The 288358-nt window shown below is 42.5% G+C and overlaps 3 protein-coding genes, 2 long non-coding RNA genes, 2 other non-coding genes and 2 pseudogenes across 23 annotated transcripts in view; 4 read left to right on the top strand and 5 right to left on the bottom strand.

Moving 5' to 3' along the window:
- The window catches only part of LOC129014490 (uncharacterized), a 10801-nt gene extending 7186 nt beyond the window's left edge, over positions 1–3615 (top strand). The window contains exons 2-3 of the long non-coding RNA XR_008494233.2: positions 2481–2706; positions 3342–3615. This is a non-coding gene — a long non-coding RNA (uncharacterized LOC129014490). The remainder of the gene's footprint in view (positions 1–2480; positions 2707–3341) is intronic.
- Positions 3616–58157: 54542 nt separating this feature from the next.
- On the bottom strand, positions 58158–62822 carry LOC129014491 (uncharacterized). The gene is made up of 3 exons (XR_010123950.1): positions 62313–62822; positions 60794–60915; positions 58158–58270 (listed from the first exon to the last, which is right to left on the bottom strand). It is a non-coding gene; the product is annotated as an uncharacterized LOC129014491 (long non-coding RNA).
- A 13348-nt stretch (positions 62823–76170) lies between these two features.
- SQOR (sulfide quinone oxidoreductase) lies at positions 76171–131499 on the bottom strand. 5 transcript variants are annotated; one of them, XM_063652209.1, is made up of 10 exons: positions 130875–131499; positions 108889–109139; positions 105941–106111; positions 98274–98327; positions 94460–94654; positions 91993–92202; positions 84761–84944; positions 79065–79132; positions 78258–78436; positions 76171–76479 (listed from the first exon to the last, which is right to left on the bottom strand). In XM_063652209.1, the coding sequence occupies exons 2-10, from the start codon at positions 109120–109122 to the stop codon at positions 76422–76424; spliced, it is 1353 nt and encodes a 450-aa protein (XP_063508279.1). In that variant the 5' UTR covers positions 109123–109139; positions 130875–131499; the 3' UTR covers positions 76171–76421. The 5 variants fall into 5 exon arrangements, with proteins under 5 accessions (XP_063508279.1, XP_063508280.1, XP_054306647.1 ...); XM_063652210.1 differs by having other exon boundaries at positions 130879–131324; XM_054450672.2 differs by lacking the exon at positions 130875–131499 and adding an exon at positions 127823–128239.
- A 20779-nt stretch (positions 131500–152278) lies between these two features.
- Positions 152279–156809, top strand: LOC129013847 (proteasome subunit beta type-3-like; annotated as a pseudogene).
- Positions 154158–231248, bottom strand: BLOC1S6 (biogenesis of lysosomal organelles complex 1 subunit 6). Of its 10 annotated transcripts, XM_054450663.2 has the most exons (10): positions 231131–231242; positions 224798–224922; positions 181853–181903; positions 181438–181607; positions 175082–175256; positions 173913–174379; positions 169089–169230; positions 160616–160703; positions 158318–158404; positions 154158–157442 (listed from the first exon to the last, which is right to left on the bottom strand). In XM_054450663.2, exons 6-10 carry the CDS (start codon positions 173992–173994, stop codon positions 157323–157325), a joined length of 519 nt encoding a protein of 172 aa, XP_054306638.1. In that variant the 5' UTR covers positions 173995–174379; positions 175082–175256; positions 181438–181607; positions 181853–181903; positions 224798–224922; positions 231131–231242; the 3' UTR covers positions 154158–157322. The 10 variants fall into 10 exon arrangements, with proteins under 10 accessions (XP_054306638.1, XP_054306644.1, XP_054306639.1 ...); XM_054450669.2 differs by lacking the exon at positions 175082–175256 and having other exon boundaries at positions 231131–231243; XM_054450664.2 differs by lacking the exon at positions 224798–224922 and having other exon boundaries at positions 181438–181561; positions 231131–231231.
- LOC129013931 (non-histone chromosomal protein HMG-17-like) lies at positions 204999–238295 on the bottom strand (annotated as a pseudogene).
- On the bottom strand, positions 223627–223754 carry LOC129014902 (small nucleolar RNA SNORA41). Its single transcript, XR_008494423.1, has one exon. It is a non-coding gene; the product is annotated as a small nucleolar RNA SNORA41 (small nucleolar RNA).
- SLC30A4 (solute carrier family 30 member 4) lies at positions 231351–280440 on the top strand. 4 transcript variants are annotated; one of them, XM_054450657.2, is made up of 8 exons: positions 231351–231542; positions 238497–239001; positions 249579–249725; positions 269310–269463; positions 271152–271353; positions 272531–272636; positions 273425–273559; positions 274857–280440. In XM_054450657.2, exons 2-8 carry the CDS (start codon positions 238611–238613, stop codon positions 275009–275011), a joined length of 1290 nt encoding a protein of 429 aa, XP_054306632.1. In that variant the 5' UTR covers positions 231351–231542; positions 238497–238610; the 3' UTR covers positions 275012–280440. The 4 variants fall into 4 exon arrangements, with proteins under 4 accessions (XP_054306632.1, XP_054306631.1, XP_063508277.1 ...); XM_054450656.2 differs by lacking the exon at positions 231351–231542 and adding an exon at positions 238149–238358; XM_063652207.1 differs by lacking the exons at positions 231351–231542; positions 273425–273559; positions 274857–280440 and adding an exon at positions 238176–238358 and having other exon boundaries at positions 272531–273106.
- Positions 268506–268608, top strand: LOC129014922 (small nucleolar RNA U13). Its single transcript, XR_008494441.1, has one exon. It is a non-coding gene; the product is annotated as a small nucleolar RNA U13 (small nucleolar RNA).
- Positions 280441–288358: the final 7918 nt, after the last annotated feature.

The following is a 288358-nucleotide window of genomic DNA, read 5'->3' as shown; positions in this document are numbered from 1 at the left end:
TATCACTTAGACTTCGTAAGACATATGCACTCCGTAAGTTGGGAGATAAACCCAGAGGCCACTACTTTAGTAAAAGTTTAAGAGAATAGAGATCAAGGACATGTTGGGGCATCCCTTCCCTAAAGTTAAAAATAAGTTATTGCCTTTTGTACTTTCTACCACAAAGAAGGAAGCACAACACCTGATGAGCTTTTTTGGGTTCTGAAGGCAGGATATTCTACATCTACAATGTCCAGTTCAGTAGCCATTCGCCACATGCAGCTAGGCAAGTTTAAATTTAAATTTAAATTTTAGTTCCTCAGTTGTACTAACCACATTGCTTAATAGCCAGAAGTCGCTAATGGCTACCGCATTAACAACGTGGGTATAGGATATTTCCACCATTGTAAAAAGTTTGATCGGAAAATTCCATACACCCAGGAATAAGGACTATTGTTCCAACCCCTATATCTGGTGACCAAAGAGCAGCCAGCTTGGGTGGAGCCCAGAGCAGGAAGGAGTTCTGCAGCAGACGCAAGCTACAGTGAAAGCAGCCCTGCCACACAGGCCATAGGATCCCACAGACCTGTGGTCATGGAGGTATCAAGCGTGGGCAAGACATCTTCTGGAGTTAGTGGCAAGCTCCACTGGAAGAATCACAGTACAGGCCCCTGGGATTCAAGAGCAAAGTTATGCCATCTGCCCCTGAGGTTAGGGGTAAGATTAGAGTTGTGATACAAACTGAGGACGGACTCTTGTTACAGCAGTGGTAGATGCCACAAGCTAGGGTTCTAGAACAAGGCCATGTCATCTACCCTGGAAAATTAGATACCATTTGAAAACCATCTCCTGGCATGCTACAGGGCTCTGGAAGAGCTGGAATGCCTATTGGTCTTGCTCATGCTCATTCCAGGATATACCACTTCCATGTTACAACAAATGGCTGGGCCAACTTGGTCTTAGGTTTTGGCAGCTCTGATAGAACCTAACTAATGGTGGACAGATCCAGACACATGGTCACTTGGTGTTTCATGGTGAGGCATTCCTTCTGCACCAGGTATAGAGGTGGGTCTATGGTCACAAATTCCACTTGTCATATCCTATTCTACAACTACCCAGAGCTGCAGGCCTGACACAGTATTTGATAAGCCTACTGAAGGCACAGGAGAAGTGTCATCTCAGAAGCAAATCTCTGAAAGAATGAGATCCATCCTCCAGGATGCCATATTGATGTTGAATCAAAGAACTTTACGTGGCACTGTCTCCCGAGTAGAAGGAATACATGGGTCTGGGAACCAGGGTGTTGAAATAGGAATGACTCCCCTTACCATCATTCCCAATGACCTACTTAGGAAATTTGGGTTTCCTGTCCCCTCTCTGGAGACCAGACCTCTATCCCTATAGAGCATATAGGGCATGTGCTCTACAGGGATAGAGAAGTCTGGTCTCCAGACAGGGGACACTTACCATGGGAGCAGCAAAAGCCCTATTGAACTATAAGCTACTTCCTGGACACCCTGGGCTCCTTATATTCAAAGGCAAGTAGGCAAAAAGAAGAGTCACCATCCTAGTAGGGTAACTGTCCCTGCTCATGGACTAAGGTAAGACTATTTCTACACAACGGGAGCAAGGAAGAATATGAATGAATCACACCCAGTAATTCATTTGGGCATCTTTTGGTCTTCCCTTGCCCAATTATGAGTTAAATGAGCAGATACAACAACCCTTCCTGAGAAGGGCATGGCTACCAAGGTCTCAGACCCCTCAGGATCTGGTTCAAGCCACTGAGCCTAGAAGATCTGGTCATGAGATTGAGAGGAATCTAGAATGAACAGTGGAGAAGGGAGACAATGAATATCAATTCCAGCCCCAAGAACAACTGCAGCGACAGAGACTGTAGTTCATCCTATTAAACTCCCTCTTCTAAGTTTTCCATCAGAGAGAGATCCAGGTATCCAGGAGGAGCTGCTCCCCCAAAATATATGAAGAAGTAGAGCTAAGGAGGCTATGGATTGTGGTGGACCAGAGATGCATCACCCAGATCTCCCTTCAAGGAAGGACTTGCTGTCCAGCTCTGGAGGAAGTGAGAACTCCTTTAGGGTGTGCCTCAGCTTCAGAGAGCTACCTTGCCCAAGATCATGTCCTTCCCTGGGACAGCTCATATCCAGTGACTGAGAGAGACAGGCACATAAAGCTTCAGCCATTTCATCCCTACATCGGACAGTTCTGAGAGGTTGATGTTGGCTTTTTCAGGCCTGAATTGCCATTCAACTTCTCCCTCTGTCCAATCCTGCCTCTTTCCTCTTCCTTTCCCAGGTGTTGATCCCCAATAAACATCTTATACCTTGAACTCCATCTTACTATCTTCTTCTAAATAACCCAACCTGCAACTCTGTGTGTGTGTGTGTGTGTGTGTGTGTGTGTAGGAGCCTGCACCTATGGTACAACCCAGCTGAATGTGATGATATAGGTAAAACATCTTCCTCTTTCCTCTCCAACAGCATCCAGAGAAATTATTCTTGAGCTGACAGGTGCATTAGTCCAAAAAACACTTACCTCAGTGGACCATAACTATGCCAGGCTGCAGAACCACCAGCGCCCATGACAAGTGTGTCCGCATTACTTCAAGTCTTTTGGTAGTGGTCAGAAAACAACACTGGAGCAATACCATGTGGCAACAAGAGCAACAATGGCCAAGATAATGGAGCTGTTCCACCGACTGCACAGGTTTTCTGGTCCTTTCTCCATGGCAGGACAGTGACAAAGACTGACTCCTAAAGTTAAATAAATACCCTTGGGATGATAGATAGAAAGGTAGATAGATGATAGATAGATAGATAGATAGATAGATAGATAGATAGATAGATAGATAGATAGATAGACGGATAGATAGATGGATAAGAGAAATGAAAGAGAGATATTCTTATATATTAGAGCCACAAATTAATTTAACTTCAATTTTAAAAGTATTGTTAATTCATTTGTACCTCCAAACTGATGAAACAAAACATACTGACTACAATTATTAAATGAAAAAAGATTACAGAATAGTATGCTTAGTATAAACATACTATTATGAAATATGTCTCAATATGTTCATAGAAAAAAATTGGAAAACCAAAATGTTGCTAACAGTTATGTCAGGATGGTGTAATCACAGGTGATTTTTATTGTATTTTCCTTATCTGTATTGCCTGAATTTTCTGTGATGACTTTGTGATTTGGTAACAAGGAAAAAAATGATCGTTTTAAATTTACCAAAGCAATGAATCTGTTTTCCCTTGATGTCTTTGCTTTTTTTAAGAAGCAGTGTGCATTCTTTTCCTAAGAAATACAAACATTTCTCCTTTCTTTCATTTTAGATAATTAGAAGACAGCTGCCAGATTGGAGACCATTTCAGATGTCAATCTGCAAAGTGGTATGGAAAGGCAGGAAATAAGCCATGGAACATTTTAATTGCCTTCATAACCTGGGTTACAGGAAAGAGGCATCTCCTTCATGATTTCTGCTTCTGAGAGGAGGGTGCTGTGGCCAAGGGCTTGGATGCTCACAGAATCTCCCATCCCCTTCCATGAGCATTATTGAAGAGAAGATACCATGGAAGAATTGTGGGAATAAACACGGTGTCATTCATACATATGCTCTGTGAGCTCATCTGAGAGTCTAAGGTGCCATCCCTTCTGCAGGATCACTAGCAGCTGTCCATGTGGCACCAGCTCAACCATCTCTAATAGGGAAATCAACAACTACTGAGCAGTCCTACTGGGATATACTACAAGTACCAAGTATCAGACACATGAATCCAAAACTAAATTTGCCACCCTCCCTCCCAGGAACAATGCATTTTCATGTGTCCTACCATTACTCCTACCCCGACACTTACCCGCTAGACTAGAGCATGTGAGTGACCCTGTCTCATTTTGCTGTATTACCAGCGCCTAGAATAGTGCAAATAATACAGTAGTTGCTCAATACACACCCGTGGAATTACTATTGAATGAATAACAGGTGCCCAATGATTTTCTTTAAAAATCCAGGTCACTTGGTAATTTTCTGTCTTTGATCAGCTTGTCTATTCAATTTCTGCTACCCTTCTTTTGATTGTGACCCTGTGCTATCTTGGAAGCAGTTGGTTTCTGTCAATTCTCTTTTTGCTAATTATCTCAAAGCCCATATCCAAGGTCATCTATTGGGTGTCAACAGTCTATGTATAGTCATATTCTTCTGTTAACCCGCCTAAATAAGATTTGACAGAAAAGGGCATTTTTGAAACTTAAGGGTGAAAGAGTAGCTCAACACAATAGAAGCTCAGTAATTTGAACTAAATGAAGGGAAGATCAGTCTGACAGTGAAAAGTACAAATTATGAAATCATTTTTTAATAGAGGGTGACTGTTCTCAAGTAGAGGAAGATTAGAGACCAAACTAAAAAATGTACCTTTAAAAAACATGATGATATATTACAGTTGGGAAGAGTGTGAGAAAGACAAAGGCAACCTGAGGCAGAAAGAGACAACTAGGCTGGAGCTAGGACACAGGGCACCGGACACCAGGAAAGACTCACACATTAAGAACATGGCTTCTCTGTAGAGGTTGCTGAGCTATCCAGAAAGATGAGCAGCCGCTTGGGAAAAATGAGGCAGGAAACGACTGCCATGTTTTGACCTGACTGACTTCCTGAAGTCATGACTGAAATAAATGCGGGGTTCAAAGCTAAGCAGGCATCACTCTCTGCAGTACTCAGGACAGAGAACTGTCAACGGTACATTTTTTAGTTTGATCTATAATCCTCCTCTACTTGAGAACAGTCAGCAGTGACCACCTAACAGACGTCCAATGCAAGCATCTGTGCAATGCCAAGCTCTTGAGGGACGACGCTGGCCATTCAAGAGTCTGGCATAGGGCCTAGGCTGTTCACGTAGGCCCAAACTCCATGAGAACTGAACACAAACTCTATTTCTCATGAAATCCTGAAAGAACCAAACAAAACCGAACAAGTCATAGTGAGATACAGTCAGACTACAAACTCCTAGGCTTTGTGGATAAGCGTCATCTCGGAAGCCATCATGGAGGACATGGAACTCAAGTGTAGTCATATGGGTGGAATTTGGTTAGACAGAGAAGAGGAGGGAATCAGGTTTGGTGGGGAGAACAGGGTGAGCCCAGCCTGGAAGTAGGGATGGATGTGGGTTGTGCTGGGCATGAGAGCTGAGGAGACACAGTGGAGGGGCTGACAGGTAAGAAGTCCCACCCACCGAGTCGGGGAGGGACTGTTAAGCAGTCACTGTGGACTAGGCACCACTCATGGCACTGCAGATACAGTAGCAAACAGGAAAAAAAAGAGCTTACCAGGAGCCAGCCCAGCCACTATTTACAGTGATCTTATGGGAAAATTGGTAGTGAAATGAAAAGCACACATAACAAAATCCAAGGGGGAGAAGTATGAATAAATCACCCCACTCCTCCCAAAAAACAAGTTTTGTCCAGCTGGTATTAGCCAAGGAGAGGGAAATGGTTATATAAACTGGAGGAAACAACTATCTCCACCATTGCATTTCTTTACAATCATGAGTAACCTGGCAAGGTTGGTGAATCAAAGTGAAAGAAAGGACGAAGTGAGGGTGGAAAAGAGCCTCCAGAATAATTACACCACTGTTAAAGAGATCACCAAAGAAGAATAAATATACTACTGATTCTTTTTTTTTTTTTTGAGAAATGCTGAATCATGCCTTAAATTATAACTCTATTTACTTATGAAATTATTAATGTGTCAAACATTTGCAAATCAATCTAGTTTCTAGGAAGAATTTCAAATTGAATGTTTTCTCATTTGCATGGAAAAGCTCTTTGTAGGATAATCTAAGTAAGAATAATAATACATCTTCAAAACTTTTGATTCCTATTTCTTTGTCTTCTTACCAAAATAGTTAATGACAGATTCATTTCAATTTTCAGCTGCAAATATTATTTTAGAAAGCTGCCACCAAGTGTAAACATCTTCATTCACTTTCCTTTAAATTGCACCATTTTATTGAGTAAATTATTCAATGTCAGGGACCTAGACAAGGGACCACATTACTCTGAAAGAAGCAGAAATATTGTATTAAAGACTGGCAAGCTGTCATGTCTCTACTGGCCAATTGGGCATGACCCACCACCCCTGCTCCCAACGTCAGCACCTACCATGTTCCTTAAGCTTCTACGACTGAATCATAAGTCTGGAAAACTCAATTTGGTAAGTGTGGGAAGACAGATCTTAATTGAAAAATTCATTTCTAATGAAATGTGAGGTGGTAAAAGATTGGGCTGGCAGGGTAGATCATTTGAGTCTTCATTAATAACACCAATTCATTTTAATTCAGTGAAGCACATAATTGGCATCAAGCTTCTCAAGTTCACCACACATTCCTGTGCTTGGAATCCCTAATATTTTAAAAACTTTTCTTATTTGGTAATAGGTGTTTTAATAATTTGCATTTAAACACGAGAATACTTGTAACTGGCTTATACTAATTATAAGTGTGTTGAGTTTTATTAAGCCAGTGGTATCCACCGGCCAGTGACAAATCTTTCTAAGCCTTAACTTGAATTCCCTGTAATTATTCTCCAGTCAGCTAAGACGCCAGCAAAGAGATGAATGAGGCCCCTTGAGATTACTGCACCTTGAATAATCAGAGGCAGTCCACGAGGTCAATTACTGTTTCAGTTTGTTCCATGGCTGCTGCATGTAAATCCGTTTACCAGGAGCTTAGAGAAAGACTTGATGGCATTTGTTTCATTGGCTTTATCTCTGCAACAGCAGCCATTCTGCCACGCAAGACCCTGAGGGCTCAAATGGACCATCTCCATGGGAAGTGAGGGAGCTGCAAAAGGGCTGTGTTTTTTAAAAGGAGACAAAAGAAAACTTTCTCTTATTCACAGGATGGAAGAGAGGCAGAATTGTCAGTTAGTGAAAAGGGCTTAGGACTGAGAGTCGAGATGTGAGTTTTCTAATCCTCCTTGGCTGAGATAACCACCGAACCAATCACACCAAGACAAGTTTCTTTTGGGATCGTGTAGCAACATGCAAGTCTATACAGCAAGAGATACAATGTAGGGTAGCAAACAAGAAGTGCAAAAGAGAAGGGCAAAAAGCAAGAGAAGGAAATCCTATCATGAAAGTAAAAACAAACAGATAAACAGGTAACCCTTGAAACTCTAGTCAGTGTAGAAACTAACACACCAATATCTTCATAAAAGCTGACAAAATATGCACAATATTTACAGTTTAACTTTATGATAGGCTTTTAATACTTACTGGATGTCATTGAGGATATAAAGACAAATAAGAACAGTAACACTTCCCAATCTTACGGGATCAAAGAAGAAAAACATATACACACACAAAAATTTTTAGTTAGCAAATGATGTGGATAAATATTATTCATTCAAATAGGTTTCCATAATCTTGCAGAATTCAGGAAGTAAACTTGAGAACTCAAAGATTTCCAAGCCTAGCTGTGCAATGGAATTATTGTGTTTATATAGCATTTTTGAAAATACAGGTGCTTAGGTCTCAATACAAACTTCAGAGGGTTGACCCCTGGAATCTATATTTTCAACCAGTCTTCCAGGTCATTTTTATTTAGTCACCTGGTATCATAGCTTTCCCATTTCTAGAAAAAGAATTAGTGACACCTGCATTAATCTTCCAGACAGAGAAATGGGAAAACTTCCTTAGTCAATGCAGAATCTAGACTAACTTAATCCCAATTCACTTTATCCCATTCCTCTGCTTTTTGTAGTTTTTCCTTAAACTGAAGCACCTTTTCTTTGATATAGCCAGGGAAATAAAGGAAGGAGAGGAGGTGTCATATTCTCAATTTTAATGCATATTTCTGTGAGTGTGAGGAATGCTTAGCCTTCAGCACTGTAGAAATGGCCATAAACACAAAACACACATCTCAGGAAAGTCACAGCAAAGAGCAAAAGTTCATCTCACAACACCTCCCAAATAAAACTGCATATGGCCTGCTGGGACAATTGAACATCCACATGCAAATGAATGAAACTGGGCCCCTACCTCACACCATACACAAAAACTAACTCAAAATAGATCAACAATCTAAATATAAGAGCTAAAACTATAAAATTCTTAGAAAAAAATAGTAGTAAATATTTACAGCCTTGGATTTGGCAGTAAGTTGTTAGATATAGCACCAAAAGCATAATAAACGAAAGTAAAAACATAGACAAATGGGACTTAATCAAAATTTTTAAATGTGTGCATCAAAGAAGACTATTTTAAAAGTGAAAAGCCAACCTATAGAGAGAAAATATTGGTAAGTCATATATCCAGAATATATAAAGAACTCTTACCACTCAACAAGCAAAATACAAATAACCCAATTTTAAAAAGGGCAAAAGACAATAGACATTTCTCCAAAAAGATATACAAATGGCCAAGAAGTATATGAAAAGATGTTCAACATCATTAGTTATTACAGAAATGCAAATGAAAACCACAATGAGATACCACTTTATACCCATTAGAATTGCTATGATTTTTTTAAGTTTAATAAAAAACAATGTGCCCCTTCTGCTACATGAAGATGCAGCGAGAAGGCACTGTCTATGAAGCAGACAGTGGGCCCTTGCTAGACACTGAATGCTCGTTGATCTTGACGTCCCAGCCTGCAAAACTGGGCAGAGGTCAGCCCAGTGTATCTGTCCTTGGAATCTACAATTACTTTTGAAAGAAATCTATTTCTGGGACCTCCAGCAAACTCCAACAGACCTGCAGCTGAGGGGCCTGACTGTTAGAAGGAAAACTAACAAAGAGAAAGGAATAGCATCAACATCAACAAAAAGGACATCCACACCAAAACCCCATCTGTAGGTCACCAACATCAAAGACCAAAGGTAGATAAAACCACAAAGATGGGGAGAAACCAGAGCAGAAAAGCTGAAAATTCTAAAAACTAGAGTGCCTCTTCTCCTCCAAAGGATCACAGCTCCTCGCCAGCAAGGGAACGAAGCTGGATGGAGAATGAGTTTGACAAGTTGACAGAAGTAGGCTTCAGAAGGTCAGTAATAACAAACTTCTCTGAGCTAAAGAAGCATGCTCTAACCCATCACAAGGAAGCTAAAAACCTTGAAAAAAGGTTAGACGAATGGCTAATTAGAATAAAGAGTGTAGAGAAGACCTTAAATGACCTGATGGGGCTGAAAACCCAGCATGAGAACTTTGTGATGCATGCACAAGCTTCAATAGCCGATTTGATCAAGTGGAAGAAAGGATATCAGTGATTGAAGATCAGTTAATGAAATAAAGTGAGAAGACAAGGTTAGAGAAAAAAGAGTGAAAAGAAACGAACAAATATGGGACTATGTGAAAAGACCAAATCCACGTTTGATTGGTGTACCTGAAAGTGACAGGGAGAATGGAACCAAGTTAGAAAACACTCTTCAGGATGTTATCCAGGAGAACTTCCCCAACCTAGCAAGGCAGGCCAACATTCAAATTCAGGAAACACAGAGAACACCACAAAGATACTCCTCGAGAAGAGTATCCCCAAGACACATAACTGTCAGATTCACCAAGGTTGAAATGAAGGAAAAAATGTTAAGGGCAGCCAGAGAGAAAGGTCAGGTTACCCACAAAGGGAAGCCCAGCAGACTAACAGCAGATCTCTGGGGAGAAACCCTGCAAGCCAGAAGAGAGTGGGGGCCAATGTTCAACATTCTTAAAGAAAAGAATCTTCAACCCAGAATTTCATATCCATCCAAACTAAGCTTCATAAGCGAAGGAGAAATAAAATCCTTTAAAGACAAGCAAATGCCAGCCGGGCGTGGTGGCTCAGGCCTGTAATCCCAGCACTTTGGGAGGCTGAGGCGGGTGGATCACAAGATCAGGAGATCAAGACCAACATGGCTAACACGGTGAAACCCCATTTCTACTAAAAATATAAAAAATTAGCCAGGCGTGGTGGCGGGCGCCTGTAGTCCCAGCTACTTGGGAGGCTGAGGCAGGAGAATGGCGTGAACCCGGGAGGCGGAGCTTGCAGTGAGCCGAAATCGCGCCACTGCACTCTAGCCTGGGCAACAGAGCGAGACTGTCTCAAAAAAAAAAAAAAAAAAGACAAGCAAATGCTGAGAGATGTTGTCACCACCAGGCCTGCCTTACAAGAGCTCCTGAAGAAAGCACTAAACATGGAAAGGAACAACTGGTACCAGCCACTGCAAAAACATGCCAAATTGTAAAGGCCATTGATGCTACAAAGAAACTGCATCAATTAATAGGCAAAATAACCAGCTAACATCATAACGACAGGATCAAATTCAAACATAACAATATTAACCTTAAATGTAAATGAGCTAAATGCCCCAATTAAGACACAGACTGGCAAACTGGATAAAGAGTTAAGATCCATCGGTGCGCTGTATTCAGGAGACCCACCTCACGTGCAGAGACACACATAGGTTCAAAATAAAGGGATGGAGGAAGATCTACCAAGCAAATGTAAAGCAAAAAAAAGCAGGGGTTGCAATCCAAGTCTCTGATCAAACAGACTTTAAACCAACAAAGATCAAAAGAGACAAAGAAGGCCATTATATAATGGTAAAGGGATCAATTCAACAAGAAGAACTACCTATCCTAATTATACATGCACCCAATACAGGAACACCCAGATTCATAAAGCAAGTTCCTAGAGACCTACATAGAGACTCAGACTCCCACACAATAATAGTGGGAGATTTAAACACCCCACTGTCAATATTGGACAGATCAACGAGACAAAAGGTTAACAAGGATATCCAGGACTTGAACTCAGCTCTGGACCAAGCAGACCTAATAGACATCTACAGAACTCTCCACCCCACATCAACAGAATATACATTCTTCTCAACACCACATCACACTTATTCTAAAATTGACCACATAATTGGAAGTAAAACACTCCTCAGCAAATGTAAAAGAACAGAAATCACAACAAACTGTCTCTCAGACAACAGTGCAATCAAATTAGAACTCAGGATTAAGAAACTCACTCAAAGCCACACAACTACATGGAAAATGAACAACCTGCTCTTGAATGACTACTGGGTAAATAACGAAATGAAGGCAGAAATAAAGATGTTCCTTGAAAACAATGAGAACAAACACACAGCATACCAGAATCTCTGAGACACATTGAAAGCAGTGTGTAGAGGGAAATTTATAGCACTAAATGTCCACAAGAGAAAGCAGGAAAGATCTAAAATCGACACCCTAACATCACAATTAAAAGAACTAGAGAAGGAAGAGCAAAAATTCAAAAGCTAGCAGAAGGCAAGAAATAACTAAGATCAGAGCAGAACTGAAGGAGATAGAGACACAAAAAACCCTTCAAAAAATCAATGAATCCAGAAACGTGTTTTTTGAAAAGATCAACAAAATAGACCATTAGCAAGACTAATAAAGAAGAAAAGAGAGAAGAATCAAATAGATGCAATAAAAAATGATAAAGGGGATATCACTACCGATCCCAAAGAAATACAAACTACCATCAGAGAATACTATAAACACCTCTATGCAAATAAACTAGAAAATCTAGAAGAAATGGATAAATTCCTGGACACATACACCCTCCCAAGACTAAACCAGGAAGAAGTTGAATCTCTGCATAGACCAATAGCAGGTTCTGAAATTGAGGCAATAAGTAATAGTCTACTAACAAAAAAAAGTCCAGGACCAGACGGATTCACAGCCGAATTCTACCATAGGTACAAAGAGGAGCTAGTACCATTCCTTCTGAAACTATTCTAATCAATAGAAAAAGAGGGAATCCTCCCTAACTCATTTTACGAGGCCAGCATCAACCTGATACCAAAGCCTGGCAGAGACACAACAAAAAAAGAGAATTTTAGACCAATATCCCTGATGAACATCGATGCAAAAATCCTCAATAAAATACTGGCAAACCGAATCCAGCAGCACATCAAAAAGCTTATGCACCACGAATAAGTTGGCTTCATCCCTGGGATGCAAGGCTGGTTCAACATATGCAAATCAATAAATGTAATCCATCACATAAACAGAACCAATGACAAAAACCACATGATTATCTCAATAGATGCAGAAAAGGCCTTTGACAAAATTCAACAGCCCTTCATGCTAAAAACTCTCAATAAACTAGGTATTGATGGAATGTATCTCAAAATAATAAGAGCTATTTATGACAATCCCACAGCCAATATCATACTGAATGGGCAAAAACTGGAAGCATTCCCTTTGAAAACCGGCACAAGACAAGGATGCCCTCTCTCACCACTCCTATTCAACATAGTGTTGGAGGTTCTGGCCAAGGCAATCAGGCAAGAGAAAGAAATAAAGGGTATTCAATTAGGAAAAGAGGAAGTCAAATTGCCTCTGTTTGAAAATGACACAATTGTATATTTAGAAAACCCCATTGTCTCAGCCCAAAATCGCCTTAAGCTGATAAGCAACTTCAGCAAAGTCTCAGGATACAAAATCAATGTGCAAAAATCACAAACATTCCTATATACCAGTAACGACAAACAGAGAGCCAAATCATGAGTGAACTCCCATTCACAATTACTACAAAGAGAATAAAATACCTAGGAATCCAACTTACAAGGGATGTGAAGGACCTCTTCAAAGAGAACTACAAACCACTGCTCACCGAAATAAAAGAGGACACAAACAAATGGAAGAACATTCCATGCTCATGGATACGAAGAATCAATATTGTGAAAATGGCCATACTGCCCAAGGTAATTTATAGATTCAATGCCATCCCAATCAAGCTACCAATGACTTTCTTCACAGAATTGGAAAAAACTACTTTAAAGTTCATATGGAACCAAAAAAGAGCCCGCATTGCCAAGACAATCCTAAGCCAAAAGAACAAAGCTGGAGGCATCATGCTACCTGACTTCAAACTATACTACAAGGCTACAGTAACCAAAGCAGCATGGTACTGGTACCAAAACAGATATATAAACCAAGGGAACGGAACAGAGCTCTCAGAAATAACACCACACATCTACAACCATCTGATCTTTGACAAACCTGACAAAAACAAGCAATGGGGAAAGCACTCCCTATTTAATAAATGGTGCTGGGAAAACTGGCTAGCCATATGTAGAAAGCTGAAACTGGATCCCTTCCTTACACCTTATACAAAAATTAACTCTAGATGGATTAAAGACTCAAATGTAAGACCTAAAACCATAAAAATCCTAGAAGAAAACCTAGGCAACACCGTTCAGGACATGGGCATGGGCAAAGACTTCATGTCTAAAACACCAAAAGCAATAGCAACAAAGGCCAAAATAGACCAATGGGATCTAATTAAACTAAAGAGCTTCTGCATAGCAAAAGAAACTATCATGAGAGTGAACAGGCAACCTACAGAATGGGAGCAAATTTTTGTAATCCACCCATCTGACAAAGGGCTAATATCCAGAATCTACAAAGAACTTCAACAAATTTACAAGAAAAAAACAAACAACACCATCAAAAAGTGGGCAAAGGATATGAACAGACACTTCTCAAAAGAAGACATTTATGCAGCCAACAGACATATGAAAAAATGCTCATCATCACTGGTCATCAGAGAAATACAAATCAAAACCACAATGAGATACCATCTCTGACCAGTTAGAATGGTGATCATTAAAAAGTCAGGAAACAACAAATGCTGGAGAGGATGTGGAGAAATAGGAACACTTTTACACTGTTGGTGGGAGTGTAAATTAGTTCAACCATTGTGAAAGACAGTGTGACGATTCCTCAAGGATCTAGAACTAGAAATACCATTTGACCCAGTGATCCCATTACTGGGTATATACCCAAAAGATTATAAGTCATGCTGCTATAAAGACACATGCACACGTATGTCTAATGCAGCACTCTTCACAATAGCAAAGTCTTGGAACCAACCCAAATGTCCATCAATGATAGACTGGATTAAGAAATTATGGCACATATACACCATGGAATACTATGCAGCCATAAAAAGGATGAATTCATGTCCTTTGCAGGGACATGGATGAAGCTGGAAACCGTCATTCTGAGCAAACTATCACAAGGACAGAAAACCAAACACCACATGTTCTCACTCACAGGTGGGAATTGAACAATGAGAACACATGGACACAGGGTGGGGAACATCACACACTGGGGCCTGTTGGGGGGTGTGGGGCTGGGGGAGGGATAGCATTAGGAGAAACACCTAAATGATGAGTTGATGGGAGCAGCAAACCAACATGGCATATGTATACGTATGTAACAAACCTGCATGTTCTGCACATGAACTCTAGAACTTAAGGTATAATAATTTAAAAAAAAAATGTGTTGGTGAGGATGTGGAAAAAATAGTACACTCTTACATTGCAGGTGGGAATGGGGCTGCCACTATAAAAAGAAAGTTGGCAATTCCTCAAAAAGTTAAACACAGACTTACCATACAGTCCAGCAACTTCTCTCCTAAGCATATACCCAAAAAGAATTGAAAAGGTACCTAATATTTTTTTTAAGTAGCAAATAAATAGCCCCCTCCAGTATGTGACAAAAGCCTTTTTAAAAACTTAATATCCTTCAGAGACTAAAGCTTAGGCAAATAGATCAATGGAATTGAATAGAGACTTCAAAAACAGATAGACTGATTTGTGGACATTGAGTTAAAATAAAGGTGGAACTGCAAAGCAATGGGCAAAAACCAAAATTGTTACTAAAGGGTGCCCGGACAATGGGATGTACATATTAGGAAACAATGAAATTTGACTCCTACCTCATTCTATGCAAAACTCGATTCTAGGTCGACTGTAAACCCAAACGTGAAAGGCAAAACAAAGAACAACAAGTTTCCAGAAGATGATATAAGAGATTGTTGTCCTTTTTTATGGACTAAATGTCTACAGCGCCCCCATCCCCCACCCCAAAATTTCACATGTTGACATCCTAACCCTCAGTGTGCTGGTATTACGAGGTGAAGCCTTTGGGAGGTAACTAGATAATTTGATGGGATTAGTGCGCTTATAAAGTGCTTTCTAGCCCTATTTTCTCCATGTAAAGATACAAGAAGCACCAGAGCCCAGCCAATCTGGCACCCTGACTTTGGACTTTCAGCCTCCAGAACTGTAAGAAATAAATTCTGCTATTTATAAGCCACCAAGTCCATGGCACTTTGTTATAGCAGGCAAAACTGACTAAGACATCCAAGTCAGGAAAAGTTGTCTTAAAACAGGACACAAAAAACAAAAATAGTAATGGAGAGAGTAGGAAGAAAAGATACGTTTGACTCCCTAGGCATTTAAGAAGTTATGTTTATCTAAAGACGCTATGAAGACAGTATAAAAGCAAACTAAAGTGTAGGAAAATATATTTGCAACACATTTTTCAACAAAAGCCTCTATCCATAATATAAAAGAACTCTTACAAATAAATTGCTTAAAAAGTCAAATAACCAGTAGAAAAATGGGCAAGGGATTTGAGCAAGCACATCTCAAGAATATCCAAGTGGCTCAAATACATGAAATGATGTTCAACGTCATTGTTATTGGAGAAATACAAGGTAAAACCACAATGCACCCACTGGAATAGCTTCCTGTTTTTTTGTTTGTTTTTTTTGTTGTTGTTGTTGTTTATATATCAAGTGTTAAAGACAATGTGAAACAAACAGGAACTTAAATATACCACAGGTGGAAGTGTTAATTAGAACAATCACCTTGGAAGAGTTTGGCACTATTTATTAAAAATGAACATACTCAGAATTTATGATCCTGCAATTGCACTCCTAGGAATATGCCTGACAGAAATGCACACACCTACACACCAAAAAAGCACATACACTCTTAAGAAAATAGCAACATTATACTTGAGTCCAAATGGTAATAACCCAAATTGTTCAGCAACAGTAAAATAAAGTATATATTTATAGAATGAAATAATATACAACAATGAAATGAGTGAACAATGTCCATGTGAAGCTATATGGTTGAATCTCACAAACACAAATAGAATGTTGATTGAAAGAAACCAGAAACAAAAGAATACACATAACATGAGCCCATTCATGTGAAATTCAAAAACAAGCAAACCTAAACTATGGTATTAAAAGCCTGGATCATGGTTACCTTTGAGAAGTAAGCAAAGTTGGTCATTGACAGGGGACACAGAGGGAGTGTTTCTAGGGGCTGGCACTGTTTAGTTTCTTGAGCTGGATGGTGATTACATGAGTGTTTGTTTACAATGATTGGCTGAGCTTTACACTTCCATTTTGTGTACTTTGTGTACTTCTACTTATTTTTTTAATGGTACAAACAGCTTTTATTGGTGACAACAGGAAGTAGAAGAGAGCAGAAGATACAACAGCTCCCACGCCTGGGGCAGCATCCATAGATTCAGTAGCCACACTTTAAAAGCTATTTTTTGTACTTTTCTAAATGTACAAAACATACATATTTGACAATAAAAAGTTATTTTACAAAGTAACTGATCTTTAACCCAGCAATTTTACTTCCAGAAATTTAACCTAAAGAAACAAGTTGACAGATGGATAAAGATATAGAAGATATTTATTGTAGTGCCATTAATGGTAAAAAAAAATTAGAAATAACCTAAAGATTCAACAATAGGATGTTGGTTTCATAAATGAGAATATATCCACACAATACATACGATACATTTATTAAAATTATTGCTGTAGATCTATATTTGTTCATGTGGAAGAATGTCATTTTTTAAAATTTTTTTCTAGCTTTATTGAGGTATATTGACAAACAAAATTGTGTAAATTTATGGTGTACAACATGCTGATGTCATATACATATATATATTTTGAGACGGAGTTTTGCTCTTGTTGCTCAGGCTGGAGTACAATGGCACTATCTCCGGCTCACCTGAACCTCCGCCTCCCAGGTTCAAGTGATTCTCCTGCCTCAGCCTCCCGAGTAGCTGGGATTACAGGCATGTACCACCACACCCGGCTAATTTTGTATTTTTAGTAGAGACGGCGTTTCTCCATGTTGGTCAGGCTGGTCTCGAACTCCCAACCTCAGGTGATTCGCCCGCCTCGGCCTCCCAAAGTGCTGGGATTATAGGCGTGAGCTACCACACCCGGCCACCATGTACACATATATTGTGAAATGATTATCATAATCAAGTTAGTTAACAATTTTGTCACCTCACCTACTTACCATTTTTGTTTTGTGGTGAGAATATTTAAGATCAACTCTCTTTCCAAATTTCAAGTATTTATTATTCCCTATTGTCACCATTCTGCTCATTTGATTTCTGGAATTTATTCATCTTATAATTGAAAGTTTGTGGCCTTTAACCAACATCTCCCCATTTTCCTCACTCTCCAACCCCTGGCAACCATCATTCTACTCTTTTTCTGTGAGTTCAGCTTATTTAGATTACACATATGTGTGCATTATTTGTCTTTCTTTGTCTGACTTATTTCACTTAGCATAATGCCCTGAAGGTTCATCCATGTTGTCACAAATGGCTGAATTTATTTCTTTTTATGGATGCATAATATTCCATTGTATATGTGTACACCACAGTGTAGGAAATCTAAGGGAAAGCACCTTGACATTAGTCTTGGCAATGATTTTTTGGATATGATACCAAAAGCGCAAGTAACAAAAGCAAAAACAGACAAGTGGGAATACATCAAACTTAAAAGCTTCTGCACAATAAAGGAAACAACAAAATGAAAAGGCAATCTACAGGATGGAAGAAAATATTTTTAAACCATACACCAGATAAGGGGTTAATATTCAAAATATATGAGGAACTCACACAACTCAATTGGGGAAAAAAAAAAGTTGATTAAAAAATGAGCAAAGGACTCAAACAGACATTTTCTAAAGAAGACATTAAAAATTAAAATGGCCAACAGACAGGTACATAAGAAGGTGCTCAATATCATTAATCATAAAGGACATGCAAATTAAAACCATAATGAGATAGGATGATGGGATGGCTATTATCAAAAAGACAACAAGTTTGGTAAGCATGTGAAGAAAAGGATACCTTTGTATACTGTTGGTGGGAATGTAAACTGATTCTGCCATTATAAAGGTTCCTCAAAAAGCTAAAATCAGAACTACCACGTGATCCAGCGATCCCACTTCTGGCTATATACCAGTGGCTAGAGGAGGTATCTGCACTCCCACGTTCATTGCAGCATTATTCACAACAGGGACGACATGGAAACAACTTCAGTGTCCATCAACAAATGAACAGATAAAAAAATTGTCATTATATTAAGTGAAGAAAACAATTTTTAGAATAGGATAAGTAATCAAATCCTAATTTTGGAAATATATGCATATAAAATTATAATCAATAATTAGTAATAATTGTCACTGTTTCTATATAGTATAATTCTGATAAGTGTTTTTCTCATTTTTCTACAAATATAGATTACTAAAGTTATAAACACTGTGTAACAAACATTGAGAAAGATATGAACATATTTTTCTTATTTAATCTTCACAAAAAAACCTAGAATGATAAAGCAAATTATCAACATCTTGCAGCTAAAGAGACTAAGTAGATATACAAGGTCAAAGAAAAAGTTTTCAAAGTCAGTACTTAACCAGTGTCTGTCTGGATCCCTAGCAAACACTCCTTTTTACCATATAACATAGTGAGGGTATATTAAGAGGAGGTTAGATAACCAGGCTTTGAGCCCAAATCTCTTCATTCTGTTTTAAAGAAAGAATTTCTATAAGCTTATAAAGTAACACACAAATTAAAACCATGACAGATGCTAGTTGTAATGTAAATAAGAAGTAAAAATAATGACAACCACTACCATTTATTAAATGATTGCCATGTGCTGAGTACTGACTATTGTCTCATTTAAGTCTCATTATCCTACAGTAGATTGATTGCATAATGTGCCCAATTCTTCATCTCTCCTTTTATCCGCATTCTTTGCATGTAACTGTATTGCATCCCATTCTGACTTAAGGCTCAGCCATGTGATAACCTTGGTCAATAGCGTATTAGCAACCACAAAGCAATCAGAGGCTTAAAAAGTGCTTCTGTGCTTCTGCTTGTTGCTCTTGCCCTCTTCCACCACCACAAGACTACACCTAAGCTAGTCTGCTGGAAGATGAAAGACACATGGAGCACAGCCAGTCCCGATGAAGCTATCCTAGATTAACCAATAGCCAGTCAACACCCAGAAAAGTGATCAAGCTGTGTCAAGATCAGCAAACCCGTGTGACTCCAGACACATGAGTAATAAATGCTTGTTCTATGCCACTGAGGTTTTGTGGTTATATGCTATGCAGCTTTATTAAAGCAAAAGCTAACTAATAGAAACCCTATGAGGTAAATAGTACTATTTTACTCCTATTTTACATAGGAGGGAAACTGAGGCTCAAAAAAGTCACACAGGAAGTGGTGGAGTCAGGATATGAGCCCAGGCTTGTCTTAATCCAGAGGAATCGCTTTTAATTACCATACTATCTATCTACCTACCTACCCACCTATCTATATTGCCTCTACAAATGCACTCCCGGCTATAATTTTTAGTGGAGCTCCAGCAATGTATATATCCATATGTGTGTGTACATACATGTATGTGCATCTTTTTCCACAGCTACTCACTGACTGAAGATTTTAAATTTGGAAGCAGTATTTTTGACTAACCCAAATATCTAGCTGCGTTTGGCACTTTTAAAAAGCTGACTGGTCATAGTCCTTGTAGTTTAAACCAACAATTCTGTACATACGGACTCTGGTATTTTTTCTCTCTCTCCCACACACCGTCTTACGTAGTCCACAGGCATTTAATTTCTCACACATGCCTTCAGTGCTGACATGGTATCCCAATATTAATTTGTGTGCTTCAAAGATTTATCCTAAAAATGCTGATGATACCAACAGAAAATGTAAAATTTGACCTTCACTTACACAATGATTGGCGTTGACTATAATTCCTTATGAGGTTTCACATAATCAGCAAGCTGATGTGTGCAGCTAGAGTACATAATCAGTTGTTTTGTACCAAAACTCACCTTGCAGTTGGAACAAGGAAACAAATTCTTATATTTAATGGTCAGGAGAATCAGTTATTAGATACACAGTAGTCAACTTTCAACGGCCCAAGTTAAAGATGTGCAGGGATGATAAGTAGGTAAACGATATATCTACTCAAAGTTTTGCTCTCTAACCATCTCCTTCTTGGAGTCCACTTTTGCTTTGTTGAAAATTAAGGTATGTTAAACTTGCTGACATAAAAGACAAATGTACTTGATGCCGAAAAATCTGGATGGAGAATGAAAACTTCACTCAGCTCACAGACGGTTTGCCCTACTTTTCCTCTGGGCAAACTCGCCTGACCTAGGGACCGGTCCATTTCCCTATATTTGTGTTCAACTTGCTTGCTTCACAGTGATGTTAACTGACAGGTAAGTTGTTAATTTTTAATAACATTTACTTATTCATTCAGCGTCATTTATTAGACATTCACTATGTGCCTGGAACTCTCCTGGGCAATAGTGAACAAGGACAAGGTTTCTTTTCTCTTAGAGCTTATTTTGTAGTGCCTTATCTCATGAGATATACATAATTTTAAAATAAAATCATATGGGGTGAGGCACTCATGTTGAATTACAATACCCTTTACATACATGGATACACATAAAAGATTATTTAGTGTTCAAAAATAGGATTTCATATCACTAAACCAACCCCAAACCCCTCATGCCCCATGCTAGCCCACACACACGGAAATTACGAATGAGGTAACAGATTATGTGACCTTGAACAAATCTCACAATCTCTCTGTTCCTTAACACATGGCAAAATCAATACTAGAACCCAGGCCTCATGAATCCCACCATATTTCATCCCCGAAAGCCAATTTCTTTTGGAGTTTCCTGCTGTTGTTACCCTTGTGGCAGCTGAGAGGTCATCCTGGAAAAGCATCTCTCCTCAGGCCCTCACATCTGCTGTTTCCTCTGCCAGGACGACTCCCACTCCTCCTTCAAGCCTACCAGGGAGCTTTCTGAACTTCCAGACCAGGCTGGGACCCTGCCCTGTGGGCCAGCAGCAACCTACCCTCCCTGTGGGCATTGCACATCACTTGTAACTACTAGTTTCCGATTTGTCTTTCCCCACTAGACTGTAAGGTGTGCAAGGCCCAGAACCTGTCTCTCCCCTGTGCCCAGCACGTGGCAGGCATTCTGGAAAGATCTGTGAATAAATGAAACTCTGATTTAATTTACAAAGGCAATTAGTGAGAAAACTGGGATGTGTTCACAGAATTTGACATGATAGAACACTCTAAGAATACAACAATCCTACATCTTCATTTTAAAAAGTAATAACAGTAAATTTGATTATGTTTTTTGAATAAAAGAAAATAGAGGCTACCCTCTTTGGTCTAAGTGAGGAAATATGTTCTCCTTCCAACCCTTTTCTTCTCATTTTCATATAGTGGCCCCACCCAGCATCACTACCTTCTTTTTTACTAATGGTAATAGACACAAAACAGTCCTTTTCCTTCCCTTCACCCAGAACAATGCAGAAAAAGGATGTCTTTATCTGTTTTTATGTTGCTGTAACAGAATACCACAGACTGGGTCATTTATGATGAAAAGAAATGTATTCCTTACAGTTCTGGAGGCTGGTCAGTCCAAGGTGGAGAGGTCCACGTCTGGCAAGGGCTTTCTTGCTGCATCATTCCATAGTGGAAAGCAGAAAGGCAGGAGAGACAGCAAGAGAGGGGCCAACTTGCTGTTGTAACAAATCTACTGCTGGGTGCGGTGGCTCACACCTGTAATCCCAGCACTTTGGGAGGCCGAGGCGGGCAGATCACGAGGTCAGGAGATCGAGACCATCCTGGCTAACACGGTGAAACCCCGTCTCTACTAAAAATACAAAAAATTAGCCAGGCGTGTTGGCGGGCACCTATAGTCCCAGATACTTGGGAGGCTGAGGCAGGAGAATGGCATGAACCTGAGAGGCGGAGCTTGCAGTGAGCCGAGATCGTGCCACTGCACTCCAGCCTGGGTGACAGAGCGAGACTCTGGCTCAAAAAAAAAAATAAAAGAAAAAAAAATGTACTCTTGCAACAACTAACCCACTCCCCAGATAATGACATTAGTCCATTCATGAAGACAGATCCCTCATACCGCAATCACCTCTTATTAGGCCTCACCCCAAAACACTATTACATTGGGGATTAATTTTCTAACACATAAACTTTGGGGGACACATTCAAACCACAGCAAAGGGTTTCCTAGCCTAGGAAAAAGCCATTTCCTCTTAGGTTCTAAACGAGAGAATAGACGATACAAAATGAGGAAGCCTTTTCCCTCCAAGCCCAAGGATTGCACAGTCCTTGGGGTGGAAGAAAGAGAACAGAGAAACACAGATGGCATGCTGGCAGTTGGACGAATTAATGTGATTGCATCCCCAGTAATGTTTCAAGTGACATATTCATGTAATTCATGCAAATTCAGAAATAATTGAGGTTCATGTTTCCAGGATAAAGTCATGGCATTTTGCTTTCACCTGAACTACCCCAAAAAAGGGTCATTTTTATTATTCCATATTCAATTATTCATAACCACACACTCATGGATTTTAGAACCATAAAAGGTCAAGCCTCTTTGATTCTGCAATTGTTTTCTTCTGAAGTCAGGGAGCAGTCCATGAATATGCACGCGCACACAATACTGACACTTCCCTCACTGTTCATTAACAGTGTGTTCACTGTATATTTCAAAGTCAAACAAATAATACCTGTCATGAACATGAATTTTTAATATCTCCTATATTTCATTTTAAATGAAATGTCAAAATGATGGAAAATATTTCCATGGAAGTTTGGAAAGGGCAGCGTCTCACCAACGCGGCATTGTGAAACCCCGCACTGGTACAAAACATTGCTAAAGCAGTACCACCGCCGCTGAGATCAGATTGTTTTTTGGTATTTTACTGCCTTTGTCATCCTGTGGTAGCTGGGAAATGTCAATGTGAAATTTGTTTGCCAAGTCAACATGCTTTTTCAGGGCTGATGGGAGCCGCTGTCCTCTTTTCATCTGCAAATGGATGCCGTTTATTTACAGCCTGTTTCAATTCCCTGCTTTTTGGCTCGAACTGCATTTTATTTGCGTGCAATGATCCTCTTAGCGTATGCACCTTTGTTCCTCTTCATTCTTTAAACGCCGCTTCCCAATTTTAATGGCAAGGAAATCAAACAGCTCTGACCTCCCTTTTCTCTCCGACCCGCAATCAGAATTCCTTAATTTCAAGCTCCCGTCTGCTCTCCCAGAAATAGCCTATTTCCTTCCTCAGAAGTTGATCCCCGGAGATTGGGTTAGATTTAGGTCAGAACAATGCAGATTGGGAAAGGAGGCAGGGAATGAGAGCTTGTGGTGGCCAGAGACGACCAGGAGGGTCCACAGCAGGATTTCTCATCCTCACTACCGTTGGTACTGGGGACCAGACCATTCTTTGTCGTGGGGCTGTCCTGGGCACTGTAGGATGTTTAACAGCACCCTCACCTCTACCCACTAGATGCCAGTAGCACCCCCCACCAACTAAGTTGTGACAACCAAAAATATCCCTGGGAGTGGGATTAGGGGTAGGGAGGCAACCTCCCCGCACTCCTTGTAAATCACTGATCTACCAGTACAACTGGAAAGGATTGTTTGCCTGATGTGTTTTCTTCTCTCAGCACTAAAGAAGTCAGGAGCCCCAGCAGCTCCTGCAAACTGCACCAGAACTGCAATGTGGAGTCTCCCTAGCACCCTAAGAAGCATTCTTCACCACCTGGAGAGTCTATGATTCGGCTGGGTAGACGTGGCCTGAGACTATGGCCATGACCATCTACCATTCCCATCCTTTGAGCCAAAAGCAGTTTTCTGTTCTCCAACCTAATAACATCTACCTCATCACATTTAATGTCTTTGTGTGTCCCTATCCTTTTATTGCCCCACCCCTCTAAAGAAGATTGTAACTTGTCCATCATCAGGCTCCTCTGCCTGAGTGCTGGGAAATGACAGGGGCAAGGGGGGCAAGAGCTAGGAAATCGGAGATGATGATTTATGTCTTCTCCGTGGTGCTCAAGACATACAATGAGAAGTCTTGAGCTATTCTCTTAGATGTGTGGCCATGTTTTTTTCACCCTGATGCTCTTCTAGGACTGAACAACATGGGTGACAGAATTTATAATTATTATATTTTATTTGGATGGAATTTAATTTATACAAAAAAATTGTAAATGTTATCTCAAGTGGGGTAGAAGAAAGAGATACTGTAATCCTCATTTTACTAATGAGGAAATTGAGGCCCAAAGAAGTCAAGAAATACCCTAAAAGCAAGCATTGGCACTTGCTGTATTAGTTTGTTACGGCTGTCAAAACAAAATACCACAGACTGGATGACTTAACGAACAGAAATTTATTTTCTCACAGTGCTGGAGGCTGGAAGTCCAAGATCGGGGTGTCAGCAGTGTTGGTTTCTCCTGAGACCTCTCTCCTTGACCTCCCTCTTGCTGCCTCTTCACGTGGTCTCTGTGCACAGGCATCTCTGGTGTCTCGTGTGTGTCCAAATTTCCTCTTCTTATAAGGACATCAGTCAGATTGGATTAGAACCCAGCTAATGACCTCATTTTAATTTCATTACTCTTTAAAAGTCCTTTTTTCTTTTTCTTTTTTCTTCAACTTTTATATTAAGTTCAAGGGTACATGTGCAGGATGTGCAGGTTTGTTACATAGGTAAACATGTGCCATGGTGGTTTGCTACACAGATCATCCCATCACCTAGGTATTAAACCCAGCATCCATTAGCTATTCTTCCTGATGCTCTCCCTCCCCACACCTGCTGACAGGCCCCAGTGTGTATTGTTTCCCTGCCCATGTGTCTATGTGTTCTCATCATTCATCTCCCACTTATAAGTAAGAAAATGTAGTATTTCGTTTTCTGTTCCTGCGTTAGTTTGCTGGGCATAATGGCTTCCAACTCCATCTATGTTCCTGCAAAGGACATTATCTCATTCCTTTTTATGGCTGCATAGTATTCCATGGCATATATGTACCACATGTTCTTTATCCAGTCTATCATTGATGGGCATTTAGGTTGATTCCATGTCTTTGCTATTGTAAATAGTGCTGCAATGAACATACACTTGCATGTATCTTTATAATAGAATGATTTATATGTCTTTGGGTATATACCCAGTAATGGAATTGCTGGGTCAAATGGTATTTCTCCCTTTAGGTATTTGAGGAATCACCACACCATCTTCAACAGGGGTTGAACTATTTTATGCTCCCACCAACAGTGTAGAAGCATTCTAAAGGTCCTTTGTTCAAATACAGTCACACTTTGAGGCACTGGGGGTTAGGGTTTCAACATTTGAATTTGGTCATAGGGACACAACTGAGCCCGTAATACCTGCATTTCCCATTTCCAAGTCTACTGTTCCTACTTCAAAACATTACTTTGGAGCCTAAAGTTTCTCAGGCACACAGTTGAGCATGTGATGTGTGTGTGTGTGTGTGTGTGTGTGCGTGTGTGCGCGTGTTTTAAATTGTCTGTTTATACGTTAGATTAGTATGTCTAATGTGTCGCAAAGTTTTCATTTTCATAAGAAGGCTCAACCTTGATAAACTTTACCCATTGATAAACTTCTCCACAAGGGACCATATGTTAGGAAGCCTGCAGCCATTCCAATGGATATTCTGCAGAGCCTAGACTCTTGAGTTCAGGAGAGGGTTTGAAGGGTGTGGTGGTGATGGTGCTAGAACTGTGTGTTAAGCCCAGGTCTTCTGTGCAGTAGCACAGCTCCTGCAAAGGAGTAGGCCTGGGGGGCAAGGGGATGGTGGGAATGAATGTAGCCTCTTTGCAGTGAAGTGAGAGTCAGGGAGAGAAGAGAAGTTTCTACAGTTGCTTTTTTGTCAAAGCTTCAGTGAGTTCACCCCACAATAACTGAATGTGATTGTTGGACACAAAATTAAAAGAAATGCAAAGCCTCCCTTCCCCCAACACACATCCCAAAAGGGAAGAGAGACAAGCAAGAATATCATTTCTAAATTTTCCATTCATTCCACAGCAGTGCACTGCTTTCTGAGAAGCAGAAATCCAGGCTCTGCAACTTACCTTGATCAGATCACTTATACAGATTCTATGGATGAAACTTAAAAAAAGTAATGCCTGCCCACTTGTCTCACAGGGAAGGGCTCAAATTAGACACCAGATGAAAAAGCACTTGCAGATGGTAAGGTATTTTATAAGGCATGATGATATTGCCAAGTGGATGAGAGATTGACTTTCAGAGAAAAGGAGAGTCATACTAGATTGACCACTGTAGTGGGTTGAATAGTGTCTCCCAAAAATTCATGTCCATCCAGACCCTCAAAATGTGATCTTACTTGAAAATAGGTCCTTTGCAGATGTAACTAAGGATCAAGATGAGACTATAATGGAGAGAGCAGGCCCTAAATCCAATGAGTGTCCTAATAAGAAACAAGAAAGGACATACAAAAACACAGAGATGAAAGGGATGCAAAGACAAAGGCAGAGGCTGGAGTTGTACATCTATAAGTCAAAGAATGCCAAGGGTCACCACCAGAAGCTAGGGGACAGTCATGAGGCTGTTTCTCATTCAGAGCCTCCAGGAGGAACCAACCCTGCCAACAACTTGACTTCTGACTTCCAGCCTCCTCAACTGTGAAAGAATAAATTTATGTTGTTTTAAGTCATCTGGTTTGTGGTAATTTGTATGGCAGCCCTAAGGAACTAATACAACCAATTCATATCTAAGGGACTGCAACTTATGTTTTCCCTCCAATTTGGGGCAACTGAAGCATCTTGAGCCAGACTATCCATAGCCTCATAGTGCAGGTTGTGGATTGCCGCTAGCAAACCCCAAGTCCTCTACAAAGAATCAGGCACAAATTGAAGAAAGCTTGATCTTTCATGCAAGAGAGAATCACAATTAAACAACCACCACAGTAGTCTGAGTATGCTAAAGGTTTTAGTGCATGCCCAGGTTTGGAGGAAGGTATTCTCCCTTTCCACTTTCTAATTTCTGGACCTCCAGACTAGAGTAGCAGTCCTTCCCTAAACGTTTCAGACCAAGGTGTCCAGAGGGAAATTCCAAAGCCCCAATGTGGTATTTAAACAGCTAGCAGAGTCCCATTTGTCCTTTGTACCCTGCCACTCCCCTGTGGGCAGACACCTTTAGAGATGCTTAAGGCAAGGCTGCAAGGGCTTATGTGCATAGTCTCCCTTGCCCAACTCCTACCACAGGGGAAGACTGGGAAGTTATAAGATTGTCTGTGTCCTAATAACACGATCTCACATGGAAAGGGTAAAATCAGATTTATTCTGCATAATAAGCCAGTGTGGAAGGTAGAAAAAGATAAACATTTATTTGGCAACTAGTCTTTGCAAGAACTTTGCACATGAGCCAGCCCAGCATCTGGCACAGAGAGTAGAAGCTCCATAGTAATAGAACCATTGTAAAGGAGACATACTATGGACCAGGGATGGAGGAGAAAATTGGAAAGCAGTGTGTCAGAAGCAGGAGCCATGAAAATGTGTGTGGAGCTGGAGAAGCAGAGCACCCACAATTAGATGGCAGAGGGAAGAAGCAGGTGGTAAATGAAAATGACAGAGAAAAAAGGTAAGAGACCCAAAGAGTCCTGCATCAACAAAGCTACAGGAGGACTGGTCCAAGTTCATTTAATGAGAACTTGAAGGATTAAATGTTCATCAACAAGGAAAACTTAAATCTTCCCCTCTTCTGAAATCAAAGGTCTCCTTCTTTTAATGATTTAAAGAACAGCTCCATAGGGAGGCCGGTGGCTGCCACCCATCTGCACAGCCCACAAGGACAGATATCATTTAGCCAAGAGAGGAGACACAAAAAATGACCAGCTATCTGGTTTCAGGCAATGTGGAAGGCAGAGTTGTGTACACAGGGGTTCCCAGCCTTTTCCTGAAAACTTCTTTTATAAATCTCCTCTACCCAAATGAGCACCATAATTTGCCATATTTTTCACCACCAGACAATCTACATTTGTTGGGCCATTGATTATTTGTTTACTCCATTTTTTTATTAATCGTTGATAAACCTTGGAACCACACACAGCATCTGATCAGTGCTGATAATCACAGTTCCCACACTCAAGCAATAGAATCCCTGGCAAAAAGCAAAGAAATGTGTGTGTTTTCTAGCCCACACAGCCATTGCAGAGAGAAATGTATGATTTCCATCTGACTTTTAGAGATTCATAAAATTGCTCATGGAGTCCCAGCACGATATGCATTGACCTCCAGGGTCAAAGAATCCAAGGCTGGAAACCACAGATCCACTGTGATTTTCTCTGGAAGGTAGATGACCAGGAGGTAAACCTGTAGAGTAGTTTTCCCTCCACTGCCAGTCTCTATGGCTTTTTCTCTTCCTGTCATCTGCCCCCTTCAACCCTCCTTTAGATGTCTAATATCTCCCCACCATGTCAGAACATTGATCAATTTTGTTCTTTTCCCTTTTTGATAACATTGTTACATAGATCAGATAATACTACAGAATAATACAAAAGACACTCAAATTCTTAAAAGTTAGATTTTATTGTTTTCCACATCATATTTTTTTTCTGTTGTAATAATTATAGTAGTGCCTCAGTCTTAAGACACAAAGAAAGTCACATTCATTTTTCTCAAGATTGATCCAACTACAGCATTACCTCCTAAGAGCTCCCAATTTTCCTGTGGATGGTTCAAAGTCTCCAGGAACACAGTCCAGAAAGAAAGGCCCTTAGACTTCTCTCTGAGCAGGATGAAGCCTGGCGTCTTTTTCAGCTGCCTTCCCAGCCAGCCCTTGCCTTCCCTGCCTCAGAGTAGTGCTGTCAAGCTTTCTTCAGACACTGATGGTCTACGAAGCTTTGATTAAGCAGATCCCAGCTCCACTCCCTCCATAATAAGTTCTCTGGGCTCTAAATGCCACCACAATTAATTACCAACCAGCTCAGAGCCCCATGTGGTAAGTCTCTAAGATCCTGCTGCCTCAGAGGCATTTTGCCAGTGTAAATCCAAGCATCCACCCACCCATCTATCCATCCATCCACTCACCTCTCTGCCCAACCATCCAACTACCCACCCACCCATCCAACTATCCACCAATCTATCCACCCACCCATCCTTGTGGAACTTGCAACTGCACCTCCTCTCCCAGCGGTGTCTTTTTATGTCCCCAAAATCAAAATGTTCCACCATGCCCTTAATAAGATTGTAGACACACAGAGGCCTGTTTACTCCTGTGAGGGTCCAGGGGTGAAGAGAAAAAGAGGAGGTTGATGGGCAAGAAGGGAATTCCTCCACCTCTTCCTAAGGAGGTACCCACAGACAGGAGAACTTATTGCTACAGCACGAAAAAGCAAAATCAAAGTTAAGTTTTCAGCAGGTCACCCACATGCACACCAGATATGGACATCCTACTGTCCTGACTTTATAAAACTTCATGTGAAGTTATTAATATATTTTCCAATATACGTTAAAATATATATTCACTGTAGAAATTTAAAAAATAAAGACAATTAAAATTGCCTTATGTAACTCTACATAATAATAAGGTAAGGAGGCATGGATTAGTATAAAGAAGCTCAAAATGGGATTTGCCACTGAAGCCACACTGAAGAGATCACCACTGGACAGCAGCTGAACTGTGATTCGTGTGTAGGATTACAACCTCTCATCCATAATTTTTATATCCAAAAATCTCTGAAAACCAGAATATTTCCTATAATTTTCTGTAATTCATTTGACATCAAAACCTGACCTGAACTGACAGGTGACTATTCATAAATATCTTTATTTAACCTACTTAGTGTGAATATTCATATTTTGCTACAGAAATAGTGGTGTATTTGATCATAAGGTGCTTCCCTAACCTCTACTGCATGGAAATATATGTGTTACATTTCCAAAATTCAAATGCTTTGGAATTCTGAAAACTACCTGCCCCAAGTTTTAGAATAAGAGATTATGAATCTTTAATATCCCTGTCTTTAAGGGACAACCTCTGCCAGGAGGAAGGAGAGCTAAAAACACTCATCACTTCAAGATCATAAGCAAGTTATTTTGTTTTAACACTGGGACATTTCACACGGCCTAAAATTTAAACCACTAAAATGCAAGGATTTTCATCACTGAGATTTGTGCTCTTACCTCATCTTTGAACTCTTCTTACCTTGGAGCCTTGGGGAGGGGGTGAGATTCAATGATAGGAGGATGATGAAGGTTGAAAGTCAGGGATAGAGTGAGGGTTAAGGACATCACTTGACTTTTTTTTAAGTTCAATAATTATTTTTTATGGTCACCAAATAGATATGAATATCACTACAGCAGCTAAATGGCCATATCAAAATGTCATAAGCCCCATGAGAGATGGAAGAAAATCTTCATAGCTACTAAAGGAAAAATTATAACTGCTCCCAGGAGGTCTAAGACCCCTGAGAGATAAATGGCACTCAGGAGTTCTGGCCAATGAAACACCTTCAACCCATAAGTCAGAACTGAAAACCCACAGGCCTGCTTTGTTTGGATAGCACAGCACTGATAATTACAGGTTTGGTTTTGTTTCGTGTGAATGAAGAGCTTGCCACTTAAAACTTAGACATTTTCACATAAGTATCTTCGTATCTGGGCCAGGCATGGTGGCTCATGCCTGTAATCCCAGCACTTCGGGAGGCCGAGGCGGGTGGATCACCTAAGATCAGGAGTTCAAGACCATCCTGGCCAACATGGTGAAACCCCGTCTCTAGTAAAAATACAAAAATTAGCCGGGCATGGTGGCGCACACCTGTAATCCCAGCTACTCAGGCTGAGGCAGGAGAATCACTTGAACCCGGGAGGTGGAGGTTGCAGTGAGCTGAGATTGCGCCACTGCATTACAGCCTGGGCGACAGAGTAAGGTTCCATCTCAAAAAAAAAAAAAAAAAAAAAAAGCCAGGCACGGTGGCTCACGCCTGTAATCCCAACACTTTGGGAGGCTGAGGTGGGCAGATCACCTGAGGTCAGGAGTTCGAGACCACCCTGGCAAGCATGGTGAAACGCCGCCTCTACTAAAAATACAAAAATTAGCCAGGTTTGGTGGCACACGCCTGTAATTCCAGCTACTTGGGAGGCTGAGGCAGGACAATCGCTTGAAACTGGGAGACAGAGGTTGCAGTAAGCCAAGATTGTGCCATTGCACTCCAGCCTGGGTGACAGAGTGAGACTCCATTAAAAAAAAAAATGTATCTTGGTTTCTGGATTCTCTTAAGAAAGCTGAAGACCTGGTGACACTAGGCCTGTGCCCATGCATGGCAACAATCTAGAGCTGGGAACAAGTGGCTGCATCGTCGTCAACAGCCATTATCTCTCCTCTTCACTGCAATGTCCACAAGCCCCTAGATTCTCCTGGGACATTCACGTAGTCCCTGCTGGCATTTGACCACCCTGGGGCCTCTTGGGCATATGCTGTTGGTTCTGGGATGTGCCATTGACCCACTGGAGTTACATATGACTGTGTAACTCCATGACACATGACAACCTGGGAACAGTGGCTTTCTCAACAGAGAGGACTGACAGCCTTGTGTCAAAGCACGTGTCTAAGCAGTCATGACTAGTGAAGTGGCCCAGAGAAATCACAAAGGGAAGCACTGAGCAGTACTGGGAAGTCAATGAAGATTTTTTGCAGGAGCCAAATAACAGAGTTAGCAAGCAGTGGAGGCAAGGGCTCAGTTGAAAAGAACCTTAGGGAACAATTAATATAATTATTTCCATTAATGAACAATGTGTTGCTTTTTTCCCAGCCAGATATGGGCACCCTTAATATTCATAGTATACCTACTAACTACAGGTATTTTACCTATGTTGCCTCATTTACTCTTTACAACATCCTTCGGAGGCAGGTATGATTATGCCCATTTTAGAAATAAAGAAACTGAGCCCTAGAGATTTTAAGTAACTTACTCAAGGACACTAACTTATAACTGTTACAACCAGGATTCTAACCTAGGTGTTTATGACCCTCAAAATTAATTTGCTTTTCATTACACCACTAGACCCAATAGCAAATGTTTATCTTTGCCCACCAAGAAAGTCATTACTCAACTAATCAAAGCATCTTAACTGTATCCTCTCTCCTCTTAAAAATAGCTACTTTCAGAATCTGACACTGGCCAATTATACCTTAGTGTAAATTTAAGTCATTTTGGAGCCTTAACAGAGACCTGAAAGAGGTAACTATTCTGGGGAAGAAGAGCATTTTCTGCTATCACTAAAATCACAATGGTGTTTTTAACCATACTTAGCCAAACTTGCCAATATGATCTGGGAGCCACGCTCAGGGGCCATGTGTCTGTTTTCTCTATTTAACCCTGATCAGTGTAGTCACAGCCTCCTGGCCCGGGGATGATTTGGAGAAGGACAAGGCATGGACTTTTCAGGCAATGCAAAAACCTCTGGCATCCAAGGACCTAACTCATGATCTGCAAAAACTCAATTATTAACGTGAGTATATGAACATCATTTTGTTGTGATTAGATTTCACTTTAATTTAAATTTTGTTAAAGCCACAAGGGAGCAAAGAAGCAGTCTCGTGAAATAAACGAGTCAGTCTCAGTTTTATTTTTCATGTTTGCAAGCAGGATTATCGGCAAATCTTATCAGTCAGGCGGCAAATTACCAAGAACTACATTAAAAATGTGTGTAGTCATTTTCATTTTTGAAAGAGTCAAGACTATAAATAATTAAATGCATTAGACATCTGTTATTTATGAGCTGAAGTGACAGTTTTAATTTAGTTCTTCATTTAGCTGAGCCTGACGTATTGTGACTCTAAAGGAAAACACAGGAAATATCTAAAAATGACAACTTTTGGAGCCTGCAGTGACCATAGGTGCAAATCAAAGCCTGGTTATTTTCACTTCCCTTCAAAGCCTGTCAAGACACAATCTTCATTCCAATCTTCATTTGTGACCTTGTGTTGTCTGTCCTCGAGAATTCTCATTGGCTGACAGACCAGCCCCGCATCTGCATCTGCTAGCTTCACTATGTAAATCAGGCAGCTTAGTAGGAGCTGTGAACATGCTGCCAGTTAATTATACATGCAGAACTAAGTCACTAGATCAGATCTATGGACCACTTTCAGGAAATGCCAAAGAATTAAAACTGCCTGCCCTTTCCTTTTGCCATATCAGAGAAGGGCTGTTGTTTGGGTTTCCCAAAGATGTATAAAACCTCATGGATTACGGAAAAGAAGAGGCAAGAAATGGATACAGAAGTCGTGATTGGGAGGCCAAGGGATGATATGTTAATAATTAAGCTGCACAGCACTCACTAACTAAAGTCATCCTTGGAAATGCAGGCTCCCCAGTCACACAGTCCCACAAACCCACACACACCAGCCGTGTGCCTGGTAATGAGATGCCTTTGGGTTCCTGGCTCTGAGGAAGTGCAACTTTCTTCAGGTTGGAGCATTCTGGAACTGCGGTGAATCCTGAAGTGACCCCAGCCTCAAGTGATGGGAAATCACATCCCCTTGGCCTCCGTCAGAGTGGCTGGAAGTGTGACAGGTCCCATTACCTGTGCTCAGCCTGCTGAGAGTCATGCCATTTGATTGAGCAAGGGCTATAGTTTGGAAACAACTGCAATATTGAATATTTGCCAACTGATTTTAATATGTAGGTTTATTTGTAGTTGATTGATTTTAAACAATTTGCCTTGTGAATTTTTGTTTGCACAAGCACTCCTAGGAAAAAGGACCAGTGCAGAATTCAGTGAATTCTGAGCCCCTGGAATTGGTTAACAGGCTAACACAGATTTATATTTGGGCATCATTTGCAACCACATTCTACTTGGGGAAAGGAAGGCCAATATTTTGGGTTTTTCCCATAGACAAAACATAAATCAGGGAGCAAATCAAAGCATTTCAGCAGAAATGGTGTGCATAAAGTAAAAACTCCTCTGGCTCCCAGCTCCTATGTCTTTCTAAATTGCCAACTGGGGCCCCTTTGCCCACCCTCAGGCCCTTGGGCTAATCCTGTGGTCAGAGAAATAAAAGGACCACTGGTGCTCAGGAACTCACATCCGTTGAATCAGGGGGCACTCTTGCCCGGTCCTTGGATCCCAGATCCAGTGCTGGGACTCCTACTTGCCTTACTTCTTAACAGCAAACAAAAACTTGCCTGGTGCATGTTGTCCGCAGAGCTCTCGAATTCTTTCCTTCAACTCCTTCAGTTCCTCTGGAAGCTGGAATCAGGCTTGCCTGACCTTCTATGCTTAGTTCCCCAGAAACTGGCGCCCTATCCTTTAAACCTACTGCCAATAATAAAGTCACACTCTGTGACTCTGCCAGCCTGGATGTCTGCCAAGATCGTCCTGAGGCTCCCCAGGCAACACCCTCAGTCCACCAGCCAGGACAGCTACCAGGTGCCTTTGCTGAAGCTCCCAGGGTCTTTCCTCTGCTCTATCCCTGTCTGTTTGTCCCCTTTCCTCCCAGCCTCTGGGGCTGGCCCATTCTCAAAATGGCATCCCAGATCTGATTTCTAAGCATTTGGCTCTTCCCTCAGCTCCATCCAGCCTGATTGGCAGCTCTTCAGGGATTTCTGACTTCCCCAGCTGCTAATCCTGCTCCTCACCCAGCTCTGTATTCCCCTGCTCAAATTAATCTAGGCAGGAGCTGATTCGGCTTGTAATGCGAGGTTAATTACAGAAGTGATAACATTTCTAAATAAAATAAGCTCCTCAATTTTAAAAATCTAAATTAAAATAAAACCAGAAGGAAATCATTCTTGGATATAAAGCACAACCCTAGCTCCCCAACTCTTCCCTTCTCATCAGGACTAGCTTCATGGATGTATAGCCTGCACAGTCACCTAGGGCCCTGCACTTGGTTTAATGCTCTGCTCTTCCTACCTGGAAATTCTTAATTTTATCTTTGAACTTGCATTTTGTGAGTGAAGTCCGAGGGGACAATGGAACCTGCACTGGGGCAGAGACAATATGCTCCATATGCATGCTCCATATGCACGCTTCCCAAAGTTCCTTGCTGCCCCATTAGCACAGAGCCGTCTCAATGCCCCATGAGTACAGATTTGCAGTGGACACACAAAGCATCAGCAAGACTCAAAGTGAGAAGCAGATGAGCATGCTAGGTCTACCACTCAGTGTGCAGGGTGCTGACAGCTCCAAGAGGCCACACTTCCCTTCAAACCAGAGTTTGCTTTGAACACAGAAAAGAGGCAATGATGTTCTAGGAAACATAAATGTCCAAGGAACCCTCTCATATCCTCATGTCACTTACTTGTGTTACTGTTTGAGACCAGCCTGGCCAAAATGGTGAAACCCTGTCTCTACTAAAAATATAAAAATTAGCCAGGCATGATGGCGCACACCTGTAATCCCAGCTATTTGGAGGCTGAGACAGGAGAATTCCTTGAACCTGGGAGGCGGAAGTTGCAGTGAGCTGAGATTGCGCCACTGCACTCCAGCCTGGGTGACAGAGCGAGACTCCATCTCAAGAAAAAAAAAAAATGATGACATAAAAGAAAAGGAAGAGAGCAGGCACTCCATATTTCCTTTCCTTTCCATCCTTTCTTACTCCTCAGGAAAGCAAAGGTAGAGAGTGTCAGTGGAATGTGCACATATCACAAAGTGAAATAAAAAGTTGAGTTAGTTGTGTGCAGCGTGTCTACTGTTCTGGTAAGAACAAAACATACATGTATTCATGAGCTACGAAATACAAATTGTGTAATTTCAGTGATTCTGCATATGAGTTGAGTGCTTCTTATATTTACCTTTAAAACTACCATTGCACAATACTAAGTTGCACAGTATAATTCATGCTAATAATTTAAAATCTCAATTTTTCTTTACTTAGAAACACATCACATAGCAAATAAAAATTACCATGACAAATTGTGGGAGAGAACATGGAAGAAAGGAAAAAGTTTTACATTTTAGTACTTTGCACATCACTTTTCTGGTTTTTTTGAGGAAAAGGCCCAGAATTTTCATTTCACACTAGGCCCCACAAATTACATGTTTGGGAGCCGGCTAGTTGGGCAAGCTGAGAATAACCTCCTCAGGCAGCCCAGACTTCAGGAGGGCCGTCTGGGGTAGCCTGCTTCTCCAAGCCTGTGTGTTCATCTCCACATCTGCATCTTGCTTCTGGAGGCCCCCAGTGCTGTGGTTCCTCTGCCCCTGGATTCCCAACTCTGGTCTGATAGGCTAACCTTGAGTCCTTACATGGCTGACTCTGGTTTGGCACAATTTTAACCTGAGTCCTAACCCCCAGGCCACTGATGCCTGAGACCAAGCCCACACCCCTTCTCCACCACTGCTCACCCACTCATCATCCTGTTCTTCTACATCCTCCACCCTGCCAACCTCACTCTGTAGCTTTGCCTCCCCAAACAACCCTGCCCTCTCAGAGGGCCCTCATCCAAGCATTAGAGCCAGTTTCTGGCCACATGACACTCTCTATTGGTTCAATTCCCTTCTTGGATCTCCTGTCACCAGGGATATCCCACTTGGCACTGCCTAGCCCTCTGTCAAACTGCTGACCTCTGCAGATGATCAGAGTGTTGGAGGACAGGGGGCCAATGCCAGCTGGGGCCAGCTACCATAGCAAAGGGATGGCAGCTCAGCCCCATGGGAGCAGCATTATTGTCCCGCAGACATTACCAGGTTGTCTTCGATAGGAACAAAGTCCAATTGCTCAGGGCAGGTTACATCAGCGGCTCTCCTCATTAGAACCACCTGAGGAGCTTTTATAATAATAAAAAACCAATGCTGGGGTCCCATCCCCAGAGTTCTGGTTGAATTGATCTGGGGTGGGACCTGACACTGGTATTTTTGTCCATCCCCCTCAAAGAACTCCAGTGCACACCCAAGGCTGAGAACCAATCATAACATAAAGAGCTGAGCTGGAGCTGAGGAGCAGAGCTCAGAATGGAAGATGGGACCGATGTGGCTACCCCAGATCACTGCCTGCTTCTACCTCTTGTGTGGCAATGAACCTATTAAACAGAAATAATATTTAATCCTGCCATCCACACCATAAAATAGGATTACAGCAATACATGCCTCACATTTGCTTAGTAACCGGACGGTGCCCCAGGATTCCCCACTTTTTTTCTGTCCTGACCAAGAAATACAGTGTACCGTCAATGCTCTGTTGCCTGGGCAGCTGCATGTTTTTCCCTGCAGGCTTGAACCCAGGCTGGAGCCCTGAACATTCCCAGGTACTCAAAAAGGTATTTAGGTTGTTGCCCATAACATAAAAGAAACTAGCCCCAGCCCTGAGCCAAATTCCTTAAACCCTCATGTAAACTCCATACCCCACTCCCTGGCTGGAACATACCTCGGTAGAATAGCCCTTTCTCACTCTCTGTGGCAAGGATTGCTGCAGTACTCCATAAGTTCCCCTAATAAATGCTTTCGACTGATCACCCTGGCACTGAGCGCCTCTTTCTTTGGAATCCTAACCAACTCCACTTTGGGATAGTTTGGGGCACTCCGTTGTGGGAACTCCCCGATGCCACTTTTGGGGTGACTGCAGCCATGGGTTCAGTGGAATGAAACAGTGACAAATATTTTTATAAATGAATATGTTACTAAGACACAAACTCAAATTTGTCTGTAATTATTTGTTTCCTATTTTATTTATATATTCACTTATTTGTTCATAGAGAGTTGCTTCTACCAAAGTATAATCATCTCTTAACTGAGCAAACTGCCCGATCCTGTTCTTTAATTTGAAACATTCTTGTCCAAAACTTTAAGGAGACTGATTGTGAAAGTGTACATCTTCTATCTTGTCACCAGGTTCTCGTTTGTTCTTTTTTTTCTTTCCTCCTCCTCCCTCCCTTCCCTTTCTCTTGCTTCGGCTTCCTTTCATTTTCTCTGAGTGACTCACATTACCGGAGGCTTGTCTCAAGGTATCTATCCAATTCCTGGGCTGATTCCGCTATTAAGTGACTCTGCTGAAAGTGATGAGTTGGCCATCTCCCGGGGCAATCCTATAGCTCAGCCTTCTCACGAGTCCTGGGGAGCCTCAGACTATCCAACACAACATTTTCCCTGCAGCATCTATTATTTCGGCTTCTCTTTCTTCCTTGAAAATAATTAGGTTCCAGCCTACTTATAATATCCCATTTGATATCTAGAGAAAGTTTTCTGATTTCCTCTCATCCCATTCTTACTGACTAAACCTTACTTCTTTGCAAAGTAGGCAGTTTTCTTCAAGACCCTCACATGCTGTTTGTGTGCAGCCGGCTGTCCTATCCTACAAGGCCACCCCACACTCCCAGCTAAGGGTCTTGGCTCTCCTGGCCCTTACCCAGCAGTCCCTGTCTGCAGTGGCCTGATCCCTGGCTACCTCTTGAGGCCGCTGGCAGGTGGAGGCAGGTGGTCAGCCTGAGGATTGAAGACAAGGGCAGAGAGCCTCAGGGCAGGCTTGGGCCTCCACAGACAGTTAATGGGGTCAGAAGAACCCTTTTCTCTCAGAGGCAGTGCATCCCCAGTCAGCCCAGACTGCCCTTAGGGCAAGGAGCAAAGAGTGACTGCTTCCCTTTCAAGCCTGCAGTTGAAAATGCAAAAGGTTGTTAGCAGAAAAGGCCACAAGAAGGGTATTTGTTTTTCTTGCTATAGCTTTTTCCTAATTCACAAGCAGACAGGCAACATGCATATGTTCCAGATTCACACACTCTATATTTATCTCTTTAAAATTGTACTCTCTCAATTTGCTCTATTTTTTTTCCTTCCCATCTCCCACCTTCCTTTAGAAACAATCACTGATTTTAGCAGAACTGGAGTATATACACTCTTTATTTTGAAAGCAATAGTTGAAACATTTTAAGATAATTTGTGATCACTGAGGAAAATAAAAACACCTCTATCAGGATCCACCCTCTTTTTGTTGTTGTTGTTGTTTAGACGGAGTCTTGCTGTGTCGCATAGCCTGGAGTGCAGTGGCGCAATCTCGGCTCACTGCAACCTCCACCTCCCGGGGTCAAACGATTCTCATGCCTCAGCCTCCTGAGTAGCTGGGATTACAGGCATACACCACCACGCCCAGCTAATTTTTGTATTCTTAGTAGAGATGGGGTTCAAGTGATCCGCCCGCCTCGGCCTCCCAAAGTGCTGGGATTATGGCGTGAGCCACCGCACCCAGCCCCACTTTGTTTTTTTTAAATAGACTTTATTTGTTAGGAGCAGTTTTAGGTTCACAGCAAAATTAAGCAGCAGGTCCAGAGATTTTTCCAGCACCCCCTGCCCACACATACACAGCAACATCTCTCCACTAAAGCGGTACATTAGCACTTATAGGAACTAGTTGGGTATGTGGATGGGGCACATACCCTTTAGCAACATCTCTCTACCAAAGCAGTACATTTCTGATGACTGATAAGCCTTCATGGACACATCACAACCACCCAGAGGACACAGTTGACATTAGGGTTCACTCTTGGTGCTCTACACTCCAGGGGTGTGGACAAACATACAATAACACGTATCCACCATTATAGTATCACACAGTAGCTTCACTGCTCTCCATTCTCCATGCTCCATCTATTCAATCCTCCCTCTCCCCTATCCCTGGCAAGCATTGACCTTTTTCACTGTCTCCTTAGTTTTGCCTTTTCCAGAATATCATATATTTGGAATCATACAATGTGCAGCCTTTTCAGAATGGCTTCTTTCGCTTACTAATAGGCATTTGAGGGTCCTCTGTGTCTTTCATGGCCACAAGTTTACCTGTGATGGGAGGTGTGCACTGTCTAGGCACTGAGAGCTCTAGACATTTGACTGGTCCTGGGAGACACTGTATGAGTGAAGAACACAGACTTTGGATCACAGACAACCATGTTGTGTGACCTTAGACAAGCCTCAGTTTTCTCATCGGTGAAACAGGGGAGGAAGAGTAGAGGGTAACACAAAAATAAACTTCTTCAATTCATGGAAAGTGTACTGGCACTGGAAAAGTTTGGTGTTTGTTGTATGCTTGAAAATAAAATGCATACCGTTTTTAATGGGAAAAAGTAAAACAAAATAAACTTCCTCATAGTTTGTTAAATGAAATAAAGTATATAAAGTATCAAATATCTCCTGGGACTTAATAAATTCTCAGCAAATGGCTGGGAAGCAGCTCCCTAAAATAACTCTTTAATTACAAAGGAGAAAATAGTAACTTGTGGAAAAACCTGATGCCACCTTAACCAAGTTACTACCACAACCAATAATGAGACAATCTGACATTAAGTGGCTCCTGGTGTGATGTACTTCTATTATATTCCTTCCAAAAATGCATGAAAATCTAATTATGAAGAAACATCAAACAAACCCAGATTGAGGGACACTCTACAAAATAACTGGCTTGTACTCTTCAAAAATGTCAGTGTCAAAAAAGACAAAGAAAGGCTGAGGGACTGTCCCAAGCTAAAGGATTAAGAAGACATGACAACTAAATGCGATGCATGATCCTGGATTAAATCCTGGACCAGAGAAAACAATAGCTATAAATGGCATTATTGGGATAACTGGTGAAATTTGAATATGGAAAGTGTATTAGATAATAGTGTTATTGCAAGGTCAAATTTTCTGAATTTGGTCATTGTACTGTGGTTATGTAAAGAACATCCTTGTTCTTAGGAAATGCATGCTGAAGTATTTGTAGATAAAGGAGCAGCAGGTCTGCAGCTTACTATCAAATGGTTTAGAAAAAATAATAGCTTTATATAAACAGGTAGATTGAAAGAGAGCAAAAGCCAAGGTGGCAAAATACTAACTGGTGAGTCTGGATGTATTTGGAAGATCTTCGTGTGATGATGGCAACTTTTGCTTGAAAATATTTAATTATTTTAATAATTGCATATTATCTTTAAATTTCAATTTATCCTTCATATCTCCAACCTGGAACCTTGTCAAGTCATCCTAACTGGTATCCTATCTGCAGTCTTTTCCCTCCTCCAATTTATCCTTTATGCCATCTCCAGAGTATCAGTAACATATAAATGTGATCACATCATTCACTTGCTTAAAAACCTTTAGGCCGGGTGCGGTGGCTCACGCCTGTAATCCCAGCACTTTGGGAGGCCGAGGCGGGTGGATCACGAGGTCATGAAATCGAGACCATCCTGGCTAACATGGTGAAACCCCGTCTCTACTAAAAATACAAAAAATTAGCCAGGCGCGGTGGCGGGCGCCTGTAGTCCCAGCTACTCGGGAGGCTGAGGCAGGAGAATGGCGTGAACCCGGGAGGCGGAGCTTGCAGTGAGCGGAGACCGCGCCACTGCACTCCAGCCTGGGCGACAGAGCGAGACTCTATCTCAAAAAAAAAAAAAAAAAAAAAAAAAAAACTTTAACGTTCCCCAAATGCTGAGGAAGTCCCTTTTCTTTACTTTCCTCAAACCATCTCCAACACAAGGTAGCTGTGTGTGGAATATTTCTCCCGCAACCTTATTAAACAAACCATAACAATCCTTCGAATTAGATATTATCTTCATTTTATAGATGATGAAACTGAGGCTCAGAAAAATAAGTGATATGCCCCAGGTAATGTGCTGGTAAGTAATGATTCTCAGATTGATCTAACTCTCAAGTTTTTGCTACTTCTACTATCCCCTCCCATGACACCTCATGCTTGTTTAGCATATAGACTCAAAGGAGGTAAAATCTTTGAGCTTTCTTTTGTTACATAATTCTCAGATCCTGCAAGCAATTAACAAGTTCTGCTTGCAGCTTGTATATTCCTTAGAACTAAAATCAGAAACAATCCTTGGATGCAGACACCATTATTGGTAACCCTAACCACCAAGACCAAGTGTCCCAGTGCATCATTCCTGCCTAAACCTGCTCTTCACATGACTAGGCAGAGGGAAGAGTCTGAGATAGATTGCTTCTGAATGTTTGAGTGGATAGATCTGAAATAGAGGGGATGATGAGTGTTCTAAAATGTGCAGAACCATGAGGAAATTCATGAGATATCATGTAAAACTTACATGTACTCCAAGTCTAAACTGTGAGTTGCAAAATTAGTAGGCTACTGTTGATTGTGAAGGTAACCTGTTAATGTTGGCAGCTTTGGATAAAATTCATTATTCTCAATGTGCTTCAGATGCTTGTCTGTAAACATTTTATCACCTCAGCATGCAAGGGACACAAGGCCATGACTGATGCCGTGAATGTTGTTGGCTATCATAGTCTCATGAGCACTAAACGTAAAATAGTAAAGCTATCCAAAGATTAATTCACACCTGTGGCAAAGAGTATCCTTGCACTTCACAGTAGCTTATATCACTAACAAGGGGAGTCAGGACTAAACATGCCACCCTCCTAAGGCCTTGCAATAACTACTCTTCAATGAAGGTAAACAAGTGTATCTGCATTAGTTGTCTATCATCTATTGCTGCATAACGAACTGCTCCAAAATTTGACAGCTTAAAAAAGCACATATTTGGCTGGGCATGGTGGCTCATGCCTGTAATCCTAGCACTTTGAGAGGCCGAGGTGGGTGGATCACAAGGTCAAGAGATCGAGACCATCCTGGCCAACATGGTAAAACCCCATCTCTACTAAAAATACAAAAATTAGCCAGGCGTGGTGGTGTACGCCTGTAATCCCAGCTACTTAGGAGGCTGAGGCAGGAGAATCGCTTGAACCCGGGAGGCAGAGGTTGCAGTGAGCCAAGATTGCGCCACTGCACTCCAGCCTGATGACAGAGTGAGACTCTGTCTCAAAAAAAAAAAAAAAAAAGCACATATTTCTCACAGTTTCTGTGGATCAGAAATCCAGGAGCAGCTTAAATGAAGACCCTAGCTCAGGATTTCTCACAAGGGTGTAGTCCTCAACTGGGGGAAGATCCACTTCCAAGCTCAGTCACACTGCTGTTACCAAGATTCAGTTTCTTGAGGACTGTCGGACTAAGGGCCTCAGCTCTTCTCTGGCTGCTGACCCAAAGCCTCCCTCGGTTATATGCTGTGTGGGCCTCTCCACAGAGAAGCTCACAACATGGCAGCTGGCTTCCCTCAAAGGAAAAAAGCAAGAGAACAAGAAAGGGCAAGCAAGACAGGAAGCCAGTCTTTTTGTAACCTAACCTCAGAAGTGACATCTCATCAGTTTTGCCACATTCTGTTCAGTAGAAGCAAGTCATAGGTCCAGCCACACTCAAGGGGAAGGGATTGCACAAAGACATGAATATGGGCATTAGGGCTGACTGGAAACCAACTTAGAAGCTGCTACCACCGTGTCACTGGACATGCAACGAAGGATTCAGGTCAGCACCTCAGGCCTCAGTGCTGACCCCTGCCCGCTCTCTCCATCAACAGCAGCTGCTCAGTCCTGGATGACGCATTGGTACACTAGCAGGACCTGCTCCAGAGGAGGTGGGCTTTTGTTTCTGTGGGGTTGATTCCACTTTGCAATATTCCCTGAGATCTCAGTTCATCCTAACAGAGCAACACTACAGAAAAACAAACACACACAATTGGGGTGAGCAGATAAAACAAAATGACAATATTTTTTCATCCTTTTGAATGCAGACTAGGTATGTAACATCTCAAAGAATAAACTCCACAAAAGTGGTGAAGACAAAAAGATCCTTTAAATATCAGATTAGAGTCTTGAGTGCAAGCATTGCCTAAAACAGAAACTAATTGTACAACCTTTGGCACATTATTTAACCTTTCCTCACTTACTAAAAGAAAAAGAAAAAGACTTATCTAGTCCAACTTTCTCAAAGACTCCCTCCAGCTCCTTCTCAAGGAGAAAAGGTTCTCTCAACCCCTCCCTTAGGGGACCAATGTCAAAAGAGGTCGTTTGCCCCCTTCCCACATACTCCCAGGGCATCCTGGAACCCTGGTTAACAAATGCATTAAAATTCCCACCGTAGCCAAAGGCTTTTTTGGTGGAGCCAGGTTATTCTGGATCAATACATGTACCAGGACATTTTTAAGCCATTTAATTGGTATTCAAATTGATGGCCCAGATTCCTCATCCTTCACGGAAACGGATGCTGGATGGTGCACAGGATGCTGAGATATCCTGTGGAGGGTATGCTTTGAAAAAGCTCTTGCAATCTCATCACTCCCAGCAGTCTCACATATAAAATGCTTGATAGCTGACAATTTAACACATCCAACCAGAAACAAATCATCATTGTTATGCATCACTGATGGGCCATCCACTAAGCAGATATGTGAGAATTTGTGTTGTAATTACCTACAGAAGAGTTGCCAGCAGCTATTGCCCCCAAAAATTTTTTCAGGCACACAGGCATACTTTATATCTATTGTCTAATATGCTGGGAATCAAAGGTACTTTGGCAGCAGTATTAGCAAACCAACTATCTGTAATAACCTATTTGGTGTCCTGAGTCTCAAACCAGTACTCTTCTTAATTACTCTTAACTCCTTAATTTACTGTTTGTCTTAGTCTGTTTTCTGTTGCTATAACAGAATACCCGAGACTGAGTAATTCATAAGGAAAAGAGGTTTAATTGGCTCATGATTCTGGAGAATATCTGGAAAGTCCAATATCTGGTGGCCACATCTGGTGAGGACCTCATGCTCTTTCAACTCATGGTGGAAAACAGAAAGGAAAGTGGTAGTGTGTAAAGAGACCAAACACGAGAAGCAGCCTCCCTTTATAACGACCCACTCTCGAAGTAACAAATCTAGTTCCACAAGAGCAAAACTCACTCACTTCTATGAGACAGCATTAATCCCTTCATGAGGGTAGATTCCTCATAACCTAAATAGCTCTTAAAGGTCTCACCAGCTCTCATCACCCTTACCCTGGGGACCAAGACAACATGACTTTTGCTAGGGTCAAACAATATTCAAACCAAAGAACCATTTATCTTAGGTTGCAACTATATTTGTGTGTGTGGTTGGTTTTTTTGTTTGTTTGTTTGTTTGTTTTTGTTTTTGAGACAGTTTGGCTCTTGTTGCCCAGGCTGGAGTGCAAATGGCGTGATCTCGGCTCATCGCAACCTCTGCCCCCCAGGTTCAAGCAACTCTCCTGCCTCGGCCTCCTGAGTAGCTGGGATTACAGGCAAGCGTCACCACACCTGGCTAATTTTGTATTTTTAGTAAAGACAGGGTTTCTCCATATTGGTTAGGCTGGTCTCGAACTCCTGACCTCAGGTGATCCACCTGCCTTGGCCTCCTAAATGCTGGTATTATAGGCGTTACCCACCACGCCCAGCCACAACTATATTTGTAAACCACCATAACTTGGAAGTGGTTATTAAATGGCCCACCTCCTGGCCTCTACCAGTAGCACCCCCGCCTTCCCCCCGCAACAAAAAGCAATAAACACCCCTGCCTTTGAATTACTAGTATATGCAGTGTATGTAGAATCCTTAGTGTTTATATAAAAACTTGGAATGCGATAAGCTACACTAAACTGTCCAATGGTAAATAAACTCCTCTCAACGCTCCCCACACTTCTATCCCTCCCCACCACACTATCAAGGCCTGTCTCTTTGTCCCAGTGACCCACAATTGCTGTCGTAGATTCAAATAACTCTGTACATTCTCTTTTTAGACTCCTTTTATCTCTATTCCACTCTACTCTCTCCCTCCCCAGGCTCAGTCAAGCCTTCTCTTCTCTTCAGCCACGCTCTTATCAGAAGATTCTTTGAGTCCATCTGCCTCTCAGATCCTACCTCCTCTCCCCTTCTACTTCATCTCCTAAACTGAAACCTACTTTACCCCCTTCCCATGCCATCCAAAGAAGACCGCTGCTTCTCCTACTCACTCCAGTTCGAGAAACCAGAAGGAAAAATCCACATATTCCTTCCTCCTTAGTCTACTTCACCACCTCCTCTTGTATCCTCTTGAATCAATTATTCCATGTGACCTCTCCCCTACGTTCCTCAGGACTTTCCAAACTTTGCTGCCAATATACCCTTTCTTCATCCTCAGAGATGTGAATATCATTCATGGTCTTGAAACACCCCAATGGTCTCCCTTGCCTTCAAACACCCTCATGTATTGTGTGAGCATGAGCCTGTTTTATCTCCAAAACATCAAAGTGTAAGCTCTTGCTCTGAAACTCCCATCCAACTGCTACCTCTCCCTAGGGCCACAATCGCCTCTCTTACTGAGACTGTTTTGAAGCAAGTATTCAGCCCCATTCTCCACTCAACCAGTCCCCTCTGGCCTGGCTAGTTCCCAAGATCAACCACTTCTGATCAACCGCCACTTAATTCTGCTTTTACTAATAACCCAGGATCCGAACTGCTCTTGGCTTTCCACCCACTGAGACCCTACTTTGTAAGAGAACCAGCACTGAAGTGTGATTTTGCCTGGTAACATTAGACAAAGTCAGGATATCCAATCACAGCTGGGTCCCAACTAGGGGTGAAGGGTTGGGTTGCAAGGCACTTCCCCACCCCTCAGTTGCACCCAGTCATTTTCATTCTACTCATCCTCGGTCTCACCCTCTCACTCTCAGAAAATGACCTCAACCCCTATTTCACTGAGAAGAGCTACCTCTTATTCCTCCCTCGATCTACTCTGATCTCTCTCCATCCCCACCTTCACCAACCCTCAACCCCAAACCTATCCCCCATCTCCCTGCCAACTTTTCCCTCCTTCTCTGAAGAACAAATTACTTTCCCATGTGGTTTTTGCCCAAGATGTTTGCATAGTTTGGGCTGGCAACTGCTTGTGCCAGAACCCCCAACCCCAGCTGGTTGAGTTACAGAGCAACCATCTTTTCACTACTGCAAAAGAAAGTGGTGAAAGCAGAGATTGCAAGCTTCTAGGAAAAATTAAGGGCATCTCATATCATGCCTGGCCTCTTTCATCTTGCCATAAATGCCACTAGTACTACAACAGGGGACTCTCCAGTGCAGGGACCAAAGCCCAGGCTGGGGATTTGTAATAAATAGATGCTGGTTTTGAAGTTGTTGGGTATTTGTACCATGGAAACATTCTGGGTTTCCTACTTGGGTTTTTTTTAGCTTTTTGTCTGTGTGATTATTGCTGAGAATTTTGTCTTGGTTTGTGCTAATTTAAATTTTCCTTTCCTTTATCTGGATTGATTTATTATCTATTTTTCTAAATTCAAGCTTCTTTTATTTTCTTTTTAAAATATTTTTCTCTTAATCCACTTTGTTAAAGTATTAACACCCAAAAGAGCATTCTTAATTCCTTAATCTTGTACTTAAGCTTCAAAACTATCTACTTTCATGTTTTTATCGTTTCTCCCCATGGGGTTTAGTCTGTTATCCTCTTAATCTTTTATCTCTTTCACTTTGATGTATTTAACCTTTTACCTTGTTGGTTTATATTATTTCATCTTTTATCTTAAATCTAATTTATTTATTATCTTGTCATTACTTTTTAATTCTTACCTTTTATTTTGCTTTTTAACTTTTATTCATAGTATCTTAATTTTTTAACTTAGATTTAATTTTAGCTTTATTTTTTCACTCCTCTCATTTTCTTTTAGTAATGTCACTCTTCTGTATTCTTATCGTAAAACTTATTTATTGTATCTCTCACGGTGACTTTATGTCTTAACCTTTTATCTGCACTGGGCTTTTATTCTCTGATTGTAATATTTATCCTGCTCCTTTCCCTTTACCTTTCTCTTCCCAAGTATCAATGCTTTATTTTTAATATTCTCTTAAGCTTCTACCCTTCCCTCGTTATTTTGCTTAAGTTTTCTCTCCTTTCTTTTTTCTCTTACATTTGTATTTATTTTATGACTTGGTTTAAAAATCACTAGCAGGAGTAAGGTGAGAAAAATCTCATTTCCCTCACGGAGAAATCGTAAAGCTTCTCTTTCAGGGTGTTCTCCCTTACTGCTGCCCCTGTAACCCCACACATTATGCACTGCTAGATTCCTCAGCCCTTTTAAGGAGACTTGAGAGACCCTCATCTCCAAGGTCAACAATCTCAGTGATGGGGGTAGGGCAGTGGACACAACATGTTTACTAAAGGGCATTGCTTCCTGACATCTTACACTATCCCGTATGTGCTTGAAATTCATGTTTGTGGACATATTTTTGGATTGGGGGGCTGCCCCAAGCCTCAGCCTACACTAAAGCATACTAAAGAAATAGCCCTAGAAAACCAAACAGTGAGGGTTGTTGAGGACGAGGCTTGTTACATTTTTGAGGGCCCATGATAGGAACATTATCCTAAACTTGGCACCAAGAATAGGAATAGTGACATGGGTTCCTCTCTCTCGCATTAACTGCTCATGTTTCTCTTGTTGTGTTGGCTACTAAACATCTTTAAGGCTGGGCACGGTGGCTCACGCTGGTAATCCCAGCACTTTGGAAGGCTGAGGTGGGCGGATCACTAGATGTCAGGAGTTCGAGACTAGCCTTGCCAACATGGTGAAACCTTGTCTCTACTAAAAATACAAAAAATCAGCCAGGTGTGGTGGCACGCACCTGTAATCCCAGCTACTCAGGAGGCTGAGGCAGCAGAATTGCTTAAGCCCAGGAGGTGGAGACTGTAGTGAGCCAAGATCGCGCCACTGCATTCCAGCCTGGGTGAGAGAGCAAGACTCTATCTCAAAAAATAAAATAATATAATATAATATCAACATCTTAAAGCCAAATGTATGCCCAAGCCCCAGGCAAGTTCCCTCGGACAAGGCAGGCAGTGTGTGCCTAACCTCCCATCCCACTTCATCCTACCTTTCTCTCAACTGCAATTTTCTTGTTTGTTTGTTTGCTTTTTGAGACAGGGTCTTACTCTGTTGCCCAGGCTGGAGTGCAGTGGCACAACCACGGCTCACTGCAACCTCAACCTCCCCAGGTTTAGGTGACTCTCCCACCTCAGCCTCCAAAGTAGCTGGGACTACAGATGTGCACCACTGCACCTGGCTAATTTTTGTATTTTTTGTAGAGATGAGGTTTTGTCATGTTGCCCAGGCTGGTCTCAAACTCCTGGGCTCAAGCAATCCTCCCACCTCAGCCTCCCAAAGTGCTGGATTACAGGCATGAGCCACCACAACCAGCCTTTAGCTACAATTTTCTAACCTACTTGTATTTTACTCTACTTCATAGTGTTATGTGTGTGTATATATATATCTTTTTATTTTTTATTTATTTATTATATATATTATATATATATATATATATATTTTTTTTTTTTGAGATGGATCTCACCATGAACTCCAGCCTGGGCAGCAGAGCAAGACCCTGTCTCAAAACAAACAAACAAAAATTGTAGCTAAAATCAAGAGAGAGGTCTTGAGAAAGAACTGGAGCCACCTAAAAAGCTAAATAAAGCCAGGGTCCTGATTGATACATTCTCATTTCAAACATTAATCTCACTAGGATCTTTAGATAGAATACATCCCTAATTTAATTTTTAAAAATATGGTCATCATGTGCATTATGGGCTTCAAGAAGTACTGATCACTCAGTGATCAACTCAACCACAGCTCTATAACCCAGCATTCCAAGACATAGATGAGCAAACCCCAAATCATTATTAATTATGCATAAAGATGATAAACGGGGTCTCATTTCATGTGTTAACATGAATTAGTGGGAAGCGGCTGCATAGAACAGAGTACTAAGAAGAATTGCAGGGCTATATCTGGGCTCTGCAGGAATAAATTCTGTGATCAACTAGACATGTCTGCACAGAATGGGGAGTAGCAGCATTTGAAAGACATAGGTGTCTTTTCAGGATATGGTTTTACTATTACTGCTGTATCACCACATGCCATTGGTGTCTTTCATAAATACCTTTTTAAAACATTAACACATGGAGACCTACAATGACTCTTGCACTTTGTGCAAATCTATTTCCTTGAGTCAGAGAGTTTTTCAGATCAACTAGATCAAGGAACTGAGCTGAACTGAGGCTTATGATCTTGAAGCCATCAATACAGAACTCTGGCTGAATCAAACTAAACTTCAAGCTCTAAGAACTTCATATACTCATAAAATCTGTATTTCTTTTACTATGGAACTACCAGAGTGATTTTTAAATTTTCTTTAGCAACAGAACTCTTCATTTAAATTAAATCTCACACAAAACAATACACAGATAATAGTAGATTTGTTCTGATTAAAGAGAGAAAAGCCAGAGGCCCATCTTGCCTTTGACCTCCACCTCAAGCATCTCATCAGGTCTCTGAGATCTGGAGGGCTGTTTGAACACTAAGAGAAAACCTCTTAGATTGCTTGGGGCCCTATGTAGTTGTAGCACCATAATATTACAATCAATTAACCAACTCTTTCAGCTTGATATTCTCAGTTATGTTGTGAGTCAACTCCATTCATGCATCCAAACAGGAGGCATCCATTGCCTGAAGGAGGATTCATCCCATGGAACTGCAGAGCCAAATGGTCACATGCTTAGCTTTTGTTTTCAAAGGCAAGGTCCAGGTTGAGTTGGTCTGCCTGATGAATGCTGGGCTATACTACAGCAAAACTGAACCAGAAATATCAGTGGATTGGCACAAGAAAAGTTATTTGGGTTGGGCCTCCCCATTCTAGCTTTTAGCAACATCATCTGGAATACAGATCCCCTAAAGATCAATAAAGAGAGGAAGAGAGAATGGAGAACTCACACTCACTGTTAAATTCCTCAGCCTGTATATCAGTCAGCTAGGGCTGCCATAATAAAATGCTGTAGACTGGGTGGCTCAAACAACAGAAATTTATTTCTCACAGCTCTGGAGGCTGGAAGTCCGAGATCAAGGTGTGAGAGATTTGGTTTCTCCTGAGGCTTCTCTCCGTGGCTTGCCGATGGCCACCTACTCTCTGTATGCTCACATGAAGTATGCAGATCCCTACTGTTTCTTCCTCTTCTTATAAGGACACCAGTCAATTGGATTAGGGCCTCACCATTATAACCTTAATTACTTATTTAAAGACTCTGTCTCCAAATACAATCACATTGAAGTTAGGGCTTCAATGGGGTTGAGGGGATGGGGTGAGACAATTCAGTCCCTAACAGCCTGGAAATATGAAATACTATTCCCATTCAAATTGTATTGGCTAGAACAGGTCACATGGCTCCACCTAACTACAAGATGGGCTGGTAAGTTTCAACTTCACTTGTGCCAGGGAGGAAAGGAGGACCAGGTATGAGTGAGCACTAGCAATTTTTACCTCACAAGAATATGGTGAAAATATTTAAGAATATATGTGATTGGGCACAGTTGTTCCCACTCCTAGAATGAAAGCAATGAAAGAAAAGTGATGAGGGCAATTGACAAAGGGCCTTTATTTGGAGAGACCATGTGGACAGAAGCACAAACAGACAGCATCCAGAGATATACCCCCACACCCCACCTCCTCTAAGCAGCCACACCCAGTACCAGGGAGACAAACAGAACCTGAGTCAGTGCTGCAGATAGTCAGATACTCCAGACTCCATTAGTGCTCTACATGGCCAGAGCTGAGGAGTCACAATAGTCATCCTTCCCTCTGGCATCTGGGCAGGACCTTTGATCAACAGTAGCCAGCACACTGCCCAGTGACCATCCACAGGACTGATGCCCACGTGAGCCCCTAGACTTAGTCATTATCTGATGACTCCAGTGGACAATCCCCCTCCACACACATTCACTCATAAAGTAAGGTTCTCAGAGATCCAGAGGCAGAGAGTAGGGATGGTGTAGGAGGGTGGTACCCAGTTCATGGTACTCTGTTACAGCAACAGAAAACAGATGAAGACAGGTCAGTACTCTTTAAATCTTTCTAGGTGGAGGGAAAGAACCTTCATCAGCCATCCTCCTTTCCTGTGGGATTGGAAAAAACAGCTCAAGATTTCCCCTCAGGCCAGGGCAAAACTGAACTAACCTTCTACTTTGAGAGGCACCAAACTAACTCCTGTTAACTCAAGGAAAGCCATAGAGCCATCTACTGGTCACAAGTAAAAGGAGGAAGTCATCTAAAAACAACAGAAAAAAGTAAAAATATTCAAATTCATCTTTAATAACTTCACAGAGAAATGTGATAGGAAGCATCCTCTCATTCCCTTCAATATAAATACATGAGAATATTTTCTTAAATATAAGAAAATATAAGAGACACCTGAAGTCAGATATGCCTTTAGTAAATGTGTTTAGGGAATTAGCATTGTAATATACTAGGAGGTCATCTAGTCCATAGTTCTTAGATGCTCTTCAATTCTCTCAATTCTACATGTTCAAAATCTGTAAAAATAAGACATGAAGACACGAATTCATTTTTTTAAAACTGAAACCTGCAAGTTTAATGAAGGAATTCAAGATCCTGCAGTTTGGCTGACAAATGATATACTCAGCACCCAATTTTCTCCTATTAGGTGATCTGCAGTACACAATCACAGAGCCTCTAGGCCAATTTTCCTGAATGGTCATAAAGGTTTTTAACAAAGAAAGAGCTCCAAAAACTTAGGAATGGGATGGGGGCAATAAAGACTTCATTCAACCAGGGGCCCACTTTAAAGGGCAATATTGGATTGAAAAATTGAGCTACACCAGTGAAAGCACCCAACGGCCTTGCTGCTTAAAGATAGCTGAGGTTCAACTCAACCTCCCCCCAACCTCCAGAGGCCTAGAATGTGACTCTAATGTAGTTTTTGCTTCCAAGTACAAAACCCAGACAAGACGCCCAGGCAAAGTCTCGGAAGAAACACCTTAGGGTCATTTTCACAGCCTATGAGCATCATTCCAATGCCCAGCCCGAGACATCATGCAGGGTACGGCGAATGCTACATTTGAGCACAGAACGGCTGACCTTCCATTTAGTGTCAGAAATTGGCTAATCTGTTTCTCAGACTTGCTCCACACAAACTAAACCGACAGATCACGTTTAACTAAAACGATGCCAGACGCCATCCGTTCTCCAAAGAAATCTTCGAGACACGCTGGCCACATGCATCAAGTACACAGCGCCACCTACAGCATTATTGGTGCAATTCACCATCGCCCTCTTCACCGGCCGCCCTGGAATCGCAGATAACAACCTCAGAGAATTGCTACATCAGGCAGACAGTATCTGACCTAGACTTTAAACGTCACAGGTATTATGTTTATTTGGGGATGAAAAAAAGAAAGTGCGATAGTAGGGAGGAGGCTGCATTGATTGGTTATATGCCTGTCTGCTTTCTTGCTTGTTTCAGGCTAACATCATTGAATTCTAACGTGGCAATTCTTTTTTTCCAAGATCTGCTGCAGGGCAAATCATCATGGCACATGTTTACCTATGTAACAAACCTGTACAGCCTGTACATGTACCCTAGGAACTTAAAATATAAAATAAAAAAATAAACTTCAAAAAAGATCTGCTGCAGGAATTCACCAGGGTGTAAAATCAATCAGAAATAACCATCAAGAGCAGTTGACATGAAAATTTGATGTGAAACTGTCATTTAGTCATCTGCCATCTATGAAATTAGAAAATAAAACCCTAGCTCTAGAATCCTCAAACTTGCAGATGCTGCAGTTGCATGAGATCATAGCCGAAGGTTCTAGAAAAAGTTGTCACAATCATCTTTTCACTAACTTCTAAAAGTCCACCATATTTCCCATCTCTCTCATCTTCACGGGTCCTTTTATTTATGTTTTAATTCAAACTGATCTAGCATCTACTATGTGCTACAGAGATAAGATAGAAAGAGGAATAGATATATATAATATATAATTATAATTATATATAATTATTATAATTATAATTATAATATTACAATTATATAATATATAATTGTAATATTATATTATATATATAAATTATAATGCTTGGCAGTATAACTTTATCACTTCAATATAACATGCTCTATATACAGACCCATGTTTTCTACTTGCCTTTTGTTGTTGTTCAGAGAAGGATCACTGGGTCTGGGGCAATCAGAGAAGACCTCATGAGGACTGGAAAATCTTATTTCTTGAAGTTCAAGCTCAAGTATCAACAAGGAACAAAATGCCAAATAGAAGGAATGATATGAGCAAATGTGGTGTGAAGATAGGGAAGTTCTAGATGTGCCCTGTGTAAAATATCGCTTGTGCATCCACACACACAGGTAGAAAGAGAGATAGACACAGCCTCAATCACGCACCATTCACTCTATCCCCTTACTCTGCTTTATTCTTTCTCACAACACTTACAATTACCTGATCCATATGTATTTGTGTGACTACTGTCTCTTTCCAGGACAAGCTCCATGACAGCAAGAACTTCATTTCATTCACTGCTGTGTCCTCAGTGCCTAGTTCAGTGCCTGACACATTGCAGCTTCTAGATAAGTGTGGAAAGGAGGAATGGAGGAAGGGAGGAAGGCAGGGAGGAAGGGAGGGATGGAGGGATGGAGGGAGGGAGGGAGGGAGGGAAGAAGGAAGGAAGCAAGGAAGGAAAAGGAAGGGGGGAAGGAGGGAAGGAAGGAAGGGAGGAAGGGAAGGAGGGAGGAAGGAAAAGGAAGGAAGGAGGGAAGGAAGGAAAAGGAAGGAAGGAAGGAAAAGGAAGGAAAGAAAAGGAAGTAAGGTGGGAAGGAAGGAAAAGGAAGGAGGGAGGAAGAAAGGAAAAGGAAGGGAGGGGAGGGAGGGAGGGAGGGAGGAGGGAAAAAAGAAGGGAGGGAGGGAGGATGAGAGGATGAGGAGGTGCTCATAACATCCATGGAGAAACACATCAGGGAGTCTTGGGAAATTAGATGGCCAAGGCAGATGGGGACAGAGTATGGAGCGTCTTGAATCCTAGATGAGAAGCTTGGGTTTTTTCCTGCTTCTTCAAAGATGCCAGCATGGTCAAAAAATAAGGACAGTAGCTATGCTTTTAGAAGATTAATATGGTACAAATATTGGATGAATTTTAGGGAAATGAGACTAGAGGTAAAATAGCAGTTACTTTAAAATAGATAATGATAGTGATGGGTTACAGCCATTCAATAAAATGGGAATCAATGAGACCTTAGCTCCTAAATAATTAAATAAATAAGTACGAAGTATAAGGTGGGTTTGGAATATCTTGTTTCAGAAAGTAAAGAAGTATTCAAAGATTGAAACAGACGTGTCAAAAGGACTTGGGATCCAGCTTGAAGGTAGTTTCACTGGCCAAATTTGGAAAATTTGACGTTTGAAATAAATAATGATAGTGATGATTTACAATCCATTGGATAAAACGAGAATCTATGAGGCCTTAAAGATATAAATAAACAAGTGGGTGAGAAGGGAAAGCCCTTCCTTACAGTGAATGCCAACTAATAAAGGTAGATAGGATGACAGAAATGGGAGATTATAGACCTTCTTCTATGATGTGGCAACCACGATAGAGGAAGATGTCAATAATTGCTAAGGATGGTGGGTAAAGTTTCAATGAGGAACAGGATATTGGTACAATGCCAGAATATCTCCCTACAAAATACTCATTAATCACAATGGAAAAAAACAGTGGCTTTTTGGAGGAGAAATATGGCAGAAACCAACTTGACAAAGTGGTCAAGGTAACACCAAGGGAAGAATCTACATTCTGCATCAGGAAGAGCACAGCATCATTTTCTGGAAGTCTTCCAGGAGTGCATGGCTTGAGTCCGGCCATGAGGACACATCGGACAGACGCAGGTCAGCCTTCAAAATCAAAAGTCATGCTATGGTTTGAATGTGTCCCCAGAAGTTTATGTGTTGAAAATATAATTCCCAGTGGGATTATATCTAGACATAGGTTTTTAGGTGGTAACTAAACTTAAATGAGATCATAAGGATGAGGCCCTAATTCAGTAGGCCTGGTGGCTCTGTAAGAAGAGCAAGAGAGACCTGAGATGGTATCCACTGGCCCTCTCACCATGTAAATGCCTTCGACCTCCATCAAAAGGGGGCTCTAGACCTCAGACTTCCCAAAACAATGAAACCAAGACTTCACTATGATTTGTCAGGAGTGAAGATTAAAGAAAAAAGCAGGGGCCAGGTGCGGTGGCTCACGCCTGTAATCTCAGCACTTTGGGAAGCCGAGGCAGGTGGATCACTTGAGGTCAGGAGTTCAAGACCAGCCTGACCAACATGGAGAAACCCCGTCTCTACTAAAAATACAAAATTAGCCAGACATAGTGGCGCATGCCTGTAATCCCAGCTACTCAGGAGGCTGAGGCAGGAGAATCGCTTGAATCCGGGAGGCGGAGGTTGCGGTGAGCTGAGATCACACCATTGCATTCCAGCCTGGGCAACAAGAGCAAAACTCTGTCTCAAAAAAAAAAAAGAAAGAAAAAAGAAAAGAAAAGAAAAAAGGCCAGGAAGTTAGTAACATTTGTAGATAATCAGTGTTTATCAATGGCTTCACATTGATTTACAGCCCACCTCCCTCAGACTAAAACTTGAGGACTTCTCATGCAAAGCACTGCTCTCATGGAGACAGCATAGGGCATTTAGACCAAAACTTGGATTCTAGCTTTAGCGCCAATGCTTGCCATGTGGCATTACTGTAGTTGCCCCCCAAGCCTCAGTTTCCTTATTTATAAAATGGCTATGACAGTAGCAACTTCAGAGATAAAATATGCATAAACCAATCCCATCTATTTTATAACTAGTGAGTGTCGTTGTTCAGAAATCAAACATTTTAGCACTGAAATATGCAGCTCGCTGTAATCGTGGAATGACATTGCTCTGCCTGGTTTTACTGGCTTGAATTTCTGACAGTGCTTCCAGCTGCCTAGTTTTCCATTCGTCCAGTCCTATTGTTTACATGGAATGACACCCAAGATTTCCTGAAGCTTATGGCTTTATTTGCACTTCTGGCTTTGCTGACTCCCCCTCGGGTGCTGTCAGGAAAGTGAGCAAGAGCAGCCCTGGGCTCATCAGCCACCAGCACTCTTGCCTTACTAGGAACAGCGGCCTGCACAACAGGACCCATGGTAGCCAAGAACACACAACCTTGCTTGGAAGGGAACACCAGACAGATGTAACATGAGGAACGTCCTATTAAAACAACAGGGGGAAGGGAAGTGTCCTTCAATAATGTCAAGGTTATAAAAGACAAAGAAAGGCTGTGGAAATGTTCCAGATGAAGGAAAGCTGAAGAAACAGGACAACTAAATGCAGCCTGACCCTACAGGGGATTCTGTGCCAGAGGAAAAAATGCTGGAAAAAACATCATTAGACCAACTGATAAAACTGGCATACGAACAGTGGATTAGATAACATATTGTATCAGCGTAAATGTGTGAGGCTGACAACTGTGCTGTGGTTATATAAGAGATCATCCTTTGTGTAGTATTTAGTACTCCTGGTATTATAATTTAGCATTTGGTATAATGTAGTATTGAGGATTAAAAGCCATGATGTCACTCACCTTTAATTCCAAAAAAAAAATGGGAATGCATATATAATATACGATAGTATAAATAAATATTTATATATGGATATACATCTGTATCTATATATATAAATATGTATGTATATATATTCCACAAATTTAGAGAGATAAGAAAGATAAAGAACATGAACAATAGGGCTGGGCGCGGTGGCTCACACCTGTAATCCCAGCACTTTGGGAGGCTGAGGCGGGCAGATCACGAGGTCAAGAGATCGAGACCAACCAGACCGACATGGTGAAACCCCATCTCTACTAAAAATACAAAAAATTAGCCGGGCGTGGTGGCAGGCGCCTGTAATCCCAGCTACTTGGGAGGCTGAGGCAGGAGAATCGCCTGAACCTGGGAGGTGGAGGTTGCAGTGAGCCGAGATCGCACCATTGCACTCCAGCCTGGGCAAAAAGAGCGAAACTCCGTCTCAAAGAAAAAAAAAGAACATGAAAAATAAAGCAAATGGGAGTAAAACATTCCAATGCGTGAATCTGAGTAAAAGGTATATAAATGCTCCTTGCACTATTTTATGTTTGCAATTTTTGTGTGTTTGAAGTTATTTCCAAATAAAAAGTGGAGAGAAAAAAGAAAGCAAGAAATGGTCATCCTGCTGCCTGCTGCTGGGTTCTCAAGGAGCCAATGGACAGGAAGAATTAGGCATTTTTGGGCCCTCATCAGTGACTTCCTCTGTGCCTCAACCTCTGTTAACAGTAACAATCACTTGCATAAAAACAGCTAATCCTTTTATAGTGCTCTTGTGCAATTGAGGCACTGTTTTATATACCTTATGTATATTAACTCATTTAATAATGGTTCACACACGGTGATCCTAGCTGATATGTTGATCCCAGTTCTAATGAGAAAAGAGTATAAACAAGTAAGTCAGTAACTGTGATCCTCACCTCAGCCTGTGACGAAGGGAGGTCACCTTGGGCAAGTGATGGCACCAGGACTCACAACCAGCTCTTCCTCTTCCATGTTTCATCCTCTTTCCACCCCTTGGTGGTTCTCGACCCTAGAAGAGTACCTGTCATGCCTTAAGAGCCTTTAAAAATACAGATTCCCGCTCTGAGACATCTAGTATCCCACTGCACACACACTACCAGGCCTGAACTCCTGCTTCCTCCGGCCTCCTGTTCTCTATGGAAATACCTGCATTCAGAGTCCCTGGATGTCTCTGGGGGCTCTATCTAAGGGACATCTACCACAAGCTGATTCCAGCTGAGGGGTCAAAGGCCCACTGGCCATTGCATCCTCCTTTAGGCTTCCAGGCCATGTGGTGCATGGTGGGTCCAGAGGACCCTGTGCTAGGTGCCAATATCACACTTTCTCCACTGTGAAATGGGCCTCTCATCTCAAAAGCTGTTACATGAAACCCCGTGTGAGTAATCAGGTACTCTGTGAACCCTCGGATGATACCAGCAAAGGTATAGGAAGGGCAAACTGATGGTATCTGATGGAATCAACTCCAAAAAAGAATCAATCACTGTCCCCTGCAGGGTGAGAAAGGCCTGATGGAATCAACTTTCCAGCAAATGTCTAGCTAGACTCTCCAAGAAGTGGGACCATACCAAGGGGTTGTCTTCATTCTCTGCCATCAACAGGTTGGGTATTCAGCAGTGGCAGTAACTGGACCAGCTTTGGTCAGAGGGGGCCCTTGCTGTTGGCCCTCTACAGAGCCTCTATCCCCACTACCATAGCTCTTCCAACCATGGGCCCGTGGTGTGAGCATCAGACGTGTTTGAGCCAGAGCAACTCCATCTTGAATAGGCACTGGGTAAAATAAGGCTGAGACCTACTGGGCTGCATTCCCAGGAGGTTAGGCATTCTGAGTCACAGGATGAGATAGGAGGTCCACACAAGGTACAGGTCATAAAGACCTTGCTGATACAACAGGTTGCAGTAGAGAAGCTTGTCAAAACCCACTAAAAACAAGATGGCAACAAAAGTGACCTCACTGCTCATTATTCACTAATTATAATGCATTAGCATGCTAAAAGACACTCCCACCAGCGCCATGACAGTTTACAGATGCCATGGCAACGTCAGGAAGTTACCCCATATGGTCTAAAAAGGGGAGGAATCCTCATTTCTGGGAATTGCCCACCCCTTTCTTGGAAAACTCATGAATAATCTACCCCTAGTTTAGCATATAATCGAGAAAGAACCATAAAAATAGCCAACCAGCTGCCCTCAGGCTGCTCTGCCTACGGAGTAGCCATTCTTTATTCCTTTACTTTCCTAATAAACTTGCTTTCACTTTATGGATTAGCCTCGAATTATTTCTTGTACGAGATCCAAGAACCCTGTCTTGGGATCTAGATCAGGACCTCTTTCCGATAACATGAGCACTGTCACCGGAAGGGCAGAGGCTGGCAGGCGTCTACCAGACGAGTCATCTTGTCCACCTGGTTGTTGAGCGACTCCTCTGCTGTGCTCCCCCTCAGCCGGGTATTGATGGCCAGCAGGGAGATCTGAGTGCTCTCTGCCCACTCCTGTAGGTTCATCCACACCTCACCCTGACTCTTGCTCTCAGATCTTCCACTCCTGCTCTTTCCAGACTTGCAACCAAATCAGTCACCACTCCCCAGGAGTCCATGTAAGCGACCTCGGGCCCCTTCTCCCTCCATACAAGATGGACAAACAAGGGTACTGCTCACAGCTCTGCTCATTAGGAAGACTCCCTCCCCACTGTCCTTTAAAGCCACTCTGGAGTGGGCAGCAGTCCATTTTCCACTCCTACCAGCAGACCCAAGCTTTTCTGCAAGCATCACAGGGAACCCCTCTGGCCCCGTGCAGCCATGATGCGAGCTGGGGAAGGCATCAGTGCAGCAGAGGCAGATGCCCCAGGGATGGGGGCCAACTGTTCACGTAACACAGTTGCCAGGCTTCAGCCCAAACACCTCTAGACAGAATCTCCAGGTGAAGGTCTAGAAAGCCCTATTTTGAAAAAGCTGATTGGGATGTGCCACCAGGTTTGGTTACCAAAATCGTGCAGTTACCCAGCATCAAGGCCCAGTAAGGATACACAGAAAGGCTTCAATGCATAACGTAGACAGAGTCTGTGCCCTGGCAGGAAGAATCAATGGATACAAAATGCTTCAATGAAGATTTGAAAACTATCACTTTTAAATCAACTGACAATTCAAAACTAGATCGTTTACTTACAGATGGGGCAGTCAGAAACAGCCTGTACTACTCCTCTATAAAGAATAAGTAGAATTTTGGCCAGGGGCAGTGGCTCACACCTGCAATCTCAGCACTTTGGAAAGCCAAGGCGGGGCGGATCACTTGAGGCCAGGAGTTCAAGACCAGCCTGGTCAACAAAGTGAAACCCCGTCTCCACTAAAAATAAAAAAAATTAGGCCGGGCGCGGTGGCTCACGCCTGTAATCTCAGCGCTTTGGGAGGCCAAGGGCGGGGGTGGGGGGGTGGGGTGAATCACAAGGTCAGGAGTTAGAGACCAGCCTGGCCAATATGGTGAAACCCCATCTCTACTAAAAATACAAAAAATATTACCCGGGCATGGTGGCACGCACCTGTAGTCCCAGCTACTCAGGAGGCTGAGGCAGAAGAATCACTTGAACCCGGGAGGCAGAGGTTGTAGTGAGCCCAGATTGCACCACTGTACTCCAGGCTGGGCGACAGAGTGAGATTCTGTCTAAAAAAGAAAAAGAAAAGAAAAGAAAAGAAAAAATTAGCCCCGCGTGGTGGTGGGCACCTGTAATCCCAGCTACTCAGGAGGCTGAGGCAGGAGAATCACTTGAACCTGGGAGACGCAGGTTGCAGTGAGCCAAGATCGCACCCCAGCACTCCAGCCTGGGCAACAGAGCAAGATTCAGTCTCAAAAATAAATAAATAAATAAATAAATAAATAAAAGAGGTAGAACTTAGTTAAACATGCAGAGAGACTGCAGAAATTAACACCAGTGACAGGAAAAGCATGAGCAAATACACAGAGGTGAATGAGGCTTCAACCCTAGGTGTAATCAGGGAAAGGCAGAACCCAGGAGTAAGCTGGAGGAAGCTCCAGCGAAGCTTGCAAAATGCATGTGTTCATACACACCCCATGTGGCTTCCCAGCCACAACTCACCACAGCCGCTCATAGCTTTACAGTTTCATCCCATGTGTATTGATGACCAACATCTAGATTTTACAAGACTCCCACATTCAAAAATATTGCTTCCCGTTAGACCAGATGTAGCATAATTTTCCGTTCCAGAAATGTTCTCTTCCTACCTATAGCCCATATTCCCAAGGCTGCCCATCCCCTGAAATAGATAAATAAACAGAAAACAAGGAGGAAGAGAGAGACAAAAAACAAGTAAGGAAAGGGAGAGAGAAACTGAGAGGAGAAATACAGACTGAGAGGAGAGAGAGACACTGGGGAGGAGGAGGAAGACAGAGAAACAAGATGTTTATGTGGGGTTTTTACATTTGTGGAAGGCGCCCCTGAGGAAAAGCGGGAACCACAGGACAACACAGAATAGAAAGGGGAAGAGCGCCCTCTTGTGGCTCTGACCTGACCTTGTCGCTTCCTAGCCACGTGACCTGGGCAAGCTACTGCTCCTTAAGCTTCAGTCCCCCGTAAAACACGGGTAAAATGCGCTCCCTTAAGGTGGTCGTGAGGATTAAATGAGAAATTGGATCCAAAATGCCTAACCCGATGTCCGCCTCAAAGAGCTCGATCAATTGTAGTTATTAATGTTATTTTTATTACGATTGCGATTATGGCAATGGGTGAGCAAACTCACCTCAGCAGGAAATGGTATTGCCCTCCTCCCAGAACCCGTAGAATTTAACCAAAAAGACCATATTTAACTTCGAGTTACTTTTGTTTCCTACTCTTACCCTTGTGTACATTAAATCTCACCTACCGAAAACATAAGCCCCACGTCTCATGTTACAGCTTGTCTCGCAATCGTCATGTCTCACACTAGAAATTAGAAATCAATGTTAATCAGCTTTGCTCACAAATGCTTTATAATTAAATATGGGGCTGAAGTAAAAGAATAACATCTTCCTTTCCGTACATTCGTATAGTGGCAAGCACTTACCTTATGTTATCTCACTTGCGCACTCCTTTGTTTAAGAGATGTTTATTGAGCACCTCAGCCGGAAAAGCAAAGCCCCTGCTCTCCGAGGCTCGGCGTGGGGGAGACCGAGAGCCGTCGGGGGACTGGGTGCCGTAGCGGAGGGCGGGGAGGGACCGGGTGCCCTGAGGGGACTGGGTGCCGTGGTGGAGCGGGGGGACTGGGTACAGTTGGTGGGGCGGGGGCGGTGCTGGGTGCGAGGGACTGGGTGCTGTTGGGGCGGAGGTGGGGGCGGGGAACTGGATGCCGAGGAGAGAGAACTGGGTGCCATAGAGGGCCGGGGTACTGGATGCCGTGGAGGGGCCGGGTGCAGTGAAGAGGGGGCTCAGTGCAGTGGGGAGACCCAGTGCAGTGGAGGGGACCAAGCGCGAGGCTGCAGCACAGCAGCGTGAGCTGGACTTTAAGGACTGTTGTTCCTTGAGAGCGCAGAAGAAGAAATCTTTCAGGTCTGTAGTTAGCTCTGGGAAGGAGTCCGGAAGGATGAATAGGAGTTCGCCGAGCGGAAGGGGTGGAGCACCCCAGCTGAGGGAAAGCGCCTGGAAAGAGAGCGCGCGGCGCCTCTGGAAGCTGTGATCCTCGTGCGTTGTGGGCTGGTGGGAAGGTAGCTGGAGAGACGAGCAGGGGCTCCTGGAACCGGGGGTTCGGGCCCCTTTACTCAGCGCTGACAGCGCGCAGGTAGTAAACATTCACAGCGTGGCGTTACTTCTAACTGGTCAAGCCAAGCGTTTCTAGGCATGGCCTTTAAAAGGCCAGGAAGGACCGGGACCCCTCAGGTTTCGCGGCACGCGGGGGGCGTCCGCAGCCCGGGCTCCAGGAACGAGCCAAGCGCGTTCGCGCGCCCTCTCCGCGTGCCATTACTTGCACGGTTCTGTCACAGAACCCACTGACAAGCCCTGCGACGTTGAAAGGGCTGTCGTAAGCATGGTGTCCTCTGGCAAAAACAAACAAACAAACAAAAACCCACCTATCCTCCCTGGAAGAGCAGCAGTTCCCTTTCCTGGCCAGCAGGATGCCGTGCCAGTGTCCTAGGGGACCCTCTCTGTGAACTCGGGCTCCCTTAGACTGGAAGCTCCTCCAAGGCTGGAGCCCGTCTTACTCACCTGAGGAACCTCAGCAGCCGGCCAGGCCCCATGCGATTGCTAATTGTAGAATGAATGAATAAATTAACACTGTTAATGGAGAAGACAGGTTGTGTCCACCTTCCTATCCTTGTAGTAAATGTGGGTTTTTAAACCCCACACCTACACCCATTCTTGGTCCATGTGGCTCACACATAGCTGACCTAATCCTCTCCTTCAAGGATGAGCACATGAGTGGTTCTGGGAAGCTCACAAACTCAGCTTGAATCCTCAATGTTCTCACCAGATTTTTACTGTTAACAGAAAAGAGGCATTGTCTCTGGGTCTGTGGGCTCTAGACCAGGAAAGTCTAACCCTGCCCAGGCCCACTTGGTCAACATATGAAGTGAGTCTACCTGAGAAAGAAACCAACGCAAAGAAAGTCAGAGCTGAAAGGTCAAGAAATTAAGAAATTAAGCTTCTTGGTCCACCCATGCTTGATCTCCTTCCCAGACTTCCTAGATACTTAAACCAATGAATGTTTTATTTTTATTTATTTATTTCTACTTGGCAAGTGAAATAATTTAGACAAATACATTTCTCCCCTTTCCTTTACTACCTAAGCAGAAATAGGACAGTTCTGAACAGGAAAAGAACTCCGAAGTAATCCTGACATCGACAAGTTCTCCCAAGACACTGGGAGGACAGACTGAGGTTCAAATCTCAGTTCTGCTTCTCCTTTGCCATGTTATCTTGCAAATGTGTCAGGCCTTTTGACAATGAACATGTTGTTTCTAATCATAAATGGCAGCCCTTTTCTAAATTTGTAAATTGAATTCTAGAAAAGTTTTATCTTAACCACAACCATCCAAATACTTTTTTAATCAGCTTGAGCTACTATAACAAAATACGACAGACTGGGGTGGCTTAAAGAACAGAAATTTATTTTCTTGCAGTTCTGGAGGGTGAAAGTCCAAGATAGGGTGCCAGCATGATTGAATTCTGGTGAGGGCCCTCTTCTTAGTTTGTAAACTGCAACCTTCTTACTGTATTCTTACATGGCAGAGAGAGAGAGTTCTCTGGTTCCTCTTGTTATAAGGACGCTATTCCTTTTGGATCAGGGCCCTACCCTTGTGGACTCATTTAACCTTAATTACTCCTGTAAATGCTCTATCTCAAAATACAGCCACATTGGGGTTGAGGGCTTCAACATATGAATTTGAGAGAAATACAAACATTCAGTCTAGAGCAATTACCATATTGTTTTTACCATTATTGATGTTTAAGCACCTGCAGTATTGTATTTGCACGTAAAAATGATTGGAAGGCATTCTTCATTTAGAAGACAGTCGCTAACTAGTAGGATATAACATGGATTAGTAGGCTGTAAGGATGGATTTGTGAGCTGGATTACTACCGAACTGGGGGAAGTAAAGCTAATAAAACCAACTTTGCTGAAGTGAAAAGTCGCACAACTGAGGTCCTTGAGTCTCTGCCCAAAGAAAGATATAGGATGGGGAAGAGTTTTCTGCCAGATCTTGCTAAATTTCACTGCACAGTCCCCAGTCAACAGTAGGGAGCATGCTCTGGAGGAAGGTGAAGCTCTGACTGACAATAAGCCAAGTGGGGACGGAGGCCTGGGCTGGTCAGCACCTGCAGTCCTAGCACCATTTCCCCACATCCTCCATGGCTCCGCACTCCACGGGCGTTAGGTGACCTCTCACCTCTGTAATGAGGCTCCTCCCCAGGGCTTCCTTGCTCTCCTCTCCACCCCTTTGCCTCTCACCTCCTCTCCCTCCAATCTACTCTCCTCACTTGGTTACTTTGCTTCAGGCCTCTCTAGCATTCACAAGACCATGCATGCCAACAGGGCGCCAGGCCAAAGAAATTGCCAATGCTTTCCAATTCCTGGAAGGTCTCCTTGAAACCTACCAAAGGAAGATTTATAGCTGTGTTAGCTTGTGAGCTAGATATCCATCAGCCATGGCAAAATCTGTTCATCCCAGGCTCAGAATACCAATGTTTTATGTCAAAAGTACTTAATGGTTTTACTGCATGAATCAATGTAAGTACAGCCCCACTGGGGCAGGTGGCTGTGACTACTCCATAGTTGGCAGGGGGTTGGGAATCTAACCTCCCAATAGGGCCTCCCCTCCTATCCAGAATCTTCTTCTTTTCTTCTTCTCTTCCTCTCTGTGGGTATCACCACAATTCATCACTGTCACCAAAGCCCGGGAGTCCTCCCAGCCTCCAAATCCCTACACTCTCTAGTCATCCCAAAGCCCCAGGCTTCCCTATCCCTGCCCCTTCTATGATCACCAGTGTATTAAGAGGAAAAGCTGCAAAAGTACATCAGTTTCACTTAGTGCCAGCCAATGAGGCGCACTCGTGACAGATGGGAAGGCAGATGAGGAGAAGCCCTTCCTCCTCTGGTGTTGGTGGACATCTGCATCTGCAGACATGAGGCCAGCATAGGTTTCTAGGCCGTCTCCTGCAATCACCTACTTTGATGTGGCTGATCCACAGCCAAGATTACTGGGGCCAGTATTCCTGCAGTTTATTCAGCCCCCAATCTGAAAACCAACAGTAGTTTTGCACGATTCTTGCTTGTTCCCCTAGAGTTCTGTAAACATTGCCATCCCAATATTCCAGGAGTCAGCAAGCTCTTTCTGTAAAGAGCCAGAGAGTAAATATTTTAGGCTTTGCAGATCATATATGGTCTCTGTCACAACTGCTCAACTCTGCCTTTGTAGTGGAAAAGCACCCCAAACATCACACAAACAAATAAGCATGACCATGTTCCAATAAAACTTTATTTATAAAAACAGGCCACTGGTTGCGCTCGGCTCAAAGGTCATAGTTTGCCACCCTCTACAATATTTAATTCCTTTCTCCTTAAGCTATTTATAGCTTAACGGGACCCAAATCTGAACACATTTCTGTTTTCCTAACTGATGGGATATCTTAAATATCTATGGATTTTTTCCTGCCCTTAGTACCACTGTGTTAGTTCAAGCCCTCAGCATTTTAGAGTTGGCCCTGGCGTTGGTCACTGTGTCTGGGGTCTCCTCCCTTGTCTATACCTCACTCATGTGGCTACAATCTCCTGTCATTCCTCCATAAACTCTCTCAATAGCTCTGCATCATTTTTAGGTTACCTTGTGTCCATTGGGGTCCCAACAGGAAGCAGATGACACAGTCAAATTAAGATAATTCAAAATGGGCTTGTTTACAAACGAGGGGCCCAGGTTTAGGGGAACCACAGGCACAGAGTAGTCGCTCGGGTTGATAGCAGTGGAGCTCTTTCCCCTCCAGGCCCAGCAGGACAAAGGCAGGGAGCAATTTCCAGAACCCAAAAGAGTGATGGAGAGTCAGGCTTCTCTAATGATCTGTGCTGAAGGACCAGGTTTGGGTTTCTACCCTCATTGTGTTTGATTTTTTTTTAATCCTATTCTCCTCAGACTAGTGCTTTGGTAACTTACAATAAAAAAACTATTAGGAAACAATGAGATGAGAAAACCCACAGAGAGTTTTTAATTACAAAGTAGGTATCCCTTATCTGAAATGCTTGGGGCCAGAAGTGTTTTGGATTTCAGATTTTTTCAGATTTTGGAATATGTGCATCTACTGTACATAATGAGATATCCTGGGGATGGGACATAAATCTAACATGAAATTCATTGTATTAGGTGTACCATTACCCATAGCCTGAAGATAATTTTGTACAGTATTTTTAATAATTTTGCTCATGAAATAAAGTTTTGACTGCAACCTATCACATGAGGTCAGGTATGGAGTTTTCCATTTGTGGCATCATGTCAGCCCTCAAAAAGTTTCAGATTTTGGAGCATTTAGGATTTCAGATTTTCAGATTAGGGATCCTCAAACCATATTAGATTCAAAAGATAAAATTCTCTATCAAATTGCTATAAGGATTTATAAATGTATATTCTTTTTTTTTCTTTTTCTTTTTTCTTTTTTTTTTTTTTTTTTTGAAACGGAGTCTTGCTTTGTCACTCAGGCTGGAGTGTAGTGGTGCGATCTTGGCTCACAGCAACCTCTGCCTCCTGGGTTCAAGCGATTCCCTGCTTCAGCCTCCCAAGTAGCTGGGATTACAGGCACCCACCACCACACCCAGCTAATTTTTTGTATTTTTAGTAAAGACGGGATTTTGCTATGTTGGCCAGACTGTTCTTGAACTCCTGACCTCAAGTGATCCACCTGCCTCAGCTTCCCAAAGTGCTGGGATTACAGGCATGAGCTGCTGTGCCCGGCCATAAACGTATATTCTTAATTTCCGTTCTTCCCTCATCTTGGGGCCAAGACAGCCCTGCAGGGAGGGAGCCAGAGTAATAAAAAGGCCAGTCTTACTCTCCTCCCTCTCTCTCATCTCCTACCAACACCCTCCACTGGCCAAACCCAACCAGAAACCAGATAATCAGGAGAGGACATTGATGCCATGCCTGTTAGCCTCCTGGGGCACAGGGCAATGTGCAGAAAGTGAAGGGCGGGTCTGAAGGAACAAAAGCAACAGAAAAAAATGCAGCCTAAGGGCCTTCAAAAGACCGCTTCCCAGCCTGTCTTCATGTGGTCCAGTAGTCCACCCCTACCAAACTAACTCTAGGTCCTGCATCCCCTCACCTCTACCCCTTTACATATACTATTCCCTGCGCCTGGGAAGTTTCCACTCCTGTTTGGCCAAGTCTTGCCATAGAGATAATAATGGCCTGACATTGATCAGAACATTTTTCTTCCAATGTCCTTCTTTGGATAGCAAACCACTCCCCTAGATATGAAGTGGGCAATGACAAAAATTTAGCTAATTCGTTCAGTTATTCAACAGATATTTACTGAGTACTTACTGTGTGCCATATATACTATTCTAGGTCCTACTAATACAGCACTGAACAAAAGATGACAAATCCCTGTACTCATTCTGATAAGGAAAACACATTTATTTATCAGGTGATAATGATAATCCTCACCTAAAATTGATCTATGAACACTTAGAAAGCAAAGTTTGTTGCTTTCCTCCAAAGAGACCAATCAGAGAGGCCATGAACATAGCCCTCTTCCCTGGCCACACTGAGAAAATTTGTCTATAGTAGAAGAGTGACTCAGAGATGGCCAGGGGTGGTGGCTCACACCTGTGCTCCCAACACTTTGGGAGGCCAGAGGTGGGGGGATCACTTGAAGTCAGGAGTTCAAGACCAGCCTGACCAACATGGCGAAACCCCATCTCTACTAAAAATACAAAAATTAGCCAGGCATGGTGGTGCAGGCCTGTAATGCCAGCTACTGCAGAGGCTGAGGCACAAGAATCACTTGAACCTGGGAGGCGGTTGCAATTATTCGAGATGGCACCACCACCTTCAGCCTGGGTGACAGAGTAAGACTCTGTCTCAAAAAAAAAAAAAAAAGACTCAGAGGGAAAAACAATTGGGAGATGCAAGGAGAGAGCACTGTAACTATATTATTTGACTCCTGGATCCAGCCATACCTGAAGTCTACCCTTAGATTTCCCAGTTACATGAGCCAACAAATTCCCTTTTTTGCATAGACTTATTTGGGTTGGATTTCTGTCACTTACAACCAAATGAGCTCTGACTAGTTTAGGAATTCAGCTCAAACTTCCTCTTCTTTTCCTTGAATGTCTGATATAAGCCAGTGGGGTATTCTAAAATATGCTATCAGAACATATAGATGGGACATCTATCTTGGCAATTCACATGATAGACACATAAGTAATTAAACAGATAGATCTCATTGAGGGCAAAGGCTTTCCTCTATGAATCCCCAGAGCCCTACCTATATTAGATACACAAGAAGTGAAATGTTTATGGGAGTGACTAATAAATTTTTTTATTCATTGATCCTCTATAGCAAATAATATTTCTAATAGTATGTCTCTATGGTATGTATGTTTTCTGAGAGTTTTTTTGAGACAGTCTCACTCCATCGCCCAGGCTGGAGTGCAGTGGCACAATCTCGACTCACTGCAACCTCCGCCTCCCAGGTTCAAGTGATTCCACCTCCCGGATTCAAGTGATTCTCCTGCCTCAGCCTCCCAAGTAGCTGGGACTACAGGCGCACACCAAGACGCCCAGCTATTTTTTTGTATTTTTAGTAAAGACGGGGTTTTGCCATGTTGGCCAGGTTGATCTCAAACACCTGACCTCAAGTGATCCGCCCTCCTCAGTGTCCCAAAGTGCTGGGATTACAGGCACGAAGCCACTGCACCCGGCCTCTATGGTATATATTTATATACCCTGGAAAAAGGAATTGATTTGAGATAAAGAGAGGTTGAATACAAAGGGCCTTCCATAAGCTAAACCTGTCAGAGTCCACACACCTTGGGTCAGATGGATTTCACTCCAGGAAAGGAGCCCATCTGTTCCTATGGGATATCTCATTACAAGTCAAGAGGAAGCAGCCAGTCAATTTTGATTGACCTGAGGCAATTAATAATAGCTTATGACTAGAACAGTACTTGGTATTTGATTAGCATTATGTAAGAAGTATTTGACATATTTAATCTCCATAATAACTCAGCAAGGTAGATGCTATTTTAGTCCCCAATTTATAGATAAGAAAACTATCATGCCTGTAATCCCAGCACTTTGGAGGCCAAGGTGGGGGAATTGCTTGAGCCTAGGAGTTTGAGACCAGCCTGGGCAACATAGATCTTGTCTCTTAAAAAAGTGAAATTATCCAGGCATGGTGGTGTGCACTTGTGTTCCCAGCTACAAGGGAGGCTGAGCCTGGAGGATCACTTGAGCCCCAGGAGACGGAGGTTGCAGTGAGTCAAAATCACACTACTGCACTTCAGTCTAGGCAACAGTGAGACCCTGTCTTGAAAAAGGAAGAAAGAAGAAAAACAAAGAAAGGAAGAAGGAGAAGAAAGGGAAGAAGGGAAGAAAGGAAGAAGTGAAGGAAGAAAGGAAATGAAAAAGAAAGAGAACAAGAGAGAAGAAAGAAAGAAAGAAAAAGAAAAAGAAAGAAGGAAGAAACAGAGAAAGGAAGGAAGGAAGGGAGGGAGGGGAGGAGAAGGAGAAGAAGAAGAAGAGAAGGAGGAGGAGGAAAGGAAGAAAGGGAGGAAGGGAAGAAAGGAAGGAAAAAGAGAAAGAAGGGAAGGAGAGAAAGAGAGAGAGCGAGAAACAAAGAAAAGGAGTGACAAAGAAAGGAAGCGGATCACTTGAGGTGAGGAGTTCAAGACCAGCCAGGCCAACATGGTGAAACCTCATCTCTACTAAAAATACAAAAATTAGCCAGGCATGGCTGTGGGGGCCTGTAGTCCCAGCTACTCCAGAGGCTGAGGCAGAAGGGTCGCTTGAACCTGGGAGGCAGAGGTTGCAGGGAGCCGAGGTCTCACCATTGCACTCCAACCTGGGCTACAGAGCAAGACCCTGACTCAAAAAAAAAAAAAAAAAAAAAAGGAAAGAAGGAAGGAAGGAGGGAAGGAAGGCAGGGGAGGCAGGAAGGCAAGAAGGCAGACAGGAAGGCAGGCAGGAAAAAAAAATTAGCCAGGTGTAGTGTAGTGGTCCGTGCCTGTAGTCCCTGCTACTGGCAAGGCTGAGGCAGGAGGATCAATTGAACCTGGAGGGTGGAGGTTGCACTGACCCGAGATGGCACCCCTGCACTCCAGCCTGGGCAACAGAGTGAGACCCCATCTCCAAAAAAAAAAGAGAGAAAACTGGGACCTAGGGAGTTGAAACGACTTCCCCTAGACCATACGCTCAATGAGAAGCAGATCTAGGATTCAAACCCAGAGGCCGGATCCACACCTGCACTTTTACCCACTACCCAACATTGGCGAATCTGTAACACTGGGAATTTCCCGGTGCTGAAAGTCTGAAATGAGGCAGAGAGATGTAACGGTGGCAAGTAAAAGAATCTGCACGCCCTTTGACTAGTGCAAGGATGCTGGAAACCCGTGTCATTATCCCATTTCTGCAGGACTGATAGAAATTTCTAGTTTCAGGGGGAGTTATATTTGTGAATGCTTTGTTGGACTCCTAGAGTTAACAACAGTAGCTACCATCTAGGTGTCAAACTTCTCAGAGCTTTCCCTTGATTTACTTAATCCTCATATGAACTCTGTGGAAACGGTATTATTACCCATCCTACAGGTGAGGAAATGCTGACTAATATGCTTGAGCTGGACACTCTCAGGCAGGAGTCGGTGGGAGAGCCAGGATCCAAATCCAGGTCTGGGGCTCCTAGTCCTCTGTTCTATCAGCTGCTCTTCAAGAAAACCCGACACAGCTGATACCTAGTATACACCAGAGGACCTGCCCTTCTGCAGCCTCTGTTCTACTGTAGGCCTGGGAGTGGCCCCAAATTGTACCTGAGGGATGCAATCACAGGAGTTTTGCTTCCTGCAAATATGGAAAGTTATGACCTAATTTACGATTGCTCATAGCATGCTATACTCCAGAGAAATTACTTTTAAAAAATCCGTATTGAGGGAGAAAACTGCCTGATATTTCACCATCCGTCTTCTTCTCAATTGCTTCTTGTGACCTTTCTACCTATCCATTGCTGAATGTTAACCTTGACTTCTTCCAGCATATAGACATGCAATTTTCTTAGCTATTTGACAGTTAACCTAACCGGAGAAATATAGTTTTCCTTAATCCACTCAAAAGGCTTCATCTTATCCAAAGCATTTCTTCCCTCCCTGAGATGATCACAGGGGGCCCATCCTGAACAAAAGCTCTGTGGTCTTAGGATGTGAAGGGGGAACTTTGTTTTAATGTCGGAACAGTTAACCACTGCATTTAAAACCAAAACATCCAGAGGAGCTACTTTTATACATTGCATTGCAAAAGCCATCTTTCTCAAAAAGAATAATATTCCATGTCTTTGATAATTTCTCCTGCAAGGTTGTTTTAAGAATTACATGAGAAAAAGACCAGTCACGGTGGCTCATGCCTGTAATCAGCACTTTGGGAGGCTGAGGCAGGTGGATCATTTGAGGTCAGGAGTTTGAGACCATTTGGGCCAACATGGTGAAACCCCATCTCTACTAAAAATACAAAAAACAAAAAAAACAAAAACAAAACAAAACAAAAAAAATCAGCTGGGTGTGGCAGCACAGACCTGTAATCCCAGCTACTCGGCAGGCTGAGCCTGGGAGGCGGAGGTTGCAGTGAGCAGAGGTTACGCCACTGCACTCCAGTCTGGGCAACAGAGTGAGACTGTGTCTCAAAAAAAAAAAAAAAAAAAAAAGATTACATGAGAAAAATACCTAATGCTGATTATGTACCAATACCCTACTCAGCACATGACATATATATGTTACATTAATTGGTGAATGAGCAGTTTTCTCAGCAGGCACAAACGCCCTGTGCTCCTTGAGAGATTGCCCCCGATTACCTCCTCTCCACAACCAACCACTGGGTCTTCAATGTCTATTAAGCATAAGATGCTAGGCCACAGAACACTACTTACAATGTCATCCTGTTTCAGTTTTCAGAAACTTGATACGTAATCATATTAGGTCAATTGAGAGACACCAACATGTTACTAGTTATTATAAATGGGTGGCAAATGTGGAAGTGATTTTTAGTCCTCTTGTTTACACCTGTTCTCTAAATTCTCAACAAAATTTAGACAAGGAAAAAAGCATTTAAAATGTTAATATCAGCTAGGCGCGGTGGCTCACGCCTGTAGTCCCAGCACTTTGGGAGGCCAAGGCAGGCCAATCACCTGAGGTCAAGAGTTCAAGACCAGCCTGGCCAACATGGAGAAACCCCATCTTTACTAAAAATACAAAAATTAGCCAGGTACGGTGGCATGCACCTGTAGTCTCAGATACTTAGGAGGCTAAGGCAGTAGAATCACTTGAACCCGGGAGGCAGAGGTTGCAGTGAGCCGAGATCGGGCCACTGCACTCCAGCTTGGGTGACAGAGCAAGACTCCCTCTCAAAAAAAAAAAGTTAATACCCCAAAAAATTATATTAAATCTCAAACGCTGTGATCCCCAAGTCAGGCTTAAGCCTAGCCTACTTCCCTGTACCCCAGTGGCCCCTAAACTACAACCTCAGCTCTGTTATTATACCCACAGCTCACCCAGGGCTAACACCAAAGCAGGAATTGAGAAGGAAGCAGCTCTGGAGAAAAGGGGTGGAGGGTTTAAAGAGATTCCCCAAGTCGGCAGTCTCAGCACCATGTCACTTATGGACCCTGAAGGCCTGAGTTTGGAGCCCTCTGTAGGGTGGGACCTACAACCTCCTCTCCACCCCAAGGTAACACCCTTAGAGAAATCACTACCCTTATCCCTACCCAGGTCTTACCTCCTCTTCCTGCTGCCCGCTCCTAATTATGGAGGCAGTGCCAAGGGAACCCCACATTTGTGGATAAGGTTTCAAAGGCTAAGCTTTTCTGGAATTCAGCACGTTTTGTCTTTCCCAGCTTAGGGGAAGGAAAACTGTCCAGTCATGGTCACTGCTGTCTCCAGCCCTGGCAATACATCCTACCCAGCATAATGTGAACCTGGAATCAATTCCCTGATGCTTGAAGGTTTCGTTCAGAATGCATCATCATAAACAGACCCAGGAGGCTCAAGGTAACTCCGCAAGGGATTTCAAAGTTACTCCACCTGGAGCCTCAGCCATTCCCAGGAATCACAGCCCCATTCTCTGAAAATGCAGAAACTTACCTTGCCAGCACTTTTGTCTACATCCAGGGAGAGAGTCCCAACTGGATTATCCCCAAGCCTTCCTAGACCCTGCAGGGGAGAACCATTAGAGGTGAACAGCCCCTGGCTCTCCCTGACCTCCATGCCTGAGAGAGTGAGCAGCCCACCAGGAGCCAGGCGGCAGCGGTCTCGGGCAGGAACTCCATAAAGGGATGGATTTTCTTTGCCAGGACTCAGAGAACAAGGCAGACTAATCCTACTCCTGCTTGTCTCATGAGCACCATGGAAAAGCCAATGAGGTGACAAGTCCTGTATTAGCACCATTCGTAGCACTACTCTCCCATTCTGGGACTGGGGGGTGAAGGGTGATCCTCAGAGTGCTTGTAAATCTATTGTCTAAACTGCGACATCTGGGACAGCTAAAGGGGACACTATTTAGTTATGCCAGGACAATAGGTATTAAACAGGACTATCCCAGGCAAACCAGGATGTGTAGATACCCGAGAGAACATCTACTCCTGTCGCCAGGTTAGGGGCCTGCTGCTAGAGCAGTTAGTGCCCTGCCCTCCCCCAGAATGTATGCCACTGAAGACAGTCTACTTCCCTAATCAAGCCAGGACCTCACTCAACAAGCTCCCTTGGCATCCCAAGAAAAGAAGAGGAAACTATCACAGGCACCACAAAAATGTAGACAGGGCCCTTATTTGTCTGGTTCAACACAATATACCCTGGGCCAAGAATAGTACTTAGCAAGTAGTATATGCTCAATAAATATTTGTTGAATGAGTGAGTGAACGCCCAAAGTTTCTAATATCATCGAGAGAACTCTAGGAAAACAGACTTGGCAATCTAGTAGCACATAAAAGGGTTTGAACTCTAAACTTATAAAAATCTAAGGCATTGTGGTGGGGCATGGTGGTTCATGCCTGTAATCCCAGCACTTTGGGAGGCTGAGGCGGGTGGATCATGAGGTCAGGAGATCAAGACCATCCTGGCTAACACAGTGAAACCCCATCTCTACTAAAAATACAAAAAATTAGCTGGGTGTGGTGGTGGGCGCCTGTAGTCCCAGCTATTCAGGAGGCTGAGGCAGGAGAATGGTGTGAACCCAGGAGGCGGAACTTGCAGTGAGCTGAGGTCGCACCACTGCACTCCAGCCTGGGCGACAGAGCGAGACTCCGTCTAAAAAAAAAAAAAAATCTAAGTCATTGTATAAACTGCTATGCCTTTCCCTTTGGGGGAGTTTATAAATATGAAATGTACACAGCTTTAAAATGCCAGATTGAACTGAACCTGTGAACTTCTACAATAAACCAATAGAAAACAAATTATTTTTAAGCCACTGCTGAACTTGAAATAAACTGGAACCATTTCATGCAATATCTCTAGTACAAACTCATTCAAAACCTTGTTGGCAAAACTGGGACTGAATCTAGCAAATGCTTGCTATACACATCAGGATTCCTCTAACCCCAGTCTCACTGTGTGTAGGTTCCCTGAGAAACAGGTACCTGGAGAGAACTAGGTTTGCAGGAGATTTAGTGGGGGAAATGGCTAGGAAGGATAAGGGAGAGGGAACAGGAGAAGGCAAGGCGGGCCTTCATACCACCATGCAAGATGGACACGTATGAAAACAGAGGGGGAAGGAAGGACTGGACAGAAGAACCTCAGACGCAGCACAGTTCTAAAGAATTTTCAGCCAGGTTGATGGGGGGTCCTGGAGCTAAAGTTGTCCAATAGAGAAGTCCCACATTCCAAGGAATGGGCCAGCACTGGGGCCCCACCATGTTCAGTCTCTGGCTGGAAGAAAGTATGGCCTTAGCATAAACAGGGTGTTGGAACAAGAGGGGTGGCAGCTGGGCTCTTACTCCACTGTGCTCCCGCGGCAGGAGTTCTAAGCAGCACATGTTCAGGGCTACTGCACACTATGGTTGAAACAATATTGTCCCTGGAATGACCTTTTTCAGTGAATCCAAATAGGCTCTGTGAAATTATGCCAGCTGTCAGCTGAATACTCACAGTAGATAACACATAAGCTAGTCCACCACCACCATATTTTTCTCCCAAGTGCTGGAACTTTTCATCCCTATCAGCCAAGATAAAATTTTCTCATAGAACACAATCAGTGACAAACTTTTATTCAGAAAATAAAAGTATTATTTCATTTTATTATTTCCAAAGAATCAAGCCCGTCATGAGTAGCCCACATGGTTGCTGTTCAAAGGTACTGAAAAGGGAGGCATTTGGTCACCATTACCCATCAAGAAACTCTTTACAAGGATAGGTTCCAAGTCCTTCGTGCTGCTCTTGGTCATTCAGTGACTGCAGTTTTGGCCCAGAAGCCATCCAAGATGAGCAAGCGCTGAGCCATCCTTAACTCATACCCAGATGAAACAACTTGCGCAGAACCGCTGGTCCTCCCCAGTAACCCCTGTAAGAAATAACACAAAAAAATGTACCTGCAGCAAGAGAGATGGGGCGACTTCAGTCAGGAGGATGCTGAAAGGGAAGCCAGGCTGCTCACAGAGCATGTTTATCAGCATATAAAGCAAGATTGTCTAGTGAGTTGGAAAGATCCCATGACTAGGAGGGGATAACCTACTTCCAGTTCTAAGCTGACATAGACTTGCTGTGTGAGCCTGGATGTGCTGACTCAATTTGGCAAATGTGTCTAAAGCCTCTACTACATGCAAACTGCTACTCTTTCTGCTTTCATTAGCTCATAATTAACTGTAGGTCAGGATTTTGCAATCTTGGCCCTATTGATATTTTGGACCAGATAATTCTTTGCTGTTGGGGGCTGACCTGGCATTATAGGATGTTTAGCAGTATCCCTGGCCTCTGCTCACTAAATGCAAGTAGCACCCCTCCAGTTGTAACAACCAAAAAGTGTCTCCAGAAATTATCAAATGTCCCTGGGGTAGCAAGGGGTAGGAAGATCACTCTTGGTTCAGGACCACTGATGTAGACACCCTGATTTCTCTCTCATATGGGTTTGGAAAAGTCAAATGAGGTCATCAGCTTTTAGAATGAAGAAGAGTGGCTGGGTGCAGTGGTTCACACCTGTAATCCCAGTACTTTGGGAGTCTGAGGCAGGTAGATCATTTGAGGCCAGGAGTTTGAAACCAGCCTGGCCAACATGGCAAAACCCTGTCTCTACTAAAAATACAAAAATTAGCTGGGCATGGTGGTGCATTCCTGTAATCCCAGCTACTTGGGAGGCTGAGGCAGGAGAATTGCTTGAACCTGGGAGGTGGAGGTTGCAGCGAGCTGAGATCGCACCACTGCACTCCAGCCTGGGTGGCAGGGCAAGACCTTGCCTCAAAAAAAAAAAAAAAAAAAGGAAGAGGAATTACTCATTTTTATTACTCTATTTACTTATTGAATCCCTACTACGTACCTGCCTCTTTATGTGTTATCTCATTAACCTCCATCTTGTGAGGAAGGCAATGTTACTTTCATTTTGCAGATGAGAAATTTAAACACAGAAAGTGTTTAAATTAAATTAAACAGAACTTTCCCTGGGACACACAGCTATATATGTCATGCTAATAGCATGATACTGCTAATGGCCATGATGACACTGCTAATGACTTCTGCCATGCTAATGGCAGAAGTATGACTCAAATGCAGGTCTGACTCCAAAGACTATGCTCTTACTCACTGTTTGGTTTTTCCCATAACATATTAAAAACAAAGGTAAGGGGCCGGGAGCGGTGGCTCACGCCTGTAATCCCAACACTTTGGGAGGCCGAGGCGGGCGGATCACTTGAGATCGGGAGTTTGAGACCAGCCTGGCCAACATTTAGTAGAGACCCGTCTCTACTAAAAATATAAAAATTAGCCAGGCGTGGTGGTAGGCACCTGTAATCCCAGCTACTCAGGAGGCTGGGGCAGGAAAATTGCATGAACCCAGGAAGTGGAGGTTGCAGTGAGCCAAGATCGTGCCACTGCACTCCAACCTGGGCAACAGAGCAAGACTCTGTCTCAAAAAAAAAAAAAAAAAAAAGTAAGTTAGCAGATGATAGAGTACTTGATATGTGAAAGTGATTTACTATTATTATTTATCCAGCAGCAAAACAGGGCCTAGAGCATGGAAGACAGAACACTTGGTCACTGCTAATAATGAAGAAAAGAGGCTACATCCCCTGTGGGTGGAGATGTGCTACAAATCCCTTTTCTCATCCAGGAACCAGGCAGTGCACTTACCTTAGCATCATATTCCAATACAGGAAAGGCATCAGGTCAGCTTTCATAAGATACATGGAAAGGCGCTCTTTGCTTTGATCAAAGGGGAAGGTTTCTAGCGGCTCTGCTTTGTAGTCAAACTCAGCAAGAATCACACGGTTGTAGCCGGTCACCAGTGGACATGATGTGTAGCCATCATACTAAAATTGTAAATCAGACTGAGTTGGAAAGTAGATTTTTTTCATGGTACTATATTAACACTATAGAATTTATTATTTGCTGTGAGTGGTTATATATTCTTTTTTTTCTGTATATTCTAACTTTTTGTACTGTGAAAAATGTAAATTATATTACAAAAAAATAGTACTAATGGCAAAAACAGAAATGCCCATATTGGAGACACTAATTAAGAAAGTGCAAAACTGAGCCAGGCACGGTGACTCACACCTGTAATCCCAGCACTCTGGGAGGCCAAGGTGGGCGGATCATCTGAGGTCGGGAGTTTGAGACCAGCCTGACCAACATGGAGAAATCCCGTCTCTACTAAAAATACAAAAAATTAGCCAGGTGTGGTGGCACACGCCTGTAATTCCATCTATTCAGGAGGCTGAGGCAGGAGAATCGCTTGAACCCAGGAGGTGGAGGTTGCGGTGAGCCGAGATCATGCCATTGCACTCCAGCCTGGGCAACAAGAGCAAAACTCCATCTCAAAAAATAAAAAAAAGAAAGAAAAGAAAAGAAAGAAAGTGCAAAATTGCGGGAAAACACTACTTTTACACAGAATGGAACATGATCATTGAGACAGTGATTCTTACAAGGCATACAAACCTTCTTTGTTGGTGTTTGATTCTTCATAATCACAGAAATTGTTCTATCAAGTATTCCTGACTGGGCAGCTATAAGAGAAATGGGAAAGTTAGAAAAATGTAAGCATCTAGGTTTTCCATGAAAACTAATTTGCAAATAACTTTAATGTAAACAAGTTAAGAAGATTCCATTTCCCATCCCTCGAGACATGACCTTCTTACTAATTGAAATTCTGACTACTGGAGGGGGTTCTTTTAATTCATGAAAGGCCTGCGCATGTGTTTCCATGGGTTTGAAACTAAAGAGCCGACTCCCTCCAGTGCGGCTGTAAGGATGGACCCACCCCAAATCCACTGCCTCTCCTCCTGGGGTTGAGGCTGTCAACTTAGTCTGTGTGTCCACTTAGTCAGTGTTCTTGGCCATGTGGGTTATCCCTGTGTCCCTCTTCACAGGCAGTCTGGATTGGTAGCCTCAGGCATTTCCAATAAGACAAAGCAGGCCTTCCTCTCTACCAGACTGTCCTGGCTGAGGCAGGACGAGGTGGATATAGATACAGATATAGATATAGATCTGTGGATATAGATATAGATCTATATAGATCTACCTGTATTTCCATCTCTCTGTCTCTTTCCTAGATAGATAGACAGACAGACAGAACGACAGACAGATACAGATAGATACATACATACATCGGAATTTGTTTCTGTTTTTCTTTGGCAAGAGTGGGGAGACTGCCTTTTTTATTAGGAAAATGTTCAAATTCCATTGTTTTGTTTCATGCATCTCATCACACATCCTATTTTTTTTCCTGCTGTATTTTTAGAGCAGATATCACATCAGTTCACTCATAAATCTTCCTGTCTGTATCTCTGATGGGGAATTTTCTTAACACAAACCACAGTATTTTCACACCCCCAAAATATTAGTAATAGTTTCTTCATATAATCTAAACCCAGTTTGTGTTCAATTTTGAATAATTAAGACAGCCCAGATGGGCATGGTGGCTCATGCCTGTAATCCCAACCCTTTGGGAGGCCGAGGAAAGTGGATCATTTGAGGTCAGGAGTTCAAGACCAGCCTGGCCAATATGATGAAACCCCATCTCTACTAAAAATACAAAAATTAGTCAGGCATGATGGTACACGCCTGTAATCCCAGCTACTCAGGAAGCTGAGGCAGGAGAATGGCGGAGGTTGCAGCAAGCCGAGATGGCACCACTGCACTCCACCCTTGGAGATAAGTGAGACACCATCTCAGAAAAACAAAAAAAGACTACCCTTTTAAGGAGACAGCAGTTTGTGGCCGAGCATGGTGGCTTACACCTGTAATCTCAACACTTTGGGGGACCAAGGTGGGCAGATCACTTGAGGCCAGGAGTTTGAGACCAGCCTGGCCAACATGGTGAAACCTGTCTCTATTAAAAATACAAAAAATTAGCCAGGCGTGGTGTCGCTCCTGTAATTCCAGCCACTCAGGAGGCTGAGGCACAAGAATTGCTTGAATCCGGAGGCAGAGGTTGCAATGAGCTGAGAGTGCACCACTGCACTCCAGCCTGCATGATGGAATAAGACTCTGTCTCAAAAATAAAATAAAATGAAGATACAGCAGTTGGTGTCTCTGGAGGTAGAACATGGGATTCACTTTTGAGGAAAGATGGGTTACCTTTGTATTATAAAATGCTTATTAAAGTGGTTATTTTGTAATCTCCCAAATCAGGGGTTAGCAAACTTTTTCTGTAAGAAAAATTGCAGGCCTTGTGGGCCAACGGCAAATCAAAGATATTATATAATGAGAAAAAACAAAATTTCCACCATACAAAAACAGGCAGTGGACTGCATTGCCCCATAAGCTATAGTTTGCTGATACCCAAATCAAAGAAGCAATGATTTTTTTTCTAGAATGGGTGGGGGTCAAAAAAATGAAGAGTAAACAACTCTGCTTAAAAATATTAAATGAGGCTGGGCGTGGTGGCTCACGCCTGTAATCCCAGCACTCTGGGAGGCTGAGGTGGGTGGATCACTTGAGTTCAGGAGTTCAAGAACAGCCTGGCCAACATGGTAAAACCCCGTCTCTACTAAAAATAGAAAAATTAGCCAGGCGTGGTGGCAGGTGCCTATAATCCCAGCTACTCAGGAGGCTAAGACAAGAGACTTGCTTGAACCCAGGAGGCAGAGGTTGTGGTAAGCCAAGATCGTGCCACTGCACTCCAGCCTAGGCAACAGAGCAAGACTGCATCTAAATATATATATATATTAAATGAGGCCAACCACAGTGGCTAATGAATCCCAACAGTTTGGGAGGCCAAAGCAGGAGGATCGCTTGAGCCCAGGAGTTTGAGACCTGGGCAACATAGGGAGACCCTATCTCTACAGATAACTTAAAAATTAGCTGGGTATGGTGACACATGCCTACAGTTCCAGCTACTTGGCGGGGGGCTGAAGTGGAAGGATCACTTGAGCCCAAGAGGTCAAGGCTGCAGCGAGCTGTGATCACTCTACTACACTCCACCCTGGGCAACAGAGCGAGACCTTGTCTCTAGAAAACAGAAAAAAAAAATTAAATAGCTATATTCACTGTGGGCAAAGCAACATCTCTAAAGATCATATTTCCCTTTTGGAAAACTGTGTTCCTCTTTGAAGGCCATAAAGAGTTTGGAATCTGGACTGAGAACACTTGAGGAGGCCACAGCAGCAGGACATCAAGGCCAATGGAAAAGGAGTGGAGATGTCCAGTGGGTGCCATCACAGAGAGATGGGGCCTGTGGAGCCAGGAAGCAGTCACTCAACGTCCAGGCTTAAAGTGTGCATGGGTGCAGGCGTGCGGGAGTTGGGTTTTTGCCCTGTATTACAATCCCCTTCTGCCACGTCCATGCCTTCAGTTAACTTTTGTTAAATGCCACATCCTGATCTTAGCTGTGCTGGGAGTAATTAAAGGAGCATCCTGGGGCAGAGAGAAGCAGAGAAGGGGACGTGAGCTCTGGAAAGCCAGATTCAACATGGCAAGATGGGTCTTGCTCACAATCGCATCAGGGTCTGGACAGAGGATTGGTGGCAAGTTAACCCAAGGACAGATTTGTGGAAAAAGTGTAGCATTGCCTTGGGATACTCAGAGGATTTGGGGAAGGGAATCTAAGAAGAAATGAAGATCTGCTTGGGAAAAGCTAGTACTATTGTAATTTAGAAATTGAAGAGTAAATAGACTTTCACACAGGTGAAATATTAGGTTGGTGCAAAAGTAATTGCGGTTTTTGCCATTACTCTTAATGGCAAAAAATTTAGAGACATTACTCTTCATGGCAAAAACCGCAATTACTTTTGCACCAATCTAAATAGCAGGTAAAGAGCACTCATTATGGTACTGTTTGAATAAAAATGGGTTGGAAACAACCCAGATATAATTAAGAGAGAGCGGACTCATTAAATAAGCTCTACAGCAACCATAGAATAGGTTGCAGATTGTAAGACACAAATGTAAGAATAATGGGCTTGCTCCCTCCGTGGCTGGAGGACTGTGGAAGCCATGCAGATGTACTGCAGGACTGGGAACAAGACTTTCCACTTAGAATATTTTTGTTCAGTCATATTCAGTCTTATCTATCTGGAACATCGAATTAAATATTTGTTTGAAGAAGGCTAAAAGCTGGGTAATCTGGGCCTCATATCACAGGTAGTTTCACCACATAAATTCTGCAGGCTTACATTAAATGAGTGTCATTTCAAAGTATCACCCCACAGACTACCTACAAATTACAAAGAGAGAGAGCGTACTTTTACAATGAAAAAAAAGGAGAGAGAGAACACCCCTTAACCCAGTAAGGAAGTCTAGCTTCACTAAAGACAAGACAAACTAACATGACAGGCTCCTGAGGTGCCACAGAGGGAGGTACACAGCCTCAGGTATGGAGATTTTTGCCAAAACATATAACCTGAATCTAATCGTAAGAAAGCAACTAGACAATTCGAAATTTTGGGGTATTCTACAAGGTAACTGGCCTGGAATCTTCAAAAATGTCGATGTCATGAAAGTAAAGAAAAAAATGTCAGAATGCCTGCTCTATATTAAAGGGAACCAAAGAGGCATGACGCCCAATGCAGTGTGTGATCCTTGACTGGCTGGTGGATTTAAGGAGGGGCTGGGACAAAAAAGGACATTTTTAGGAAAATATACATAAATACAGGCTGGGCATGGTGGCTTACGCCTATAATCCTAGCACTTTGGGAGGCCAAAGTGAGCAGATCACCTGCAGCCATGAGTTCGAGACCAGCCTGGCCAACATGGTGAAACCCCATCTCTACTAAAAATAAAAAAACTAGCCCTGTATGGTGGTGGGTGCCTGTAATCCCAGCTACTTGGGAGGCTGAGGAAGGAGAATCGCTTGAACCCGGGAGACAGAGGTTGCGTTGAGCTGAGAGTGCGCCACTGCACTCCAGCCCAGGCAACAAGAGTGAAATTCTGTCCCTCCACCAAAAAAAAAAAAAAAAAAAGTATATATATATATATATATATATACACACACACACATACACAATATATACATATATAATATACATATATACACAAATACGATAAAGCAAATGTCACAAAATATTAATAATTGGTTAATACCTGAAGGGTATATGAGTATTATAATTTATTTCAAATTTGTATAGGTTTGAGATTTTTTTAAAATAAAAAGTTGGAAGGAAATTAATATTAATAATGAAAAACACACTCAGTGAGTTTCCTAGATAGTCTACCTTGAGGTTGAAATAGTCAGCAAAAGTAACACAATCTGTTCCACAGGTGTCTAATTCACACAAAACACTACCATACTGAAGGTCTTGTGTTTTACAGCATCCAGAGAAGACAGTTCCTGTCAGTAGAGGACAGAATCTTAAAGGCAATTCTCCCCGTCACTGCTGGTGCAGAACATCGAGGTGAAGAATTTAGTTTTCCAGGCTGAGGCCTTAATCGTGTACCACTCAGGGCATGCTCCACTGTATTTGTCTTAACAGGACAATTTTCTGGTCTGCAAGCTTTCATTGACTTGCATGTGTTTTCTGGGAAAACAAATGCTTCCCAAGCTTTATGGTGTTTCAGGCAGAAGAAAAATAGCCAACCTGCCTGGTGGCAGAGGCAAAGAATACCCGGGATGCCAGTATGGCAGTATGAGAAGTAAGAGAATTCAAGCGAGCTGGAAAAGTGGTGCACTCTCTCTAAGGCCCCTTCTTCTGACAACAACCCCTCTGACCTAGAAAAGGTAGATAAGATCATGCTACTCTGGGGCAGAGCACTCAAAAGGTACTTTTTGCTTTACATGACACTGGGTTCATTGACAACTTGCTTCTGTCTTAGGAAGGCCTTTTCTTTTTTGAGATGAAGCCTTGCTGTGTCACCCAGGCTGGAAAGGAGTGGTGCGATCTTGGCTCACTGCAACCTCCACCTCCCAGGTTCAAGCAATTCTTCTGCCTCAGCCTCCTGAGTAGCTGGGATTGCAGGCGCCCGCCACACGCCTGACTAATTTTTGTATTTTTAGTAGAGACAGGGTTTCACCATGTTGGCCAGGCTGATCTCAAACTCCTGGCCTCAAATGACCTGCCTGCCTGAGTCTCCCAAAGTGCTGGGATTACAGGCAGGAACCACCGTCTCTGGCCAATGCCAAGCTTTTGTTTTTGTTACAATCGTGCCTTGAGGTGGCATCTTTTTGAGAAAGGGAGAAATAGAGCTGGTTATCTTACCTACTGCAGCAGCGGTCTTTGACGTAGGAAGGTTGGTGCAGTCCCCAATCCCAAACACATTTGGGTACCTCTTGTGTTGCAGTGTTTCCTTATCCACATCCACCCAACCAGCAGCATCAGACACAGGACTGGTCTTGAGGACATCTGGTGGGCTCATTGGTGGTGTGACATGAAGCATTTCATACTACACACAAAGAGAGAATCCACATTTTCATTTATTCAATATTTCTACAGCTCCACAAGCTCTCCCCCCACCTTCCTTACTCCATACACTGCGCTATGGCTGCATGGAGCATTATACAATCAGCACTTGTACCAGTCCACGCCCTCTCCAAGATCTTATGTGTTCTCCTGGGGGATGGTGATAAGCTAAATAACCATTCTCTCAGTTGACATGATCTCCCCATACAGAGACCAAGAGATCTCTGTGGCCACACACATGGGGTACATGAGATATTGGAGTAAAGCTCACTAATATTCTGAAAGAATCCATTGATGTTTTTATTAATACTAAAATAAGGGGGTGGTATATTTTAGTTGCAGTCTCCCTGACCCTCAGCTATCAACTTGTAAAGTTTAGCACCTCAGCGTTACTCTGTAAGGTGATGCTCAGCATCCCTTCAACTTGTAAAGGACGTGTTACGAGCTGGTAAGAAAGCATCATTCCCAAATATGTGTCAACTTCAAAACACATAAAGGAAACTGTCAGAACATCAATTTAAGATGAAAAGGGGTGGTAAAAATATTAGCTAGCACTTTGGAAAAGGAGCAAGGGGTCTGATTCAGTACTGGATTTACTTTTCAGTGCAGAAGGCAGGGGTGAATTTTTTTCCAAAACACCGTATCAAGGTTACCTTTGGTAGTGGTGCACTGACCCATCCTAATCACTTTTGAGGGCTCATTTAATTTTTTTGTTTATGTAATATTCTTTCACATTTTGTAGTTGGTTCTTATTATTCTTTTTATTTATTTTTAACAAACTCCTTCCAGCAACTTCATCAATTTGCTAGTGGGTCCAGTTAAGAACGCATTGATTGAAATGTTCACGACATGTCATTAGGGTAAAAACTTAAGCATTTGTAGACAATTCCAACCTTTTGAGACAGTCAATAGCTCTTCAATTTCCATAAGAAGTCCAATGGCCCCATGCCCTCCGAGAGGCTCAGCAGTCACTGATGGCAATGGGAATTAGGAAGATGACTTGTACTTATTACAACTCTCAGACAAATATAAGCTTAATTAACCTCAGGGAAGGAGCACTGCAAATGGTTGCTGCTCATCTGCAGGATAATCTTGGGTGGAGGGTGGCTCTTGGGACATGGGTCCCTGAGGTCAGGTCTGTTAATGAACATTGAAACTGAATGCATGTTTGCAGGATAATGGATGAAATGGTCAACAGCTATCATCTACTAAATTATTAATCTCCTGTCTGCATTTCCACAGTCAACTAGAACTACTTTTGAGACAGTGTTTCACTCTGTTGCCAGACTGGAGGGCAGTGGCTTGATCATAGCTCACTATAGCCTCGAACCCCTGGGCTCAAGCAATCCTCCTGCTTCAGCCTCCCAAATACCTGGGACTAGAGGCACGCACCACCACACCCAGCTAGTTTGTTGTTGTTGTTGTTGTTGTTTCTTTTAGTAGAGACTCAGTCTTGCTCTGTTGCCCAGGCTGGTCTCGAACTCCTGGGCTTAAGCAACCCACCTGTCTCAGCCTCCCAAAGTGCTGGGATTATAGGTGCAAGCTACCATACCTGACCTAGAACTACATTTTTGAACTGAGGTCTAAACCTTACTAGAGTCATCTCGGTGGAGTTAATGTGTTTGAATTTCACAAGTACACGTAAATTCCACACCTCTTTTCTAAAGGAAAAGCTAAATACTTTCATATAATCATCATAAAGGTATGGAGTTTTACCTGAGCTAACATCCTACAAAAGGGTCTACTTTATGGATTTATTAGAAATTAATGGCCAGGTACAGTGGCTCATGCCTGTAATCCCAACACTTTGGGGGGCCAAGGTGGGCAGATCGCTTGAGCCCAGGAGTTCGAGACCAGCCTGGGTAACGTAGTCAAACCCCTCTCTACCAAAAACACAAAAAATTATCTAGGCGTAGTAGCACATGCCTGTTGTCCCAGCTCCTCAGGAGACTGAGGTGGGAGGATGGCTTGCTTGAGGCCGGGAGGTGGGGGTTGCAGTGAGCCAAGAAGGCACCACTGCACTCCAGCCTGAGTGACAGAGCAAGATCCTGCCTCCAAAAGAAAAAAAGAAATAAAAGGAAATTAACATTGGGCCAGGTGTGGTGGTTCACACCTGTAATCCCAACACTTTGGGAGGCCAAGGTGGGCAGATCACTTGAGCTCAGGAGTTTGAGACCAGCCTGAGCAACACAGCAAAACCCAGTCTTTAAAAAAATACGAAAATTACCCAGGCATGGTGGTGCATGCCTATAGACCCAGCTACTCAGGAGACTGAGGTAGGAGGATCGCCTGAGCCTGGGAAGTAGAGGCTGCAGTGAGCCGTGAGCCATGGTTGTACCACTGCACTCCAACCTGGGTAACAGAGTGAGACCCTGTCTACAAAAAAAAAGAAAGAAACAAACAAACAAACAAACAAACACTGGCACTTAGTTGTAGCTTGTTCATTATCTATCATTTATTTCTGTACTGTATAGGATAAATAACTTGGTTCTCCTTTATTAACATACATAGTCCATTCAGTGTGGTGGTTTTCAAACTTTAATGTTTATTAGCAGCATTGGGGAGACTTGTGGAAAATACAGGTTCCCAGGCTGCACCATGCCAAGATCCCAGTCTAGTAGATCTGGGTAAAGCACGGGAATCTGTACTTTAACAAAATCTGCTAGTGATTCTGACATGTAAAATCTGTGGATCACATGCTTACAATCTCTGGCTTGAAGGAACAGGCTCATTTACGAAGAAAAATAGAATGCTATTACTTGGACAAGTCACTTCATCTCTTTGGTCTTTAATTTGCTTATCCATAAAGAAATGCACTAGACTAGACAATCTCCAAAGTGTCTTCTAGTTCCTTCCCCTCCCAGGTTCAAGCAATTCTCTGCCTCAGCCTCCAGAGTAGCTGGGATTACAGGCTCCCACCACCATGCCCAGCTAATTTTTGTATTTTCAGTAGGGACAGGTTTCACCATCTTGGCCAGGCAGGTCTCAAACTCCTAACTTCATGATCCACCCGCCTCGGCCTCCCAAAGTGCTGGGATTATAGACGTGAGCCACCATGTCTGGCCCAATTCTTCACACCAGTTGTTCTCAATCCTGGTTGAACAGTAGAGTCATTAGGGGAATTTTTGAAACTCCCCATCCTCAATCTGCACCCCAAACCAATTAATTAAAACCTCTTGTAAAGAGGCCAGGCATCAGCACATTTCAAAAGCTCCCTAATATGTAGCCAGGGTTAAGAGCCACAGCTTTACATTCTTCTGGTGGATTTTTTGAAATTCAGATTTTAAGAGTGGAACTAAATATCTGACCTGAAATCCTATAATTCAAAGGGGACACAAATGTCTTCTTTAATTACAAACCCTTTAGAAGAATAATAACCATTCATTTATCCACACCCCTACCTACAACCTCAGCTATCCAGAGGAGAGCTGAGAACCGAAGTACTAACAAAGTTAAGTTCATGCACTCAAGTTCATACACTTTGATCATAAAAGTATGCTTCATGCTCTTACTCATAGCCCATTTTAGTGAAAGCTCAACTTGGGCTCACTCAATGGGCTCTCTCAAATGGGCTCTTTTGTAAAGTAAAAATTAGTTCACTCATATGAGCTGTCCATTTGAGTGAGCCCATTTGAGTGAGCCCATTTGAGGAGCAGCAATTTAAAAGAGCTAAAGCTGGAGGGACCTCCCAAAGTCACTAACAACAGCCTGACAGCCAGGAAAAAGGAAAACTACAAAAAGGACACACATAAAAACAAAGAGCAGTAATTTGAGACCCTTTTGTAAAGTGATAACTAGCTCCAAACATTCCAGTAGCCTCTGTGTGCATAACTACACAGGAGCTATTCGAAATGATGACCCTGAGCTGCTGCAGATAGACACTAGATGAGCCTGGGACAACCTGTGACACCAGAAAGTAAAGGAAGTGCTCGAACACATGATGGGGCATGTCACAGGGACACAAGAGCCAGCTGGAAGGGGAACGTACTGACCAAATCCAGAACAATTTGAGCACCAAAATAATTAAAAACAATAATGAATGATAACACCATTGGAAAAAATATAGGAACTCATGAGTTCATACCAATAGTTAATTAACTAAGAGAGAAGCAAAGACTCTTGCTGAAAGAATGACAAGAGCTTACTGGTAAATGTGCAGGAAATGTTACAGTTAGAAAATCATCATTTTGCAACCAACATAGTAAAGATTTGATTAGGCAAGGATCATCAATGGATGCTAACTCTAGTGGGGAGACTTGAATGAGTAGACTATTTGCATGGTTTTAAAGTGTCTTCCCCACAGACTTCTTATTAGTAGCAAGGGAGAAAACAAACTGTAATTATTCCATGGAAAAACTGGACCACATCTTGACTGCTGATCAAAATTAACATCACCAATGAAGGGCAGATGAACACTGTATGCTTGCAAATGTGATACCTTAGAAGGGCACAATGCTTATGCAATGTTCCAGTCTAAAAAACAGAGCCTGAGGCCAGGTGCAATGGCTCATGCCTATAATCCCAGCACTTCAGGAGGCCGAGCAGGTGGATGGCTTGAGGTCAGGAGTTCGAGACCAGCCTGGCCAACATGGTGAAACCTCGTCGCTACTAAAAATAAAAAATAAAAAAATTAGCCGGGCATGGTGGTGCACACCTGTAGTCCCAGCTACTCATGAAGCTGAGGCAAGAGAATCGCTTGAACCTGGGAAGCAGAGGCTGCAGTGAGCTGAGATTGCACCACTGCACTCCAGCCTGGGTAACACAGCGAGACTTCGTCTCAAAAATAAATAAATAAATAAATATCAAAGTCTAAAACTAATCACAAGAAAACATTGACAAACTCAAAATGAGGAACATTCTACTGAAAGAAAAGTGGTGGGGGAGAGGGCTGTATTATTTCAAAATATCAATGTCATAGAAGACAAAGAAAAGCTATAGAAATGTCACAGATTAAAGGAGGCTAAATAGACCTCACAATTGAATGTAATACCTGACTGTTGCCTGAGTCTTGCACTGGAGGAAAAAATGCTATAAACACAGTTGGGCCAATCAACTAAACTGGAATACAAATAGTAAGTTAAAAAATTGTATCTGTGCTAAATTTACTGAGTTGATAATGGTACTGTGGTTATGTAAGAGAACACTTCTATTTTAGAAAATTCACACTAAAGTATTTGGGGCTAAAGAGAGCTGATGCATGATATATGTAAATTTCCTTGGAAAAACTAGATATGGATGGATGGATAGATAGATAGACAAAGGCAGATAGAAGAAAGAGAGAAAGGAAGGAAGGAAGGAAGGAAAGAAGGAAGGAAGAAATCAAATGATAAAGCTAAAGCAAATGGGGTAAAATTCTACAAATGAATCTAGGTAAAAGCTACACACAATTTTCTTTGTACTATTTTTATTTTGTAACTTCTCTAAGTTTGAGATTATTTCTTTTTTTTTTTTTTTAAAGATGGAGTCTCATTCTGTCACCCAGGCTGGAGTGCAGTGGTACAATCTCGGCTCACTGCAGCCTCCGCCTCCTGGGTTCCAGTGATTCTCCTGCCTCAGCCTCCCGGGTAGCTGGGATTACAGGGACGTGCCACCACGCCCAGATAATTTATGTATTTTTAGTAGAGATGGGGCTTCACCATGTTGGCCAGGCTGGTCTCAAACCCCTGACCACAGGTGATCCGCCTGCCTCGGCCTCCCAAAGTGCTAGAATTATAAGCAAGAGCCACAGTGCCCGGCCTGAGATTATTTCCAAATAAAAGTTTTTAAAATTATGACCCTGAATCATCAGTAACATTTCAAGTGATATTTAGTGCACTATTTTAAAAAGGAAAGATGTATGCAATAAATTTTAGAAAGAGCTGAGCTAAAAAGCTTAAAATTGGAAGTTTGAAGTTTAGAAGTCTAGTCTTTGGTTCACTTCAAAATTCCTTTTTATGGAACCCTTCATTTCTTGAAAAATTCTGAATGAATAAAATCTGACTCTGTAACATTTTCTCATTGTCAACAGCTTTTGCCAAAATGATGTAAACAAATATTCTTCCACGCATGCTTCTCCAGATGCTTTTACATCTTGTTCTTAACCTCACAACACCTCCAGAAAGTACTATTCCCACTTCACAGAAGAAGAAACTCAGACACCAAGGCCAACCCCATACAACAAAGGCCAAATCTTTCCAAGAAGTATGGTAGCTCTGCCAGATCCTTCAAGGGGAAATATTTTTAAAGATAGCCTCTTCCACAGGTGAAAGACATCCCTGTTGTTCTTTTTTCTTTTTCTTTTTCTTTTTCTTTTTCTTTTTTTGAAACGGAGTCTCGCTCTGTTGCCCAGGCTGGAGTGCAATAGTGTGAGCTCAGCTCACTGCAACCTCCACCTCCTGGCTTCAAGTGATTCTCCTGCCTCAGCCTCCCCAGTAGCTGGGACTACAGGCACCCGCCACCACACCCAGCTAATTTTCGTATTTTTAGTAGAGACAGGGTTTCACCATGTTGGCCAGCCTGGTCTCGAACTCCTGACCTCAAGTGATCCACCTGTCTTGGCCTTCCAAAGTGCTGGGATTACAGGCGTGAGCCAGCATACCCAGCCAATCCCTGTTTTCTTGAACTACCCACAGGGTTACTTCCTGCTCACAAGCAGGACTGTTTCTCACATGCCACCAATTGAGACAATCATCAGATCTTGCATGCGAGGAAGCCCTCCCTTACCTCTACACAGTAACCAAAGTTGTGGAATATTTTTGGCTACTTCAAGTGACTCGATGCCAGTAAAAGTTGAGTCAAAGGAATAGGACAAAAATTCACTTGGCACCAGCTAACAACACCTTCTCACCTCCCACTGACACAGCCTCTTACATCTTTCTCTTCCCCACCCATTTTGACCTACCTTCTTGCCCTATCACTTCCCTAATATGCTCATTTCACCCAGTCTTCCCCAGCACACAATGATGGCAGATAGGGTGGTGTGAGCCCCCATGTATCTATGGCACGTTTCAGCAGACAACGCTTCAGGCTAACAGCTTAGCCTCACCACTCACTGAAATCACTTGGGTCTCTCCTGGTTTGTCCAGGTTCTCAAATACAGCCTCTTGTTTATCGGCTCGGACTTCAATGAGGTTTTTCTTGTAGTTAACAGTGAGGTTCCGCTCCCGGATGATCTCCTGCAGGGCATCTGCATACTTCTTAACCCCGAAAATGGCTCCAAGAGCAGTGTTGAAAATGATATTGGCCTTGGATCGCTTCCCTGTCTGAGAAAAATAAGAAAACCATTAACACAAGCATGAATGCAGCTGCCCTTTTTTTTTTTTTTTTAATCCAGACAAGAATTAAAACCCTCAGCAGGGACCTTGCTAGCTTTTGCCACCATTATGTCCTGGCAGGGCAATGGGTAGACCAATCCACTGCCTCCTCCTTATGTTCTGCCCATGACATAAAACTAAGTACATACTTCAGTTGCGGGCTGAGGTGGGCACTGTTCAGCTGAAGGCCAGAGGTGAAGGTTAGGTCCAGGTCAAGATAGAATAGAGTAGAACAGACTGTTTATTCATATATTCATGTATTCATTCACTCAATAAATATTTAACAAAGTTCTAGAGTTGGCCAGATACTGTCCTAGGTGCTGAGCGAACAGCAGTGAGCAAAACTGAGTTCCAGCCAGGCACAGTACCTCACACCTGTAATCCTAGCACTTTGGGAGGCCGAGGCAGGCAGATCACCTGAGGTCAGGAGTTCCAGACAAGCCTGGCAAACATGGTTTGAGACAAGCTTGTCTCTTAGCTGGGCATGGTGGCAGGCGCCTGTAATCCCAGCTACTCAGGAGGCTGAGGCAGGAGAATGGCTTGAACCCAGGAAGCAGAGTTTGCAGTGAGCTGAGATTGCACCATTGCACTCCAGCCTGGGTAATAGAGCAAAATTCTGTCTCAAAAAAAAAAAAACTAAACTAAAAAACAGTAACAACAAAACTCTGAGTTCCTACCTTCTTGACATTGTTCAGAGAGGCCAATATTCTCCCAAATGCCTAAGATCTTATGGTACTTGAACCTTCCTTGTAGGCCATCCAAGACTTGGGAGAAAAGAGTTATACAAAGGAAGCTTTCAGGACGGAAGAAACAGCTCGTTTCTTATTCTTTCCTTTGCTCGGCTCCTTTCAGGATTTGCTCACCCGGATCTCACCATTTGAAGAAGTCAGGTGGGTAAGTGCCTCAAAAGGCTGTGCCAACCCTTTATGACCCAGAATGAACTTTCTTGGAGTCAGAAATGATTACTGGAACTGTCTTTAATTCCTTGCCTCACAGGGTTGTTGCAGTTTACAGAGCTCAGGGGAAGGTCTTGCTCAGTCCCAGCCTCCATGTGCACATTCAACCACTCCCCAGCCCGTTCTTGCCCACCTTTCTTCCCATCTGTCCCCATACACGACTACGGGCTGCTAGAAATCCTGCCACTGTCTCAAGCCAAACCGTACTTTGGTAAACTAAATGTCACACCCCATGCAAGAGCAGGGAAGGCAAGAACAGCTTCCCTCACAAGCTTAAGCCAGGTGTACTTGAGCTCCAGACACCTGCTCCACAGAGAGCATTTGGAGAATGCTAAGAAAGTCTCCTCCTGCCCAAATATCTCTTTCCATGAAGGTTTAAAGTTCTATGAGAACATTTTTTTGCTTTTTAAATTGGCATTTTGCCTATCATATTTTTTTAATGTATACCTAAGGGACAGAAAATATTCATGACCTTAAACTTGAGTGGAAGTAGTGGATAGCATTATGGATAAAAATGAACAATCTGCAACTAATTGTCTAACTATATGGAAATATTTAAACAGTCTCTAACATGTCTCTGCAGTAGACTTCTCTTTTTTTTTTTTTTTTTTAAAGATGGAGTTTCACTCTTGTTGCCCAGGCTGGAGTGCAATGGCACGATCTTGGCTCACCACAACCTCTGCCTCCCAGTTTCAAGCAATTCTCCTGTCTCAGCCTCCCGAGTAGCTGGAATTACAGGCATGCACCACCACGCCCAGCTAATTTTTTTGTATTTTTAGTAGAGACGGGATTTCTCCATGTTGGTCAGGCTGGTCTTGAACTCCTACCCTCAGATGATCTGCCCACCTCAGCCTCCCAAAGTGCTGGGATTACAGGCGTGAGCCACCATACCCAGCATCCAGTAGACTTTTACACACATATTTAAAAAGTATGTAACAAAGTCTATTTAATATTATATAATACATTTAAATTTTTCATGTACACTATGACTGTAACCATATTTAAGTATACAGGAAAAAAAGCTGGAAAACCATGTCAAATTGAAAACTGCAGCTTTATTAAAGCAATTGGATCATGAGTGATTTTCTCCTCTTTTCTATTTTATAAACTTCCAGTTATCTAATTTTGTACATACGTAATAAAAATTTAGGATAAAAAAGGGATTACGATAGAGATAAAATGGAATTCTTGCAATCAGTGAATTAGCACTGTCTGCCCTGCTCATCTTTGTCCCCGGAAAGGAAGCATACCTTCCTGAAGTAGGCTTCTGATAAGTACATGATCTTCTGAGGGGCTCCAGCACACTTCACTGGAGTATTTGGGAAGGTGAAGATGGCATTGCCCTCCTTGAAGTCCTGCAGAGCTTTCCATGTCTTCTCTACAGTCTTAACTGAATAATTCGACCCTATTTTGGGATGAGCGAAACCTTCAGGCAGGCCTTTGATCTGCAACAAAGTACACAAAAATTATTTTAAACAAAAGTGCAAATGTCTTTAGAGTCCTTGTTCTTTGCCATTTCTACAACTTTTCAAATATTTCAGTACTATCATTACCCTCCAATACCTATATGCCTAGAGCAGGCAGGTGGCTGAGGGTTCTAAGACCAGAGCTGCGGCACCTGTAGTCACCTGTCAAACTGCAGAATGGGCTCAGCTCAGAGGAACCCTCCAACTCCCTGGCCTTAAGAATATAATTTGAATACAACTTTTCCCACCATCAGAGTGAGGACAAGACGCCAGCCAGCCTTCCTTTTAGGAGAACCAGTTGCCTTACTGGAAAGAACAACTGGCAGGACCAAGAGCCATTTATATCGTCAAGAATAGCAAACTTAAATCACCCTTTATCGGTTTGTACCAGACCAAACTCTAGGTAAAGACAGTAAAGCCAGGTACCTAAAAACATGGACTTTAGGATCCCACATACCAGTTTGAGTCCTGGCTCTTCCACTTACTGGCATTGTGACCCTGCGTAAATTACCTAATACTTCTAAGCCAGTAGGTCTCCAAGTGCGGTGCTCAGACCAGCAGCACAAGCACCACCTGGGAGCTTGCCGGAAATGCAGATTATCAGGCCCCATCCTAGACCTACTGAATCAGAAACTCTGGGAGCAGACCCAGCAATCTGTGGTTTAACAAGCCCTCCAGGCGATTCAGATGCACACTCAGGTTTGAGAATCTTAATGTTCACCATCTTTGAAATGGGGATAAGGTATCTGCTTCACAGGGTTGTAGGCAGAAGCAAATGAGGCCATGCATGTAAATGACGCATGCACATGGCAAATGTCCTGTAAATGTTAGCTGATTATTGCCAATAAGATCAACTGGACACCTACTATAAATGTTAGAAGGCTCATGGAGTGCAATGAAGATGTCACAGACTGAGTTAAAGAGACTTAAGCCTCAGTTCTCAGCAAGAGCAGGTTCAACTTCAATCATCAAGATGGGCTGGTCCTTCAGAGCCTCCCCAGCCCATTCTCTGGGCCGCCTCCAAAGTCACTCCGGACACTTATCCCTGAGGTCTCAAGGAAACAGAGTCCTCCCATCCCCTCAGTGGCCTGAGTTCACTACTTATCCACACTCAACGTTAAAAGCAACTCTTTGTTACTGTTCACCCCTGTTACAGTTAGATAGTAGTAACATTGGCAGTCTCAATAATAATATCATTATTATTATAAAATCACCTTGTATGTTAATGTTTTCAAAGTTTCACATCAATGTTAACAATGGATATTCACTATGTACCTCTGAAGGAGGCAGGGGAATATTATTAGCCCCTAGAATGGATGGAGCCCTGCCCAGAATCTTAAAGAACCAGACACCAAGGCCTCTGCCCACCTGCCTGGGGGTCTTCCCACAGGACCGCCATACCTTCTAGTTCCCAAAGCAAATCTCACTATCCAAGAGATAAACAAGCAGACACAAGCAGTTGATGTCTTATCACCTTCATTAGTTTTCTCTAGTTTTAAGAAGCTGTCGTTGATGGAAAAGGTGCCGTAAAGTGGTAACCAAGCTTCTTTCAGGAAAACCTGTGTCAAAAAAGGTGGTTTTGACCCCTCATCTAGTCAGAGTTGCTTCCCTGGGAATTCTGAAACAGAGAGAGCTAGAGAGGAGGGGAGACAGGGAAAGGGAGAGTCAGGGAAAGAGATGAGATGTGACTCCTCCTTTGGCTTCCAGCAACAGGCTGTGCACTGGGGAGCTATGGACTATCCTATCACACAGAGTAGACCGGCAGGCAGGACGGCCTGCTGCAGAGACCCTGTGAAGCTGGCCTGAGAAAGAGGCTAAGAGAGATGGACAAAGAGAGGCTGCCTGAGTCCAATAGAACCCAAAGTGGAGATCCAGCCCTGCCAGAGGCCCAGCTACATTCTTGCCCTAGTGTTCTAGAAACATCTCAATATTTTCATCAATGATCTCCACTTTTTATTTACACCAACCTGAGTAGTTTCCTTGAAATTGCAATCAAATAGTCCCAAGTAGCACAGTGACCATTGTTAAGTTATTACATTCCTTAGCCTCAGTTTCCTCATCTATTAAGTGAAGATAAAAATGCCTCCCTCACAAGTAGTTGTAAAGAATCAATTTTTGATTCCTGGCTGGGCGCAGTGGCTCACGCCTGTAATCCCAGCACTTTGAGAGGCTGAGGCGGGTGGCTCACTTGAGGCCAGGAGTTTGAGACCAGCCTGACCAACACAGTGAAACCCCGTCTCTACTAAAAAAAATACAAAAATTAGCCGGGCGTGGTGGTGGGCACCTGTAATCCCAGCTACACTGGAGGATGAGGCAGGAGATTGCTTTAACCTGGGAAATGGAAATTGCAAGTGAGTTGAGATCACGCCACTGCACTCCAGCCTGGGTGATAAGACTCCATCTCAAAATAAAAAAGAAACAATACTTGATTCCTAGCATGGTTCCTGGTATGTAATAGAGATTCCATGATAAAGGCTACTTTTAAATATCTCTGTGACTTGGTTTGCTACAAGAGGCTGCTATGAACTCTGAGCACTGGCCTCTGCAGTGCTTCTCACATGACACTGGGGCTTTGGGAAGACAGTACCATGGAGATGCATTGCCTTTGCTAGGTCAACACTGTGGGGGATTTTTGGAAGGTATGGCCCTCTTGAAAGTAGTTGTAATAAACACCTTTCTCCATATCGTCTACTTCACAGCTTGTCTGTCATTCTAACAGACTCACGACCCATGGCACCATGACTCAAAACCATCTTACAACATTCACAACAACTTGTAGCTTCTCTGAACTTTCCCAAAACACATCCCAAGACATTTTCACTACCCTTCCCCTGGACATGGCACAATTCAACACACTTCAGAGATTCTTACTGGGCCAACTCTGATGAGGCCCTTGCCTGGGTCACATTCCTGAAGCTTGTTACCCGGTTAGCACAGATGTTTCCTGTACTCCAACTATTTATCCGTAGTCCCCAACAACCTTCTGGAAATGATAATATTTACCGATTTACTCTGCTATGTTTTAGAAAAATAACTTGAATCTCACAACTTCCAAACTGCATCTGGCTCCCTAGCTCACTGAAAAGGGAGATCTGAGGAACTTCTGGGTGGCATTTCCATTGCATCAGTTACTTCACACTAGAAACCCAGCATCGACACAACAAAACCCAGATGTCCCTCCAGCAACTGATGAGCTAACTGCTGGTGTTCCACCCCTTAAATTCTGCTTTAAAATTTATAATCTAAACCCTACTTCCAAAGCGGAATGTAATCTTCAATACAGCCAACTCAGTCCCACATAGAAAGACAGGTTTCTTACAAATGTGGAAAGAAAACTGCTGTTTTGCAAGAATTAATCATTAAGGCATGCGCATGCTGAACTCTAATTAAAGCTTAAAGCTAGAACATATGGTTATTATTGACAGACTCTTAGAGAAGACTTCCTTAAAACTGTAAAAGGACTGCCAAGAAATAAAACCAGAAGAGATTTTCTTAGAACCCCTTTCTTGTCAAAATGAATATAATAAAGCAACTAAATGCAGCATTTGCTCTTGGCATAGATAAGCCAGCATAACACAGAAACAGTTTCACACAGTACCTTCTCATAATCCAGCTGGATTCCGAGAGCAATAATAAGATATCGGTAGGAGATCTGCAACACAAGAAGACATTATTTTAGACCAAGACCCAAGAAGCAGCAACTCAAGGACTAACTCAGGCCCCAGATGTGGTTCCGTGTGGTCTGAGGGAGGCAGGGAAATATTATTAGCCCATAGAACAGATTAGAAAATCGAAGCAGAACATGGTTGGGAGTCCTGCCCAGGTTCCCATTTTTTAATCTGAATGCCTTGGGGCTGGGGGAGGTGGGCAGACAAGCAGGAAGGGATGCATGTCCACTCCCATCATGCCCTCTGCCGTCTATGCCTCACACCTCACTGCTTCACAAGTATTTTGTAAGCTGCCTACCCCCAGAAAGCTTGAGACAGCTATGTGTTTACACAGTGAGAGGCCACAATTATTTGTACAGTGCTTGTATTAACACTTTTTCATATTGAGAGTTAAGAGAAGGGCTTCCTAATCATAAAAGACAATCCACTATCTAAAATCTATGTGGTAGGCCAGGCACAGTGGCTCACACCTGTAATCCCAGCACCTTGGGAGGCCGAGGCAGGTGGATCACTTGAGCTCAGGAGTTGGAGACCAGCCTGGGCAACATGGCAAAACCCTGTCTCTGCAAAAAATACAAAAATTACCCAGGTGCGGTGGCAAGCACCTGTAGTCCCCAAGGGGGCTGAAGTGGGAGAATCGCTTGAGCCTGGTAGGTGGAGGTTGCAGTGAGCAGAGATCACACCACTGCACTCCAGCCTTGGTGATAGAGTGAGACTCTGTCTCAAAAAAAATAATAAAATAAAATAAATATATATATATAATATATATTAGTATATTGTATGTTAAAAATAAAAAACTAAAATCTATTGGGTAATATGTGAGTCCCAAGCAAGTCTGACCTGTCATGTGGATTGGACGAATATCGTAATTGGGAGATTGCTCTTTTGAGCAATCTCAAGGTCATTGAAAGGCTATGACATAGTGCACCTGATCTTATTTAATGACCTGTATGGGATGAAAAAAGTCCCTTCTTCAAATATGGGTATTTTATCCATAAGTAGCATGATGGAAATGTGGGTTTAGGACAAAGAGGAAGACAAGTTTAGGCCAAAAAGTGTAAACAAAGTGGCCATAAAGTACAAGAACTTGCCTAGAAAACTGGAGTTGGAGAATGATTGCAGTGAGACTCAGGAGCCCAGAAAGAAGAAACAGGTGGTGATTACCATGATCCTGTACTAAATGGCAGAGCAGAGCAAGCAACCTGAGCGAATTGCAGTTGGAGAGAGAGGAGTCCAAGACCTGAGAGTGCTTGGCTCTGGCTGAGGAGCCAAGGGAAGCAACGTGCAAAAGAGGTCCTTCCCTCGCATCCAGGAGCTTCAGCCCCAAAGGCACCTCGGCAGCAGGCTTTCCCATTATGACACGATCACCCTCACCACTGGCCCCTCCCAGGAGCTCCCCAGCATAGTGTGCATGAGGCTTCCTAGCACTTGTTCTCCCCAGCACACTGACCACTCCTAGAGGATAAAAGTTACGTCTTATTCCTTACATTCCTAGAATCTAGCACAGTCACTAAATTAAAGTGAGGAACTCTGTAATGTTTGGTGGGTGAATGGATAGATGAATGATTTCAGTTGCTTGTGAAAAATACAATTTCTCTAAGTGGATAGATAATATAAGCATTTTCATCTGTATGTTTTGCCTATCCATAGAAAGATGATGTCTTGGCCAGGTGCAGTGGCTCATGCCTGTAATCCCAGCACTTTGGGAGGCCGAGGCGGGTGGATCACAAGGTCAGGAGTTCGAGACCAGCCTGGCCCGCATAGTGAAACCCCGTCTCTACTAAAAATACAAAAAATTAGCTGGGCATGGTGGCAGGCGCCTGTAGTCCCAGCTACTCGGGAGGCTGAGGCAGAATTGCTTGAATCCAGGAGGTGAAGGTTGCAGTGAGCCAAGATCGCGCCATTGCACTTCAGCATGGGTGTCAGTGAGAGATTCTATCTCAAAAAAAAAAAAAGAAAGAAAGGTGATGTATTGAAATTCCATCTTCTGTAGGAAAGGGCACCGGGCCCGTTAAATGGCCAGCCAAACCGTGTTGAGCAATCCGGGCATGTTAGGTAAGAGCTAGCATGGGGTCTGGTAGTGATGATCTACAGGTGAAACGTATGACCACTGGCAACAAGATGAGCTTTTGGTTTGTGCAGGCCACCACCAAGCATAATGCAAATAATATTGATTACGCTCTATTTTATTAGAGCATAATATTCATTATGTCTAAGGACTAAAAACACGCCAGCTTAAGATTATGGGGAAAAAAATCATTAAGAGAGAATAAACTCTCCATAGCAAGAGAGCAAGAAGAAAACCTCAAGCCTTTTGAATGAGTTCAAGTTTTCAGGTCAGACGACCTAAACCCCCAGGAACAGCAAAAGCTTATAGACAAGACTTTTGAACAGTTAGACACAACAGTGTAGACCTTGCCAGAAGGCTGAATATCTGCAAGTATTCTCATATTACACAGGGGTCAGAAGAGGTAAATTCTGACACGAACACCTTAGTAAATAGGCTACTAATCCTTTGCAAAAGTCTAGACTCAACTACTAAATAGACATTTCATAGTAATTTTTTAAAAGATTAGCTGGGCATGGTAGTGTGTGCCTGTAGTCCCAGCTACTCAGGAGGCTAAGGCAGATCGGCTCAGAACTCTTGAGCCCAAGAGTTCAAGGAGCAGTGAGCTGTGATCTCACCACTGCACTCCAGCCTGGGCAACAGAGCAAGGCTGAAGGGAGAGGAGGGGAGGGGAGGGGAGGGAGGAAGGAGACAAAGAGAGGAAGGGAGGAAGGAAGGAATGGAGGGAGAGAGGAAGGAAGGAAGGAAGGAAGGAAGGGAGGGAGGGAAGCAGGGAGGGGGAAGGAGAAGGAAGAGAGAGAGGGGAGGGGAGCGGAGAAAGGAGAGGAGAGGGGAGGGGAGGGAAGAAAGGAGAGGACAGGGGAGGGGAGGGGAAAGGAGGAGAGGGGAGGAGAGGGGAGAGGAGGGGAGGGGAGGGGAGAGGAGGGGAGGGGAGAGGAAAACAAGCACCAACATAGGTTCACAGATGATAAGCCTGCTGCTTTCAATCAGCAATCAAGAACTGCTGGCATATAGTAGATACTCAAATATATCCTTTTCCTTTTTATGTATTCTTTTAAAAATAACAGCAACATTTATTGAGCATTTGCTCTGTGCAAGGTGCTGTTCTAAGTGCTTCATATGGTTTCATTCATTTAACACTCACAACAACTTCATAAGGTATCTAGGTACTATTATTACTATTATTTTACAAATGAAGAAACAGACACAATCTGCTCACAAATATTTACTGAGCACCTTCTATGCGCCAGATATTGTGCTAGGTCCTGGGCATAAAACAATGGACAAGAAAGATACACTTCCTGCCCTTCAGGAACTCCATCTAGTGAGTGAGATAGGCTTTACCAGATAATGACACAAATAATTACTAAATCACAGAATGCTGTGATAGCACATCAAGGGGTAACCTGACCTAGTCTGGGAAATCAAGGCTTGCCTGAAGGAGTCATATCGAAGCTAAAGATGAGTAGCAGTTAGCTAGGGATAGAGGTGGAAGCAGCATGTGCACCTGGGGTAAGAAAAAGGCTGAGGCATTTGAGGAAATAGGAGGCCAGTACGGCAGGAGCAGGAACAAGGGGAGAATAGAACCAGGTTAAGCCTGGAGAAGGAGCAAGGACCAGTCTATACAGGGCCTTGAGATGTGTTTCAGACAAACACACCCCTGGATCAGGGAAGAATCAGAGACACACTGAGTCTGGGTTTCAACAGTGCCTTCGGCTCAGTCTTTCACCAATAAAGCGGGAAAGTGTAAACTAAGAATGGAATGGGCTGGGCACGGTGGCTCACACCTGTAATCCCAACACTTTGGGAGGCCGAGGTGGGCAGATCATCTGAGGTCAGGAGTTCGAGACCAGCCTGGCCAACATGGCAAAACCCTGTCTCTACTAAAAACCCAAAAATTAGCTGGGCGTGGTGGCACACGCCTGTAATCCCAGCTATTCAGGAGGCTGAGGCAGGAGAATCACTTGAACCCGGGAGGCAGAGGTTGCAGTGAGCCAAGATCGCACCACTGCACTCCAGCCTAGGCAACAGAGTGAGACTCTGTCTCAAAAAAAAAAAAAAAAGAATGGAATGATTTGGTCAATTGAATAATATTTGCTAAAGAATGTTGACTAATTTTGTGCAATCTAAAAAAGCTCTCTAGTGACATGTTACAGAATTAAAACCTTGAACTTATATGAAACCACCTGTGAATAATAGATAGGAAAAATTGCTAATGGAGTGACAGAGTCATAAATCCAAAAGACCCAGATAGGTTGGGAGGATGAATTAAAACCAGCAGGATGATTTCTCACATGAGATGTCACGTGTATTTCTGATATCTGGCTATGAAGTCGTTTTGCTTCATAAAATCTTGGAAGAAAGTCCCACTACATTGCACCAACTTCTCTGCCCTAAAACAAGACCCTACAGCTTTCCTAAGTGTCTAGCCTTAGGAGTAATAGGTAGGACTCAGCAGTGAGAACACCTACTAGTGCCTGTCATTCCCAAGAGATGAGTAAAGTATACGGTCCTTGAGATGAGCATGAACCCAACCACAGAAGGCTCTAAACCACAGAAGGCTCTAAAGCTCTTCCTGTAGCTTGAAGGGGTCCAAACAATGAGGCAGGCCCTGCTGTACAAAAGAGATGCTGTGTGTGATACGAGAGAGGTCTCCTGGCCCTGTGTTCAGGAGACTGGCAAGGTAAAAGAGCCACCAAGCTCAACCTTGTGAATTGAGAACAATCTTGAGTGTAATTCAGTCTGGTCTTCTGGAGACATTGAGAAAAATAAGAAAGTTCTGAACTATTAACAGGGCAAAAGCCATATATAAAAATTTTAATTAAAATAAATATATATGCATATAGGTATTTGCTTACATATATTCATTCCTGCCTTTAGGTAAAATCAATAACAACTACACTTTTTCAGGATGGGGGAAGCCTGACTTGATCGTGGGTCATGTGAAAAGGGCCCAGCGATTTGCACCGACCTCAAGCCCAGCATGAATCAGCACTGTGGTAACTCACGAAAAAGGCAAATGCTAACTTATGCAGCATGAGATCATGGGAGAGAATGGCCCCATGCTATTCTGGGCTGTTCTGTAAAGTTGCCTTCTTTCCAGGCACCTCTTTCATGGGGCACTAACAAGCCAGATGGTGTTTAAAGCAGAATAAAGAGGGGGCTGGGGGGACTGGAAACCACGAAATGTGAGGAAGAATTGAGGGACATGAGGATGGGGGGGGACATATCTACCTAGAGAAAATTTACATAAAACATAAGAGCCATCTTCAAATAGCTGAAGGGTTTCTCCACAGAAAAGAGAGAAGACATTCTTCTCTCATACACAACAGGACAAAACAAGCAATAAAAGTATTAAGAAAGGTATTAAGTGTATTAAAAACAATAACATCCTGGGTGTCCAAGAAAGAATACAAAAAAGATTACAGGAAGGTGGATTCTGGCTCAGTAAAGACAGAACGTTCATATAACCCACGTGTCTAAAAAAATGAAGAGTTAACTTATCAGAGAACTCCTTGGCCATGGACTATGCAAATACCAACCTATTTTAAATTCAGTCCCCCAACTCCATGTGCCCCAATACCAATTAGCTCCAAATCAGCTCTATTTTTTTCATGAATAACCATCATATTCTAACATACTATATAATTTACTTATCACGTCTATGTTGATTGTATGTTCTCCCTGACTAGAATATAATATCCAGTTCAGTAAGAATTTGTGTCTGTTTTTGTTCACTCATGTATCCTTAATGCCTAAAACTGCACCTGGCTTATAGTAGATGCTTAATAAATATTTGTAGAATGAATGAATGGAGGCCAGAAAGCCAAGGATCATAAATGCTATACAGCAGGTACTCTTTTTTTCTTTTTGTGTTTTTTTTTTTTTTCTTTTTTTGGAGACAGCTCTGTCACCCAAGACGGAGTGCAGTGGCGCAATCACAGCTCACCGCAGCCTGGATCTCCTGGACTCAAGTGATCCTCCCACCTTAGCCTCCCAAGTAGCTGGAACCACAGGCACACACCACCACACCTAGCTAATTTCTTAATTTTTTTTGTAAAGACAGGGTCTCACTATGTTGCCCAGACTGGCCTTGACCTCATGGGCTCAAGTGATCTTCCTACCTCAGCCTCCCAAGGTGTTGGGATTACAGGCGTGAACCACCATGCTCAGCCAAAGCAGGTACTCTTGATCAGGGTCCAGGGAAAAGCTACAGAAAATCTCTGAACTCCCCAAAAGCAAATGCAAAATCTGATACATAGGTGCATTTTTCTAGAGAGGGCTTTCCTCTGGTACCCAGAAAGATCCATGACCCAAAAAAAGCTTAACAGTGCCTCAGCAGGCCGGGCACAATGGCTCACCCCTATAATCCCAGCACTTTGGGAGACTGAGGCAGGTGGATCACTTGAGCTCAGGAGTTCGAGCCAGCCTGGCCAACATGGTAAAACCCCATCTCTACCAAAAAATACAAAAATTATCCAGGCATGGTGATGCGCACCTGTAGTCCCAGCTACTGGGGAGGCTGAGGTGGGAGAATCGCTTGAACCCAGGAGGTGGAGGTTGCAATGAGCCAAGATTGCGCCACTGCACTCCATCCTGGGCGACAAAGTGAGACTCTGTCTCAGAAAAAATAATGCCTCAGCAGATGAATCTCTGTTAGAGGAAGGGTTGGACTTCAAAACGTTTTAGGATCCTCACCCAACTCTGACTCTACAATTCCGTGAAAATGCCAGAGTCCCCAGTTGAAGGGAGAAGGGGCAGGGGATTAAGACCAATAACACCCTGGGAGTCCAAAAACCACAGAAGCCTGGAACAGGTCAGAGCACGGGGGCTCACTGCCTGCCCCTGTCCTGGGCTCAGCAGCAGGTGGGGGAAAGAAAGCTGCAGATGGCTTCTGAGCAGGCCTTCCACCATCCTGCTCTTATCACCTCAAACATGAGGCAGCCACTGCTGAAAAGCTTTGACCCCTGAGTGGTGAGAGTGGGAGACTTCTAAAAGGTGCTGAGCAGCTGTGAGCCTCAAGCTCCAGCAACAATTCTCCTTAGCGCTGGCATGAATCTCAGAGTCACAGGATTCCCCTACAGTTCTGGCAGAGCGCCCCCTAGGGTGGCTGGATGGATATTTTCCAGCATCCTATTGCTCTGGGAGGCTAGGCGTCAGGTCGAAAATCTGATTGCTTCAGAAAAAGAGGAGGAAGGTGCTTGCTATTTTAACATGTAGCAACACATAAACAAATAGTTTGATTGATAAACATTCAGGTGCAAGATACTATACTAAGCAATAGGGTGCACAGTGGGTGTTCAACAAATACTTATCTTAGTTGTTTATTAACTCAATATCACTCAGTCCTTCCATCTATCCTCCACTTACCACATACCCTGCCATCTTGTGCAGCATTCAACACACATACTTTCATGCACACACATGCATATATACCGCTCTTTCAACAAAAGGCTATCCAGTTTAAGATGGCTGCATATTAATACAAGCTGTCAGATTAACAAAAAATCCAAAGGCCCCAGTGGTTACCTTCTCGTCGTCGTCTGTGTGAATGCAGTTCTTGTCTGGGTTCAACTCAGTCACTCTAGCTTTGATCCATTCTACACCAGATGGAATTACACTTGCCGTGGGACGACCAGATGAGGACAATTGTTTGGCACCAGCACCCACCAGTGTCCAGATTGGCTGGTAGAAATGTCTCTGAGAAACAAAGTATTTGAAGATTTATTGCAATTTGACACTGATCAAAAGGGGTCATAGCTAACAGTATGAGCTAGATTCTCTCAATCACTCCCTCCTGACCTTTAGAGCATCATATGCAAAAGTCTCCACAAAGTTAGCTCCGTCTATTAGGAGTCTCCTATTATGGTAAGCTCTGAAGGACAGTCACTCCACACAAGAATTCTTCCAAGATCATCAGAAAAGCTATAAACTATCTTTAGTGACCACTGCATTATGGATTGCTAAAAGTTGATTTGGTGTTTAATATGTACAGGTTATATACACGTGCATATCTACACACATATTATGGATACTTCATGTGAACAAATATTTTAAAAATTAAGCCCAGCAGCCCAGATATGGTTCCTCAGGAGCATGTGGAGAGAGTGGTAAGTCTGAAAAGTTTACAGCCCTTTCCAGGGGTCCTCTAAACTTCATTAACTTCCAACTGTGTTTCCCAAGCCCAGTGAGGGCTGTGTTTCCTGATCAGCCCTTCTTCTACTTTCTCAGAGACTCAGAGATTTTACACCAAAGACAGTAAGTACCAGATCCTACTCCACAATGCAATGCATACCCAAACTTTCACTAACTTCTGGAGTTTTCTTGCTTCAGATGGTCCTTTTTTTTTTTTTTTTTAAGACAGAGTCTCGCCCAATCACCCAGGCTGGAGTGCAGTGGCGCGATCTCGGCTCACTGCAACCTCCACCTCCCAGGTTCAGGTGATTCTTCTGCCTCAGCCTCCTGAGTAGCTGGGACTACAGGCGTGTGCCACCACGCCTGGCTAATTTTTGCATTTTTAGTAGAGATGGAGTTTCACCATGTTGCCTAGGTTGGTCTTGAACTCCCGACCTCAGCTGATCTGCCTTCCTCAGCCTCTCAAAGTGCTGGGATTACAGCCCTGAGCCACTGTGCCCGGCAACAGTCCATTCTTGATCTAAGTTAGTTATGAAAGTTCTGGACGTAGGGGCAAAGGGCAGATTTGTTTAATGGCCTCTAAGAATTCCAATCCACTTAGAGTAGACTGGGGACCAAGAGCTCTCAATATTGCCAAAATGCCTCAAAGTGGCTGGCCAGCACTGCCAAAACCCACAGAGAGGTGAAGAGGACACCAGGAATGACTTTGCAATCTCCCTACAACCAATAATGTGATCCAAGAGGGAGGAAGACAGAGGTTTCCATTTATGAGAGCTCATCAATGGCCAGTCCATCTTGAACAGTAAGAGGAGCAAAAACACAACCTCAGATTTTATTTTTAGACTATGAACATCAGCTCCAGCTATCACTAAACCAGACTCAGCAGGGAAAGTACCAAGCCTGGGGCTCTGGCAGCTCCTTCCAGAAATTCCTGTCCTGCACTTCCTCACAGGGCAGGACAAACTTGATTCTGGCCACCTGAATTGTGCCCAGGTCCCAGAAGAGCCAGTCTCCTTACAAAGAGAAGTCCGACTGGGAGACCCACCCATGCATTAGCTAAAATACAACATATACCAGAAACAGTGGCCACCTGACACAGCTCTCAGACCACTGTCATTTAAAGTGAGGTTCCTGAATTGAAGAGATGCCACTTTAAAAAGGAAAATGATAGAGACTGCCCCCTAGTTTCCTCTCAAATCATAGCCCTGGTTAACATCATTCCCTACTGGGGACAAATCTTGAAAAGGAGTATGTCTTCCTTGTCCTGTCCTCCCCCTGAAACAGGCACCTGATCCATTTTGCTTTTTCCTCCCAAGGATACAGCTCCCAACCGGTACATGCCTAGTTCCATAGGAAACATTAGGCAAACCACCAAAAATCTTTAATATTTTGCTGAAGCTTTTGGACAATCTTAACATGTTTTTTGTGAGACAGTGCCTTACTCAGTCTTCCCTCCTAGTGTCAGCTACCTTTTCTCCTTTATAATCTGCCCTTGCATTTAAATTTCTAAGCCCACTGACAGCTTTCCAGAGGCCTTCCTGCTCCCCAACTCATCATCCCTTCTCCAGACAGGAACAGATAGGCAAGTGCAGTGGCCATTGATTTTCCTCTGGGCAAGAGGTTGGCACTGGGAGAGTGTCATGGGTTGAATTGTGTCTCTCTCGAAGAAGGATGTTGACGTTCTAACCCCAGTACCTGGGAATGTAACCTTATTTGGAAATAGGGTCTTTGCAAATGTAATCAAATTAAGACGAGGTCATTCTTGAATAGAGTGTGCCATAAATCCAATGATTGGTGGCTTTATAAGAGGGTCATGTGAAGACACAGGGACACAGAGACACACAGAGAACATTCTGTGAAGATGGAGGCAGAGAAAGGAGTGGCACAGCTGCAAGCCAGGGAGTGGCAAGGATTTCAGGGTAACCACCAGAAGCTGGGAGAGAGGCATGAGACAAAGCCGCCTGCCCATCCCTCTCACCCAGGCTGCAGAGGGAGTGTGGCCTTGCCCATAGCTTGGTTTTGGGCTTCTAGCCTCCAGAACTGTGAGGGAATAAATGTCTGTTGTTTTAAGCCACCCAATTTGTAGTAATTTGTTATGGCAGCTCTAAGAAACTAATACAGAGGAGAACACTAAAAGCCAAGAGATCTGTCCTCCCTCTCTCTTTCCCTCCACTTCCTCCCAGTCCTTATGGATAGGCTGCTTTCTGTGCCCAGGAGAAGCCCTAAACTGGACACATGAAGACCCATTGCTTGATAGTCATACCCAACCCCAGAACACACACACACACACACATACACACACACGTACACACACACCCAGGCCCTCAAAAAGGGAGGCTTACCTCACTGGGCTCAACAACGGCCACATTCTCTGCACCCACTTTCCTCTTCATGCGGGCGGCCATGGTGATTCCGCCACTGCCCCCACCCAGCACCAGCACCTCATAATGGTTCCTGGCCGCATGGCTGGCCCCGGTGTGCAGCTGAAGGGGGCCAACCTGCTGAGTGCCCAGCCTGAGCAGGCAGGCAAAGAGCTGGGCACGGGGCCCTGATACCACAGCCACCAGTGGCACCATCTTCAGGCAGGATCAGGCTGGAAGGGAAGAGACAGGGCTGTGAGTGCCAAGGTAGAAACCATCATGGGACTGAAGCGTTTTCTTTCCAGGAGGAAGGGAGGCCGGCATCTGGCCCGCTCCAGCTGGTCCCCATCATCTCTCAAGACCACTTTCCCCACCGGCTATGGTCCCAAGGTCTCCTGAGAGCACCCAATTGGTAGCTATCAATTGACTACACTTTCCATTTCTCCCCTTCTTCCTACATTCAGGCTATCGAGGACTTTGTTTGAACCAGGTTCCCCAACTCTTTGAGTCCTTCCTAATAACCTGTCTGTACCCATCCTTGTCCATCCGTAAGATCTAGGGCACCATCTGGTTGTATCCAGCTGTTGGCCCATTCTCCACGGAGGCACACTCCCCAGTGCTTTCTTTGGATTTTCAGTCCATTAAAACTGATATACGAGTCCACTATTAGAGACCTACAACATTCCTTGCAGTAAAAGGCACCTGAGACCTTGTTGAAACAGAAACTTTCTAGCAAGAAACCCACCTTCTGCAACTCAGAGTACCCACCAAGGCAATCAAGCCCTCAGCCCCCATCCAGAGGCCTCCTGGCTCTGCTTGCCCAGGGAAATATAATGTAATCAAATCACTGGCTACAGACACACAAGTGAAGGCCCTCCACACCTCTAGCAATTTTAACCAAATGATTTTAGAAAGCCATAAAAGGAGCCCTGCCTGGTATCATAAAGTTATATTTTATGGAAGGAATCTGCACATGCTGCTGACCAGTCTTTTATTACATCCAATTCAGTAAACAATTTCTCCTTAATAGTTCCTCCGAGAGACTCACTGTACCTTTAAGAAAACCTGTTTATACTCTGAGCAGTTAGTGCTTTGGCAGAGAGGAAATTAAGGCTTCTCAGAGACTGACCTTTGCTTCACCCCACACACAAAGCTAGCCTGACATCCAGGACCCCATCCACTTACAAACCTTGAGTGGCCCCGGCTCATGATATCTCCCTCCCTGGGTAAGACAGTGCCCCAAATCCTATCGTCAAGTCCAGTTCTTAGGGTTCAACACTGCTCCAAGAACCCTTTATTAAAATGCAAGTGTCCAGCAGGGGACTAACACTTCTAGCTGCTAAGGTTACTAACTTCTTAATGAAATGACTTAATTATATCATTTCCCCCCTCCCTGGAGAAGAGGAAGCCTGCACAAGGGGATTAGAGAAAGCTGAGAGGGCAAAGAGCTATAAAAAGAAAGAAAGGCCTTGGAGAGGGGGAAAAATAATAGGGAATGGGAAAGAGGAGCCGAGGGGCTGTTAAGATTAACTTTATTCCAGAGTTTTGGTGCCCCGACAACTTCTTCAATATTTCAGATCTCAGAAGCAACCTAGAGCTGTAGGAAGGGGATTTGGAGGCCCACGGTAAGTAGGACAGGCTCATACAGTGTTTCCAGGAGTCTAGAGTCAATACAACCCTTCTGGAAACTTATCCTTTGACCCTCCATTTCCATTTCTAGGAATCTAATCTATGGAAATAACCTCTAATACTGAAGAAGAAAAACCACTACAAAGATGTTTTTCACAAACGTATTCATAATCTGGTCACCTCTCTGCTAACTGGTTTGTGGATTAGGGCTAATTATGTCCTGGGGACCAAAAAAAAACAAAACTGCAGGCTCCACACGGGCCAGGGAAGGCTCAGGTCACCACTTTAATATGGGGGCAGAGAGCAATGCAAATATCAAAACACTGGGGAAAGGTTAACTAAAATATGGAATACAATATGATTTCTGTAGTCTTTTAAAATTATGTTCATAAAGAATATATAGACCAGGTGTGGTGGTTCACACCCATAATCCCAGCACTTTGGGAGGCCAAGGCAGGTGGATCACCTGAGGTCAGCAGTTCAAGACCACCCTGGCCAACATGGTGAAACTCTGTCTCTACTAAAAATACAACAATTTTTAGCCAGGCGTGGTGGTGTGTGCCTGTAATCCCAGCTACTAGGGAGGCTGAGCCATGAGAATTGCTTGAACCTCCTGGGCAGAGGTTGCAGTGAGCTGAAATCATGCCACTGCACTCCAACCTGGGTGGTGACAGAGGGAGACTGTCTGAAAAAAAAAAAAAAAAAAAGAATACATAAAATGTTTACATCATGATCAGGATACAAATTAGAAATGCAATATTCTCTCAACTATGTAAGAGAAAACGTATTAGAAAAAACAAAGCCAAAATTTTAACACTGGCAAGTGGTTTTCTCTGGGTTTTAGAATAATGAGTGATTTTGATTTCTTCTGCTTTTATGTATTTTATAAAAGTCTCTACTATACACATACATTAATATTGGCTGGACATGGTGGCTCACACCTGTAATCCCAGCACTTTAGAAGGCCGAGAGAGGAGGATCACCTGAGCCCAGGAGTTTGAGACTAGCATGGAAAACATGGGAAACCCCATCTATATTTAAAAAAAAAAAAAAAAAATTAGCCGGGCATGGTGGTGCACCCAGCTACTAGAGAGGCTGAAGTGGAAGGATCACTCAAGCCCGGGAGGTCAAGGCCGCAGTGATCTGTGATTTCACCACTGTACTCCAGCCTGGGGACAGAGGGAGACCTTGTCTTAAAATAAATAAATAAAATTAATATTAATAAAATCCTCCTTTAGATGATAATTAACATTTACTAAGTCCTTTACATAAGCATTTAACTTGTGAGTTGGCTACCACTATCATTCCCACTTACAGATGGTAAAACTAAGGCAGATAGCAGTTAAGTGACTCTCAAGGTTATACAGCTCATGGGTGGACTGTGATTTGTACCCAGGTATTTTGGTGTCAGAGCCTCTACTTTTAACCACTACACCATACTATCTCTACGATCTTTAGAACAATATGTCTCAACAGCAACAAAACAATGCTTGTGTGATAATATTAAATGGGAAAAAACTGGACCCTAAAGTCAGCAGAGAAGAAACAGAAAACTGTAAACTTCTGTTGACAAGGAGCATAAATCTGATATGATTTCTTAGTCTCCTCAGAAGATAGCCTGAAACATACAGCTTTTTTAAGAAATAAGAATTAACTACCGGCCAGACGTGGTGGCTCACGCCTGTAATCCCAGCACCCCGGGAGGCCAAGGTGGGTAGATCACTTGAGGTCAGGAATTTGAGACTAGCCTGGCCAACATATCAAAACCCCCTCTCTACTAAAAACACAAAAATTAGCCAGGCATGGTGGCACACGCTTGGGAGGCTGAGGCACAAGAATTGCTTGAACCCAGGATGCGGTGGTTGCAGTGAGCCGAGATCATGCCACTGCACTCCAGCCTGGGCAACAGAGTGAGAGTCTGTTTTTAAAAAAAAGAAAGAAGGAGAAGGAGGAGAAAGAGAAGAAGAAGAAAAATTAACTACCAATGATACAGGAGAATGCAGCCACTTCATCTCTACATTCTTACAAGATGAAATACACTTAAAAATCAAGGCCAGGTATGGTGGCGCATGCCTATAATCCTAGCACTTTGGGAGGCCCAGGTGGGAGGACTGCTTGAGGCCAGGAGTTTGAGACCAGCCATAGCCAAGATGCCAAAACCCCATCTCTACCAAAATTACAAAAAAAGAAATTAGACGAGTGTGGTGGCACGTGCCTGTAGTCCCAGCTACCCTGGAGGCTGAGGTAGTGACAGGTGACAGCATGCTGGCAGCCCTCGCAGCCCTCGCTCGCTCTCAGCGCCTCCTCAGCCTCAGCGTCCGCTCCGGCCATGCTCAAGGAGCCCTTCAGGCCGCCACTGCGCTGTGGGCACCCCTCTCTGGGCTGGCCGAGGCCGGAGCCAGCTCTCTCTGCTTGCGGGGAGGTGTAGAGGGAGAGGCGCCGAAGGGAACCGGGGCTGCCAGCGACACTTGCCGGCCAGCACGAGTTCCAGGTGGGCATGGGCTCAGCAGGCCCTGCACTCAGAGTGGCAGGCTGGCGCCGCAGGCGGGGGTAGTGAGAGGCTTAGCACGGGCCAGCAGCTGCGGAGCGTGCGCCAAGTCCCCCAGCAGTGCCGGCCTGCCGGCAGGGCGCTTGAATTCTCGCCAGGCCTCAGCGGCCTCCTTGCAGGGCAGGGCTTGGGATCGGCAGCCCGCCATGCCCCAGACCCCGGCAGTGGGCTCCCGCATGGGTAAACCTCCCTGACGGGAGCCACCCCCTGCTCCGCAGTGCCCTGTTCCATTGACTGCCCAAGGGCTGAGGAGTGCAGGCGCGTGGTGTGGTACTGGCGGGCAGTTCCTCCCACGGCTCTGGCATGGGATCCACAAGGTGAAGCCAGCTGGGCTCCTGAGTCAGGTAGGACTTGGAGAACTTTCATGTCTAGCTCAACGTTTATAAATGCACCAATCAGCACCCTGTGTCTAGCTAATCTGGTGGGGACTTGGAGAACGTTAATGTCTAGCTAAGGGATTGTAGATACACCAATCAGCACTCTGTGTCTAGCTCAAGGTTTGTGAATACACCAATCGGCACTCTGTGTCTAGCTCAAGGTTTGTAAACACACCAGTCAGCACCCTGTCAAAACGAACCAATCAGCTCTCTGTAAAACAGACCAATCAGCTCTCTGTAAAATGGACCAATCAGCAGGATGTGGGTGGGGCCAGATAAGGGAATAAAAGCAGACTGCCCTAGCCAGCAGTGACAGCCGATTCCGGTCCTATTCCACGTTGTGGTCACTTTCTTCTTTTGTTCTTTGTCATAAATCTTGCTGCTTGCTCTTTGGGTCCGCTTTGCCCTTATGAGCTGTAACACTAACTGTGAAGGTCTGCAGCTTCACTCCTGAGCCAGCAAGACCACTAACCCACCAGAAGGAAAAAACTCCAAACACATTTGAACATTAGAAGGAGCAAAGTCCGCACATGCTGCTTTTAAGAACTGTAACACTCACCACGAGGGTCCGCGGCTTCATTCTTGAAGTCAGTGAAACCAAGAACCCACCAATTCTGGACACAGTAGGAGAATGGTTTCAGCCCAGGAAGTGGAGGTGGCAATGAGCCAAGATGATGCCATTGCACTCCAGCCTGGGCAACAGAGCCAGACCACACTGCAAAGGTTAAAAAAAAAAAAAAAATCTGGCACAGTAGCTCATGCCTGTAATCCCAGCACTTTGGGAGGCCGAGGCGGGTGGATCGCTTGAGGTCAGGAGTTAAAGACCAGCCTGGCCAACATGGTGAAACCCCATCGCTACTAAAAATACAAAAATTAGCCGGGTGTGGTGGCACACATCTGTAATCCCAGCTACTTGGGACCCTGAGGCAGGAAAATCACTTGAACCAGGGAGGCACAGGCTGCAGTGAGCTGAGGTCATGCCAGCCTGGGTGACAGCAAGACTGTCTCAAAAAAACACACACACACACAAAAAAAACATTGCCCATGTCCCACCTTTTCATTCTCCCTTACCCCAGCAATTCTAAAAAAACGAGGCCAGGCGCAGTGGCTCACGCCTGTAATCCCAGCACTTTGGGAGGCCAACTCAGGCAGATCACCTTAGGCCAGGAGTTCGAGACTAGCCTGACCAACATGGTGAAACCCTGTCTCTACCAAAAATACAAAAAAAATTAACTGGGCATGGAGGCAGATGTCTGTAATCCCAGCTACTCAGGAGGCTGAGGCAGGAGAATCAATTGCTTGAGCCAGGGAGGCAGAGGTTGCAGTGAGCCAAGATTGCGCCACTGCACTCCAGCCTGGGCAACAGAGCAAGACTCTGTCTCGAAAAAGAAAAACATCAATAAATAAGGTAAATTTAACTTTCATTTACCAAATGGCACATGCAATATATTTTATAATCAAATAGTATTATGCTTTTAAGTTAGATTAAAATTCCTCTATTCTAAATTGATTGTGTCCCTCCTTCAAAGGATGGGAATGAATGCTTTGATATGACTGCAGTCTAACTGGAGAAGTAAAGTCCCTGTTGATTGAAAGATAAGACAGCTGACTGGGCATCCCCTACTTCCATCACTGGCCCCTGGTTCCAGACCTGGTCTGGACAAGTCTTTGGGACTTCATACCTTTCCATACAGCTCTTCCTGGACAAGCAATACAGACTGCCTGTGTCAAAAACTTCCTAATCTTACGTCACATGACATGGTTTGTGAGCAGCCAGGGCACCTGGCAGTGTTCAAACAGAGCTGCTGGCTAAGCAAGAATTACTCAGAGCATTCTTAATGAAAGATCCACCAAGCCAAGGATTGTCATCAACCCTTCAGCTATTTTTGCTTTTGAGGACACAGTGGTTCTTTGACTTACAATTGTTTCCTCTCAAGCCTAGGCCAGGCTGGGCCCACTCTGCTTTGGGTTTCAATAACCACAGGGTCAACCTTTAACAGATCACCTTTGTAGAACACTTCCAAAATCAAAGAGGAAAACAGTCAACAAACAGTCTCCAGCTCTTGTCGCCTACCCTATTCTTCCCGCCAGACCCGGCCCAAGCTTACTGTGAGCTGTTGGTCTGGATCTCTGTAGCTTCCAGTCTCAGGGCACGAGTGAGCACTGTGTACACAGCACAGGTCAGGCTCACACCTGGTGCCCAGGTGGAGGGACTGTTGGAAAACTCCTCCTCCTCCTCAGCTAAATCCTCCCACTTGGGCTTTCTGGGCGTATTTAATTAATTAAGTCAGCCCTAATGCTATTATCAGTTATTTACACCTCTTAACCAAATATTTTCTTATTTCAAATCCAGAAGACAGGATTTGGTAGGAAAATAATCTATTCTGGCTGGGTGTGGTGGCTCACGCCTGTAATCCCAGCACTTTGGGAGGCCAAGGTGGGCGGATCACGAGGTCAGGAGATGGAGACCATCCTGGCCAATATGGTGAAACCCCGTCTTTCCTAAAAATACAAAAATTAGCTGGGTGTGGTGGCACATGCCTGTTATCCCATCTACTGGGAAGGCTGAAGCACGAGAATCGCTTGAACCCAGAAGGCAGAGGTTGCAGTGAGCCAAGATCGTGCCACCACACTCCAGCCTGGTGACGGCGCAAGATTCCATCTCAAAAAAAAAAAAAACGAAAAAACTATCATCAAAATAATAAAATAGTAACTAACATTTATTGTTTACCAGTTGTTGTGCTGTCTCAAAGACTCCTCATAACCTTATAAATAGAATCCCCATTTTACAGATGATAAAATTGAGGGTTTGAGTAGAGATAGAGAACTTGCCTAAGGTCACAAGACTAAGCAACAGAACTTAATTCAAACTATCTAATAATTCAGGAAAAATGCCTATTGCTAAAATTATTTTATTTTATTTTGTTTTGTTTTTGAGACAGTCTCACTCTGTCACTTGTCGCCCAGGCTGGAGTGCAGCAGCGTGATCTCCACTCACTGCAGCCTCCGCCTCCTGGGCTTAAGCGATTCTCGTGCTTCAAGTCTCCCGAGTAGCTGGGATTACAAGCACCCACAACCACGCCCAGCTAATTTTTCTACTTTTAGTAGAGGCGGGATTTTGCCATGTTGGCCAGGCTGGTCTCAAACTCCTGGCCTCAAGAGATCCGCCCACCTCGGCCTCCCAAAGTGCTGCGATTTATGGGCCTAAGCCACCGGGCCTGGCCCAAGCCACTTTAAATTTGAATGAAAATAAAATAATCCCAGCACTTTGGGAGGCCAAGGTGGGTGCATCACTTGAGCTCAGGAGTTCGAGACCAGTCTGGGCAACAGGGCGAAATCCCATCTCTACTAAAAATACAAAAAGTAGCCAGGCGTGGTGGTATGCTCCTATAATTCCAGCTACTAGGGAGGTTGAGGCAGGAGAATCACTTGAACCCAGGAAGAGGAGGTTGCAGTGAGTGGAGCCTGCCTCACTGCACTCCAGCCTGGGTCACAGACCAAGACCCTGTCTCAAAAAAAAAACAGTTAAAGTAGCTTGGTTGAATCCCATGAAGTGAGGTGGGAGGTGAGAGTGAATATATGTTTTGTTTTGTTTTGTTTTTTTCTGACAGAGTGTCACTCTGTTGCCCAGGCTGGAGTGCAGTGGCATGATCTCGGCTCACTGCAACCTCCTCCTTCCGGATTCAAGTGATTCTCCTGTCTCAGCCTCCTGAGTAGCTGGGATTATAGGCGCCCACCACAACACCCAGCTAATTTTTATATTTTTAATAGAGACGGAGTTTCACCATGTTGGCCAGGCTGGTGTTGAACTCCTGACCTCAGGTGATCCACCCGCCTCGGCCTCCCTGTTATTAATTTTAGCTTACTAAATAAACTGAAAAGAAGGAAATTAAGTTTTTTTGGCAAAGAAGTGCAAAGTACAATAATCGTACTGATTTAATTTTTTAAGAGTCTTTATCTTTTAGAAATATACACTGAGATTCTTATAGTTGAAATGACTCAGAATTTGCTTGAAAATATTTTAGGAGGTGTAAGTGGATAGGGGTATAGATGAAACAAAATGGGCCATAAGTTGGCAATAATTTGAAATCAGTGGATGGATATATATGGATGTTCCTTGTGACGTCTATTTTTGTACATGTTTGATGAAAGTTTACACAATAAAAACTTAAAATGAGTGAATGAATGAAAAATCAAAAAAACAGTATGTCAGAGTGAATACTGGTTTTGCTCTTTAGTCACGGAAATGTTAAGGTTTGGGCATATTTCAATAATAGCAAGATATTAGCAATACAAGTAATAGCAACACAACTTATCATCATACATCCTCCCATATGCATAGAGCTTTACAATTCACAAGGCCCAAACCTGAGCCCACACTGGAAGTATTGATATCACTTTACAAATGGGAAAACTGAGGTTCCAAGAGGCAAGGTCACTCAAGGGTTTCACGCAAGGCATCAGCAGCAGGGCCAGAGCTAACATGAATTCTTTTTCTGATGAGCAACTTTTTCTGAATATCCTTTGTAGCCGCAATGCAGGCATTAGCAGGAGCTAGCAATTCAGAGAAGGAGCAATTCCCAGTCTGCACCTTCCAGCTCCAGGGATGGCCTCTCTGCTGCGATAGGGCAGAACAGAAGAGTCCTGTATCCCTGGGTGGCCCCACATACTGTCTCCTAGAGGGGCAGGTCTCTAAGCAGGGGCAGATCTGGGTTTTATGGGCATTGAAGCCTATACAATTTGGGGCTTCAAATTTGGGGTTTCATAACCCAAAATTACAAATACAAAATTAGATACAATATCTAATATGTATTTTGAATGAGAAAGTAAATCACAACAAATACCTGGATCCTTGGTGATCTGAGATCACCTTTGTTCTGAGATCTCTTTTAGAAAATGTATCAGAAATACAAACATAGCAATGCTTGCTAGTTACAACCTGGCTACCTCCTGGAACATGCAAAAACTCCCTGCATCCACAGCCAATAAAGGGTCAAAACAAGATTTAACTGGAGGAGGTGAAAGGAATGAGGGAGGCGACCAAAGCAAACATCATCATTTCCCTATTACATGAAGGACATTCCTGGAAACTGGCTCACAAGATTATAGAAGCTAACTCCCAAATCTGTAGTCAGCAAGCTGAAGACCCGGGAGAGCCTGTGGTGCAGTTTCAGTCTCAAGGCCAGCTCAAGACACAGGACAAGCCATGTTTCAGTTGAGTCTCAACACAGAAGAACATCCGACGTCCCAGCTCCAAGACACTCAGGCAGGGAGGGCTGATTGTCTCTCATTCACGGCAGTGTTAGCCTTTTTGTTCTATTGAGGCTTTCAGCTGATTGTGTAAGGCCAACCCACATTGGGGAAGACAATCTGCTTTGCTCAATCTACTCATTCAAATGTTACTCTCATCCAGAAACACCCTCACAGGCACACCCAGAATACCGTTTGACCAAATTTCTCTGTACCCCGTAGCCCAGTCAAACTGGAACATAAAATTAACCATCACACCCTCTGACTTAAACTCTAAGAAGGCAGGTCTAAATCTGGAAATATCTCAAAAAGGAAATTGTTACTGTCACCTGATTAGCACGACTTTGGGTGTCAAGAAAATGCCAAACATTAGCCCATAAATGAGATCCTTAGCATGATCTCCTCTTAATTTGAAATACATGCAAGTAATGTGTCCAGTAATATTTACAGCACATATCAATGGCACTGCATTAGATACTTCATGAAACCAGGAAGGCAACTGACTGTTTCCCCTTCCTGTCAATATTCTGAGTCCTGCTGTATTAATTCTGTTTTTCAATGTCTGTATTTTTTTATGGTTTGACATTTTGGGGCCTTGCTAATCCCAGAGAGACTGCCCCTCCCAGCACTAGCTAACTCTGAGAGATGATAAATGGCTTGCCTGACTTGCCTATGACCACACCTTTGATATGTAAACCAATCAATCCAGAGCCATATTCTGAACTACCTCCTCTATCTGGCTTTTACACTCCAAGAGGCAATTTTCCTCTGCCCTGATTATTCCAAGGTCAGGCATCAGACAACTACGACTACAGGCAGCTCATGCACCCTGGAGCATTCTAACATTATTCAAACTAGCCAATCCCAAACCTGGCCAGCCCTTTCCCCTGCCTCACAATACAGTCTTTTGTCTGTTCTTTCCCCTCACTTTTTCTGCACCCTGACCTATGCAGGTGCTTTCCCATATGGCCCCATGTGGGGTGTTATGCCTCCTGTTTCTAGGGAACTGTGAGGAAGAGCTTCTTCCTTCATAGCAGTCACCTCCTGATCTGTTGGCCTCACCATACTTGATTAAAACAAATCCCAGATACATTGTAATACATCTAGATTAAAATGCATGTGCCAACTATTCAGTCAGATGGAAGCTTTTACGTGTTTAACACATTTTTGCTCGGCTTCTTCTCCTCACATATCCACTAAACTGTCAGGTGGCATTTAAAAAGCCAGGCGTGGTGGCTCATGCCTGTAATCCCAGCACTTTAGGAGGCCGAGGCAGGTGGATCACTTGAGGTCAGGAGTTCAAGACCAGCCTGGCCAACATGGTGAAACCCTGTCTCTAAAAAATACAAAAATTAGCCAGGCATGATGGCGGGTGCCTGTAATCCCAGCTACTCAGGAGGCTGAGGCAGTTGAAACGCTTGAACCTGGGAGGCGGAGGTTGCAGTAAGCCAAGATTGCGCCACTGCACTACAGCCTGGGCACAACAGAGCAAGACTCCGTCTCAAAAAGGAAAAAAAAAAAAAGACGCCATCTCTATAATGCAATTTAATTACATATTACCGAAGAATGTTACAATTATGTGGGTGATTGAGCTAAATTTTTGCAACTAAATAACATAGCTACAGTTTGAGTTTTTAATGCAGTAACGGCTCTAGAAGCAGCAGCACGTGGCCTTCCTTTCCTTTGTCATATACTATCCTCCATTCTATTGAAACTTAAGATATCTTCTCCACCAAGAAAAATCTTCACATCTATTTTATCCATTTAACCTTGATAAAGGAGGGCATCAGCCAGAAGTGCTCAGAAAAGAAGGTGAGAAACAAGTTTTCTGCAGCATATAAGTCTATGTGCAAATTCAGGTTTATACCTACACTGAATTTGTCTCAATCACACAGGGGCTAAGTTTGCAGAACTGAAAATCAGGAAAGATAATCTAAGCTGAATTTTTATTAGAATTTTTACCTGCACAAATGATATACGGTTAAATTACTTACATTTAGCTATGCTAAATATGGTGGCTCATGCCTGTAATCCCAACACTTTGGGAGGCTGAGGCAGGCGGATCATGAGGTCGGGAGATTGAGACCATCCTGGCTAACATGGTGAAACCCTGTCTCTATTAAAAATACAAAAAGTTAGCCAGGCATGGTGGCACGCACCTGTAGTCCCAGCTACTCAGGAGACTGAGGCAAAAAAATTGCTTGAACCTGGGAGGCGGAGGTTGCAGTAAGCTGAGATCCCACCACTGCACTCCAGCCTGGGCGACAGAGCAAGACTCCATCTCAAAAAGAAAAAAGAATGTTTCCACAAGTATTCATTGAGCGCCTACTATATATAAGGATGCATGCTGAGAGACAGCAATTTCTCCAGGCCTGGCCCCCTCCCACTCTTTTAGCTAGGGCATTGAGGCTTTACACGGGAAAACAAAGTTCTGGAAAGTGATCGCACAAAGGGGCAGCTCTGAGTAGGAGAATCTTCTGGTGATGGAACAAATTAACCCTCCTGTTGGAGGAGAAACAAAACCAGTTTGACATGGGCTGATTTTGACAAATCAGTTAGGAGACTATTGGAGTGGTCCAGGTGTGAGCGATAAGCTCCTGAATTAGGTATTAGCACTAGAAATGCAAACAAAGATTCAGATAAGATAGAGGCTGGGAAGAGAGAATAATTTCGGGAGATGTGGGAAAGGCTTCTGGAAGGAAAAAAAAAAAGTCAAAGTTGACATCTAGGCAGCTGAAGAAAAAGGAATTATGTGAGCAGAAAAAGGGAAGTTATGGCAGCGACCTGTTTGGGCTACTTTTGGACAGTTGGGTTCAAGACTTTGAAAGTAGAATCACTTGCAATGAGAATCTCCTAACTGTGGATATAAAGGAGGGCAGTCTAGCGCACTGGGAAGAGGGAGAAATGAGATTGGATAGGCATGTGTTACTAAACTTTAGGTCTGAGAGCTTAATCCCAGACAATGGCAATTTGATCTAGGGGTCACAAAGCAGCAACCTGCAGGCCAAGTGCAGGCCAGAGCTGTGTTTTGCTTGGCTCGCAGTGCTTTTCTTGAATTTTGAATTAGTCATCAACATTAAAAAATTTGGAGATCTTGACAAAAAATATTCCAGATTCTTGGCCTCTAACACTAAGCCCACATTCTCACATGGAAGCTCTTGGCTGGAGCTGAGCAGTCATTGGTCTTCTCCACCATGCACAAGGTTTCAGTTCACTCCAGCCCCACTCAGCCTATGTTGTTCATTTGTTACCTGCTCAGCCCTGGTGTGCATTTCAGCCTGTGGTTACTGCTAATGGCAGTGAGAGCCCTTGGAAGCTCTTAATAAAACTGGATTTAGAAAGAGTCCCCAGGGGAAGTTGAGAGAATGAATTGGAGCAATTCAGTTGAGTTCAGCATTTTTGAGTGTTTACTAGATGCCAGGGATTGTGCTAGGCACTGCACAGCCAGTGATGGGTAAGAAGAGTCTGTCTGTTATAACAGGAAAGACCAGGAATATGAAGATCCATTAAGTGGCTGTTTCAGAAATTCAGGCACAGTGAGGGTGGGGTCTGGGCAATGGGAACAGAGATGAAGGGTGTGAATGTGAGACACACATTGACATTTTTGCGACAGTCAGCTATAGGGGATAAAGAAGAAGGAAGAATGTGAACGATGACATTATATCCACTTGTTCAGGTGAATATAATGAAGACAGGATGTAAGTAGCAATACTAGAGTTACTCAAAGTGGAGTAAAGGTCCAAGGCACTGTGAGGGAGAAGGAAAGCACCCCCCTTGAAAACTGAATGAGTGTTGTTCCGAGAAAGGATAGCGGCTGTGCTCTTCCTCTTGGCACACCTCCTATTGAGTAATGGCAGTGCTATTCTTGCCTGTGTGTTCAGGAACTGGATTACTATATTGTTAACAAATAAAGAAAATGGAGCAATCTTCACTTAGCCCTGCAGGGCCATGTTGAAACTCTCCCTCTGGAGCTGTTACGAATCCAAACATTTGTTTAAATATTAAGCTGTGAAGCAAGTACACCAGTAGTGGTCCAGGACCGAGTCATCAGGGAAACAGGAACAATCTATATAGCTCTCTGATGATTCAAGGACTGGGAGCTGCACTGGGGTTCTTTAGTTCCCTCACTCTTCAGGGGCAAAACTGTAGGAATTCTCTTTGCAGAGTTACTGATTAAGAGTTGCTAATGAGGACTTTACAATGAAACAGTGGCTCCCTTTGCTCCTGAGAAATTTCCTACAAATTATCCTGACCTATGCTTATTTTACAATCAGAGAATGCATTATAACAAGAGAACTGACAATTTCACCAAACCAATACAACTGCGAAGCAGAAAACAAAAATTATATTTACATAAGGAAAATGCTTGCATTCAGATTCCAGGAAAGAAAAAATATGTCAGTCAATTGGATTATTTCAACTGAAAGTTAAGAGTTTTGACTGAATTATATAGGGAAAAAAAAAAAAAAAGAACACCTTGTTTTTCTGCTTGCTGTAGCCAGTGGGAGCCTGACTTCTCACATTCTAGTACATAAATAAGCACAACTTAGCTCCCCTTCAACCCCACCACTCATAGTTGGCCTCTGGTCAGGTAATTTTCAGGTTTCCTTTCTAGTCTGTATATGCCTGTGTGTGCCCATCTGCAGACTGTGGGACATGACTCACTGGAAAAAGAAGCCTGATGTGGAATCAACGTACTCCCAGTCACACAACAGGGATGAACTTGTTTTCCTGAGTTTGTTAAATGACCACATTAAAATTACTCATCAGCCTCAGAAGCATTGGGATTTCCACTCAGAGTCTCACATGCAAGGAGTTCATTGTAAACCAGACTGGCCATTTCATTCAAGTATATCATTCCTTGGAATCCAGTGTGTGAGGTCTTACCATAATGAGAAAACACTCTTTAATTACAAGGTATACATTTGCTATTTGGACATAGTTGGAGAGACTCTAAACTCAATCCTTTAATAGTTGAGACAGAATGAGGTGTAGACAGCTCACGTCTCTCCTGTGTCCAGCTAGATGACACTGACCCATTCCTGGTGAAGCTTTGAGGGCATATCAAGAGTCAAGAGACCCAGGACCACAGTCCAGGGAGTGCTAGGTACAGCTCATCCTGACCCATTTTGGGCCATGTTTTCTTCATCAATGGAATAAAGGATCAGGTTGGGTGGCATCGAAGGTCCCCTGCTTCTCTAAAACTTTGCTATCCTCTAAATGAGAAAAGGAAAATGGAAGTTCACAAGCAGGCTTTCAAATGGGGACACTTGTTCTAATAACTCCTTAGATTGATCAGAGATGTGAATTTTTGTGGCGAAGAATAACAAGGCTTTAATAAGCAGTTCTGGAACACAGTTAGAATGGAAACCATTCCTCTCAATCTCTCCCCGCAAGTCCCCAAATCATTTGTGGAAGTCTTGATATGTGACAGGCATTGTGCTATGCACTTTACATAATTACTCACAAAAACCAGAGAGGTGGGAATTATTATTCCCATTTTATAAGTGAGGAAATGGAGATTGCAAGACCATGAGATAGTCATTTAGCCATTCTGAGTCCATTTCCCTGAGTGTAAAATAAGTGGAGGTGTCTAGTTGCCATTAAAGACCTTTCTTACTCAATGATTCAAAACAAGCTTGGATTTGATCACCTAGACCTTGAAAGGCTCATAATTTTCCTCCAAACTGAGATGGCCCCTCATCCATCTCAAGCATCATTTATGTGCTCACAGAAACACAAAACCACATTTACTAGACCCAGCACTGTCTTGAAGAGCTCTCACAATCTATACTCCAAACATGGTAGTTGTTAAAATACATCATTTTCCTACGGAGACATCATGGGCTACCTTCGAACAAATAGCCAAAGATATAAGACAGTTATCATAGGGTGAAATCACCACAATCCCCACTTCCAGAAGCAGCCCTCCCTCCCAGAAGTCAGGAATTGGTACCAGGATAAAGACATAGCCATTTTCTCTCCATTCATGTAGCTAGGGCCAGAGCTGCTGGTTCCCAGCTAGGCAGAATGAAAGTTCCCTGAGGGCTGGGCTAGGGCCAAAATGTGGAGATTCATTGTGATCAGAAGGGAGTCACCCCATGGTATTTAAAGATGATCATCAACATCATCACCTATCACCCACCATGCATTTACAAAGTACTTACGATGTACATGGCACAACAGCTAACCTAGGTCACTTGCTGAAGAGGCCAAGTTTTTCTTTTCCTAACAGTCAAAATCATGAAGCTGAATATGGCTTTAACAACTTCAGGCAGGATCCTAGGGACCACACAGGGTGTCTGTAGAAGGAAAGCACATGGGAGACTCTTCTGTGTAGGTTGGGTAAGAGATCCTAAGAGCAAGTGATGGACATGTCGGGATCATGACTTAAAAGAGATGGTGCCTAGTTGTAGCCATTTTTTTTAAACCAATTGTCCATTTGGTAGAACCAGTTGTATTAATTTTCTAGGGCTGCCATAACAAAACACTATAGACTAGATGAAGTCTAGAACAGAAATTTATTTTCTCAAAGAACAGAAATTTATTTTCTCAAAATTCTGGAGATTGAAAGTCCAAGACCTCGGTGCTGATGAGCCTGGTTTCTCCTGGGATCTCTCTCCCTGGTTTGCAGATGGCCACCTTCTCACTGTGCCTTTGCGTGGCCTTTTCTCTGTGCACATGTGCTCCTGACGAGTCTTCTTCTTATAAGGATACTATTCATATTGGATTAGGGCTCCACCCTAATGACCTAACTTAATTATCCTTTTTTTTTGAGACAGAGTCTCGCTCTGTTGCACAGGCTAGAATGCAGGGCATGATGATCTTGACTCAATGCAACCTCCTCCTCTCAGGTTCAAGCGATTCTCATGCCTCAGCCCCCTGAGTAGTTGGAATTACACCACTCAGTGTGTGCACACTACCCCACCCAGCTAATATTTTGAATTTTTAGTAGAGACGGGGTTCCTCTATGTTGGCCAGGCTGGTCTCAAACTCCCAGTCTCAAGCAATCTGCTTACCTCGGCCTCTCAAAGTGCTAGGACTACAGGCGTGAGCCACCATGCCTGGCTAATTATTCTTTTACTGAGACAAGGTCTTGCTATGTTGCCCAGGCTAGCCTCGAACTTCTGAGCTCAAGCAGTTCTCCCACCTCAGCCTCCCAAGTAGCTGGGGCTACAGGTGCTCATCACCACTTCTAACTAAGGCACTATCTCCTAATACAGTCACATTCTAAGATACTGGGGGTTAGGGTTTCAATATATGAGTTTGGTGAGTCCATAACACCAGTATTTGGCCTTCCCAAAGTTACAGACATAGATAGTCCCAGTGTGTTCTAAATTTCCGAGGGTTTTTTTGTTCTGTTTTGTTTTTTTCCACAAAGTTCTCTACCTCCTGTCCCAATTTAGCACTTTCTCAATGTAAATCACAGGGATGGTTGGCTAGATCTACTTTTCTTTATTATTATTACCATCTACATCTGGGGATTACAAAGATTTTTAAGGCTGGGATTAAGAAGCAACTAGTTGGCTTCCAGCCAGGCCTGGGCAGCTTTTCATAAGCTATCCAAACTGCTCCTATTTACCAAGTCTTCAGAGTCAAAGAGGAGTTATATAGTAGATAGTGGAGCAGGGAAAGGTGAAAGGAGAAGAAAAAAGTACATCTATGCCCAGAAATGCCTTGTCATGGGTCTGTCTCCATTCTTTATAAGACATTTCCTGTGTTACAACACATTGGATTAACAAAGCTAGACACAGGCAACATGGAGGAGAAACTGTTCTGCAAAGGAATCCGGTTTCCTTTCAACATTCAGTTTCATTTTCACTGGCAGAACACCAGCCACACAGACACGCACACACAGACCCTGGGCCCTGACTGACATTTCAAGCACCCCCGTTCCAGATGTGTTTATATATTTGTCCAGCTAGAGATAAAAAAAAAAAAAAGCCCCAAATTTAAACAAAGTCATTTCCCAAACCACCAGCCGTCTCCTTAATGAATTTTGTTTTTTGGACTTAGTCACAAGCAACCCTTTTTAACCCACTTATTCATTCAATAAATAATGAGTACCTCCCCAGGCTTGGGGATATAAGGCCATAAGTTTGGGAGGGATACAGATAAGTTCTGATAAATGGTACCTACTTCAGCCCTCTACACCAAGTGCAGTGCTGGGTGCCTTAAATACTTAGGAAAGTGTTATTATCTCCACTGTACAATGAAGAAGCCGAGGCTAAAAGAAATTCAAAAGCCAAGGTTAGGCTGGGCGTGGTGGCTGCTTTGGGAAGCAGAGAAGGGCAGATCACTTGAGGTCAGCAGTTCAAGACCAGCCTGGCCAATATGATGAAACCCTGTCTCTATCAAAAAATACAAAAATTATTGTATTGTTCTGAGAGAGAGTCTTTAGCCTTCCCAGAAATGCCAAAGGGGTGCACAGCACAAAAATGGAACAGAGCCCTGCATTATAGCAATGGGCAGCACAGGCAAAGCCAGGGGCTCTGCTCAGTGTCTTTGAGCAAAAAGCCAGGTTGGAATTTTGATAAATAAAAGAGATGAAGAGGAAAGGAAATGAGCCCAGATTCCACCTGAAGACCCTTTCTCCCTTTCCACCAATTCCTGTTCAGCAGGTGCCCTAAATCCTCTCCCCTTCAGGTTTCAGCTGCAGCCGACCCCTCGAGCGCCCCCTCTGTCCCACGCGCAGTGTCGGTGGATGACTGTGTCACTCCCTGGTCCCCGGACGCCGAGCACCCACTCCCGCTCCAGGACGGTGCCGAGTGACAGTCAACAGGTGGAAGGCGCCAGAAACGTCCACACACCAAGACCACGGATACTTCGGTTTTTAAGCACCCCTCGCGGGTTGGCCTCTCCGCGGCCCTGAGGCTCTGACACTCCGAGAAGGAAGCAAGAGTCCCAAGACCCGGGTTCCAGACAAGGGCAGCAAGAGCTGCGGGTGTCCGGAGTTGAGGAAGCAAAGTTTGGGGCGCGGCGCACCGGGTCTGCGGAGTCCCAGCTGCGGAAACCCAGTTAAGCTAACAAATAGCCTCAGTGGTGGTCGCTGTCCCCGCCCAGTCTCCCTCCGCTGGCCCAGGGCCAAATATCGGCCGCGGATGCCTCTTACCCAGGCGTGAGCGGAGCCTTCGGTCACTGCGTTGGCGCAGCAAAAACCGCCGCTCCCTTCTGGGTCTCAAGGCCTGGACTGGGGCCCCGCCCGCCGGCCCTCCGGGCGGAGGCTGGAGGCGGGGAAAGCGAGGCTCCCCCCAGGAAAGGTCGCGAAAAGTCCCGCCGTGCCCTGCCCGGCGCCGCAGCCCAGGCACCATGGTCAGTGAACACACCAGGACTTTGAGCGCTCACGGGGCACAGAACCAGGAACAAGCGTCCATCCGGCCTGGGGCGCTGCCGGCTGGGCAGACTCGCCCCTTGCGCGCCCTGAAGGGCGGCCCCGCAGGCTGGGGCTCACCGGCGGAGGACACCGAGGCCACCTGACGCTTCCGCCCCTGGGTGCCAACAGCGTTTTGTAATCAGGGCAGGCAAAAGCGGAGGCGGGGCGCTGTGGAGAGAGGCTCTGGCTGTTCCCACTGGGTCCTCCTATGTGCCCTGGACTTCTCACCAGGTTCTCACAGCTGCCCAGAAACACAGGTATTCCCGCGCTTGTTTCACAGAGAAGGTGACCGAGGTTCAGCTTTGGTGTGCGCTGGAGCCCTTCCTTCAAAACGCGCAGGCAGGGGTAAGCTGGCTTCCAGCCACTGGCCTCCACAGTGTCCCATCCCATATTCATGACTGGACATTTTCAATTGGCGGCTCTTTCCAGGTGGATGTAAAGTCTCAGTGAGTGGTTCTCCACCATACCGGATTCAGTAACCCTTCTTACAATAAATACAGGGTGTCCCAAAAGTCTCATAACCTGAGAAGTGCAAGTGCTAGAAGCTTTCAAAAAAACAAACAAAACCAAAAAACCCTTGAAAGTTTGAGTTTCTTTTATACTTATTTGGTTTTATGAATTTTGAATATATATATATTTATATATATATATATATATTTTTTTTTTTTGAAACAGAGTCTCACTGTGTTGCCCAGGCTGGAGTGCAGTGAGTAGAGCAATCTCGGCTCACTGCAACATCTGCCTCATGGGTTCAACCAATTCTCGTGTCTCAGCCTCCTGAGTAGCTGGGACTACAGGTGTGCGCCACCATGCCCGGCTAATTTTTGTATGTTTCAGTAGAGATGAGGTTTCACCATGTTGGCCAAGCTGGTCTCAAACTCCTGGCCTCAAGCGATCTTCCCTCCTGGGCCTCCCAAAGTGCTGGGATTACAGGCGTGAGCCACCATGCCCAGCCTTGAATATTATTTTTTTAAATGTTTTCAACTGATATTTTTTATCTTTAATCAAAGGGACTGACTGTATCTATGGCAAAATCATCATGAACAATATAATACAAACGCAGACTGTAGACTTTTATTGGTAACTCAATTCCATCTGCAGCATTGCTTCTGTGACGATTTTCTTCTTCTTTTTTTTTTTTTTTGAGGCAAAGTCTCACTCCATCGCCCAGACTGGAGTGCAGTGGCATGATCTCAGCTCACTGCAACCTACACCTCCCAGATTCAAGTGATTCTCCTGCCTCAGCCTCCCGAGTAGCTGGGACTACAGGCATCCACCACCACCCATAGCTAACTTTTGTATTTTTAGTAGAGACAGGGTTTCACCATGTTGGCCAGGCTGGTCTTGAACTCCTGACCAAATGATCCACCCACCTTGGCCTACCAAAGTGCTGGGATTACAGGCGTGAGCCATCGCACTCAGCCAACATGATTTTTTGAAATGGCAAATAACTCTGGTAAAGAAGCTCTGAACAAAACAAAGTATACTCTTTTCTTCCTTTATTCCAATAGAAACATTCCTGGAAATTTTAGTATGAAAACCATGCAAAATGCTTAATGTTTATAATTATCTGAACTAGAACCCAAATAACTTTACCAAAAAAATGGTTTTTTGCATACTTGAATGTTGGTGCAAGGCACAGGACACCAGAAATTGTGCAGGACTCTGGACATTTAATTGGGTTTTTGGTTTTTTGGGTTTGTTTTTTTTAATTGAGACAGGGTCTCACTCTGCTACCCAGGTTTGAGTGCAATGGTGCGATAACAGCTTCCTGCAGTCTCGACCTCTGGAGCTTAAACAGTCCTCCTACCTCAGCCTCCCAAATAACTGAGACCACAGGCATATGCCATCATGCCCAACTAATTTTTTTCTAAATTTATTTATTTTTCTGTAGAGATGGAGATCTCACTACGTTGCCCAGGCTGGTCTTGAACTCCTGGGCTCAAGCCATCCTCCCACCTCAGCCTCTCAAGGTGCTGGGATTAGAGGAGTGGGCCACCATGTCCGGCCAGGACAGTTCATTGTTATATGGCCCTGTTCACATAGCAGGGGAGGTTGGCTTCCTTGGTTCCCACTCTCTAAATGCCAATAGACTCTCTCCCAAATTTATGACAAATAAAAAGTCCCCTCCTATATTTCCAAAATGCTTCACCCCACCTCCCAGTCCCATCACCCTCCACATCCAAGCCAAGAAGCCCTGGTTTAAATGGGAAGGATGCAGGCAGGAAGGAGTCACAGGAGATGTGCTGCCTGCTGGGTGGTTTGAGACTGATGGCTGTGGAATCAGATTCAGAGTTAAGAAACATGTCCTAGCTGGGTGCGGTGGCTCATGCCTGTAATCCTAGCACTTTGGGAGGCTGTGGCGGGAAGATCACGAGGTCAGGAGTTCGAGACCAGCCTGGCCAGCATGATGAAACCCCGTCTCTACTAAAAATACAAAAAAATTAGCCGGGCATTGTGGCACGTGCCTGTAGTCCCAGCTACTCGGGAGGCTGAGGCAGGAGAATTGCTTAAACCCGGCAGGCGGAGGTTGCAGTGAGCCAAGATCGTGCCACTGCACTCCAGCCTGGGCAACAGAGGGAGACTCCATCAAAAAAGGAAGGAGGGAGGGAAGGGAGGGGAGGGGGAGGGAAATGTCCTGACCATATCCCACATGCTGAGAGCCTCCACTGTATGTATTCCACTATCTCACTCAAGAGCCCTCCTTCCAATGCAAAAGAGAACACTTCAAAGGAGAACAGAAGTTGTAACTTGCCCATCAGACAAGGAAGGGGACTGAGAGTTGACTCACTTACTCATGCAGTCATTCTTTCATCTGATGGATATTCTCTGAGTCCTTGCCTTCTGTGTCCAGCAAGCCCTGTGCCTGCTGTCTAGGCATACACTGTTGAAAAAAATCAGACTTGATTCCTACCCATGTGAAGTTTGCAGAGGAATGAAAGTGCACTTGGGGATATGGGAAACTGAAAGAAGAATCATTAAAGGATGGGAAGAGGAAGTGATAGGAAGAGCTAGCACTAAGAGGAACACATCCCAATTCAAGAACATCCGGGAGAAGGAAAACAAATCAAAATCAGGGCTCTGGGAAGATTTGCAGGCACATGGGCAGGAAGGGCTGGCAACAGGAATGGGTGGAAATAGAGAGTGGAACAGTGAAAGGGATCCTTATCACAAGAAAGGGAAGGCTCAGGAGGAAGATCAGAGCAAAGAGGCTGATCCTCCTGTACTGTCTTTCCTGCCTGATCAGCAAGCCCCACCCTCATCCCTTCCCTGCGGCAAATGCTTCCTGGGTGAGTAGCTAGAGAAACAACTCATACCCTAGCCTCCCCAGCAAACCCTCCCTAGCTGGGACAGTAACCCAGCCAAGGCTTCACAGCTAAGCAATGAGACTTGTGGGAGAGTTGGGAATGAGTTCCTGCTATGCATCAGGGAGCAAGCATCACATGGTGTTTCATCCTGCCAAACCACAAGGCAGTCTCAGAACCAGATAGGCAGATGAACAGGGTGTATTAGTTTGTTTTCACACTGCTGATAAAGACATACCCAAGACTGGGAAGAAAAAGAGATTTAATTGGACTTACAATTCCATGTGGCTGGGGAGGCCTCAGAATCATGGCGGGAGGCGAAAGGCGCTTCTTACATGGTGGCAGCAAGAGAAAATGAAGAAGAAGCAAAAGCAGAAACCCCTAATAAACCCATCAGATCTCGTGAGACTAACTCACTATCATGAGAATAGCACTTGAGAGACCAGCACCCATAATTCGATTATCTCACCCTGAGTCCCTCCCACAACACGTAGGAATTCTGAGAGATACAGTTCAAGTTGATATTTGGGTGGGGACACAGCCAAACCATATTACAGGGCAATACTTGTGTTTTATGCCTTGCTTTTAAAAGACAGCCCCAACACCTCCCAAACATGCTGTTTTCCTCACAGCTAATCTGCTTATCAAATAATAACTAAAACTACATCAGTCTACAGGGTAGCTGGAGTATCCTCATCTGTGTCATTGAAGGTCAAGTTGTTGTTGTTGCTGTTGTTTTCAGACAAGAAGCACTAATGTATATGGAGGTTCTATCTCAATCAGCATTCTCAGTTGCAAGAAAGAAACCAGCTCTGGATGCCTTAAGTAGAAAAGGAACATTAGGCTGGGCACAGTGGCTCACGCCTGTAATCCCAGCACTTTGGGAGGCCAAGGCAGGTGGATCACGAGGTCAGGAGATCACCACCGGCCTGGCCAAGGTGGTGAAACCCCGTCTCTACTAAAAATACAAAAATTAGCCAGGTGTGGTGGCAGGTGCCTGTAATCCCAGCTGCTCAGGAGGCTGAGGCAGAGAATTGCCTGAACCCGGAGGTTGAGGTTGCAGTGAGCTGAAATCGCGCCACTGCACTCCAGCCTGGGCAACAGAGTGAGATTCTGTCTCAAAAAAAAAAAAAAGAAAAGAAAAGGGACATTAAAAGGCACTCAAGGATTCACAGAACCATTAAAATGATGGGTAATGATGGGAGGAGAAGTGCACAGGAATGAGGACAGCTCTGGAGAATCAAAAAGCAGAATGCCCACCTTCTTTTAGCAGAAACAGCCTGGCTACCCCCAGGATGCTCCCATGTCATCACAAATTACTCTAGAATGAATGACACAAATATAAAGAGAGTGAGAGTGAAAATTCTCAATGAGAGTTTCCAGTTGACCAACTGTATGTCAAAGGCCAGCATTGTAGCTGTCAGAGCAGGGAGAGAATATACTTGGCCCCCTTACTTCTGCCAGAACTATTATGATGGGTATTCCTTCAAAAAATGGAAAGGGGGATTGAATACTGGCAGCAGCGGATGGGGAAAGAAAGATGTCTACTATAGGCTCCACAAATATAAGATCTTCTTATCATATACTTTTTTCTACATAGATAAACAAAGTGGTATAATAGTGAAAATTGGCCGGACACAGTGGTTCATGCCTGTAATCCCAGCATTTTGGGAGGCCAAGGTAGGCAGATCCCTTGAGGTCAGGAGTTCAAGACCAGAACTCTTTTAGTATTTAGACCAGAACTCCTGAGCACCTCTACTAAAAATACAAAAAAAATAATAATAATAATTGCCAGGTGTGGTGTCACATGCCTGTAATCCCAGCTACTCAGGAGGCTGAGGCATGAGAATCGCTTGAACCTGGGAGGCATAGGTTGCAGTAAGCCGAGATCATGCCACTGCACTCCAGCCGGGGCAACAGAGCCAGACTTTGTCTCAATAATAATAATAATAATAATAATAATAATAATAATACTCGGTCCTAGAGCCACAAAAAGTTCTGCTAAATAAATGTATACTAGAGTGCTGGAGGGCAGGGAGGGGTGTGGCTCAGGCAGGCTTAGACTCCACCCAGAAAAGTCTCCTAGGACATAAGAAAAGTACTGGATCTAAAATCAAGTCTTCCTCAGAAATCTAGTCTGAAATCGGGTTTGGGGCAGTTCTTTACACCTGAATTTTGTCATCGTTAAAATGGAGATAAGGCCAAGCGTGGTGGCTCATGCCTGTAATCCCAGTACTTTGTGAGGCCAAGGCTGGTGTATCACTTGAGCTCAGGAGTTTGAAACCAGCGTGGGCAACAAAATGAGACCCTGTCTCTAAAAAAATGCAAAAATTAGCCAGGTATAGTGGCATGTGCCTGTGGTTCCAGCTACTCATGAGGCTGAGGTGAGAGGCTGGCTTAACTCCAGGAGGCAGAGGTTGCAGTGAGCCGAGATCACACCACTGCACTCCAGCCTGGGCTATAAACCAGACCCTCTCTCAAAAAAAAAAAAAAAAAGAAAAAGGAGATAAAATATTTTCTCCTACTTCAAGAACTAACTCAAAGATATGCTAAAAGAATAGACATTGTGTCTCTTGGGCCATAGAATACCTCAAAGCATGTGGGACTGTGGAGACCAAAAGTTATCTTTGTGTTTGCACATCATCACTCTAAAAGAGAATATATTACTTTGTCTCAGTTAGCTGCAGTAATAAAGTACGTATTTTGACTGGGCACAGTAGCCCATGACTGTAATCCTAGCACTTTGGGAGGCCGAGGCAGGAGGATCACTTAAGCCCAGGAGTTCAAGATTTTCAAGATTACCCTGGGCAACATGGCAAGACCTCATCTCTACAAAAATTATAAAAATTATTTTTAAAAATATTAGCCAAGGCCGGATGCAGTAGCTCACACTTGTAATCCCAGCACTTTGGGAGGCCAAGGCAGGCAGATCACCTGAGATCAGGAGCTTGAGACCAGCCTGGCCAACATGGAGAAACCCCATCTCTACTAAAAAAACTAGTTCAACCCTTGTGGAAGTCAGTGTGGCGATTCCTCAGGGACCTAGAACTAGAAATACCATTTGACCCAGCCATCCCATTACTGGGTATATACCCAAAGGACTATAAATCATGCTGCTATAAAGACACATGCACACCTATGCTTATTGCGGCACTATTCACAATAGCAAAGACTTGGAACCAACCCAAATGTCCAACAATGATAGACTGGATTAAGAAAATGTGGCACATATACACCATGGAATACTATGCAGCCATAAAAAATGATGAGTTCATGTCCTCTGTAGGGACATGGATGAAATTGGAAATCATCATTCTCAGTAAACTATCGCAAGAACAAAAAACCAAACACCGCATATTCTCACTTATAGGTGGGAATTGAACAATGAGAACACATGGACACAGGAAGGGGAACATCACACTCTGGGGACTGTTGTGGGGTGGGGGGAGGGGGGAGGGATAGCTTTAGGAGATATACCTAATGCTAAATGACGAGTTAATGGGTGCAGCACACCAGCATGGCACGTGTATACATATGTAACTAACCTGCACATTGTGTACATGTACCCTAAAACTTAAAATATAATAATAATTAAAAAAAAATAGAAAAATTTGTCGAGCATGGTGGCACATGCCTATAGTCCCAGCTATTCAGGAGGCTGAGGCAGGAGCATCACTAGAACCCAGGAGGTGGAGGCTGCAACGAGCCAAGACTGCACCACTGCACTCCAGCCTGGGCAACAGAGTGAGACTCTGTCTCCAAAAAATAAATAAATAAATAAAAGTAGCCAGGTTTGGTGGCACATGCCTGTGGTCCCAGCTACTTCAGAGGCTGAGGTGGGAGGGATGCTTGAGCCCAGGAGGTTACTGCTACAGTGAGCCATGATGACACCATTGCACTCCAACCTAGTTGACTAAGCAAGATCTTGTCTCAAAAATATTGTATGTTCCAGGAACAGCTTACATACAGCTTGTGGGAGCCAGGGTGGGCAAAAAGCACACTGTTACAATATTGAGGATGTGTGCTCTGCTTGCTGATTGCAGCTGCTGATCATAAAGATGCAGACAAAGAGGCAGGTGGCCATGTTGTTGCACCTGCCCCCCACTGTTGCAACGTCCTTTCCCTCAAGCTGAAGTGACTTTCAAGTGATTTAAAGATCCAGTACCCCTTCTTCACCTCTTCATTTTTCTTTTTTCTCTCTTTTAAAAGCCAGACATTAAAGACTAAGACACTCAAAAGCAACTGTATATATGGGGAAAATTAGAAAGTGACTGTGTATTCCCAAAGAAATGCATAGATTTAGGAAAGATCTGAGAAGACCCTAAGCTGACACCTTAGCTGATCTTTGCACAGAGACCGCCCACAACAATTAATAATAAAAAATAATAATAAACAGCAAATTCTGGGAAAGGGGAAAAATGTGATTTCCAGAGTTAACACATTATTAGATTTAAATGTCCAGTTTTCAACAAAAATCACAAGGCATACAAAAAGAATAGAAAAGTATGGCCCATTCAAAGGAAAAACTAAATCAATATGAACTGTCCCTGAAGAAGAGTTGATGGCAGACCTACTAGACAAACACTTTAAAACAATTATTATAAAGATGCTTAAAGAACAAAAGGAAGATGTGGAGAAAATCAAGAAATCAATTTATGAACAAATGAAAATATCAAAAAACAGATGTAAGATCTAAGCCAGGCATGGTGGTGAATGCCTGCCATCCCAGCCACTCAGAAGGCAGGGCGGTCACTCGAGACCAGCCTGGGAAACATAGCAAGATCCTGTTGAAAAAGAGAGAGAGAAGGAAAAAGAGAGAGAGAAAGAGAGACAGAGAGAAAGATACCTTAAAAATATATCTAAAAAGAAATTTTGAAGATCAAAAGTACAATAACTGGACCAGGCACAGTGGCTCATGCCTGTAATCCTAGCACTTTGGGAGGCAAAGCCAGGCAGATCACTCAAGGCCAGGAGTTCAAGACCAGCCTGGCCAAAATGGTGAAACCCCATCTCTACTAAACCTACAAAAATTAGCCAGCTGTGGCGCCTGTAATCCCAGATACTCAGGAGGCTGAGGCAGGAGAATCACTTAAACCTAGGATGTGGAGGTTGCAGTGAGCTGAGATCATGCCACTGCACTCCAGCCTCCCACTGCTGAGAGAGATTCTGTCTCAATTAAAAAAAAAAAAAGTACAATAACTGAAATGAAAATTCACTAGAGGGATTCAAAGGCAGATTTGAGCAAGCAAAAGAATCAGTAAACTTGAAGATAATAGAACTTGAAGACAATAGAAATTATTAAGTCTGAGGAACAGAAATAAAAATTACTGAAGGAAAGTGAAGAGAGCCTAAGACATCTGTGGGACACCATCAAGCAGATCAACATATACATTGTGGGAGTTCCAGAGGAGAAGAGAAAGAGAAAGAGGAACAGAAATAATATCTGAATACATAATGGCTGAAAACTTTCCAAATGTGATAAAATATATAAATACAAACATACAAAAAGCTCAACTCCAAGAAAGATGAACTCAAAGAGACCATACTAAACATATTATAAGTAAAATTTTGAAAAACAAAGACCAAAAGAGAATCTTGAAAGCAGCAAGACAGAAGCAATTTGTCTCATACAAGGGATCCTTGATAAGATTATCAGATTTCTCATCAGGAACTTTGGAGGCCAGAGAACAATGGGCCAATATATTTAAAGTGCTAAAACAGAAAAAAACTGTCAACCAAGAATTGTATAACTAGCAGATCTGTCCTTTAAAAGTGAGACAGGAATTAAGATATTTCCAGATAAACAAAAAAATGAGAGTTTGTAACCACTAGATCTCCCCTGTAAGAAATTCTCAAAGGAGTTCTTCAGAGTGAAATTAAAAAACACTAGACAGTAACTCAAAGTTGTATGAAGAAATAAAGATCTCAATAAAGGTAAATACATGGGCAATAATAAAGGCTAGTATTGTTTTAACAGTCTTAATTCCACTATTTTTTTCTACATGATTTAAGAGATGAACACATTTTTAAAATTATTAGCCTAAAAGATAGTGCTATAGTTTGGATGATTTTCCTTTCCAAATCTCATAATAAAAGTTAATCTCCACCAGGTGCAGTGGCTTATGCCTGTAATCCCAGCACTTTGGGAGGCCAAGGCAGGCAGATCAACTGAGGTCAGAAGTTCAAGACCATCCTCATCAACATGGAGAAACCCCATCTCTACTAAAATACAAAAATTGGCCAGGTGTGGTGGTGCACACATGTGGTTCCAGCTACTCAGGAGGCTGAGGCAGGAGAATTGCTTGAATCCAGGAGGCAGAGGTTGCAGTGAGCCAAGATCACGCCACTGCACTCCAGCCAGAGCGATTGAGTAAGACTCCATCTCAAAAAAAAAATCTCCAATGTTGGAGGCAGAGCCTGGGCCTAATGGGAGGTGTCTGAGTCATGGGGCAGATCCCTCATGAATAGATTAATGTCCCTCTTAGCCTTCTTTGTTTCCTCTCAACTACCCTTTACTTTTCTCCCTCTTTTTTTTTTTTATACTTTAAGTTCTAAGGTACATGTGCACAATGTGCAGGTTTGTTACATAGGTATACATGTGCCATGTTGGTTTGCTGCACCCATCAACTTGTCATGTACATTAGGTATTTCTCCTAATGCTATTCCTCCCCCAGCCCCCCACCCCCTGACAGGCCCCAGTGTGTGATATTCCCTGCCCTGAGTCCAAGTGTTCTCATTGTTCAATTTCCACCTATGAGTGAGAACATACGGTGTTTGGTTTTCTGTCCTTGTGATAGTTTGCTTAGAATGATGGTTTCCAGCTTCATCCATGTGCCTGCAAAGGACATGAACTCATCCTTTTTTATGACTGCATAGTATTCCATGGTGTATATGTGCCACATTTTCTTTCTTTTTTTTTTTTTTTTGAAGATGGAGTCTCGCTCTGTCTCCCAGGCTGGAGTGCAGTGGCACGATCTCGGGTCACTGCAAGCTCTGCCTCCCGGGTTCATGCCATTCTCCTGCCTCAGCCTCCCAAGTAGCTGGGACTACAGGTGCCCACCACCATGCCTGGCTAATTTTTTGTATTTTTAGTAGAGACGGAGTTTCACCATGTTAGCCAGGATGGTCTTGATCACCTGACCTTGTGATCCGCCCGCCTCAGTCTCCCAAAGCGTATGTGCCACATTTTCTTAATCTAGTCTACCATTTTTTTTTTCTAGTCTACCATTGATGGACATTTAGGTTGGTTCCAAGTCTTTGCTATTGTGAATTGTGCCACAATAAACATACGTGTGCATGTGTCTTTATAGTAGCATGATTTATAATCCTTTGGGTATATGCCCAGTAATGGGATCGCTGGGTCAAATCGTTTTTCTAGTTCTAGATCCTTGAGGAATCACCACACTGTCTTCCACAATGGTTGAACTAGTTTACAGTCCCACCAACAGTGTAAAAGTGTTCCTATTTCTCCACGTCCCTCTCCAGCATCTGTTGTTTCCTGACTTTTTAATGATCATCATTCTAACTGGCGTGAGATAGTATCTCATTGTGGTTTTGATTTGCATTTCTCTGATGACCAGTGATGATGAGCATTTTTTCATATGTGTGTTGGCTGCATAAATGTCTTCTTTTGAGAAGAGTCTGTTCATATCCTTTGCCCACTTCTTGATGGGGTTGTTTTTTTCTTGTACGTTTGTTGAAGTTCTTTGTAGATTCTGGATATTAGCCTTTTGTCAGATGGGTAGATTGCAAAAATTTTCTCCCGTTCTGTAGGTTGCCTGTTCACTCTGATGGTAGTTTCTTTTGCCATGAAGAAGCTCTTTAGTTTAATTAGATCCCATTTTGTCTATTTTGGCTTTTGTTGCCATTGCTTTTGGTGGTGTATTCATGAAGTCCTTGCCCATGTCTGTGTCCTGAATGGTATTGCCTAGATTTTCTTCTAGGGTTTTTATGGTTTTAGGTCTAACATTTAAGTCTTTAATCCATCTTGAGTTAATTTTTGTATAAGGTGTAAGGAAGGGATCCAGTTTCAGCTTTCTACATGTGGCTATCCAGGTTTCCCAGCATCATTTATTAAATAAGTAATCCTTTCCCCATTTCTTGTTTTTGTCAGGTTTGTCAAAGATCAGATGGTTGTAGATGTGTGGTGTTATTTCTGAGGCCTCTGTCCTGTTCCATTGGTCTATATATCTGTTTTGGTACCAGTACCATGCTGTTTTGGTTACTGTAGCCTTGTAGTATAGTTTGAAGTCAGGTAGAGTGATGCCTCTAGCTTTATTCTTTTTGCTTAGGATTATCTTGGCAATGTGGGCTCTTTTTCGGTTTCATATGAACTTTAAAGTAGTTTTTTCCAATTCTGTGAAGAAAGTCATTGGTAGCTTGATGGGGATGGCATTGAATCTATAAATTACCTTGGGCAGTATGGCCATTTTCACAATATTGATTCTTCCTATCCATGAGCATGGAATGTTCTTCCATTTGTTTGTGTCCTCCTTTATTTCATTGAGCAGTGGTTTGTAGTCCTCCTTGAAGAGGTCCTTTATATCCCTTGTAAGTTGGATTCCTAGATATTTCTCTCTGCAGCAATTGTGAATGGGAGTTCACTCATGATTTTGCTCTCTGTGTGTCTGTTATTGGTGTAAAGGAACACTTGTGATTTTTGCACATTGATTTTGTATCCTGAGGCTTCGCTGAAGTTGCTTATCAGCTTAAGGAGATTTTGGGCTGAGAAGATGGGGTTTTCTAAATATACAGTCATGTCATCTGCAAACAGGGACAATTTGACTTCCTCTTTTCCCAAATGAATACCCTTTATTTCTTTCTCTTGCCTGATTGCCCGGGCCAGAACTTCCAACACTTTGTTGAATAGGAGTGGTGAGAGAGGGCATTCTTGTCTTGTGCCGGTTTTCAAAGGGAATGCTTCCAGTTTTTGCCCATTCAGTATGATATTGACTGTGTGTTTGTCATAATAGCTCTTATTATTTTGAGATACATTCCATTATTACCTAGTTTATTGAGAGATTTTAGCATGAAGGGTTGTTGAATTTTGTTGAAGGCTTTTCTGCCTCTACTTTTCTCCCTCTTTCTTACTCCAATTCTCTTTTCTCTCAATTATTTCTCACCTTTTTCTTTTTTCTTTTTCTTTTTTTTTATTTAAATGGAGTTTTGCTCATGTTGCCCAGGCTGGAGTGCAATGGCCTGATCTCAGATCACCGCAACCTCCACCTCCCAAGTTCAAGTGATTCTCCTGCCTCAGCCTCCCAAGTAGCTGGGATTACATGCATGTGCCACCACGCCTGGCTAATTTTGTATTTTTAGTAGAGACGGGGATTCTCCATGTTGGTCAGGCTGGTCTCAAACTCCCATCATGATACGTCTGCCTCAGCCTCCCAAAGTGCTGGGATTACAGGCATGAGCCGCTGCGCCCAGCTGATTTCTCACCTTTTTCTTCCAAATGTCTCTTCTTCTCCCGGGAACCTCTACTGCAATCCCATACCCAAAATACAATCAGCCTTGTCAGTCAGGGGAGAAGCTATGGTAAAAATGGGATACAAATTAAGTTTAATCTCTGTGTGACCTGCACTGTACATTTGAAAACAAGTCATTTTATGGGTAAGCAGTATCCAGCTGGGATCCAGGAAATAAGAAGCCTAAATTGCTTTTATTGTTGGGAAAAAGAGATTTTATGTTGGAGGGTTTGTTACATACAAGTGTGATAAGATAGCAGAATTAAGACTCTGTGTTAATCCATGTACTCTGAGAAGCAGGCATCAAGACAGAGCTAAACATGCAAGGATTTTTAAGGAAATTCTTGGGGAGAAAATGAGAGGGAGATGGTTGAGATATTCATCAGCCTACAATACAAGTCTGACCTCAAAAGAAAAAGACAGGGATGAAAGGTTGAGTGGAAGTTTTGTATACAGCTGTGTACTCTAAGGAAGGCTCAGCAAAACTTTTAGAGCCAGTCCTGGAGAAATCCCCTATTTTCCAGGCAGAACCAGCTTAATGAGAATGTGACCCGTACAGTCACACAGGGCCAATACTTGGCTTAATGCTCTGCTGCTGCCATCTTAAATTTTTTCATCATATTTGACAAGGGGCCTGCATTTGCATTTTGCAGTAGGTCCTGCAAATTATGTAGCCATCTCTGTTCTCAGGAATGAGTCTGCCTAGTATCCTTGCTGAGCTGTCACTGGGCTAAGAGTAGCCCATGGGAAGCATCCTCAGTACAAACATAGCAGTACACTTCAGAGCAAAGTAACTGGGGCCCAGAAAATGAGGTTCCCTGTAGCTGGAGGTCTGTGAGGCGTGTTCTAATGGCCACCACAGTCCACCCCTTGAGCCGTAGAGATGTACTTCTCCACACAGGTTCAAGGAGCAGCTCCTCCGTAGTCCTCATGGGCCTTCCTTCCTAAGGGGCAACTGAGCAGAGGGGGTTGGTTGGATGAATTACAGTCCCAAGATCACCACAGTTGATCCCAGGACCACAATTAGTACTTACCTTCTCCCTCTTCCACTATTCATTCTAAATCCCCTTCACCCTCAGCTATCACCTTGGCCGGTCTTGGTGGCTTACCTGGTGGTGTAACCCAAACCTTTATTCCTGAGGGGTCTGAACTCATGATAATCATACTCTTCTAAGGCCGAGGTTGCCGCATCTATCTATTCACAGTTATAACGGGGCTAGGGAGTACAGGAGGTACCCAAATAAATCACCTGAGTTCCACACATCTTCCTCCTTGCCCCATCTTGTAAATGAACTTACCTCCCCCTAATGATCACTTCATAGCTTTTGCTAGTACACCAGCTCCTCTCTTGCCTGCTGGTGCCTGAACACAAAAAGTACAAAGCGCCCTGTCAGCAGCCACAACTTATAGTTCAGTGGGACCTTTATTATATCCCTGGCAAGAGTGTGTTCCCTTTGGGAATCAGGACCTCCAATCATGCAGAGCCTAGAGTTGCAGAGAAAGAAAGAAAATCCCCCAGTGGCTCATTGGGGAATGGTAGTAAGTGGGTCACTGGAAACGACGGTAAGTAGGGCCCCTTCTCCTTCCACACTTTAGTTTCCTGACCCTTGTATCCTTCCTACTAGGGAAGTAGAACCATAGAGAGGTCACTCATTTAATAAATGCACTGTGTCCTGAAAGATGGCACTTCATTATTTCACATCCTTTCTCCGAGCTCCCATTTCAGTTGTAACTTTAGAAGACCATCTCAACAATCTATAAGGCCAGTTGCTTCTGGGTGGTGTAGTTCATAACACAACCAGAGAATCCCATGGTCAGGACCCACTCCCACACCTCCTTCACTTGAAGTAGGTTCCCTAGTTGGATGCTCCGCTACATAGGATTCCACAACTGTGGATCAAGCATTCCCTAAGCTTCCAGATGGAAGTGCTGGCTGAGGCTCCATGGGCAGAAAAACCATACAATATTAATTTACAGTTTGCCTTAGAGTTGTATTACCTATCCCACATCCTATTATAAGATAGTCTGAGAGATCTGGACCTCTTAAACATCCAAGAAGATATCACATTGATCCATTACACTGAGATGACATAAAGTTCATTAGACAGGACCAGCCAGAGGGGCAAGTATGCTGGAGGCCTTGATAAGATGCATGCATTTCAGAGGGTAGGAGATAAACCCTGTGAAGAGTCCAGAACAGGCCATTTCAGTAACATTTTTGGAGGTCTGGTGGTTGGAAGTATTCTGGAATAGCCTATTCTAAAGTAAAAGGCAAATTGATGTATCTTCTAGCCCTGTTTTGAGGAAAGAAGGCAGTGCCTTGTAGGCCTTTTTGTGTTCTTGAGACAACATATTCCACCCCTGGGGGATATATTTCTGGCCCATGTACTGGGTGACATAGAAAGCTTCTGGCTTGAGTGGGGCTAGAACAAGAAAGGGTGCTGCAGCAGGTCCAAGCCATAGTGCAGTCAGTTCTGCCAGCAGACCCCCACAGTGTTGGAGGTGTGAGTGGTGGGAAAAGATGTAGCGTGACCACTGAATGGATCTGCAGGCCTCCTGGGCCCATTGTAAACTGGACTTTATCTAGCACCCCATTTTTTAGTTGGTCCTCCTAAACTCTGCTCTAACAGCAGGGCCATGATGCTTCTTTGGGTCTCTCAGTATCAGTGCAACTCAGACCCTTTGTCCAGTAGTTTTTTTTTTTTTTTTTAGGGGGAGGAAGTCTTGCTCTGTCGCCCAGGCTGGAGTGCAGTAGCGCGATCTCAGCTCACTGCAACCTCCGCCTCCTGTGTTCAAGCGATTCTCCTGCCTCAGCCTCCTGAGTAGCCGGGATTACAGGCGCCCGCCACCACGCCCAGCTAATTTTTGTATTTTTAGTAGAGACAGGGTTTCACCATATTGGCCAGGCTGGTCTCGAACTCCTGACCTCAAGTGATCCAGCCTCAGCCTCCCAAAGTGCTAGGATTACAGGCATGACCCACTGCACCTGGCCTGTCCAATTATTTTATAAATGTCTGATTATTCCCCCTTCAGTGTATAGTCACCCAAGAAAATGGCCATAGGTCCCTTTGAGGAGACTAGGGGAATCATCACAGTATATGTTTGCCATCATGTTGCAGGGTTCTTCCTCCAACCACCTCTCCAGTCCGTGTATCCAGATCTAAAAATTAACTTAAGTCTGGGAACTGGGCAAGGGAGCCGGACTTTTTATTGAAATGGCTGCCCTCAGCCTCTTGCTCCTCCAATTTGCTTTAAAAAAATAAATAGATCAGGGATCAGCATATGATGGCCCAGGAGCCATTGATGGCCTGATCTAGTCAATCATCTATTTTTCATAAACAAAGTTTTGTTAAAACACACGGGACACTCATTTGCTTACATATCGTCTATGGTTGCTTTTATGCTACAACAGCTGAGCTAAGCAGTTGCCACAAAGAGCATATGACTTGCAAAGTCTAAAATATTTAGCCCTTTACCTGAACAGTTTGTTGATCCTGTTATAGATGCTAAAAGCATCCTTGTTGACTGCCTGCCTATTTTGCTTCTAAGTGCAAAATAGACACTTTGCTCCGTTAACCATGTCCACAACCCCCTGCTGGTAAAGCCCAGTGATTGCCCCTCAAACCCTGTCTTTTGGTGGGTAAGGCAATTAAAGCCTCCTGGCTCCTGGCAGTTAAGTGCCACCTCCTGGCCCCCATCATGCCCACAGATGCTGACAAGCTCAGATTGTAACCGCCACTCCTACCATCATCGCAGCCTGCAGAACTTCTTAGTGATGGTGCCCTTCTCATGAGTGCATTTTGATGGCTGGGAGAATGGTGTATCTTGTGTGCCTTCTCATAGGACATATTCTTTGGTGGGTCTTTTGGCCATGTATATATATATATATATATATATATATATATATATATATATATATATATATTTTTTTTTTTTTTTAGACGGAGTCTCGCTCTGTTGCCTGGGCTGGAGTGCAGTGGTGTGATCTTGGCTCACTGGAAGCTCCACCTCCTGGGTTCACACCATTCTCCTGCCTCGGCCTCCCAAGTAGCTGGGACTGCAGGCGCCCGCCACCACACCCAGCTAATTTTTTTTTGTATTTTTAGTAGAGACGGGGTTTCACCGTGTTAGCCAGGCTGGTCTTGATCTCCTGACCTCGTGATCCGCCCGCCTCGGCCTCCCAAAGTGCTGGGATTACAGGCGTGAGCCACCGTGCCCGGCCTATATTTTTAATTTTAAAATAAATATAATACCTTATTACAAAAATAGAGATGGGGATTCACCGTGTTGCCCAGGTGGGTCTCGAACTCCTGAGCTCAAGCAGTCCACCAGCCACAGACTCTCAAAGTGCTGGGATTATAGGTGTAAGCTGCTGTGCCTGGCCTGGCCTTATATATTACAGTCCTTCGAACACGTCCACTTCCTTCGGCCTCTTTATTCTTATCTGTACTGAGTGAAGAAGTAAAGGAGGGTTGGGGAGAAGCATTAAACTACTAAGCAGAGCTTCAGCAAGGCTAACAGGGAGTCTTTGAACCAAAGTCAGAGAAGTCCCATGTCTTCCAGGAATAGACCTGTCTTAGCATCCCTGCCGGCCTTAACTATTCGCTAGGAGCAGCCTGTATAGGAAGCATGCCTGGGTGCAAATGCAGATAGGTCTCAGAGTACAGCAATGGAGCCCTTAGGTCATTTTGTTCCCTGTGGCTGGAGGTGTGTGAGGCACATTCTCCTGGCCACCACAGGAACCAGAACAAAGACCAGGATGGGTGTGACACAGCCTGATTTAAATGCCAGTCTGCATCTTTAATAACAGGTCTGACTTGTAAAGTAGTACAAGCTGCTGCTCAGGATGGCACTGCTTTCAGGAGTGTCTTTTGAGTCAGCAGAATAAGAGGGCTCCCAGGCAGACTGCATAGGGACAAAGTGATTCGTGTGTGCCTCACCTCCTCTCTCCTTGCTATTATACTTGCAATCCAAACAGGAAAGAAGTACTCGCCCTGACTCAGAAGCAGTCTATTCCCTGTTCCTCCATTCTGAGAGGGTGAATTGACAGATCCTAGGATTCCTCACTTGAGGCCTAGGCTGTGAGGTGGTTAAAGGCCAAAAACCACCCACCTGCAATGAGTGCATTTGCCTGGAAGCTGCAATTGCAGCAAGAGCCCCTGATGTCACAGTATGTTAATGCCAGTAAGCGTCTTAGGGATCACCTCCTGTCTGTACATTTATCCCTAAGGGAAACTAACTTTCTCCAGTGATAAAAATTTCGCTTCTAGTACTAGCTATGCTCTTTCTTCAAAGCTATGAAGGTGCAAAATAGATGGAGCTGAGTGGTAGGCTACAGGCCCAGGAAGGCTGCATCAAAGATAGATTTCTCCAGATGGCGGTGGGGATGAAATGTCTCAAAACAGCCCTGCCTTAACGGGAATGTCCTAACCATCCCACAGTTGTTAATTTCTCCTAGCAGCTTTGTCTTCCTTCTATCAGCATCATTGTTATCTCAAGGAGACGTTCCTGAGCCAAATCTCACCCAGTTCTAGTCTCACTGTTGCTCATTTCTATCCCTAGAGGTGTGGAGTTTTACCGGCTGTCTAGAATTAAAGCAACCTTGCAGGAAAATAACAGTTCTGTGTATCCTCACCACTAGGCTCTCTCCTAACAACTCATGCCTTCTTCACTTTTGTTCTTCCAATATCATCAGACTGGATAAAGAAAAATAGCAGATAGATTGGTGTAGCCCCGTAATTCCCCATTATGGATATAGTTTTATCAAGATATTTAAAGTAAAACTCCTAAGGCCAATTTCTATCTCTACTCCTAGGGTCTCCAACTTAAGAAAATTCACCTTTTTCCAAAAATCAAATCCCAGCCCCACCACCTACACCTCTGTGATCCTGGGCAGTTATCAGACCCAATGCATCTCAGCTTCCTCACCTGTAAAATGGTAATAACAATAGTTACCTCCTAAGGTTGCTGTTATGAGATAACATGTATAAAGCAACTGAAATATAATAGATGCTCAACAGAGCTGGGGCTCTGAATTTTAGGTTTCAGAAGGAGCTGACGTAGATCTGGTATTAAAAATCCAGCCAAATATGAGAATAAGAAAAGAAATTGTACAAAATAAAGGAAACACCCAGCAACAAAATAAGGGAAACACCCAGGTGTGTGGCTGGTCATTGATATCTTCGTCCTTGAATTCCTGGATTAGCAGACATGGAAAATACATAAACTCCTAAGTAGGATCCTTATTATTAAATTAAATAATGTACATTAAAACATTTTGAAAAATATAACTTACTAGAATAACCTACAAGACAGTGATATGCTTATAGTTGCAATAAACAGAGATTTGTTAGGGACAGGAGGGCGGTATGGTAAAAATGTTTGTGAAAATGTGGAAAACAAGAACCTTAGCCTAGAACCCAAGAAAAGTCTAGCGCTCAAGTCTCACAGAGCCCATACAGGCAAATCCTTGGCTCAGGATCCAAGGCATTTTGAGGGAGCTGATTACTTTGTCCCCTTTCAGAAGCAGAAGTTCATCAACCTCCTACTCATCTCCACTTAATACTCATCTACTCTCTGTCAGTATCTGTGTGCCCTCTCACTTGTTTAATTACTAAAGGGCTGACTCTCTCTGACTATTCTAGTGCATATTCCTCAGACAGTAATTAACTAAGCCATTGAGATTCCCTGCAGTCTCCATCTAGGCAGAGTTTCTCCTGCCAGGCCAATTCATCACTGACTAGCCCGTGGGTTGGCTTCTCTTGGGCCAGGTGTCCACCCCATATCCAATCAGTTAAGGCCTGACATCGTAGGCTTAGATGAATAAAAGCATGGAAACACATGGGATCCCAAAGATCCCAGCAAGGTCTTTGGACTGGAATGTTTTTCTTAAATGACGATTCTGAGCATGGCTGTTAATAGATGACAGATGAATTGATCATTAAATGATCAAAACCTCAAGCCTAACATCAAACTGGGAGACTCAAAAAGTTAGAAAATATCTTAAATCCTATAAAATGTTTCAGATAGATTGCTTTCAAGCATCTCACTGTTTAAACAAAGGTCAGACCATACAGAAAATCCTAATTTGCCTAAAAAGTTATAGTTAAAAAAGGCTTAGGCCAGCCAGGAGCAGTGGCTCCCACCTGTAATGCCAGCACTTTGGGAGGCCAAGGCCAGGAGTTTGAGACCAGCCTGGCCAACACGGCAAAACCCCATCTCTACTAAAAATACAAAAAATTAGCCAGGGGTGGTGGTGGGTGCCTGTGGTCCCAACTGCTTTGGAGGCTGAGGCACAAGAGTCGCTTGAACTCGGGAGAAAGAGGTGGCAGTGAGCCGAGATCGCGCCACTGCACTCTAGTGTGAGCAACAGAGCGAGACTATCAAAAAAGAAAAAAGGCCTAGGCCGGCCGAACTTCATCAGACCAATTGAGACAATACTAGAATTTGTAGAACTAGGAGAACAATACCACAAGATGGCAGCATTATCCCTTTTGTGCCTTGTCCTGTTAAAAAGTCTGAGAGCCAGATTATCTGTTGAGCCTGCTCTCAATCTGCCCACCTCTTTCCTGAAGCTATTTTTAAGAGACCCGAGCAGCCCCTAGTTGATGGAGAATATATAAATCTAAACAGACATGGCATCTATTTTTGTATCCTCCAGTTCACTCATTATCTCTGAGCTCATTTGATTTCTGAAATCTCAGGACCTGTTATTATTTTTTAGTCTAATTAAATACATAATTAGGCATGGAAGCAGTGGCTTGTATTATCCAAGGATTACAAGCTCCTTTGCCATGTCTGAATTGCAGAAATTCAGTTTTTTAATTGTAATGTTATTTGGCATTTATGTAATCCAGTTTTTCATTATAGCTTTTTAAAATCTATGTATATCTCTTTCCTACAAGATTCAATTCAAGCCCAAAATACATACTGAAAACCAACTATGAATGTTAATTTTATGTGGGAATTTGGGTAGGCCATGGTGCCCAGTATCTGGCCAACCACCAGTCTAGATGTTGCTGTGAAAGTATTTTTAAATGAGATTAAATTTAATTCAGTAGACTTAGAGTAAAGGAGATTGTCCTCCATAATTGTGGGGGCCTCATCCAAGCAGTTGAAGGCTTTAAGAGAAAAAGACTGAGATCCCCAGGGAAGAGGAAATTCTGCCTCCAGACCGCCTTTGGACTCAAACTACAACATCGACTCCTCCCTGGGTTTTCAGCTGTTAGCCTGCCCTACAAATTTCAGACTTGCCAGCCCTCACAGTAAGCTATAGACCAGGCACCGCACCGTGGAATACAAAGATAATTAAGAAATATCTTGGGCCACGTACCTGTAATCCCAGCTACTTGGGAGGCTGAGGCAGGAGAATCGCTTGAACCCGGGAGGCAGAGGTTGCAGTGAGCTGAGATCGAGCCACTGCACTCCAGCCTGGCAACAGAGCAAGACTCCGTCAAAAAAAAAAAAGAAAAGAAATATCATTGATCTCATGTTAGGAAAACTCCTTACTGGAACCAATAATTGCCTCCATAAGTGGAGGGCAAGCTCAGACCAAAGAAAGAGGCAGACCACTCCAGGTTGGTAGGTAGCCAAAAATTTATTCAGGGGAAACTTACATAGTAGGCAGTCTTGGGCAGCAGCAAGACAAGGTACATCTCAGGACTTGCACTATACACCTAACCTTTTATACCATGAAAATGAAAGTGCACAGAAAGTCTCTGATGACATGTTAAGCCATCTGGTTGCTTTCTTAATCTATTTACTCTAGTTATCTTCTACCTCTTTAATTCCTACTTACAGGGATTGTTTGGGTTCCCTACAATGAACGTTCCTAAGCATGCTGGGCAGAGGGTGGGACTGCGGGGAATGGGGTAGGGGGAGGTTCCAGGCAGCAGCAGTTCACTGCTTTCTATGACTCACTTCAGTCATATACCCAGAACCCATCTGAAAAACACATGAACACATAACTAATACTGTAAGTGTTAAGGCAATGTATTATGAAAATACTGTGGGAACACAGAAAAATAAATTCTTTGGGTGGCAGTGAGAAAAACCGTAAAGAGGTGCCATTTGACTTGCAAAGAATAAACAGGTCTCCAACAGGCAGACATTAGAGGCAGTGGAAACCCAATGAGCAAAAATAGATGTGCAAAAGGTGGCAAAATAAGTAGTCCCCCATGTAGATATGTGACTTCGAGGTATAAGATATAATATCCAACATTTGAGCTTTACTATTTTGTTAATAAGGGCTTTTATATAGATACCATGAAACTTTACATCCTTATCAAGCTACAAGCTCTTAGTATCCTAACTTCACGATTTTAGAAACTTAGGAACACAGAATTTAAGCAATTTGTCTAACACCCCAAATCAAGCAGGAACATGAACCAAAGCAGTCTGACTTTATTTATTTATTTATTTATTTATTTATTTATTTAGGGACAGGGTCATGTTCTATCACCAGGCTGGAGTGCAGTGGTGGGATCATGGCTCACTGCCTCGACCTCCTGGGTTCAAGTGATCCACCCACCTCAGCCTCCCAAGTAGCTGGGGCTACAGGCATGTGCCACCACACCTGTCTAATTTTTTCTTTTTTTTTTTTTTTTTTTTTGGTAGAGATGGGGATCTCACTATGTTGCCCAGGCTGGTCTCGAACTCCTGAGCTCAAGTGATCCTCCTGCTTCAGCTTCCAAAAGTGCTGGGATTATAGGTGTGAGTCATCATGCCCGGTTTCAATCTGACTTGAGTTATAATCCTAAACACTATATTACTAAGGCCCTATATGCTTTAAAATTTTAAATGTTATAATCAAAGGGGAGCCTAGGAACCTTCAGGTTTATAGACATATTTTTGTTTCTTAGTATTCCCTTGTCTTTTTTTTGAGACGGAGTCTCACCCTGTCACCCAGGCTGGAGTGCAATGGGGCGATCTTGGCTCACTGCAACCTCCGCCTCCCAGGTTCAAGCGATTCTCCTGCCTCAGCCTCCCAAGTAGCTGGGATTACAGGCACGTGCTACCACGCCTGGCTATTTTTTTGTATCTTTAGTAGAGATGGGGTTTCACCATGTTGGCCAGGCTGGTCTCGAACTCCTGACCTTCTAATCTATCCACCTCGGCCTCCCAAAGTGCTGGGATTATAGGCATGAGCCACCGCGCCAGGGCTGTATTCCCTTGTACTTTTTAACTGTCTCTTCTAATGGACTAATAAAAGTCAGGCCTAAAAATAAGAGTGAAAATCATTCTCAGAGTGATTTTCAGCCCATCCTTATCAGGATTTGAACATTGCAGGCTTCCTAGAGCTCATTAGGAATATATTTATGGTCTAAACCAGAATGAACAGCTACAAACTTTTCCTCTGTTTACAATAAAGTGACAGTAGGGGGCGACTTCTTGTTACTTTTAACCAAAAATAGGTGGATTCTGTTTATTCTTTACATGCCTACAAGCCTCCCTTATTCAGGGTACGTACATGAAGCATAAATTATCTTGACCTTCCACGTTGGTCTAGGCCTGTTCTTTTCGCTTTCTCAATCATCACCCCCATCCCATCCCAAATTTTACCCACCTTCTCTTTGATTGCCCTTCTTTTACATTGTGTTTCTTTGGAATTTTTGCTTTAAGTGCTTTTCAAATTGCAGTCATTAGAACTGTCTCTCTTGACTACTCACTTCATTCTCCTACAGGTTTTGAAAATAAACCTAGTCTCACTCAAATGCTAACCTGAAGACTAAATGGAATCTGACCTCATACGTACAAACTGAGCTAAAACAGTAGGAATAAACTTGTAATCCCAGCACTTTGGGAGGCCGAAGCAGGCGGATCACAAGGTCAGGAGATCAAGACCATCCTGGCTAACGCGGTGAAACCCGTCTCTACTAAAAATACAAAAAATTAGCCAGGCATGGTGGTGGGTGCCTGTAGTCCCAGCTACTAGGGAGGCTGAGGCAGGAGAATGACGTGAACCCGGGAGGTGGAGCTTGTAGTGAGCTGTGCGACAGAGCGAGACTGTCTCAAAAAAAAAAAAAAACAACAACAAACAAACAAACAGTAGGAATCGACTAGCAACAGAACAAATCTTAAATATCTGATTAACCTGAACAAACCTATATAAGAACTATCTTCATCAAAAGAAATTTTTAGAAACCAAGTAACTTTTTAAATGTGTGCACAATGAGGCTTGGAGGTTTCATGATCAAGAATCACTGCTTTGTAGGAAATTTTATAGATAGATTCATCATATGAATCTGATGAAATCTGTAGACCCAATCCTGGGAAATACACATACACAAAATTCTGTGATATAATTATAAGGGTTTGTGTCCTCTCCAAAAACCATTCACAGAAGTTCCTCCCTCAGGGATCCAAAAACTCCAAGGTTAAAAAAATTAAAAATCTGGATGAAGGGGTCCTAGCACACCACAGTCATGTCTATTATGTCCTATAATGGAGGGCCTGTCATGGCCATGAAGGGGAAGAACAGTGTGGCTATCGCCACAGACAGGTGCTTCAGGATCCAGGCCCAGATGGTGACCACGGACTTTCAGAAGATCTCACTCATGGGTGACTGGCCGTACACCGGTCTAGCCGGGCTTGCCACGGACGTCCAGACAGTTGCCCAGTGCCTTAAGTTCCAGCTGAACCTGTATGAGTTGAAGAAAGGTTGGCTCATACTCTCATGAGCATAGCGGCCAACCTCTTGTATGAGAAACAGTTTGCCCCTACTATACTGAGCCAGTCATTTCTGGGTGGGACCCAAAGAGCTTTAAGCCCTTCATTTGCTCTCTAAATCTCATAGGCTGCCCCATGGCAACTGATGACTTTGTGGTCAGTGCAACCTGCACCAAACAAATGTACGGAAAGTGCGAGTCCCTCTGGGAGCCCAGCATGTATCCAGAACACCTGTTTGAAAGCATCTCGGCCGGGTGCGGTGGCTCACGCCTGTAATCTCAGCACTTTGGGAGGCCGAGGCGGGCGGATCATGAGGTCAGGAGATCGAGACCATCCTGGCTAACACAGTGAAACTCCGTCTCTACTAAAAATACAAAGAATTAGCCGGGCGCGGTGGCGGGCGCCTGTAGTCCCAGCCACTAGGGAGGCTAAGGCAGGAGAATGGCGTGAACCCGGGAGGTGGAGCTTGCAGTGAGCAGAGATCACGGCACTGGACTCCAGCCTGGGAGACAGAGCGAGACTCCGTCTCAAAAAAAAAAAAGCAAGCATCTCTCAAGCCATGCTGGATGCTGCGGACCAGGATGCAGTGTCAGACATGGGAGTTATTGTCCACATCATTGAAAAGGACAAAATCACCACCAGGATTGAAGGCCTGAATGGACTAACCCTGTTCGCAGAGCCCACTTTTTTTTTAAATAAAATAGCCTTAAAAAAAAAAAAAAAAAGTTAAAAATCTGACCTAAAATATACTATTAGTTGGAAATTTTCATTTTTTATAAGTCATACATGCAGGGATCCTTTTGAAGCACTTTCTACCAAACTACTAATAGTAGGTATTATTTTTGTTCTCAAAGAAAAGTGAAAAACTTTATGAAATTGGTTTACTTTGACTAGAATCTTTTCACACTATCATATTTATTTATTTACTTATTTTATTTTTTTTGAGATGGAGTCTCGCTCTCGCTCTTTCGCCCAGGCTGGAGTGCAAGCACACCACCACGCCCTGCTGATTTTTGTATTTTTAGTAGAGACAGGGTTTCACCATGTTGGCCAGGCTGCAGGCTGGTCTCGAGCTCCTGACCTCAAGTGATCCAACCGCCTCAGCCTCCCAAAGTGTTAGGATTACAGGCATGAGCCACCATGCCTGGCCTCTATCCCTTTTTTTTTTTTGAGACAGGATCTCACTCTGTCACCCAGGCTGGAGTGCAGTGGTGCGACCTCGGCTCACTGCAACCTCTGCCTCCCAGTACAAGTGATTCTCCTGCCTCAGCCTCCTGAGTAGTAGCTGGGATTACAGGCATGCACCACAATACCCGGCTAATTTTTGTATTTTTTGTAGAGACAGCATTTTGCCATGTTGGCCGGGCTGGTCTCGAACTCCTGGCCTCAAGTGATCCACCCACCTTGGCCTTCCAAAGTGCTGGGATTACAGGCATGAGCCACCGTGCCTGGCCTTTCTATCACCTTTCTAAAAGAAATTTCATGAGTGGACCCATAATTTTGTGACACAATAGATGGAGAACATTAAGAGAAAGATAACAGGTGAGAAAAGAGTGGAATGTTTAAAATAATGTACATGAAGGGGAGTATATAGTGCTATGCACAGAAGGATGTTTGATAAATGACATCAGATAATTCAGAGAACTTTTTTTATTAAATGTGTAAAAAGCAGTTCTCATCTTACAAGCTCAAAATCAGACGAATGTATGAGGGTGTATAACTGTTATATTTATAAACTGTATCACCCAAAAACTCAATGAGGACACAATCTATATTACATTCAACATTGCATATTTACATGATACTTACTGCAAAGTAAATACAAAATGAACTCCCATCATTTTAGTTCAGAACACCGGTGATATAATTTCAAAACAAAGGCAATTTTTTTCAACAAAAAACACAAGTCTCCCAAGTACCAATTCACTAATTTGCAGAAAAATACAACACTAATTATGAGTTCCATTCCAGTTTAGTCAGTAAGATACATTGTTTGTTTGTTTTTGTTTTTAGAAACAGGGTTTCACTCTGTCATACAGGCTGGAGTTCAGTGGTGCAATCAGAATTCAAAGAATCTTCCCACCTCAGCCTCCCAAAGCACTGGGATTACAGGTGGGAGCCATCACAGTCTAGTAAGGTGTGTTTTTGTTACTGAAATACAGCTAAAGTTTTGGATTGTAATCAACAAAATAACAGTACTTCTGGTTTACAATTGACTTTAAAATAGAAGATACTAATATATATTTATTTTCACATTTTTTTAAACCTTCAAAACTGAAATACAATTCTGAAAGTATTTGTGCCTTGTCATTTGTTCAATAAATTTGATTTGTTTTTAAACAGGTCACAAAAGTTCAATTAACTAACCAGAATTCTATATCTATTGCCGGTCTACTGGGGTTGTCTTAAGTCTGACTATATCAAAAGCAGCAGCTCAGAATTTATTTCATAAAATTAATCCCAAGAGTTACTGGGTAGCTTTTAAAGTATTTCATTGTTTATAATACAACTCGCTAGATAGAAAGTCTATACTAGTGACTCGTGACATCAAAATTATCTGGAGAGCTTTTTAAAAAATACATGGGATCCACATCATAACTACACTAAGAATCGAGAATGTCTGTATTTTTGTTAACGTTCCCAGGTGATCATGCTTTGCAGCCTAGTGTGGGAAACCCCAACCTACCACTAAGCCTGTGGTTCTCAACTTTTCAGGTGCACTGGAATCACTGGGGGAAACTTTAAAAACAAAAAGCAAAGCAAAACAAACAAAGAAAACAGATGTGCTTCAGTAGATAGAGAATTGTGTGCAGGAACCAGCATTTTAAACAACCACTGCAGTTGGTCCCAAATGACTCAGAAACACTGTACTACCTTTGTCAGATATCATATTACAATGAGTACATTCAGCAATTTAGGTGACATTGTCTGCAAGCCCTAATGAATCCTGCCCTAGGCAGTTTTAGCAAGTGTTTGAGGGCAACACTCAGCCTTTCAAATAAAATATATTTATATTCTTAAATATTAGATCAAAGTCAACTGAATTGTGAGACCATCATTCATTAAAGAAGGCAAATGCTCTTTCCAACAATTTAAACCTTTAAACAAACCAGTTCTTAGCCCTCAACTTAAACGTAATGCTTTCTCCATCGTTAGCCTGATATGTGATCAGAGGTAGTGATTCCATCTTACCAAAAATGTATTGTGGATTATAAAAGATACCATTCATACATCTTCACAGGCTTTGTACAGTCCCTATGTAATGGAGATTGGAGACCAGTTGGATATTAAATAATATTGTAAAACAGTAAACAATACACTCTTGATTTTAAACAATGAAACCTCATATTTCCTTCAAACAATAAATTCTTACATATAATATCCAGAAAAAAATTCTAGAAAACACTAAAGGTATCATGCTGCCTCTTTTGTGAAGTTATTTACTAATTTTTCGCCATCCCTGTAATTATCTATAAAATGGGTAGTTGGTGTACATCATTCCACTTCAAGAAACTTTCTTTATTTATTTATTTATTTTTTTTTTTGAGATGGAGTCTCGCTGTCACCAAGGCTGGAGTGCAGTGGCACAATCTTGGCTCACTGCAACCTCTGCCTCCCGGGTTCAAGAGATTCTCCTGCCTCAGCCTCCCAAGTAGCTGGGACTATAGGCGCACGCCACCACACCCAGCTAATTTTTGTATTTCTAGTAGAGACGGGGTTTCACCATGTTGGCCAGGATGGTCTCAATCTTTTGACCTCGTGATCCGCCCGCCTCGGCATCCCAAAGTGTTGGGAGTACAGGCGTGAGCCACCGCGCCCGGCCTCACTTCAAGAATTTTTTACAAGCACAGAAACTATATCTCAGTGTATGATAACTGTTACTGTAATACTATATTGTATTATAAATATACAAGCTCATTTGAGTGTGTGATAGCTCCACCACCTCCACCAAGCTTTAGGATATATATAATCTACTTTGAACCCAAAAGCTACAGAAGCAGTGACAACGACGCTAAGAAGCAGAAAGAGTATATGGTTAGTAGAATCTATCTGGCATCTTGCTCACCTGAACTACACCTAAAGTGCTGTTATTTCCCGTGCATGCACTTTTCCATTATGTTGTTCTCAAAGGCTCACCTCTTTCCCATAAGCCACCATGCCCAGTCCACAAACCAAACTATTTTTAATGTTCAAGAGAAAAGAAAGGTAGCAACAAGTTCCTTATTTTTGTTAATTCCTTGTTTCTTGTAATAAAGAGTATCACTTCCTCTCACCAAAAAGCTATAGAGCTTCTGATGAAACTCAACTGTTCAAAAGGCTTACCTCTTTTCCAGGGGTAGGTGTGATTAAACAGCTGGCATTTCTTCTTAACAAAGTAATGAAAAGGCAATTACTAAAAAGTCAGCATTGTATTACCAGAAAGGCAAGTCATTTCATAAAATAAGAACTGGAGAGTTTTAAATCTGTATTCATTAAGAAGCTAAAAAATTCATACTAATTTTTAACCACTTAGAGTTTTGACTCACAATAATCAAACCACTTTCCAGTTTATAAATAATTCAAGATCAAAATAATAAATTTTAAAATTAAACAAAATTTGAAAAACTTACATATAAATATCAAAAACCAAGCAACATGACGTCTGCTACTTGGAAAAAAGGCATGGAGACAAAGTAATACCGGAATAAGGATTTCAACATATGACATAATGGCGTAAGGCACTACCTCAACTTCAGTCTACACTTGAGTCATCATAACCCAAATATGGGACAGGAGAAGAAAACACACAAACACAGCTTTTCACGTCCTTTTGGCTGGTCTGGCAGTTAACTGCTTTTCTCTTTCAAACTCCTTCTCTCGTTGCTGCTCCCTTTCCAACTCTTCTTTTTGCCTCTTCTGCTGCAGTTTAAGTGCTCTTTTCTGTGTTAAAAAAAAAATTTAAAAACCAAGAAAGCAATCAGGGGTTACAGGTTTAGCCTAATTTGAAAATAACAGTGCTCTGCTTTGAGGTAATTCATTCACACTAATAAACTTCATCTTGGACATTTAAATTTGGGATAATTTAAGGTCCCTTTGATTCAAAAAAATTTGTTGCTCTAAACTCTTATTAAATGAGAACTGTAGGGCATATCCAGAAAATCTAAGCCTATCAGCCCAGCTATTAGTAAAAATGCTCGGAGCCCAGTTGAAAAAAAAATGACATTTTTAAGGCTGCACACAGTGGCTCATATCTGTAATCCTAGCACTTAGGGAGGTCGAGGCCAGAGGGCTGCTTGAGCACAGGAGTTTAAGACCAGCCTTGGAAACGTAGTGAGACCCTGTCTCTAATATTTCTTAAACAATGACATTTTTAAAAAGAAAACAATGTACCATGAATTAATTATGCTATTGTATATGAGGGTATAAAAGTCAAAATATGAATACTGGCCAGGCACAGTGGCTCACGCCTGTAATCTCAGCACTTTGGGAGGCCAAGGCGGGCGTATCACCTGAGGTCAGGAGTTTGAGACCAGCCTGGCCAACATGGTAAAACCCTGTCTCTACTAAAAATACAAAAATTAGGTGGGCGTGGTGGCGGGCACCTGTAATCCCAGCTACCTGGGTAGCTGAGGCAGAAGAATCGCTTCAACCCGGGAGGCAGAGGTTGCAGTGAGCCGAGATTGCACCACTGCACTCCAGCCTGGGCGGCAACAGCAAAACTCTGTCTCAAAAAAAAAAGAATACTGAAAAAAAACAACAACAAAGACAATTAAACCTCTACTTTTGTAAAGAATGTGAAAGAATTTTCAACTCACTTTTAACTTTGATGTTTTTTCATGAAGCATCAGCATCTCTTTTCTTATATTCACCAACTTGGCATGATAGTGTTTAGCCTCAGCAAACTTAACATGGAAAAATAAATGAAAAGTCAAGTTAAAATAGACTAAAATATCAAAATGAATAAATAAGGCAATATATAAATGACAGTTTGTGCTTCCTAAATTGGTCAAAATTTTTACAGCCTTATCTTCACATTTTAATTCCAAAATAAAGATTTCCTTATATTGTTAGTAGGATTTGAAAGACATTTGATTTAGTTCAGATTGACAAAAGTGTTACTAAACATAAAATAGACATTTACATTAAGATGGGCATAGACAATATTTTACTTTAAAAATATATAATTCTAAAATTTCAGATAAGACTATCTAATAATGCTATCAGTTTCATTTAAGAAAAGTAAAACATTCTCTCTGCCTTTACAAGAGAGAGACTGAGCCAGAGCACATGAAATAGTTTAAGTGAAGTGTCTGCCCATAAGGAAAACCCAAGCTGTGGCCACAGAGCCCTGGACAGAGAGGACTGTGAAAAAGTTTAATCCCATTCCTTGGGCTCCTTTAGTCAGACTAAGCAGAATGATCTCTGTGAGGACACTCTCCTTCTTGAGGAGTCGTTAAGTACAGACTTTACAACTCAGCCAACCTGCATAATCTAAAATGAAGTCTTATGTCAGGAGAAGATGGGAGGATGATGCAAGCCTAGAGATGTCAGAGAGAAGGAGAAATGCACCCTATTTTCAGACAAGGTTACAGAAAGAGAAGAAATGAAAGAAATGTCAGTAGAGAGATTCACGGCCTTAATGTAGCTGCAAGTAAAGTCATTGTCTGATTAGCTCAGAAGTTACAGTCCCTTTTTACATATCCTGGGCCTTCCAGTTTTCAGTTCCCAGATGGTAATAAAAACTACTCTTGACTAAGAGAAGAAAAAAGAGGAAGACTCCATCCTGCCCCTTCAGACTAAAGCAACAGTATTACATCTGCTTAGTTAATTCATTCAACATTCATTCATTCAACAAATATTCCTTCTGTTGCAACAGGATTTCAGTGGGGAACACAAAAGTAGGTCAGTGTAGCCTTGCCCACCTCCCTCACAAGAAACCAGGAACTACCGGGCAGATGACTCTGTATTTACTTCCACAGGCCTCTAATGTCAGAGAATATGAACTTTGTTTTTAACTGTTATAAATGGAAAACATTAGTAAACCACCTTTGTCCAAAGAAAAGTCCATTTTTTGAGGTATGCATGAATGGCTACAGTCATATAAACCCAGCTTCTTTTTTTCTTAAGAGATGGGGTCTTGCTACATTGGCTAGGTTGGTCTTAAACTCCAGGCCTCAAGCAGTCCTCCTACCTCAGCCTCGCAAAGTGCTGGGATTAGAGTCATAAGTCACCATGCCCCGCCAACAAACAAAACTATTTTTAATGTTCATCAGAAAATAAAGGTAGCAACAAGTTCCTTTTTTTGGTTAATTCCTTGTTTCTTATAATACAGAGTATCACTTCCTCTCATCAAAAAGCTATAGAACTTCTGATGAAATTCAACTGTTCAACTATTTATATTGAAAGATATAATTGATCATTCTCAAAGTGTCCACTTCAGCCTATGGCATTAATTTATTATAGCATTATGAATATGCCATATAATTAAATAAAATGCTAATTTGAGAAACCATGTAATTGGTAAAGAGAAATGCACTTTCTTTAAAGAAAAAAAAAAATGGTACCCCAAAGGTTCTTTACTTCCAGTTCGCTCTTTTTTTTTTTTTTTTTTTTTGAGATAGGGTCTCCCTTTGTCACCCAGGCTGGAGTACAGTGTCACAATCACAGCTCACTTGTGGCCTCGACCTCCTGGGCTCAAGCACTCCTTCCACCTCAGCTTCTGGAATAGCTGGGACTACAGGCATGTGCCACCACGCCCAGCTATTTTTTTAAATTACTTTTTGTAGAGATGGGTTCTCACTATGTAGCCCAGGCTGGTCTTGAACTGCTGGGCTCAAGCAGTCCTCCTGCCTCAGCCTCCCAAAGTGCTGGGATTACAGGTATGAGCCACTGTGCCAAGTCTCAGTTCTCTAAGTCTTCAATCATAAGCAGATCTATTCCAAATGCACAAATAAGTTCAATTTCCTACTACAAATTCAACATTTGAAAGATAACAATTCAACACAATAGAAGTTCAATCAAGGTTTCTTGTTAAAAAGACAAATTCTAAACTTAAAATCTAGCTATTGCTAAGACAAGATGTCATTAAATTACATCAACTAAATCATACTTACCAAAGCATTAATATCCAACATAGAATGACATTCTTTAAATTTTGAAATCTCTTGTTCCAGTGTGTCTAACAATACAACTTGGTTCTGTCTGAAACAAAAACACATAGCCAAGACAAACTCTACATATTTAAAGTACCAGTCCATTAAAAGGAATCATATTCATCTTGGTTAATGGTAACAGTTAGAAATTAAGTAGGAAATGTATTAACTCTCTAAGGTTTATTTAATATAGAATAAGATTTTTCAAAATAATATTTTAAAGCCACATTCTGATAACTAAATGTGTCTTTTATTCTTGCTTCAATTTCTAATAACTAAAATAATCCAATCATTTAAAAGTATTTTATTACTTGTTACTTTTAACAACTCTCTGTATTATTCCAAAAAAGAAGTTTTTTATAGTATTTTTCCCAAGAAGTTCAATGTTTTATATATCTTAAAATTGCAACATTCCCATAAAGGAAATGAGGAACAATGGCTTTTCAGATTAGAGTTGAGAAAGATGCAGTATCAAGGGACAGTTAAGTCAAAAAGAATAATTAAGCAGCAAGATGAAAAAAGCATAGGACTGGAAATCATAGCTTTCCCCGGCCAACAGCCAGTTTGTTATATGATCTTAGAAATTCAGTTTATTTCTCTGGCCTAAATCTCCTCATTTACAAAGTGAGAAGGTCAGACCAGATAATTTCTAATGTTTCTCATTACAATTCTGATTCAAAACTTATTGAGGAAGAAAAGCCAACTTAAAAGCCAACTTCCTTGATATTTCTTTCCACATCAATCAATGTTAGGATCACAGGAATAAGTGACATTAAAAGGGTCACCTACCTGAATATTTTAAAGAATGCTACAAAGAAAAATATGATGTGATTTGCTTGTAAAACTGTGCTATCTAGAGAATAATGATTAAAAAAAGAAATAGCAACAAAGAGGCTGAGGGCAATTACAACATCTCTACTATCCAGCACTGAGTCTGGCATACCCTACAGGTCATAAATTCGTCTCTTGGCTGGGCACAGTGGTTCATGCCTATAATCCCAGCACTTTGGGAGGCCAAGGAAGGAGGATTGCTTGAAGCCAGGAATTTGAGACCAGTGTGGACAACAAAGCAAGACCCTCTACAAAAATAAAAAATAAAATAAAATAAAATAAAATAAATAAAAAATGAGCTGGGTGTGGTGGCACGCACCTGCGGTCCGAGCTACTTGGGAGGCTGAGGCAGAAGGATTGCTTGAGCCAGGAGTTAGAAGCTGCAGTGAGTTATAATCACACCACTGTACTATAGCCTATGTGACAGGGTGAGACCCCATCTCTACAAATATAAATAAATAAATAAATAAATAAATAAATAAATAAATAAATAAACTGTGTCCTAGATCACAGAAAGTGAAATACAGAATGGATGAGAGGAAAACTCAGCAAGTCAACCATCCGAGATAAGCAGGACAGCAAAAACAGGCTGTTAGAACTAGAAAACAATAGAAGGGGGAAAACAAAAAAAATCAATGAGACAAAAAGGTGGTTCTTTAAAAGATCAATAAGATTGATAAACCTCTAGTGAGACCAATCAAGAAAAAAAAACCCGAAGTATTAGTATTATTCATGAAAGAGCAGTAATCACCACTGATCCCATGACATTAAAAGGATAATAAATGAATACTTTCAACAACTCAGTGCTCATAAATTTGATAATGTGGATGGAATGGACTAATTCTTTGAAAGATACAAACTACCAAAACTTATACAAGGAGAAACAGAAAGTTTATGTAGGCCTATATTTATTAGACAAATTGAATCAGTAAGTAATAACCTTCCAAAAAAGACAGTACCGGGACCAAATGGCTTCACTGGTAATTTTTACCAAACATTTAAGGAAGAAATGATACCAATTCCCCACAGTCTCTTCCAGAAAATATGTCAGTCCTCCTTTATCTGCAGTTCTGCTTTCTTCAGTTTGAGGCACCTGCAGTCAACCGCAGCTGTACTATGTCATCTCATATCATCACAAGAAGGGTGAGTACAGCACAATAAGATATTTTGAGAGAGAGACCACATTCACTTAACTTTTATTATAGTATAACTGCTCTATTTTATTATTAGTTATTGCTGTTAATCTCTTACTATGCCTAACTTATAAATTAAACTTTATCATAGGTATGTAAGTATAGGAAAAAACATAGTGTATCAAGGTTGACATCCATAATCTGAAAATCCAAAATGTTGCAAAACCTGAAATGTTTGGACAATGAATGACCCACCTGACCTCATGTGATGAGTCACAGTCAAAACTTTGTTTCATGCACAAAATTATTTAAAATATTGTATCCACTAGTGGTCTTGGAACATATCCTCCTTTGGATAAAGGGCAACAACTGCACAAGCAAAAGGAGCACCTCCCAACTCATTCTATAAGGCTAGCATTACCCTAAAGCCAAACCAGATAAAGATATTACAAGAAAGAAAAACTATAGACCAGTATCTCTCATGAACATTGATACAAAACTCAACAAAATATTAGCAAATTGAATCCAACAATGTGTAAAAAGAATTACATACCACAACCAAGTAAAATTTCTTCCAAATACACAAAGCTGGTTCAATACTCAAAAATTCAATCAATGTAATCTACCACATCAACAGGCTAAAGAAGAAAAATTATATGGTCCTATCAATTGATGTAGAAAAAGCATTTGACAAAATCCAGCATCTATTCATGACTATAAACCATCAACAAACTAAGAAGAGAGAGGATCTTCCTCAACTTAATAAGGAATACCTTGAAAAACCTGCAGCTAACATTTAGGGTGAGAAACTACATAATTTTCTCCTAAAACTAGAACAAGCTATGTCCCCTCTCACAACTCCTATTCAACATCATACTTTAAGTCCAAGCTAATACAGTAAGACAAGAAAAAGAAATAAAAGGTATACAAATTGAGAAGAAAGAAATAATACTGTCTTTGTTCCCAGATGATTTCCTATGTGGAAATTCCCAAAGATTCAACAAGAAACCTCCTGAAACTAATAGGCAAGTATAGTAAGATTTCAGGATACAAGGTTAATATACAGAAGTCAATTTCTTTCCTATGTACCAGCAATGAATTTGAAATTTAAAAAACAATACCATTTATAGTAGCTCCCCATCCCCAGTGAAATACTGTGGTACAAATACAACAAAATATGTACAGGATCTATATGCAAAAAGTATAAAACTCTAATGAAAAATATCAAAGAAAATTTAAATAACAGAGAGACACTCCAAGTACACAGATTAAAAGACTCAACTGTTGTTGTTGTTGTTCAGATAGGGTCTCACTCTGTCACCCAAGCTGGACTGCAGTGGCATGATCATAGTTCACTGCAGCCTCGAACTCCTGGTTCAAGGGATCCTCTGCCTCAGCCTCCCAAGTAGCTATGACTACAGGTGCACACCACCATGCCAGGCTGACTTTTTAAATTTTTTTGTAGAGACAGGTCTCATTACATTACCCAGGCTGGTCTCCAACTCCTGGCCTCAAGAGATCCTTCTGCCCCAGGCTCCCAAAGTGCTTGGATTACCAGCGTCAACCACCACACCCAGCCCTTCAATATTTTTTAAGATGCAAATTATTCCCAACTTGATCTAAGGATTCAATGCAATCCCAATCAAAATCCCAGCAAGTTATTGTATAGATATCAACAAACTGTTTTAAAGTTCATACGGAAAGGCAAAGACTTAGAAGAGCCAATACAATACTGAAGAACAAAATTAGAAGACTCACAGTACCCAATTTCAATACTTATTATAAAGCTACAGAAATCTGGCCAGGCACAGTGACTCACTCTTGTAATCCCAGCACTTTGGGAGCCTGAGGCGGGGGATCACCTGAGGTCAGGAGTTCAAGATCAGCCTGGCCAACATGGTGAAACCCCATCTCTACAAAAAATACAAAAATTAGCTGGGCGTGGTGGCACGCACTTGTAATCCCAGCTACTTGGTGAGGTGCAAGAATCCCAGCTGAGGTGCAAGAATCACTTGAACCTGAGAGGCAGAGGTTGCAGTGAGCTGAGATCGCGCCACTGCATTCCAGCCTGGGCAACAAAGTGAGACCCTGTCTCAAAAAAAAAAAAAAAAACAATGACAACAACAAAAAGCTACAGAAATCAAGACAGCATGGTACTGGCAAAAGAACAGACATACTGATCAATGGAACAGAATAGAAAATCCTTAAATAAACCTACACAAAAACAATAAACTTCTCTTTGACAAAGGTGCAAAGGTAATGCAGTGGAGAAAGGATAGTTTTTTCAACAAATGGTGGCCAGGTACAGTGGCTCACACCTGTAATCCCAGCACTTTGGGAGGCCAAGGCAGGAGGATCACTTGAGCCTAGGAATTCAAGACCAGCCAGGGCAATATGGTGAAACCCCATCTCTACAAAAAATACAAAAATCGGCCAGATGTGGTGGTGTGCGCCTGTAGTCCCAGCTACTTGGGAGGCTGAGATGGAAGGATCACTTGAGCCCAAGAAATGGAGGCTGCAGTGAGCTAAGGCTGTGCCACTGCACTCCAGCCTGGGCAACAGAGTGAGACCCTGTCTCAAACAACAATAAATGGTGCTGAAGCAACGGGATATCCATGCGCAAAGAAATGTATCTATTAATAGACACAGACCTTACAAGCCTCCATAAAAATTAACTCAGAATAGGCCGGGCCCAGTGGCTCACACCTGTAATCCCAGCACTTTGGGAGGCCAAGGCAGGCGGATCACCTGAGGTCCCAGACCAGCCTGAACAACATGGAGAAACTCCATCTCTACTAAAAGTACAAAAATTAGACAGGCGTGGTGGTGCATGCCTGTAATCCCAGCTACTCAGGAGGCTGAGGCAGGAGAATCGCTTGAACCCAGGAGGCAGACGTTGTGGTGAGCCGAGATCGTGCCATTGCACTACTGCCTGGGCAACAAGAGCGAAACTCCATCTCAAAACAAAAAAAAAAAAATTAACTCAAAATAAATCATAGGTCTAAATGTAAATTGCAAAACTAGAACTTCTAGAAGAAAACACAGGAGAAAATCTAGGTGACCTTGGTTTGGTGATGAGTTTTGAGATACACTACCAAAAGCACAATTCATAAAAGAAAAAACTGATTATATTTTTTCTTATTTATTAAATAAATTTATTAAAATTAAAAACTCCTGCTCTGCAAAAGACACTGTAAAGAGAGTAATAAGACAAACCACAGTCTTGGAGAAAATATTTGCAAAACACATAAAGGACTCATATCAAAAATATACAAAGAACTCTTAAAAGTCAACAATAAGAAAAACAATCCAATTTTAAAATGAGCAAAAGATCTGAAGACACCTGTTATCTAACAAAGAATTTGTCTGATCTTTGTCCCAAGTTTCTGGCACAGAGCTTCTAAAATCCTTGGAATTTTCCAAGTGACAGAAGTGTCTTTGTTATCTATGAGCTCCTTGGATCACACCTGAGTTTACGCTAATCAAGTGACTCATGATGGGCCCCTAGAGCTTCAAGATGGGAGGCTAATGAAAAATAACAAAGAAAGAACATCTAAATAATAGAGACATTCCAAGTACATAGATTAAAAGACTAAATTTTTGTTGTTGAGATAGGGTCTCACTCTGTCACCCAGGCTAGGGCACAGTGGCATGACCATGGTTCACTGCAGCCTCGAACGCCAAGCTGCTGAACACACTGATGTGGTGGCAGCGGGGGTTTCCTCTCACTGGGAGAGGAAACAAAAGTTTTGTGTTCAGGAACCTCCCAGGCACTACCCTGTGTGTCTCTGCATTGGCTCGTCCTGATCTGTACCCTTTATAATACAACTGTAACTTTAAGTACAGTGCTTTCCTGACCCGTAAGTCTGACCACTCTCAAAGAAGGTTCCAGAGAATGTGGCTGGGCACAGTGGCTCACACCTGTAATCCTAGGACTTTGGGAGGCCCAGGTGGGCAGATCACTTGAGGTCAGGAGTTCCAAACCAGCCTGGCCAACATGGTGAAACCCGTCTCTACTAAAAATACAAAAAAATTAGCTGGGCGGAGTGGTGCACACTTGTAATCCCATCTACTTGGGAGGCTGAGGCAGGAGAATCTCTTGAACCCAGGAGGCGGAGGTTGCAGTGAGCCGAGATCCCACCACTGCACTCCAACCTGGGTTACAGAATGAGACTCAGTCTCAAAAAAAGGGAGAAAGTTCCAGAGAATACAGTGGGGCAGAAAAGATGACTCAACTTCATTCCCTTGAAGCTTTGTGTAATTTACAGTAAACATGCTGACAATGTTTGTGAAGCCTTAATGCAGTGTCTGAGGAATGATTATCTGAGAGAAAAGCTACTTCCTTACAAGTTCCAAGTGTGAATTATCTCTAAGGGAGCTCCACGGAGGCCACTGACAACTGCACCTCTGTGGCTACTTTAGTTTCCAATGTTCTTAAAATGATAAATACATATAAATGAATATTTATAACCTTTCTTATATATAAAGCTAAATTTTTTTCTTGGTCTTCCTTACTCATTGTTAGCTACAAAATAAACTCAATCCCTACCTACCACTATCTTCTCCTTTACTTCTCTGTGGGCCTGTTTCTATAATGGTGAAGAGGCTTTACCAAAGGTTTGATGGCAGAGCCAGGACTAGAATCCAGGTGCCTCTCAGTCCAGTACTCTTTCACCTATATCTTTATTAATAGTGAAATTTGTGGAGAGATGGGAAAAAGAGGAGGAAATCCTCTTTTTCCTTTCTCTGAAATTTGTTTACCTTTCCTTAACAGTCAAGAAGCATATTAACTACTAATGCATCATATTCAATAGTTAATTCTACTACTACCTGTGTCATCTTTTTCAAATTACTTAACCTCTCTGAGCCTCAGTTTCCTCAATTGTAAACGAGGATAATACTAGATACTTCATAAAGTTGGTGTCAGGAGTAACTGAGATATGTTAAAGTGCTGGTCATATAGTACACATAGTAACAAACAGTAGCTAATTTTATTATCGTCGTCAAAATAATCATTGTTGTCTGGGTGCCTAGGAAGATAAGTAGGGGCTATTCAAAACACTAAATTTTAGACAATATCATCATCAATTAAACTCTGCAATTAAAACTTGATTCCCAGCTTCCTGCAAGTAAAGTGTTTTTCAGATATGTTTGCTTGCAGAGTTTCTTACCTTCCTTCAGCCTATCACACCTCATACAACAAGGATTGATTGGCATCAAAATATAAGGTATATCACGCACTAGGGATAAAAAAAATCTTGTTTGGGATTAGCACAAAACTGAGAAGGTTGCCAACTCCCTAACTATGGTAGTATACATGTAGTCTTAGAATAACTCAGTACCACTTTTTTTTTTTTTTTCAGAGACAGAGTCTCACTCTGTCACCTGGGCTGGAGTGCAGTGGCACAGATCTCAGCTCACCACAAACAGCCCCCTGGGTTCAAGCGATTCTCCTGCCTCAGCCTCCCAAGTAGCTAGGGCTACAGGTGCACATCACCATGCCCAGCTAATTTTTTGTATTTTTAGTAGAGACAGGGTTTCGCCAGGGTGGTCTCAAACTCCCGACCTCAAGTGATCCACCCGCCTCAGCCTCCCAAAGTGCTGGGATTACAGGTGTAAGCCACCGCACCCGGCCTCAGTACCACTTTTATATGCATTTAGCACCTTAACACTAAGGATTATAACATTACTTATAATCATAAAATAAGCACAGTTATTATTCCTCTCCTTTTGCCCTAATAAAGGCCTCTTAAGTAAGTTTTCAAAGGGTAGGTCTCAGAGCAGCAGCAGTTTGTAGCCAGTGTAAAGCTGAGCACCACAGAAAGAAATGACAGACAGGCCAGCCTGGGCTATCCAGAGAGGTCCCAACCCAGGAGGAGGCAGAAGCTGAGTCTGTTGTCTGTGGATGGGAGCTAATAAAGCCAGAGTATATATTTTTGTATACTGATCCCACTCTATGGGTTCTGTTCTATCTTAAGCTGTTTTCTTAACATATCCTCCAATCTTTACTTACTAGTAAAGTTATCTACTGGGAATGAAACAGGTCATCTCAGAAAAGATACTTACAGATCTCTGGCAACTCATTTGAACTAGCAACTGAAAACAAGTGTGACTTTTATGGAGGCAATTTTTCAACTCTACTCAGAAACAGGTGTATAACCACCTGAACAATCCCCAAAAGGCAATACTTTCATAAAATAATGATAAACGCCAAACCTAATCACAGAGTCTAGGTAAGATTTAGGAGTTCTTCTTAGAAGAGATCAAACACCCTAGGAGTATTCATTTCACTTTTTACATTTAGAATACTATGTACTCCTCTATTCCCATCTGCTATCAATAAAGATATAGACATACTCAATTATAATTGCATGTTTAAAAATATTATGTCTTAACACAGTATAAAATTATACAAATTATGACTATGCCACAGAGGAAATGAGTGTATATCTGGTTTTTTATTAGCTTACGTGAGTTCCTGGAGGGCTTGTTTTGATCTCTGCAGATCTGGCAAATAATGAGAAAGCAATCCTTCTGCCAGTTGCTCCACAGCTTTGTCTTCTATAGTCAAGTCCTCTATTAACCCTTCATCTGGAGAAGTGTCACTTAAACCTGTCCCCAGCAAAAATCAAATTTAGGAACCTTTTATTTATTTTATTTTTTTACACTGGTCAACTGAAGCAGTGGGATTAGAGAAGGAACAAAGAAATCCGTAACTGGTTGTGATCAATTAGTTGTAAATACCACTGCACTCTGACCAGCCGGAACCTTTCAAATTGACACAGCTAATAAAAGGAGGTTGGGGAGTAGCAGGTAGAAAGGGGCCCACAAATGGGGTTGAGAGCACACACACACACTCCCAACCACAGGTATCCTTCTTTTCTTTTTAAACTTTTACTTCTGAGCTTCCTCTAAAAAATGAGTTATGAATGTTCAAAAAATGTTTTTAAGTTATTACTATAAGGTAAAGTCTATTATAAATGAACATTAACATACACAAAATTCTGTATCTTTATATATTTTTCAGGGCAGAGGACTTATAGTTTTCACTGGATTATCAAAGGAGTCTGAGGGCCAGGGACAGTGGCTCACACCTGTAATCCTAGCATTTTGGGAAGCCAAGGCGGGAGAATTGCTCGAGCCCAGAATGGCTGGGCACAGTGGCACACACCTGTGGTCCCAGCTATTCAGGAGGCTGAGGTGGGAGGATAACTTGAGCCCAGAAGTTCATGGCTGCAGCGAGCTATGATCACACCACTGCACTCCAGCCTGGGCAGTGGAGCAAGACTCTGTCTCAAAAAAATAAATAAATATAAAAATAAAAATAAAGTAAAGGAGCCTGAGGCCAAAATGTGGGTAATGGTCACTGAACTAAAGCATTCTTGCTTTCAAAAGCATGAAGAAATTATATAAACAAAAATGCAATGCCTAAAAAAAAGTATGTTTTCAATTCTATGGAAACAAAAATATAGGTCAACATTGATTTTGCATATAGTTTGATATGTTATTTACATGCAAAAGGGGGGTTGTTGTGTTATTTGTTAGGGAGGAGAAGAGGGATTTTCTAAGAATTTCTTCTCTCTTAAGATTCAGCAACTTAATTCACCATAGAAAATAGTGTATAATCATTGTCTTGTGTATAAATCTAGACCTGATGCTGGGATCAATGCCTCATCACTTTCCTTTGAATAATAAAAGTGTAAGCATTGTACCAGGTATTCAAAAACACCTAAGATGAATAACTATCAATCACCATTCCTACCAAGAAAAATACAATTTCTAAATAGGGTTTAATGGTTTGTAAGATGGAATCACTGATTTATAATCAGAGAAAAAAAAGTAAGATGCTCACTTTACTGAAATTATACACTAAAATTATGATTAATATTAAACTCTGAAACATCTCTCTTCAATTATAGTCTGGTAACCATCAGTAACATCAAATTAGATCACTCTATAGAATACAGTTATCACAACACATTGCTTGTGACACATTTCTAAGTACAATTTGTGCCACAGATTTAAATTTTGGCAAAACTGAGAAAAACAGTCTTGGCACAGTGGCTCATGCCTGTAATCCCAGCACTCTGGGAGGCTGAGGTGGGCGGATCACCTGAGGTCAGGAGTTTGAGACCAGTCTGGCCAACATGGTGAAACTCCATCTCTACTAAAAATACAAAAATTTCCTGGGCGTAGTGTTGTATGCCTGTAAGCTCAGCTACTCGAGAGGCTAAAACACAAGCATTGCTTGAACCTGGGAGGTGGAGGCTGCAGTGTGCCAAGATTGTGCCACTACACTACAGCCTGGGCGACAGAGCAAGACTCTGCCTCAAAAAAAAAAAAGATTGAGGAAAACAACATGCTATCATATTCGAAGTAAGCTTTTTGAAAATCAAAATAAAATTATATAATTTGTATTTTAACCCTAAGAAACAAATGAACAAACTTTGGACTTCTCAAAGTTGCAAGGCAACATTCAAATAGGTAAGAGATAACTAGAAACTGAAGCACTCCACATATAAAATAAAAATACAAAAACCAAAAAAAGAAAAGATAGATAGATAGATAGATAGATAGATAGATAGATATATACACACACACAGAGAGAAAAGTGAAGCACTTAGGGATATTAATGTACCAACTGTACAGGAAGTGAATAAATTATATCCACCAGTTATGCCATTGCTTAAGGCTTGATTACAATAACAATGCAATCAGCAACTTTAAGTATTAATAAATATAGAAAACAATTTTCTTAATGTTTTATGATACGAACACCCCAAAAAAGGGCATTTCAACTTTAAGGAATAACAACTAATTCACTTCAGTTAACAACATATACATACATTTTAACTCACAAACCCTCCTCCCACCCCAATGTTGTGGTTAATTATTGGATGAGTCTCAGTTACTCATTTTTTGTTTGCTTGTTTTGTTTTGTTTTTCTCTTTTACCCTCTGCTTCCAATGGTTAAGAAGTCACTCATGTTTTTATACATATTTAATTACTAAGTTCAAGGTGCTTTATTGTGGGGGAGTAAAGAAGAAGAAAGGGAGGGTCCTTACTCTATTCATACAAGAAAGGTTTGCTGAACATCTATATTATGTACCAGGTTCTGAGGTTACAACAACAAATAAGGCAAGTCCCCTTCCCTGGAAGGGCACAATACGAGGAATCACAGAATATGAGAAGTGAGGAATCACAGAAAATGAGAAACAGAAAATGTTATGGAAATTCAGGGGAGAGCGACTTTCATTAGGGAAGTCTAAGAAAAATTCCTAAAGGAAGTGTGGACACTGAGCTAAGCCTCAAAGAATGGATGGAGTTTTCATTTCTCTTTGTCTATTCAAGTGTTACTCACTGTAAAAACTTAAACACTACAGAGGGAGGCACAAACTGAAAAGTAAAAATACTCCTCCTTACCCTCTAACTCCAGCATGAGCTACTCTGGAGTTTCTCACAGAGACTTCCAGAAATTGTCTTTGAGTACCTATGCATATGTTATTTTTATGACAAATGAAATATTACTCATACCATTCTGCAACTTTTAAAACATGTATCTTAGGTATCTTTCCATACCAACATATAGGGATCTACTACATTATTTTTAACATTTGGTAGTTATTTTTAACATTATTTTTAACATATGGTAGTTTAACAAACTACCATAGTTTGTTTAACCAGTCCCCCATAGATGGATTATTTAGGTTATTTTCACTTTTTGCTATTTCAAACAATGCTGCAGTGAGCTTTCTTGCTTATCTGCATATTTGTGTCACTTTCTGTGGGATAAATTCTTAGAAGTAGACTGTTGGGACAAAGAGTTTATGCATTTTTTAAACAGACATTGCCAAACTGCCCTCCTAAGAAATTGGCACCAATTTGCACTCCCACCAACAATCTGTGAGGACTATTTCCAAATGGGGAAGAAATCTATGGCAGGAGTGGAATGGATGCAATATGGGTAAAGAAAGCAGCATGAGGAAAGGCTGGAATACAGTATAGGATTCTTCTGGAGAGACATGGGGCATATGCAGCATAGCAATAGTGAACTTTAAGACCGGAAGGCCAGTAAGGGCCTCTAAACGCCAAGTTAATGGTTTGGACCTTTGTTAATAAGTAGTGAGGAGCTATTTAAGGTTTCTGAGTTCAGGAATGACATGACTGAAGCTTTATCTTGGGACAGTGATGGGATAGTATTGGGACAGATGCGTTGAAAGAGTAAGACTGGAGGTGAACTAGCCTTTCAACTGCTGTTTTAAAGGTGAAATTACAAGGAGATGGAATTGTATAGGAGAATCCCCTAGAGGTGGAAGGAGAGAGAGAAGAAAAAGTCCAGAGCAATTTCAAAGTTTCAAGTCAGAGTGACCTACCACCATTAACAGGATGAGACATGCTTTCATTTATGTACATGTCTTATGTGAGATTAATGCAAAACAGCCACGTCAAAGTATCCAGCTAGCAGATGGAGAAGTAAACAAGAGTTAAGAGAGAGGCCCAAGTTTCAAATACATACAAGGAAGTCGTATTTATAGAAGCGACTTATGAAAGTGTGAAGAGATCCTTGAGGAAAAACATGAACAGGAAAGTGCTGAGAACACTGTTTGGGGGTAACCCCTATATTTCTGAAACAGGAGGTAAAAGAAAAAGCATATCCAAGGAGCCCTGCAGCATTTCTCATCTAAGGCCTCATCAGAACCACAGAACACAGAAAATGCTCTGAGTGACCATTTTCTCAGTTCTCCCAAGGATGGTACATAAACAGTACCATTTTGGGTGCACAGCAAGTTAATTCATTCCATTCAATGGATGCCTTAGGGCATTAGAACTTAAATCCCTCCTGGAACTCGGTCGAGAAGACTGCTGCACAGGAATAGGGATGAAGTAATATCACCAAGCTGACCAAGCATTTCATGAGTGGTCAATATTATAGGATACGTCACCTCTCTGAATTATAAGCTGATCATCTTTCCGGTAAATCCATCCCCCACCACTGCCGTATGACAAATAACCAATGACGTACCAGAGTCAACACACAAACTCAGAATGGCTTCACCATTAACCGCCTTCAACTGCACCCCCAATACAAAGCTTCCCCTCGGGGCTTCAGTTCCGCCCATTGCGCTGGGCAGAGAGGCCGGCATGGTTCCCCATTTCTGCACTCGGGGCAGGGTCCGAGGGCCGCAGCTGCCAAAAGCCGCTTACTCCCCCAGGGTTTCTCCGGAGTCCTACCCACTCAGGTCCCCGCTCCTCACACCCAGCCCGGGCCGCGCTTCCCACCCGACAGTACGTACCAGGCGTCGGCTCCCCGGCCTCCAGGCAGTAGGGTGGCCGTGTCAGGGCCCCGTCCGGAGACGACGGCCCAGGGACACTCATGTCCCTCCAGCTGGGAACAGAGGGAAGGAGCAAACGTGTGGCTCGTCAGAAGCAAGAGGCACCTAACGACTCCAGTGGCTGGCCGGACAGAAGAGATTGTCGCACCCGGAAGTGACGGAGGCGATAAACTGCAGGCTTCGGTCACGCGCTCGAGAGTTGGCTCTGCCCCATGGCGTTGTGGGGACCCCGCGCTGATATCGTCGTCTGACCCCGGACGCAGTGTCAGCGGACTCACCAGTATGGGGCTCGAGTCCCTGCGATCCGATTGGTGGGAGCTGGGGGAGGACGGTGGCGGGTTTGGGCTGCTCACGGGGTGGGTCACGAAGACCGGAAGAGCGTTGTCTTTGTTGGACGCGGGCGAGCCGTTAGGCTTTGTTCACTGAAGCTAGGGAGAAAACAGGACTTTCAGCCCTCAGGCGGCACAGCTTTTTATTGTTGTCTCCGTGTTTAGGGAAAACCTTAAGAACAGGGAGTGCTCGCTTTCCCTGCGATTTGGACCATTAAAAAATTCGATACCTAGGTCTCTGCGCGCCTCAGCCTTGCTAACTAGGGTTTTGCCACTTTTCCGGGCTCCCCTTGTTAAGTGTAGATGAAAGATGTAAGCCCTCCGTTGCAGCAGCTACTGAACAAATTCGGCCAAGTTATCAGAAACTGCACTTGCTGAGATCCTGCGGAATGATCTCATGAATTCTATTGGAAAACACTTAGAAAACGGCATAGGCAGTTTTGGACCAAAGAAAACGATTTAGCTCTGCCATCTCTAGCTTATACCCTCTCATCTCAACTGTAATGGTGGCCTCCTAATGTTGCTCCCCAATTATGCCTGTTCAGTTTTCTCAGCTGCAAGCAAAGCTTATTTCAAAAAAATAAGAATTTGCAAGCCTCAGAAACTTGCACTGGCTCCGCATTGCCCTTATCAGTGCATTCACACCCTATCCTCTTTGGGCCTTTTCCTCTTAGTATTAGCTCCTCCTTATTAACTATGGTAGGCAGAATAGTAGCCCCTCAAAGATGTCCACAGCCTAAACACCAGAAGCTGTGAATATGTTAGCTTGCATAGCAAATGGGAATTAAGGTTGTTAATTACCTGGTGTTGAAATAGATTATCCTGGAATCGCTTTAACCAGGGAGGCAGAGGTTGCAGTGAGCTGAGCAGCTCCACTGCACTCCAGCCTGGAGGACAGGGTGAGATTCCATCTAAAAAAAAAACATTATCCTGGATTGTTCCAGTGGGCTGACTGTAATCATAAGGGCCTCCAAAACTGCAAAAGAGTCAAGAGTGACAAGTAACTATGAAGAATGATTAGAGAGATACAACATTGTTGGCTTTGAATATAGAGGAAGGGAGCCTCCAGCATTGTGGGTGACCTCCAGAAGCTGGAACTGATAAGGAAACATTCCCCTGAAGCCTCTCTAATGCTCTGATGACACCTTGATTTTATCCTCATGTGATCAATGTTGGACTTCTGACCAACAGAACTGTGAAATAATCTGTGTCTTAAATTTGTGATAACTTGTTATAACACCAATAATACTGTACTACTCTTCAAGACATTCTTTATTCCATGTGAGCATTCTCCTAAAACTATGCCCTTTCATGTCTGCAGTGCTCTTGCTTATGCTTCAACCTGAAATATTCTATCCTTTTGTAAACCAAAAATAAAATTATAAACCCCACAACTGACTGATGGACCCCCTGCCCCTCACCTCTTCGCCGAGGGCATTCCAAAGTAAACCTGAAAATCTAGTTTTTCCATCATCTAGATGGAAGTGGGGATGGGGGGTTAGTCCGTGGGTGGGTCGGACATGCCTCATTATACCCTCCTCCCTTTGGAATTCAGGCTCAGCTGAACAGCATTCACGTGAAAACAGATCTTAAGACTGCCAGAACAGACTTTTTCTAGCTTTTCTAGAACTTTATTTTTGACACCAAGCCAGCCTGACTCTAGTATAGCATCACGACAGATAGCAGGCCCTGAAGGAAATTGAATTATTTAACCCCAAAATATATTCCTTTGACAAATTTTTAAGTGGCCCTGCAAAGCTGTATCTTGTGGGGGAAAACCCACAGTCTGTAGAAAAGCCCTGTTCCTTTCCAGGTGTTTTCCCTTACCCAGGAGAGAATTAACCAAGTCTGGCACCTTTTTAGGTCTGATAAGAGCTCTATCTGAGGTTTCATCTGCATGATAAAACTTTGATCTCTGCCAGGTGCAGTGGCTCACGCCTGTAACCGCAGCACTTTGGGAGACCAAGGCGGGTGGATCACCTGAGGTCAGGAGTTCGAGACTAGCCTGACCAACCTGGAGAAACCCCCATCTGTACTAAAAATACAAAATTAGCCAGACGTGGTGGTCCATGCCTGTAATCCTAGCTACTTGGGAGGGGCAGGAGAATTGCTTGAACCCAGGAGGTGGAGGTAGTGGTGAGCCAAGATCACACCACAGCACTCCAGCCTGGGAAACAAGAACGAAACTCCGTCTCAAAAAAAAAAAAAAAATCTTGATCTTGGGCCAGGTGTGCTGGCTCACGACTGTAATCTCAGCAATTAGGGAGGCCGAGGCAGGCAGATCACCTGAGGTCAAGAGTTCGTGACCAGCCTGGCCAACATGATGACTAAAACCCTGTGTCTACTAAAATTACAAAAAAAAAAAAAAAAAAAGCCAGGCATGGTGGCGGGTGCCTGTAATCTCACCTTCTCTGAGGCAGGAGGATCACCTGAACCTGGGAGGCGGAGGTTCCAGTGAGTCGAGATCACACCATTGCACTCCAGCCTGGGCGACAAGAGTGAAACTCTGTCCCAAAAAAAAAAAAAAAAAACCACCTTGGTCTCCACAACCCCTTATCTTAACCCAGACATTCTATTGACTCCAGGTCTTTAGATAATAACTTAAGTCTTTTTTGTTTGTTTATTTCCTAATATAGAGGTAGAGTCTCCCTATGTTGCCCAGGCTGCTCTGGAACTCTTGGCCTCAGGCGCTCCTCTCACCTCAGCCTCCCAAAGCACTGGGATTACAGGTGTAAGCCACCACGCCAGCCTGATAATCTATGAATTGCCTGTGACCCTGGAGTCTCTGCTTCCAGGTGTCCCGCCTTTCAAGACCAAGCCAATGTACATCTTACATGGTTTGATGAATGTCTTAGGTTTTCCTAAAGTATATAAAACTACACTGTAGCCTTGTCAGAGGCATTTGAGCCAGAGCAACTCCATCTTGAATACGACTGGGTAAAATGAGGCTGAGACCTATTGGGCTGCATCCCCAGGAGGTTAGGCATTCTTAGTCACAGGATGAGATAGGAGATCAGCACAAGATACAGGTCACAAAGACCTTGCTGATACAACAGCATGTGGTAAAGAAGCCCGCCAACTCCCACCAAAACCAAGATGGTGCCAAAAGTGACCTCTGGTCATCCTCACTGCTCATTATTTGCTAATTATATGCTAAAAGACACACCCACCAGCACCACGACAGTTTACAAATGCCATGGCAACATCAGGAAGTTACCCTATATGGTCTAAAAAGGTGAAGAACCCTCAGTTCCAGGAATTGCCTACCCCTTTCCCGGAACACTCATGAATAATCCACCCCTTATTTCGCATATAATCAGGAAATAACTATAAGTGTAATCAGTGAGCAGCCTAAGCCGCTGCTCTGCCTGTGAGTAGCCATTCTTTATTCCTTTACTTTGTTAATAAACTTGCTTTCACTTTACTCTATGGACTCACCCGAATTCTTTCTTTTGCGAAATCCAAGAACTCTCTCCTGGGGTCTGAATCAGTACCCCTTTCTGCTAACAGCCTGACCACCTTGGGCATATGTTCTTAGGATCTCCTGGGGCTGTGTCACAGGCCATTGGTCACTCACATTTGGCTCAAAATAAATGTCTTCAAATATTTTACAGAGTTTGACTTAATCAGCATTTTCAAAGTCCTACTTTTCAGCTGGGTGTGGTGGCTCACACCTGTAATCCCTAGCACTTTGGGAGGCAAATCAGCTGAGGTCAGGAGTTCAAGACCAGCCTGGCCAACATGGTGAAACCCCGTCTGTACCGAAAACACAAAACTTAGCTGGGCGTGGTGGCACACGCCTGTAATCCCAGATACTCAGGAGGCTGAGGCAGAGAATCGCTTGAACCCGGGAGGTGGAGGTTGCAGTAAGCCGAGATCGCACCACTGCACTCCAGCCTGGATGACAGAGCAAGACTCTGTCTCAAAAAAAAAAAAAAAAAAAAAAAAAGTCCTACTTCTCTTCCAAGGCTCAGTCTTAAAGCCTTTACTTTAAAATCATTCACAATCCCAGTTCTCCTTTCATTCACAAGTTATGGTAATAACCCTTTATCAACTACAAAGCATCCTGCTATTTTAGCACTTAATCCGTTCTTTTTTATTCCCCCTTGGTAGAAACGGGTTTTGCTATGTTGCCTAGGCTGGTCTCGAACTCCTGAACTCAAGCTATCTGCCAGCCTCAACCTCCCAAAGTGCTGGGATTACTGGCATGAGCCACCGTGCCCGTCCACTTAATTTATTCTTGTATTAGTTATTTCCCTTGTCTCCCTCTATTAGATTGCAAACTCTGAACATACACTCTTATTCACAGAGAATCATAATAGGTTCTCAATAAATATTCAATGAATGAAGGAAGTATTGATTCTCTAGCCCCATTTCCAGATATCTATAATCTGTTATGTCTGCATCACACAATATGGCATTTAATAAACTGCCTGGTAACCTTAATTGGTTGTTAGCATTATCTCCTAACTAGATAGTAAGGCCATTTAGAACGAAGCTGTGTCCTATGGGTTGTCTGTACCTCTTTATCTCTTAGCACCGTATTAACCATATTACATGGATTTGAAAATACTGGTTTTTTTTATTATTATTTAAAATAAAAACAAGGTCTCACTATTTGCCCAGGCTCCTCTTGAACTCCTCCTGAGCCTGAGTGATCCTCCTGCCTCAGCCTCCCAGTGTTGGGATTACAGGTGGAGCCACCATACCTGGCCAAAATACTGGTTATTTAAATTCAGTGGATGAAATTAAACTGTTAAACCCTGGCGATTTTTAATTATCTTCTATTTTGCTTTACAGAACAATTCATGCTGGAAATTTGATGATCTTTTTCAGCATTTTAACTTTACTTAATGTTACAAAAACTAATCAGCTAAATGGACAAGGAGGACTTTGTACCAAACCCATCTTGCTTTTCCCTTTCTCCTTTTCCCTCTACCCCTACAGATTTCAGCTCAATGCATCTGTTAGAGGCATTCCAAGCAGAGTGACTCTGTCTTGAACAGATGCTGGGTAAAATGAGGCTGAGACCTGCTGGGCTGCATTCCCAGGATAGGCATTCTTAGTAACAGGATGAGATAGAAGGTTGCCCAAGATGCAGGTCACAAAGACCCCGCTGATTAAAAGGATGCAGTAAAGAAGCTGGCCAAAACCAAGATGGTGACAAAAGTGATCTCTGGTCATACTCACTGATCATTATACACTAATTTTAATGCATTAACACACTAAAAGACACTCCCACCAGCACCATCACAGTTTACAAATGCCATAGCAACGTCCAGAAGTCACTCTATATGGTCCAAAAAGGGGAGGAACCCCCAGTTCCAGGAACTCCTCCTCCTTTCCTGGAAAACTCATTGAATATCCACCCCTTGTTTAGCATATGACCAAGAAATAACCATAAGTATACTGAGCCAATCAGCCCATGCCACTGCGCTGCCTATGGAATAGCCATTCTTTTTTATTTTTTGAGACGGAGTCTCGCTGTGTCACCCAGGCTGGAGTGCAGTGGCACGATCTCGGCTCACTGCAAGCTCCATTTCCCGGGTTCACGCCATTCTTCTGGCTCACCCTCCCGAGTAGCTGGGACTACAGGCGCCTGCCACTATGCCAGGCTAATTTTTTGTATTTTTAGTAGAGACGGGGTTTCATTGTGTTAGCCAGGATGGTCTCGATCTCCTGACCTCGTGATCTGCCCGCCTCGGTCTCACAAAGTGCTGGGATTACAGGCGTGAGCCACCGCACCTGGCGAGTAGCCATGCTTTTGTTTGTTTACTTCTCTAATAAACTTGCTTTCACTTTACTTTGTGGACTCATCCCAAATTCTTTCTTGCATGCGACCCAAGAACCCTCTCTTGGGGTTACTAACACATCAGGTGTTTGTTGAATACCCTCTGTGTTCCAGTCTCTGTGAAATGGCTGCTATATGCTTAACATAACACTGCATGTGGCACAGAGCTCAAAAGCAAAATACTAGAATTTCATTGCAAGGATGTAAATACAATTTGTTTCTTTATATTTCTTTTAAAATGCCTTTCATCTCTCCCATTCCCTTTTATGCACCGAAGTTATAATTCACTCCAAACATCTGAATATCTAGGCATTGTAGGGGGTAAAAGTAAAAATCCTGGTTCCTGTCCACCAAGAATTTATATTCTACCATTTAAACACAATAGAATTAGTGAGCATGACAATAAAGTGCTGAATTATGTGGAACAGACCTGGAGAAATGTAAAGGACATGATGTCATCTTAGTTTCCTATGGCTAGTGTAACAAATTACAAACTTGGTAGCTTAAAACAACACAGTTTTATGGATTTATTTTATTTTTTTTGAGACAGAGTCTTGCTCTGTCGCCCAGGCTGGAGTACAGTGGCACCATCTGTGCTCACTGCAAGCTCCGCCTCCCGGGTTCACGCCATTCTCCTGCCTCAGCCTTCTGAGTTGCTGGAACTACAGGCGCCCACCACCACGCCCGACTAATTTTTTATTTTGTATTTTTACTAATTTTGTATTTTTAGTACAGGTGGGGGTTTCACCGTGTTAGCCAGGATGGTCTCGATCTCCTGATCTCGTGATCTGCCCGCCTCGGCCTCCCAAAGTGCTGGGATTACAGGCGTGAGCCACAGTGCCCGGCCAACAGTTTTATTTTCTTATAGGTCTGGAGCTTAGAAGTCTAAAATCAGGCTCAGTGGGCTAAAAATGAAGGTGTCAGCACAGCTGCTTACTTCTGGAGGCTCCAGGGAAGAATCTGCCTCCCTAGAATTTTGCCTCTTTCAGTTTATAGAGAGGCTGCAACTTTTTTGTCTGATGGCCCCACATCACATGGCCTTTTTCCCCCTGCTTTCATTGTCACATCACCATCTCTCCCACTCTGATCCTCCTGCCTCCTTTATATAAGGAGTCTTGTGATTACATTAAGCCCACCTGCATAATCCAGGATACTCTTCCCATCTCAAGGTCCTTAATTTAATTACATCAGCAAAGTCCCTTTTGCCATGGAGGCTAGCATTCACAGACTCCAAGGACTTGAATATGGACATCTTGGGGGGGTCATTATTCATCCTATCACAGATGTGCAGTTGTATAGTGCACAAGTGGAAAGCAACTAGGGAAAGTTTTAAAATTTAATAGAGGAATTGGGATTTAAGCCATACCTTAAAAGACCGGTAAAATGTAATCTGAAGAGAAAAATTAGTAAAGTCTTTCAGGCAGGAGAAAAACATCGTGAGTAGCAAAAATATACTTCAGATTCAAGGTCCTCAAGGCACTAACTGTCCTCTGGAGAATACAACAGTGACACAGATTAAATGGTTAGTAGGAGGACCTAAAAGAGAAAGGTATTGCATAGTCTGTTAGACCAAAAGAATTTAAGAAGATAAAAGAACATAAAATGTAGCTCTGAATAAGTTAGTTCAAAGAAACTATATCTAGAAAGCGTTAAACACTGTGTGTGTGTGTGTGTGTGTGTCATATTCATAGCAAAAATAAGGCCACTGGATTTCAAGGACTATGAAATGCAAAAGAGGAAGAGCAAATATAATACAATAAATACATCAAAACTTTATTCACCTTTCAGTTTTGCTGTTTTAAATTTTTCTATATCCTTTATTTTTTGCTGACCTAAAGGGAGAAGGTGGGTAAGAGATTCAAGTAAAGAAAGAAATATTAGTCCATGAATATTTTTTATTCCTTTTATGGATCAGATGTCCTATATTTAGAATGTTTGACCTACTTCTCTCACAGGCATTTATTTCCACCCTCCCATTTATCTCTCTTTTGATCTCTTTCCAAAAACAGAAGAAAGTATTGGGGGAAGACAAAGCAGGGGGTGGCACAAAAGATTTCAGTAAGATGTAAGGACTGGCCAGGTGCAGTGGCTCACGCCTGTAGTCCCAGAACTTTGGGAGGCAGAGGTGGGCAGATCACTTGAGGCAAGGAGTTCAAGACCAGCCTGGCCAACATAAGGAAACCCCATCTCTACTAAAAATACAAAAAATTACCAGGCGCGTGGCTCATGTCTGTAATCCCAGCTACTCAGGAAGCTGAGGCACAAGAATCACTTGAACCCAGGAGGCGGAGGTTGCAGTGAGCAAAGATCGCACCACTGCACTCCAGCCTAGGTGACAGAGTGAGACTCCGTCTCAAAAAAAGAAAGAGAAAAAAGAAAATAAAATAAAAAGATGTAATTACCAAGGCTGCAGAGAAAAAGAGAGGAGAAAGGGAAAGATACACAAGAGAAAGATATTACAGCCCATGACCTTATGCTTCTGTTGGATAGATGTTGAAAATATGAACACATTCATATAGGCTGATGCTCTTGCAAAATAATTAAAAGGAAGGGAAGAAATTGTAAGTAGAAAATCAAAGAAATTGAAGTACTAAAGAAAAACAGTTTACCATTTTGCCTACGGTTAGCCACTTTTTTTAAAACCACTTTTCACTTGTATTTACGTAAGAAATATTCTTTCACATTAGCAAAGTGCTGAAATACTTCCACCCACTGTAACTCTGCTACACTTTCCACATTCATTCCTTGCATTATATAACAAACATATTTTTACATGGATTATTTCACCAACACCTCCTCCTAACTCTGCCACCAAAAAGTTTTGCAAAATATATGCAGAAGTCAAAAGCAATGGCTTTTGAAATTTTTAGAAAATGAACACAATTACTAGAAACATTTTATTTTAGTGATCATGGCTCACTGAAGCCTCAACCTCCCAGGCTTAAGCAATCCTCCCACCTCAGCTCTCAAGTAGCTGGGACCACAGTCAGGCACCACCATGACCCAATAATTTATTTTAATTTCTTGTAGAGATGGGGGTCTCCCTGTGTTGCCCAGGCTGGTCTCAAACTCCTGGCTCAAGCAATCTTCCCACCTCAGCCTCCCAAAGTGTTGGGATTATGGGCATGAGCCACCATGCCTGGCTGCAATATCTTACATAAGCAAATACAAGCCAAGTTTTGTTCAAACTTCTATTTTCTTTTTTTGAGACAGGGTCTCACTCTATGCCCAGGCTGGAGTGCAATTTCACAATCATGGCTCACTGTAGCCTCAACCTCCCGGGCTCAAGAGATCCTCCCACCTCAGCCCCGCAAGTAGCTGGGACTACAGGGGCGCACCACCACACCTGGCTAATTTTTGTATTTTTTTGTAAAGACAGGGTCTCACTATGTTACCCAGGCTGGTCTTGAACCCCTGAGCTCAAGTGATCCACCTGCCTCAGCCTCCCAAGTGCTAGGATTACAAGCGTGAGCCACTGCACCCAGCCCAAACTTCTATTTTCATATAAACACTAAAGAAATTTTTTTTTTTTGAGACAGCATCTTGCTCTGTCACCCAGCCTGGAGTGCAGTGGTATGATCTCGGCTCACTGCAGCCTCTGCCTCCCGGGTTCAAGCAATTCTCCTACCTCAGTCTCCCGAGTAGCGCCACCACCCTGGCTAATTTTTTTTTTTTAAACGTATTTTAGTAGAGACAGGGTTTCACCATATTGGCCAGACTGGTCTCAAACTCCCAACCTCAGTTGATCCACCTGCCTCGGCCTCCCAAAGTGCTGGGATTACAGCATGAGCCACCACGCCTGGCCTAAAGTAATTTATTAAAATAAGAGATTGAAATTCAACTTCCCTTATCTCTTTTATGTTATTCGAGGGTCACTAGAGAACTAGAGATACGATATCAGGTACTACTGTACAGTCAGGGCAGGCTAGGCTATGGTCCTGTAATAACCTTCACATCTCACGGCTTAACACACACACATCTATTTTATGAAGGACTCTGCTTCACAAAGTCTTCACTCAGAGACCCAGGCTGACAGCCTCCACCATAAGGAGGAACACCCCCAGTCATTACCATGGGAAGAAGAAACATGGCAAATTGCACACTAACTCTTGAAGACTTTCACCCTCAAGGTGACAGAGGTTACATTTCATTACCCACAGCCAGCCACATGGCTACACCCAACATCAAAGGGATGGGGAAGCATTTTCCTCACAGGTGCTTGGGAAAGGAGAAAAACAGAAAGTGAATAGCATCAGTGACTATCACAGGTGCCAGCAATTAGAGTCTTTCTTCTTGAGGCAATCTGAGAAAAGGCAGTTTTTTTTAGAATGGGATTTTTTTTTATAGATTTTTTTTTTTTTTTGAGATGGAGTTTTGCTCTTGTTGCCCAGGCTGGAGTACAGTGGTGCCATCTCAGCTCACCACAACCTCTGCCTCCCGGGCTCAAGTGATTCTCCTGCCTCAACCTCCCGAGTAGCTAGGATTACAGGCATGCGCCACCATGCCCGGCTAATTTTGTATTTCTAGCAGAGACAAGGCTTCTCCATGTTGGTCAGGCTGGTCTCAAACTCCCGACCTCAGTTGATCCACCTGCCTCGGTCTCCCAAGTGCTGGGATTATTACAGGCGTGAGCCACCGTGCCCGGCCTAGACTTTATTTTTTGGAACAGTTTTGGGTTTACAACAAAGTTGAGCAAAAAGTACAGAGGTCCCCTATGTCCCCTGCTCACACACACTCATACCCCTCACTACCAACATCTCCCACCAAAATGATTCACGTATTACAATCAATGAACCTACATAAATACATCATCATCACTCAAAGTCCACAGTTTGCATTAGGATTCACTCTTGATATTCCCTATTCTATGGGTTTTGACAAATGTGTAATGGCATATATTCACCACTGGAGTGTTATACAAGATAGTTCCACTGCCCCAAAAGTCATCTGTGCCCACCTATTCACCACTCTCTCCCTGCAACTCCTAGCAACCACTGATCTTTTGACTGCATAGTTTTGCCCTTCCCCAGATTATCACATAATTGGAATTGTATAGTATGTAGTCTTTTCAGACTGATTTCTTTCACTTAGTAATATGCATTTAAGCTTCCTCCATATCTTATCATGGCTTAAGAGCTCATTTCTTTTAGCACTGAATAATATTCCATTGTATGGATATACCACAGCTTGTACACTCACCTACTGAAAGACATCTTGGTTGTTCTCAAGTTTTGGCAATTATGAATAAAACTGCTATAAACGCCATGTGCAGATTTTTGTGTATATGTAAGTTTTCAGATCAGTTCGGTAAATACCAAGCAGTGAGATTTCTGAATCATAGGGTAAGTGTATGTTTAGTTTTGTAAGAAACTACCAAACACTCTTCCAAAGAGGCTGTACCATTTTGCATACCAACGTGCAATGAATGAGGGTTCCTGTTGTTCTACGTCCACACCAGCCTTTGGTGGGGTCAGTATTTTGAATTTCACCCATTGTAATGGGTGTGTAGTGGTATTTCATTGTTTTAATTTGCAATTTCCTAATGGCATATGATGTTGAGGATCTTTTCATATGCTTCTTTGCTATCTATATATTTTCTTCGATGAGATGTGAGTTGACATCTTTTACACATATTTGAAGCAAGTTGTTTGTTTTCTTATCGCTGAGTTTTAAGAGTTATTTGTATATTTTGCATAATAGTCCTTTATCAGACATGGTTTTTTTGTTGTTGTTTGTTGTTTTTTTTTTTGAGATGAAGTCTCACTCTGCCACCCAGCTTGGAGAGCAGTGGTGCAGTCTTGGCTCACTGCAACCTCCGCCTCCTGGGTTCAAGTGATTCTCATTCCTCAGCCTCCCAAGTAGCTGGGATTACAGGCATGCACCACCACACCTGGCTAATTTTTGTATTTTTAGTACAGATGGAGTTTTACCATGTTGGCCAGGCTGGTCTCAAACTCGTGACCACAGGTGATCTGCCTGCCTCAGCCTCCCAAAGTGCTGGGATTACAGGTGTGAGCCAATGCACCTGGCCTATCAGACATGTTTTTGAAAATATTTTCTCCCAGTCTATGGCTGGTCTTTCCATTCTCTTGACTTAATTTTTAAAATGAACATTAGAAAGCAACTTAGGACAGTATGTCTCTATAGAAAGAGGGCAGATTTTCAAATTACTCACAAAAGCACATGACCAGTTTTGACATTTATAGTCAGGGACACCTTTCTGAGGTATACCTCAATAGAAACGATAGCAGCAGCGACTCATCTAGAGTGGCCATTGCCAAGATGCCAGCTACAGCAGGGAGGCACTGGGTAGTTCCTTAAAGGAAAATATGCTCCATGGAGCAGGCAGGAGCCCTGCCCTTCGGCTGCAGACCCAGGGGTCTCTGTGCTCTTGGGAGCCCAGGAGGGCCCCCCTCCCCCTGCCAGCGCCTGTTCCTGCTGCCTGGCTTCTCCCACTGTCAGCTCCTGCTCTAATCCTGGAGCAAGGTTGGAGCCGAGCCCCAGCACTACTGCAGCCCAGCCGGTGGGGCTCATGCTCAGGGCAGTGCTGACACACCAGCCCCCAGCCACATCAGTCCCCTCCAGACTTTGGGTGATGAGAATCATGGGAGGGAAGCCGACGGGGACTGTAGGCAGCTCAACACTGGCCTGCAGGCACCTCTTGGCACAAACATCCTGGGTGCCAATGAATGGCCGTGAGAGGCAGACAGGCTCCTGGGAGGAAGGGGGTGGGTCCCCAGTGAAGCCCCACTTTCAGGCCAGGGAAGGTCCTACCAGTCCTGTCCACCAGGGGGGGAACTTGTGGTGCTTTTTCCTGAGCCCACCTATTGCTGCCCATGGACCAATCAGCATATACTTCCACCACTCTGAATGAAAACCATAAAAACCCCAGACTCAGCCAGAGCAGGGCAGACATCCAGATGGCCAGCTGCATAGAGGAACTACCATCTCCCCTGAGAGCTGAACATTTGTGGGGATGATCTGTCAGCAGAGAGGAGCCATCCACTCCAGGCCTCCTCTCTGCTGAGAGCTGCACACTCGATGGGACGACCTGCCCACAGAGAGGACCTGCTCACTGCAGGTCTCTTCTGAGCTGTTCTAACCCTCAGTAAAGTTCTTCTTCATCTTGCTTACCCTCCACTGGTCTGCATACATCACTCTTCCTGGACACAGGACAATAACTTGGGCAAAGGCGCCACCACCCACAGAGGTTTCCAGCCAGAGAAGCAGTACCTCAAAGATCCCAAGAAAAGAAACAGCAAAGGGCTAAAGTCAAAAGATTTGTTTCAAGCCCAGCTAAGATAATCATTAGCTGTATTAGATTTTTGTCTAACCAACTAGCAAGTAGAGAAGTCCAGACCTTCCTAAACAAACGAAGGAAATTTTGATCTACCGAGCTTGAAAGTCCAGGGACTGCTCTGGCTTCAAGGATTTCTATGTCTTCCCCTCAGCCAAAATAGGAATCTCTCCCTCTCTCTCCCTTCGATTCTCCACTCTGCTTTCTCCTATGTAGCATTCACTCTAGCAGCTCTCTCAATGTGATAAGAAAATAGCTCCAGGGTTTCATGATCCTTACATTTCCCAAGTGAAGTCAGCTCGCTCCTAGCATTCGTTTATTTCAATCCCTTAAAAAAAAAAAAAACTCAAAGCTAGGCACAGTGGCTCACACTTGTAATCCCAGCACTTTGGGAGGCTGAAGCAGGTGGTTCGCTTGAGGTCAGGAGTTCGAGACCAGCCTGGCCAACATGGTGAAACCCCTTCTCTACAAAAAATACAAAAATTAGCCAGGTGTGGTGACGCATGCCTGTAATCCCAGCTACTCGGGAGGCTGAGGTAAGAGAATTGCTTGAACCCAGGAGGCAGAGGTTGCAGTGAGCCAAGATTGCACCACTGCACTGCAGCCTGGGCAACAGAGCAAGACTCCATCTCAAAAAAAAAAAAAAAACCACTCAAATACTTGGATTGCATGCCCACCCATATACCAATCTCTGCATCCAGGGGAATATAGTGGACCCTGATGGGTCAGTGTGGGTCACACATAACAGACAGAGGCAGAGCCCCTTGATTGACAGACCTGCTAGGAGTTATAGAAAGGTGCTGGGTAGTTCCATAAAGGAAAAATCAGAGTCCTGTTACCAAAAAGAGGAAGGAAATTGGCCCAACCAAAACAACAGATGTCAACTATATCAGTTATTAGATTTTAGTCAAGTCACTTACTCTCTGAACCTCTGTTTTTTTTCATCAGTTAAAAGAGGCATGGTAATGATAATACCAGACCCATTACTCGGTGTAGTTCTTGTAAGAATCAAGCATGCATTATATGAACAGGATTTGTAAACTGTTGCAAGACACTATTGTAAATAATAACACCCACTAAACGAGCATTTATTATGGCTAGAAGAAATAGTATTATTTCTGTTATTAGTGCCTTGGATACATATATTCACTAACCTTAATGTGATCTCTTAAATAGACTTTAGGTTTCCTAAGTAACCATTCAACCTTAATTTGGCTTCTTATGTAGACTTCTCTGTTGAAATAAGAGGGACTAAATGACTTAAATGAATATTGGAGGGCTTGGCAATTCTATGTTTTATTAAAATTCACTTCTTTTATACAAATCAACTTCATACAATAGGCAGTTTTTTAGTGGTTAATGTCAACTGGCTAAGCTGGCAACTGAAGTTCCAAACCTGCAAAATTAGAAGATCAAGCTGTGAGGGATAGAGAACATCACCAATACCAGTGTTCTGCTTCTATTGGCAGGTGGGGTATCTTTTTTATTTTTTATTTAGTATTATCAAATCTGACAGTAAATGAATATCCATAATATTGAGTGTTAATCATTTGAAATAGTATCAGTGTTTTTGAACTATTAGTAAAACTAGTCACAAATGATGATTCATTCAAATAACTTTAAATATTATTCAAAAGACAGCGATTCTTCTTCCACTTTGGGGTTTTCACAAAACTCATTTGTTAATCTGATATGTAGATATCAAAGTAGCCATCAGTCATTATTACTTTATTCTCTATGTTATGGAAAAAGCGTGATTTTAATGACCATAGGCATCATATATTATTCCAGGACTCAGCTTTCCTTTTAGGATAGATTTATTTAAATTAGCTAGGAGATAGATCATGCTTCATTTAAAATTGCTAAAATAAGTACTTGCATTAGCTTTGCAAAATAGTCCTTTTTTTTTACTTAAAATGTTCTCTTCAAAGTGTTTCAGTTACTAAATGTGAATTATTTCCAAAGATTCTCCAGACCAAAAGGTGAGATGATATCTTAAAAATTCAATTTCCTTATAATGTAATGAGGTCAATAATACAAAGAGTTCAGAGTCTCTGATTCCTTTTTCAGTTTAAAAATGCCAGTGGATCAAGTAATTTCTAAATTATTGCCCTAGTCTTTGGACTTCCTATAAATTTCTTGTCAACATTTTTTGAATTTATTTGTGAAACTGCTGTCTTTAAAATTATTCACTTACCTTCATTTTAAAGTATTTTTTCTAAACTGCTTATTTGATGTAGTAGATGAAAGGGTATATTTAAAGGCATTAATTTTTATTAACGGCTAAAGATCTCAAGATGTCATTTTTCCCTCTAAGTTTTCAGAAAAGTCTCTATTATGTGCTCCCAGAGGAAAAAATAGACTTTAAATTAATTTACTTAATAAAGAGATAAATATAGTCTGTCTGTATCTCATCATAAACTTAGGAGAACTAATCCCTGAATGCCAATGACTACTGCAGGATTTTATCAGTCCTGGTTTTCCTCAGTCCCACCGTCACCTTCCCTGCTCTGCCCCATACCACAGGGGCTGGCTTTCCTGGTCCCCGTGCCAGCTTGCTTCCAGCTGAGTTTGGCCAATGGGAGGCACTAGTAGAGGTTACAGCCTGGGAGATTGGAAGCGGGTGGTAAAGAAGAAATCAAGGTATTTCTCCTTCCTTTTTGCCTCAGAAGGCAACTGGAGCAATGACTGGCTCTCCCGTCTGGCCCCAGCTCCCAACTGGAGAATCCTGCTGTGAGTCCAACTTTGTCAGATATATCAGTCAGGGTCCAATCAGGAGAAAGAATGCAAATAGTAATTTAAACAGGGAAAATTTAATATAGAAATTTAGGCTAGGCACAGTGGCTCACACCTGTAATACCAGCACTTTGAAAGGCCAAGGAGGGAGGATTGCTTGGACCCAGGAGTTCAAGACCAGCCTGGGCAACATAGCAAGGTCCGAACTCAAAAAATAAAATTAAATTAAGTTAAATTAAATTTTAAAATATAGAAAGTTATGCACTATTAGAGAGATATTGGAGCAATGCAGTAAGAAAGATAATTCTAAAGAATACAAGAATAGCAGATATAAGGAGCAGTCACAACGCTGGGACTGAGATAAAGCATCCAAGTAAGATCTCTGCAACCTCACCAAGACAAAAATCCAGATCTTGTTGGAGATGGAATAGCCTTGGTTCACTAGATAGTGCAGCTGAGGTGCCATGCCAGAAGCACTTGCTGAGGTACTAAGAGAAGCTATCTACAGAGAGATACCAAACATTGCAAAGCTACCTTAGGCGATGCTGGGGAAACTCCCCATGGGGAGGTACTGTGTGCTGCCAGCTAGGAAATACTGCAGAAGCTGCATGCACCGCAGGAGCTGGGCACTACAGAAGCCATGTGCGTTGCAGAAGCCAAGTATTGCAGATGCTGTACATACTGCAGGAGCACCGGTGAGAGGAGCACATGGAAGTCAGGAAGAGAGAGAAAAAAACCTTCCTCCTGCAATGTCTCTCCAGCACCATCTACCAACAAAGCTTAGTATCATGCCAGAAGAGAACTATTTACAAGGCCTATATTAGTTTGCTATTGATGCATAACATATTACCGCAAACTTAGTGGCTTAAACAACACAAAGTTATTATTGCACAGCTCCTGTGGCTTAGGAGTCTGGCACATTTTGTCTGGGTACTCTGCTTAAGGTCTCACACAGCTGAAATCAAGGTGTCAGCTGGCTACATATTTATCTGGAGGATCAACTAGGAAGTGATCCACTTCCAAGTTCATTTAGGTCATTGGCAGAATTTAGTTCCTTGCAGTTGTAGAACTGAAGAACTTGTTTTCTTGCTGGCTGTCAACCAGGGACCACTCTCAACAACTAGAGGGTACTCTGGCCATGTCACCCCCTCCATGGGCCCTCTTAACTTTGAATCTCCTCACCCAAGAAGAGTCCTCTTTCCCCTTCAAGAAAGCACCTGAGTAGGTCAGACCCACTCAGGAAAATCACTCTTCGATTAACTCAAAGTCAACTGATTTGAGATCTCAATTACATCTTCACCTTTGTCATCTGATGTAACCTAATCACGGGAGTAAAATCCATCATGTTCACAGTCCCATCTACACTCAAGGAAAAGGGATTATACAGGACCTGTACACCAGGAAGGTGAGAATCTTGGGGGCAATCTTAGAATTATGACTATAGGCAATGAAGAATGGATTTGGAGTGAAGAGACAATAAATTGACGATTGGCATACCAGGTAACCCCTATCCCTGGGTTCCAGGAACACCACCTCTTCTCCAGCCAAGGGGACAGTGGCTGCCTGTCATTGCTAATCTCTGGATTGCCTCACCATCCCCTGTTGATTAATAATTATCAACAGTAACAATTCTCTATCATAAACTCTATTTTCAAATACTCAGAATAATTTATGTCTTCCTAGTTAGAACCTTACTAAGACAAAGTTTTGCTAATATCTTTTCACCCAGGTAATGTTAGCTAAAACCATAAAAATGGCAATGTCTGTAAATGTAACTGGGGTCTGTACTACCTATGTGATAGCTGTACCCTCTGTCTGAGCCTGCCTATACCCAGTCCAGATGTACCACTTCCCAATTACAGTGGGTTGCTGTTAGGCGTACCTGACCTTATGACTTGGTGGTTCAGAAGCTAGCTCATAATGGGCCCTTCTGGCCACATGGATGCATATTACATAATCAGAAGCTCTATTTCTGTCAAGGCCAGTAGCACACCAGAAGCTGATTTTTAAAAGGTCTATAAATTCTGTGTAGGTGCTGGGCCTTGTTCCAGATCCTAGGGTCAATGTGGGCTTGCCATAAACTGCACAAGACATCTTTTCCCACCACTGATACCTCCAACATCATAGGGGTTTCTCAATCTTAAGACCCAAGTAACAGTGCTGCCTGCACCACAGGCTGGACCTGCTACAAAGCCATGTCTTGCTCTGAAAAGCTTTCCATATTACACCATAAATGAGCTGGAGCTTGGTACGTGCTGCCACCAGAACACAGAATTCTACCAGGTATTGCGTTTCCTTCCTAGTGATGGGAGATACAAGCTCAACAATGTATCCTTTACTTCAGAGGGGATGTCCTAGCATGCTCTCCACTAGACCTCTAAAGACTTCACTGAGTCTTGGAACACTGAATCTTCATAGGGTTCTCTCCCACTCTCTGGAGCACAAATTTTTTTCCAAGGCCACCAACATGTTGGCGATTTCTTGCTCATCCAATTCAATGAAGTCATAGTTACAATAAACCAATGTGATAATCTGCATCTCCAGGTGATCTAAATGCCTTTCTACTATATTATGTGAAAGGATGGAAAAGTTAACATAGCCCTAGGGCAGAAACATAAATTAATACCTATTGTGTCCATTCCCACATGAATGCAAGCTGATTCTTTTCTTCTTCTTCTTTCTGTTTTGTTTTTTTTTTTAATTGAGATGGGGTCTCACTCTGTTGCCCAGTCTGGAGTGAAGTGGTGCAATCTTGGCTCACTGCAACCTCTGCCTCCCAGGCTCAAGCCATCCTCCCACCTCAGCCTCCCAAGTGGCTGGGACTAGAGGTGTGAGTCACTAGGCCCAGCTAATTTTTGCATTTTTTTGTAGAGATGGTGTTTCGCCATGTTGCCCAGGCTCGTCTCAAGCTCCTAAGTTCAAGGGATCCTCCCACCTTGGCCTAGACCCATCATCTCACAACCATCTCTGTAGCCCTCTTTGTATCAGACTCCTCTGAAAAACAGTCTGTTTTTTTCTGCTTACTATGATAATCTCACCCACTTTGCATGTGATGGTTTAAGTGCTACTACCTAACCTCGGTTACATGATAGGATCCTATCATGCCCCTGTCTATTACGGAGCCCAGTTTTTACAATGACATATCTTACTTTTGTGGCCCTGGCCTACAGAAGATCACTGAGTTTCTCAATGATTCTGGTGCCCCCTTTTACCAGTGCATTCCTTATCCCTTTAATAAATGGAGTATCATCTAGATTCTTCTGCAGAACATAGCAGATGGGTTTTCCAGATTTATATATCTACTCTAGAAAGCACATATCTCTGAGCCCTTTACTCCTTTACTATGTTCCAAAGCAGTCTGAATTTTCTATTATATTTCTTCTAAGCTTTCTCAAAAACTATCTTGGCAGCAAGTTAACACTATTTCCCAAGGTGTTAAATCCTGTGTTATGGAAGAGTGCTCCCTTATCCATAAATTCTTCATCTCCACTGATCCAGCCTCCTTAGAATCCAGTTCCATATATTCACTCCCAGCTCCTGCCAATACATACTAGCTATATCCTGCAGCTCTTTTAGTCTGTGATCCATGTTTCCCTTAGCAGCTAAGGGAGGTGCTAGGGTACAGTGTTCCCTGATCCTAGCATTAGTCTGGTGGCCAGGTGGGGAAATGAGAGTTGATTATGGGAATGGATGGATGTGGTCTTATGCATTATGGGGATGATGCAAGGCAAAGGTCTCTATGTCATTTTTTAAAACTATTTACAATTTATTTAAAACTATTTAAAATTTTATTCTTAAATGAGCAACATTCAAAAAAGATATTCACAACTGGAGTCAGAGCAAGTGCAGAGACCCCAAAACAGATGGTTTTTCCTTAATTCATCAGGCTGGAGCAGAGTTTAAACCAAGCTGGAACCACTCAGCCACGGACTGCAGCATCCACTTGGTCCAGAGCTTGTACAAATAGGAGCCATAAACCACGACCTCAGTGAGGTCTGAAGATTTCAGAGCCTTCAACTCAAGCATGGCCTTACTCACCTGCTCAGTGTAAGGGATCTGTGACCCTTCTGGGCCATATGTGACTTCCAGCAGCTGTGTCTAGGCCTGAAACACCTCTGGATCTTCCAGGTCTTTGGGAACTTTCAACAACAGTGAGATATTTTTACATTCCGGGAGAATTCCCATCTTGCGACCCTCACAACCAACCACTCTCCCGCAGAAGCTAGGCCTAACCATCTACATCGTTTTAAGTAAAGTGGGATCATCAGCCTTTCACAGGAAGGACTGAGCTGCTTCTTCAGACCGAGAGGGTCCAGGGGAATCTGAGGATTCAAGATTTTCAAGTTTATCAACCTGGATTTTTCCATCTCAAGTCTCAGGATCCCACTCCCTCCCAGTAAAGACACTGATATTGATGTAACACACTTGGCATGGCTGAGGATTCACTCTTCTATGTATTTTTTTAATTTTTTGAGACAGGATCTCACTCTGCCACTATCGTGGCTCACTGCAGCCTCGACCTCCCAGGTTCAGGTGAACCTCCCATCTCAGCCTCCCAAGTAGCTGGGACTACAGGTGCACACTGCCATGCCCAGCTTATTTTTTGTAGAGATGGGGTTTCGCCATGTTGCCCAGGCTGGTCTTGAGCTCCTAAGCTCAAGGCATCCACCTGCCTCAGCTTCCCAACGTGCTTGGATTACAGGTGTGAGCCACCCACAGTGCCCTGCCAATTCACTCTTCTTTTTTTTGAGACGGAGTCTTGCTCTGTTTCCTAGGCTGCAGTGCAGTAGCGCAATCTCGGCTCACTGCAACCTCTGCCTCCCAGGTTCAAGCGATTCTCCTGCCTCAACCTCCCAAGTAGCTGGGATTACAGGTGCCCACCACCACACCCAGCTAATTTTTGTATTTTTAGTAGAGACGGGGTTTCACTATGTTGGCCAGGATGGTCTGGACCTCCTGACCTCGTGATCCACCTGCCTCGGCCTCCCAAAGTGCTGGGATTACAAGCATGAGCTACCACGCCTGGCCACCAATTCACTCTTCTATGGAGCAAGTTTAGCTCCTGTTTTAGTCCTGGGCCTTTTCAACTTTTGCTGCCATCTGACTTCAAGATTTGAGAGTCTACTTATTTCCTGCCTAGGAGACCCTCTGGCTTTCATATTTCATCTTTGTACTAGTCCATTTTCACACTGCTATAAAGAACTACCTGAGACTGAGTAATTTATGAAGAAAAGAAATTTAATTGGCTCACAGTACTGCAGGCTTAACAGGAAGCATGGCTAGCCTCAGGAAACTTATAATCATGGCAGAAGGTGAAGAGGAAGCAGGCAAGTCTTAACATGGCAGGGCAGAAGGGAGAGAACAAGCGGGGAACTGCCACACACTTTTAAACCATCAGGTCTCATGAGAACTCTATCATGAGACAGCACTGGGGGATGGTGCTAAACCATTAGAAACCACCCACATCAAATTGCCTCCCACCAGGTCCCACCTTCAACACATGGGGATTACAATTTGACATGGAGACTTGGATGGGGACACAGAGCTGACACTCAAGTAGCTGGGATTACAGGTCCCCGTCGCCACACCAGGCTAATTTTTATAATTTTTAGTAGAGTCAGGGGTTTCACCATGTTGGCCAGGCTGGTCTCGAACTCCTGACCTCAAGTGATCCACCCACCTCAGCCTCCCAAAGTGCTAGGATTACAGGCGTGAGCCAATGTGCCTGGCCCCAAATTCCCTAATATGACATTCAAGGGCCATCACAATCTGGTCCCTACCTAGTTGGACTATTGTTCCTCGACATTCACTGATATTCTGCCTGTTCTGATGGTTATTTTCTAGATACAATGTGCACTTCTATATCTTCGCACCTTTACACGTACTGTTCCTTCTTCCCAGAGTGCCCTATTTATCCTCTTTCATTATCAGAATTCACTGTCCAAATCCCAAGTCATATATTGCCTCATGTAGGAAGTCTTTCTTATTACCACTACAACCAGAATTAATGTCTCCCACCAGCCTTTGTTTATATCTCCAATAAAGTCATTTCCATAGTCTAACCCTGTATTACAGTTACTAAGTTTGTGGCTATGTCTCCCACTTGGTTGTGAACTTGTTACAGAAACGCCAGGGGTTCGGTCTAGGTCCTGTTGCTCACTGTATGGAATGTTAATCACTGAGACAATGAGTAGTGCCAGGGAAGAGGCTTTAATTGGGTGCTGCAGCAGAGGAGAATGGGAGATAAGTCTCAGATATGTCTCCCTGACCAACTAAAATTGGGAGGTTTATGAAGCGGGGAAGTTGGGGAAAAAAGGAATTAGGGAGCAATCACGATGGATGAGGGGGACTGGCACCTCATTGTCTGGATGTGGTGATCTCATGAGTTTCAGTTCTCTGCCTGAGGGTCAGTTTCCTGAGGAAGGAACTGAGGTAAGACAAATGTAAGTTTCAAGTCTTAAGACCAGGGAGAATCAATTCCTACATTTGTTCAAAAACCATAAATATTAGTTCTCTGAGACAATTGGGACAATTTCAAACTCTTTCAGGATTTGCACTGTCAAGATTTCACTCATCTTTAGATGTTTATTGCCTAATCCAGTCTCTTGCCCATGGTAGGATCTGTATTAGAGTACATATTCAGCTGCTGTAACAAAGATCAAGGTAACAATGGTTCAAATAAGGCAGAAGTCTATCTGTTCACACAGGGACATGGGGTCCTGGTAGCTTGTAGCTCTGTCACCCTTTGGGTACTGGCCTCATCTGTATGGTCCCAGAGGGCCCCAGCACATCCCCATGTCAGGAAGCAGGTTGGAGAAGGATTGGAAAGAGAGGACACATCTCCGTGCCATGACTTGGAACTGCATGTATCACCCCCACTCAAATCCCAAAGACCAGAACTTAGTCACGTGCTAGTCTTAGTTGCAAGAAAGGCTAAGAGATGCAGTCTTTCACTGAACAGCCACCAACACAGGTAAAACATTGGAAAGATGGGGAGTATTGATGGCTGGAAAGCAACTAGCAGTCTTGCTACAGAATCAGTGGGTGTTTGCTTTTAAAAATTACATTAAAAAACATGAACATTCATTTCACTGACAGAAGTATACTGGAAGATTGGGAAAGAGAAAAGGTAAGACAGAAAAAAAGACACAGTTGGAACAAGATAGCAAGATAGCTGCTGAGCAGCAAAGAGAAGAGAGAGATGAGATGAGAGAGAAGGAAGAAAGAGAATCAGCATGGCCTGCCCCATTGGCGTTATCAGGAGAAGCCCCTGGCTGTTTGGAGCCCAGTTCTCTCCCAATAGGATGGCCCTATATGCCTCAGCAAGGACTCCTTCAAAGTCACTTGAACCTACAATAGGATTCACATTTCTGGTGTGTCAGAAATAAGAAACAACTCAGGATTGTCACCACCAACAATTATTCCAAATAACTAGGTATCTCAACTGTTTAGAGTTTTCTTTCTTTTAAAAAAAAAAAAAAAAACTGGTAGAAAAAAAACAACAACAGGGGGGTCTCACCTTGTTGCCTAGGCTGGTCTTGAACTCCTAGCTTCAAGTGATCCTTCCACCTTAGCCTCCCAAAGTGCTAGGATTACAGGCATGAGCAACTGCACCCAACTGAGTTATCTTTCTTTCAAGTACTATTTGCCCAAACCTTCTCCAGTTTTGGGAGTTGTTGGTGCATCTTCTGTTTCCTTGCCCTTTTCCTTCCTCCCTTCCTCCCTTTTATTTAAGGGGAGGAAGATGGCAAGGAATGGGAAGATGAACCCACAGGAAAAACTTAAGGAGAAATTGCTAGTCCTCCCTGCTTATACCATATTCTCTATATTAACCAAATTTTAAGTCTAGATTTGTTACTGGGACTATGGGATTGCCAATGTCCCTTTCATAATGCAGTATTTCTCTCTCTATTCCTTCCTCCACATTTCCTGTGCTATAAATAAATATTCCTAGTCATTATATTGTTATAAAAGTTAAACATATTTCTTTCTTTCTTTCTTTTGTTTTTGAGACTGGGTCTTGCTCTGTCACCCAGGTTGGAGTGCAGTGGCACAATTATGGCTCATTGCCCTGCTGACTTCCTGGGCTTCTGTGATCCTCCCACCTCAGCCTCCTGGAGTTGCTGGGATTACAGGTACATGCCACCATGCCTGGCTAATTTTCTTGTGTATGGGTCTCACTATGTTGCCCAGGCTGGTCTCAAACTCCTGGGCTTACATGATCCTCCTGCCTCAGCCTCTTAAAGTGCTGGGATTACAGGCATGAGCCACCATACCCAGCCCTTTTGTGATTGTCTTGTTTCACTTGGCATAATGTCTTCAAGTTTCATCCATGTTGTAACATGCATTAGAATCTTCTTCCGTTTTAAGGCTGAATAATATTCCACTATATGTATACACATAGTGTTTATTCATCCACCTATGGGCACTTGGGTTGCTTCCTTCTTTTGATTATTGCGAATGCTGCTGCTATGAATATGGATGTACAACTATCTGTTCAAGTTTTTGCTTTCACTTTTTTGGAGGTCTATAATCAGAAGTAGAAAGGCTGGATCATATGGTAATTTTATGTTTAATTTTTTGAAGAAACACCACACCGTCTTCCATAGCAGTTGCATGGTTTTTGTTGTTTTTACTGTTGTTTTGTTTTTTTTGGTTTTTTTTTAGATGGAGTCTTGCCCTGTCGCCCAGACTGGAGTGCAGTGGCACGGTCTTGGCTCACTGCAACCTTTGACTCCCGAGTTCAAGTGATTCTCCTGCTTCCGCCTCCCAAGTAGCTGGGACTAGAGGCATGCGCCACCACACCCAGCTAATTTTTGTATTTTCAGTACAGACATGGTTTTACCATGTTGGCCAGGCTGGTCACGAACTCCTAACTTCAAGTGTTCAGCCCACCTCCGCCTCCCAAAGTGCTGGGATCACAGGCATGAACCACCATACCCAGCGTAGTTGCATGTTTTTACATTCCCACCAATGCACGAAGGTTCCAATTTTTCCACATCTTGCCAACGCTTCTAGGTGTGTGTGTGTGTGTGTGTATAATAGCCATTCTAATGGGTGTAAAGTGGAAAGTAGTAACTCCTTGTATGCAGATTTTTTAAATAGATAGGATCTTGCAATGTTGTCCAGGCTGGAATATAGTGGCTATTCACAGGTGCAGTTATCACCCACTCCTCAAACTCCTGGGCTCAAAGGATCCTCCTGCCTCAGCCTCCCTAGTAGCCAGACTCTACAGGCACATGGCACCGGGCCAGGTGTCCTTGTGGTTTTGATTTGCATTTGCCTAATAATTAGTGATGTTAAGCAACTTTTCATGTGCTTATTGGCCATTTGTATATCTCCTTTAAAGAAATGCCTATTCAAGTCCTTTGCCTGACTTTAAAAATTGGGTTGTTTGGTTTTTTGTTGTTGTTGAAGCATATTTCTTCTTTATATATTCTAGATATCAATGACTTATCAGAGCTATGATTAGCTAGCACGTATTTTCTCCCTTCCCTGGGTTGCCTTTATAATCTGTTCATAGTGTCCTTTGATGTACAAGTTTTTAATTTTGATGGAATCTAATTTATCTTTTTTCTTTTGTTGCCTATCCTTTTGGAGTTATAGCTAATAAATCATTGCTAAAATAATTCCACAAAACTTTTCCCCTATGTTTTCATCTGAGTTTTATAGTTTTAGTTCTCATATGCAGGTCTGTAATCCATTTTGATTTGCTTTTTGTATATGGTGTAAGGTAAAGTTCCAAATTCTTTTTTTTTTTGCATGTGAATATCCAATTTTCCCAACATCATTTGTTGAAAAAGACTATCCTTTCCTTACTGAATGGTCTTGACACTCCTGTCAAAAATCATTTGACCATATTTTTGAAGGTTTATTTCTGAATCCACTGATCCATATGTCCTTCTTTATGCCAGAACCACACTATTTTGATTATTATAGCTTTGTAGTAAGTTTTGAAGCTGGAAAGTGTAAGAAGTCCAACTTTGTTCTTCTTTTTCAAGATTGTTTTGGAGATTTGGGGTCCCTGGAGATTCCTTATGAATCTTTTTTTTTTTTTTTTTTTTTTGAGACGAAGTTTCCATCTTGTTGCCCAGGCTGGAGTGCAATGGCACAATCTCGGCTCACCGCAACCTCCGCCTCCCGGGTTCAAGTGATTCTCCTGCCCCAGCCTCCAGAGTAGCTGAGATTACAGACATGCGCCACCACGCCTGGCTAATTTTGTATTTTTAGTACAGACGGGGTTCTTCCATATTGGTCAGGCTGGATTTGAACCCCCAACCTCAGGTGATCAGCCCACCTCGGCCTCCCAAAGTGCTGGGATTACAGGCGTGAGCCACCGCACCCGGCCTCCTTATGAATCTTAGGATGTATTTTCCTATTTCTGCAAGAAATGTTTTTAGATTTTTTTTTTTTGAGAGCTGCTGGGGGGGTCTCACTGTGTTGCCCAGGTTGGTATTGAACTCCTGGCCTCAAGCAATCCTCCTTCTTCAGCCTCCCAAACTGTTGGGATCACAGGGGTGAGCCACCATGCCCAGCCATTGTTAGGATTTTGATAGGGATCACATTGAATCTGTAGTTCACTGTGAGTAATATTAACATCTTAAATAAGAAAACTTTTTGGCCAGGCGTGGTGGCTCACGCCTGTAACCCCAGCACTTTGGGAGGCCAAGGCAGGTGGATCATTTGAGATCAAGAGATCCAGACCAGCCTGGCCAACATGGTGAAACTCTGTCTCTACTAAAAAATACAAAAATTAGCTAGGCCTAGTGGTGTGTGCCTGTAATCCCAGCTACTCAGGAGGCTGAGGTAGGAGAATCGCTTGAACCCAGGAGACGGAGGTTGCAGTGAGTCAAGATTGCACCATTGCACTGCAGCCTGGAGGACAGAGTGAGACTCTGTCTCAGAAAAGAAAAAAAAAAAAGAAAACTTTTTGATGATGAAAAAGTTCTGTATCTTATGATGATAGTTACATAACTACATGTATTTTTCAAAGTTCAAGGCTGGGCATGCTAGCTTACCCCTATAGTTCCAGAAGGGAGGCCGTGGAAGGAGGATCACTTGCAACCAGGAATTCAAGAGTGGCCTGAGCAATGCAGTGAGACCCTGATCTCTACAGAAAAAAAAAAAAAACAATTAGTCGGGCATGGTGGCACATGCCTGTAGTCCTAGATACTCAGGAGGCTGAGGTGGGAAGATCACTTGAGCCCAGGAGTTCAAGGCTGCAATGAATTATGATCGTGCCCCCGCACTCCAGCCTGAGTGACACAGTGAGACTCTGTCTCTAAAAAAAAAAAAGAAAAAAAAAAAGTTGGGGGCGGTGGCTCACGCCTGTAGCACTTTGGGAGGCTGAGGCGGGAGGACCACAAGGTCAGGAGATCGAAACCATCCTGGCTAACATGGTGAAATCCCGTCTCTACTAAAAATACAAAACATTAGCTGGATGTGGTGGCGGGCACCTGTAGTCCCAGCTACTCGGGAGGCTGAGGCAGGAGAATGGCATGAACCTGGGAGGTGGAGCTTGCAGTGAGCCGAGATAGCACCACTGCACTGCAGCCTGGGTGGCAGTTCGAGACTCCATCTCAAAAAAATAAAAATAAAAAATTCATTGCACTGTACCCTTGAAATGAGTACATTTGATTGCAGGTAAAGGATACCTCAAAAAATTGATTAAAAACTTTAAAGGCTGGGTACAGTATTTCACACCTGTAATTCGAGCACTTTGGGAGGCTGAGGCAGGCAGATCCACTTGAGCCCAGGAGTTCAAGACCAGCCTGGGCAACATAGCAAGTCCTTGTCTCTTACTAAAAGAAAAAAAATGTGGCTGGGCACGGTGGCATTCACCTGTAGTCCCAGCTACTCAGGAGGCTGAGGTGGGAAGATCACTTGAGCCCAGGAGGTCACGGCTGCAGTGAGCTGTGATCCCACCACTGCACTCTAACCTGGGTGACAGAGTGAGACTCTGCCTTCCCCCTGCAAAAAAAAGATAAAAGGAAAAAACTTTAAAAAGATATCCTGAGCCTGGGCAACATAGCAAGATTCGTGTCTCTACCAAACATTTAAAAATTGGCCAGGCATGGTGGCACACACCTGTAGTCCCAGCTGCTTGGGAGGCTGAGGCAGGAAAATTGCTTGAATCCATGAGTTCAAGTCTGCAGTGAGCTATGATTGCAACACTGCACTCTAGCATGGGCAACAGCGCAAGACCCTGTCTCAAAAAATAAATAAATAAGTAAAAAAAAAAAGAAAAAGAAAAAAGATTTTGTGGATTGTGTGCTGGAGAAGCTTGTGTCACTGTGTATGGGGCAGAAAAAACACCATGAAAAGCCTGCTCTCTCTAGCCAAAAGACTCAAACAGGGCAGCCCAACAAGACAGAAAGCTGAGCACTGAGTCACAAGACATAAGATCTCTCTCTATGGCACCAACACAATTTACAACATCCTCCCTTGACTTTTGGGTATTGTATTCTCTGACATTCTATCTTTTCAACCACTTCTTCTAAATCTGTCCTAAGCCTTAGTGTCTTCTAATTATCAGTAGGCTTCAGCCTCACTTAAATGAAGTGAGGCTGGTGAAAACCTGGTGCCCTAAATGTGACTCTTCAACCAGCTACATCCTGCATCCAAACCCAGGAGCAGGCTCTGAATTATGCCTTCATCTTCAGGACTCCTTGCATTTGTTCATATAGTCCACTTAACCTGAAATGCTCTTCTCCATCCATCAAAATCCTTCTTAACCTTCAAGTCCCAGCTGATGGACTCTATTCAGCTTCCTGAAGTCCCTCAATCAGAACACACTGCTTCTTCCTCTGTGTCCTGGGCTTCTAGCACAGAGGGTCAGAATGAAACAAGCCCAGGACACAGAGGAAGTGAATCTGTTTATTTTATGTGCACCACCTGCCAATGCCCTAGACATATATTTGATGGATGAATAAATGAATAATTTGATCTTTGTAAAGACTTCCACAGGAGATAAATTAAATATGGGAGATAAATATGGTCCCTAAATATATGCACAGGGCTGAGAAGATGGGGGAAGCCTAAAAGTAGATGTTAGGTGTAGATCTCAAGGTGTTCTCATGGGAGGAAACCTAGAGGTGCTGGTGAAGGGTTGTTGGGTGTGTACATTGGTGGGGGTGGTAGAGGACTATGTAGAGATAAAATAAAAGATTCAGAATGGCTGATATTTCAGGAGATGGAGGGGACAATGAGAAAGGGTGACCATGCCTGTGACCAGTTCTTGCCTTTTGAATAGGTACCCCACCCCACACATACCTTCGCTATTTTTATTTCATATTGTTTCTTTAAGATTTCTTCATAAAACAAAAATACTCCTGAGCATGCAGCTTCTATCAGCTACATTTTAGTTACCAGTTGAGCCAGTATGTGAAAGCCAACTCCTATAGGAAACAGAGTGTGATGGTCAGCTTTATGTGTCAATTTGGCTAGACTACAGTCCCCTGTTATTCAATCAAACACTAATTTAGGTGTTTCAATGAAGGTAATTTGTTGATGTGAATTAAATCCATAATCAGTTGACTTTACATAAGAGAGATTATTCTAAATAATCTGAGTGGGCCTGATTCAATCAGTTGAAAGTTTTTAATTGCAGAACTAAGGCTTCTCTGCAGAAGAAGAAATTTATCTGTAGCTAACAGCTTCAGCTGGTGTCTAAGAGACCAGGCCTGCTCTTCTAGGGTGTCTTGCCAGCTGCCACCATCACATAAGCCAATTCTGTGCAAAAACTCTCTTAATGTATACTTCTGGCTGGTTTTGTTTGTCTGGTTGAACCCTGAGGGTTGGAGCTTTAGCATAAGGAGGCTTGCACAGAGGAATAAAGGAAGAGAATCAGGCAGCAAAGGGAGTGCTGGCAGGGGAGTTGATTTGATAATTTTGCCCAAGGCAGGTATTATTTTGGTGAAAAAAAAAAAAAAAAAGAAAGACAAAAAAGACAGGAGCCAGAGGAGACAAAGAATTCAAGAACGAAGGTGGAAAAGGTGAGGAGACTGGCTATCCCACAAACTCACTCTTCTTCAGCAACTTCAGTTGTTGGCAGTGCAGGAGTGAGGGAAAGGGGGATTGACTTTCAAATGGGATCTATCTGCAGACCGCTTGAAAGTTATTCTTCATACAGTGCAAGCTCACTTTGCCTTCTTTGTGCATTTTTTTTTCCCAAGCCAAACTGTATCCAGCTTTATTAAAGATAATTTCCATAAAGAATCATGGTATTTTGGGCAGGACATGGGCAGACAATCGTTAACAGTATACGATAACTTTCAAACTCCCTTCTTCAATGGACTACCAAAAATCAGAAAGCCACTATAAAATCCAGTGAAGTCTTCGTCTGATGCTCTGAACCGGGAAAGTTTAGTGAGGGTTGACATTTCACATTTAGCGTGCTGTTTCATAGCTTTTCATGAACCAACCCTGGCTTTCAGGAAGTGAAATGAAAATGACAGAATTTATCTGAAGATCCACAACCTAGAAACAGGAACCACTGCTCTTTTGAGGGCAAAGTCCAGAATGCCTGACACACTGGTAACCAATTATTGGGGGTCAGGTCCCAGAAGATGTCTGGGTTTAAGGGATTTAAGTCTATTCTGAAAGGTAGAAAGAGAGAAGAGGACATAAAAAACGAATTTGTTTTTCCATACCACAAGGCTTTTGTACCAAGGTAGCCATGTGTATCAAAGTCAGGGAATCTCTCTTCCTGGGACCCAAGAGGAGGTCTCTCAAAACCAGAAGGAAAAGGTGTTTTCCCCACATCAGTCCAGCTTCAGGGGCTATTAGTGACATATGGCCCTTCCCCCCAAAACAACAATGAAGTATTCTGTGTACTAACAACATAGCTTAAAAAAAAAAAAAAAAAAAAAAAAAAGCTAAATAAAATCTGCATTTTTATAAAACTTGATTAAAAAATAGTATTTCAAACTGTACAGTCACCAGAAGTACACAGTTATCAAAAATGCACACACTTCACTTGGCATCTCCAGCACCTTCAGCTTTCTGTGCCTAGTCTGTTTTGGCATCTCCATTTTCTGCAGGGTTATTCCCCTCCTTGCCAGCATCAGCTTTTCCCGTTTTCTCTTTAGGTACCTTCTCTCTCTTCTTTGCAGAGGCCTTTTTGGGCTTCGGCTCTGGCTTTGGAGGAGCAGGTTTAGCAGACAACCCATGGATCTTCTCTGCGGTTCCTACTTAACCTTGGCTTTCTCTCCTTCAGCATCCCCTTCAGCCTTTCTCTCAGGCATGGTGGCAGCGACGGTGGTGGGACATAGGTGCTGGGCAGCGGAGCGTGGGCTTTGGTCGGTCTAGGGGTCATCGCCTCTTCTTCACGCTGCTCCCGTTTGTGCATTTATATTCTTTCTTGTAACCAGAGAAGTAAATGCATATCTTTGCAACTAACACTTCCAGACTTATCTGCAAAATCAAGTGCACTAAATAAATAAATAAACAAATAATCAATCATGGGTCCTTTTTAGATAGTGTTTCCCCCTAAATACCATGAATAATCTCAGTAAATTTTGATAAATACTGGTAGGTATTGTAAACTAAATGTGTATTTTAATAATTCAGATGCAAGAAGATCTAAAGCTGGAATAAATTAGATGTTTGGATAAATATACACTTAGGTCAGCTAATAAAAAGATGGCAATGTATATGAGCTTTAAAAGGAAGAAAATGGCCCTTGACTCTGGTACAGCCTTCAAGGGACTAGCAGAAGTCAAGTGCATGGGCTTGACAAAAACCAGAAATAAGCAAAACATTAGAGATCCAAAACTGGGCAAACCTATAATTGTAAATTGAAAATAATCTGCAATTGGATGAGAAATGTAAAAAATAGCCTAAAATTTTTCATATACAAATTAAATAAAAAGAAATAAGTTGAGATAAATTTGAAAATCTTTGTGGTAAAAATTTCTTCTGAAAGGAACAAACTATAATATACACCACACATGGATAAATCTCAAAAACATGCTGAGTGAAAGAAGTCCACACTAAAAAGTGTACACTGTGTGATTCCTTTTATATAATGATCTAGAACAGGTTAAAACTCATTTACAGTGGAAACTAATCAAAACAATGGCTAGCTCTGGGGGAATGGGGATGCGGAAAGGGATTGACTGGCATGGGTAAGAAGGAACTTTCTAGCAATTATTAGTCATCAGGAAAATACAATTAAATACAAATTAAGACTATGATGAATTGCCACAATTAAGACTACAATGAATTACCACAATTAAAACTATGCATAAGGATAGGCACATACATCAATAGAATTGAGAGTCCAGAAATAAATCCATACATTTATGGTCAACTGATTTTCCACAAAGGGATCAAAGCAACTCAGTAAGGAAAGAACAGTCTTTACAACAAATGGTGCTGAGACATCTGGATATCCACATGCAAAAGAATCAGTTTGGACCATTTCTTCACATCATCTACAAAAGTTAACTCAAAGGGGATCACACACCTAAATGTAAGAGATAAAGCTATAAAATGCTTAGGAGAAAACACAGGTGTGAATCTTCGTGACTTTGGATTAGCCAACAATTTCTAAGATACAATATCAAAAACACCAGCAGCAGCAACAACAACAACAACAACAATAAAACAGATAAATTAGAATTCACCAAAATTAAATGAAAAAAAAACCCACCTGACAATACCAAATGTTGGTGAGGTGAGGAATGATCACTCATACTTTCCTAATGGAGGTGTAAAACGATATAAACACTTTGAAAAGTTAGCAATTTCCTACCAAGTTAAACATATATCTATCCCATAACCCAGGAATTCCACTCTCAGCTCTTTACCTAAGAGAAACGGTGAGTACCTATGAATATTCTTACAAAATTCTTTCTTTTTTTTTTGAGACGGAGGCGTACTCTGTCACCCAGGCTGGAGTGCAATGGCACGATCTTGGCTCACTGCAACCTCCGCCTCCCAGGTTCAATCTCCTGAGCAGCTGGGATTACAGGCACCTGTCACTACACCTGGCTAATTTTTGTATTTTTTATAGAGACAGGGTTTCACCATGTTGGCCAGGCTGGTCTCAAACTCCTGGCCTCAAGTGATCCACCAGCCTCAGCCTCCCAAAGGAAAATTATTTTTATGAAGAATATTGTTGACTCAGTAGCCCCAGTGCAAGGAAGTTTCTCAGGCAAGATGACAGCAAAGAAGCTCTGGTGCTCCCTCTTTGGGGGAAGAGTTCAAGCTTAGGATATCTCTTTGGAAGTCTTTATCAAAATACCCAGCTATCAAGAATAGTCAGTAACCTCTTTTTTTTTTTTTTTTTTTTTTTTTTGTTTAAGGAACTTATCTGATCTTAGAAACTAAGCAGAGTCGGGCCTGGTTAGTGCTTGGATGGGAGATTTCTTGGAATACTGAGTGCTGTAGGAAGGCTAGGCATCGTGGCTCACACCTATAATCCCAGCACTTTGGGAGGCCATAATGGGAGGATTACTTGAGCCCAGGAGTTTGAGACCAGCCTGGGCAACAGAGTGAGATGCTATCTCTACAAAAAATAAACGAAAAATTAGCCAAGCATAGTGACATGCCCCTATAGTCCCAGCTACTTGGGAGGCTGAGGTGGGAGGATTGCTCGAGCCCAAGAAGTTGAGGCTGCAGTGAGCCAAGATGGCACCACTGTACTCCAGGCTGGTCAACAAAGCAAGACCCTGCTTCAAAAAAAAAAAAAAAAAAAAAAATTCACTGCAAAGAGAGAAAAAGGAAAGATAAATTGACCCCCATAATTGTGCTTAATCTGCCCAAAAGTTGAACTGAAATGGGATTATCGTTCCTGTTCTGGTTACCAATTATTACATAACAAGCTACCCCAAAACAATTTTGTAGGTCATGAATTTAAGCACAGCTCAGCTGGAGAATTCTGTTCCATGAGGCATTGGTGGAGGACACTTGGCATTGATCTGGCACGTAGAGTGGTATGGCGGGTCCAAGCTGGTTTCCTTCGTATTTCTGATATCTTGGCTAGAAGACCAGGCTAAACAGGGATTACTGACCACAGCATCTACACATTGCCTCTCTAGCACAGTGGCTCAGGGTAGCTGGACTTTTTATGATGACAAGAATCTATGAACAAATGTCCTAGTTAACAAGGCAGAGGTTGCATGGTCTTCTGTAACTTAGGCTTGAAATTCACATAGCAACATTTCTGCCATACTCTATTAGTCAAAGCAGTCATGAATCCACCCAGATTCAAAGGAAGGGAATATAGATCCCACACTCAGTGAGAGAAATGTCAAAGAATTTGTGATCATCTTTTAAAACCATTACAATCCTACTAGAAGATCCTTTAATAAAACACTGTACAGGCCGTGTGCCCTGGCTCTCATAAGAGCCAAGTATAAAGGGAAGAAAAGGTATAAATAACCTGGTATTGCTGGGGACAAATCTGGGCTGGGAACAGAAAAAGGAAATATTTTGCTACAAGTTCCTTGTCTTGCCTATGATTCCTGGTACACCACTATGGAAACATTAAACAATCAAAATTGTACTGCCAAGCAAATCTTTTTTGCAGGGTGGGGTTGGGGGAGAACATTTTGCACGGGATGGAAAAGAGAAGTAAGGCAGGGAGTCTTCATTCTCTAACCCTGTAGTCAGTGAGCATTAAGTATCTTTCTGTTACTAGGACTAATAAAATAACAATATGTTATATTTATTTATATATTGCTTATAATTTTCAAAGGCTTTCATAGGTTATCCCATTTGATCTTGGCAATAACACTGTGGAAATAATATTATTAAAATCTTCATGAAACAGATGAAGATACCAAGGCTCAAAGTCAATAATTTCATTGCCAAGGTCTCAAAAAGATTATAGTTAAGTACCAGGGTAAATCAAGACCCAAAGTCCAGAATTCCAAAGTGTGGTTCAGATACCTTGTTACAGTCATCAAATATTAATTCTAGATTTGGGGATTTAAATCCCATGCATTCTGGTGACATATGCTCAAAACCAAGCAGAGAAAGGAAATCTAACAATATAAAAAGAAACATGAGTCAGATTTTGGTCAGCTCTGTGGTGATGTTAAGGCACAAGAGTGGAGTGATTTGATTCATAAACTTCCCTTCTGCAACAATACCATGGAGCAGAGAACCAGTGAATTTCCTCACTACAAATCAGTGTAAGATACTGACTCTCATACATAACACAATACAACCACATTTGGGCTCTTTCATGGCATGAAAAGAAAAGGAAAACACTCAGAATCACTTTAGCTTTGAACCTGCAGAATCGTCCATATACATTCATATTCAATGCACATGCTCCTTGAAAAAAATCAAACAATATATAGAAGTATAGAAAGTGTCAGGCCTCTGAGCTCAAGCCTGCATGTATACATCCAGATGGCCTGAAGCAAATGAAGAATCACAAAAGAAGTGAAAATGGCTGGTCCCTGCCTTAACTGATGACGTTACCTTGTGAAATTCCTTCTCCTGGCTCAGAAGCACCCCCACCGAACACCTTGTGACCCCTGCCCCTGCCCACCAGAGAACAACCCCCTTTGACTGTAATTTTCCACTACCTACCCAAATCCTATAAAACGGCCCCACCCCATCTCCCTTTGCTGACTCTCTTTTTGGACTCAGCCCGCCTGCACCCAGGTGATTAAAAAGCTTTATTGCTCACGCAAAGCCTGTTTGATGGTCTCTTCACACGGACGCGCGTGACAGAAAGTAATCAGCCTGGCACAGTGGCTCACGCATGTAATCCCAGCACTTTGGGAGGCCGAGGCAGGAGGATCATGAGGTCAGGAGTTCAAGACCTGCCTGGTAAATATGACGAAACCCTATCTCTACTAAAAATACAAAAATTACCTGGGTGTGGTGGCACACACCTGTAGTCCCAGCTACTCGGGAGGCTGAGGCAGAAGAATCACTTGAACTCAGGAGGTGGAGGTTGCAGTGCCACTGCACTCCAGCCTGGGCGACAAAGCGAGACTCCATCTCAAAAACAAAAAAACAAAAAAACAAAAAAAAGAAAGTAAATAAAATCTTTCTCTCCTCCCTACTCTTTATTCCTACACTTTGGTATATATCCTTACAGTTTGGTGTGCGAGTTTATCTACACACACACACAAATTTGAAATAAATAGTATTATTCTAGTATCATTCTGCAATGTGTTTTTCTTACTTAAAATTTGTATAGAGGTATCTCATTTTTTTCTATTGGCTACATAGCATTACATATGACTAAGCAATCACTCATTGATAAAATATTTTTTACTTCATTTTATTTTTCTATTTTAAAAATATTTTTTTAGGCCCAGCACAGTGGCTCACGCCTGTAATCCCAGCACTTTGGGAGGCTGAGGCAGGCAGATCACAGGGTCAGGAGTTTGAGACCAGCCTGGCCAACATGGTGAAACCCCATCTCTCTACTACAAATACAAAAATTAGCTGGCCATGGTGGCACACGCCTGTGAACCCAGCTACTCGGGAAGCTGAAGCAGGAGAATTGCTTGAGCCCAGGAGGCAGAGGCTGCAGTGAGCCGAGATTGCACCACTGCACTCCAGCCTGGGCGACAGAGCAAGATTCTGTCTCAAAAAATAAAATAAAATAAATTTGTTTTTAATTTATAGAAGTAACATTTGCACGTTTGAAAAATTTAGACTGTACCGAGTTGTCTTAAATGAAAAACAAAAGTCTCTTGCCACCAATCTCCACAACACCCACACTCCACACCCATTACCCAGAAGATTTATTAATAGTTTGTTTTTAAGTTATATTGTTGATTACCATTGAATCGGTATATGTAATATACTTATATTTGTTTTTCTTGATTTATTAACTGTAAATATTATCTATTGACTCATCACAATAAAAAATTAGGAATGGTTTAAATTAATGAGTTCAACACAGAATGAAATATGCCTTTTGGCTATGAACAGTCTCAGCCTGAAGCTAATAATGAGTCATTTTTTGTGGTAACATAACTTGGTGGCTATAACCAATATTTTTCTTACAGAAATATCATAGGCTGGGCACAGTGGCTCATGCCTGTAATTCCAGCTCTTTGGGAGGCTGAGGCGGGCGGATCCCTTGAGCCCAAGAATTTGAGACCAGCCTGGGGAACATGGCAAAATCCTGTCTCTACAAAAAGTACAAAAATTAGCTGGGCGTGGTGGCATATGCCTATGGTCCCAGCTACTCAGGAGGCTCAGCTGAGCCCAGGGAGGTCAAGGCGACAGTTAGCCGAGATCACGCCACTGCACTCCAGGCTGGGTGACAGAGTAAGACTCTCTCTCAAAAAAGAAAAAAAGAAAGAAAGAGATATTGTAACTCAAAGGGCAGTAATAATTTGGATTTAGATACAGATGAATTCCTCCAGGAGATGGAATATCTCAGTTCACATCACGGCTCTGCTTTCAATTAACTCTGTGACTGTGGACAAATTACTTAACTTCTCTGTGCCCTAGTGTCTTGTCTCTTTAAACAGAAATAATAGCTATCTCACAGATCTGAAGGAGGATGAGATTAAACCATGTTTTTCAAAACAATTTGTAAACACAAAGGAGGTTTTGCTTTAGCCATCTCTGTTATTCCAGGAGGCTGGTGTTGGGCAAACGGGCAGAGAGTTTGGGCCACAAGGTCGAGAATCCTCATACGGTCCTGCTATTTCTCAGGTTTTGAAGCGGCTATGTTGTCTGGAGTTAAAACCTGGGGTTCGTCGTCACGTGCCAGGAAGATTTAGGACACGTACACACATGAGAAGTTTAGGAGCGGAGGTTTAAAAGGCAGAAGAGAAGAGAAAGAGAAACAGCTTCCTCTACACAGGTAGAGGTCTCCAAGCAAAAAGGACCAGCTGGTGGTGAATGCCCCAAGTTTTATAGCTCAGTTTGAAGAGGCGGTATCTGATTTACATAGGGCTCACAGATTGGTTGGATTAGGTATGACGTTTACATAGTGCGCCAGGAAGGCTGGTCTCCTCACCCTAATCTCATGAAAATGGACTTCCCAGTTGACCTGCGCCATCTTGTCTGCTCCTTGCAATACACGTGGCTGGCAGAGAAGGGAAGATGGAGCCTCTATTTCGAAAATGCCTAGTCCTTAGTTCCTGCTAGCATGCACCCGTGCAAGCTCCCAGCTTGCAGGCTGCTCTTTGCTAGAAAATGATTTGGGGCTGCTTTTCATTAAAAAGAAAAGCCTTAGGAGGACTCCCATGCCCTTAGTATCTGCCTAAGTAATCCCTTAACTCCTATGTCAGTTTCAGCCCCTAAGACATCTGATGGAATATAAGTGCCAGGAGGAGTGGAAGATGAACCAGCAGTTAGGTTAGCAGTGTCTGTCTCTCATGTATCCCAAGAATGACAGTTTCTAAAGCAAAAGCAGAAGCTGGAAGCAGCAGAAATAGATGCCTTTTGCCATTGGTGGTAGCAATTGAGGCACCACTCCCTTGGCTTGGAGCGGGACTGACGTACCCGATGTAGGGACAGGGAATGTGATGGGAGAAGCCTATGAATGTAGGCATCAGATGTCTAGGTCTTTGAAGATCTGTCCTTTCTGTTCCTAGAACTAGATCCTGGGACAGAAGAGCAGAAGGGGAGGATGGCTACAGATGGGCCTATGTCATTCTCTTGGGTGACTACTACAGTCCCATGGCATGAAAGTCATATGGGAGAGCTCAGACCCCAGAAGTCTCTACCCTCTCTCTGCTTTCTTGAGGTTAGTTTTCATTCTCTAAAAATGATCTTTCATTCACTGATTTGTAGACACACAAGGAAAGTTTGTCCACAGGCCGGGTGCAGTCGCTCACACCTGTAATCCCAACACTTTGGGAGGCTGATATGGGAGGGTCATTTGAGGTTAGGAGTTCGAGACCAGCCTGGCCAACATGGTGAAACCCCGACTCTACTAAAAATACAACAACAACAAAAAAATTAGCAGGGCATGATGGTGAAAGCCTGTAATCCCAACTACTCGGGAGGCTGAGGCACAAGAATTCCTTGAACCCGGGAGGCAGCGGTTGCAGTGAGCCAAGATTGAACCACTGTGCTCCAGCCTGGGCAACAGACACAGACTCTGTCTCAAAAAAAAAAAAAAAAGTTTGTCCTCTAATTAATCTAAACATTTCCATGAGAATGCAGCTGCTAGAGTTCCCTTTGAGAGACAGTACTAGCTGGATTTCCTAGGCCAACTAAGAATTCCTAAGCCTAGCTGGGGAAGATGACTGAACCCACCTTTAAACACGAGGCTTGAAACTCAGCTCACACCTGACCAATCAGGTAGTAAAGAGGGCCCACTAAAATACCAATTAAGCTAAAAGCAGGAGGTAAAGAAATAGTCAAATCATTTATCATCTGAGAGCACAGGGGGAGGGACAATGATTGGGATACAAACCCCAGGCATTCGAGCAGGGAGGGGCAACCTGCTTTGGGTCCCCTCCCCTTGTATGGGGGCTTAGTTTTCACTCTATTAAATCTTGCAACTGCACACTCTTCTGGTCCATGTTTCTTCCAGCTCGAGGTGAGCTTTCTCTCACCATCCACCACTGCTGTTCGCTGCCGTCGCAGACCCGCCATCGCAGACCCGCCATTGACCTCCCCCCCTCCAGATCCGGCAGGGTGTACTCTGCGTTTCTGATTCAGCGAGGCACCCATTGCTGCTCCCGTTCGGGCTAAGAGGCTCACCATTGTTCCTGCACAGCTAAGTGCCCAGGTTCGTCCTAATTGAGCTGAACCCTAGTCACTGGGTTCCACGGTTCTCTTCCGTGACCCACGGCTTCTAATAGAGCTATAACACTCACCGCATGGCCCAAGGTTCCATTCCTTGGAATCCGTGAGGCCAAGAACCTCTGGTCAAAGAATAAAAGGCTTGCCACCATCTTGGGAGCTCTAAGAACAAAGACCCACCCGTAACACCTTGTTGAGGGCAGCATTTCACAATTCTGAAGTGCACTCCCTTGTCAGACCACAGGCTTGTTCATGGTGGACTTGAGCAGATTAGGTTTTGTTGATTTTTTTTTTTTTTGGACGGAGTTTCACTCTGCCGCCAGGTTGGAGTGCAGTGGCGCTATCCCCACTCACTGAAACCTCCACCCCACGGGTTCAAGTGATTCTTCTGCCTCAGCCTCCCAAATATCTGGGATTACAGGTGCCCACCACAACGCCCGGCTAATTTTTTGTGTTTTTAATAGAGATGGGGTTTCACCATGTTGACCAGGCTGGTCTCGAACTCTTGACCTCAGGTGATCCACCTGCCTCAGCCTCCCAAAGTACTGGGATTAGAGCAGATTAGGTTTTAATTGTGCTATGTGCTGGATAATGGACAGCACTATGTGAGATATGGTTGGTATGAGGAGGGAACAATTGTGAGGCACTCCTCAAGATTTGCAGATGAGAATGAGAATCACTTGAACCTTGGGTAGGGAGGATACAGTGAGCCAAGATCGCACTACTGCACTCCAGCCTAGGCGACAGAGCGAGACTCTGTCTCAAAAAAAAAAAAAAATTTGCAGATGAGAGAATAAGCCACTCTCTGAAGGTTGTTTTAGCAAGAATTCATTGCAAAGGAGGGAATCAGTTATCTGTTGTAGTAAACTAGGAGGCTGTAAATGAGCAATCAAAGAGATTGGGCCCCTCAAAGATGCTCTGTGAGTATTTTGGGGGAGGCAGGATTGTACTGAAGTTGTAATTTAGTAAACAGAGATCAAATCAGTTTTTTCTGGAGAAAGACATGAGAACAAAAACAGGTAGTTACGTCATTTTATACAGACAGTAGGTACTATCATTTGAATACGGCCCCTCCAAAATTCAGATGTTGCCAAAATGATAGGATTTTTGTTTTGTTGAAACAGGGCCTCACTTTTTTGCTCAGACTGGAGTGTAGTGGCATGATATCGGCTCACCGCAACCTTCGTCCCCAGGCTCAAATGATTCTACTGCCTCAGCCTCCTGAGTAGCTGGGATTACAGGTGCACACCACTACTGCCTGGCTAATTTTTGTATTTTTACTAGAGACGGGGTTTCACCATGTTGGCCAGGCTGCAATGTGATAGTTTTAAGAGGTGGGGCCTTTAAGTGGCAATCAGGCCATAAGAGCTCCTCCCTCAGGTTTGGGATTAAGTGCCTTAAAAAAGACGCTTCGGGCAGTATTTGGTTAATTTACCCTTCCACCTCCCCTCCAGAGGATGAGGCCCTCACCAGACAACGAAACCTGCCAGCACCGTGATCACGGACTTCCCAGCCTCCCAAACTGTGAGAAATAAATTTCTGTTCTTTTTAAGTTGCCCAGTCTATGGTATTCTGTTATAGCACACACAGACTAAACCAGTAGGGCATTAATCTTTTGTGATTGCATCCTACAGCTATCTGTCCTTGCTAGGATTGCAGGTGGACCCAGAAGTCTTAATCAAATTAGTTTTCTATGTTGTATTTCTGGTTAAGATAACTTGAATAATCAGGCCACCTGTTTTATTTATTTCTGTAAATTATTGTCACTTTCTTTATATCTTTAAAATTTATATTAAGAAAAATTTCAGGCTGGGCGCAGTGGCTCATGCCTGTAATCCCAGCACTTTGTGACACTGAGGAGGGTGAATTACATGAGGTCAGGAGTTCAAGACCAGCCTGGCCAACACGGTGAAACCCTGTCTCTGCTAAAAATACAAAAAATTAGCTGGGTATAGTGGCTCATGCCTGTAGTCCCAGCTATTGGAGAGGCTGAGGCCAGAGAATCGCTTGAACCTGGGAGGCAGAGGTTGCAGCGAGCCGAGATCACTCCATTGCACTCCAGCCTGGGCGACAAGAGCAAAACTCTGTCTCAAAAAAAAAAAAAAAAGAAAGAAAGAAAGAAAAAAGTTTCAAACACACAAAAGTGGAGAAAATAATACAATGAATATATATAATTAATACTGTGAAATACCCCTATAACTAGATTTAATCATTATCAAGATTTTCCTACACTTGCTTCACTTTCTCCCACTTTTAAAAACTAAACCAAACTATTTTAAAGAAACTTAAACAAATTTACAGAAACAAACAACTCCATTAATAGGAACAGACACTTTTCAAAAGAAGACATACATGTGGCCAACAAGCATATGAAAAACAGCTCAACATCACTGACCATTAGGGAAATGCAAATCAAAACCACAATGAGATACCATCTCACACCTGTCAGAATGGCTATGGTTAAAGTAAAAACATAATAGGTACTGTCAAGGTTGTGGAGAAAAAGGAATGCTTATACACTGTTGGTAGGAGTGTAAATTAGTTCAACCATATGGGAAACAGTGTGGTGATTTCTCAAAGATCTAAAAACAAAACTACCATTTGACCCAGCAATCCCATTACTGGATATACTCAAAGGAATATAAATCATTCTATCATAAAGACATATCCACACGTATGTTTGTTGCAAGACTATTCATAATTGCAAAGACATGGAATCAACCTAAATGTTCATCAGTGGCAGACTGGATAAAGAAAATATGGTATATATACACCATGGAATACTATGCAGCCACAAAAAAGAGTGAGATCACGTCCTTTGCAGGGACGCGGATGGAGCTCGAGCCCATTATCCTTAGCAAACTAATGCAGGGACAGAAAGCCAAATACCACATGTTCTTACTTATAAGTGGAAGCTAAATGATGAGAACACATGAACACAAAGAGGGGAACAACACACACTGGGGCCTACTGGAAGGTGGAAGGTAGGAGCAGGGAGAGGATCAGGAAAAATAACTAGTGGGTAGTAGGCTTAATACCTAGGTGACAAAATAATCCATACAACAAACTCCCGTGACAAGAGTTTACCTGTATAACAAACCTGCACGTGCACTCCTCAACTTAAAATAAAAGTTAAAAAAAGAAAAATTTCAAACATACAAAAGTATTCTAGGTTTTTAAATAAGTAAAAGGAAAAAAGTGAAGAAAATAATATAATGAATATATATAAAGTATAATGAATAGAGTATGAAATACCCTATAACCATGTTCAATCATAATCAAGATTTTCCTACACTTGCTTCACTTTCTCCCACTTTTATAAACTAAACTATATAGCCAGGCATGGTGGCTCACACCTGTCATCCCAGCACTTTGGGAGGCCGAGGTGGGTGGATCACCTGAGGTCAGGAGTTCAAGACCAGCCTGACCAATATGGAGAAACCCTGTTTCTACTAAAAATACAAAATTAGCTGGATATGGTGGCACATGCCTGTAATCCCAGCTACTTGGGAGGCTGAGGCAGGAGAATCGCTTGAACCTGGGAGGCAGAGCTTGCAATGAGCTGAGATCACACCACTGCACTCCAGCCTGGGCAACAAGAGCGAAACTCCCTCTCAAAAAAAATAAAAATAAAAAAATAAAAATAAAAATAAAAAAACTAAACTATATTAAAGAAAATCCTAGACCCCTCCCCACTGCCATGGTGTAAATGTTTCTGTCCCCCAAAATTCATATGTTGAAATCCTACCCCACCCAGGTGATATTAGGAGGTGGAGCCTTTTTGGAGACAATTAAGTCATGGAGACAGAGCCCTCATAAGTGCCAAGACCCCAAGAGGCCCCTAGCCCCTTATACCATGTGAGGACAGAGGGAGAACACAGCCATCTCTTAAGCAGGAACCAGGGCCTCACCAGACATGGAATCTGCTGGCACCTGGATCTTGGACTTTTCAGCCTCTAGAAATGTGAGCAAAAAATTCCTGTTGTTTCTAAGCCACCAAGCATATGGTATTTTGTTGTAGCAGCCCAGGCTGACCAAGATAACCATTCACTTTAGTGTGGATCTCTAAAACATATGAACACTTTCTTGCATACTCACAATATTTTCCTTTGTATTTACTAGTTTTCGTAAGCTAGGTTAGTGGAAGATGAAGGCACTCTCAGGCTGTTAATAAAATCAAGTTTCAGACTCTGATTTCAAAATGAACTTACCAAAGTAAAGGCCACTTTGTGAGGACTCTTCTAATCACCAGGATTCCTCTGTCTGAACATGTTTTAATGATTGAACAACAATCCAGGATCCCTTTGCTTTTCACATGTACAAGTCTATACACACTTGTGTGCAAATGCATTCACCATGCACACTGATATGATTTGGCTCTGTGTTCCCATCCAAATCTAACCCCATTATCCCCACGTGTCAAGGACAGGACCAGGTGGAGGTAATTGGATCATGGGGGCAGTTTCCCCCATGCTGTTCTCATGATAGTGAATGAATTCTCATGATATCTGATGGTTGCATTAAGTATCTGGCATTTCCCCTGCTTGCACTCACTCCATCCTGTTGCCCTGTGAAGAAGGCACTTGCTTTTTTGCTTTCTACCATGACTGCAAGTTTCCTGAGGCCTCCCAAGCAATGTGGAACTGGGAGTCAATTACACTTCTTTCCTTCATAAATTACCCGGTCTTGGGCATTTCTTCATAGCAGTGTGAGAACAGACTAATACACACACACAAACACATGCAAAACCAAGGGAAAAAATGGAGTAGGCTGGGCCCAGTGGCTCGCGCCTGTAATCCCAGCACTTTGGGAGGCTGAGGCCGGCGGATCACCTGAGGTCAGGAGTTTGAGACCAGCCTGGCCAACATGGTGAAACCCTGTCTCTACTAAAAATACAAAAAATCAGCTGAGTGTGGTGGCGCATGCCTGTAATGCCAGCTACTCAGGAGGCTGAGGCAGGAGGATCGCTTGAACCCAGGAGGCAGAGGTTTCAGTGAGCGGAGATCACACCATTGCACTCCAGCTTGGGCAACAAGAACAAAACTGCGTCTCAAAAAAAAAAAAAAGAAAAGAAAACCCCTTCTTAAGCCCACTAAATCAGTTTAAATCTTTTAAAAAGCATAACTTGAATCTACTGTCACAATTCTGGTAGGCTGTTGAGATGAGTGGATATGCTACCTACACAGAGAACACAAAATGCAAAGGTTAACATCTATGCTGGACAATTTTTTTTTTTTTTTTTGAGATGGTCTTGCTCTCAAGATCTGATTAGAGTCAGAAACTTGATGTTTTTGGCAGCCTGAGGGAGCCTTTATCTTCCACTAACCTAGCCTGCAGTGAGCTATAATCATGCCAGGCTGGAGTGCAGTGACTCAATCATAGCTCACTGCAGCCTCAACCTCCCAGGCTCAAGTGATCCTCCCGCCTCAGCCTCCCAAGTAGCTGGGACTACCACATCCATATGCTGCACCACCATGTCCATATGCTGGCCAATTTCTAAAAGTGGCTTCAAAAAGAGTAAATAGAACATCAGAGATATAGGAAAGTATCAGCTTCTGGAGAAGGGAACTGAAAATCATAAGGTACCACAAACAGGCAGTATTTCATGCCAGGGCAAAATTCTGCTGGTTTTGCCTTATCATTCCTATCTTGCTGTGTAAGAATCTCAATATCTTCCCCTGCCTTCCTCCATCATACTCATGTGCCCAGGAGAATGACTTCACAGGAAGTTCCTTCCTTTCCCTTCCTTTCTCTTCTTCATCCCTACCCTAATCCCCTAACCCGCCAATGCCTCTTCCACTAACTCCACAATGTCTTGATTTTAAAAACTAGGGACACATTTCTTTGGTCTAAGACATGTTTAGCACATAGCATAGCATCTGGCATACAGACTCTTTTTTTTTTTTTTTGAGACAGAGTTTCGCTCTTGTTGCCGAGGCTGGAGTGCAATGGCACGATCTCAGCTCACTACAACCTCCACCTCCCGGGTTCAAGAGATTCTCCTGCCTCAGCCTCCTGAGTAGCTAGGATTACAGGCATGTGCCACCACGCCTGGCTAATTTTGTATTTTTAGTAGAGACGGGGTTTCTCCATGTTGGTCAGGCTGGTCTTGAACTCCCTACCTCAGGTGATCCGCTGGCCTTGGCCTCCCAAAGTGCTGGGATTATAGGCGTGAGCCACCACGCCCGGTCGGTATACAGACTCTTAAGGAATATTGAATGGATGGGTGGATGGATAGATGGATGGATGATTACTGTTTTCAATACAAGGATAATACTTCAAGACCTACCCAACTTCTGATGGAAGTGAAACATGACATTGAGGGGCCATTGGCAAAATTGGGTAACTGGTCATAACAACTGGCTGTATACTCAGGAGGTTGGAAAAGCAAAAATATGACATACGTACCCTCCCCACCACCATTATGAACCAACAAGCATAAGAAAGGAGGAAAAATGTCAGAGTGAAAAGACAATTGGCACCTGACTCATACAAACATGATGCAAATCTTGATTCCTAACTGTGTGACTTAGAACAAAATATTTATAAAATTTCATTTATTCCATGTACACAATGGGAACAATAGTGTCTACTATGAAGGATTGTTATAAGGATTATATTAAATAGTGGGCCGGGCGTGCTGGCCCACACCTGTAATCCCAACACTTTGGGAGGCCAATGTGGGTGGATCACTTGAGGCCAGGAGTTCAAGACCAGCGTGGTCAACATGGCAAAACCCTGTCTCTACTAAAAATACAAAAAAAAATGAGCCAGGCATGGTGGTGCATGCCTGTAATCCCAGCTACTCAGGAGGCTGATGCCCAGGAACCCCTTGGACCTGGGCGGTGGAGGTTGTAGTGAGCCTAGATTGTGCCACTGCACTCCAGCCTGGGTAACAGAGTGAGACTCTGTCTCAAAAAATAATAATAATAATAATTAATTAAATAGTGTATGTAAGGTTCCTAGCACAGTGGGCTCAAAATATTATAATTTTTATTACATGACAATATTTATTATCATTTAGAAATTTATAAAAGGAACCTGGGAAATTATGGTTCATTTGTGAAATAGGCAAGCTAAATAAATAAAATTAATTTCAGAGAAGACTGTCAAGATGATATCTTTAAAGAGAAAATTTGACAAATTTCTGTGAGATTTTTACATGTTTAAGTGGTTAAAAAAAGGAAAAGTAGATAAACAACAGCTTAGTATTATTCACCTAGAAACCTTAATAAAACCTTGGACAGGTTTCCAAAGGACAGGCTAATAATAAAAGTTGTGTGAAAGTGGAATGTTTTGTGAGGCAATTAGGAACTAGCTCAGAAGCAAAAATAATGGGCGGGGCCTGTTGATTCAAGGTAGGGGAGGGAACTAGAGGCCCAAGTGACAGTTCCTGGGAAGGCAGTGGATATATGAAGGGCATGGTAGTCACATCTCTAATTCTGGATTTCTCGATGGAAACTGTGCAGTTCTCAACAGAAAGATGGAGTCCTGTGCACTTGGGGGAATCTGGCCAAGTGATACTTGGGTGTCAGGCACCCACGGAATGGACCTCAATAATAGGAAAGGAGAAGGAGACTAATGTTAATCTAGCAGTGACTAGATCAGGCCATGTGCCAGGCACATTATCTCATTTAAGTCACCATAACCCGACACTAGTTATGTTATTACCTCCATTTTACACAGAAGGACACTGAGGCTCAAAGAGATCTTATAATTCATCTAAGTTCACTCTGCTAGTAAAGGGAGGGAACTCTCATAGGCATCAATGCCTCAGGCAGCAGGCTGTGGCCTACTGGGTTGCTTGTTGACCACCTACTCTGTGCCAGGCACAGTGCCAGGTGCAGAAAATACAGTAGTGTGCAAAGATACAGTCCCTCACTCTCTTGGAGCTTAGAGTCTAATGAGAGTTAGTAGCAGCCATTAGTCAAATAATGCCACTAATGAAGATAACATTACAAAGTGAAACATGTAACAAATTGACTCATCTAGACTTGGGGCATGATGGGTGCCATGCAGGAGAGTGGTTCTAGAGAGCTTACCTAATTAACTAGCTAAAAGAATGATGAAGAAAAGTATTCCAAGTGAGGAAGCTGCACATGAAAAGGCCTGTGCTCAGAACTCTAGAAAACACAAGTGTAGTGCAGCTACACTACAGCTCAGAGGAAAGAGGCAAGTGCCTGAGCTAAGGGTAGAGGCATGGAAGAGACTGGAGACACAATCAGATTTCCATTTTGAAAGGTCCAGTGTATTTTCACAGGCGCCACTAAGATGCTTGAACAGCCACAAGCAAGCATTCTGGTGGGTTCCGGGGCCCCAGCTATACCCGGCCCAAATGAAGGCAGTTGGGTGGTATAAATACCGCTGCCTTAACAGTACATTTGAGGGCCGGGCACCATGGCTCATGCCTGTAATCCCAGCACTTTGAAAGGCTGAGGCGGGTGGATCAGTTGAGGTTAGGAGTTCGAGACCAGCCTGGCCAACACAGTGAATGAAACCTGTCTCTACTGAAAATACAAAAATTAGCCAAGGATGGTGGTGGGTGCCTGTAGTCCCAGCTACTTGGGAGGCTACTTGGGAGGGCAATAGGGTGAGAGTCTGTCTCAAAAAAATAAAAATAAATAAAATAAATAAAATAGGCCAGGTACTGTGGCTCACGCCTGTAATCCCAGCACTTTGGGAGGCTGAGGTGGGTGGATCACGAGGTCAGGAGTTCAAGACCAGTCTGGCCAACATAGTGAAACTCCATCTCTACTAAAAATACAAAACTTAGCCAGGCATGGTGGCGGGCACCTGTAATCCCAGCTACTTGGGAGGCTGAGGTAGAGAACTGCTTGAACCCAGGAGGCGGAGGTTGCAGTGAGCCGAGGTAGCGCTACCTCGGCTCACTGCACTCCAGCCTGGGCAACAGAGTGAGACTCCGTCTCAAAATAAGTAAATAAATATATAAATAAATTTTTAAAAACAGTACATTGGGAAGTAAGGATTGATGAAACCAAGAGCCTAAGTCTCAGGCATCTGTGCTAGGAAAGGACATACTAACGTGTAAATGATCTGGATCACAGCCTATGCGATAAAACCTCCAACAACACTTCTACGCAGATAGGACTAGATCAGGGGTCAGCAAGTGCTGGGCCAAATCGCGCCAGTGCCTGTTTTTGTACAGCCTGCAAACTAAGAATTGTTTTTACATTTTTAAGTGGTTGAAAAAAATGGAAAGAAAACTAATATTTTGTGACACATTAAAATTATATGAAAGTCACATCCCAGTTTCCATAAATAAAGTTTTATTGGAACATGGCCATGCTCATTTGTTTATTCTCTTTGGCTGCTGCTACAACAGCAGAGTGAGTGACTGACACCTGAGGATTGCTGCAAAGCTAAAATTATTATTATTATTATTATTATTATTGTTATTTTTTGAGACGGAGTCTTGCTCTGTCGCCCAGGCTGGAGCACAGTTGCGCGACCTCAGCTCACTGCAAGCTCCATCTCCCGGGTTTACACCATTCTCCTGCCTCAGCCTCCCAAGTAGCTGGGACTACAGGCGCCTGCCACCACGCCTGGCTAATTTTTTGTATTTTTAGTAGAGATGGGGTTTCACTGTGTTAGCCAGGATGGTCTTGATCTCCTGACCTCAAGATCCGCCCGCCTCGGCCTCCCAAAGTGCTGGGATTACAGGCGTGAGCCACCGCACCCGGCCTAAAATTATTATTTTTTAAAAAGAACAAGAAGCAGCATTATTCAAATACTGAATTATATTTTTTCCAAGTCTTCTTAATTTGTTTTGAAATGGATCATCTCCTGCCAAACAAAACTACAGAATACATCTTGTGTCTGTCACACATATGCCTACTCTCTGTTTTGCTAAGAAAGAGGTGTTTAATCCTCTTTTCTTTCCCACAGAGAAATGCAACAACTGCTACCATAAGAAGAGCTGCAGACCAATAGTGGTGGAAGTGAAATTATTTATTATCTGGCCTTTACAGAAAACATTTGCCAATTCCTGAGCTAGACAATCAGAAGAGCCTATAAATCTGACCATGTGATCTGACAATTGACAAATGAGATCTCGTGGGAGCAAGTGCAAAATAATGCACTTTGAGATAAAAATATCCAAACTACTTACAAAAGGAAGACAGGCCTATAAGCTTTGAGGTCACAACTCAGGACTAAATACAACTGGGAGGATTAAAGGCAGCTAGAGTAGTAGTACGTGAATGTCCTCCCCTAAATTATAACAATCAGTACAGAGTAGAGGGGGTTGGTTCTCTGTGGGCCTCACCTGATGTGGACCTGGGGAAAAATTTCCAGGAAAACTAGACTAGGATTTTCCACTTTCACTTAAAAATTACACAAAGGAAGAGGCAGAGGTTGCAGTGGCCTCAAATGACGCCACGGCACTCCAGCCTGGGCAGCAGAGCAAGACCCTGTCTTCAACCAACCAACCAACCAACCTTTTTCTCCTTTCAAAACCTTTGTTCTAGGCTGGGTGCAGTGGCTCACGTCTGTAATCCCAGCACTTTGGAAGGCTGAGGCGGGCAGATCACCTGAGGTCAGGAGTTCAAGACCAGCCTGGCCAACATGGCGAAACCCTGTCTCTACAAAAATACAAAAATTAGCCAGGCATGATGGTGAGTGCCTGTAATCCCAGCTACTTGGGAGCCTGGAGTGGAAGAATCGCTTGAATCTGGGAGGCGGAAGTTGCAGTGAGCCAAGATCGTGCCATTGCACTCCAGCCTAGGTGACAGAGGGAGACTCTATCTCAACAAACAAACAAACAAAAACCTTTGTTCTAGCTCTAAGGTAACTTGGCTTCTCATATCACTGGTCCTGTGAAGGGGGCCATCCAGGGAAATGGCAAAGGTGTATCCCCCAGGATTATGAAGATAACCACAACAGTGATCTACCAAGTCTCTCAGGGCAGTTGTTTAGCATGCATTAGTTTCCCCAGCCTGACCCACAGGTGTCATTTCCACACCTGCAAAGCTGCAGAACTGACCTGGGACCCTGATGGTTCTAGCAGGGTTCTGGCCATGGGGGCCCTGCCTGGATGTGGCTGGCCTCCCTCTTAGACAACTCTGACCTCTTCCATTTTCATGTAACAGGAGTCACATCCAGAGTTCCCTGAGAAGACGTAACCCAGACCAGTGTGCTGCAGGGCCCAAAAGGAACAAGGTGTCTTTCCCAAATAAGATTCTCTCCCCATCCAGAAAAAACTCTGCCAATATCAGGGTCCCAGAACCTAGTCTAATGCCCAGGTAAATTAGTCCCAGTAAACTGAAAGTCCCATGTCCTGGGAACCGCCCTCACTCCCAAGCAAACCAGGTTGGTCACCTGCCAGACAGGTTCCTCATTTACAATAGGGCTCTTATCCTACCGTTCCCCAGGGCTCACCTAGGGCTGCTCCACAGTTTCTGCTGTCCCAAGCCCAGCACTCAGAATATTCAGAGCTGCTCCTTCTTGGGAAGGGTAGAGGACAGCATGCGCTGAGGGGTTCACTGGGGACAAGATTGGGATCAGAGAAGATCAGGAGACTAAGGAGAAGGGGTTCCCAAGGAGCCCCAGCTGTTAGAGAGTTGGATCTAAGACTCCTGTCTTTAATGTCTGCTTGTGCTTCTGTTCATACAATGAAGATTAAACAGTTACCGGAATCAGGAAAGTTTTTCAGCATTTACATTGTTTAGGGATAAGGAAGAACTACTAAAGGGAAGGCTGCCTTAAATCCTATTGCAAATAAGCAGAATGTAAATTATTCAAATATAAATAACAAAGAGGAGGGTAAAACTGTTGGTCACTATAAAATAGCTGTAATAACTACAGTAATTTATATTTAATTACCATGTGGCATAGGGATTATGAGACACTGCATCATGCATATCATACACCAAGCTCTTTGTGATAAAGGCAACAAATTCTGCTCCATTGTGTGTGCTCTTGGGGTCAGCTTAAAATCACTAAAGATAAAATTTGGCTTAGTCTTGGATTTGCTTCAGGGAACACAGGCAGTTCAACAGCAGGTGAACTTGTTACATTTGATTCTGGGAGGACCAACATAAAGATACCTCAAGAAAAATTAATGTCATCTTTATTTGTAAGGGAATTCTGGAAAAAGTTCAAAGTACTTTGCAGATTTTAATATAATTAATTCTCACAATAACCCCTCAAAGGAGTTTATACAATGGTCTTCATTGTTTGAAGCCACAAGTTACTAGAGGCCACAAAAGAGTCACTTTGTCTGCAGTTGCTTCTTTGTCCTGGCTTGATTCGTAAATGTTATAATGTTCTTTGAAATAGATATAGTATAAATATGAACTAAGAGTGTATTTATAATCACTGATCTTATAAGACACATTGATATCACCACTTAAAAAAATTCCTTAGAAATGGCCTTACACTCCAGCTTAAAGAAATAGAAATGTTTATGTTAAAGGAGAATTTAAGGTTATGGATAAACTCTCTATGATTAAAATATTTGCATATATTTGTCCATGAGTATTTACTGGGTTCCTGCTGCAACATGAGATCAGGTGCTATGGCTGCAAAAACAGCTTAGGATAGGAGTGAAGTAACAATGTGTGGTGGAGTTCTAAATAAGTCAGAATGCGTCATTAATAAACCAAGGACTGGGTTTAGCAATCCTAAGAAGAGACAAACGTAAGTGGAAAATTCTTTTTTGAGACAGAGTCTTGTTCTATCGCCCAGGCTGGAGTGCAGTGGCGCGATCTTGGCTCACTGCAACCTACGCCTTCCAGGTTCAAGTGATTCTCATGCCTCAGCCTTCCGAGTAGCTGGAATTACAGGCGTGCACCACCACACCCAGCTAATTTTTTTGTTTTTTTTAGTAGAGATGGGGTTTCACCACATTGGCCAGGCTGATCTTGAATTCCTGGCCTCAAGTGATCTGTCTGCCTCGGCCTCCCAAAGTGCTGGGATTACAGGGGTGAGCCACCACCCCTGACTGAGAATTCTTGACGATTAGCATTTGTCCATACCCTTGCTTTGTAGTTTAGTTCATGTGGCATGGTCTTTAATGTCTCTTTCTGGTAAAGTGGTAAAGGAAGATGCTTTCACATACAAAATCTCATTTGATTCTTACAGTGTCCCAATGAAATAGGTAAGACAAAAATTATTTTCCACTTTTTAGAGACAAGAAAATAAGCTGAACAATTATTAATATTACACTGCTAGGGGTCACAGTGAACGGACTACAAAATTAGAAGCTGAAACCGTTTCCCTGAGTTCTCTTGTGGTGCTCCTGTCTATGATGAAACTCCCAATGTATTTCCAAGTTCAGCCTTCCACCCTCAACTTTAAGCTCCTCTAGCCCAGCCACCACCTCAGACTCTGGGGCTGGTATCCTAACTCTCAAAACCCCTTCTCATCTTGGACCTCCTATTCCTGCTAATTTCAGCCAGATATGCTTAGAGAAATCCATAGGAACATTTACTTTAAAACTAAGGGTCTCAGTTTGGCCGGGTGTGGTGGATCATGCCTATAGTCCCAGCAATTTGGGAGGCCAAGGCAGGCAGATCATCTGAGGTCAGGCATTCAAGACCAGCCTAGCCAACATGGTGAAACCCCATCTCTACTAAAAATACAGAAATTAGCCGGGCATGATGGCACATGCCTGTAGTCTCAGCTACTTGGGAGGCTGAGGCAGGAGAATCACTTGAACCCGGGAGGTGGAGGTTGCAGTGAGCCGAGATTGCACCATTGCACTCCAGCCCAGGCAACAAGAGCAAAACTCTGTCTCAAAACAAAACAAAACAAAACAAACAAACAAAAACTAAGGGAAAGCAAAAAACAAAGCTATGAAAACAATGAACTCGACTAAATTTCGGTTTTGGCTAGCAGGTTGGTTTGCCTTACAGGGTAGATGGGCTCTTGACCCTCTGCTTTATCTCCTCCCTGTCCAAAAGGGGGCCTTTGCCATCCTTGGGCAATTCTCTTATCTATTTTGGGTCCTTCTCCTTCTCTTTCTCCTCCCTGAGAGGAGGTATTAAATTGAAACTCCAGCCACTCTGTCAGAGGCATTTAAACCAGAGCAACTCCATCTTGAATAAGGGCTGGGTAAAACAAGGCTGAGACATACCGGGTTTCATTCCCAGACAGCTAAGGCATTCTGAGTCACAGAATGACATAGGAGGTCGGCACAAGATACAGGTCATAAAGACCTTGCTGATAAAACAGGCTGCAGTAAAGAAGCCGGCCAAAACCCACCAAAACCAATATGGGGATGACAGTGACCTCTGGTCGTCCTCACTGCTTCCCTCCCACCAGCATCATGACAGTTTACAAATGCCATGGCAACATCAGGAAGTTACCCTATATGGTCTAAAATGGAGAGGCATTGCCCGACATGGCAGCTCATGCCTGTAATCCCAGCTCTTTGGGAGGCTGAGGCAGGTGGATCAAATGAGGCCAGGTGTTTGAGACCAGCCTGGCCAACATGGTGAAACCCCGTCTCTACTAAAAATACAAAAATTAGCCGTCCTGAGCAACAGAATGAGACTCTGCCTAAAAAATAATAAATAATAAAAAGGGGAGGCATGAATAATCCACCCCTTGTTTAGCATATAATCAATAAATAACCATAAAAATGGGCAACCAGCAGCCCTCAGGGCTGCTCTGCCTATGGAGTTGCCATTCTTTATTCCTTTACTTTCTTAATAAACTTGCTTTCACTTTACTGTATGAACTCGTCTCAAATTCTTTCTTGTATGAGATCCAAGAACCCTCTCTTGGGGTCTGGATCAGGACTCCTTCCTGGTAACAACTCATAGAAGGAATAAACTAATACACTCACTGTAGTTGTGTATCACATCACTAACCCTGTTCCACGCATTCAACAACTTTCATCCCCTCCTGAAGAAAATAAGGGGACACATTCTAAAACATCCTATAGGAATCTCCTACGGCCACATACTCCAATAGAGATGCATTCTTGGGATGGGGAATATGCAGAATTTGAACCTCAACCAAGTAGCATCTTCTCCCGTATTTCACTTTTAAAAAACTTTTCCACTTTCTTTTTGCTCATTTTCAATGGGGATTTCACAGGATGATGCTGAAGTCTCAAGGTTCTGGCAAATCATTGATATATAAAACAGGGATCTCCCCTGACATGCTTCAGAGTCTAGATGCTTTTCTATAGAGCATTCCATTTTTGGGCAGAAAGAAACTGAGCAGATAGTGTGGGGTAATGGTTAAGAGATTGAGCTCAGAAACAAAGCTGATCCAAATTGAGTTCTTGCTCTGTTTGCTAACTGCATGATCCTGACCAAGATACTTAACCTCCCTGAGACTCTATGTCTTCATCTACATAAAAAATAACAGCTTGGGGCACATGTCCTCAGGACCTCCTGAGGCCGTGTCAAAAGTGAAAAAAAAAAAAAGGAAAATAAAAATAACAATAATAATAGCTGGCATTGATTGATTGAACGCATACTGTGTGCTAGGAATTACGTGTGCTAAGTTTTACATGCTTTACTGGCATTATCCTATTTAATCCTTAGTACAACCCTTGTGAAGTGGGTACTATTATTATATCCACTTTATATGTAAGAAAATTGAAGCATAAAGAGATTAAATAGTTTGCCAGAGACCATACAACTGTAAGTGGTGAGGCCAGGACTCAAACACAATCTGTCTGACTCCAAGACCCATGCTTTTAATCACTACCTTCATCACAGTGATGTGGTAATGATTAAAGGAGCTAATGTAAGTCAGGTGCCCTCATAGTGCCTGGCACACAAGCCTTAAGTATCCTAGCTATGATAATATTTTCAGTAGGTTTTTTGTTTGTTTTGTTTTTTTTAATGAGATGGAGTCTTGCTCTGTTGCCTAGGCTGGAGTGCAATGGCACAATCTCAGCTCACTGCAACCTCCACCTCCCAGGTTCAAGAGATTCTCCTGCCTCAGCCTCCCAAGCAGCTGGGATTACAGGCATCCGCCACCACAGCCAGCTAATTTTTGTTGTTGTTGTTGTTGTTGTTGTTTGAGACGGAGTCTCGCTCTGTTGTCCAGGCCGGAATGTAGTGGCACGATCTTGGCTCACTGCAACCTCTGCCTCCCGGATTCAAGCGATTCTCCTGCCTCAGCTTCCTCAGTAGCTGGGATTACAGGCACACACCACCAAGACCTGATAATTTTTGTATTTTTACTAGAGACGGTGTTTCACCATGTTGGTCAGGCTGGTCTTGAACTCCTGACCTCGTGATCCACCTGCCTCAGCCTTCCAAAGTGTTGGGATTACAGGCGTGAGCCACTAAACCCAGCCCTAATTTTTGTATTTTTAGTACAGACGGGGGTTTCACTATGTTGGCCAGGCTGGTCTCAAACTCCTGACCTCAGGTGGTCTGCCCACCTCAGCCTCCCAAAGTGCTGGGATTGCAGGCATAAGCCACAACACCCAGCCATTTTTTTCAAGAGATATCTGGACCAGAAAACAAATTTTGACATAGGAAATTTTGCGTCCATCCCTTTCAACTGCCCCAAGGTATGTGTCTTGCAATTCAGTTGACAGGATTCTGCTATTGCCTAAATCTGCATATTACGAGTTGCCTGGTTGAGAGACTAGCTAAATGGTTGGCAGCCTTTTCCATCTGCCATGCAAGAAGTTATTCAGGCTGGGCTTGGTGGCTCGCGCCTGTAATCCCAGCACTTGGGAGGCTGAGACAGGAGGATCACTTCAGCCCAGGAGTTCAAGACCAGCCTGGGCAACATAGTGAGACCCGCCCCTCCGCCCCATCTCACTAAAATAAAAAAAAATAAATTCTTCAGACTAGAAAAATGTATGAAGTCTCTTAAAAAAGAATGGCATACTGAGCAATAGCTAGCAAACAGAATTGCAGGCAGTACCGAGATTATAAGTGTGCAATGTTTCAAAAGTTCATTTGTCTATTATTATAAACTCTGAGTGCGTAGAAATAAGGTTGCAAATTGTAGTTACATTCCAAGCCTATTTGCAGAAGTCTATGTATTTAGCCCATTTTGAAGCTCAATGATAGAAATCATGCCACTAGTCTGAGGGCAGGCTGAGGAATAAGAGCCCATGTGATAAAGGAATAAGAAAAGTGTCTTTCCTGGTATGCAGGAAAATTGATACGTAACACATTAGTTATCTATTGCTGTGTAACGAAGTATCCCAAAACTTGCCATCTTAAAACAAACATTTCTTATCTCATGCAGTCTCTGTGGGTCATCTGAGAATGGCTTAGCTGGGTGGTTCTGGCTCTGGATTTCTCCAGATTTTAGTTAGCACTGCCCAGTCTATAGTTATCTGAAGGCTTAGCTGGGACTAGAGGGTCCACTTCCAAAATGGTTCACTCACATGGCTGTTGGCAAGAGGCCTCAGTTCCTCATCACACAGGCCTTTCCACAGGGCCACTTGAGTTCCTCATGACACAGTAGCTGGCTCCTCCTAGTGCAAGTGATCCAAGTGTGAGAATGAGGAGGCAGCTGCAATACCTTTTATGACCTAGTCTTGTTAAGTCACACAGAGTCACTTCTGCCATATTCATTATAGGCCACATGCAACTCATTTAGTGCAGTCCACGCTCAATAGGAAGGAAATTAAGCTCCACCTCTTGATGAGTAGAGTATCACAGAATTTGTGGATATACTTTAAAATCACCATATAGAGTTTTTGTTGTCCTCCCATCACTTTCTCCAGGTACCCAGTGAGAAAAATAATAAAAACAAACTGGGATGCAGAACTGCAGCCCTATTCAACAAAGCTTGCTGTAAGTACCCAAAACAATCCACGCTCTTGCCTTAACTTTTCTTAAAAACATTTATCCACTTTCTTTAAATGGAATCTTGTTTGAAGGATTTATACTAAAGAGAAAATGATCACACTCATAAAATATTTTCTTTATCCATTTGTATCTCTCATTAGTAGAATTTCAGACAGTATAACAAAGTGAAATTCAAAATAACTACAAAAAAACCTACTCCCAAACCCGGTGGATTAAAATATTTGGAGTTAGGAAAGCAACCCCCAGTAAGATCTCTCCTTTCAGCTGATTATTACCAGAGTGCCCTGGTTAACTGGGAAATAGTTTTCCCTTCCTGGTCCAGGGAACATGGAATCTCTGATCTAGGTTTCCTATCTTGATTCCCGTGGCTGCAGCTCTGTAGAAATATGATGGGCATTTAAATCCGAGGAGTCATATTTAAAGGAGTTGATTTCTTGCATCTGAGGCATACAAGATTCTAAAGTGCCATTTCAATCTTCAGAGGAAAATGTTTCATGTGACTTTTTATTGTATTTTTTGTAACTTGAAATTTGGTAATACATGTGGACTATTATAAAAATACAACATTCATAAACGCTGGATAGGCAGGGCGCGGTGGCTCACGCCTGTAATCCCAGCACTTTGGGAGGCCGAGGTGGGCGGATCACGAGGTCAGGAAATCGAGACCATTCCGGCTAACACGGTGAAACCCCGTCTTTACTAAAAATACAAAAAATTAGCCGGGCGTGGCGGCGTGCGCCTGTAGTCCCAGCTGCTGGGGAGGCTGAGGCAGGAGAATGGCGTGAACCCAGGAGGCTGACCTTGCAGTGAGCCGAGATCGCACCACTGCACTCCAGCCTGGGCAACAGAGTGAGACTTGGTCTCAAAAAAAAAAACGCTGGATAAATAGGAGTTTGCCCTACAACTCAACTCAAGTAGAAGCTAGGGGCTGGACCTTTAAGATAAGCTCTCCTGACAATGTTGTTTTTAACCTAATTTGACTCAATCCAATTTGAGAATATGATGAAAGCTAAAAGACTTATCCCAGAAAATACACACGTCCTCAAAATTTTGCACATAAGTTTAAGGCCTCCCAAACTCCCTAAAACCCACTCAGAAAACCTAGATTAAGAATCTCTAAAACAGCCAGGTGTGGTAGCTCATGCCTGTAATCCCAGCACCACTTTGGGAGGCTTAAGTGGGTGGATCACTTGAGGCCAGGAGTTTGAGATCTGCCTGGCCAACATAGTGAAACCTCGTCTCTACTAAAAATAGAACAATTAGGCTGGGCGCGGTGGCTCACGCCTGTAATCCCAGCACATTGGGAGGCCGAGGCAGGTGGATCACCTGAGGTCAGGAGTTCGAGACCAGCCTGGCCAATATGATGAAACACAGTCTCTACTAAAAATACAAAAAATTAACTGGGGGTGGTGGCAGGCGCCTGTAATCTCAGGTACTCAGGAGGCTGAGGCAGGAGAATTGCTTGAACCCTGGAGGCGGAGATTGCAGTGAGCAGAGATCGTACCACTGCACTCCAGCCTGGGCAACAAGAGCAAAACTCTGTCTCAAAAAATAATAATAATAATAATAAATACTAACAATAAAAATATAAAAATTAGCCAGGCATGGTGGTGCTTGCCTGTAATCACAGTTACTTGGGTGGCTGAGGCATGAGAATTGTTTGAACCAGGTAGGCAGAGGTTGCAGTGAGCCGAGATCACACTACTGCACTCCAGCCTGAGTGACAGAGCAAGACCCTGTCTCAAAAACAAAACAAAACAAACAAACAAACAAAACTCTAAGACTTTGCTAGGGGTGCATATTGCCATTCCATTGTGATATTATAATTTAGGTTTAAATCAGAAGCTGCTACAGAATTTAAATATTGGCTGAGCGTGGTGGCTCACACCTGTAATCCCAGCACTTATGGGAGGTTGAGGCAGGAGGATCACTTAAGCCCAGGAGTTCAAGGCCTGCCTGGGCAACATGGCAAAAACCCATCTCTACAAGGAAAAAAATACAAAAATTAGCCAGGCATGATGACAAGCACCTATGGTCCCAGCTAGTCAAAAGGCTGAGGCAGGAGGATAGACTGGGCCCAGGAGGTCAAGGCTGCAGTGAGCCGAGATCGCACCGCTGCGCTCCGGCCTTGGCAACAGAATGAGACCCTGTCTCAAAAAAACAAAAAACAAAAAAGCAACAATTATTTCTTCTTCCTCTTTTTTTGGTTTTGTTTTGTTTTGGTTTTTAAAGATGGGGTCTCCCTCTATTACCCAGGCTGGAGTACAGTGGCACAATCATAGCTCACTGCAACTGCCAATTCCTTGGAGGCTTTAAAAAAAATTTTTGGAAAGACAGGGTCTCAATATGTTGCCCATGCTGGTCTTGAACTTCTGACCTCAAGAGATCCTCTCCCCTTGGCTTCCCAAAGTGTTGAGATTACAGGTATGAGCTACTGCATCTGGCTGTTTTTTGTTTTTTTGTTAAACAGACCCAAAAGCCAAAAGGACACCTCTATAAGCACACCTTGTTTTATTGTGCTTCACTTTCTCGCACTTCTTAGATATTGCCAGTTTTGCAAATTGAAGGTTTATGGCAACCCTGTGTCAAGCAAATCTGTTGCCGTTATTTTTCCAATAGCCTGGGCTCACTTCATGTCTCTATGTCACATTTTGGTAATTCTCTTAATATTTCAAACCTTGTCATTATTATTGTATCTGACATGCTGATCTGTGATCAGTGATCTTTTATATTACTATTGTAATTATTTGGGGGCATCATGAACCTTGTCCATATAAGATGACAAACTTAACTGATAAATGTTGTATGTGTTTCGACTGTTCCATTGACCAGCCATTCCCCTTCACTCTCCCTCTCCTTGGCCCTCCCTATTCCAAGACATAATATTAAAATTGGGCCAGTTAATAACCCTACAATGACCTCTAAGTGTTTAAGTGAAAGGAAGAGTTGTATATCTCTCACTTTAAATCAAAAGCTAGAAATTATTAACCGTAGTGAGAAAGGCATATGGAAAGCTGAGATAAGGATGGGCATGGTGGCTCACACCTATAATCCTAACACTCTGGGAGGCTCAGGTGGGAGAATTGCCTGAGCCTGAGCAGTAGAGGCTTCAGTGAGCCATGATTGTGCCTGTGCACTCCAAAAAAAGGAAAGAAGGAAGGAAGGACGAAAAGAAGGAAGGAAGAAAGGAAGGAAGGAACGAACGAAGGAAGGAGGGAGGGAGGGAGGAAGGGAGGCAGGAAAGGAAGGAGAAAGGAGGGGGGAAGGGGAAGGAAGGAAGGGGAAAGGAGGGGGAAGGGAGGAAGGCGAAGGGGGGAAGGGAAGGAAGGAAAGAAAAAAGAAAGCAAGCTGAGATAGGCTGAAAGCTATGCCTTTTCTTTTCTTTCTTTTTTTTTTTTTTTTGAGACAGAGTCTTGCTCTGTCGTCCAGGCTGGAGTGTAATGGTGCGAGGCTCACTGCAACCTCCGCCTCCCAGGTTCAAGCGATTCTCCTGCCTCAGCCTCCCGAACAGCTGGGAGCTACCTGGCACATGCCACCACACCCAGCTAATTTTTGTATTTTTAGTAGAGACAGGGTTTCACCATGTTGACCAGGCTGTTCTCGAACTCCTGACCTCAGGTGATCCGCCTGCCTCAGCCTTCCAAAGTGTTGGGATTACAGGCGTGAGCCACCACGCCCTGCACTATGCCTTTTCTTACCCAGGTTGTGAATGCAAATGAAAAGTTATTTTTGATTGTTTGGGTTTGTTTGTTTGTTTGTATTAAACTTCTATCGCTTGACTCTGGGAAATGGAAAAGTTCTTGAAGGAAATTAGAAATACCCAGACCAGCCTGGGCAACATAGTGAGACCCTGTCTCTATTTAAAAATAAATAAATAAAATAATTTTTTTAACAAAAAAAGAAAAGTTTGAAGCTAGCAGAGGTTGGTTCGTGAGGCTTAAGGAAAAAAGCAATCTCCATAATATAAAAGTGCAAGCAGCAGCAGCAAATGCTGATGGAGAAACTGCAACAAGTTGTCCACAAGGTGTAGCTAAGATCATTAAAGGTGACTACACTAAACAACAGATTTTCAGTACAGGGGAAACAACCTTCTATTGGAAGATTTCACCTAGGGCTTTCATAGTTAGAGAGAAGTTGATGCCTGGCTTCAAAGGACAATCTCACTCTCTTGTTAGAGGCTAATGCTGCCCGTAGCTTTAAGTTAAGGCCAATGCTCATTTACCATTCTGAAAATTCTAGGGGCCGTAGGAATTATTCTAAATCTACTCTACCTGTGCTCTATAAATGGAACAAAACCTGGGTGACTGGCCGGGCGTGGTGGCTCACGCCTGTAATCCCAGCATTTTGGAAGGTCGACGCAGGCAGATCACCTGAGGTCGGGAGTTGAGACTAGTCTGGCCAACATGGTGAAACCCCATCTCTACTAAAGATACGAAATTAGCCAGGCGTGGTGGCACATGCCTGTAATCCCAGCTACTTGGGAGGCTGAGGCAAGAGAATAGTTTGAAACCGGGAGGCAGAGGTTGTGGTGAGCCGATATCGTGCCATTGCACTCCAGCCTGGGCAACAAGAGTGAAACACCATCTAAAAAAAAAAATAAATGAATAAAAAAGAAGAAATACCTTTCATAAGGCTATAGCTGCCATTGATTCCTCTGATGAACCTAAGTAAAGTAAATTGAAAAACTTCTGGAAAGGATTCAGCATTCCAGATGCCATTAAGAACATCTGTGATTCATGGGAGGTCAAAATATCAACATTAACAGGATTTTGGAAGAAGTGGATTCTAACCCTAATGGATGATTTTGAGGGATTCAAGACTTCAATGGAGGAAGTAACTACAGATGTGGTGGAAATAGCAAGAGAACTAGAAGTGGAACCTGAAGATGTGACTGAATTGCTGCAATCTCATAAAATTTGAACAGATGAGGAGTTGCTTCTTATAGATAAGCAGAGAGAGTGGTTTCTTGAGATAGAATCTACTCCTTGTGAAGATGCTGTGAACACTGTTGAAATGGCAACAAAGGATTTGAATATTCCATAAACTTAGTTGATAAAGCAGAGGCAGGGTTTGAGAAAACTGGATTGACTCCAACTTTGAAAGTTCCACTGTGGGTAAAATATTATCAACCAGCATCACATGCCATCAAGAACTCTTTCATGAAAACAAGAGTCAATCAATATAGCAAATGTCATTGTTGTCTTATTTTAAGGAATTGCCACAGCCACCCCAACCTTCAGCAGCCACCATCCAGATCAGTCAGCAGCCATCGACACGGAGCAAAGACCCTCCAACTAGCAAAGCATATGACTTGCTAAAGGCCTAGATGATTGATAGCTTTTTTTTTTTTTTTTTGAGACGGAGTTTTGCTCTTCTTGCCCAGGCTGGAGTGTAATGGCATGATCTCGGCTCACCACAACCTTCGCCACCCGGGTTCAAGCGATTCTCCTGCCTCAGCCTCCCTAGTAGCTGGGATTACAGGCATGCGCCACCATGCCCGGCTAATTTTGTATTTTTAGTAGAGACAGGGTTTCTCCATTTTGGTCAGGCTGGTCTTGAACTCCCAACCTCAGGTGATCCGCCCGCCTCGGCCTCCCAAAGGGCCGAGATTACAGGCGTGGGCCACCACGCCCAGCTGATTGTTAGCATTTTTTTAGCAGTCATGTATTTTATTTACTTGTTTATTTTTAGAGACGGTCTCACTCTGTCGCCAGGCAGGGGTGCGGAGGCACAATCATAGCTCACTGTAATCTCGAACTTCTGGGCTCAAGCGACCCTCCTTCCTCAAAGCAATTAACAAATGTATATATACTTTTTCCTCCCTCTCTCCCAATATTTTAAATTAAGGTATGCACATTGTTTTAGACATAACGCTATTACACACTTAATAGACTACATTATAAACATGATTGTATTTGCACTGGGACGTGAAACATTTGTGAGACCTCACTTTGTCATATTGCGGTGGTCTGGAACCAAATTCGCAGTATCTCCAAGGTATGCCTGTACTAGATTTTCTGTGCTTGAGTTTAGTCCATATCGTAAATACCTTGGAGGCAAAAGGAACACGGCAGAGAGTACAAAGAGGACAATACATATTTGTTGAAAAACAGTAGGACACAGAACTGCTGACGACGACAGCCTTGCCCTCCCCAGTTGACTGCAGCAAATGTTGCCAATTTGCCAGAGACAAGCAATTCGAGGAGAGAAAAGCTGCTTGCCTTTCCAGTTAGCAAGAAAAGTGCTGGATTTGTCTTCTGCCGAGCACCCGCAACCCAGGTCCCGACCCGAGATTCCTGAGACACACTTTTGGTGGAGGGAACTCCTAGCAGCAACGCCCAGCCCCCGGCGTGACCCTCCGACCGCACTTGCCTCCCAGCCTGGGAAGGTGGAAGGGGCCGCCCAGAGTCCCCTCAGTTGGCCAGTGAGTGACCCCTGGGCGGAGGCGGCGCGGGGGCCCCCAAGCCAGCCTCGGGGCGAGAGGCGGGGCGGGCCGCGCGCCCCCGCCCATCGCGGTCGCCCCAGCCCTGAGCGCCAGGCCTGCGTGTCCTCGCGCCGACCCCTCCCTCGCGCGCCTCGCCCGGCGCACGCGCGTGGCCTCGCGCAGGGCGGGGAGAGGCGGCGGCTGTGGGCGTCCGGCCCCGAACCTGTCAGACCTGGGGAGCCAGCCTCCGGCGGCGGGCGCGGCGGACGCGAGCACGACCCCGCTCTCCTGCGGCCGCGGGTGGAGCAGCGCGAGCCGGTCTCGCTGAGCCGGCCGGGGGCGGGGAGATGAGCTGCGGCCCCGCGGCAGCGCCCCAGGTATTAAATAGATGTGCCGCCCCCTCGCGGAGCCCCGGCGGAGCCTCGGGGTCGGCCCTGCGACCCTCCGCCAGCGGCTTCGGAACTTGAGGACGTGGTAGGGCGCCTTTAATTTATAACGTGTTTCGTTTTCCACAGGATGGGGAGGGACGCGCGGCACTGCCCTCGAGAACTGGCGCTCCGGTGAAGTAGGCGCCGCCGGCCGTCCGCCTCCCCCAAGCCGTTCCGCACCGCGGCCGCTCAGCCTCTGCCATGGCCGGCTCTGGCGCGTGGAAGCGCCTCAAATCTCTGCTAAGGAAGGATGATGCGCCGCTGTTTTTAAATGACACCAGCGCCTTTGACTTCTCGGATGAGGCGGGGGACGAGGGGCTTTCTCGGTTCAACAAACTTCGAGTTGTGGTGGCCGATGACGGTTCCGAAGCCCCGGAAAGGCCTGTTAACGGGGCGCACCCGACCCTCCAGGCCGACGATGATTCCTTACTGGACCAAGACTTACCTTTGACCAACAGTCAGCTGAGTTTGAAGGTGGACTCCTGTGACAACTGCAGCAAACAGAGAGAGATACTGAAGCAGAGAAAGGTGAAAACCAGGTTGACCATTGCTGCCGTTCTTTACTTGCTTTTCATGATTGGAGAACTTGTAGGTGAGTTGTGTTGCCAACTCACTTTCCGTTTACCTTTCCTCGAGAGTCTGTCAAGCTGTAGTTACAAGGCTTTGAGGTTTAACCCATCTTTTCAGGAAGTTTGTATTTATCAAGACGCTGATCTCATGTGAAAAGGCCACACAGTTCCAAAGTGCAGCTCAATCTAAGTACAATATAAACTCCCCGAGATAACTTTGACTTTCTCTTCTAGTTGTTCACTGTCATCTACCGTAAAGTTAAGGACGTTACCTTCATTGTATGTCATGTAACTTCCTCTTTTTACAAAGTTCTGGTTAAAATACCAGGTTAATTTTCGCAACGTTTAAAATAGTAAATGATCGTAAATAACTTAAGATCATAGAATTTTACAGTATGAAGGGACCTTACTGAACACCTGCTCCACCTCCTTTTTTTTTTTTTTTTTTTTTTACATGTAAGGATTTCCAGGGCACAAACCAGTGGAATAAGTCGTGAGGGCCACTTAGGGAGTGTCCCAGCATTTTTTTCCTCTACATTTGACCTAAGTGGTTTCTTTTATACGATTTCCTTTTGTATTTATAGCCAAGAGATTTGCAAAATTAATTACCAACTAACATGAAATTTTTGCCTTGTAAGAAGGGCCTGAAATGAACCAGAGGACTCCGCCAAAGTTCTATGAGCCTGGTTTTCTTGTTCATTTTTTATTTATACGAACAATCCGTTCTCAATATAAGATACATTCTTAGTTTAGAGGTTATTTTCAGTCACGTCGGTATAACTACTAACTTCTCAGTGACAGTTTACAAAGTGACATTAAAGCAGGGAGATGATTCTCACATGTTATCTCTTAAATGATGAACCATGACAAAAACAGGTGGCAGTCCAGATTTAAGATGCTTGACTGGAGGGTTCTATGTGGGAAAAATTATATGCATTTCCTACCTTCTTTCATAACACTCCTCCCCAGGGCTCGCTTCCTCTTACAACGCACAAAGCTCTTTTTGCCTCTAAGGCGTTCTAAGTGGCTAGTCCTTCTATCTCAGTGGCTTTCAAACATTTTTTGACCTCACTATAGTAAGAAATACACTTCACATTGTGACTCATTTAGGCATGCATGCATACGTATGTATGAGAATATACACAGGTCACATGTGTATAAATATACGTATAACTGAAACAAAAGTTTTCCTTCGTGTGACGTATCCTAATAGTTTTTTCAATTGTGGTCCCAGCTCACTAAATGGATTTCATGTGTCCACTGCAGTAGGTCAGGGCCTTAGTTTGAAAAACACTGCTTTACATAGACTGCCTTTCCCAAATCTTTTCTTGGCCAGTTTCTTGTCTTTCGTGTCTTATTTAAAAAGACACCCCGGCCGGGTGCAGTGGCTCACGCCTTTAATCCCAGCACTTTGGGAGGCCGAGGTGGGTGGATCACCTGAGGTCAGGAGTTTGAGACCACCCTAGCCAACATGGTGAAACCTTGTCTCTACTAAAAAAAAAATACAAAAATTAGCCGGACGTTGTGGCGGGCACCTGTAATCCCAGCTACTTGGGAGGCTAAAGCAGGAGAATCGCTTGAACCTGGGAGGCGGAAGTTGTAGTGAGCCGAGATCGCGCCACTGCACTCCAGCCTGGGCAACAGAGTGAGACTCCGTGTCAAAATAAATAAATAAATAAAATAATAAATAAATAAATAATAAAAATAAAAAAAAACACACCTTTGAGAGACCTTTTCTGACTGACTAAAGTAAATCTCTTTTGTCCCCTGTTCCCTCTCCGACTTTCAAAGTCCTCAGCATCTGAGATATCTTATTTATTTACTCATTTAATATTACCTGTCTGTTTCCACTGAAATACAGGCTGAATTCCTAGCACCTAGAACACTGACTGGCACAAAGTAGATACTCAATAAACTTGTTGAATTAATTCATTTTTATTCTGTTAGATAATTATAAATGCTTAAGCTGTAAAGAAATTAAAAGACAGGAGACAACCTGTGCCCCAGATAAAGCACCATGGTCTCAGCAGACTGAGATTCGGTGACTTGCCCAAACTAACACAACTAGAATATCAAGTCATTCAGGTTTAATGATTTTTGAAGTTAACGTTGAATATTTGAAGTTAAAATAACAATCACAGCATCCCCCCCTTAAAATGATTAATAATTCAGAGTTTATTTCACCTAAGTAAAAATCATTAAGATGTAATTGTCTTGACTTCTCACTTCTGAAATCTGTTATTTGGTAAATGTTGTTTTATGAAAGCCACAATAAGTATTTCCTTTCAAATACTGACTTTATTGTCAAATGTGGAAATATTTTGTTAAACAATACAGAGATGATAGTACTTAGGGTAAGCATTAACAATATTATTCAAAATGTTATATAGAGTTCAACTGTATACAATAGAGCATTTATTAAAGTGTGTCCAAAGCACTTATAAATAAAGCATCTTCGAGGCAGGCGGATCACTTGAGGTTAGGAGGAAAGCAGACTGCCAACATGATGAAACCCCGTCTCTACTGAAAATACAAAAAAATTAGCCAGGCGTCATGGCGCGCCTATAGTCCCAGCTACTGGGGAGGCTGAGACACGAGAATCGCTTGAACCTGGGAGGTGGAGGTTGCAGTGAGCCAAGATTGCACCACTGCACTCCAGCCTGGGTGACAGAGTGGGACTCTGTCTCAAAAAAAGAAAGAAAGAAAGGGAAATAAAGCATCTTATGTAGGAAGAATGGAGAAATAAAAAATGAACCAATTTGGCCAGGCACAGTGGCTCACACCTGTAATCCTAGCACTTTTGGGAGGCCAAGGCGGGCGGATCACTTGAGGTCAGGAGTTTGAGAGCAGCCTGGCCAACATGGTGAAACCCCATCTCTACTAAAAATACAAAAATTAGCCAGAAATCGCTTTAACCCGGGAGGCAGAGGTTGCAGTGAGCCGAGATCATGCCACTGCACTCCAGCCGGGGCAACAGAGTGAGACTACATTAAATAAAATATATTTTTAAAAAATGAAGCAATTTGGCCAGGTGTAGGAAGTATCTTATGTAGGAAGTATGGAGTAATAAAAAATGAAGCAATTTGGCTGGGTGCGGTGGCTCATGCCTGTAATCCCAGCACGTTGGGAGGCTGAGGATCGCTTGAGCTCAGGAGTTCAAGACCAGCCTGGCAACATGATGAAACCCCCTGTCTACCAAAAAAACCCAAAAACTTAGCCTGACTTGGTGGTGCGTGTCTGTGGTCCTAGCTCCTCTGGAGGCTGAAGTGGCAGGATCGGTTGAGCCCAGGGGGTGGAGGTTGCAGTGAGCTGAGATCCTGCTGCTGTACTCCACCCCAGGTGACAGAGTGAGACTCTGTCTCAAAAAGAAGGAAAAAAAATGAAGTAATTAAATGATCTGAGATAGACTTGGTTGGCTTTACCACTTACCTTGCTCTGAGACCTTCGTCAAGGTCCATTCTTTTCTCTTCTCTTTGGAAGTGTATTTTGAGTACTTACACTATGTGCCAGGCACTGCTACATGTTCTGAACATACAATGGAGAACGAAACTATTATGATCCCTACTATCTGGATAATTTAATGAAAGAGACAAACATTAAACACATAAGTAAATTTAAAATTTAGGTGGTCCTAAGTGCTAGGAAGAAAAAGAACAAGGTACTATAAGACATAGTAACCAGTAGGACATAGTTTATGCATGGACCAGGTACATTTAAGCCAAAAAAAAGAATAGTAGGAGTTACCCAAACAGAGTGAGGGAGTTTTCCAAGAGAAGAGAACAGCATGTACCAAGGTCCTAAAGCCTTCAGTTCTTCAAAAGGAATTAGAAAGAAGGCCAGTTTGGCTTCAGTGTGTAACCATGAGGGAAAGAGGCAGGAGGAAGAGATCAGGCAGGTCCTGGTAGGCCATGTTAGATGAGTGTAGTTTTTATTTTAAGTGCAATGGAAAGCCAGATAAGGTTTTTTTTTGTTTTTGTTTTTGTTTTTTGAGATAGAGTCTTGCTCTTTCGCCCAGGCTGGAGTGCAGTGGCGCGATCTCGGCTCACTGCAAGCTCTGCCTCCCAGGTTTGCGCCATTCTCCTGCCTCAGCCTCCTGAGTAGCTGGGACTACAGGCGCCTGCCACCGCGCCCAGCTAATTTTTTGTATTTTTAGTAGAGACGGGGTTTCACCATGTTAGCCAGGATGGTCTCAACCTCCTGACCTCGTGATCTGCCCGCCTCGGCCTCCCAAAGTGCTGGGATTACAGGCATGAGCCACCGTGCCTGGCCAACCAGATAAGATTTTAAGCAGGAGAGTAACAAGATGGGATTTACCTTTTTGAAAGATGGATTGGGAGTTCGAGACCAGCCTGACCAATATGGCGAAACCCCGTCTCTACTAAAAATACAAAATTAGCCAGGCATGGTGGCACATGCCTATAATCCCAGCTACTCGGGAGGCTGAGGCAAAAGAATCACTTGAACCCAGGAGGCGGAGGTTATGGTGAGCCGAGATCGCGCTGTTGCACTCCAGCCTGGGCAACAAGAGCAAAACTACATCTCAAAAAAAAAAAAAAAAAATGGAGGGTATATTCTTGGAAGTAAGAATATGAGTCTGTGGTTAGAAGAAAGATCAAGGTAGAGAGATATGTATATAATGCCGTAGGAATAGGTAAAATTACCTAGAGAGCCCAAGTCTCTAGGAACTCCAACTTTAGAAGTCAGGCAGAGGGGAAAAGGTGTTGCAAATTTTTTTTTTTTTTTTAAAAGAGAGTATTTCAAAGTGGAGATAAATAGGTTGAAACTGTTGAGAGGTCTAATTAGATGAGAACTAAAACATCTTTTGGATTTGGTAACAGAGTTACAACTGCATTTTTATTGAAAATGAAAATGCTTAATTGAGAATGTATATAAACTTCTAGGTAAAGATGGCAAATTGAACTCATGCATCTAATTTTGCTTGTTCCTGATGCCTCTCTTATACAATAAACGGATTTTTTTTAATGGAGTCTCGCTCTGTCATCCAGGCTGGAGTGCACCATCTCAGCTCACTGCAGCCTCCGCCTCCTGGGTTCAAGTGATTCTCCTGCCTCAGCCTCCTGAGTAGTAGCCTCCACCTCCCGGATTCAAGTGATTCTCCTGCCTCAGCCTCCCAAGTAGCTGGGACTACAGGTGCACACCATCATGCCCAGCTAATTTTTAGTATTTTAGTAGAGACGGGGTTTCAACGTGTTGGCCAGGCTGGTCTTGAACTCCTGACCTCAAGTGATCCACCCACCTCAGCCTCCCAAAGTGCTGGGATTACAGGCGTGAGCCACCATACCTGGCCTCTTATACAATAAAGAGATTTTTTTTAAAAAGATATAAATTCACACATATGAGGAAAACTGGAGAGGAAAAGATAGCAACAAAAATTTTGGAAACCGGAAAGGAAACAGATAAAGAAGTAACTGACTTAGTAGACCCAAGAAAGCAAACACCTAAGCCAGCAGTGGGGAAGGCTGAGAACCATCACAGTTTATACTACAGCAGTGATTCTGAAGCCTTACTGTGCATCAGAATCATATAGAGATCTTGTTAAAACACAAGATCCCAGGGGATACTAACACTGCTGATCCAGGGACCATATTTTAGAACTACTACACTAGAAAATCCTAAGTAGGCTCAAGATTGGTTGTACCAGGTACCTCTGGAAGTGTGGGTGAAGAAGGCGGCTAAAATAAGGAAAGCTAGTTAAACCTATTTAAAAGCCAGTCAGATATAATAGTAAAATTATATAATTAGTATACTCAGAGATAAAAGAAGATCACGTATCCATGAAGCAAGAACAGACTACTTTAAAATAGAAATTCAAGGTGGGCGCAGTAGCTCATGCCTGTAGTCCTAGCACTTTGCGAGGCTGAGGCAGGAGGAACACTTCAGCTCAGAAGTTCAAGACCAGCCTGGGCAACGTGGCAAGACCCTGTCTCTACAAAAAAAAGAAACAAAGAAAGAAAAATAGTAGGGCATGGTAGTGCTTACCTGTGGTCCCAGCTACTTAGGAGGCTAAGGTGGGAGGATCACTTGAGGCCAAGAAGTTGAGGCTGCAGTGAGCCAAGTGTTTATGCAATTGCTCTCCAGCCTGGGTGACAGAGTGAGACCCTGTCTCAAAAAAAAAAAAAGAAAAGAAATTCAGGGTAATGAAAACAGCTTCTGCACAATAAAAACATAGTTGAAATTTCTTTTATTTATTTATTTATTTATTTATTTATTTATTTTTGAGATGGAGTCTCGCACTGTCACCTAGGCTGGAGTGCAGTGGCGCCATCTCGGCTCACTGCAAGCTCCACCTCCCGGGTTCATGCCATTTTCCTGCCTCAGCCTCCCAAGTAGCTGGGACTACAGGCACCCACCACCACGCCTGCTATTCTTTTGTATTTTTAGTACAGACGGGCTTTCACCGTGTTAACCAGGATGTTCTCCATCTCCTGACCGCGTGATCCGCCCGCCTTGGCCTCCCAAAGTGCTGGGATTACAGGCGTGAGCCACCACACCCAGCTGAAATTTCTTTTAAACGCCATAGAAAAGTTAGAAGATAAATTAAGGGCTGGGTGCAGTGGCTCATGCCTGAAATCACAGCACTTTGGGAAGCTGAGGTGGGACGATCACATGAGCCCAGGAATTCAAGATCAGCGTGGGCAGTATAGTGAGACCTCATCTTCACTAAAAATTGAAGAAAAAAAAAAAAAGCCAAGCATGGTGTCATGCTCCTGTAGTCCCAGCAACTTAGGAGGCTAAGGCAGGAGGATTGCCTGAGTCCAAGAATTCAAGACCAGCCTGGGCAACATAGTGACACCTTGTCTCTAATAAAAATTAAAAGAAAAAATTAGCAAGGTGTGGTGGCACATGCCTGTAGTCCCAGCTACAAAGGAGGTTGAGGTGGAGGGATTGCTTAAGACCAGGAGGTCCAGGCCACAGTGAGCCACAGTTGTGCCACTGCACTGCAGCCTGGACAACAGAGCAAGACCCTATCTCAAAAAAAGAAGATGAATTAAGGTACTCTCCCACAGAATTGAGCAAAAAAATGTATAATTGGAGAGAAAGGGCAAAAACAATTTAGAGGCCAGGCGCCGTGGCTCATGCCTATAATCCTAGCACTTTGGGACGCCAAGGCGGGCAGATCACCTGAGGTTAGGGGTTCGAGACCAGCCTGGCCAATATGATGAAACACCATCTCTACTAAAAATACAAAAATTAGCCGGGCATGGTGGCGCATGCCTGCAATCCCAGCTACTCGGGAGGCTGAGGCAGGAGAACTGCTTGAACCCAGAAGGCGAAGGTTGCAGTGAGCTGAGATCACACCACTGTACTCCAACCTGGGTGACAAAATGAGACTCTGTCTCAAAAAAAAAAAAAAAAAATTGGAATATCAATCTAAACTCCAAATAACAGGAAGGAGTTTGAGAAAGAAAGCAAAGGCTACGAAATCATCAACACTGTAGTTTATGGTTTAGGAAGTTTTCCCATAGCTGGAGGATACACATTTCTATAATTTTTTTTTTTTTTTTTTTTTTTGAGACAGAGTTTCACTCTTGTTGCCCAGGCTGGAGTACAATGGTGCAATCTCAGCTCACCACAACCTCCACCTCCCCGTAACCTCCGCCTCCTGGGTTCAAGTAATTCTCCTGCCTCAGCCCCCGAGTAGCTGGGATTACAGGCATGTGCCACCATGCCCAGCTAATTTTGTATTTTTAATAGAGACAGGGTTTTTCCATACTGGTCAGGCTGGTCTCGAACTCCCGACCTCAGGTGATCTGCCCTCCTCAACCTCCCAAAATGCTGGGATTACAGGTGTGAACCACTGCGCCTGGCCACACATTTCTAGATTGAAAGAGCAAATTGGGGGAAAAGAGATCCATTCCAGGGTGGACATTGTGAAATTTTCTGAACACAGAGAACACATCATTACCTACCTCAGGAAGCTGCAGTGTTAGTTGCCTCTGATTTTTGACAAGCATGGGAAGATGGGGGCTGTTCATACAGGGCAAGCTTCAAGTGTCCAGTCAAATAAAAACATCCTTGCACGTCCTTTAGGGAACTACCAGGCAGGTCAAATAATGACAGTTCTCTGGGAATGGGGCATTGAAGGAGCTCCAAACTCATTTTGTATCCTCCAATGGCTGCCAACCTGAGGTTTTCACTGTGATTGTGGCCTGTTGGTTTTCAAGGCTACCATACAGCTGGAGAACAACAAATGGGTACAGTGCAAATTAAAACACCACGAAGATAACTGTTCTTGCTGAGATTCAGCTATTTTTCTTGAATAAGTGCTATGTGTATAAGCTTTTGGCTAATTTCCAAAGTTCTGAAAAAGCTGATTTTGACTATTTTTGTCCATGTTTTCACTCTTTTTGTGAAGATGATTTTCAGAGGTCCTTACTTTTTTTTTTGGCTGATGTCACCAACATGTAGCTTTTTAAGTTTAGGTTAATTAAAAGTAAATAATTAAGCCTAGGCAACATAGCAAGACCTCATCTCCTGAAAAAAAAAAAAAAAAGATAAAAAGATTAGCTGAGCATGGTGGTACATGCCTGTAGTCCCAGCTACTCAGGAGGCTGAGATGGGAGGATTACATGAACACAGGAGGTTGAGGCTACAGTGAGTTATGATCACATCACTGCATTCCTGCCTGGGTGGCAGAGCGAGACCCTCTCTAAAAAAAAAAAAAAGTTTAATTAATTAAATTCCTTAGTTTCACTGACCATTTTTCTTTTTCTTTCTTATTTATTTTTTGGTAGAGATGGGGTTTCACCATGTTGCCCAGGCTGGTCTCGAACTCCTGAGCTCAGGTGATCCACCTGCCTCAGCCTCCCAAAGTGTTGGGATTACAGGCGTGAGCCACTGCACCTGGCCCCATTTTTCTTCTTTTTTTAGTCAATGTCTCTCTCTTGTCACCCAAGTTGGAGTGAACTGGTGCCATTATAGCTTACTGCAGCCTCAGACTCCTGGGCTCAAGCAGTCCTCCCACCTCGGCCTCCCAAACAGCTGGGATTATAGGCATAAGCCACTGTGCCCCAACCTTACTAGCCATTTTTCAAATGCTGAAAAGCCACATGTGACTAGTGGCTACACCATTGGACAGCTCAGATACAGAACATTTCTATCATCTCAAAGTTCTATTGGACAGAGTTGCTTTAAGGAATTATCCTCATTATAAAATGATAAGTATGCTAAAGCTCAAAAAAATTAACTCATTCAGACTTTCTGAGATTCCAAAACTTCATGTTGTTTAACACCAACCTTCTCTCAGTGCTTTCCAGCTTTTTCATGCTGGGGAATACATAAAAATGCTATTTGTATAGAGCACTCTGGGGTAAATGGATGTGACTAAAAACCATCAGCCCCTAGTCTCCTGCTGCTCTTGTCTCTACACACCCAGCTCAGGAATGAGGAGGATCCACAGCTCAGCACACTTACCTGATCATGCAGTTCTGCTGTACATTATAACAGTGATTCTCGAAGTGTGGTTCCAAGACTTGAAGCATCAGCGTTACCTGGGAGCATGTTAGCAATATACATTCTCAGGTCCCATCCCCATCCCCATCCCAGACCTACCAAATCAGAAATTCTGGGAGTAGAGTTAAGCAGTTTGTAGTTTAACAAGCCCTCCAGGTGATTCTGATACACATGAAAGCTTATTCAATGCATAGTGCTAGGAAAATTGGTTGTCCATTATGGGACAATACAGACACACAATGAAACAATGTATAATATATATATTAAATGCCTGGAAAATCGATAACAAAAATTGTATCCTAAATACTACCTTTTGTACCCCTCTTCAGATATATTGCTAAGTGAATCAGTTAATTTTTACATATTTTATATCGAACTAATGTACATTTTGTAGGTTTCCTTTAATTTTATGTTCCAACGCCCCTCAACAAGTGAACATCCTTCTTTTCTTCAGCTTTGTTGTAATATTTAGATATGGTTATTAATTCACTAGTAGTAGAATTAGTAAGTTGAGCAAAAGCTTCAGTACCAAGACACAAAATCTCTCTTTATATATTTGCCTTGTGGTTCTTAACTTTCTAAAGGTGATTGACTCCTTGCAGCATGTGTTACTAGAAATGGATATTCTGGCTGGACACATTGGCTTACGCCTATAATCCCAACACTTGGGAGGCCGAGGCGAGCAGATCACTTGAGGTCAGGAATTTGAGAACAGCCTGGCCAACATGGTGAAACCCTGTCTCTACTAAAAATACAAAAATTAGCCAAGCGTGGTGGCGCGTGCCTGTAGTCCCAGCTACTCAGGAGGCTGAGGCAGAAGAATCACTTGAACCCAGAAGGCAGAGGTTGCAGTGAGCCGAGATTGCACCACTGCACTCCAGCCTGGGCAACAGAGTGAGACTGTCTCAAAAGAAAAAGAAAAAAAGAAATGGATATTCTCACCAGAAAAATGAACCTATATCTAATATTTTGAATAAAATTTCAGAATACCTTGATTTAATTGTAATGGGATAAAGATTTAGTTAGAAGTTCATGTTTTGTAGGATATTGCATATTTCTAGTTTGATTGCTTGCTTTTTTAAAAAATTAACTTGTTCCTTTTTTTCCTCCTACTTGTGACTCTAAGGTGGATATATTGCAAATAGCCTAGCAATCATGACAGATGCACTTCATATGTTAACTGACCTAAGCGCCATCATACTCACCCTGCTTGCTTTGTGGCTATCATCAAAATCACCAACCAAAAGATTCACCTTTGGATTTCATCGCTTAGGTAGGTAGTTGGTGTTTCTTTTGCTTTATAATATTTTATAGTAAAACCACAATGAACTATAACCCTGATTAACTGAACTCGTTCCAGTGATATCTTGTTTGAACAAAGCAAATGAAAATAGATAAACAAAATTTATTCAAAAACATCTTTTCCAGGGTACATTTAGCCTAGTCAGCTAAACAGTTTACACATATAAAATTATATGATAATCATTAATCTTCAAAGGTTGCTCCCTATGTCCTGAAGATATCATCAGAAAAAAGTTTACTTTCAGTTTATTGAACAAAGCAAAACCACATGGGTTTAACTCATTAATGAGCATTAGCTTCTCTCTTTTACTTCAGGTATTTCAGCCAAAGCTACCATAGCTTAGATTTTAAGCAGAGCTATCACATGTATAATGTATACTGTGTGGCTGAACTTGACTGCAGCCATTGTATCAACGTAATTCTGCAAATGCACACATTTTTATTTGCCTGTTTTGAATAAATTTTAATGTTTAATTATAAAGAGTTAAAATCATACATTGCTATCTACACAGCTCTGCTTCTTACTGTTTACTGTTTTTAAATTTTTTGCTTATTTTGAAAATATGTATAAAATAATTACCTGAACTATTATATGAAGTAACATTTACCCAGATGTCAGACTCAAAAGTAGAACCCAAAAGTTGACATTTAAGTAGCTTCAGCAAAACTTGCCTCAAAGAACTAGAGTTAACATCTGATAATTTCATTTTGTAGGAACACTGATGTTCCTGGCTAATACATCAATCAATTCCTCATCATCTTTTTTATTTTTTAGCCTAAAAAAACTTAGACTGTAGATTTTTTGTTTGTTTCTTTACCTATATTTTCTTTGTATTTGTTTTTTGTTTTTGCTTTTAAGACAGAGTCTTGCTCTGTTGCCCAGGCTGGAGTGCAGTAAACTTTTTGTTTCTTTACGTATATTTTCTTTGAATTTGTTTTTCGTTTTTGCTTTTAAGACAGAGTCTTACTCTGTTGCCCAGGCTGGAGTGCAGTGGTGTGATCTTCTTGCGCTGTTGCCCAGGCTGGAGTACAGTGGTGTGATCTCAGCTCACTGCAACCTCCACCTTCCAGGCTCAAGTGATCCTTCCACCTCAGCCTCCCGAGTAGCTGGGACTATAGGTGTGCACTAGCATGCTCAGCTAATTTTTGTGTTTTTTGTAGAGACAGGGTCTACCTACAAGGGGGTCATCCTTTGCCCAGGCTTATGTCAAACTCCTGTGCTCAAGCCATCCTCCTACCTTGGCCTCCCAAAGTGCTGGGATTACTCCACTGCTTCTCAACATATGATATAGTCATTTGTTTACTGGTTGCCTTGGGATTTTTAAACAGCTTCAAAATTATTTTTAAACATTAATTTTTTTGTGATTTAAACACCTGCAGTTAAGATCTAAGATGTAAACATATCATCATGGAATGGGAATTTTTTAACACTGCTTGAGAGAGTACATTTATATAGTCCTGTGGTTCTTAAACTCTTTTAGGTTATAAACCCCTTGGAATTCTGATGAAAGCAGTGAAACACTCCCTCAGAAACATGCAATAACAGAACACAGAAGATGCTACACATATAAGTTAAGAACCCATAATAATGAAACTTCTATTAAATATTAAAGAAGTACTTAGTGTTTGTTCTGCATAGTCACTTTGCTTCTTCATAAATAAATACTATGTAAAAATAAGAGACAATAGAACTGACTGGTCCTATTGTGTCTCTGGAATTTTCTATAGAAAGTCAAATCTTTCCCTTTCCTTAAAAGTACTAAGTTCCAAGAAGGTAGACCAGACAGCACCATTTGATTCCTGTCTCTCTGAGAGTCCATTAAAATAAAAACATAGAGGTACCAAAACACCAAAGAGAATTACATGATTGGGTTACCAGTAAACACATTTCCAGAAATTTTTGGAAGTTGTAGATATGAGTGGGTTGAAGGAGAAAACAAGCGAAGAAGCAACATGTAGAACATACTCTGAACTAGGAACTGGACCAGCCCAACAGATCTTAAGGCTTAGGGACAGAGATGAGCAGAAATGAGAATTGGGGCTGAAAACAGGGAAGATTAATTGAATAAGTGGGAAGCCGTTCCCAGTGGTCACTATGCCCCTACCTCCCTTCTTACTCCTACCTCTACTCAGGCAGCCTACACTTTCCCCCAAGTAAAACACCACATAGTTCTTCTAGAAAGAAACTGAACAAAATGTTCAGGAAAACTAAGAATTAGTGTGGAAGTTGATGCTCCAAAATAAGTCTTACTTTTACCAGAATTCAGAGTTCTACCACCTCATATCCTGATTCTCCACCTACTCACCCTAAAGGAATACAGTTGTCCTCTGCCCTGCCCTACACCCCATATTAATAACCATTTTAGGCTGGGCATGGTGGCTTATGCCTGCAATCCCAGCATTGTGGGAGGCTGAAGCAGAAGGATCCCTTGAGCCCAGAAGTTCGAGACCAGCCTGGGCAACATAGGAAGACCCTGTCTCTACCAAAAAATATTATTTCAATTCATTTCTGGCTTATCCTTCCAGCATTTCCTTTTTACAAAGGATAGTTTCCCTATCCTTCTGCCCTAAGTATGAATAGACAACCAAGAATCTTCCAGCCTGTGGGAAAAACCAGCAGCATGAATTAAAGTGACCAAAACTAAACTAACAGAAAAATTAACCCTAAAGGAAAGAGAGGTAACTTAAAGAACCAGGAGAAGCTGGGCATGGTGACTCATGCCTATAATCCTATCACTTTGGAAGGCCAAGGTGGGCGGATCACTTGAAGCCAGGAGTTTGAGACCAGCCTAGCCAACATGGTGAAACCTGTTTCCACTAAAAATACAAAACCTAGTTGGGCATGGTGGTGCCCACCTGTAATACCAGCTGCATGGGAGGCCGAGACACGAGAATCACTTGAACCTGGGAGGTGAAGGTTGTAGTGAGCCAAGATCAAGCTACTGCACTCCAGCCTGGGCAACAGAGTGAGACAATGTCTCAAAAAAAAAAAAAGGAAAAAGAAAAGAACAGAACCAGGAGAAAAGTTTTGAAATTATCTTATTAATATGCTCAGAATAATAAAACAGTAAAATGTTTTGGAAAACTAAATTCAAGAAATAGCTCTTTGAAATTAAAATTATTCCTGAAATTTATTATTTATTTATTTTTTTTTTTTTTTTTTGAGACGGAGTCTCACTGTGTCACCCAGGCTGGAGTGCAATGGTGTGGTCTCGGCTCACTGCAACCTCTGCTTCCCGGGTTCAAGTGATTCTCCTGCCTCAGCCTCCAGAGTAGCTGGGATTACAGGGGCCCGCCGCCATGCCTGGCTAATTTTTGTATTTTTAGTAGAGACGGGATTTCACCATGTTGGCCAGGATGGGTCTGGATCTCCTGTCCTCATGATCCACCCGCCTCGGCCTCCCAAAGTGCTGGGATTATAGGCATGAGCCACCGCCCTCAGCCAAGCCTTACTATTAAGAACCTCAGAAAAATAGAACTTAAAAAATAGAAAGAAGTAACCACTTAATGCATATGGTATTTCTTTTTGAGGTGTTGAACATGTTCTGGAATTAGTAGTGATGATGGCTGCACAACCTTGTACATGTACTGAAAACCACTGAATTGTACACTTTAAAATGGTGAATTTTGTTACATGAATTTTATGTCAATTTTTAAAAGTCATCTAAAAAAATGAAAGGGAGGGAATTGTTAAAGATATAGATAGATGGGTATTTCCAGAGCTAAGAAGGTACTCAAGCTTCACACTGAAACTTTTGGGATCTTCTTTTTTTTTGTTTTGTATTCTGAAATATTATGAGGGGATATCTAGATATAGACCTTATTTCACTTATTCTGCTCTATGAAGTAATGGTGGAGATTTGGAAGAAGAAACTTAGTTTGTTTGAGGAAGATTCAAAGATACATAGAATTTGATGAATAAAGCTGTAAACCAAAGCAGTTGGTGTCCCTGAGTTCCACAGTACCATTGCTTCGGAGTAATCTCTTGAAGTTCTATGGGGAGAGATATATTTACATTTGGACACACTTAAGTAGGGTAGCTCTTGTGATCTCTCATTCCAGACTTGGAGATTCAGGTCCTGAAAACTTCATAGAGGGAATCCCCACAAGAAGCTTGGTTTGTTACCATTGTTGTTGAATTTTGTTTTGTTTTGATGACATGCGGGGGGTGGGACAGGGATGGGTTTTTTCTCTGTTGATTTATTTTGTAAATATGCAAAACATGTTGCAAAAGTCAAATTTTATTTTATTAATTTATTTATTTGAGAGTGGGTCTCACTCCGTTGCCCAGGCTGGAGTGCGGTGGCATGATCTCAGCCCCCTGCAGCCTTGACCTCCTAGGCTCAAGCAGTCCTCCCACCTCGGCCTCTTGAGTGGCTGGGACTGGGACCGGGACCACAGGCATGCACCACCATGCCTGGCTAACTTTTGTATTTTTTGTAGAGACGAGGTTTTTTTTCCCAGGCTGGTTGCAAATTCCACAGCCTGTTTCCCAGGCTGGTTTCGAACTCCCGGGCTCAAGTGATCCACCCGCCTCGGCCTCCCAAAGTGCTGGGATTACAGGGATAAGCCTTCATGCCTGGCCAAAAATTATTTTTTAAAAGAAAACACAGAGAAGTCTTGCTTTCATTCCCCTCCACTCCATCTCCCCATACCATTCCATAAGAGTAGACCCTTTTAATTGGTTTCTAGCCTATCTTTCCAGCACTTCCTTTTGAAAACATAAGCAAATACATATATATATGTTCATATCCTGCTTCTCACCACCCTTTTTTATGCAATAGGCAGTATACTGTATACTCAACTCTAGACCTGGAGGCAGTGATTCTATATAGAGTTCCACCTCCAGGAGATCACTTTATAACAGTACATAGAAGCTTCTGGTTTGAAAATGTCAGAGCTTAAAGGAGAACAACCACTTAACTATTGAGATAGAAGTAATATTCCCTTGCTCCTTTTGAATAAAAATTGAACACAGGATATTGTCTTGGGATTCTGCATGAGGAAGCAGAAAATTAGATTTCCTGGAAATTTCTTCTACACTGAAGAATGAAATTTTACACTCTATCTGACAATAGTAAATATCAAACCATAGCTTAGCTGTAATTGCCATTTTAGTTGTTATATGGATGTTTTCTGCTTTAAAAGATCACATTCTCTGTAGGCTTTAGATTGGTTTATATTTATTTATGGACTATTGATTGTAGACTTTTTTTCTTTTTTCTTTTCTTTTTTTTTTATTTTTTATTTTTGAGATGGAGTTTTGCTCTTGTTGCCCAGGCTGGAGTGCAATGGCACAATCTCGGCTCATTGCAACCTCCGCCTCCCGGATTCAAGCGATTCTCCTGCCTCAGCTTCCTAAGTAGCTGGGATTATAGACGTGTGCCACCATTCCCAGCTGATTTTTGTATTTTTAGTAGAGATGGGGTTTCACCATGTTGGCCAGGCTAGTCTCGAACTCCTGACCTCATGTGATCCGCCCGCCACAGCCTCCCAAAGTGCTGGGATTACAGGCGTGAGCCACCATACCCGGCCGAATGTAGACTTTTGATTGGTATTTACAAGGACCCATGAGAGGCAACAAAGAGAAGTCGTCAAGAGAACAGACCCTGAGACCAATAGTTTGGCTCAAGCTCTGGCTCCCTAACTTCCTACCAGTTTGACCTTGGGCAAGTTACCTAACATCTTTGTGCCTCCATTTTCTATTTGTAAAAGGAAGCTAATAGTAGTGCCTATTTTTAAATAAAGTTATTACAAATATTAAATGAGTTAATATTTGTAAAGTAATTAGAAAAATGCCTGGCACTTCTAAAGCAGCCTTCATTTATTCTTTGGAAATAATTTTAAATGAATTCAAGGTTTATATGTAGCTTTTAGGCATATATACATAAATGTCACTGTAAACTATAGAATATCCGATCTTTAAAATTTTTTGGTTAAATTTTATCATAATATGGTAACAAATCATATTTATTGCTTTTAGGTGTTAGTGATAAAACAGAGTTTGTCGGTTTTAGTCTCTTATGTAACGAAACAGAAATACGATGAGCCCAGTGGGAGAAAGCAGGAGGAGTTCTTGTCCATCTCTACTTTTACTTTTTATTTCTTTTAAGTTACTAAATATTTTTGACACTGATTTTTGCTTATGAATAGTTTTGAAGTAACAATGAAAATGGGTTCTCACCCAAGTGAGAATAGTTTTGCTAAAAAGGTAGAAATAAAATAAATTGAAGGAGCAATTCTACTTGATGGTAAAACAGTGATGTTGTTATATGCTATTCACATTTTAGTTTTCTCCTCTTCCCATTAGTTCTTTCTGTACAGTTTAAACTGAATCTGGAATTTTCTTATAGAGAATTAGCTTTACATGATCAAGTACTGTCTATTTAGTTACTCTGGAGGCTATTACTTCCCCTCTCAGCTCCTCCAAATGGTCTGGAGTGAAGAAGGAATCATTTTTGTTTCTTCTGTAACCCAAAGATTAGCTATTTTTTCTTATTTTTAAATTTTTATTTATTTATTTATTTTATTTATTTATTTTTTTTTTTGGAGACTGAGTTCCACTCTTGTTGCCCAGGCTGGAGTGCAATGGCACGATCTTGGCTCACCGCAACCTCCGCCTCCTGGGTTCAAGCGATTCTCCTGTCTAAGCCTCCCAAGTAGCTGGGATTACAGGCATGTGCTACCACGCCCGGCTAATTTTGTCTTTTTAGTAGAGATGGGATTTCTCCATGTTGGTCGAGCTGGTCTCAAACTCCTGACCTCAGGTGATCTGCCCACCTCGGCCTCCCACCTCCCAAAGTGTTGAGATTACAGGCGCGAGCCACCATGCACAGCCTGTTTGTTTTTTTGTTTTTTTTTGAGTTCATGACTTTTTTTTTTTTTTTTGAAATGGAGTCTCCCTCTGTCACCCAGGCTGGAGTGCAGTGGCTCGATCTTGGCTCACTGCAACCTGTGCCTCCCAGATTGAAGCGATTCTCCTGCCTCAGCCTCTCGAGTAGCTGGGACTACAGGCGCCCACCACCATGCCCAGCTAATTTTTGTATTTTAGTAGAGACGGAGTTTCACCATATTGGCCATGCTGGTCTCGAACTCCTGACCTTGTGATCCGCCCACCTCAGCCTCCCAAAGTGCTGAGATTATAGGTGTGAGCCACCATGCCCGGTGAGTCCATGACCTTCTAAAAGGATTAGCTTTTATTGAATAAAATATTAAATGAGGAAATGAAAATTAATTTCAGGTCTTCTTTTGTCCTGTTGATCTAGGGTAAATAGTTTTACTGTGCCTTTGCTTCTCCTTCTGTAATAAAGAGTTTTTAATATTTACTTATAATATTGTGGTTTATGTCAAATTATAGCTGATACATGTATCGAATTTGGATTATCTAGTAGTATTCAATAAAAGTATATTACACATGTGAAGGTGTGTAGAAACTGATAGTAGACAAACAGGCAGATGTATTTCTGAAATTCGTGTGTAAATTATCTTTAGATGAATGGAGTCTTTTTTTTTTTTTTTGAGACAGGGTCTTGTTCTGTTTTCCAGGCTGGAATACAATGACACCATCATAGCTCACTGCACCCTCGAACTCCTGAGTTCCGGAAATCTTACCCTCACAGCCTCCAGAGTAGCTAGGACTGCATGCACATACCACCATACCCAGCTAATTTTTTAATTTTTTGTACAGACATGGTCTTGCTTTGTTGCCCAGGCTGGTCCTGAACTCCTAGCTTCAAGCTATCCTTCCATCTCAGTCTCCCAAAGTGCTGAGATTACAACCATAAGCCACTGCACCAGGCCTGATGAATGGAACCTTTTAAAGTCACTAATAGTCCAGGCACTGTGGCTCATACCTCTAATCCCAGCACTTTGGGAGGCCAAGACAGGAGGATCACTTGAGCCCAGGAGTTGGAGACCAGCCTGGGCAACATAGGGAGATCCCGTCTCTATAAAAAGAAAAATTAGCAGATGTGGTGGCACACGCCTGTGGTCCCAGCTACTTGGGAGGCTAAGATAGGAAGATTGCTTGGGTCCAGGAGGTTGAGGCTGCAGTGAGCCATGTTTGGGCCGCTGCACTCTAGCCTGGGTGACAGAGCAAGACCCAGGCTGGGCATGGTGGCTCACGCCTGTAATCCCAGCACTTTGGGAGGCCGAGGCGAGCGGAGCACCTGAGGTTGGAGTTCGAGACCAGCCTGACCAACATGGAGAAACCCCATCTCAACTAAAAATACATGTGGCACATGCTTGTAATCCCAGCTACTCAGGAGGCTGAGGCAGAAAAATCGCTTGAACCCGGGAGGTGGAGGTTGCGGTGAGCTGAGATCGTGCCATCGCACTCCAGCCTGGGCAACAAGAGCGAGACTCCGTCTCAAAAAAAAAAAAAAAAAGTAAAAAGTCACTAATATATAATATATAATGAACAATTGTTTTTACAATGAAATCACCCGTGTTTGATTTATTTATGAGTTTGGATTTTTTTAAAAAAAGGATTTGTGTCTGTGAATGATAGTTAGATATTAGTAGTATCATCCTCTAAGTTTATTTCATGTTCTCATAATAATTTATATGTGGTTAGCAGCATTTATCACATCTTTTATAGCTATTTTTATGAAACTCTGTCTCCTAGATGATGAGTTAAATAGGGACAAGAACAGGTAATATTAAACTCTCTGTGTCTGACACTAATTGTTGGATAGGCATGGTGGCTCACTCCTATAATCACAGCATTTTGCGAGGCCATAGTAGGAAGTTTGCTTGAGCCCTTGAGTTTGAGACCAGCCTGGGCAACAAAGCGAGACCCCTATCTTTACAAAAACTTTTTTAAAAATTAGTCAGCCATGGTGGCATGCACCTATAGTCTCAGCTACTCAGGAGGCTGAGGCACGAGGATCACTTGAGCCCAGGAGGTCAGGGCTGCAGTGAGCTATGTGCACGCCACTGCCCTCCAGCTTAGGGGACAGAGCAAGACTCTGTCTAAAACAAGACAAAAACGTAAATTTGCATATTCAGGCTGAATAAATAAGGGCATGAAAGCTGTGGAACAGACAATTTAGAACAATGCATAATCCTTAAATCATTTGTTTTGGGAGTAAATGAAACTAGTTGCCAAACTCGGAGTAGTGGTGTTTTTGTAATTTGGGACTAAATATTTGGAACTTGAAAACATTTTTCCGTAATTCTTTTTTTTTTTTTTTTTTTTTTTGAGACGGAGTTTCGCTCTGTCACCCAGGCTGGAGTGCAGTGGCACGATCTTGGCTCACTGCAAGCTCCGCCTCCCGGGTTCACGCCATTCTCCTGCCTCAGCCTCCTGAGTAGCTGGGACTACAGGCACCCACCACCACGCCCGGCTAATTTTTTTGTATTTTTAGTAGAGGCGGGGTTTCACCATGTTAGCCAGGATGGTCTCAATCTCCTGACCTCGTGATCCGCCTGCCTTGGCCTCCCAAAGTGCTGGGATTACAGGCGTGAGCCACTGCACCGGGCCACATTTTTCTATAATTCTAAAACTGTGGCCATGTTCACAGGATAGACTATAAAAATACTCACGCCTGTAATCCCAGCACTTTGGGAGGCCGAGAACGGTGGATCGCCTGAGGTCAAAAGTTCAAGACTAGCCTGGCCAACATGGTGAAACCCCATCTCTACTAAAAATACAAAACATTACCTGGGCGTGTTGGCGGCTGCCTATAATCCCAGCTACTTGGGAGGCTGAGGCAGGAAAATCACTTGAACCTGGGAGGCAGAGGTTGTGGTGAGCCAAGATGGTGCCATTGCATTCCATCCTGGGCAACAAGAGTGAAACTCCGTCTCAAAAAAAATAAAAAAATAAAAATAAAACAAAAACATATAGATAGATAGATAGATAGATAGATAGATAGATAGATAGATAGATCCTTAACATAGCTGGATAGTACTGTTGTACTGGTTGTACACCTGACTTAAGGTCCCTTTTGGGTATAGAAAGAAATTTGTCAGAAGGGAATTTTTTCTTCCTTATCTCAGTGAGGGGCTGATCCTATTTGTTTGCTTTAGTTCTTACCACTTAGAACTTTGTGGCTAAATCTTCTTTTGTTCAAATCTGAGATCCATCTATATGACCTTTTGGAGAGTAAGTTACTCTCTTGAACTAGAAGTTTCTTCTTCTGTAAACTAGGAATAATATTTGTATTGCAGAATTGTGAAAAGTAAATAATGTGGTAAGGAAAATAAAGTACCTAACATGGTTCTGGCATAGAGTAAATTCCCAATAAAAGTTAGTTTCAGCCTTCTGTTTTTCCTTCCCTCTTCTACCTGCCTGTATATCATCTTACCCAGATTTTTCATATCTCTCAAGATGCTCCATGCTCCAAAATGGCCTACTGTTCTTCTCCCCCAATCAGAATTCTTAGCTAAATAGTAGGAAAAAAGATGATTAAATAACAGTTTTTCAAGACATGCCCTTTAAACTCATAAGTCTTTGGTAATTTATTTGCAATATAACAGTTCGTTTTAGCAAAAATCAGTCAAGGTGAAAGAAGGGTAGTCTTAGATTTATGGGATACAGTGGCTATTCCAGGAGTCAGTTCTGTTCTGTTGCTACTTTTCCTTCATGTGAGACCATAGATTATATAAAATCATTCAGGTTTTTATTTTTCATCTATTTTCTTTCATTATTGTTTTATAATGAACTACAATCAGCTTTTTGTAGGAAGATGGAGAGCAGGGTAGGGGCCATATGCGAGTTATTTTTAAATGCCTGGATTTATTTGATTGTGGGCATGCTATCTTATTCTGGAAGGTAATACAATTTTGAATGTAATGAAACCACACTGTAGGAGAAATCCCACAAGTTCTCAGGAGGAACAGCATTCTCTTCCAGACAAAGAGGAAATGCCATTCTAAAGAGAACAGGCTCCACCCACTTGCTTGCTTTCTGCCTCTATCCTTCTATCCTTCTGTCCTTCTGGTGAAAGTAATTGACTATATTTATATGGTTTTTCTTCCAGACGGTGGGCTGAAGAGGTTGTGCGAATTAGATAAAGATAATGCTCATGTGAAAGGACTGTAGTAAGCAGAGTTGTTTGTATTTGAAATAAAAAGCAAGATTTGCACTATGGTAATAAAAATCAGCAGCCTGGGCCGGACACAGAGGCTCACTCTTGTAATCCCAGCACTCTGAGAGGCCAAGGTGGGCAGATCACGAGGTCAGAAGATTGAGACCATCCTGGCTAACATGGTGAAACCCCGTCTCTACTAAAAATACAAAAAAATTAGCCAGGCACGGTGGCGGGTGCCTATAGTCCCAGCTACTCGGGAGGCTAAGGCAGGAGAATCGCTTGAACTCAGGAAGCGGAAGTTGCAGTGAGCTGAGATGGTGCCACTGCACTACAGCCTGAGTGACAGAGTGAGACTCCGTCTCAAAAAAAAAAAAAAATCAGCCTAGGCTTATGGCTAAGTGACAGTATAGGATAGATGTCTTTCCTAATGATATGTAGTTTTACTGAGCAGAAACCCTGGCAGAGCTGGCTAGATGATGGATTGTCCTGGGTTAGGTACCTGGTTACAATGCTAATTCCATATAGTTGGCATTTTTTTATCCGCTCTTGCTCTAGGGATAGAAAACTATTCAGCTAAAAAGTCTTCCCACAAACACACAGCCAAAAAAACCTATAATCTCCTAGTTAGAGATTCATTTTGACAACTTCCTCCCACCACTGACAAAAGTTATGCCTATTAATTATTCACATCTTAGTGAGAATTTAATCACACCAAATAAACATCTATAGGAAAAGAATAAATTCCTAGAACTTCCTAGGGATGGGAGTTTTTATTGAGGCTGAAAGAAGACATGAGTGAGGTAGTCCACGCTGGATAGCTAGACATAAGCTTGAGAGTAGTAGGCATCTTGGGTGTGTTGTAGGGGGAGCAATAAGCAGAAGTAGATTATTTATAATGGAAGGGGAGATCGAAAGACAAACTTTGGAGTTTAGCTTGCCATTCTGGTGGTGACAGTGGGCCACTGAAAATCCTCTATGATGTCTTTAGCCTGAGTTGAAATACAAATACAGGTTGAACATCCTTAATCCAAAATCTGAAATGCCCCTTTGAGCATCATATTCGTGCTCAAAAAGTTTCAAATTTTGGAGCATTTCAAATTTTGAATTTTCTCATTAGGGGTGCTCAACGTGTACTAGTTTAGAAGTCCTAGGCAAATCCAATATAGCCCACTCTTTTTCCTTCTGTTTCCTTCCTATCCTCTATTGGAAGAAGGTAGAAAAAAAAATAGCACAAAAGGAATTAGAAGAGAGAATATAGCTCACTCTCCTTCCCTGTTCATTTTTAGAGACCTCTGAAACCTGTCTTCAGATGTTTGCTATATATAGTTTTTTTAAGCAATGGAAAGACAAGTGTTACATAGTTTAAGTGAAACTATAACTGAGTTTTGTCAAGTGAACAATACTCATTATTGGCATCATAGCATTAGCAAAGTTAACAGTTATGGTAGGCCAGTACATTTATACAACACCCATGAAAATAAATATGCTTGGGTTGTGTGTGGTTTACATAGTTGAAGCAAATTGTTATAGTGCCTCATAGTTACTTGTTGAATGAATGAATAATAGTATAGGTGGGGAAATAGGTAGTACATATGTATACAAACATAAAAATAATAATAAATTGTAATAAATCCTAGGAAGAGAAAGAATAAGGTACTTGATGGAAAATAACAGGATGACAGAGAAGGAATCCAGTGTTTTTCATGTGAACCTTGAAAACTCCTAGTTTTGGCAATTTATTGATGTTTTAAAATATGCAGTAAACAATTTTCATATAGTACTATTAAAACTTGATAATCATCTATGTTTTCTCCTATTTAATTTTTTCTTTTAGCATTTATTAGCCATTCAAACTGTTTATTCTCTATATATGAAATTCAGGGCGTATTTTAGTTTTTATTAGATCATTGACTATAAACATTTGTTTGTATTTCAGCCGAATGAAAAGACCCGTGATCTTGTAGCAAATACACATATTAACTCATCTTACTCCCTCCTCTCATGCTCCAGTTCAGCCAAGTGGAGTGATTTAATTATGTATGTGTAGACTTAGCTGGCAAAATATATTTTAAAAACTATATTAGGCCGGGTGTGGTGGCTGACGCCTGTAATCCCAGCAGTTTGGGAGGCTGATACGGGCATATCACCTGAGGTCAGGAATTTGAAATTACCCTGGCCAACATGGTGAAACCCCGTCTCTACTAAAAATACCAAAAAAATTAGCCGAGCATGGTGACGTGTGCCTGTAATTCCAGCTACTCAGGAGGCTGAGGTAGGAGAATTTCTTGAACCTGGGAGGTGGAGGTTGCAGTGAGCTGAGATTGTGCCACTGCACTTCAGCCTGGGTGACAGAGAGAAACAAAACAAAACTATATTAATGGTTATGTAGTATTTTCATAAAAATCTTTTTTTTCTGAGACAGAGACTTGCTCTGTTGCCCAGGCCGAAGTGCAGTGGCATGATCAAGGCTCACTACAGTCTTGACCTCCTGTGCTCAAGCTATCCTTCCACCTCAGCCTCCCGAGTAGCTAGAACTATAGGCATGTGCTACCACACCTATTTATTTATTTATTTATTTTTTCAGAGACGGGATTTCACCATGTTTCCCAGGCTGGTCTCAAACTCCTGAGCTCAAGCAATCTGTCCTCCTCAGCCTCCCAAAGTACAGGGATTATAGGCATGAGCTACCACACCCGGCCATTTTTCAAGACTTTTAAATGCTAAATTTCTATTTTGATTGAAAGATGACCATTCAAGTTCACCTAAAGTGGCTGAGGTGAGAGGACTGCTTGAGGCAAGGAGTTTAAGACCAACCTGGCCAACATAGTGATACCCTGTCTCTATTTAAAAAAACGAATTTACCTAAAGCTAATGGGGTGGTAGCTTTCACAGAAATCCAGAATTTTAATTGTGAAAGTTCCCGAGTCTCTTTTAAGAAAATGAAATAGTCATCCGAAATGTACTCCTTTTGTCTTGGAAAACTTTATTGTAAGTTATGTGACTGAAGACCAACCCAGAACAAGAATGAGAAAATTGGAGCAGGTCATAATTTGGTTGTTGATTGAAAGCTTCCCTCTCTCTTAAATGGGGGAGTGGGAGGGAGCGGAATCTTGCCTGTTTTTATCTGCATTCCATCATGTTAAGAATATTATGAAGGAAAAATTTTTAAACCCTAAGTTAGTCCTATTTATGGTATTTCACCAAAGCTTAATATATTCAAATGAAAGAGCTTTTTGTTTTATCAGAATAAATGATTATATTTCTGCTCTTAGAATTTTTAGTTAGCTAGTATTCTTTGCTTTATACTTCCAATTATAAATCTCAGCCCTAAAAATCTACTTAAAAGTTTACATTTTTTCCCTTTTGCATTTATGACTACTCTATCCCAGGAGACATTTTGGCAGGTGATTAGAATAAAAGATAACAGACTAGTGTCTTTGCTTTTCACCAAGGGAACCACATTCCTTATTAATGAGGCACATTCCTTATTAATGACTAGAAAAGGTATATCATTGATAGCAGTATCTTAATATGCCATTTTGGGAGTTTCTAGAAATCAGCTGAATTCTATTACTGTTAACTGTAGGCAGGTATTAGAATCTCTTATCCTTCTCATGTGAGTGAAAACTGTGGCATAGAGAACTGACTTTTCAGCTGCAGGCTGCCAGAATATAGTGGGCCTTGTAAGGGTGGGAGTCCTTCTGCCAAGGAGCTCTGTTCATGCGCTGTGTTTGACTTTCATTTCACTTTATCTTGAATGTAGGTTTGCCTTATTTGAGAATTCACAAAAAGGTGATTTTTAAGTGGTTTAGTAAAATCACTGGAGTGTAGGATTTGCCAGATTTAGCATACTCATAGGATGCCTAATATATCTGAAATACTGCGTAGGACATACTTACACTAAAAAATTATTTGTTGTCTGAAATACAAATTTAACTGGGCATCCAATATTATATCTGACAGACCTACTAGGGTAACTATAATTTATCATCCAAACCAGAACAGTTTTGAGAGTGAAACGGGGCACTATTCATAATTATGCCAGAACAGCAAACATAAACTAGGACTATCCCAGAAAAACTGGAAAGTATAGACAACCTAATTATATAAGGGGTTTTGAAGTAATTTTTAATTATGAGTTTTAAATTTTCATAACCAAGCACATCTCTATGTCATTAACTTATGTGGCTATGAATCTTTATAAGTGTAAAGTGTATTGCTTTGTAATTTTTTTTTTTTTTTGAGAGACAGGGGTCTCACTCTCACCCTGGCTGGAGTGTAGTGGCACTATCGTAGCTTACTGCAGCCTCAAACTCCAAGTGATCCTCCCGCCTCAGCCTCCCAAGTAGCTTGGACAACAGGCATACACCACCACACCTGGCCAATTTTGGGGGGAGAGACAGGGTCTCACTATGTTGCTCAGGCTGGTCTTGAACTCTTGACTGCAAGTGATCCTCCCCCTTCAGCTTCCCAAGTAGCAAGGATTACAGGTATGAGCCACCACATGCTTTATAATTTTTATATTAAAAGTTTGATTAGGGCACCTTAAAAACTGGTGAGCTAACTGCTAGCTTCAGCCTTGGTACTTGGTTAAAGTTCTCCTGGTGGTAGGAGGCTACCACAAGCACATGAGATTCTACAGTTTCAAATTTTTAAAATTATTTCTTCTTTACAGTTTTTTTTGTTGTTGTTGTTGTTGTTTTTGTTTTTGTTTTTGTTTTTTTGAGACAGAGTCTCACTCTGCCACCCAGGCTGGTGTGCAGTGGTGTGATCTCAGCTCACTGCAACCTCCACCTCCCAGGTTTAAGCAATTCTTATGCCTCAGCCTCCTGAGTAGCTGGGATTACAGGCGGCTGCCACCATGCCCAGCTAATTTTTGTACTTTTAGTAGAGATGGGGTTTTGCCATGTTGGCCAGGCTGGTCTTGAACTCCTGACCTCAGGTGATCCGCCCACCTCGGCCTCCCAAAGTGCTAGGATTACAGGTATGAGCTACCGCACCCAGCCTCTTTATTTTTATATGTGTACTTCACCATCAGCAGTTATAACTTTGACAAGAAATCTCTTATGTTTTTGTTATTTGGCTTACACCTTCTCTTTTAACTTATTTACTTTTTGTTTTTTGGGGGATTAAGTAATAACCTATTATTCATATTTAGCTTCATTTTCTTAATTGTATGGCCTTTTATCATCTTCCCTTGCTTAACCCTTGACTAATTTCATTCTACAAAATCATCCATAAGTATTTGAATACCTGCTATCAATGTGAACTACTCTCCTAAGTACTACAGTAAATATGACATGGAATAAGACTTGGACCATATCCTCAAAGAGTGTATAGTCTGTACTTAATATAGAGGTCTCTCCATAGCTTTGTATGTTTCATTTGGTCTTTTCTCTTTTTCGGCTTATATCTCTTTTAAAAATATATTAATATATCTCTTTCAAAGTATGATTATCTGTATGTTAGAAATAGGTGTTCCATGGTTTTTGAATAGAAATGGTATGTTTTTGTTTTATTCTTATATCTGTTCTGTTGATGCACAGGTTTTTATAGGAGTGGTTTTTTTGTTTTTGTTTTTGAGACAGAGTCTCACTCTGTCGGCCAGGCTGGGGTGCAGTGGCATAATCTCAGCTCACTGCAATCTCCGCCCTCCCAGGTTCAAGCAATTCTCCTGCCTCAGCCTCCTGAGTAGCTGGGGCTACAGGCGCCCGCCACCATGCCCAGCTAATTTTTGTACTTTTAGTAGAGATAGTGTTTCACCATATTGGCCAGGCTGGTCTCGAACTCCTGACCTTGTGATCCGCCCGCCTCGGCCTCCCAAAGTGCTGGGACTACAGGCATGAGCCACCGTGCCCAGTGGTTTTTATAGGAGTTTTAACTACATTAAGTGTCTTCAGGAAATAGCCTATAATTGCTAGATTTTTTTGTGTGTTATAATTTATAAATTGGAATGAAAATGGGTCAGAGTCCAATATACTTAACCAACTTTTGAGCAATGAGTTGTTCCACATAACAGTTTTCCAGATTATTTTACCTATTAACACTCACAGGATTAGTGTCAGGTTTCTCTAAAGGAAAAATATTCCTTAAATTATTTTCTTCCTTTTATTGTTTGAGGGTTAACGCTTGTTTCATATAATAATGTTAATTTTCACCCAGGCTGAAGTGCAATGGTGTGATCTTGGCTCACTGCAACCTCCTCCTCCTGAGTTCAAGCGATTCTTCTGCCTCAGCCTCCCAAGGAGTTGGGATTACAGGCACCCACCACCATGCCCAGCTAATTTTTGTATTTTTAGTAGAGACGGGCTTTTGCCATGTTGGTCAGGCTGGTCTTGAAATCCTGACCTCAGGTGATCCGCCCGCCTTGGTCTCCCAAAGTGCTGGGATTACAGGCATAAGCCACCGCGTCTGGCCTTACTGTTTTTAAATGTACCTCACATTGCTCTTTTTGTTATTTTGAAAAGATACAAAATTATTTTGCCTTGTATTTACATAGTAGAAAATTCAAATGGTACAAAAGCATATATAGGGCAAGGTCATCCCTGTCTCCCAGCCACCAATTCTCCTCACCCAAGATAACCAGTTTTTTGTATTTTGTATAATCCTTCTGGAAATTGCATTTACAGGTGATTATTTATATATTCTCTTTTTTCTTTTTTTTATACAAATGGTAATGTATCATACACAGTTGTGTACTTTGCTTTTTTTCACATAACACTATGTCTTGGGCATTATTCCTTACCAGAATAAGCTCTTTTCTTCTTTATACACGCATAGTATTCCACATTACAAGGTCCTTACTAATCACTTTTTTGGTTGTTTCCAATAATTTGCTATTATACACAACGTTTAAGTAATAGCCTTCATGAAGGCATGAATATTTGCATGCCTTAAGAAAATTTTTTTAGTCTAAAGGTAATATGCATTTATGGTAAAAACTTAAAACACTTTAAATATTACCAAAAATAATACGGTGAAAAATAAATCCCCTAAACTTCTAGTACCACTTCCCAAATGTAATACTTTCTTGTGATTATCAATTTGATTTTTTTCTTCTTTTCCTTTTTTAAAAAATAAATGGTTGTGTGGTATCCCCACTATATATGTATAAATCATAACTTATGAAGTTCCTCTTTGGTGGACATTTAGGATGTCTCCAGAGTTTTTTTTTTTTTTCTTTTTTGGATGCTACAGACAATGCTACAGTGAAAGCCTTGTAGATATCTTTGCACACATGCAGGTGTTTCTATCAGGTAGAGTCCTAAAAGTACAATTGTTAGATCAAGGAATGTATACATTTTAAGTTTTGATTAGTTTTACCAATTGGCTCTCCAAAAAGGTAATACTATTTGATACTTCCACCAGTAGATCCTTGCTAACTCTGGCTATTATCAAACTTTCGATTTTTAAAAAAATGTTTGCCAATTTAATAGGAGGAAATAAATCTTATTCCTATTTGAATTTCATTTATTATGACTGATTTTGAGAATTTGGCCATTTCTGTTTACTATGAATTTTCTTATTGATTTTTTTTTTTTTTTGAGACAGCTCTGGAAACCAGGCTGGAGTCCATTAGCATACGGTTCACTGCAGCCTCAACCTCCTGGGTTTAAACAATCCTCCCATCTCAGCCTCCTGAGTAGCTGGGACCATAGGCGCTCACCACCATGTCCAGCTAATTTTTAATATTTTTTTTTAGAGATAGAGTCTTGATCCTCTTGTAGTTCATGAGCTTGATAATTAGGTGTTCACATACATGTGTGAGATGTGCCACCCTGGAACCTTGTTACAACGTTGGCACATTACCCATTGACATGAAGGGAAGGGAAAAACAAAGAGAGACAGAGTCTCACTATGTTGCCTAGGCTGATCTCAAACTCATGGGCTCAAGTGATCCTTCCGTCTCAGCCTCCCAAAGTGTTGGAGGATTACAGGCATGACCCACCACACCTTGCCTGTTACTGACTTTTGAGTGTACTTTTTTATATCAAGAAATTAGTCTGTGATCACATACGTGACAAATATTTTTTCTCATTTTGTCATTTTCTACCTTGTGCATGGTCTGTAAATATACATAATTTGACCCTGGAGAGAGATGAGTGGAGGGTAGGGAGAGGTAAGGGTAAATTAGTGGAGGATCCAGATCAGTCAAGCTGCTAACCACTTTTTTTTCTGTAAGTGCTAAACACATTTTAAATAAGAAAAATGATTAGCCAGGTGTGGTGGCATGTGCCTGTAGTACCAGCTACTTGGAGGCTGAGATGGGAGGATCCCTTGAGCCTGGGAGATCAAGGCTGCAGTGAACCATGCATGATCAGGCCGCTACACTCCAGCCTGGGTGACAGAGTGAGACCCTGTCTCAAAAAAATAAATAAGAAAAGTGACGTGACAGAAACAATAGAGTGCTTTTATCTCCTTAGAGGAAAGAATATTAAAAAGACTATATAATATTTAGTTGGTATGAAGTGTAGTAACCATGCTGAAAATGTATTTGTTATATGTGTTTTTCCCTCTAGAGGTTCTGTCAGCTATGATTAGTGTGCTGTTGGTGTATATACTTATGGGATTCCTCTTATATGAAGCTGTGCAAAGAACTATCCATATGAACTATGAAATAAATGGAGATATAATGCTCATCACCGCAGCTGTTGGAGTTGCAGTTAATGTAATGTAAGCTCTATTTTTTTCACATTAATATTTTCAAGTACTGTGAACTCAGAGACTATTGCATATGCATTCAGTAATATTCAGTGATATTTTGATATTTTAAAAATGATATAACTCATTAACTTTTCTGATAAATGAAACACTATGGACATTATAAATTCCTCATTAGTTTGTCCAGGTATATTGGAGATTGAGTCAAAATCATGAATTTAAGTAGAACAAAGTTTTTTGTTGTTGTTTAACTTTTAGAATACTTTTGTGTTAACTAGATTTTTTTTCTTAAGCTATCAATTTTTTCCCTTAAAACTTTTTAGGGAAGAAACTTTTGAAAGTTGAAGTTAGGCCACATACAGTGGTTCACACCTATAATCCCAACACTTTGGGAGGCCAAGGTGGGAAGATCACTTGCACTCTGGAGTTCAAGACAGCCTGGCCAACATAGTGAGACCTCATCTCTACTAAAAATAAAAATTAGCCAGGCACGGTGGCTCGTGCCTGTGGTCCCAGCTACTTGGGAGGCTAAAGTGGGAAGGTCACTTGAGCACAGGTGATCAAGACTGCATTGAGCTGTGATTGGGCCACTGCACCCCAGCTTGGGCAACAGAGCAAAACCCTGTCTCTAAAACAAACAAACAAAAAATAATAAAGTTGAAGTTACAGATTTAATTATTTAGACCAAGGTCAGCAATTTTTTTCTGTAAAAGGCTAGATAGTAAATATTTTAAGCTTTGAGATCTATATATTCTCTTTCAAAGCTACTCAACACTGTTTGTTATAAAACAAAAGCAGCCACACTTAGCATGTAAACAAATGAACATGGCTGTGTTCCAATAAAACTTTATGTACAAAAAAAAAATCAGTGAGCCAAATATGATCTACCAGCCACAGTTTACCAATCCCTGCCCTAGTGGCTTCTATTTGTACTTAGAATGAAATCAAATTTTTTTTTAAATTGTATTATTATTATACTTTAAGTTTTAGGGTACATGTGCACAACTTGCAGGTTTGTTACATATGTATACATGTGCCATGTTGGTGTGCTGCACCCATTAACTTGTCATTTAGTATTAGGTATATCTCCTAATGCTATCCCTCCCCCCTCCCCCCACCCCACAATAGTCCCCGAATGTAATCAAATTTTTACTGCAGCCTTGTTAGTAAGACTCTGTGTACCTCTACAACTCATCTACTAGCACTTTTGCTTACTTTATTCTGGCCCACAGTGGCTGTCTTTCTTTTTTCAAGTACATGGAGCACATTTTCATGTTAGGGCCTTTGTTCTGCTATTCTTCCGCCTAGAACACTCTTCCACCACTTGCTGTCTGACCTCCTTCAGGTATCTGCTCAGAGAAAATCTGAGAGGCCTTCCCTTACCACTCTGCCCATCATCCTCCATCCCCTTACAATGCTTTATGTTTCTCCAAAGCATTTCACATTGCCTGGCTATACATTATGTATTTATTTATTGGCTTCTCTGCCTTCTCTACTAGAACATAAGCTCCATGGGGGTAGGGATATGTCTATTTTATCACTGTTTTGACCCCAGTACCTAGAACAGTACCTGATAAATAATAGTTGCTCCAAATTTATTAAATAAATGAGTTCCATGTTACCTCATTAGTGTCTGACTAGTGACAAATGTTTTTGTCAATATTAGGAAAAATAATAATGTTTTCTTTTATTTTTAACAGAATGGGGTTTCTGTTGAACCAGTCTGGTCACCATCACTCCCATTCCCACTCCCTGCCTTCAAATTCCCCTACCAGAGGTTCTGGGTGTGAACATAACCATGGGCAGGATAGCCTGGCAGTGAGAGCTGCATTTGTACATGCTTTGGGAGATTTGGTACAGAGTGTTGGTGTGCTAATAGCTGCATACATCATACGATTCAAGGTAATATGATTGGTAATTTTTCTATTTTAAAATGTATTTAATTTCAACATGAAAACTAAGGCTGATTGTCATATCAGTAAACTGGACACCAATGCCGGTTCTATTCATTTTACATTGATGTAAGTTTACTTGATTGACAATCATTATAGTTCTTTTGTTAGCAGTAAACAAAATGATATCACGTCACAGGGTAACTTTATTTGGCTTTTGTAGTGCCTTCACTGGATAATTCAATTTTCTTATTTATTTATTTATTTATTTATTTATTTATTTATTTTTGAGACAGAGTCTCACTTTCTCACCCAGGCTGGAGTGCAGTGGCACAATCTTGGCTTACTGCAGCCTCTGCTTCCCAGGCTCAAGTGATTGTCATGCCCCAGCCTCCCAAGTAGCTGGGATTACAGGTACACACCACCACGTCCAGCTAATTTTTGTATTTTTAGTAGAGACAAGGTTTCGCCATGTTGGCCAGGCTGGTCTCAAATTCCTGGCCTCAAGTGATCCACCCACCTCAGCCTCCCATAGTGCTGAGATTACTGGCATGAGCCACCATGATTGCCCAGATAACTCAATTTTAAAACGCATGATTGAATTACTAGGTAGTAAAATGTGCACTGGACTAAAAATCCAGAGATTTGAGTGGGTTCTAATCTTGGCTCTGCCATCAATGCTTTGACCTTGAGAGCAAATACCTTAACTCTAAACTTGAGTTCCCTCTTCTTTATTACAAGGGGCTTAGACTAGTGGCTGCTAGAACTTTTTCCAGAGCTGAGTACAATGGCTGTGCCTATAATCCCAGCTGAGGCTGGAGGATCAGTTGAGCCCAGGAGTTCAAGACCAACCTGGGCAACATAGCAAGACTTTGTCTTTAAAAATACGCGCGCGCACACACACACACACACACAATTCTTTCCAGCTCTGATATTCTAGAAGATTTAGAGACGGCACAAGGAACAATAGAACAAGTGATTACATTTCTGGAAATAGGTCCCATGAGGCAAGTAACGTAAACTAGGATAGAGTGAAGATGCTTTTCAATTACAATATCCAAGTTTTAAAGGTATTCTGTAATTCTGCTAAAGAAAATCAAGCAAGAAGGGACATATTCCCTGCTTTGCTTTGTAGTCTGTTTTATATCTGTCTATTTAATCATAAATTTTGATCTATTACCCTTTAGCCAGAATACAAGATTGCTGATCCCATCTGTACATACGTATTTTCATTACTTGTGGCTTTTACAACATTTCGAATCATATGGGATACAGTAGTTATAATACTAGAAGGTAAGATCTCACTAATATCCTCATTATGAGTTTATTACTTCCCTAAAGCAGATTGGGAGTCAGGGGACATTCTGAATAGGAATTACGTCTTTTGCTTTCTACTAATACCTTTTAGGCTATATAACAGTACCTTACATGTATGTAACATATAAGAATTAATGAACTCTCCCATCTTTTACCCATTTGACACTTATAATAGCTAAGCAAAGTAGGTAAGGCAGATAATGTGGTAAATTATCCCCATTTACAAATAAGAAAATTGAGGTTCAGAGGGATAACATACTTTGGTTAGGGTCATGTTGCTGATAAACTGTGGCACTAGGGCAAAAATGCAATTCTAGATTATGTATTAATTCCTTAATTCCCACTTAACTTGTGACTTTGTTGTATTTACTGCATTCTTCCCTTACTGATATTATGTGTAAGCATGAAAATAAAAGTTCTTAACAATAGGCTTATTATCATTATATGTTCTTTTCTTTTCCTCTTTTTTCCTTTTTTTTTTTCTTAGTTTATCTGTTAATGAAGCATTCTGGTTTGATTGGCATTCCTTTTTAGTGAGGATGAATATGTTTTTAAAGTATGTATTACCCTCTTGTATATATCTTACATTTTTAATAAAAATATATGTGTACATGGTTTATCTTGAAGTATTAATATTTTAAGGTATTTGTTTAAACTGAATTTAGCAAAGCCATTTGTTTTCTTTGATAAATGTCTTATCAGTAATGTGAAAGTTCCTTTATTTCCAAAATAAATTTTACTTAGAAATTATATATTCCTAATAGGTGTGCCAAGCCATTTGAATGTAGACTATATCAAAGAAGCCTTGATGAAAATAGAAGATGTATATTCAGTCGAAGATTTAAATATCTGGTCTCTCACTTCAGGAAAATCTACTGCCATAGTTCACATACAGCTAAGTATGTTGCTGGTAGTAAATGTGGGCCTGGGGTTGGTGGACTTCTGCCTTTCAAACTAAACATCCCTGTTTATAATTATGTAGGAATACTTTTCTGCTGAAAAGATTTGTTTTAAGACAAAAGCCTTTGTCTTTAAAAAACAAAGGCTTTTGTTAATAGCCTTAAACAAAAGGCTCTTTAAAGGGTAAGTTGCAGGTCAGTGTTGATACCAGAACAATAATTTTCTATCTCTTTGAGATATTACAAACTGATTTTAACCTTCAGATTAAAGGTGTTAAGAATATTTCCCGACCGGCATGGTGGCTCACACCTGTAATCCTAGCACTTTGGAAGGCTGAGGCGGGTGGATCACCTGAGGTCAGGAGTTCGAGACCAGCCTGGCCAACATGGTGAAACCCCGTCTCTACTAAAAATACAAAAATTAGCTAGGTGTGGTGGTGCATGCCTGTAATCCCAGCTACTCGGGAGGCTGAGGCAGGAGAATTGCCTGAACTCATGAAGCGGAGGTTGCAGTGAGCCAAGATTGCACCACTGCAGTCCATTCTGGGTGACAGAGCAAGACTCCATCTCGGAAAAAAAAAAAATATTTCCCGGCCTGGCACGTTGACTCACGCCTGTAATCCCAACACTTTGGGAGGCCAAGGTGGGTGGATCACCTGAGGTCAGGAGTTCAAGACCAGCCTGGCCAACATGATGAAACCCCATCTCTACTAAAAAATACAAAAATTAGCTGGTTGTGGTGACACGTGCCTGTAATCCCAGCTACTCGGGGGGCTGAGGCAGGAGAATTGCTTGCACTCAGGACGCAGAGGCTACAGTGAGCCAAGATGGCGCCATTGTACTCCAGCCTGGGCAACAAGAGTGAAACTCCATCTTAAAAAAAAAAAAAAAATTTGAAAGAATATTTCCCATGCTCTTTTCTACATAGGAAAAGCTAGATTCTTACATTTTTATTTCTTCAAGTCATTTCACAGATTGATGCTATTGATGCTTTTTAAATCAAAATAATACATGCATGAGGTTTACTTTTAATGTACATAAGATATTTTAATGACAGGTTTGTAACTGATGTCTGGTATTCTTTCTCTACCTGAGAGTAGACTGGAGAGGTTAGAATAATGAGAAGCCATTAAGGATGTGTAAATTGACCTACTTATCTAACAGAATAGCTTAGAGAGGGTAGAAATCAGACTAATAAAAATATATTCCCAGTATATTTCAGCTGTTTTTTTTCCCTGTATCTTATTCAAGATGTAACTGTACAATGGATAGTAATGATATTTTCTTGACATTGCAGTTCCTGGAAGTTCATCTAAATGGGAGGAAGTACAGTCCAAAGCAAACCATTTATTATTGAACACATTTGGCATGTATAGATGTACTATTCAGCTTCAGAGTTACAGGCAAGAAGTGGACAGAACTTGTGCAAATTGTCAGAGTTCTAGTCCCTAATTTTATATATTTTGGGGACTCCTGCCTTATTTATCCTGCAGTCACAGACTTGAGAGCAATAAATGCAAACCTAAATGAGAAAATGGAATCCCCGACAGCTGTGTCCATATCAAGCATCAGTCTCTCAAACAGTCGCCCCAGCCTGACAGTGCTAGTCTCTGTTTAATGGTAAAAGGAGACTTTGCCATAATTTTCAGGTGAAGATGTTTCCCAAACACTGTTTACAGAATGAGACGTGACTCTACAGATACCTCATAGAAGACAATCCAAGATCATGCTTCATTAATTTGACAGAGTACATGTCTTAAAGGAAGCATCAAGAATTCAATATTTGCATTTAAAAATACTTTTTAAGGCCATTTTATATTAAGCCAGTGCTGGAAAACTGAATTTTTTAAATTATGTATAATAATCTTGACACCCAGCTTCTGGAATTGCTGCTTGCTTTTTACAGAAATTACTACCCAACAGATTTCAGAAAGTACTGGTAGTTATCCCAAAAGTGGAATAAGCATGTATTCCTAAGTGTTTCAGAAATGTTTTATTTCACAAATAAGTCTTAATGTTATTGTTACGGTTATACTCTATAAACAACCTTTTCCAGATGCTACAGAGTTTTGAATCTCAAAGTTAACATTTTTGATTATTTGTAATCTTAGAACCAAATCTTTATTTATTGTGGTCACTGTTATTAAATGATTTAGGAAATACTTTCAATATTATTCTGAATGGCTGAAGTTAGGCTTAAACTCAAATTACTATATGATGATTTAAAACAAAATAAAAGAGCGAGGATGGGGGTTGGAGTTTCAGGTTTATGTCTTCCCGACATCACTTTTATCATTCATGAAATTGTCTTAAAAAAAGCAAGAGACTGCAAAATGTAAACAGTAATCTTCTGTCCCTTTAAGAACTGCCAACAATTTGTACAAAAAATGTGGTACGTTGGTTCCTGCCTCCACTCCAGGTCATCTGTGTGTTTAGCCTTTCAGGGTAAACTCTAGAGGGTTCAGTTTATAATTCCCACCTTTCACATACAGTTTAACAACATTACTCCAGAGAGAATTTTATGTTTTATGATATGGGTTATGTTTTATTATATATTTTATGTTTTATGATAGGGGTTAGGGATTCTCCATGGACTCCAGAAACCCTAAAATACAATTTTGAGGTTTTCCAATAATACCATAGCAGAAATGTTCAAGGGGTTGGGGGAAGATATTACTTTGAGAAAACAGAAATGTAAAGGATTTTTGACCTTATATATATGTGTGGTTTTGTTTTTGTTTTTGTTCTTGAGAGATTCTCACTCTGTCACCCAGGCTGGAGTGCAGTGGCGTGACCTCTGCTCACTGCAACCTCTGCCTCCTGGGTTCAAGTGATTCTTCTGCCTCAGCCTCCCAACTAGCTGGGACTACCGGTACACCACACCCAGCTCATTTTTTTGTATTTTTAGTAGAGACGGGGTTTCGCCACATTGGCCTGTCTGGTCTTGAACTCCTGACCTCAGGTGATCTGCCTGCCTCGGCCTTCCAGAGTGCTGGGATTACAGCATGAGCCACCATGCCTGGCCTGTTATGTGTGTGCTTTAAAGCACTAGATAGGGATGGACATTAAATCTGTGTTGCAGGGAAACTAAACAGAGGTTTCCAAACTGAAGGCAACCTAATTGTAAATGCCTCTGTTAAAGAGGCAGCTTGACTGTTCATGTTTCATTTTGCAACCATTGGTTTTGAGATTATCTTTTATGCACATTTGGAGTCCCTTTTCAACAGTGACAGTTTCTTACACCAAGAATGGATATGGTTCTTGGGCTCCTCTAAGAATCAGAGTAGGGTAACAATGTACCAGGCAAATTGTGAGCTGAAATTCTAGATAAGCATGCAGATGACTTACAATATAAATGAAGAATAGGAAACATTTTATCTTCTTACCAAGTACCTTACTATAAGTAAACCTAAGATAAGAAAACCCAGATTTACCTATAAGATTGTTGGGAGTTAATGGTGTCAATAAAAGGATTGATGGTCCCTCTAATGAAACCCAGTAGATGTTTGTTGAATTGAACTGAAAATTTATGTGGCCAGACACAGTGGCTCATGCCTGTAATCTCAGCATTTGGGGAGGCAAAGGTGGGAGTATCCCTTGAGGCCAAGAGTTCATGACCAGCCTGGTCTTTTGTAGAGACCCTGTCTCTACAAAAATATAAAAATTAGCCAGGCGTTGTGCACACCTGTAGTATCAGCTACTTGTAAGGCTGTGGCAGAAGTGCTTGAGCCCAGGAGGTTGAGGCTGCAGTGAGCCGTGTCCACACCATTGCACTCCAGCCTGAGTAACAAAACGAGACCCTATCTCAAAAACAAAAAGGAAAAGAAAATATACAAGATGGGATTCCTATTGTGAAGTCATTTAAAATAATGACCTGAATTTCTCAGAAATTTCAGGAGCATATAAACTATTTAAATCAAAATATTCTTATATATAGAAACCAAGTAAGAATAAATGAGAGCTATTTCAGTGACATCTGGACATATTTACGGACTTTGAGTATCTAGCAAGTAGAAAGGAAAAAAATATTCATCATTTTTTTATATCTATTGAGCTTGTTTCTTGTAAACTTTTCTTTATCTTATAAAGGCATATCTCGCTTTTATATCGACCTGTTCCTTAAAAAATGTATTTGATAAAACAGGCTAAAATTCATTTGAGTATTGAAAAGAAATCTTTTTTTTTTTTTTTTTTAAGATGGTGTCTCACTGTCACCCAGGCTGGAGTGCAGTGGCACAATTCGGCTCACTGCAGCCTCTGCCTCCCAGGCTCAAGCAATCCTCCCATCTCAGCCTCCCAAGTAGCTGGTACCACAGGCATGCACCACCACACCCAGCTAATTTTTTGTATTTTCGGTAGACACAGTGTTTCACCATGTTGCCCAGGCTGGTCTTGAACTCCTGAGCTCAAGTGATCTGCCCACCTCGGCCTCCCAAAGTGCTGGGCTTATAGGCATGAACCACTGTGCCCAGCCAAAAAGAATCCTTTTGTAAAATACAGAAACACTGCAAACCTTTGTAAATCTTTTTTTTTTTTTTTTTTTTTTTTTTTAATCAGATGGGGTCTCCCTATGTTGCCCAGGCTGGTCTTGAGCTCCTGGGCTCAAGAAATCCTTCCACCTCAGGCTCCCAAAGTGCTGGGATTACAGGGTGTGAGCCACCGCACCCAGCCATGAAAACTTTTGTAAATCTTAACTATCATGTTCTGCTTAAAGTAAGGTACACATGAAGTTTCCTGTGCTTTGTTTTTGTAGCAAGAACTGCATAGTTTGTATCTTTACCTTACTGAGTCTATGAGATTTGAGAATTTGATTTCACTTTTTGTAACTTAACAAAACCCACAGAAAAGGACATTAACTTAGCAGATAGGACCAAGGACTGAATGACTTCTGACAAAAAGTGTTTGGTCTATCCTTCACTTGTTGAGCTACAACCATGCATTTACACTTCTCAGCTGAGCTCTCAAAGAGCTCTATGCCCTGTGAAAAGCAGTGGCTGAGTTGGATGAACACATAGCATTGTTAATTTTGGACTGGGAAAACAGATTGTGACAGGACCACAGACCACAATATAAAAACTTGGCAGTTCTTTGGCGTGATGTATTTTAATTAATATTTGCAAATAATCAGAGTTACTTGTGTACATAAACCTGTGTTTCACAACTATGGCCAGATGCAGCCTTTTGATCTGTTTCAGGAAAAGACCTATTATTCCACTAACAATTATGCTGCCTTGGAAACATAATGGGAGTGTAATTGAAGAAAGCATATCTCAGAAGGTTTTGATATGCAGAACTGGAAGCTATTGTAATTCCTACATACATTTCCATTAGCTATGCCTTATGTAATGTGAGTGCAGATTTTTACAACTTAGAGTTCCCATCAGTGTTTTTTTGCCACATCACCGGGTTTCTTATTTTACTGTTTTATTTTCAACTTTGGGTGCTTCATTTCCATTCTCTAAAACTAAGTTTCTTGCTCTTACAAGACTTAGTGTTCCTCTTGAACCCAGGTGTCCCACCTGACAGTGTTTGTCTTTGGTAGACTTTCCAGAATAGACATAGTCAAGATCAGACATGTGAGCTTCTCTCTCATTTTAATGTGAGGAAAATCATCTTTCAGAGACAAGGCACCACTTAGAAATGTATATCCAGGTAGGAAAGAACCTTTTTAAAATGGCTGGTTGTTCCTGATCCAGATTTCTCTGCACACTGGACTTTGTAGAGTAAGTGTGGTAGACAAAGAGACTACACTGCACAACCACCAGTGAATATCATTGTTAAGAAGACTCTGGGTCGTGTTTCTCAGCCATTCTCACAGCATTTGTAGAATTAATCATTTGATTTTGAAACAAGCAGTTAGCTAAATCTATTTTCCTTTTATGCATATGTGTTAATTGGCTCAAGTTAATATGGTGTTCTTACAGAATACGAGCCCATTTGAAATAAGGTTTTAGGCAATTTTGCTGTTGGCTCTGATTTGTATATAGCAAATTTAAAGTTACAGAGTGTTTCCTAGATATAAGATTAGTTCATTTGGTTCATTTTGCCTTTGAACTAAGCCAAGCTCATGAGCCAGTTGGTTATTAGTCATAAATGAACACACATCACTATATCACTATATGCTATGTTGAGGGGAGGCAAGTCTGATCTTCAAATAATTGATAAAGCTTAATATCTCTGTAGCCAAAATATAATTTGCAAACCCTAACTCCAGATGTGTCATGTGAATCTTGACAACCAGGGCTTGAGATTTGTTTTACTGATTGCCAATCAGGTATATTATTTGTGATGTTCGTGGGAGCATGCAAATTAGAAGACAGTGTTGTGGGAGTTCCTCAGTAATGAATTACATGTGTGCACTCAGGCCCGCCAGTCATTGAATTCTGACTTGTAAAGGGTTTAACCTGCTGTTCCAATCATTGAGGACCAATCTGATTTTTGATAAGATTGGAAAACATTTATGGAGACTTTCCCAGTTAAATCTATGACAGTGTCCACTTAAATAGTGCAATTTAGTATATTCTTAGATAACTGCAACACAAAATTAAAATGTGCCAGTATGTCATCTTTCTACCTGGAAGATACTGTATATTTGGAAAGTTTATGCTTCTCTCAATAAATACATGTTATTAAATAAGCCATATCACAGTTTAAGAAATTGTATGTACTTTATCATACGCCCTTTCAGAAACCAGGTATTTTGCATATGATTGATTTTAGAAAGATTTTGAAGCTGGGGTTTGTCCATGTTAATTAAGATCAAAGTATATATATATATATATGTACTGTATTTGCAACTTTCAAATTGTAATTTCCTATACACTTATTAAAGTGTTGTTTTGCCATGTGGTTTATTAAATAAAAATGTACAGTCCCTTAAATATCTGCTCTTTTTATTAAGTAATATTAGTAGGCCTAAAAACATTGTTCTTAAAAACAAAAGAAAATCTTTTATAATTATAATGTCATTTTATAATGCCCTCTTATATGTTTAAGAAATAAAACTGAACAAAATCTTTTAGATAGTATGGAAAGATTTATTAAAAGAACCTTTCTCTTTTGGTATCAGTCACATGCAGTGACCCTACAGTCCCATCAACAGTGGCAGAAAGGAAAGAAAGAAGCCACTGTAAAATAGACTGGTGAGGACCACCAGGAAGTCTGAGAGTAAGAGCCTCCTGACTCTCCAATCGTGTGGACCAGTCCACACTATACCTCCCAGGCCAAATCTGGCCTGCAAGCCTGTTTTATTTGCCCCAAGAACTAAGAATGATTTTTACATCTATTAAAAATAAATCACTGGGTGCAGTGGCTCACGCCTGTAATCCTAACATTTCGGGAGGCCAAGGCAGGTGGATTGCTTGAACCCAGGAGTTCAAGACCAGCCTTGGCAACATGGTGAAACCTCATCTCTACAAAAAATACAAAAATTAACTGGGCATGGTGGCACATGCCTGTGATCCCAGCTACTCAGGAGGCTGAGAGATAGGAGGATCGCTTGAGCTCAGGAGGTCTAGGCTACACTGAGCCATGATGGTGCCACTGCTCTCTAGCCTGAGTGACAGTGAGACCCTGTCCCCACCCCCCCAAAAAACAGTAAATATTTCATGGCATGTGAAAATTATATGGACTTTAAGTGAATTTCTGTGTCTATAAAGCGTTACTGGAACACACCACACTCATTCAGTTACGTATTTCTATGGCTGCTTCCATGCTACTGTGGAGAGTTTCGTAGTGACATAAAATATTTACTATCTGGCCCTTTATAGGAAACATTTACCAGCCCCTGGTGTAGAGTGTTTTAAGACTATAACAAGCTGGGTGCAGTGGCTCATGCCTGTAATCCCAGCACTTCGGGAGGCCAGAGTGGGTACTTGAGGTCAGGAGTTTCAGACCAGCCTGGCCAACGTGGTGAAACCCCGTCTCTACTAAAAATAGAAAAATTAGCTTGGCGTGGTGGCAGGTGCCTATAGTCCCAGCTACTCGGAAGGCTGAAGTGGAAGAATTACTTGAACCCAGGAGGTGGAGGTTGCAGTGAGCCGAGCCAAGATCACACCACTGCACTCTAGCCTGGGGAACATAGTGAGACTCTGTCTCAAAAAAAAAAAAAACAAACAACAACAACAACAACAAAACACTATAACAGCGTATATGGATGCAGTGAAGTCTCCTAGAACCTGCTTGCAAGTTTTTGTGACTGGTAAGTCTGAAGCCACCTGAGTCACCAAATGTTCTTTCATACCTTTACCTTTTTTCTCATTTTAATCTTCCTTTGGGTTTAGGGCAGAATATAAGAAAAGAGTAGCAAGATTTCAAATATTATTCATGTGCCGTATGCTGTAACATCACTAGCAAAGCATTTTTCTTACTAGAACACCATGATCACCAGAATCATTTAAGTATACTTTTCAACATAAAAGCTTATTCAGTTGATTTTTAGATTTTTCACTTGTTATAACAAAAAGTTAAGAAAAATATGTGTAGAGTGCCTTATGTAATTTGTGCCAATTGGGAGCTCACAAATGATGTTCTTTAAGGTTTTTAAGTTTCCTAGCAAAAGACAACAATATTTAATAAATATTGTAATAAAATATAGTTGTAAATATACTAGTATAGACTGAGCCTGTAATTCCAGCACTTTGGGAGGCTGAGACAGATGGATCACTTTGAGCTCAGGAGTTGAGCCCAGCCTGGGCAACAATGGTGAAACCACATCTCTACAAAAAATAAAAAAATGAGCCAGGCATGGTGGCACGTCTGTGGTCCCAGCTACTCGGGAGGCTGAAGCTGGATAATTGCTTGAGTCTGGAAGGCAGATGTTGCAGGAAGCCAAGACTGCACCACTGCACTCCAGTGACACTGTGATAGAGTGAGATCCTGTTTAAAAAAAATACATATATATATATATATGTGTATTATATATACTAGTAAAGATTGAGATGTTACTTATTATTTGATTGTCTACCTAGCTATATTTCTATTTTGATGTGTCATTTTTTTTGGTCCATGTCAGATTTTAAATACTAATTTGGGGTAACAGTCTTGCAAGCTCTTGTTTATGCTAAACTTTAGTATATTCATAAATAATATTTTTTGGATATATTTCGACTTCAACTATGGTCCCATAATAATGCTATAAGCTATGAAATAGACTAGGCATAAATAGAAAGTATGAAGCCTTATAACAAAATATAATCTCTACATGAGTCATGTGTTTAAGATAGGAGGTTTTAAAATCCAACGTTATCACCAAAAATAACATTTTCAAGCAGCATTCTGGTTTAACAGGCTCTCATGTAACTTTTACAGAGCACTACAAATTAAAGTTTGGCCCATGAGTCTTACCCTATAAACATGAAGAGGATACTGTGTGAGTTATCAAATTGCTTCCATGTCTCCTGGACGTATAATTTTTTTTTTTCTGGTTTGATTTTCAAATTCCTATTGTCTTATGTTTCACTTGCCAGTTTCTGCACATTGGTTTGTGGTTAGTTGGTGTTTGTTTGTTTATTTGTTTGTTTGTTTAACACTTTTGTCACTTCAACAAAATGTTGACGCTATGGGAAAAATGTGTATGGATTGGTTTTTCTCCAAAATATACTGAGCTATTTCTTGGTAAGAGAGTAGGATTTTTTATAGTAGGAAAATTTTAGAGACCTCATGAAAGCAAGGCTAGCCCTGAAGCAAGACAGACCATCTCTGCTCCCTTGACTGTCCTAGCATTTGAAGATCTGACCCCACTTCCTTTCCAGAGGAAACCCGCTAACAGCTTAAATGGTCACAGCAGTATTTACCTTTGAACAGTGATCACAGTGAATGTTTGACTTCAGTCAGGGCATGAAGGACTGAGGTGAAGGTAAGAAATGTTTCCTGGACTTCCATTCATTAATCTATCATACTCACCTGTGAAGGCCATGGGGCAATTCCTAGTTCCAACACGTTCTTTTTCAGTTTACAGCTTGACTGGAGTTTCAGTGTTAGCACAACTCTATTCCATCTTCTTTTTGCTTCTTTATATAAGAATATTTTCCAAAGTCCAGGATATTTTTTAAACCTTAAAACAAAGTGTTATATAATTTAGTGTATTAGTCATTGACGTGTATTTGGTTTTAGAAGTGTTTCTGATCTAGGCGTGGTGGCTCATACCTGTAATCCCAGCACTTTAGGAGGCTCAGGAGGGAGGATCGCTTGAACTCAGAAGTTCAAGACCAGCCTGGGCAGCATGGTAAAACTCCATCCCTACAAAAAATTAGCCAGGCATGATGGTGCGCACCTGTAGTCCCAGCTACTTGGGAGGATCCTTTGAACCCAGCAAGTCGAGGTTGCAGTGAGCTGAAATTATGCTGCTGCACTCCAGCCTTGGTGACAGAGTGAGATCCTGTCTCAAAAAAAGAAAAAGAAATGTTTCTCATCTTTAAGATACCATGATATTGAAATTTTGACATCTCAAAAAGTTGGTTCAGGCTGAGTGCGGTGGCTCACACCTGTAATCCCAGCACTTTGAGAGGCCAAGGCAGGCGGATCACCTGAGGTCAAGAGTTTGAGACCAGCCTGGCCAACATGGCATGGCAAAACCCCGTCTGTATTAAAAATACAAAAAACTAATCTGGGCATGGTGGCATGCACCTGTAATCCCAGTTACTCGGGAGGCTGAGGCAGGAGAATCGCTTGAACCCCGGTGGGTGGAGGTTGTAGTGAGCCGAGATCACACCACTACATTCCAGCCTGGGCGACAGTGAGACTCTGTCTCAAAAAAAAAAAAGTTGGTTCAAGTGGTTGGAAATGTTTTTTTCTTTTTCTTTCTTTTCTTTTCTTTTCTTTTTTTTTTTTTTTTTTTTTTAATTTTCTTTAGGCAAGGTCTCACTGTGTCACCCAGCCTGCAGTGGTGTGATCTTGGCTCACTACAGCCGCATCCTCCCGGGTTCAAGAGATTCTTGTGCCTCAGCCTCCTGAGTAGCTGGGATTATAGGCATGCACCATCACGCCCAACTAATTTTTGTATTTTTAGTAGAAATAGGGTTTCACCACGTTGGTCAAGCTGGTCTTGAACTTCTGGGTTCAAGCAATCCACTCATCTTGGCCTCCCAAAATGCTTAGGATTACAAGCATAAGCCACTGCACCCAGTGGAAATGGTTTTTTCTGAAGTAGACTGAGACTATTCCAAATGTCACCCATTTTACAATTATTCAACCAAGGATTGACCTGTGAAGACCATCTGCCTGCCACTGAACATGCTATGAGATAGAACACACAATAGCAGTGGGGTTTTTTTTTTTTGTAAGTTAAACAGGAAATAAAACAATGTTATGTTTTTGGAGGGCTTCTTGGGCCATAGCCTCACTCCTGTAGATAGAAGATCACACTTGTCTCCCATTAGGAATGGCTTCAGAAATTGTGACCAGGAGGATTAAAGTCCATCCTCTTGGTAATGACATGCAAAGTCCTGATCTGGTCACTGCTTACCTAGTCACCCTGCAGTTCCAGCCTTTCCCACCACCACTAGCCTACCTCCCATGTGTCAGCCATACCAAACTATAGGCAGCTTTTGGTTAACCAGGGAAATAAATAATTGCTAACACTTATTGATCCCTGACTGCATTCCAGACACTGCTGCTCACTTTGCTTGTTTGTTTTTTGAGACGGAGTCTCGCACTGTCGCCCAGGCTGAAGTGCAGTGGTGCGGTCTCGGCTCACTGCAAGCTCTGCCTCCCAGGTTCACGCCATTCTCCTGCCTCAGCCTCCTGAGTAGCTGGGACTACAGGTGCCCGCCACGACACCCAGCTAATTTTTTGTATTTTTTAGTAGAGATGGGGTTTCACTGTGTTAGCCAGAATGGTCTCAATCTTTCGACCTCGTGATCCACCCGCCTCAGTCTCCCAAAGTGCTGGGATTACAGGTGTGAGCCACCACGCCCAGCTGTGCTCTTTGTTTTATTTAATGTTCATGATGGTAATGTGAGGAACATTGTCCTTCTCACCAGGAGGGTTTAAGTGACTTGCCCGAAGTCATCTAGTTAGAGTTGTAATGCAGGAACAGAAAGCCACAGACAACTCTTAAATAAGTTATAACTAGTTATGTGTAATACAAAAGGGATTCACTGTAGATTAATGTAGTCAAAATCAACAAGCTTTAGATAACAGACATATAAACATAGTGGAAGTATAATACTTTAGGAATAGGAGATTACACTTCTTTTCACACCTGATCTTTTTTGTGAGAGGGTGGGGCAGTTCCATGTTACAGTCAACATGCACTCACTGGTCATAGCAGTTCCCCACATCTTCAGCCAATGAACACATGGTTTTGGGAAAGGGAAAGGAGGCTAAGTCAGGGAGAAGGAGCTGTGCCTACACCTGGGCCATCATCAGGACAGGGTGGAGACAAAAGGAAATAGCTCAGAAATGCTGCCTAGACAATGTGAACCCACTGGAAACAAAACAAAAGCATAAGCCTTTGGTAATTCACAGAAACACCCAGGAAGGCACCAAAGTTTCTACAAGTCACAGAATTAGACATTAAAACTGATCTCATCTTGTTTGAGGAATGGGTAAGATCCAGCTGATATCTGGGTTAGTTACTAGGTAGCTCCAAACCAAATACTTAGATGTTTTCCTTGTGAGGTCACACAGAGTCAGGGACTCAGCAGGCTGCCTGGGTTTCCATCCTGGCTCTCCCTGGCAGTGAGATTTGTGGAAAGTTACTGAACTTCTCTGTGCTTCAGTTTCTCCATCTGAAAATGGGGATAATAATTGTCTCTACCTAATGTGATTTTATGAGGATTAACTGAGCTATATCACAAATATACCGAGAACACACAAAACTCAAATGTTAGCTATTATTACTACAAGTTGATTTTTCTTTTATTTATTGTTGTTGTTGTTGTTTTTGAAATGGAGTCTCACTCTGTCATCCAGGCTGGAGTGCAGTGGTGCGATTTTGGCTCACTGCAGCCTCCGCCTCTGGGTTCAAGCAATTCTTCTGCTTCAGCCTCCCGAGTAGCTGAGACTACAGGCACACACCACCAAGCCCTGCTAATTTTTGTATTTTTAGTAGAGACGGGGTTTTGCCATGTTGGCCAAGCTGGTCTTGAACTCCTGACCTCAAGTGATCCACCCACCTCGGCCTCCCAAAGTGCTGGGATTACAGGCATGAGCCACCGTGCTTAGCCACAAGTTAATTTTCACAAACGCATCACCTACTATTATTTTTGCTTGACTAAGTGAGCATTGCTCGTCTTGCAGCTCGTCTTTGCCCCCCTTCTTTACCTAGAAGTTCTTATTCTTCAACTTCTGTACCTCACTAAAACCAACAGCTCCTTAATGACTCCACTCCAGAAGCATCATCTCCAAGAAGGCTTTCTTGCTCCTGCATGTGAATGAGGCCTCCATGGTTTGGTGCCTCCATCACTTGGTCACCATGGAGAGCCATGGTGTCGATTACCCACAGCCACTGGGGCAGGACCTAGGTCTTTGAATCTCCAGTGTGGGAGACAGTGAACGTTCATAGGCTATGTGAATGTCCCCACAGTTGGGGATTCATTAAATATCTATCTCTGCACAGAAAATTTTTAAAGAGCCTTAAGAACCCCCACTGTCAAGGCTCTGACCTATCTCCTATAATGTAACTGAAACCCTATCATAAAACTGCCCTTCTATAAAAATATTCCAGATTTGCCATCTCCCAGTTACAAAGAATTGGGTTTGTATACTTAAGAGTATGTGTAGTTATATACTATAGCTATGCAAGTCTTTCGGTTTGTTTTATCTTTTTTTTTTTTGAGACCAAGTCTTACTCTGTTGCCCAGGCTGGAGTGCAGTGGCACGATCTCGGCTCACTGCAAGCTCCGCCTCCCAGGTTCATGCCATTCTCCTGCCTCAGCCTCCTGAGTAGCTGGGACTACAGGTACCTGCCACCACGCCCGGCTAATTTCTTTTTGTATTTTTGGTAGAGATGGGGTTTCACCGTGTTAGCCAGGATGGTCTCGATCTCCTGACCTCATGATCCACCCGCCTCGGCCTCCCAAAGTGCTGGGATTACAGGCCGTGAGCCACTGTGCCCGGCCTGTTTTATCTCTTTAAGTTTACAACAAAAATTAGACACATTTCTGAAACACTCCAGATAATAATATAATTACAACTAAAAGTGTTAATGGCCAGCAGTTATTATCACTTACAGAACATGATAATCTCCCTGTCAGCCCAGTAGTAGCACTGAGCTGGTTCACAACAATTCTAGCCTTGCTAATGACAGTTTGTTTTTTTAATAACAGACTATTTTTTAAATGAATTAATAAGGCGACTATTTTCAGCTTGAAACTGTGGAAGAGCTCACTTACTACTTTTTTTTTTTTTTTTAAAGAGACAAGGTCTCACTGTCACCCAGGCTGGAGTGAAACGGTGGGATCATGGTTCACTGCAGCCTCGACCTCCCAGGCTCAAGCAATCCTGCTACCTCAGCCCCCCAAGTAGCTGGGACTGTAGGCATGTGCCACCATGCCCAGCTAATTTTTTGATTTTTTTTTTTTTTTTTTTTTTTTTTGTAGAGATGAGGTCTCCCTATGTTGCCCAGGCTGGTCTTGAACTTCTGGGCTCAAGTGATCCTCCTGCTTTAGGTTCCCAAAGTGCTGGGATTACAGGTGTGAGCCAACATGAAAGTGGCTGACACTACTTTCAAAGTATTAATGGATTTAAAACCAATAATCTTTATCTTCATTGTTAAAATATTTAACCAAGTATATACACATGCATTGGATTAAGGGACAGCCAGGCACAGTGGTTCACCCCTGTAATCCCAGCACT

This window comes from Pongo pygmaeus, chromosome 16 (assembly GCF_028885625.2).
Source record: "Pongo pygmaeus isolate AG05252 chromosome 16, NHGRI_mPonPyg2-v2.0_pri, whole genome shotgun sequence".
Lineage (NCBI taxonomy): Eukaryota > Metazoa > Chordata > Mammalia > Primates > Hominidae > Pongo > Pongo pygmaeus.
This window is presented reverse-complemented; position numbering and strand designations above follow the sequence as displayed.

Excerpts from the sequence above, each read along its gene's own strand:
- BLOC1S6 (XM_054450661.2), bottom strand. The coding sequence starts at position 173,762 with ATGCCGGCCTCTCTGCCCAGCGCAATGGGCGGAACTGAAGCCCCGAGG. Across the intron at positions 169,231-173,641 it reads GAGTTTGTGTGTTGACTCTG|GTTTAAGTGACACTTCTCCA; the intron begins GTACGTCATTGG and ends TGCTGGGGACAG. Across the intron at positions 157,443-158,317 it reads AAAAAACATCAAAGTTAAAA|AAAAGAGCACTTAAACTGCA; the intron begins GTGAGTTGAAAA and ends TTTTTAACACAG.
- SLC30A4 (XM_054450657.2), top strand. The coding sequence starts at position 238,611 with ATGGCCGGCTCTGGCGCGTGGAAGCGCCTCAAATCTCTGCTAAGGAAG. Across the intron at positions 269,464-271,151 it reads GGAGTTGCAGTTAATGTAAT|AATGGGGTTTCTGTTGAACC; the intron begins GTAAGCTCTATT and ends TATTTTTAACAG. Across the intron at positions 272,637-273,424 it reads AGTAGTTATAATACTAGAAG|GTGTGCCAAGCCATTTGAAT; the intron begins GTAAGATCTCAC and ends TATTCCTAATAG.
- SQOR (XM_063652209.1), bottom strand. The coding sequence starts at position 109,122 with ATGGTGCCACTGGTGGCTGTGGTATCAGGGCCCCGTGCCCAGCTCTTT. Across the intron at positions 98,328-105,940 it reads ACACAGACGACGACGAGAAG|ATCTCCTACCGATATCTTAT; the intron begins GTAACCACTGGG and ends CTTGTGTTGCAG. Across the intron at positions 84,945-91,992 it reads GAGAGACCCAAGTGATTTCA|TATGAAATGCTTCATGTCAC; the intron begins GTGAGTGGTGAG and ends CTTTGTGTGTAG.